Source organism: Pelmatolapia mariae, linkage group LG7, assembly GCF_036321145.2.
Source record: "Pelmatolapia mariae isolate MD_Pm_ZW linkage group LG7, Pm_UMD_F_2, whole genome shotgun sequence".
Taxonomy (NCBI): Eukaryota; Metazoa; Chordata; class Actinopteri; order Cichliformes; family Cichlidae; genus Pelmatolapia; species Pelmatolapia mariae.
In genome coordinates, this window is record NC_086233.1 from 41643595 (window position 1) to 41931952 (window position 288358).

The window sequence follows — 288358 nt, forward strand, 5'->3', positions numbered from 1 at the left end:
AAGACGAGTTGAGCTTCCCAGCACTGTTCAGTAGTCCCAGGTTTAGCAGAAGACAAATGACTAAGGATGTTCTTGTCAGTATAAAAATTACACTTGTGGCCCAACAAGAATTTTTCAGTCACGGTCCACTTAAGTGCCAAAACCTCCAACTTCATTGAACTATAATTTAGCCTCAAACCTCGGCTAGCATAGCCTGTTGGTCTCAGTTTACCTTCTCCCTACTGGGAAGGCCCAGGCCGACATTACTTGTATCCACCTCTATAAATAAAGGGCACACAGAAATCTGTAAAAGGAAAGCACTGGTGCTGTTGTGAGCTTAGTTTTTAATGGCTTAAAGCTTTGGTGACACTCTTCAGTCCAGTTCCCAATGACACCATGCTCTGCCTTCCGTTTTCTGCCCCAAGACTGTGCCACCAGTCTATGCAGAGGGACAGCAAACTTCGCAAAACCAAGAGAGGACCATAGTTCTGAAACTGTTTTAGGAGGCTGCCAGTTAGCTACTACCTTAACCTTGCTGGGACCTGTGGAGACACCCTTATAAGAAATGACATGGCCCAAGTAATGAACCTCTGGCTGGAAAAAGGCACATTTGGAAAGCTTTGCCTTCAAGCCCTCCTGCTGAAGCCACAGGGGTTTTCACATTGGATGGATGGATGCCATTCTTACCCAGTCACTTTCTCATAATTGAATCATGATCCTTGAGACAAATGAGGCCTGTAGTCTTTAGATGTTCCCCTGGAATCTTATGTGATCTCCTGGATTAGTTGTCAGTGTGCTCTTGGAGTAATATTGGTAGGCTGATCATTCTTGGGAAGGTTCACCACTGTTCCAAGTTTTCTCTATTTATGGATAATGGCAGCCAGCATTGTTCACTGGAGTCCCAAAGCCTCAAGCGTTTGAAACCCAGACTGATGACAGATGTCAGTGACTTTGTTCCTCATCTGTTCTTGAGTTTCTTTAGATCATTTCATGATGTGTTGACCTTCACTTTGTCAGACTGATCTATTTAAGTGATTTGAAACACTGCAGCAAGAGTACCTACAGGGACTAGAAAGAGAGAGCATAATTCTCCTATATCGGCTTCTCTTCATTGGCTCCCTATTAAATCCACAATGAAATTTAAAATCCTGCTCCTCATATGAATAATCAGGTCCCATCTTATCTTAATAACCTTATAGTACCATATCACCCCATTAGAGCACTTCAATCAGCCTGCAGGCTTACTTGTGGTTCCTAGAGTATTTACAAGCAGAATGGAAGGCAGACCCTTCAGCTTTCAGGCCCCTCTGCTGTGGACCAAGCTTCCAGTTTGGATTCAGGAGACAGACGCCCTCTCTACTTTTAAGTTGAGGCTTAAAACTTTACTTTTGATAAAGCATATACTTAGGACTGGACTTAGGACTAAATTGATTTCTTGATTAATCAGGACTGGATGTGGCTAGTGACATGAAACTCAGCTTTCCTGGTTACTCAATGAAATCAGTGAAATCATAATTTAAAAACTGCATTTTGTATTTACTCAAGTTGTCTTTGTCTAAGATTAGAATTTGTTTGATCATCTAGAAACATGTAAGTGTGACAAATATCCAAAAGAGTAAGAAATCAGGAAGGGGTCAAAAACTTTTTATCCGCAATGTACCCAAAGCTCTTTAGTCCTTTTTTTCCCCTGGAAAAACAAAAATGGGACATTTTGAAAACAAATGCATGGAGTTGTTTTTTTGTTTTTTGTTTTTTTTTTTAATATCCTGGAGTAACCACCTGGAACACTTTGACTCAAGAAGACACAACATGGTGGAAGCAGATTGCATTTATCATCAGTACCTTATTTTTCGTTTCTATTCTCCAACCATCACAACTTCTCATGACCTTGTGACCTCAATGGTGGTAGTGGTGGTGGAGAGGGGGAGGGGGGCTTACCAAGGCTAATACAGTGAAGTCTCACCACTGGCTGTTTTCTTTTGTTTTATCAAATTAGGATCGAGCTGCACATTGCCAATCACAGAACACAGGCTTTTCAAAGCAGCTCGCAGAGAGCACATCAAGTACATGTTCTGTTCCTTCCCAAGGCAAAATCAGATCTTTTTGAGACAACAGCACACATTTAAGGTAGAAATAACTATTCTATGTAACAATAAAAATAAAAATATATATCAGAGGACTGGATAATGGGTCTAGAATGCTCTTTATTTTAGATTAAATTGAAAGCTAGTCCACTTATGAACTTACTTTATTTCACAGTTTTCATTTAAGAAATCACACTTTACTTGTTCAGTCCTTTGATTGCTCGTTATTAATTAATTACTCATTTAAAGGAAAATCAGGGAATTAAATAACACTATTCAAAATAAAACATATTTAAACATAAACATTGTAAAAGTGACCTCACTGTCTGCAAGATTTGTTTCCTCAAACTAAGAAACCTGGAAATTCATGTCCACCATCAAGTCCCCAGTTCATTTATTTATGCCACCTCTGTGTGATTCCCATTGGCTGACAACCTACGTATCTGTGACACAGTGAAAACCAATCCGCCATAACTTTCCATCAGAGGTCCGGGAGGGGAAAACTCATGACAACCAAATGGCATAATGTTACCAAAGTCAGAGTCAGTTCATGAAGTATTCAGCAGGTAACCAGTGTAAGCTGCCATCTGTGACCAGTTCTGTGTTTACCATCACAAAAACAAAACAGCGTCACGGGATGGGGAACACCTCGTACTTAACCACATGTTATATATCTTGTTACAAACAAACAACCGATATCTGGGACACACATAAAAGAACTGCAAATAAATGTAGAGAATTAATTCAAGTCTTATTTAATTTGGCCAATACATAAAGACAAAAAAGACAAAATGGCTAAGTCCCAGTGCAGTACGAGTTTAATAATTAATTGCAACAAATCATAACTGAACATTTAGTATCTTATGAATGTGGGCTTTCCAACACTTTGGTAAAAGCTCATTTTGCTCTTATAGTACTTTCTGACTTGGCTTGTCTTTTCTATTTTTGCCCAAATTTCAATCCTACATTTGAATCCCTGCAGCTCATAATGTCTGCATCCTGCAGCATCGTCTCTGTAATTCTGCTGTTCGAGTCTTCTACATAATAACACCTGCTTTCTCGAGACTGGTGCTGACGTCACTGACATTTGTTTTGGGGTTCTTTTTCACAGCTTGAAGGATTTGTCTGTCATCAGCTGCAGCTGTTTTCCATGGGAGACCTGCCCTTTGTGTATTTTGTCCACAAGCTTTTTCTTTCCACTCTGCTGTACTTGTTATATCAGTTTCTTGTGTTGTGGTTCTTAATGATTTTGGTTTTTGCCTCTTAGAGATTAGCTGTTTTTCTGCCACTATTCACTGTTTTTGGTCTTCTCTCGCCTCCATTTTCCTTCTACTGGCTCCAGTCAGCTGTCAGTCAGTGGTTAAATTACTGTAGCACAGGGTCTGATCAGCACAGCTAATTGATTGCAGTGAAACAATAAGAGATAAGTGTGAGGACCATTTTATGTAATTTCACCCTCAATTTCTGACTTCATATCCCAAAATACTTTATTAAAGGTTTACACTTTACTGATATCATTTTGCTAGTCACTTTTTTTGCAAAGAGAGACAAAGTATTTCCCCCTAAAAATATATTATATCCCTCACTGCATAGTTTTTTTTTTTGTTAACCACCCTTACTGTTACTACAAAGAGATCTTTATTGCATTACCACATGAGGATCAGCTCATTTTGCAACATGTGGAGTCACACTCACAGCCACAGACGCAGTGTGACGTGTGACTCCACGCTGAGTTACACTCTTCATCAAGCAGGAGCATGCAGGGCCAGACTGGAATTGTTTAAACACTTTTTATGGGTCAACAAAACATTGAACATTAGCATGCTTTTAACTCTTAAAAACCTTTACATAACCTTAACTACATTTTATTGTCACTATGGAGGTCCTTTAATTTTGACCAAAAAATAATAATAATAATAACGCAATGTTCATTAAGGTTTTTTATTGGAACAAAAGTTTTTTGTTTGTTTTTGTTTTGGGTTTTTTATCTGTAGCATGTTGCTTCCACTTGCTTCCATAGATCATATTATGAAGGAGGAACCAATGACCAGTTTGGCCAGTGACAAAATAAGGGGTCTCACAGTGACTAGTTACTGGTTGTTGGCCTATGTTCATAACTTCTTAAAGATGCAATGATCTTGAATACAAGGAAATTAAAGAAGAAATGAGAAGGATCTGCAGAAGATACACAGCTATGTGATTATCATGAGTCGTAAAGTTGATGGCTGCTGGTCATGGCCAGCCTATAGGTAACCAGACCACAAAACTTCCTCCAAACCATCAACGTGTCTTTTAGACCCCATTCTTACAAGTCTGCTCAAAGAAGTCCTGCCATTAATTAATGCTTCAATCTTAATATGATCAACCTGTCTCTAACAATCAGTTATGCACCACAGGCATTCAAGCTGGCTGTGGTTAAACCTTTACTTAAAAAGTCATCACTAGACCCAGCGGTCTTAGTTAATTATATGCCAATCTCTAACCTTCCTTTCATAACAAAAAGAGTAGTAGTCAAACAGCTAACAGATCATCTGCAGAGGAATGGCTTATTTGAAGAGTTTCATCCAGGTTTCAGAGCTCATCACAGCACAGAAACAGCTTTAGTGAAGGTTACAAATGATCTTCTAATGGCCTCTGACAGTGGACTCATCTCTGTGCTTGTCCTGCTAGACCTTAGTGCAGCGTTCGATACTGTTGACTATAATATCCTTTTAGAGCAATTAGAGCATGCTGTAGGTATTACAGATACTGTGCTGCAGTGGTTTGTATCACATCTATCTAATAGACTCCAATTTGTTCATGTAAATGGAGAGTCTTCTGCATTGAATCATACCTGTTATTAATCTCTGTCTCTCTTCCACAGCATGTCTTTATCCTGTTTTCCTTCTCTCACCCCAATCGGTTGCAGCAGACGGCCGCCCCTCCCTGAGCCTGGTTCTGACGGAGGTTTCTTCTGGTTAAAAGGGAGTTTTTTCCTTCCCACTGTCGCCAAAGTGCTTGCTCATAGGGGATCATTTGATTATTGGGTTTTTCTCTGTATGTATTATTGTGGGGTCGACCTTACAATATAAAGCGCCTCGAGGCGATTGTTGTTGTGATTTGGCGCTGTATAAATAAAATTGAATTGAATTGAACTGAATTCAATTTAGAGTTCTTCCTTTTACTCAGCACACAAATCATCATCATTATCTTTGGATCTGTAGACTGAGCAGCCAACTGTTTCCACCCCCTGAAGCTACTTTGCTATTCCATTGAATAATGTTTATACAGTAGTCATCAAGAACCAGTGCAATCCTCTGCTGTTGCTGGCACTTCTTTTCACTTTATGACTTACCTAACTAGAAAAAGCTGAATCAGTGACATTTACCATAACACATAATACCACAAATCCACTGCACCCAATTCCCAGAAGGTTAACCCAGACTTATCAGCTCTGTTAATTAGCCTCAGTTGCTAGTTCTTTGTATTCTGTATTTCTGTATTTTTTTAATGTATTTTTTGTGAAATGTAGAGCTACATAACCACTCTGAAAAAAATCAACCAGTGGAAAAACTTTTTAAAAGACCAATTTCCTCTAGAAAAAAAATCAAAAACAATCACCTTTCTATAATCCTCTGATTTGCAGTAGCCTACATCAACAGATCAACTGGGATTCAAGATGTAGTTTAGCTGTTTAACTGGGTATTTTATCTATTTCAGTGAGTGGGCAATATCCTGTGCATTTTGTAAAGCAAGGATGACAACCTGTATTTGTGTCAGAACCATAAAGATATGCAACTAAGGGGAGTGGTAAGAAGAGGTTATAAGACTTGGACTAATAGATTTGCATGAACATCAAATACACACATATTCTGCTTGGCAAAGACTGTGACAACTACTGAGTTCTGTGATGATGCACCTGAAATACTGTGGGTGGATTTCACACTAGCCACCAGGGCAACACAGGACATAAACGTGGGTGGTGTTTCCAAGTGCATGATTTTCTTCTCAGAGAATAGAACAACTTTATAGAGAAAAAAGAAAGGAAAAAAACTAAGGCAACGGTAAACCTATCATCTCCGAGATAACGCCTGAATTTCAGGTTATGCAACCTTAAGCCACATATTTCCTCTTAGTCGCTCAAACTTCTCCTACATTCTGAGAAGTTAATACTTGGTCTGAAATATTCTGCAAACAATCAAAGTGAAAATCTTTGAGACCACATTTCAGAAAATGACATTTTATGCCACCTCCGTGTAATAGGAAAATAAATATGAGTATCCAGATGACTGCCTTTGTACCTGTTTTTAGTCGTCATGCTTTTAGGTATGAAACTCAATTCACTTCATGGACGACATACAGCTTAGTTTGATCTCAAGATTCCAATTTAAATATATATTGAATGGCTGATCCATATTACACCTTGGCATACATTTACTGTAGACCTAACTGGACCCATGACGGCAGGTGTTACTCCCTGTAATATAATATTCATTGATTTCATTCATTCAGTTTGCTGACATAATGGTATTATCTAAATATATCTTAAATAAAAAGCGTGACAAAACAATATTTCTGTCTCATTTCTCTCTCGTCGAGGATGTATGTAAATTTCATCGCACCACCCTGGGAGGTCGAATGGTGGATGTCGCGCAAAACGACGACCTTGAACCAGAAACCTCGCTATCTGCACGTCATGCCCCCTAAATTCAGTCTGTATTTTTTTTAAAAACAAATTGAAAAAAAAATACATATACGATCCAAATACATATCCAGTCAGAGAAAATCTGCGTTTATAAACAGAGGCACATTGCTTTTTTATCCTTAAGCCAGCCCCTTTTCTACCGGATTAGTAGTAGTGGCGTGTACCAAGTGGCAAACGGGGGGAGGAAGAGGGTACAAATATGCTTATTTCAACTAAACAGGAACGGTGTAAGCATGCGTGGCGTGTAGTGTGACATAGGTATGTGATATAAGCCAAATAAAGTTAAATATTAAGTAAATAAAGAGTTGCCACTGACGGTCACGAGTGAGTTGGAGGCGGAGAAACCCCCGCCCCCTCCTTTCCTTTCTGAGCGGCGCTCTTCTGTGTGAGCCAGACAAGTGAAGCGCAGGAGACCGAAGCGGAACACTACACACCGGCTGAGACACAAACTGGTGATAATGTCTTCCCCGTGCATGTGCTCTCACAATTTCATTCCTTGAGACGAGTCATTTCAGAAGATTGCTATTCCGCGAAGGTGAGTACCATCCTCGGCATCTCCAGCAGGGATAAGCAGGCTGATGGTAAAGGCAAGGCGTGATACATTGAGAGTATAGGGTGGATTGAGGTACCCTGATGTGGATGACCGATGAATGATGAAACACTCCTCAGAGATGTCATGACGGCTGTGAGCGGGAGGGAGGAAATGAATTAACGAGGACAAACTGTGCTCTGGCACAGCAACGCCACATGGCACTAGTGAGACCGGTTGGGTTAATAATAAATTTTATTTTATTTTTTTAATCTATTGCTTCATCCGCTTTGGTGTGTCATGTTAACCCAACAGGCCGAGCCATGTGCAGACAAAAAATATACCACAGAGTGAGTCATTCTCCTCCTAGACGCACTCATATGTTTAATATTTGTAATAAGTGCTCTGCTATTAAACGATTATTATGAACCGAGGCGAGGCTTGCGCAGCATCGTTGCTCGTTTTTGGACGCCGCGTTGTGCTCACTGCATTATGAAACGATGGCCTTTGCCTCATTCAAACCAGGCTAATCTGGAAGCTCTGAAAGAAATCTATTAATCTCTTAATCCTCTGTGTGGTGAAAGGCGGGAGACACGCAGTGCTTCGTGGTCGCAACGCCCCTCGTCGTGCTGGGGATATTTTTTGCGCCTCTGACAGTTTAAATGAAAATGTTCGAGGATGGATTTGAGCTTGATGTGAAGCCTCCCTGAAAGGATGCTCACATTTAGGAGTCAAGGATGCTGCGCACCTTAATCAGCCTTTAGGTGGACGGCACACCCTTGATTCTCTTCCAGAGCTGCCGGTACTAAGCGTCATTAAATGTTAATGCACCGTGATGAAGCTCTTTTATAGGAGAGAAAAGTGTAATTTGGGAAGTTCATATGCTTTTATATTTGAGGGCTTTCCCCATCAGGTAAAAGGAGGGAATGTTTGGGTTTGTATGCAAATGGATTTGCCTGTTCAATTATTCAGGGGGCTTGAAACGGGATAGCCTCTGTATACCAGTGTGTCACTGTCCTAGGCAGCGTGCTCAACCAGCCAAATGCTCCAGGCCCTTTTTTTTGTGTGTCCAGAACAAGCACTGAGAATAAAATCCCATTCACTGATTTTGGTGCCCTTTCCAGTCATGTGATATCCATGTGAGGAATAAATCAGCATCCCTCAGATGGAGAAGTAATTCTCCCTACGGTGTAAATTCAAGTAAGGTGCTGAGGGATAAGGAGTAAGGTTAAAAAAGTAGTTTATATCTTGTGAAATATATAAATGGAGTCAGACTGAAATCAAATCACCCAAAGGTAAACCAAATAAAGGTTTGCCTTTGGGTTTAGTTAGTTTAATAAGTTCATTTCTGGTCATCTCTTGTCAAAGTTATTTTCGCATTTTAGGAAGGAAATAAGTACCTGAAACTATGTAAAAAATAAACACAGGTTTTCACCTTCATTGGCTGTTTACCCTTTGCTGTGTTCCTATCTCTCCCCCGCAGATATATGGTGATAATGAGGAAATAAACCTCTACAAACTTTGTCAAAGCCCGCTGGCCGTTGAACCCAGAATACTTTCAAACTTGTGCCGTTGCGCAGAGTTCTTTTCACACGCCGGCTTTGTCCCACCAGCCCGCCAGCCAAGAAGACATTCCACCCTTTCGCCCTTGTTTGCTTTATCAAATGCCCAAAAACAGCAAGGCCGTCAAGAGAGAGCTTGACGACGATGTCACGGAGTCTGTCAGAGACCTGCTTTCCAACGAGGACGCCTGTGATGATTCCTTCAAGAAGAGCTCGCTGATCGTCAACAACCATGAAGGCGAAGGGAAAGAGTGCGATGTGGAGGAAGGGGGGTCAGATGCCGAGGAGGAGGAACGACCGGCCTGGAACAGCAAGCTCCAGTACATCCTGGCCCAGGTTGGCTTCTCTGTAGGCCTGGGCAACGTCTGGAGATTCCCCTACCTGTGTCAGAAGAATGGCGGGGGTGAGTCTCAGCTAGCATCACACACACATAGTAAGAGCGTATAACTGATGGGTAGCACCATGTTAAGCATGATAACAAAAGGAACAAAGGCCAAGACACAAGGGGACAAAAGGAGTTCCGTGTTAATTAAAAGTGATCGTAGATTCGGGATGTGATATTCTTGGGTGGAAGCCAAGTCTAGCATCTACATGCATGTCTACATGTGCATGTTTTTACAGAGGATAAAAAATAGTTAAAGAAGACATGTGTTTGATTTGGTTGTTTTTTTGTTGTTGTTTTTTTGTTCATCCTTGCTGAGAAACCAGAAGTACCACCTTCCACTTTTAGCTTTTGTTTCTTTGCAGACACTCCGAATGGGCTTTAAATGGCATCATGACTTCATGAAATTACCCTTTTATAGTGAACGTGTTCTGCTCTGTGTTTACCATGTGGGTGCAGGGTCCCATGATGTGTTATGATGTGTCCATCAAAGCTAGACTTGGCTGCGAGCTTCACCACAGACAGAATGTTAATGTGACTGCCTTGTTACGTCTGCGATTTCATACAACATACAAGAGCACACAACCAAACACACAACCTCTGACACTGCTTTCAATATACAGGAAATAATTCTAAGAAGAGCGTGATGCTTCGGATTATAGTTTATGATAACCACATTTCCTACAATGTGGTCTGCTCTACTTGATTGACTCCTCGCAGACAATTGTTGTGTCTCTAGTCTAACGTGTGTGTGTGTGTGTGTGTGTGTCCTGATAAGGTGTTGCATGGAGATTATGTAAAGCTACTGAGTGTCTCTGGAAAGCTGATTAAATAAACAGGTTGGCCAGACAGGATAGAAACTCCGTCCAAGTTTATTACTTGAAGATCTGAATGGTCTGTGTAGACTCGGAGCAAACAACATTTCCCCTAACTAGGAAAAAAAATCCTCATCATGATCATAAACGGCTATTAATATATAAGTTAATAAAAAATCATGTGTCAGGCAAATTACATTAGTTATTAATGTGCTATTATGTGAAAAACACCTCATAATTGCTTGCTTGTTAGGGACTATCATAACTTGTGAGTGCTTGTAGAGTTAAAGAGCAATGACGTCCACTCTCTGAGTAGAAAGAAAGCGTTTTGCACAGGTCAAACCTAGGACTTTAACCCGGGAGACTGGGGTTTGTGCCCAACACTATAACACAACTCCAGGTTTACAAAAGAGGGGGAAATTTAAGTTTTTTGCAGTTTATTGAAAGGAAAATTTGAATATTAATTCCTCAAGTCGCTCCCACTTGTGAGTCACAGGTAGGTGGGTTGGGGGGAGGTCAGTAGATGCAGAATCTTTGAGAAATGTGTGGTTGATGAAGACGTGTCACTACAGTGGAGTCTGAAATACTCCACTGTACTGACACGTCTTCAGAAAAAGAGGCCCGGCTCTTTATTGGTATAGAATACCACCTTGAATCATGTTCTTAGAAGTGTGTATATAATTAGCATGAGATAGTGTGCATTGTGTGCGTGTGTGCTCAGGGACATTCAGAAAAATTACCACATCTCACAGACTGTCATGCTTTCAGGTCTGTTTTAAACGGCTCTGGTCACCCTGCTGTGTTCCACTGTAATTAGATTAAAATGGGGGCTGAAACCGGTGTGTGTGCGTGCATGTGTGTTATATTGTTATGTCTGTGAGGACCAGTGAGTGAGTTTTGAACCCACTTGGGAGCAGAAGCAGAAGCTTTAGTAAAGGAAAGGGTCTTTTGCTCATCAGCAGACAGTTTTAGGATTCAGGTTTCTGTTTTAGCTCTGAACATCAAATTTAGAGGACAAAATTTTTTCTTTTATGTTCTGCACCAACCAAATGTTTATTATAAAATAGAACAGCTATCACTATCTTGTTTTTTTAAACCAGAACTAATCATAATTTGATTAGTAGGTGGAGTGCTAACTTAGCAGCTAAAGCTAGCAAGTTTGGTTAACAAGGTACATTCAGAGACTATATTTTTACATGTATCTGCTAATTAGTGCTAATTAACAAATTACAGATGAAATTCTATCATTTTGTTTAGAAAGGTAAGGTGCCATTTGATTTCTATGTCTACAGGCTGTTGGTAGAATTAGCAGAAATCCAGAGTTGAATTAGCTTAGGTGACGCTAACTGACCATTAGCAGATGAGATGGTACTTACCTGTCACTAAAAACAGACCGCTAACTCATAAAAGCATAAATATAAGCCTCTATTAAATGTAAACAGGTAAGTTCTAAAAACCCTTTGTATAGTAATTCTGATGTTAGCGACCTAAAGGTACTCCTGTGTGTCTTTATGACTTTTGCAGTCTGTTTTCATTTCTCACCTTCCCTTTCGAGACCATGTACACAATGTTCCAGGAACACTTTCAAGCCCAGTGTTGGGCTTATATATACAAGCAGGGAAAATACATGTAGTCAGCTTGTGTTTTGCCTTTTAGCTCTAGTAAATCATAAATCAAGTCAAACAGATTTAGTGGTGGATAGATTGTTAGGTATTTCTATTAGCGTGTAATAATGCAAGTAATCCATATCTCTTGGTACCGAACAGGAAGTGAAAATCCCTGAAATGCTGCGTGTCTGATGACTGGCTAAACCAGATATTTTATTTCACTTACTGCTGGGACTGAGGAGGACTGTGAAACGTTTTTAAAGAAGGAAAAAACAAAAACTGCACTCTTGTTGGGCTGTTTGCTTTCTCAAAGTGCCATCAAAGTGTCTGAATATCCCAGGGAGACTGTTGAAGTTCTTAAAAGACAATGGAGACCAGAGGGAGGTTTTTGATGTTGTCAAAGCCCAAAATAAACTGCGTATTCTGTACCAGAATTAGATATTATATTAATAGTACATAGTATATTGTACACACACACACACACACACACACACGTGTAAAAAGCATAGAAACACACACATATTTACGTGTGTGACCACTCCCATCAAGGGAGGACTCAGGAAAGGATCTGAATGAATGCCCTCCCAGATAAAACAATGAGCTCTGTTGCAAAAGGGATGAAACCAGTTTTTAAAATAATAAACCCATTGCGGTGTGGCGCTGTTGTCAATGACTCACAGCAAGCCTCACACTACGTCGACTCACCAGTGTTTATGTTTGATATGGCTCAGACTTATGATTGGTACCGTGTCACAGAGGGGGATTTTCTCTTCTTCGTTGCTTTAGTTGCACCCTGGAAATGATGCAATTGATTTTAACATATATCAGTGGTTGAGGGCAGACAGGAAGTTTCATTTCACGTGTGAAAAAGAGAAACAACCCCACAGGAGCACAGTTCCTTTCCGTTTCCTCTCAGGAAAATAAAACGGCTCATTATTTCCAAAATCTAGCTTTGGGTTCTCTTTTTGTCCTGAAGTTGTTGTGCGCTTGGCAGTCTCGGTGCTCACAGGAGATGCGCCATCCTGTATTTTACCGTAGCACACTATTACGCCAGTTAATGTTGGTTATTCACCCAGAAACCTTAATTCTAGAGAGAAATGCTATATTTGCCACTGTAATTTAGGTAATTTTAGACTTCAGTATCTTTTCTGGTTTCCATAATGATTTGATTGCACTATAGTACACTCCATAGGGACCTGTTAGGTAGAAGCCCATCAATGCAGCACGCGTGTGTGTGTGTGTAGTCGTTTGGATCTGATTGTGCGTTTAATTTGCTGTTTAGGTGAATGTGTCACCATCACGGAGATGTTATGTTGTTGTATAGTTAAAGTTTAGAAAACAGCTGTCTGTTGGTGTGATTTTCTAGCCAGAGTGGGGCAAAGGGTAAGATTTTAAAAAGCTGATATTTAAGTGTTGTCACCACATGTTTGTTAACTGCTTTCAGGAACTCAAATGTTAGTGCCTCACTGTTATCTGATTTGACAGTTTCCTCTTCTTTTCGCATCCTTCATTTAACCTGCTCTTCATATTGTTTTGATTGGCAGGAGCATATCTGGTGCCCTATCTCATCCTGCTCATATTGATTGGCATTCCGCTGTTCTTCCTGGAGCTTGCGGTGGGACAGCGAATCCGTAGGGGCAGCATCGGTGTGTGGAACTACATCAGCCCTCGGCTGGGAGGGATTGGCTTTGCCAGCTGTGTGGTGAGTGAGACACAGGGGTCCTGTCTGAACATGGTTAAAACACTGTGTATAAACAGTATAGTGGTATATTAGCATACTTTTGGTTGTATTGATTCTCACACTGTCCCCATTGGTGAGCTGTTAAGTCACTGCAGGTAGGGAAAAATATGGAGTGACAATAATTTGAAGAAAAGGAAAATTGTGGGGTGGGGAGTCTTTACTAATTTAGCCTCTATTTTGTAGCTAAATGTTGTGTTTCATACTGTTTATGATTTTAGTTGTGTGTCTGAAGTTGACTTTGTTCTCTCGCCTGTAGGTGTGCTTCTTTGTGGCTCTCTACTACAATGTCATCATCAGCTGGAGTCTCTTCTACTTCTCCCAGTCCTTCCAGCAACCTCTGCCATGGCACGAGTGTCCCCTCGTGAAGAACAAGACCAGTACATGTAAGACGCAATTTTGTAACGACAGTATTCTGCAGGCTTCTTAAAGTCTTTGTGCCGCTTGGAAATGATCTTCTTCAGTAAATACGTCCATGATGAGCGCTATGTCTTTTGTCCATAGATGTGGTGCCAGAGTGTGAGAAAAGCTCAGCAACCACCTACTACTGGTACCGCGAGGCCCTGGACATCTCTGACAGCATCTCTGAGAGCGGAGGGCTGAATTGGAAGATGACCGTGTGTCTGCTGGTTGCCTGGTCCATGGTTTGCCTTGCCATGATCAAGGGAATACAGTCTTCTGGGAAGGTACGCATAATTTAAAACAGTTAATTAAAAAAAAAGATAGAGAGAAAAGATACCAGTAGAAAATAAGAGAGAAGAAGAGACAGATGGAACAAAACAGGAAGAAATCAGCACCTGCTAGGACTCTTGCACTGTAGAAAATGGGGAATAGTAAGCGAAACAAAAGGCCTGTGCTTGCAGAATGTTTTGGAAAGTCTTTTCACACACAATTAACTCTCTTCCACTGGTTGCACAGGCACTGACCGCAGTAATGTACCTTGACAAATTTTTCTAATGATACAGCCTGAAATATGATTTTCAGAGCTCATGTGATCTTTTGTAAGATTTCTGGCTTAGCTGACTTTAGCTTAGTGTAACAAAGCTGACAGTAGCGTGACCAGCATCCGGAAGGATTAGCCCCTGGATAAAGGTTGTCATTTGCTTGCTCCTTGCTTTCTTTTAACAGGTGACCGTTATCATTCCACACTTTCTCATATCATATGACAAGTATTAGCTGGTGTACTCTTGGGGTCAGAGTCAAGCCTCTGCTAACTGTGCTGTACAAATAGTCCCAGAACGAGCTTTGATGTTCTTTGATTTTGATACTGTGTGAGTTATAAACTGGGTGTAGGGTCGAAATTAATACGGTAGATGTGAACGATATTTTTTATGTAGTGGAGTAAGACCTTTTAGTGAAGGCCTATTAAGGTGACTCAACCTCAGACTTTCTTATCATGCTCTGCAGTCTTATTGGGCTTTTGAGCCTCTTTTAGGTCATTGTTTTTGGTTTTACAGCACTTTTATTAAGTGCTGCAATCTCACCTTCATTCACCAACATCTGCAGGCAGCAAAAAGACTTTGGCAAACCCAGCGGCTCATTTAGAGTATTCTGATTACAGTCTTACTGTTTCTTTTTAGACAATAAGTGATGGCATCTAGCAAGCAATTTATAATTAAAGATAAGTTCATTTAAAATATAATGAAATCAGATAAAGATAAGGACTACAAACAAACTCAGGTATGAAAATATTGGTAAATTGCTGGTTTGTGTGTGAAACGTTCATGCTTGCAGTTTGCGCTCACATTTGTGCTTATGCACTGTTAGCAAATGAGAGCCATTGTTCTCAAGTCTCCCCAAGTCTTATCCCAGCAGAGAGTAGCAGCAGTCTACTGCATGCTTGGCTTTGCATTCCCCCCAGCAGAGACGCACAAAACAAGATGGATGCCGTGTCCAGCAGAAGTCCTTTAATCTTGGACCGCTGTCGGCGGTGATTTGCAACGCTGGTCTCTTTTCTGCTGTCTGCCACACCCTGCTGCCTGGCAAGAATTCTCACCTATAAATACAATCAGTGTTTCACTAGTGCTGCGTCATCGGAGGGGATTTATGCATTAGCACAAAACAGTCAGACCCTTATACAGTTATCAATGACATAAAATAAATTACAGAAAAGAAACAAATAAATACTAATTTTTGGAGGTAATCAGGGCCACCCAAGCTGTCAGTTAGTTGTACAGTTTGAGCCAGATGGCTGTCCTACAACCACCAGCTGCGTCTGGAAGGCCCTTTTTAGTTGTCCAGCACAGAGACTGTGCACAAACTTTCCCTCCGAGGAGCCAGCTCAGTGTCTTTGAAGTTTAATCAGCGGCACGTGATACAAAAGAATATTAATGCCCTCTCTGCCAATGTTCACACAAAAGACTTGTCCGAGGAATATCCCTGCCACAATCTGCGTCTCTGCCCCATTTGTGTGCGCGCGCGTGTGTGTGTGTGTGTGTGTGTGGGTGGGCATGAAAGGGATCTAAACCTTTGGTTACCATGGTTATACACACTCTTTTGGCTTGGCTTGATTGTTAAGAGCGCGGTGAAAAAAAGAGATGATAAAAGATAGACTTGAACTGATAAAATAACAGAACTTATCAGAAGTATTTGAAAGCTGTTAAAACTTTCAAAGCTTCTGTTTTCTTATACTTTTAGGGCAACATGTGTGTCATGTTTTAAATGTTAAATGTTAAGATTACTGATAAACTTTGTTTAAAAAAAATACTTTATTACTTTACAGTCAGGCTTTCTTGTAATGATGTCAGAGAAATCTAACTTTTTTTTATCAGTTCATGTAGAGAACAGTGAAGTTCCCAGAACTTAACCTTTGCAAGAAGAGCCTTCTATCTGTAACAATACATGAGCCTTCAGAGGAAAACTCCCCTGTTGAAAGACCATAAGACTAAGGTTACAAAGGAGCAGCCTGCTTGGCTTTGTGAGGACCAAGGCTACATTTCAGTTCAGCAAAGTGCTAAAAAGAGTTACAGCTGAAAAAGAGGAGAAACCAACTGAAGAAATGAACTCAGCTTATCACATTAGACTTTATGTAAGGGTTCTTCACTTGAGAAACATTTAACTCAATAAATGTATAAATATATTTGATTATATATGTTGCTTTAAATTCTATTTGGGGTCTCCTGAAATTTGAAACGTACCATATCACAAAAAAAACTTTGTGTCTGTGCTGTAAAAATGAAGGAAGGTAAACATTTGTGGTCTTTACATATTCTACAGGGGACGTCCTGTGTATATAATAAATATACTACTCAAAAAATAAATAGAAAGTTAAATAAATAAGAAGTTCATATTTTGTGAAATACATTTTCAATCTTAGTTTTAAATCCATCTCTCAGTACATTATCTTAATCTATTAGAAAACCCAAACATCGTCTGTGGGTAGTTTTCCATTTCTTTCCACTGGTTTTTTTCAGTGGCAGAACACATACCACCCCCTACCCCACCCACTCCCACCCCCACCTCCAATATATGCATGACATTATCATCAGTGTCACCATGGTGCAATTGACTGAAGTTGACCGAGCAATCGTGGCACGCACTATTGCTACAGTCCTGCGTGTCCATGAGAGCACAGTCTCTGATCTGATCGTTCATGGTAAAAATGTGAGTCGACAGAGACACCGAGATGAGGTCCTCCAACCTGTACTTTTGCACTTCTTGTGGCAGTGTCTGTCCCTCCGGCAGTTTCACAGGACAGTGTTCACCTCCACACTGCCAGAGCACCACAGGCCTTTCTGAATCAGGAGCATATCCAGACTTCCTTGACCAGCGTTTTTGTCCCAATATGTCTCCCACTGAGCATGCGTGGGACGTGCTGGGTCGATGTGTTTATTAGTGAAATCCACAACCAATGACCGTTGCGTAGCGGCAGGCTGCACGCATCCAGGAATGGTCAGCAATTCTTCAACAACAGATGCAGCCGTGTGCGGTCCGTGTGCAGATGGGCAACAGCTTGCATCTGCAGAGGAGGCTATACCTCGTACTAAATGATTGGCTATAAAATCTATTTAAAACACAAAACTTGCTTCTTGTTTGTTTTTTGTTTTTTTTACTATTTTAAAATTAAAGCTTGAGGAGAAATTCATTAAATGCCAGAAACCTTGATTAAAGAGGACCTACTATGCTGTTCCATATTTTTTGTCTTACACCGCTACAGTCATGAAACGTCATGGTAAAAATGGCCAATATTTTAAATAAGGAGATCGGTTTATCTGTAATTCCCGTGAACCAAACCTTCCAGACTTCTCTGGTGCTCATTTCTGGGAAGTTTCTTCTGCCTTCGGCTGTTTATGATGTCAGGCAGAAGACAGCCAATCAGAAGAAAGTTAGCTGAAAGGGAGGGTGGCTATAAAGGGGAAGGACCTAGATAGTGTACTAAGCAAAGCAATAATGAAAATACAACTATAAAAATGTGGAGCTGGGAATGAGCATGCTAGGTTCCATTAAAACTTTGAACAATATCAGTGAGTTCTGCTTTGTTGCTTTTTTCCTCACTTTTCTCTAAGATGACACCACACACCATTTTCCTCAAGGCTACATGTGGACCACCAAGTAGGACACGTAATGTCTCTGAATCACTGACTGTGCTCATGACTCAATCCCAAACTATCTCCCGGTGTCTGCACCCACACCCTACAGGATCTGTAAACTATCTGGCTCAGGGTTTCATCCCATTTTTAGTCTTTAAGCGCCAACTTGTCTATCCAGTTAATGAGATGTAGGTTTGAGGGGGAAGGGCACTTAAGTCCACCCATGAATTAGTGTGATGTGATGTCACGATCGCATAAAATAATAAATGCTGAAAAAGGTGTTCAGACTACATCCCTCAGCTGCAAACTGAAATTCTTCACGAGATGTTTGGGCCCTGCTTTGAATGCTTGAATAAATTAGATTTTAAAGAAAGTACAGCAATAGAAGAAAAACATGTTTTTATTTATTATCAGCTCTCAGCAGATCTTCACTCTCTTTTCTGAACAGTTTGATGTTCCTGTCAAACGACCACGATCAGCACCGCATAGAAAGTCAGGCAGTGAGATCACGCTGCATTTGTTTATTCGTTTTAATTTGTTTTACAGTTTTTCCAAAGATACATGCTCTGTGTGATGTGGAAAACACTTGCGTTTGCTTGCAGGTGATGTACTTCAGCTCCCTCTTCCCGTACGTTGTGCTGGTTTGCTTCCTGGTTCGGTCGCTCCTCCTGAAGGGCTCCATGGATGGGATCCGTCACATGTTCACACCCAAGGTAAAGATCCTCTCAAGTGTAGGATTACATTTTTGTTATTATGATGTTTGGAATTGATGATGCTGTATAATTAAAGTATCATATATTTAAAAATACATCATTTCGAGCTAATTTTCCCTTTGATATTACATTTCAGAATGAAAGTATTTTACTTTATACTACAAAATCACCTTTTCACGCATCACAAATGTTCTTATTAACAACATTAGCTTCTTCACTAAGACAATGGTGTTTAAGTATTAAATGCTCCTTATTTGTGTTCCTTGATTTCAGTAGAATAGCTTCTGATTGGTGATAGGTTCGTAGCATAAACCTATTCGCTGGAACGTTCAGGACAATTTGCTACACAGCAAGAACAAGACACAAGTAGGCAACGTTCTTTGTGTTAGTCATGCATGAGGAGGCCTGTCTGGAGCCAAGTGTCGTTCCAACCACTTGACCTCCGTCAGACTCTCAGCCAGGTTCCCCATAGCACTCCTTTTATTGTGGTTACATGAATATGCATAGAGTCATTAACATATAACATCTTACATATATATATATATACATGTGAACAAAGAATACCCTGTGTGTGTGTGTGTGTGGGGGGGGGGGGGGGGGGTCAAACCATGACCCCATAAATGACTTCCCTAAACCTGCTGGCCTGGAAGTCCAGCAGTTCATCTAAACAAAAGGCACTTAGACTAAAACAGATATAGATACGTTTATCCTACCATAAAACAATAAGACAAGGTACGACCTGTCCCATGCTCCCAGAGTGTGGGTGTGAAAGCCAGAACACTCTGGAATGCACACAAAGCCTACTAAAGATCACACATCCTATCACTACACAATCGATTATACACCTCTAAGCATATATGGTTAAATATTTCTTAATACAAATGACAATAACAAAATATAAACCCAACAATTGGCTACCCCTGACAAGCAGAAGGTCTGAACAGCAGATGGAAGGGACTCAAATGCCGTGCCTGAGTTTAGGATTATCAGCTCACTGACAGCAAACAGAAAAAGAAGTAGAAAAGAAGTCTGAAACGCAGTGTTTGGAGCAGTATGTAGTACATTTTTCACATGAATATGACAGAAAATAAGGAAAAATATAATAGGTCTCCTTTAATGGATCGTATGATAGAACCATATAATACTGAACAGGACTGTAGAGGATTGTTCGCATCATGAGTACTTTCATACTTTAATCCATTTAGATGATAGTACTGGCTTTATACTTAGACATGAGTTGAATAGTGCTCAGGTCAGAATGCCCTTATTTCTGCTTCTGTTTATTCCCTGTTGAAATCGCTGTTGAATTAAACTGTGTCTGAACTCAAAAAGAACTCCACACTGTGATAGGCTGGCTCCTCAGCAGCAACTGGCCAATGGCATGTCAGGCTGCAGATGAATGTCACCATGGAAACAGGAGTTACTGAGTTTTTACGTAACCATCCAAGTGAAGACACTGGCAGCAGTGCATGTCTGTCTTGCATGTCTTCTCGCCTCGTCGCTGACACTCGCGTTCTGCCACCATCTTTCATGTACCTGATACGTGTGCTCATGAATAAATATGTAAAAGGAATATTATGCAATTAATAAAACAAACACTGTTGGCTTTCAGCGAGAAGATGTTGCATTTGAATCGGCTGGCTTTCTCTGCGGAGATTGTGTCATTATGGTTACATAGTTTCTCTCCAAGTACTTTGGCTTCCACCTGCAGTGCAAAGAGGTGCATGTTTGGTTAATTGGTTATTCCAAATTGGCTGCAGCTGTTGATGTGAATGGTTAGCCCTTCAACAGACCGGCAACCTCTCCAAGGATTACCTGGTCTCAGCTGAGATGGTCTCCAGCCTATCAGCAGAGTTGAAAACTTTAAAATGTAACTTATGGTAGATGACAGTGATGTGGTGTTTTATGACACTCATCAATGTATTCTCCTCCCAGAAAAATTGCCAAAATGACTGAACATTTCTTTCACCAATTTATATTATTTCCACAAGAAAGCAGTACAATCAGGTTTTTACAGAAATCACAAATATATGACTAAGAAGTACATTAATCTTTCATTTACTTTGACAACATGTCAGCTATCATTGCCAGTTATCGCAAATGCTTGACTGAAGCTTCATCATTTGGTATATTTTGTGACGTTACAGTGGGGATGTCATTGCACATCCATCTATATTGTAATAGGTGTTTAGAGCTAAGACTTAATTCAAATCTGTTTGTTCTGTTTTCAGCTGGAGATCATGCTGGAGGCCAAGGTCTGGCGTGAGGCAGCCACGCAGGTCTTTTTCGCGCTGGGTCTCGGGTTCGGTGGCGTCATTGCCTTCTCCAGCTACAACAAGCGCGACAACAACTGCCACTTTGATGCCGTCTTGGTATCTTTTATCAATTTCTTCACTTCTGTGCTGGCCACCCTGGTGGTGTTTGCCGTGTTGGGCTTCAAAGCCAATATCATGAACAGCAAATGTGTTGCAATGTGAGTATAAGACTCTAACACCTACAGCAACGAGTCCATTGGTCCACTTGTTTCAGACAATACTTTTTCATACTTCAGTCTTTGAATGTGGTATTTCTGAAGATTGTTCAAGGATGATTGATGTTTAGCTTTTTGACCACCGTTTAAATCTCTTGAGAATTTAACAATCAGCAACTTTTTTCTTTTTTTTTAGGAACACCAACAAGATTTTAACATTGTTGGGGAGTGGCATCCTTGAGCAAAACCTTATTCCCCCCAACATGAACCTTACTCAGGTTAATCAAGTCAGTGGTGAGGACTACCATAAGATGATAGTTGCCATCAAAGGGTTTAAGCAGGATAAGTTCGAGTCACTGGGACTGGAAGCCTGCAGCATCGAAGACGAGCTGAATAAGGTACATGGGGATAAAAATTGTAAATGACGCCGTATTCAAGTCATTCCAGGTGCCCGTATGTTATTTTAAAAGTCTATAACATTTTATTGAAGATGTTTATTTTCTTTCTTGTCAAGTGTTACCCACTTTGTGAGTGTTCAGAAAGATGGGTTTATTTGAAATTACATAAGTAAATAATTTAAGCTAACAGCTGCAAACAGAGCAAGTGGTATTCTTCCCAAGCCAACCTCAAACTTGCCTTTACCCACACCTTATCAGGTATAGACTATTAGCAGTTAAACCAAGACAACATCCAAAGACTCGAGCATTGCCAAGGCAAGGAGCGTAAGGGTTGCAGAAGACAAAGAGTTAGACGTCTTTTACATATGTGGAATATGTGTAAAGACTGGCAAAAGGGATTGAAGTAGGGAATGACCGAAGTACTTCTGGTAAGTATACTTGGACTCCAGAATTCATAAAAGTGGCAACACTTTGGGAAAGTTATCTTGCTGAAAACATTGGTATTATTTTTTTCACCATGGACCTTATACCTACAGTATTCCAAAACCCAATGGAAAAGCCCCCTTAGATTTTTGTTGGACCTTGTGGAAACCAGGATTGTGCTAACTTTTGGATCACCTACTGTAAAAGAAAACCACATATTTCTGGCAACTCTGGTCAGGTTGGCAGTCTGTCAGAGGGCGATGTTTAGTCTTCATTAAAGAAAACAAAAAGAACAAATTCAAAGCAACGAGGCCTCTAAAAGTAGCTAGTGCTACACTAGCTAGCTAGGACTTTGGTGCTGTGTTTTAACCTTTCCTTCTTTTCTCCCTGACAGGCAGTACAAGGCACAGGCTTGGCTTTCATTGCCTTTACAGAGGCCATGACCCACTTCCCAGCCTCACCCTTCTGGTCTGTCATGTTCTTCCTAATGCTGGTTAACCTCGGCCTCGGCAGCATGTTTGGCACCATTGAGGGTATCCTCACCCCGCTGATAGACACATTCAAAGTCCGAAAGGAGTTTCTTACAGGTTAGAAAGATCACATGACCTGTGCTTTATCCTAATGACCATATTTAAATCAGTCCAGCTCTGTAAAAGGAAATGTTTAGGCCTAAGAGCAACACATGCTGTGTATGAAGGATAAATGGAGGCAGTAATTCAGTCTTGCAAAAGTGGATGGAAGACGATTGCAGAAGACCCGTGCAGACTTGTTTTACTCAGACGTGCATCTTGTAGGAAGCAGACTGTGGCTGACTATAGCTTTTGGTCAATGAGTTACAACTGTCCAAAATAAACCATTGCCATTAAAAACACATTGATTTTATAATGCTTTATGTTTTCTTTCTACGAGAGAAGAGGTGCTATTTAAAGCTAAATGAGTTTGACTTTACCCAAAACCATGCTACACCCTCAAAAATATAGTTTCAGAGAGATAAGTAATAATGTAAAAACACAAATTTGATTAATAATACATGGTGGCAAAGCGGCTGTCACACTCTCAGTGAAAAGATGTAGGTTGCTGAGCCAGTCTTTTTGAGTCAGATAGCTTAGAATGGATCCCGTTCCACTTATATATACTCCACTCCAAACTCTTCTTGTAAACTGGGGAATGATGACAGTATTGAGTTTAAGCTCCATCATACATGTAATATTTATGGAGTTTTCATTTGAAACCTTTAATGTATGTCAGTATGCACAGTGACGAACTACCTGCTATCTCTCCTGCAGTGGGATGTTGCGTGTTGGCCTTCTCCATCGGTCTCCTCTTTGTTCAGCGCTCAGGGAACTACTTTGTGACCATGTTTGATGACTACTCGGCTACTTTGCCTCTGCTCATAGTGGTCATACTGGAAAACGTGGCGATCGCCTGGTTCTATGGGATCGATAAGTAAGTTCACAATATACATCATCTCCATGTTTCCTTAATATTTACTCACTTACTGCTTATGCAGAAAAAAGCTTTTTAATGGCTATTGAGGCCATTCATTTATAGTTTTTTCTTAATGTATTTTTTTCTGCCTAAGGCAAATGCTGTAACAAAGACTACCTACCTACAGGGTTACAGACTGTACTTGTTCCTTACATAACTTCCACATTGTCTATTTTTGGGACACTTTTTTGTTTTAAATGTAATTGTTCTTTGAATGCAACTGTAATGGCAAAAATAAGAACCACATATATAAAACCATCCGGTGTATAAAGCGAAAACAGGAAACTATTGTGAATTCTTCATCTGATCTCACCTCCCGCTGCTTTGCTCTGTTTTCAGATTCTTTGAAGACTTGAAGGACATGCTGGGCTTTATGCCGTACCGTTTCTACTATTACATGTGGAAGTACATCACACCCATCCTGCTAATGGTCCTCCTGTGCTCCAGCTTCATTCAGCTGATAATGACGCCGCCCAGCTATAGTGCCTGGATCCAGGAAGAGGTGAGTTAATGTCTCCGGCTGGGCTTCTGAAATCAGGGATCAATGTGGGCGGAAGTTTTCCTAAATGGTAAGCCTGGAACGAGTAAAAAGCAAATTCAAGAGTTCAAAGAAATAGCAAGAAAGTAGAAAACGAGCCAGGCTTTTTGGCTGATAAACACAGGTTTAGGCATCCTTTAATCTGAGGAAAATCAACAGGATACATTGTCTGCCACATAGACCATCAAGCACCAGTGCTATTAGTTTGAAACCTCTATAAAGTGGAGCACAGGTTATACTAGACAAAGTGCATCCACAAGTATTATTGCTTTAGTTAGAAAAATAGCCTTCTATTAAAAATTATGTTACTAGACTATTGATTGTCTAAAAAAGTATATATTCTACCAATCTAGTATCACATTACTTCTTCTGCTAACTCCTTTCACTATAACTCGTTGCTTTTCTTGTGTTTGCCCTCCAGGCCATAGAGAAAACCTTGCGCTTCCCTCTGTGGGGCATTGTGGTCTGCATCTCTCTGGTGGTGATGGCCATCCTGCCCGTGCCCGTGGTCTTTGGCCTACGCTACTTCAACATCATCAATGACAACACGAGTGGCCTTTCCACTGTTTCTTACAAGAAAGGCCGCATCATCAAGGAGACCGCCCGGCCAGAGGAAGACGACGACGCTAGCCTTATTCACGGAAAGTCTCCCAGCGAGGCTCCTTCGCCGATGCCTGGCAACAGCATCTACCGCAAGCAGAGCAGCAGCGGCGGCACTGATGTGGACACCGCACCTAATGGCCGTTATGGTATCGGTTACCTGATGGCTGACATGCCAGATATGCCTGAGTCAGACTTATAGACTGACAGTAATAGTATGCCCTTCCGCAGCCATAACGGGGGGCCACTTCTCCCCCCTCAACTCTCTGCGTGCGTTTAGTTACCTGTATTGTCGCTGTATATTTCTCTTGTACCGTATTTTCTTTGTATATATTGTAACTGCTCTCTTATTTGTTGTCTCTGAACCTTATCTGCCAGTTTCAGAGTTTTGAACTAAGTCTAATTCTGTACTAAAAGAACCAAAAGAAAAAATCTCCATGGGGAAAACGTTAGTCTGAGGCCAGGCTTATTTCATGTCTGTGAAACTGCACTAGTACAACTGTATCCCTTAAAAGAAGGTCTAGGAATAAACACCATCCTTGTTGAATCCTTCACCGATTTGCTTGTGTGCTTCCCAAACTCATCTCCATTTCCCTCCAGTCTTTGCTCCCTTTCTTTTTGGAGAGCCAAAGAGGCCTGCTTGAATAAGAATCTCCAAGAGTCAGCCAGTTCAGGTGAGAGATGTAAGAGGTGGTCAGAAAGTACCAAGCCTTAGCTGCAGTGTAGGCGATCTCAATGATGAAGTAATGTTGCGAGATTAGTTTTTCTTGGCACGAGTTTGGGTCGAAAGGATGGCCTTTGAAAACCACTCCCATGATTGTCTGCAAGAAAAGTGTGCCTAAGTTATTTATATTTCTTTATAGAATACACGATGGCCGTTGTATATTTAAAGTATTCTGTAAATATAATATAAATATTTTAAATATATTTATCTTGTTAGTTTGGATATCAAAACAGTGTTTTTAAGGTTCAGAAGTACTCTAATTCTTTAACCCATCTTTGTTTTTTTACTCTGTAAATATTTTCTTTTCCATCAAAAAGCTTCAATTTTAATGTCTTTTCCCTCCGATTAAAGCTTAAACATGACCACAAACTAGAAATCAGTTTGTTGCTTTTATTCTTGCAGTGCAATTTGAGATTATTCCCAGTATGTACAGTATCCCACTACTCCTCAGAAAAACACGTTTTTCAATGTACAATATGCGACTGGAAAACAAGAAAAAAGTGCAAATTAAAACCAAATCATTCAAATTTTCTCTACATTTCCTTCTTATAAAAAATACATTTTTCTCATCTTCTGTCTTTTTGTGAACATACTCCGTAAAGCGACACAAAGAGCCATCACAGTACATAAAACTGTAGTTACTTGTGTTTGGCACAATCACATTCACTTTAGACAACAGGAAATATAAATTTGAGAAAAGCAGGCAGCATTATGAGATGTTTGTTTCCTGTTTACTGATGTGGCGTGATGGAGCTCAATGGTAAACATATAAACATAAAATAAATAGTCAAATGTACACTTTGAGGGTTTTTTTTCCTTCCTTTGGCTTTCTAGTTATCAGGAGCAGGAGGTTTAGTACATATGCTCTGAAAACACAAATGAAACCTTTTGTGTCCCTTCTGACAAAGTAATTAAAGGTTCTCTTCATCTGATAAAAGGTGGTGCAAATGTGCATCATCAAGAACATCGAGAAACATTTGTTGAATTAGATTCTTTTGACCAGTTCATTACAAAGTCATCCCCTTATTAGTGCTCTTCCAGGGTCAGTGTGCTGGAAAGTTTGAATGGCTATTAGAAACTGAGGTAAAGCGTCCCCTTCAGCGTGCACTGCTGAGATACTCCTGCAGTGGGAAGTTGATCCCTTTTCAACAAACATTCTGCCAAAAAAAAGAAAAGAAAAAAGGATTAAAACAATAATCAAAACAGTTCAAAGAAAGTCTTTGAATCCTTTAAAGTGTTTCGTATTTTTGGATAACCTAAAGCATCATCAGAGATTCCAGTTAAGCCATCTGTACATCTGGTTTTTTCCTGCTTATCCAATTCTGACTGAAGGCTGTCCCAGCTGTGACAGGGCGAGAGGCGGGGCTACACCCCGGACATCTCGACAATCTGTCACAGTCTAACAGACGGACAATCATTTACACCTAGAGCCAATTCAGAATCACAGTTTAACCTAGCATGCATGTCGCTGGGCTGTGTGAGAACACACTCAAACACCACACAGGCAAGTGGTTCTCTTTCATAGCATTCGTTTCGTGTCTCACTATGGGAACGCCTCCTGCGTGACCTCATCAGAAGCTCAAATACCATTACGCCAGCCTTTACAGGCTGGCTAGGTGACGCCCATGTCAGGAGGGGCTAGTGCCTCCCTATATAATAGCCTGACATAGCGTCAGATGTCTTTCAAAAACCTCTTCTCGCTTCTCACAGAAGCCTGTAGACAACTGTGCGATTGGGTGCTAAAGCTAAACTGTCCACAGATTCGAGTGAACAACTCGGTCGCCGGGCGCTTTGTTCCCAGCTTTTCAGTTGTCCACTAGCATACAAGCAGTAGCAATACTGCTCTGTTACTAGTGCTGGTGCCAAGTAGCAATACTTTCACCCAGGGAAGTAGCAATATTTTCCGAAAGCGAAGTAGCAACACTTTGCTAATAAAGATACCCCTAGCTTTACCATCAGGTAGCAATACCCCTCAACGCTAGCGGTCTTTTTACACATTGGGTAGCAATACCTGTAGAAAAGTAGCAACACTTTTCACCCCACGTTAGCGAAGAATAGCAATATTCTCCGCACTCGGTGTCAGTCTCGCTAACGTGCGCAACCCTCTAGCTAACCATGGCTACGGCTGCCAACGAAGTTGCAAAACTCTGTCCCTGCGGCAAGAAAATTTCTGCCTGGGATACACACCCCGTGTGTGCGGCGTGCCTGGGTTTATCCCACGCTCAGGCCGCCTTGACACCCGCACAAGACTGTATCCACTGCGCGGCTTTCCCACGCAAGCTACTCCGCCGCAGGCTAGCTCGCCAGGCTAACCTGTCGGGCGGCGACCCTTTGCTGTGTGAAGCTGCTGCGGCGCAAAGAGATACTGAGATGCCCGATGATTTGGCCGCAACGCCAGGGCCGAGCTGGGCAGAGGCAGACCCCCAGCCCATCGCGACCGCTTTCCCGTCGCTGGAGGCACACGGAGATCGTGAGCTTTTCCCTGATGCTGGAGTCATCTGGGGAGGAGATGCCAACGAGGACGGAGATGAGTCGGCTGACTCGGAGCTCCTGCTGTCTGACGACGAGGAGGAAGATTCCACCTCCTTGGCTAGCAGCGGCTGGGCTGCAAAGCCCTCGGCTACCGGCGAGGTTGAAAAACCGACACCGCCGTCTCCCCTGGATCTCGACATGCAGGACATGTGCAAGCGCGCAGCTGCCAGGCTCAACATCCCGTGGCCCGCCGTACAAACGGAGGTTGTGAAATCTCGTTTTGACGGTAAGAAATTGCCTAAGGCGAAAAAGACGGGGAAGCATCTGTTGCCTGTTTTCCCGGAGCTACTCGATGAGATAGCGATGACGTGGAAAGCAAAACCTTACAGCGAGAAACACCCCATCGTGGGGAGCTCCCTGCTGGATTGTGAGGGGATGGAGTCTATCGGCCTCCGCCAGATGCCACAAGTGGAGCCGTTGGTAGCGAGCCATCTTCACCCGAAGACGTCTCTGTCCTCATCGGCTCCATCTCTCCCCTCCAAAGCAGACCGCTTCCAGTCTAGCCTTACAGATAAGTGCTACAAGGCAGCGGCTCTGTCAGTGAGAGCCCACAACGCCTCCTCTATGCTAATGGCTTATCAAGCTGAGCTGGAAGAGGACATGACGACTAAACCAGATACCACAGTGTGGGAAGAAATCTGCGTTATAACTGACCACGTCCTCCGCCTCCACAAGGTAGCCATACAGGCTACTGGGAGAGCCATGGGCCTCATGGTTCTTCAGGAGCGAGCACGCTGGCTCGGGCTCACCAACCTGACGACTAAGGAGAAAGAGGACCTCCTCGACACCCCTGTCGTCCCTCAAGGTCTCTTCGGTGCGGCTGTTACATCCATGCAGAAGAGATGTGAGGAGAAAAAGAGAGATGATGAGGCTCTGAAACTCTGCCTGCCGAGGAGGACCCAGCACGTCACTCCAGCGGCACCGCGCCAGTCATTCGCGCAGGCAACGTCTCGCCCGGTCCCCGCTTTCAGGATTCCCAAAGTGCCTAAGACGCAGGCAGCCCCCCAGGCTGCCGGGGCCCCTAAGAATCCATGGGCCCGGAAACAGTCTCCCCAGGCCAGACCTCAAGCGGTCCCACCTCCTCCCCCCGCTGCCGCGATCGTGAGGAGGAAGAAGCGGCCGGCCTGACAGCCTCTCCTCCAGGCGGGAGCGAACCCAGTTTCCCCCCTTCATGGGCCGCCCTGCCGCCTCCCAGCTCCGTTCCAGAGCCAGTTCAACGGGACATGTCCCACACAGAGTGCCTGACCCGGGCCGGCGTTCCTGTCACCGGACCCGCCAGAGGGAAAGAGAGCCAGAGTTCACAGTGTTGTTTCGCAAGCACTTCTTTCGTGCATTCTGTATTAAAAAAGCCCCGACACGCGCATCCAGGCAGTTTGCCGAGGGCGCTGTCGAGTGTTGCAAAACACATGAAAAAATCAGACATGCAAAGAAACGGAGCAACGTCTGCCATAACGCAGCCCGTGGAGACTCGCGTTTTCCCGGCTGTGATGATGCAGATGAGCCCGTCACCTCGCTCGCCTGTGACAGGGGTGGCGGGACACCGAAATGGCGTGTGTTTAGCGCAGCGACCACAAGAGGGCGCCAAAACGCCATCTTCGGTGGAGTGGCCAGTGAGCCCTCTGTCTCTCCACATGGAGAGCTGGGCCACCTGCACTCAGTCGGCATGGGTGCTGAGGACATTGGAGAGGGGCTACAGACTGCAATTCAATGTCGCTCCGCCACATTTCAAAGAAATCGTTTACTCTCGTGCTCTGGGCGAGTCTGCCAGTTTTCTCCTGGAGGAAATTTCCACCTTGAGAGAAAAAGGAGCTATAAGAGTTGTCCCTCCCGAGGAAATGCACAGCGGATTTTATTCAAGGTATTTCCTCGTGCCAAAGAAAGGGGGGAGGGGGATGAGAGCCATCCTGGATCTCCGTGCCCTGAACCGGCATTTAAGGACATACAAGTTCAGGATGTTGACGCACGCCTCGCTGCTACGGTTTGTACGAGCGGGCGACTGGTTCACATCAATCGACCTGCGGGATGCTTATTTCCACATCCCCATATATCCCCCACACCGGAAGTATCTGAGATTTGCTTTCCAGGGGATAGCATACGAGTTTGTAGTCCTGCCTTTTGGTCTTTCACTGAGCCCGAGGGTGTTTGTGAAGTGCACCGAGGCAGCAGTGGCCCCGCTCAGGAAAAAGGGCATTCGGGTGGCCACATACATCGACGACTGGCTGGTGGCAGCCCCAACCCACCAGGGGGCGACTTGTCACACAAACGCTCTCATACACCATTTGGAGAGTTTGGGTTTCCAGATAAACGTGGAGAAGAGCACATTGACGCCAACTCAATGCATTACTTTCATAGGGCTCAGCCTAGACTCCCTCCGGGTGAGGGCTTTTCTGTCCCCGGAGAGAACGGCAGTCATACGGTCTTCCCTAGCACTGTTTCGCAGGGGCAACACAGTGACCCTCAAACAGTGCCAGAGGCTGCTTGGTCTGATGGCTTCCTCTCTAGTGGCGATAACACTGGGACGCCTGCACATGAGAGGCTTTCAGCGCTGGGTGGGCTCGCGGGGACTGGACCCTCACCGAGACGGCCACCGTCGCGTGAGAGTCTCCGCAGACTGTTCACTCGCTCTCCGCGAATGGAAGAGGCCAGGTTTCTTGTCTCAGGGCGTCGCCATGGGGGCAGTTTCAGCCAGGAAGGTGATTTCCACGGATGCCTCTCTTTCGGGCTGGGGGGCCACCCACGAAGGCAGGACAGTGAATGGGGAATGGGGCCCTCACATGCGCTCCACCCACATAAACTGTCTGGAACTGCTGGCAGTTCACCTGTCGCTAAAACACTTTCTCCCTTGGCTGAAGGGTCATCATGTTTTAGTGAGGTCGGACAATTCCACCGTTGTGGCCTACATCAACAGACAGGGGGGTCTGGGGTCCCCCAAGTTACACACACTGGCACACAGACTGATAGTCTGGAGCAGTGTCCACCTGCTGTCACTGAGAGCGACTCACGTGCCGGGGATCTTGAACTTTGGAGCAGATCTTCTCTCCAGGGGCAACCCGCTGTATGGGGACTGGAAGCTTCACCCAGAAGTGGTGAAGCAGATCTGGCTGCAATTCGGCCAGGCGACCGTGGACGTTTATGCATCCAGGGAGAATGCTCAGTGTCCCCTATTTTACTCGCTGCACGATCAGAGAGCTCCACTCGGGGTGGATGCTCTGGCTCACGAGTGGCCGAGAACCCTTCTCTATGCTTTTCCCCCAGTGGCCCTCATTTCTCCAACTCTGGCCAGAGTGAGGGAGAGAAGTCACTATATGATCCTGATAGCCCCGCACTGGCCAGGGAAGCACTGGCTGGCGGAGATTTTTCAGCAGCTGTGCGGCCCACCTTGGCCGTTACCACTACACAGAGACCTCCTGTCTCAGGCACAGGGGGAAATATTCCACCCCCACCCAGAGAGGCTAGCTCTATGGGCTTGGCCCGTGAGTGGTTTAACCTGAACACAGTGGGGCTCCCTCATAGTGTTATCGATACTATTCAGTGTTCTAGAGCATCGTCCACTAGGACGCTATATGAGCACAAGTGGCGTCTGTTTGAAAGCTGGTGTGTAGAATCACAGGCCACCCCTTTTCAGTGCTCTGTGGCTGTGATTCTGTCATTTCTTCAGGCCCTGATTGATAAGGGTAAAGCCTTCTCCACCATTAAGGTGTATTTGGCGGCGATTTCGGCCTGCCATATTGGTTTTGAGGGGAGGACTGTTGGCCAACATCCCTTAATATGCCGTTTCATGAAGGGTGCACGGCGTAAATTGCCTACATCTAGGCCGTTGGCTCCATCGTGGGACCTTCCCACAGTATTGGCTGCGCTCTCCTGTTGCCCATTTGAACCCCTGGAACAGGTTGAGTTAAAATTTCTGTCCTTGAAGACGGCTCTATTAATTGCCTTAGCTTCTGCTAAACGTGTGGGAGAGATCCACGCTCTCTCAGTGCATCAGTCATGCATTCAGTTCTCCTCGGATAATACGAGGGTCAGTATGCGGCTCAACCCTGCCTTCGTCCCGAAGGTGGTCGGCACATGTTCCCCTATAGAACTGCCGGCTTTTTGCCCACCGCCTTTCTCCTCAGAGGAGCAACAGCGGCTGCATACCTTGTGTCCAGTCCGTGCTCTGCGCATTTACATGGACCGAACCCAGAGTGTCAGACAAAGTGACCAGCTGTTCGTGTCCTGGGCTAAACCACATATGGGAAAGCCGGTGTCTAAACAGCGCCTCTCCCATTGGATAGTGGGAGCGATTGCCCTGGCCTATACTAGCAGGGGCCTTCAGCCCCCTGCTGGCTTACGTGCGCATTCCACTAGAGGTCTGGCAACCTCATGGGCTCTCTTTAGGGGAGTTTCGATTCAGGAGGTGTGTGCGGCTGCATGCTGGACCTCACCTCACACATTTGCTAGGTTTTACAGGTTAGATGTGACGGCGCCTAACCTAGCGCATTCAGTCCTCAGTGCAGGTTCTTCCCAGGTGGGGGCTTCTCACCTGTGAGGTGCTGTTGGGGACAGTTGTCTTCTTAACAGGCATGTCTGGCAATCCGGGAGTCAGTATTTCTCCCATAGTGAGACACGAAACGAATGCTATGAAAGAGAACTTAAGGTTATGTATATAACCCCGGTTCTCTGAGTAGCATGAGTGAGTGTCTCACCAGACCGCCCTCCTTGCTATGGAAGCGAGGAAGAGGTGGGCTTGTTTTGAATGACATCTGACGCTATGTCAGGCTATTATATAGGGAGGCACTAGCCCCTCCTGACATGGGCGTCACCTAGCCAGCCTGTAAAGGCTGGCGTAATGGTATTTGAGCTTCTGATGAGGTCACGCAGGAGGCGTTCCCATAGTGAGACACTCACTCATGCTACTCAGAGAACCGGGGTTATATACATAACCTTAAGATCTGAAGCCTACACCTTGTTGCTATGAGGCCATGGTGCTAACCACCATGCTGTCCCCCAATTCTCCTGTGTCTTTGTGGGTTCTCTCTGGCATCCTCCCATAGTCCTTTTTTAATTGAGATTTTCATAAAAGTAAAAATGAAGCAATGACAGTAGCATAAAAACAAATCCATGAACTGAGAAGCAGGATGTAAAAAAGACTAAGTGAAAACATACAAAATCAGTGGGCTCATTGGTGGAGCTGCTCTCTCATTTTGGCTGCGATCTGCTCTCTCTTCTCGCAGTGCTTTCTCAGGTCTTTGACCTCCACCGGGAGCATGCTGTTCCACACCGTAAGCACAGACTCTTCATCTGACAGCCGAGACAAACAAACACTTTGAACTGATGAAGAAAAAAAGCTGCACAGCAGGATCGCTGCTTTCAAAGTCGTGTGAGAAACAATGAACCGCCGGACTCACCATTTTGATTCTTGTGCTGAGTTTGTCTTCGGCCCAAAACCAGCACCACATTCTCCCTGTTAAGTGTTTCTATTAAAAAAAGAAAAAAAGAAAAATGCAACGTTTTCACACCGACTGACTCAAGAATCAATGAACTTGGTCATCAATTTTTAATTTCTTCTTTACTTCAACTTCTTATTTTTTCTTGGGGCAAAATAATGTTGATGTGATATTTTTACCTTTAAGCGATCTTCAATATGAACATGAAACGGCAGTGTGTGCAGGAAACACAATTTCAATCACAGGTAATGTTTAAGAGGTACTTGAACTGCCTGGTGTCCTGTTATTACCAATCTCACAGTAACCATCAGCAGTAAGAAGATATTGGACCACAGACGCCTTGTACATGAGCACATATCTGTGCACTGATGAGGGAGCTGTTCCACAAAATATTTTTCCACTTTTAATATACAATTTTAGACAACAACATCGAACGACATCAGCAAGTATATAAGGTGCATAAATGTACGACGCTTCTGTTCCATTAAATGAATGCTGTGGTTGGCTTTATTATTATTATTATTACTGTAACAATACATTCACACCAACCAGGAACCGTGCAGATCTGCTAATCTGCCAGGAGAGTGGCAAGAAATTAAAGGTCAAACTAAAAACAAAAAGGACCCACGTATGAGTGCAGATGCCATGCAGCGGAGAGAATCACAGTGGGGCTCCATGACCTGCAGAATTTGGTGTTTGGGGAGCTCCAGTAGCAGCAGGTGGCCCCTTCTAGTGCCGATCCAGAGCATGGCGGCGCTTGGCAAGAGCAGGGCCTTCACTGTGGCCAAGGAGGGCGACGCCTCAGAGGGTAGCTCAGCTTCTCTGCCGTGCCCGCCTCTGTCACGTCTGCAGGGAACGGAGGGCATTAGCATGCAGCTGCTGTCGTGTGGAAAACTATCTGAGTTTTGAAAAAAAGACTGACAGCAGTCACCTGCAGTTTTCCTGCTCAGTTAGCGTTCTTGCTAAGTGCTCGGTAATGTTTGGCGTCTTTTCAAAATCGCACGTTAACTTCAAACCGTGGGCTGCTCTGCATCATCTTTTACCTTTTGTTTCTGATCACTGTGTTCTCATTCTCACTGTTTATTCAGTCAATGTCTGCAGCTAATAATGCAAGAGATCTGCCTCTGCTGTTCACTCTGGTTGGAGGGGGCCTGCTTTATGTCTGTATGCACTACATTCATACTCCAAAGACATGGAGTAGAAAAATACAGTTTTATTTAGTGGAAGTTAACAGTCATTGCGACTTTGTAACTGCAGAATAATTTCCATATGTCAGTGTGTGTCACGTGCGAGCGTACCTAATAATCTGAGCACAGTCAATACAGTCCACCATCCTCTCGCTCCTCTTGTCCCAAACCTCAACAGTTGTTGTCCTGGCTTTGCTGAGGTACACGTATTTATCCACAACCATACGATACACACACGCCTCGCTCCCCAGTGACCGCTGCTGGCTGAAGGGCGTACGCGCACACACAAACACACAAAGACACAGAATTTTGCTGTTACGCAATCAGTTGTAAAGAAGTCCAGATGAGACATTCACACGACCATTTCCAAGTGTTTTGTATTTTTTTAAAAGACAACTCCTGAAACATTTTGATCACACTTCATACTTTCTAATCTTCATAGCACCTTGAAAAAAACCCTCCATTCATATATTATGTAAATGGAGCTGGAATATATCATATATATGCATTTGTTTACAGAACGAGCTGCCTGACATTCCCACACAGACTTACTGGGAAAAGAGGTTCGGCCTTGTGTCGATGGACTTGCAGACATCATAGTCAGTGGTGAAGGAAAGGATCTTGGGTCCGCAGCCGGCCCACACAGACCTGCTGTCCAGTGAATGCACCGACTGGCCCAAACACATGACCGGAGTGTTGACGTGGCCCACACTGAGCGTTTTAACCGGTTGGCCGTTCTCCTGCTAAAAAACAAGAATTCCAGCTGATAAATGTGCACAATTAGGATGCAACTGCAGTATGTATCAGAATATCATCAGTTAAACAATCAAAAAAGGGCTTTTTCTTTATCCTTGAATACTTACCTTGAGCACGGAGTCCTCATAAATGCTAAGAATTCCATCTGCTGTCCCAACCAGCAAATAATTCTTTCTTTGACTAAAAACAAACAAATAAAAAAAAAGAGATCAACAGGGAACATATAGAAGTGGTTATAATACGACCTAAACTGGAACTGCAGCAGTTCACAGTGCACTTTTCCACATGCTTACGTGCGTCGAGGGTGTACATGGAAGTACAGTGATGTGACGGCGTCGGTGACCCTTTGCAGGTGGTGCCAAGTCAACGTGTCCCAACTGTTGATGACCACTAAAGAGCCAGACTGGGTGCCTGCCACCAGCCAATCGCTGTCCTCGTTTGGGATTTGGACAGTCACGAGGCACAGGACGGGACTGGTGTCGACCTCGAAAGAACCAGCCTGTGAACGCAAATTATAATTCGTTTCCATGATAAGAGAATCATTTTTACAGGGATTATAATGTATGAGATCCTAAAGGAGATGTCAAGAAACAAGACACTAAATGAATTAAATTGCATCAAACGTGTGAAATCAAAAACTTTCAATTCAGTTTCATTTATATAGCACCAAATCACAGCAACAGTTGCTTCAAGGTGTTTTATATTGTTTTTGTTTTTGTTGTTTGTTTTTTTCGCCTGTCCCGTTTGGTTCTTTTGCCATCAGAATCATTGTCTAAAGGCAAAGAAAGATGCCCAACGGAAAGGTGTTTTATATTGTAAAGCAAAGACCCTACACTAATACAGAGAAAACCCCAACAATCAGCTGACCCTCCTTCTGAGCAAGCACTTGATAACAGTGGGAAGGAAAAACTTCCTTTTAACAAGAAGAAACCTCCAGCAGAACAAGGTTCAGGGAGGGGCGGCCCTCTGCCACATTAACATAGTGTATCAATACCTGTGTAGCGACCGTGTTGGTGTTCAGGTCCACAGCTGTGATGGATCCCTTCTTCTGGGTCCTGCTGCCTCCACCAAGCCAGACCCAGTGGCTGGAAGAATTGCTGTCGGCGGTGCGAGAGCTCAGAATGAAGCACTCGGCACTCAAAACCCCGGGAACCACAAGCTCCCTCATAAGACACAGCATTTCACCTGAATTCAACCTGTCAAACACCTCCACCCATAACACACACACACACACAGACACACACACAAAAGCTTCTTAATTGTGTATCACTCAGGCAGGACTAAAAATCATAATTGAGTTAAATTTAAATCTGCTGCTTGCACTTCTGCATTTCTGTTACATAGTATCCACTTTACTGCCACTAGGGGGCGGTGGCACCACCAGATAGAAAAGGTGAACAAGCTGGTTACACAGTCTGCGGGTCCTAACCTGAGCAGAAGTGGGTCGATCCTGTGGGCTCTCCCTCAGACATTCCTTTATTAGAACCTGAAAGCTGGGCCAAGGTGAGCAACCGTAGTGTTTTACTGGATCTGTGGAAGAAGTAATGCACACTTTAGTGAGTTCTCTTTAACTTATGAAATATATAAAACAACACATATAATGTAAATCCAATTCAAATATACTAGTATAAAAACTGAGTACTACTTTGCCTTTTTTTAAATTAATGTGGCTTTAATGTCAAGCATTTAGTTACTTGTACGTGGTCATTATTAGTACCAGGTCTGAGGTGGCTCTCTTTTTCTTAACATTCACTGTCAGTGATTATAGGTGAACTGCCGCATTCCCACCTGGCAGCTTTCCCTGAACTGCAATTTCATCAAACTCGCTGGGAAACTTCATGCCGTCTAAAATGCGCTCGCCACGCGTCATCAGGTCGTAGAGCAGCAGGCCGAACGAGAACACATCAGCCTGCTGATTATAAATCACATTACCTCGGGCAACCTCTGGAGCTCGGAAACCTGTAATCAGTTCATAACAGTATGACATCATAAAGCAGTCCAATCAAAGTGGACAAAAAAAAAAACAACACAAAGACAAATATGTCTTCAAAATCAGATTTTAAAAATAATTTAATATTCTGATCGCATGACAGATGACTCAATGAAATAATAATTAAGAAAAACAAAAAAACAGGCACTTTGGACTCTGACCTGCTGTCCCCTCAGAGCTTCTTACTCCCATGCTGCAGCAGTACTGAGCGATGCCGTAGTCTGTGATCTTGGCGATGATGTCAGAGTCGGTCTTCAGGTTGAACAGGAGGATGTTGTGAGGCTTCAGATCCCGATAGATGATCATGGCTGAGTGAAGGTACCTGATCACACAGGTTTGACAAAAAAAACAACAGGTTAGTCGATTTCTGTACTTTACACGGGCATTTAAATCTGATTTAAAGATATTTAAAGTTATTATGGTGGTTAAAATCTAAATCACAATCTTAAAATTAGTTGATGATTATGTGAAGAATTTCTTGATGCTGGGTTAAGATAACATGTCAAATGTCAACAGCTCTTCACTCTTTACCTGAGCCCATCTGCCACCTGCAGGGCAATCCTGTGCTGGAGCTTTTGGTTGAAGCTAACGTTCTTGTTTTCGAAAAGGGAATCCAGAGAGCTGCGCAGAGCCAGCTCCATCACCAGGACCTGAGGAGTCGAGCCGGCTGCCAGCAGGGTCACCAGGCTGGGGTGACGGAGGCGACCCAAAACGACTAATTCCTGAAAAACAGGGAGAAATGTGAATCGATGACGGCAAAATGCATCAAAAGTTTAGATCTGAAAAGGCTGGTGACATTTGTCATTTCTGAAAGATACAAAAGAAACAGAGGTCAGGGAGATGTGCAGCTCTTCCTGCTGAAACAATGTATGATGTCTAATCACTGCTGAGCCACAAGGACAGTGAAAACACAGGTGTCTGGGACACAGAGATGTTAGGAAGAGGAATGTTGGGACTTTGGTAAGCAAAGTTTCAGTGGTACCTGTCTGAGGAGTCTGTAGATGTAAAGCTCAGAAGCATGCTTGTTGAATATCTTCACAGCTACGTCTTCGTTCTTATAGACGCCTCGATAGACAGTTCCAAAGCCACCGTCCCCTGTTAACAAAAACAATATGAAAGAATTAAGAAACAAAAATGAAACTAAAACAGGAAGGTTCAAAATTAAAAATGGTGCTTTTAATAATCTGCTTTTTCATAAAAAACAGAAATTATCGGGACATTACACAGCCGTACCCAGTCTGTTCTCTAAAGACAGATCTACATCCAGTTCTTCACTGTCCAGTGTTGTTCCTGCAGGCTGGTCACTCAATAACAGATCAGGGGCTGTTTGAAAGACGGGAAGAGTGCAGGGCCGATTTTCTGCGCTCGCTCGCAAGAAATCTACAATCAACAAAGTTATCATTTTAGACTTCTTGAATCCATGACAGTAATACAAAACTGACCTGACTAAGGAAACAATACAAGTGCTGATGTTTTAGTGCACACACCTGTAAAAATGTCTTCCAGGGGAATCTTCCTCCACTCCTGCCCATCCTCTGGGCTGTACAGAGCCCACTTCTTCAGCAGAGCTTCTCCACTGCCGTGCATGTCGGTGTTTAGCAGGCCGGGAAACCATTCCTCCAGCAGGGAGTCAATATGATCCACCACCTGACCCAGCAGCAGCCGGCCTGGGGGAACGCAAATGAGGGCTTACAAAGGAATGAAAACTGTTAAGACAACAATCGCAGACACCTCCATAACTCACAGTAATAATTATTAGTACTGTAATGCATTTTCAGCCCTGGATGTCATAGAGTGGGTAATGCTGATAATGTGTGTTTTTTTTAAGCCATTTTTATGAAGGTTCATTGTAACTAACCCACAAATGGAAGCGTGGCATCCAGTTTTGCCACTTTAATCAGTTTCATTTAACTGTGACACCACCATAGAGTTACACCACCCTGAGCTCGCCCGATCTCGCCTCAGCTCTCTGTGGTCGTTGTCTTTTTATTGCTTTCAAACACTGGATATTTCAGGATAATTATCATCCTTAAATACTACAGCACCTTTGCATGATGCGGGCACGGTTATTCTGACACAGCTGGAGGGATTTTCCTCCACCAGACAGTACGCCTCCTGGGACCAGTTTAGGTAAATTCCTCTCCTCCAGTAGATCCGGTTGGGTCGGACCATTTTTTCTGGATAGCACACAGTGTGAAATGCATTCAGTTAACAATTGGCTTCTTTAAATATTGCACTGAAGAAGTCAACTGATGTACTGGTGTATGTTTAATTTACCCCTTCCACAAAGCAAGTAGGAGGATGTTTCTAGCAGGCGGCTGATCTGCCGAGACCAGTAATCCATGGGGAAGTACGGCATCTCATACAGTCGGACGATCACCTCAGAGTTCTCACAGTGAGGCAATTCTATTACGGGTCTGTGTTTGGACAAACTGTGGATTTGGGGTTGAGTGGTTAGAGTGTGTGAAGCAGTTATTTGTTGATTGTATTTCCACAAAGACAGCCTACCTGCTGGGTACCAGCAGCTGGTCCTCGCCAAACGGAAGAGCAATCTGAAACTTCTCCAGCAGCTTCAAGAACTGTGTCAGGTGACTCTTTGGGAAACACTTCGTCTCAGACAGAAACTTTTCCACAACAGAGCGCTGGACCACTCCTTTAGGATGCTCCCAGTAGCCACATCTCTTTAAGGTCAGTTTCTGCACAGAGGAAAGATAACACAAGCATCTGTGCATTGAACAATTCTCACACGGCCATCCTCCAAGTTCCAAACCTCTCTCTAACTCCTCCTCATCATCATAGTCGTCATATTATGATGCTAGAAGGACAAATACAGAAAATCTTTACCACCTTAAGGTTCACGATTGAATTACTTTATTGGGTCATATTTAGATTGTAAAGTTCTAATTAAGCTCATTTTAGTGTAATTTTCAACCTCTCTCAGATATTTGTTTCAGTTATGTTGTATTTCTTGTATTGAGCTGTGGTTTGTCTCTGTTCTTGCTGCTCTAACACAGTAATTGCCAACTTTTGGGATGAATAAACTATTTTCTTTTTCTTAAAAACCTAAAAAAACAAAACAAATGCATGTGATTCATAACAAGAAGGGCTACCTGTGAGATGACACTGCATAGCCACTGTGGGTCAATAAAGTAAAGCTCCTGAAGCTCAAGTGCAGGATCATCGAAGTGCAATAGAACCCCTGCAGTGACAAAGATGCAACAAAACTTGTCAGATGGCGACGCAAAGTGAAAACACACTCAAGCTGGATATCCAAGCTACTCTGCAGGATATCACTGTGTGAGTGTGAAAGTGCTGAGGCAAAGCTGCTATTTTATTTTCAAAACTAATTCAGACTGACCGACTTCGCTGAGGAAGTGGATGGCATGAGGGAGCTCAGCTTCCTCCAGCTGCAGCTGACTCTCTTGGATGAGCTGCAGGAGCTCGTGGTGCCTGAGGACAGGGAACTCTGGAGGAACCCTGGCTCTTTCCTGAAGAATCCGGCGCTCCAGCTCCACGTAGCTGTCTGGCACCAGCTGACCCATCACAGGCTGGTCTTGTATCTATGAGAGGAACAGGATATGAATGCCTTCATTACCTCCCTTGGCACAGAATAAACTGGAGTATGTATATGAAATGAGATGATGATAATGTCATCCCACAGTTTGTAGTCAGACCATTCGTGAAATCCCTTTAACATAACTGACAAAGTGCTGCAGATCATGTAAATGATAATTATAAGTGTGTTTTTAATTTCATTGCATAACTTACTATTGCACAGCTAAACTATGACCATTACTCTGCAGTAATAAGATCTTGTTTTTCTCAACTTGTTCCATTATTTAAAGAAATTATTAGCATATTAGAATATATGCTCTCTAAATGAGGATTATGAGCTTTACTGATTGAACGGAGAGTATTTAAGGTTCTGTACGATTAAGTCCATTCATTTTTTGCAGCCTTTAGGAATATTATTTGATTAGTTAGTTCGAGTTATAAGAGATGAATTGAGGGAATTTTACAGTTCATGTAGACTGTGGGGGAAATTATTGTGAATTTGCAGGGCAATCTACTCCCTATGTGCCAATTCACATACAAAGACCCAAGCAGTGTTTTCAATAATGACAAGTAAGAGCAGCGCAAACTTCCAGTTTAAACACTGGGTACAGCTGCTGACTGTGTGGCTCTCAAGAGACTTGAGAGACTCCAGAGGACTCTCCAGAGGAGAGTTACGCAATTACAAACTGCTCCACCATGTAAACCTGTAAAGAGCTGACCAACGCCTTATTCCAGGAAGCAGGTTAAGCTAACAACTCAGTCACCGTGAACTTCACCTGCTCCCCGGCAGGTTTTCTTCAACAAACTCTGAGTGTCTCTCTAACTCCTTCCCTCCTGCACCTGAACCAGCAGACAGACACCCCCGATTCACTTCCTCAGGCTTAAAGTCACAGCTCAAAGACCAGACAAATGAATCCATTTGATGAAGCTTATGTATTGTTTTTGTCTTTTTACACACACAGAAATCCCAGTTAGGCATGAGTGTGCTATGCCTAACTGGGATTAAGTGCAGAATTATAAAGGGCTCAGCTGCAAACACTGAGGGTGAGGACTCAGTGAAGAGCTACAGGACGGAGACAAAGTTTTGGCACTGCACTCACAGCTTTGAGCCATCCACCTGTGCAAATTACACACATCCACCCCCCCAGAGTCCAAATAATTTAAACAGCCACACCTTTCCCTGACCTCATGATGATTTCCATCGAGGTCAAAGAGAAGCTGTTAGGAAAGGATAATAGGAGATCATCTTTTTGGATTATTCAAATGCACCCTTAGTCTCCTTATGTTTCCTTTTACCTTGAAGCTGGTGACCTCCCGGACAATAGCCTTACGGAGTCTGGCGATGGCATCTGAGTCCTCACAGACTGAGACCATGTAATAATCCCTGATAACAGGGAAGCCTTGGTGGGTCAGGAGCTCCTGTCTGATTTTGCTCAGGCAGTTCTGCAGCTGTGAGTCCTCACTCACATCTGTGTGGGTTCCCACCAGAATGACTGGAGACAGCGGTGCTACTGCCTGAAGATGTAAAAAAGAAATAAACAAATGAACAGAAGATACATTAAAATATCCAGATATAACTTAAATGCTGCCCTACTGCAGACTCAGCTCAGATCAGGCCAGGAGAATGATTACAAGTTCACAGACTTTTATTTCTTATGACTAGATTTACTTTGATGTTGAAGAGCCAAGGTTTGAGAGCGTCCACTTGACTAGTTCCCTTGCTGATGTTGTAAACTACCAGGTAGAGAGCTCTGGACGTCAGGAAGTGAGGGTGAGAACCACTGAACTCCTCTCCACCTGTGGGGTAAAGATACGGGCAGGGACTCTAAATCACAGCTGCTGTAATAAGATATCCAACTATCAATTTATCTTTTCAGATTTTACAAGAGGGCCAACCTGAAAAGTCCCAGACATTCAACACCATTTTCTTCTTGTCTCTTTCCTTGACGGTCCAGTCGCGGACGTCAATGCCAAAAGACGTCTGTTTTGAGTTCAGCTGCGAGCGTTTTAGCTTCATCAGCTGCTGGATCAGGCTGGTCTTTCCACTCCCTGCGTTCCCCACCACGATGAGCTTCATCCGATAGTATGGCACTGCCTTCTTTAGTCGCTGCTGAAGGAACCTGACAGGAGAGTATATAAGGTTCTTTATACAGGATAACATCAATGAAAAAAAAACAAAAAAGCAGCAGAATGTCAACCCCGCCTGACCTGACTATGTCTTTTGTCTTGCTGCCAATGAGTTTGAGATCCAGCTGCAGCTGAAGGCCATCTAGTGGCAGGTCCCACAGTCTGCTCAGTTTTCCCATTTCATCTGGGAATGAGCGCAGGTTAGTGTTATGACTCACATCCAGGGAAGTCAGGCCTTCCAACAAGCCAATCTGGGGGGGGATCTGAATGCAAACAGCACAACCCTCAAAGACAACCCTTTACAACAATGTGTTGTTTACATTCTAGAAAGTGCTGTATACACTCTCTTTTACCTCAGTGAGCCTATTGGCACTAAGGTGGAGTTTCTCCAGTCTGGTCCATTTGTGGATAGGTCCACTCAGATCCAGAGTCTGTATGCAGTTCTGACTGAACATCAGCTCTCTGATGATGCTGGACACCCAGGATGCTGGACCAGGCAGGACAACGATGCTGTTGGTTCTCATATCTACTGACCGTAACCTAACAGGACGTATCGTGCAAGTAGAGAATCAGAATCTTTGAGGATTTTTACAATTTTATTACTGATAGGACTTTTGAATTAAAATATAAGAACAGAAGGTGAGGATCTGGCTTACACTGGAAGTTCAAGTACAGCCTCGGGAATTGATGCAAAGCTATTGTTTGCAAGTTTTAGTGTCATAATCTTAGCTGGTAGACGGGACAGGGAACCTGGAGAAAACAAAAAATGTTTCTACTTTAAAAAATATAATATAAATGCAAATCAATCATTCTTGAATAATTCTAAATTTAAAAAGTCTGATGAAACCTGTAGCATGAAGCTCTTTTTTCACTGTATGTTTAGATAGTAAAATACTACCTAGACTGAACTGATGGTGAAAGAATTAGTGTGGAATTTATCAGTCAGTTGGTAATACTCACAGAGTTTGTTCATAGAGACATTAAAGGTTTCCAGTTTGGGGCAGCTGCTCAGGAAATCTGCAGAAATATTCTCCACGCTGTTCTTGCTCACATCAAGCAACTTAATCTCAGGCAGACAAAGAGGTGTGCACAGCTCAGTGATACAGTTTCTGAAAAGAAAAAAAAAATCACCTTCACAATTCTGCAAATGACGTTTGTGGATCCACGATAAGATTGTTTGATGTAAAACTATCAATTTCCTTAAAAACCCTACCCTTCCATATAAAGCTCCTCCAGCGTATGCATGGTGCGGCCCAGCTCGAAAGGGAATGTGGTGATTTTGTTGAATGAAAGGTTGAGCTGCTGCAGTGATGGACAGGTAACAGCAGGGTCAAAGGTCAGCTGGGGGCCAACGCAGTTACGAGAGGCGTTCAGCATTCTCAGCGAGGGCAGAGACAGCAGCTCCTGTGGCAGTGACTGGAGCTGATTACCCTGCAGGTCTAGTCGAGTCAAATTCTTCAAACTCTGAGTCAAAAAACAGAAAGAAAAAAAAAAATGTAGCCCACGTTTTTATCTTTTAGTTCTTTTTATTAGTGCAGATCGAATGCAGACCTTACCAAGCAGAGTTCAGAGGGAAACTCCAGCAGACAATTATAGCTCAGGTCCAGACGGTGGATATGCCACAGCTGCTGCTGGACAAAGCCATCGTTGAGGCAGGACAGGGAGTCCAGCTCATTTCCAGATAAGTCCAGCAGGTGGATCCTCTCTTTCTCTTTTGGCAGAGCAGCAGAGTTTTCGGCAGACCCCAGCACTGACAAGGCGATAACAAGAGCAAAAGCAATAGTTTCATTACTCAGATACCTTTTATCCAATTAAAACTAATACACAAGAGCACCAAATTCATTTCAGGTATGATAGAGAGCTGAAAACACACACTTGAAAAAAGTAGCTAGGTGTGGACCAGGAGTAATGCCTGTTGACCTGTCACAGCGCCATCATTGCACTCAGTATGTCTTTTACAGTGTGGACAAACAAAAACACAATGGTGTGTGAAAGACAAACTGCTGCAACACAAAACATAGAAGAAGCACGCTGTGGTTTTATAGTTACAGAAATAATCTTTGGTCCCTTCTGGACATTTCGTGACTAAGACCATAAGCACGTGGGACTGCTGCTCTTCAAGTGGTGGTTAGAACTGATGCTATCATTATTGCGTGTTACTGTGTTATTGTGCTTGGTTAGCGGAGCAAGAACAGTGTGTTTCTTGGCTCAGAACAGTGTCGAGTTTAGCAAAAGTCCACAGTGTCTGAGGCTACTGTGGTAAAGTGGGGACCTAAGGACAGCGTGTATTAATGTCAAATTAAACGGCGCTCCAGGATATGGAGCACAGTTTTTACAATTCAAAGCTGCCACAGTCTTTAAGAATCTCATTTCCAAAAACAAGCATCTTTAAACTTTGAATATTCCTCACTGGCCTCCTTTATTTCACGTGATGTCTTTAAGAAGGAGCTGTACATGCTTCCAGCATCCTTTCAAATGTGGATATCTTAGTGTCAAAAACAGAAGTATTATCCAAAAAAATAAGATGAATTCATGGAATAAGTTGCTGTTGTCCATGTAACAACTAGCGATATGATTTTATATAATTAAATACAGGATCAGTTATCGAAGAAAAGAAGAGGCAAAGAAGAAAAAAAAAGGAGAGACAAATATCACAGATCACAGATCAGATTTTTCAGATACCTTTTTGACTCGAGCTATTCCGTCCATATCTTCTGTGAAGGGGCTCAGTGTGCTCAGTCTCAGTCTGACCACTCTGGACATACGAGCACAAGAAAGCTTCATATCAGAGTTATAGCAGAGACTGTTACAAAAGAAGGGACTGCTTAGGGAAGTAAATCTCTGAGTCCAAGGAAAGACATTTTTAGGATCATACTTAAATAGCAATTAAAAAAAAAAAAAAAACGGCGATGATAAAAATAAAATAAAATTTTAGGGCCAAAGCATAAAATGCCAAATGTCTTTTAACAGCTCTTACCTCTGCGCTGACATGTCTGCGACGGCCCTGCTTCCTCCTTAAGGATTCCCCCCTCAGCTCCTCTGATGAATTGTTGTACGACTTTGGAGAAAGAGCGCCAGACAGCGAATCACTTCCTATAAAAAAAGATACACGCAGTAAAACGTAAGTGCTCATACAATACACTTGTAGTATATTTGAACCCTGATTGTTTTTACACGGTACCATTCACCATGTGATATGAAAGTGCTGCCAACTAGAAGCCATATTCTCTTGCTGCTGTCACCAAGGAGGTTGTGTTTTGGTCGGGTTTGTGTCTTGTTCTGTCTGCAAACACTGTAGCTCAAAAAGTGTTGAATGATCAAACGTTGTAGGGGTGCAGAGTGGGGTCGTGTTAACAATCCATTAAAATTTGCCTGACGTCCACCGAGCTCTTCAAGGTCAACTTAGTGATTTATTTACTGAACGAAAGCCTCATAGCTAAGAAACTGTGATTCTTACAAGTGTGGTGTGCATTTTACTGTATTGGTATTGTATAACTATCCAAAATATAATGTCACATTTGACCTCTGACCTCTCCTTCAAGGTCAATAGATTGATCTGAAGGTTAAAGTAATAATAATGCTATACAGAGCTGTTTATGTGTGCTGCCCCTGAATCACATGAAAGATTGAAATTGTTTGACTGAACCATATTAGTTTGTTGCATCTCAAACTGTCAGGGAAAAAAGCAGCACACTCCATGCATTCATTATACATGCCCATGTGCCCGTAGTGTGAGAAACTGGGCAGAAATGTGCCAAATGACAAACTCTGGAGACTTGATGATCATTTACAGATGTGCTTTTAATGTGTAGTTCTTAATCGAGTCCGTGCGAGACTTCCTTTTGATGCAAAAGGTTACTGCAAACTGAACGAATGGGTCACTGAGACACCGCCACTTCACTACAAATAGGCCGAGTCTAATCGCAAGTAAAAAACATACATGTATAATGAATTACTCTGGCAGTGGAAAATGAAGGATTTCCATGTACAGAATGTTCAGCTGTATTTCTGAGAAAACAACAACGCTGCTGGAGAACAATGCCACTACAGTGTAACCGATTATTGCTACTTAGAGCAATGTTAGAATTATACAGTCTCTCTGAACAGCATGTAAATCTAATAATCAAGTGTCAGTTATGTGTCTTGTTTGTTGCCCGTGCTGGAAGTTATCTAAAAGAGAAGTACAAGTAGTGCTCCAAGTCTGTTTTAGATAATATTAGGATAATATTTTCTACTCTTGGCTCTGTATAATGTTACTGGAAAGAGATAACCCAGGCACAAAACTCTGGCTGTGAGCACAGCAGCCCAAACACAATGTTGTTGACAACTCTGGTTTATGAGGAGTTTAATCAGACAAAACTCGGTTATGGGCAGTGGGAATTGGAGAAGCTACAGTGTTATATAGCTACAGAGTTCAAGAATATGAAGCTGGACTTTAGCATGAAATGTCCTATTTAAGAAAGTCAGGTGAAAATCAGCATCCCTTTACCATCACTCTCCATGTCATCGTTGAAAAACAGGCCGTCTTCCAAAGAGGTAAAGCTGAAGCTGGAGTCGTCGCTCTCATCAGAAATGTAGCCAGAGGTCAAACATGGGTCAGTCACTGACCGAGGGGGACAGCTCACACTTTTGGGCCTCTGGAGAAACTGGATGTACTTTGCCAGACTCACGCCCTTAGCTTGAAGACACAAAGATATTCAAATTAGAGCTGCAAATTGAATCGATTTCCCCTGCAGCTTTTTTCCCATCATCCAATAAAATCCTCATCAGAGTTTCCAAGAACAGAGAGCATCCTTAGTGTGTCAGATATGTTGTTATGGTTCTGTTATGGTTCTGTGCGAGTGCTGCTACTTTTCACTTTATACTTATTCCCTTAGGTAGTAATATTTAAAAAAAATACTGCAAAGATTTCTCTTGCTGTGGATTATTCACAGCTACATGGAGTCACATGACATCTGGATAACCTGCGAGTATATCCAGGCTTTTATGTCGTCAGGATAAGTGATCTTATCATAGCGGAATGAAAAAGCATCAAAACCAGTGTCTCTAAGCAGACAGCACAGAGATGGTCTTTGTTGGGATTTGGCTCTATATAAATGATTACATTCAAACTGCTTGTTTTATCTAAAAAACAAACAAACATAAAATTGTGATATAAAACTTAGAAACTCAGCAGTTCTTCCTCACTGTTGTTGTAGCGTAGACTGTGAGTTCTGCTTCTTTCGGCCAGCAGGGGGCTCAGCCAGGCAGCATCCAGACGGCCTAGCCTGAAGCCGCCCAGGCACAGGGCATTGTTGTTGAGGTCCAGACCCAGACGGCCAAGTAACTGGATGACTGTGGGCCCGTCACCCCTCTTCACGCTCACGGCCAGAGCCCTGCGGAGGTGCTGCTCGTGGCAGCCTCGGCTTAACAAGAGTTCCACCAGTTCCAGAGGTCCACCTCTCTCACAGACCTGAAAACACAGGCCATGATCGAGACTGAACTGATTGTCTTATTACTGATTATTCGAGCATAACTGGGAATTGAAAAACACATGAGTGCTAGGTATTATTTGTAATGAAGCTTAAGTGTCATACAAGCACTGTACCAAAAAATTCTTTAGTAACTCCAGTCTTATCCATGTCTCAACCCTTACTGTGGGTGGAGACTCTAGGAATGATATCATGAATGCAAGTCACCGAAAAAAGTTTCCTCCATGAGATCAGCTCAGCGTTTTAGAAAGGGCGACGAGCCTGGACATCCAGAAGGAGCTCACAGTGGACTTCCTGCTCCTTTGTGTTAAAATGAGCTAATTGAAAAGGTTCAGGCACACAGACAAGATTCCTCCTGGCACCTCCCTTTGCAGGTTTTGTAAGAATATCCGACTGAAAGGAGAACCTGATGGTTGCCCCACAGTTTGCTGGAGAGATTACAGAGATTACATCCTGTCATACCTGGGAACACCTAGGGATCCAATAGGTGAAAAGCACCGCTAAGGAGAAGGACATTGAGAATATCCTGCTACTGTGATGTGTCTTTGGAGAAACAGAAGAGGATTAATGGATGGATGGATGGATGGATGGATGGATGGACGGATGGACGTACATAGTACGTAGTGCTGAACAAAAAAGTAAAGCTGAGGCCTGTCAGAAAAATCAGGGTACTCCTTATGTAGGAAATCGATAATGATTGGGACATACACATGTGGGGTTCGTCCTGTGGGGAAAATGAATCTCTCCTCTAGGTTCAAAGTCACAGTTATTAATCTTTAAAGCAATGGACCAGCCACTTCAAGTATTGAGAAAAAATTAAACGGGGACCACTGAGGCTCAGGCAGAGTGGGTCACTACCAATGAGACGGTCTGTGGATCAATCCCTTGGCTCTTACAGTCCATGTGTTGAAGTATCCTTGGACAAAATGCATCCATAGGAGAGTAAGTGTGCATGTGTGAATGTCAGATAAAAGTGCTTAGTCATGGATAAAAGCATTGTATGCCTGTGTGTGAATGAGTGAACGAGACTTGCTCAAATTGAGTAGAAAGGCATACTATAAGTACCAGCCCATTTAAGTCAAATCATGCTGAAACCATCGTGACCTCTGACCTGGTAAATGAGAGACTCATTTTTGGTCTTCTTGTTGATGTCAGCTCCCAGCTCAATCAGACACTCAGTCATTGTTGTATCTCCATCCATGCAGGTCTTTTCCAGCATGCTGTAGTGCAGCTCTGAGTCGCACCACATTTTAGACAGAGCCAGGCACACCGACTTCCGCAGCTGATCGCAGACAGACAGAGAGACTAGGAGTTAGAAAGGGCAGCAAGTCTCCTTTCTAGGAAAGCATGTCACAAGAAATCTCAAACTAGCAGACCATGGCTTAAACGATTAATGTATTGTGAGGTCATTTGTGTTCACAAAGTAGCCTGTGTTTCAACACAACTGCTTCCTGATACTGGGATAGAGACTATTACCCTTGATCTTGCAAAACAGGAAATAATAATCATGAGTAAGGAAGTGCGACTGCAACCATGCTAGCAAATATCAAAGTTAAAAATCACTCACGCCCATCCTAATGTAGGAGGACAGATCACCTAATTATTATTTTTTTCCAAATTACTGGTCAAGTTTAAGTGTCTAAATAAATAAGATCAGATATTTGGAATCAATATCTGTATCTGATGATGCCTAGTAGAAAATATGTGAACATATTTGTTAAATTTTCATCATCATCAACATTTATTTATATAGCACTTTAAAAACACACCTGGTAGACCAAAGTGCTGTACAATACAAATATGCATATAGTAATAAGATAGCAGAAACCAGACATAGCAATAAAATTAATTAAAAAAAAAAAAAAAAAAGTCAGTTACCCACAGAGTTAAAAGCCAGGGAATAAAAATAGGTTTTTAATAAAGACTTAAAAACTGGCACTGATGTAGCCTGTCTAATATGGAGAGGAAGGTTATTCCAAAGTATCGGCGCTGCAACAGAGAACGCTCGGTCTCCTCTAAGTTTCAGCCGTGACTTTGGGACCGAAAGCAGCAACTGCTCAGCTGACCGAAGGGAACGAGTGGGGACGTGGGCCTTCAACAAGTCAGACAAATAAACAGGTGCCAGACCATTTAGAGATTTAAAAACCAATAAAAGGACTTTAAAACGGATCCTAAATTCAATTGGAAGCCAGTGTAGAGAGGCCAAAATCGGAGTGATGTGATCAAATTTACTTCTGCCAGTTAAAAATCGTGCCGCAGCATTTTGCACTAATTGCAAGCGTGACAAAGTGCCCTGCCCAACCCCTATTAAAAGAGAATTACAATAATCTAAACGTGAGGTAATAAAGGCATGAATAACACTTTCCAAGTCACGCTTGGAAAGAAAAGGCTTAACCTTCGTTAAACGTCTGAGGTGATAGAATGCTGATTTTACCACCCCGTTTACATGGTCATCAAAGGTAAGTGCAGAATCAATTTTAACTCCGAGATTTGTGATCGAACTCTTTAGTTGGGAAGTCAAAGCTGCAAGATCAACATCTGGAGTGTGAGAAAAACGATTTGGGCCAAATAAAATCGCTTCTGTCTTCCGATCATTAAAATTTAAAAAGTTTTTTGTCATCCATGCTTTTACATCAGTAAGGCAGTCAAGCAGAGGTCGACTTGGGAGACTATCAGAATGACTAAAAGGTAAATAAAGCTGGCAGTCATCTGCATATAGATGGAATGGCACTTTATGTTTTCGGAAAAATCGCGCCAAGAGGCAAAAGGTACAGTGAAAACAATAATGGCCCAAGAATAGATCCCTGTGGCACACCCCAAAGCAGAGGGGCCACAGAGGATGAAGCCGACCCCAACTTAACACAAAAGGTCCTATTTAAGAGATAGGACTTTAACCACAAAAGTGCCGAACCAGAAATTCCCACACAGTGCTGTAAGCGGGAGATCAGCAAATCGTGATCCACTGTGTCAAATGCAGCGGTCATGTCCAACAAGACCAGCACTGCATATTTACCACGGTCTGTCGCTATCAGGATGTCATTCATAACTTTTACGAGGGCTGTCTCCGTACTGTGAAATGGCTTAAAGCCGGACTGAAAGATTTCTGACAATTTAGAGTCATTCAAGTAGTCCATCAACTGAGTATAAACAATCCTTTCCAGAATCTTACTAAGAAAGGGAAGCTTAGAGATGGGTCTAAAATTTGATATGACTGAACTGTCTAAGCCCAGTTTCTTAAGTAAAGGATGTATGACTGCATGCTTAAGTTCCCTAGGTACTTGACCAGACAAAAGACTAGTATTAATAATGTTCAGAATGCGTGGTCTGATGGTAGGAAATACCTTTTTAAGAAAACAGGGAGGAACAACGTCATTTGGAGAGCCACACGGTTTAGCATTCAACACAAATTTCTCTAAATCAGATAAAACAATTGGTAGAAAAGCAGAGAACAAACTTGAGCAAGAACCATGCATGGCTGGGTCAGCAATAGGTAGAGTCGGAGGTCTCAAACTAGCAACCTTGTCCACAAAATAATTAAGAAACTTATTGCACATAACCGCAGAAGAGTGCAAAAGAATATAACCTTCTGTATTAAGTACAGAATTTATAGTGTTATATAGAACACGAGGGTTATGCGAGCTGGCAGCAATAAGTTGGGAAAAATAGGAGTGCTTGGCAGCCTTTACTGCTCTCTGATAGACTTTCCAGCTAGTCTTAAGAGCTTCCAGAGAGACATACAGCCTATCTTTTTTCCATCGTCTTTCACATCTTCTACATTCTTTTCTAGCGGCTCTGGTAAAATCAGTTAGCCAAGGACTAGCCTTTGGCTTACACTGTCTGAATCTAAAAGGAGCGACAACGTCAAGGACAGATTTACAAGCAGAATCCAAATAAGAAACTAATCCATCTGAGGTGGACAACTCAGGAGGATAAGAAATAAGTTGGTCAAACAATATGGAAAACCGCTCGGCAGTATCTGAGCCAAAAGCACGATAACATCGAGCAGGTACAGCCTGTTTAACAACAGGGTTAAAAAGAACAATGTCACATAAAATAGGCATATGGTCAGAGAACACCGCATCCTCGACGAGTACGTTACGGACAGATAAACCATGTGATAAAACCCAGTCCAGTGTGTGACCACGTTCTTGAGTGGCACCTTTAACAGACTGAACAAAATTAAAAGAGTTCACTAAGTCCAGAAAGTCCTTAGCCAGGGGCTTCCCCGGGCAGCACACGTGTATATTAAAATCACGAAGCAAAAGGATCTGGTCATACCGTGATGACCAGACCGTGACTTTTTAAAGAAATTCATTCAGTTGTTGTTGCTGTGGTGGTCTAACTTACTGGGCTGATGCTCTGGTCAGTCTCTTCTCTAAGGCACTGGAAGATATGCCTGTCAAAGTCTTCTTTCTGCAGTTCAGCAGCTGCTCCTGAACAGGCGTCCAGCATCCTCAATGCCACCTGTAAACACTGCAAACCAGACAGGAGGAGAAAGTTTATGAGGGCAACACTGTCAGCACTGCCTTTAACAAAACACACAGGGTAGAAATTAGCCTCAAAGGGCATAGCATCCTGCCTTTAAAGGCTTGATTTAAGATCAGATCTACAATTCTGTGACTATATCACTGTATCCAGATGGCTAGCAACCAATTACATCATAGCATGTGTAATGGCTATTAGCTGAACTGTCATCCAAATGTGAAAAACAGGGATTTAAATATACATAAAAATTGGTTATTAGCTTTTTTTAAAAATTGGTTGTCTTTAATCATGAAGGATAGGATGAGAACATTATGAAAAGAAGAACTCCGTAATTTACATTCTGTTCAAATGGGAGCTCTAAGACTTTTTTCTTCAACCCAATAATGTACTTTTTTAATTTTTAATGAAACTACGGGGCAGGTTTATTATGTCATGGCGTTATATCAGAGTAGTAACACTTGGGTAACCTTTAGCAGCATCTCAGAATCTTCTCTGTACTGAATGAGAGCGGTAACCACAACGGAGGCCAGTACAGGTAAGATCATCCTCGAGAGCTTCTTCTTGGACACAACGTAGGTGAGCAGGGTCAGCCCCCAGTAGTGTATCTCTGGAGAGGGCAGGAAATTAAGTTATTTGTCTTTAATAAAGTTCTGTTGAGAAAAAGCTTTCTTCAGGCAGCTAAAGGCAGTAAACACAGATTTAATGAAGTGAACAACGGGATTAGTTCAGCTATTCCTAAGTGAAAAACTAGTCCCCGGATCTCCCTGCAAATCATGTTAAGAGAAAGTTTGGCATTTTTTACACTTCATATGCATTTTTAAATCTGACAAAAATCTAACCTCGGTTAATTCAGTCTGAGGTGTGAATGACAAATGTGTACCTCGTTCCTGTGGGAACATTTGTAGTGTGTGCAGCACTGTGTCTATCGCCCCCTGCTGGCACAGAAGATCCACCGCACCAGAGCAGTCAGCCAGAGCAGACAGCACCTTCAAACCACATGTTTGAATGGCTGAGCTGCTGATGAACTGTACACACGTGAACGCATACACGCACATGCATAGAAAGGAAGAGAGACCAAAATGAATTACAGATCATGCTGCATTAAGTGTTTCTCAAAATATGCTGCGCAAGTGTTGCACACATCTGCATCAGCAGAAAGTTAGTAACAAATATAAATGTGGTTATGTACTGCTGGAATGGATGAAACATTAATTAGAATAAAAGTTAATGGATAAATATCATTTTAGCACACTGTGTAATATATAATGACATAAAACAACTTTCATTAATTTGAGCTTTTCTCTTATTCTCTTTTGTTCTTTAGAGTACACTGAAATGCTCAACAGTAGACAAGTTCATGATCTGGGACTCAGTCTACTAAGACTAAGAGAAGTTTCTTGGGTTGTAAAATAAATAAAAATCACATTATCCTTAACATATTTGTCTCAAACATGAAAGAGCCCCAGTCTGTGAAGAGGAATAGACACAAATCCAGCCTAAGCCATAATCTAGTGTACTCTCTGCGCATCCTAAACTCAGACAAATAGGAGGCTTGTGTCAGGAAGCACATCCAGCATAAAAACCGTGACAAATCCAATATACGGATAAAGCCACTCTGGTGACCCCTTGGAAATAAAACAACAGCCAAAAGTGCCCTGTTTGAATGCTCATTTTGAATGTCTTCTTTAGCACTCTGGGTTTCAAATGCACAAATTATTAAGTTAAATAAACTGCTATTCAGACATTACTCTGCCACAGATCTCATGGCTTTTGGCAACAGAGTTTTTGCTGTTTGTGTTCTGTTAAAACATAATGAAGCACAAAAAAACGTATTCAGTTATTAGTCATTGCGTGAAGTCATGACTTGTTTATCATAAAACACTAAATATGAGACAAATGACTGTTTAGACTTGACAGACGTTCACTACCTCAATGACATGTGGTGTCTTTTTTCTGGTTTTTACTCTTTTCCAAAGCTGATTCAGTCAGTGTTTATCATCTACACTCAAGCATAAAGACATTTCAAAACAAAACCAAAATGCTCAAAATGTATGAAAAAGTATGTGTTGTCCATACCCTGTTGAGAGCCTCCAGGTAGAGGATGTGAGCTCCTTCCACCACACACTGGTTTTTCAGGACCTTCAGAGACACGTCGGCCATGTCGGGATCTGCGACCGAGTTGCCGTGCTCCCTTAAACTCCTGTCTGAGAAGGAAACGAGTGAGGACAAGGACATGAGTAAACATGGACCCTCAGACACAACCGAAAGAGAGTTTTTTTTGTTTTGTTTTTTAAATATCACAGGGCATAAGGATTACAAAGAATCTGTCTATTGTTTTTTCTCGTATTCATACAAACTGAGCCAGGCTACTTGCCAAAAAGGACTTACAACAGATACACCCTTGTTTGCCAAGCAATCAAGTACAATGAACCATGCACGTTCGTCATGTAAAGGTCTTACCGCCTTTGCATAACTGCAATGTAAAACCAAAATGAACTGGATCAGATATACACAACAGAACAAAAACAGGAACCGTGGTTTAGACTCTCAGATGTGAAAAGTCCCTTAAATTAAAGAGCACATGTAGCAAAATTCCATAACAAAAATAGCTGATATGCTCTGAGGGCTGCAAAATTAGCGAATAGATGTGATTTCCTCATTATGAGCAGCTCATTTCACATTACACTGTGACTAAGTATTAGTCAAAATAATACTCATAAATGATATTCTCCATCTTCCTCTGGGACGAAGCTTAGTGTGGTAAAGAAGCTGCCCTGTTGAAGAAGATGGAAAAAAAAACTTTACTTGTGCGCCATTAACTTTTGTTTGGCAGGTCACCTCTGCACACAAACACCACACAAAGAACACGTAGCTGCTGGGAACTGAAGTGAGAAAAGAAAACAAGAGTGTACCCGGGCAAAGGAAGACCAAGCTGGCTTGCAGAGCCTCCAGCTGAACCTCAGGATTAAAGTTATGAAGCTTCATGGTGCTGAGGATCTGGTTCATGGTCATGGTCAACTCATCCATACTGGCTGCCCTACAAATACAGGGAGACTAGTTTCAAAGCTTGTGAGAAACACCAAATGCTCTCCTCAGTGTGTCTGAAGTTTTTCATCGTAGAATGCGAACCGTCTTCGTTCGCACCTTCCCTGGAAAAGCAGGTTTAACAGCTTGCAGGCACTGATGGAAACCTCGGCTGAGTCTGAATGTCTCTTCATCATCTCCACCAAATTCACATGAAGGCCACTTGACAGCAGCAAAGAACGCATCTTACCTGCAAGCAAAGCAAACGATTACCGTGGCAACCGCCAAAACAGCACTGTTTTTAATAATATATAGAGATATATACATAGCATGTGTAGCATAAGCTTTTATTACAGGCCACAGACAGCAGTTTCAGCACAGACACAAACAAACAGATGTAGATCATAACTGCATCTCTGCACACCGTGTGGAAACATGAGACTCACTGTTGTTTGCGATGAGTGTGGCGATGGCGCTGGTAGCAGCATTAAACACATTAGGAGAGGCAAAGTGGAGCAGCATGGCCGCCATCAGCTGTCTATAAACAGGAGTCCTGTGGAGCAAATACCCAAACGCCATCATTACATTCAGTTCTCGCACAGATTAAACGGCTATGAACACACGTGTGAAATGTCACTGTGTCACCTTTCATCCTGCTCTTCTTCTAGATGGTTCAGTGCAGCTCCGTGCAGTAACAGACTGTGAATGGCCCAGCACGCAGCTTCCTGAGACGGTACAAGTGATTTTTAAATAAGTTCAAGTCTTCAGGAGTACCATGTAAAACTCGAGAGCCTAACGTTAGACAGACCTGAACATCTGGCTCATCTGCGTGGAGCTCCAGTGCAGTAAAGCATTCCTTCATCCAGCTCAGCTCCATGTCCTCCACCTGCCCGTTACCCCTGTTCTCCTCCTCCTCTCCTTCCTCCAGACCCTGCTCGGCCACCGCTTTGTTCTGCACGATGGTTGCAGCTAACAAAAAGGACAAAGTCTGTGTCAATCACTGTGTCATTTTTGCAGAATGGAGAAAAGTCAAGAGACAGTTGCATTTTAGTATCATCTGGTTTTCACCACAAAGCTTGGCAATTGCTTTGGGTTATTCGTCTGCGTCTACATCTGCTTAAAAACAGATGCAAGGCTTGAAGACTTTAGTGAAATAAGTAAGCAAACATCGTGGTTATATGGAAAATGTGCTGCTTCTGAGCTCCAATATTTTAAAAAATCTGCAACATCACTATATACTGATGTTGAGTTTAAGACCATCACACGTCCATTAAATATAGTTTGTGAATGTGGGTCCTCACTGAGGTTAGCCAGGCAGGACAGAGCAGCGGCTTGCAGCTTGGCGTTGTTAGGGAAAGTCTGGCAGGCTCTAACTGCGACTCTGTGGACACCATTCCTCACCAGGATGTCGTTGTAACTCTCTGCAAGACACCATAAACCGAGCACCCAGAATTAATACTCTGATTACTTTGATTATTCTCCTCAATCTTCATCTGTCATCTGAAAAAACACGTTAGTTTATCCGAACGAATGAAATCCAAACACTGCTGTGTTGACAGTGAGGATTCAACAAACAGTGTTATCATTACTAGTGAGTTATTCATGAGTTATTTATTAACTGTACATCTGAGAGTTGGACCCATTTAACACTGTTTTTTTTTTTAATTTAGTTTGTATAGTTAACAACAATGATACTTAATAATGTTCACTGTTGGCTCAGAAATTGGTTTGTAAGCCATCTGTGAATGTTATGTGGATAGGTCATGTTTCTACAGTTGGCAGGTGGGATAGTGGAAGTTCCAGATGCTTGAGTTATCACTGTGTTTAGTTCTGCTTTCACTCTTCATTGACTTTTACTTTCACTTTTGTCAGCTGTGCCAATTAATTGAGGTGCAAAAACTGCTGATTGCTGAAACAACAGCAATCAAAACAGTGTGTGGGAGAATGAGCTCAGTGATCACTAAGAAATGTTACTGAAAAACTAATTTAATGAACCAGTATATAATATAGTATGTAAAATGTCACCTACGTGGATGTAATTCAAAAGTCTTATGAGTCTAATTCAATAGCTCTTATCAGCTATGATAATACACAAATTAAAATCTGCATATGAAATGAAACAGAAAAGTGCACGGAGAATGAAAAAACAAATCCGCATCCACAAAAACAATGTAACTACTAAATTACATTAGAGGAAGAAGAAGGCCATCAAAATATGATTATTCTCCTTTTCCACATGATCTGACCTGAAGTAAACCTTTTGAACAGGGAGCAGGCCTTCTCCTGCAGCTCCTCCACCTCAGGGAAAGCATCCATGGCAGCGATGATGGTGCTGTAGCACCGAGTGCCCCCTGACATCAACACCTCCACATTACTGCCTGCAAAAGACAAGTACACAACTCCACCTGAGTCTTTGAGTCAGGAAAGTACTGTTGAATTAAAAACAGCATAAAACTGCAATGAGTAGTAAAACACACTTACATACTAGCAATAAATAAGATTTACACACTCGGCCAACAACAAAATTCTATAAAAAAAAATAGTTACATATTCCATACAGAAATCATTCAGATCTGAATCAGTTCAAAATTAGATGATGCGTAAAAGTAATCTTCTGTACAGTCCTGCATATTTCGGAGAGCATCTCTGAAGTGAGATCGGTTCATTTCTCTGCAGCTGCTTTTGCAACCTCAAAAATATTAACTTCAGCTTCTCAATGCAAGCCAAGAATAACTGAAATGACTGAGATAGGAGCATAGATGATCCATCGTCCACTCTAAGAGTAGTACATGGAGTAATTTAAAGTGCATCTTCTACTTATAAGTCATATTTATAAAAAGTACTGAATGAGTTACGGCCCTTCCAGGCTCATTTGTGATGTTGCCTAATCTCCCCTGCCTTACAGCAGCTGACTCCACTTAATCAGGTTAGGGATTATTTAAGTTTAATTATTAATATATATTTTGTTCCTGTTTTCAGCTCTCTGTCCTTTTTTTTGACTCTGACACTGTTACTGGTACTTTCCACCATTCTCCTGGACTTCCTGGCAGCATAAAAAAAGTCTCTTTTAAACAGTGTTATCTTTGCAGAACTTGCTCTCCAGGCAGCAATGAGTGGTTGCTTTAAAAGAGTGCAACCTTTGGGTTTGTTGCAATGACCAAAATAAAAAGAATCCCAGTTAGAAGCTACTGTTAATGTTAAGTGATTTTTTAAGTTGAAGATAAAGTAAAATATCTCATCAATATCAGAGAAAAAACCAAAATAGTGATTCCAAATCAGCCTTAAAATCCTTTGGTAAATTGTAACTGATGATCATTTTCATTTTAATATATATCGACTTCCCGTATAAGACACAATAAATGATCATTAATTCTTCGAGTTACAGATTAAACAGATAAGGGGCCATAACAAAGTTGGACAGCAAATGCCCTCGATCTGTCCTGGCATCCTAACTCACGCCATTTTAAATTATGGATAACTCTTTGGAAGATGCCAAAAGAAATAATAATATTAATAATGCAATCCTTGTAATCCTAAAAACAGGATTTGGACTTCCCACATCCTGATAATTCATTTAGTGTTCCTAAAAATAAAAATTAAAAATAAAAATAAATTTCATGGAACTGTAGGAAGTCTCCAATGCAATTATCTGCTGCATTCGTAACATGTTTGACTGGGAAATATACTTCAGAGAGTCTTCACTGAATGAGCTCCTATGTTTTCTCACAATGACGATTTGACATTTTTCTTTCCAAACATGCACGGCTATCCTGTCCCACAAGTTCTCAGAAGGACACTTATTTTACTCTTATTTAATGGCATTAGAGGGATAATGGAAATTAAATCAAGAGTCCTTAAAAAGCATTACAGTGACATCATGGTCTGGTGGTCTGTCTACAAACTGACCATGCGAGGTTTTATGTGCTTGTTTCATAACCTATGTTTGTTACCACTGTGACTTCAGCAAAGCAAAACGAAGATGATATTAGCCGAGGGAAGAATAACACTGTTTTTTTTTTCTTTACTGTATTGACATCATAAAGATCACTGTGACATCATCAGGACTTACCAGGGTGAGCCAGAGGAAGCAGCACTTTTAAAGCCTGCAGCTGCATCTCTGAGTTGTCTGGAAACCTCTGGAGAGCTGCCAGAACCACAGCGTGATCCTGGTTCTCCACAAACTCCACAAGGTGCTCATCACTGACTGCAAGCACAGACACAGTAAAGATATACGGCTGCTGTTCACCAATACACAGAAGAAAATGTTAATGTGAAGCTAACAAAATGCTCAATTTGACATGCTGGTGTGGATGATTATATGCCAAAAGTTCTGTTCCAAATGTACACAAGCTAATCTTCAGTAACATTCGACATTAAAATAGAAGTACATAGATGTATCTGTATGTTCTTTTTCTTTTTTTGTTAACTTTATTCAAGTTTTCTGTGCACCATGTTTCTCTTTTGTAATGTCTCCATTAATATGTATAAACAGGCTAGCTATATACATGTCAACATCCTCACATTAGCACATTAGTAATTGAATACAGTGACATTATGTGATTGAAACTGCATGATGTGTGCTCTTCTGCATTGATTATTAGATTCTATTAATAAGTGATTGAACAGGTGTACCTAATGAAGTGTAGACTGATTAACAGTAAACTAATTGTGGTAAGAAGTCAGAAAAAGTCATTACAGACTGGAAACACTGAGCAAGAAATACACACAAATGCAAAATCACAGTGAGATTTATGAAATGTGTGTCCCAAAAAGCAGTGACGATGATGATGTAAGAGAGAAGCCTGCATCACTAAGGCAAATAAGAACGAGAAAATCCAACTGAAGAAACGTAAGCAGGAAGACAGGAAAGGCATGGCTTTACAAAGTGTTTCCTCAAGAATTTAACGGGTTAAAATAACAAGTGTTAAATACCATTCCCCCCAGGACTCTCGCTGCGGCTCCTTATTTCATTTTTCTTTAGGCATTCACATTCCGACTTGGAACCACCCTCAGGTCACAAAGACAATGACTGCACGCTGTATTTAACAAGCATTACATTCGCATGACGTAGAGCATAGTTGTTAAACTAGTTTAATCCCTTTTCTAAAATAAAAGTCAGGCAGTGTCACTGATCAGTGTAAGACACATACCAAGCTAGAAACACAAAGACAGTGTAGACTACACATTTAAGTTCATAATAAATCCACATGCTACGAGGCTGGAGTGTGTATCGACCCACCTTCCTCCAGAAGCAGCTGCAGAGCTGTGCAGCCTTGGAGTTGCACTTCTTCACTTGTAGGAAACGTCTTCATGGCGTACACCACAAGGCCAAACACGTCCTCCTCCTCATCCAGTAGCAGCAGCAGAGGAATCTTGGCTATGTATGAGAGATAAAATGTCAAGTACAATGAATATCTATTTGCAGCCATTCACTGAAGATTATTTTCTGCTTCGATTATCTTATCTGAGCCTCTCGTTAAACTTCCTGTCTAGTTTTATACCCAACCAGCTCAAACAAAAAGCAAAAACCCTAAACCTCCAGATTAAAAACATTTCAGAATTTTTATTCTATTGACCGCTCCTCTTATTACAATGTACGGGTTAGCTACGTTATCAGAAAAGGTTTTTTTCATAAATGCATGTTGGATAAGTGGTGAAATTCTTCTGACAAGCACAGATATTATTATTAGATTATGTAAACATTTTTTAGAAGCAGGAAATATTTGTTCCATTGTTGCTGGGTTCTTGTACTTAGCAGTGGAGTTGCCAACATTATAAGTTCACAGAAAATCCAGCTAGTATGCAAATGCTTGAATTAGCTGAATCTCTGCCTTTCTAAGAAGCCTCACATCACTCAGCTACACATTAGAGTAGAAAGGAGTGTGACTGTGCAGGCAAACAAATCACTTAAAGAAAAACAAGGTGGTTAACTTGCTCACATTAAAGAGTCTTAAATGACAAATAAGGCTTTTGCAGTGCCATCTGTAGCAGGAAGGATCTTCGGTGTATTCATACCTGATCTGAGCAGCAGCGCCAAGGCTCTGAGTGCAACCATGGTCACTCGACAATCTGTGCTGTACTGAGATAACACCTTGAGGATCTGCCTGAAAAACATACAACAAGCAAAAACTTCACCAAGGCTGAATTAAAACTTATTTTATGATATATATTGTTTTAACTACTTCACCCTAAATACTAACTTGATAACTTGAACTATCATTAAATGAAAATGTCTTTCTATTGTGTTATTCTAAAATTGTGTAAGCTAAACAAATGCCTGACATGGAGAAAAACATGGCTTAATTATAGAAATTGGCATATGAAAATAGGGTCATAGCAGCTAAAGCTGGTGTAAAATAATCTGAATCAAACTCTATAAACTTAAAATGAAAGTGTCTCAGATTCAAAGAAATTCAATTCAGTATGTTCCACATTCATTTTTTTAAAGTCAGAATTTAGAAGTTTACTAATGTGGAGCTTTAATCCCAGCAACAACTTCAAATTTAATTACACTCACAAGGTGTTAGTCTCCTTTTTGCCTTGAGATTTACCATGACTCGAATCTCCTATTCGACCACATCCCAGAGGAGCCCTACCAGACTGAGAACTTGACTGTGGAGGTCATTTAAAGTTCAGCATAGGCATTGTTGTGTTCAAGAAACCAGATTGAGATGATTTGAGCTTATACATGGTGCACAGTTGTGTTAAAGACGATGGGCACGTCACTGCAACCCCCCCTGGCTTCTGCTCCGCGGCTGCTGAGTGACCCCTCATCTGGGACTCTCCTCAGCTCTTTCTGGGACAGTGGCGTGGCTGCCCCTCTGTTGGTCTTCCTTGGTCTCTTGTGTTCTGGGGGCCTCTGGATGTCTGGAGTTTTGATCTCCTCCACACCTGCTTCATGCCCTGGAGGACGGGGCAGTGGCCCCCCACACCCTCTAGCAGATCATTACATGAAGGAACCTTTTAAAAAAACAAGCGCGTCCATGCTCACAGGTGTACACACAGGTGATCACACACACAAACTACACCCTTTTTGGCTCCTACCTCAAAGCACACTGTGCGCTGTCGATCTTACGTGCTGCACAATAATGTTTAACATTTAGTATTTACTGCCATATTCCCATATATCATTGTGATGTTGTTTATTCTGTTACTCTTGTTTTCTTCTGCTTGTTTTCTTTTTTCTTTCTCAACAGGTGATCCAGGTGATCGATATATGTATTTTTTGTCTGCTAATTCTGTTGGTTTTTGTTTTTTGCCCTTTTTCCCCGTCCCTCTTCTCAGCTGTTTTTCTTTCCCTCTTTCTTTCTCCCCTTTCTTTCCCCCAGTCAAGTCTGTCCCGTATTCAGCAAATGAAAATAAAATAAACAATAAAAGGTGAATCAAATGGACCATTACGGCAAGGCTGGGATGGTCCATTTGGTAAAGTAAATCCGTTGGGCATCTTGCTTCGCCTTTAGACAATAATTCTGATGGCAAAAGAGCCAAACGGGACAGGCAAAAAAAAAAAGAAAAAAAAGACGATGGGTACACTGGTCATAAAGGGATGAACATGATCAGCAACTATAGTCGGTTACGCTGTGGCTTTTTAACAACATTTAATTGGTTCTGTTGGTACTAAGGAGCCCAAAATGTGTCAAGAAAATATGCATTTAAACCATTTCGTCACTACCAGCCTGAACAGTTGCTACAAGGCAGGATGGATCCATGCATTCATGCAGTTTATCCCAAACTCTGACCCTCACATTTGAACGTCGCAACAGAAATCAAGCCACATGAGAGCAGGTAACATTTTTCCAGTTTTCTTTCGTCCAATTTTGACGAGACTGTTTGAACCGTAGCATTAGTTTCTTGGTTGACAGGAGTGACACCCAGTGTGGTCTGTTGTCCCTGTAGCTGTTTCAATGTTCAACATGTTGTGCATCTCAGCTGTGCATCTCAGAGGAACATTCAGAGATGCTCTACTGCATAACTTGATAGTGACAAGTGGTTATTGGAGTTACTGTTGCCTTACTATAAAGTCTGACTATTGTCCTCTGACCTCTGGTATCAACAAGGGGTTTTTGCCCACAGAACTGCCGTTCACTGGACATTTTCTCTTTGAACCACTCTCTGTAAACCCTAGAGATTGTTCAGAGGGAAAACCCAGGATTTTATGAATTACTCAGCCCAGCCCATCTGGAACCAACAGCAACAACATGCAACGTTCAAAGTCACTCCAATCACCTTTCCTCCCAAATTTAATGCTTGGTTTGAACTTGAGCAGGTTGTCTTGACCACGCCTATATACTTCATGTACCTGCGTGTGGCATGAGCCATCATGATAGTCATTCATTTAAATGATTGGTGCTGCATCAAGTCCACAGCTACCAGAGACTCTTCACTTACTGGTGCACTCCCTCTACCTCCCACTCTTGGGCTTCATCCAAAGGTCTGGTTAGCTGGTCCAGTGTAGTGGGGCATATTTCAATCAGCTGACACAGCAACGACCAGCCAACCTGTAAAAAAGGATGAACAAACAATTTATTAAAATGACGGGAATGAGTCATTACAATAAACCAATGAAAAGTAATGATTCTGATCTCAAGCATACACATTACAGTACTGAGAAAGGCCGCCACAACCTGCCGCCATATATGAATCTTACAATCTTACTTTCAGTTTGCTTCAATATGTCTTACCTCTGATCATTAGCATTACACAGCAGTCACAAGACATGCTAGATGTGTAGGTTCGTCAGTCCACAGATGATTCGTCAAAAACAAAGAGCTGAGGCTGTTTTAGCGAGTGATCCTGCTGAACACACCTCACCTCACCCAGATAGCACCACCTGCCATAATAATGGCTAATTTTTGTTGTGTCATTCATTACCTGTTGGACTCCTTTGCTGCTGATGTGGGTAGACAGAACCAGCACGAGGGGCACGTGGACATCTTTATCTTCAAACAGTTCAGCTGCTACAGCATGGAACAAGATATAAGAAGACACGATGAGTCCCATTAGTTTTGAATAGAGTGACTGGGTCTTTTCCCCTCATTCCTATTTTTAAATGTGCATAACAAGGCAGCATTACAGCAGGACTTCATTGTGCAGGTACAAGTCTGTGCTTAAAATCTAATAATCTAAGTAAATCTCATTTTAAATTTGATTGCAGGTAACTTGAATGTGTTTTCACACCTAGTTTTAAGTAAACTATAATGGCCTTAGTATGACCCCAAAGACATTAGGTTTTGTATTTAAGATATGCTTTATTTATCGCCAAAACTGGGAAATTACTCTGTCAAAACAGCTAAATCATTAACCTGCTGTATAACAAATCTTAAAGTAGAACATATGAACAAATAAATACAGCATCAATAGACTAGAAGATGGAAGGATGGAAGGGAAAAAGTGCACAAAAGGAGCAGAGTTTTGTTTTTTTGTTTTTTTTAAAAAGAGAGCTCAGTGAATTACATTGTGGTCTGAAATAAATAAAACCATAAAAACGATCATGCAAAATTAGTGAATGCCATATCACATTTCACACTGGGCAAATACTACTTGATTGAATAAATTTTTTTTAATCTGACCTAATTCTCATAAGGCAATGCAAAAATGCCAAAAGGAAATGATGGCTGTTTATGAGCAGCGTGATGATGCACACGCTGAAACAATGTGCTTCCTACCATAGTCGGTGTGCGCCAGGAAAAGCAGATCCTGGATGATTTGAATCAGCGTGCACAGTTGCCTGTCTTCCTGGGGAGTTTTCAGCCTCACCAAAAGTTTTTTCAGCCTTTCTTCCAGCTCCTCTTTGTTAACCATGGTCTTTAAAGAGCCCTGTTCCAGCTGACGACGACTTGACGTGCATTGAAATCAATCACTGCGCTCTCTCTGAACCGACAACGGCCTTCGAGCGGCCACACTGAGCGCAGCATTAGCGTATAAATAACTCACTGAAAATCCACTGTAGTTACTCATGTCTTTACAAAACATTACTGAATTGCTGTGTTGCATAATAATACAGTAGCTACAGCTATAAGTGGCTGTTGCTACAAGGGAAGCGGTCAGTGTCGCGGAGTTTCGGTTCCGACATCACAGTCCTCGGCTAACTTTCCTGTGGCAGAGAATAAGTTCCTCTTTGCGGAGTCGGTGACTTTATGTTGCTTGGATGTGAAAACGAAGCGAGTCCTCTCTGAAAGGCGTGTTCCTGCTTTCCTACGATCGCATCATATGACTGCAGGCAGTAAAAACTCCCCGCTTACAGAAGAGGAAGCTGAAAATAGAGTCAGAGAGAATCCGACTTTCTCTCTGACAGGGGAAGCAAGTCAGACAGAGAGCCAAGTCAACCGGCACTTACGTTACCCCCCAACGGGTTTTTTGTTTTTTTGTTTTTTTTACTTCAAGCTACACTTTTACAGGCTAACGAGTGGCTTCAGTGAACCCTCCCACTCGGCGTCTAATGCCAGTTGCTGATTTACAGATTTACAACAATGCAGCTTGACCTGCCACTGACATTTGCTGTGTATGATGGAGGAAAATTCCCACACTAAAGCAAACTCTAAAATATTTTTTAAATTATTTCAGTTAATCTCTAAATTAGGTGTCCTCCCAAAGTAATCACCCCTGTATACTAGAGGTGGCGGATCGATACCAAAGCTTGTATTGGTATTGAATCGATGATAGGTAATATGATCGATATTTTGTTTTTCTAATGCTGTGTTCGTGAATAAATCGGAAGTTCCGAGTTCCCGGTCAGAAATATTTTGTGGAATGCACCCTCAACTCAAAAATCCCACCACAGCAGCAGCCCCACATAGAATTAACAATACTAGATGGCATCACTGAACGTAATTAGTAAAACTGTATACTTTTAATCTGTACTGCCATTGTTGTCTAGTTGTGACACAATAAAGTCATAGTAGAGAAATTCCTACAGGCATTGCTGTTTGCAGTGTTTTCATTTACAGCTATAAATATCTCGACACCAGGTGCACCTAAGTCATGTGACTCCACAGCAACAAACCACAGGGAGGAGGTGAGGGTGGAGCAAAGTGTGGCTGCCTGAAAGGACCGGTGTTTGCACAGACGTGGCTGCTTTTTCATGAAACAGGAGCAATATCAATGCTGGGATCAGTACTTTCAATATTTGCATCAATGCACCCATCCCCACTTGTTAGATTTACACTGTATTTTTTTGCAATATGATTTGGCTTCCAAAGTAAAAGCTTTCTCAGTGTTGCTTTGTACCTAATGTGGAAAATTGGAAACAGTTTGGTCAGAATATTTTAGCATCCGCTTGGCTTGCTGCCTATAAGTTGGAGTTTTTCCTGGGTTTGTTCCCTGCACCTTTGAATTGGAGAATGGGTCCTGGCTGTCGTCTGCGCCCGTGCACCAAACGATGGTTCAGAGTACCTGGCCTTCTTGGAGCCCCTAGGTGGTGTGCCTGAGGGTGCTCCACCTGGGGACTCTGTCATCTTACTGGGAGACTTCAACGCTCATGTGGGCAACAACAGTGAGACCCGGAGGTGCGTAATTGGGAGGAATAGCCTGCCAGATGTGAACCAAAGCGATGTTCTATTGCTAGACTTTTGTGCAAACCACAAATTGTCCATAACAAACACCATGTTCAAACAAAAGGGTGTCTATAATTGCACATGGCAATAAGAGACCCTAAGCTGCAAGGTCGATGAATAATTTTGTATCATCAGATCTGTGGCCATATGTTCTGGATACTTGTGTGAAGAGAGGTGCTGAGCTCTCAACTGGTCACCTGATCCAAGTCTTGTGGCGGGTATGGATGCTGGACAGACTTGGGGCGCCTAAAGGTATAGTAAGGCGGTGACCTTCTACTCGCACTGTAGCAGTTTGCAGCCGAGTGTAAAGTGGCAAGAATGAGAATCAGCTCCAAGTCTGAGGCCATGGTCCTCAGCTGGAAAAGGATGTTGTGCCCACTCCGGGTCAGGAATGAGTTACGGTCCCAAGTGGAGGAGTTTAAGTAGCTCAGAGTCTTGTTGATGAATGATGGGCGCGGAAGATAAACAGACAGATTTATGCTGTGGCTACAGTGATGCGGTTGCTGCTGAGTGTAAAAGCAAAGTTCTTTATTTACTGGTCAAGCTACGTCCCTACCTTCACCTATGGTCCTGAGCTTTGGGTAGTGACCAAAAGATTGAGATCACAGATACAAGAGGCAGAAATTAGCTTTCTCTGAAGGGTGGCTGCCCTGCGAATGCCTTGGTGTTCCCTGGGATAAGCTGGAGGTGAAGGCTGGTGAGAGGGAGGTCAGGGCTTCTCTCCTTAGGCTGCTGCCCCTGCGACCTGGCCCCAAATAAGGAGAAGAAGATGGATGGATGTATGGATATGGGATCATTTCAACAGGTTGCTCTCCAGTGAATTCTATTCAAAATGTAGCTGCATGGAACAGACTGCAGCATTGTAAATAATAATTTCTTTATGCAGTTTAACTTACCAATGCAAATGATATTGTGGTATTACAAAGTTTCTGATCTTCTTATAATAATATGATAGTAACAGCAGCTATGAAAAATATATAGATATATAGAATAAAATATATATTGTTTACCATACTATGTTGTCTACCTTTGAACTTTTTTGAGATATTGGATGGACCCTTTTCTCCCACAGAGAGGAAAGTAAATGAGTGTGAGGCTAAAACAAGAAATCATTGATAAAACTATGTTGTTTAAGTTATATAACATAAGTACAAACTATGTTATAGTCTAGGTACTACCAGTATCCCTGGAAGCTGTGGTTCAGGTCCAGCTGTTCCCTGGCAAGGAGAGCACCATCTGATTTGAGGATTGGATGACAGTCGGTGAGCACAGAATATCAGCTTGACATAGTGGTCATATCTTATTTTTCCTGTATTCAGCATTGGGTACAACCCCTCAACCACCAGTGATATGCCTAAATATCTTCACTTTTCAGCCGTTTTTTTTTTTTTAATCATTCAGAACTATTCCCGAAGACTACTTAAATAAATAAAGAAAAGAAACTTAAAAAAAAATGTGATTCAGGCCACCAGGCCACCTTCTTGAGATTCAAACTCTAATTGTGCTACTGATATTCTTCTGGTCACCAGGGTTGTCTCTGGTTTACTTGTTGTTTAAAGATTGTAGTCATGAAATTTTATTTTAGGACACAAGAATGCTTTGTGCGTCTTAAAGTATACATTAGACCACGGTTTAGATGGGTTTTGCTTTTTGCACAATTTATATGTAGGAAAGCCCAGCGGAAAACGTGTCTTTATCTGTCAAGTGTCTGTTTGATTAAAAAAAGAATGTTAATCATATTTGGGGGGTAAAAATACATAAGAAAACAAAAACGAAAGTAGCTAAGCAACAGTTAATATTTACCTTCGTGAAACGTATCCATCTAAATCTGCCCAAACTTACTAATAGCGCATAATAAAGTGCTCACAGTTGAAATCTTTGCCATGTTTTGTGGCCAGTGCAAATTCCTGCTGTGTTGGCTCATTAATCACGACTACCATAAAAAGAACCAGTTGGGCCACATTTTACAGTTCAAATGGGCGTGTTTACGTTTTTTTCAGGGATAATATCATATGATCCACATAACAGACTTCCTGTTTGTTGAAGAACACATCGACAGCAGCACTGTGCGCTGGAGGAAAGCAGCTTTTTTAGAGGTATGGTTGGCTAGAGTTTTTTCACAGATAGTTAAGGTGACCTGACAGGCTAAAGTCCAGTAATGCGTCTTATTTGACCTTACTGCAAACAGATAACTTATGGGGACGAGGGGCATAAGGGTCACTTACCATTCCGTACTTTTAGCATTATAAGAATAAATGAAGTAGAAGTTACATTCGGAAATACACATGAAAGTAATGAAAAATAGATGAATGAAAAATATATACATAGGGAAAAAAGTGATCTGAATGAAAATTGTTCGCTCACATCTCTGCCGAATTTTCGAGTAGACAATACATGTGCTGTCAACTCTGGTTTTACGTGCACAAAAGTCTCCGCTGAGCACAAATTCGTTAAAAATGACATTTTGGATGGAGTTTGGCACGGTGCTGTAGGAACATTGTAAACTCTGTTTGAAAAAAAAGAAACAACATTGTTTTTGTAGCCGGGTGGGCACGTGACCTCACGCACAAACATGGCTGCACGCAGAGCAAAGCAGTATCGCTGTCAGTGGTGAACAAAAACATCTAAAGTCAGCTTAAAGTCATCAACCTACACTGTTTAGGCAGCTTTCCCACGACGCGACTCCGAAATCCGCCACACTAGCAGAATCTGGCGCTCGGTTAACCACAGGAGTTTGTCACGAAATGTTGTCGTCATCAAAGTTAGCTAGTATAGCTGCTAAAATCACGACGTGGTGCTTTCTTTCCTGTTGCTTTTTCGAGCTGGACACCTAAAAACACACCCAAGGTTTGGACTTTAACTTAGAGGTTAACTGAACGTCTGGCACTGAAAATATTGCTATTATTTTGTTGAGGGGAAAATTTGGATGATTTGTAATCTGTATTAATGGGAAATGACTGCATCCATGTACACGTCACCGCCACTTCCTCACAGAAGTATCTCACCTGGCTGATTTAATAAAGTGGTGACCTGCAACCCCTGGTGAGCTTAATCTCTGGTTTCTCCTATGTCCAGCAGCTATGATGAGTACAGCTTGGAGCACATGAGCAACCTTATGGCCAGCAGGAGACAGAAAGCCGGGGACGATGGAGAGCGGAGTCTCATAGGACCTCCATCTAGGCATGTGGATGAGAATCTCCTAGACCGGGATGCCCCCAAGCCGCTTTTTGTCTATTTGTTGGCGTTTTTCTCTGCCTTGGGGGGATTCCTCTTTGGGTATGACACTGGAGTGGTTTCTGGAGCCATGATTCTCCTCAAGAAAGAGATGAACCTGAATGCTCTGTGGCAGGAGCTGCTGGTTTCCAGTACTGTGGGAGCTGCAGCGCTCTCTGCCCTGAGTGGAGGCTACCTGAACGGGTGGCTGGGCCGCAGGATCTGTATCCTTGTGTCCAGCTTTATCTTCACTGTCGGTGGCATCATCTTGAGTCTTGCCCCAGACAAGGTGGTCCTCCTTATTGGCAGAATTACAGTTGGTTTGGGCATAGGTGAGTTATTTTTATTTAACACTACAGCTTGTATCAAGGTAAAGTCACCATTATGATTTTGCTCCTTATAAGGAACCCTTTGTTTGACTTTGATTATTCAATATTTGTCTTATTCAAACACAGAGCTCTGAATTGTATGGCAGAGTTAGGATGTAATATGAATTGTCTGTGGGAATGCATCTGTTGTACATTAGCATGAAACTGTTCCTCTACTTGCCTTTAGGCATTGCTTCCATGACTGTTCCTGTGTACATCGCAGAAGTTTCCCCTCCTCACCTACGAGGTCAGCTGGTCACCATCAATTCCCTCTTTATCACTGGTGGCCAGTTCATTGCCAGTGTGGTTGATGGGGCTTTCAGCTACCTGAGACAAGACGGCTGGAGGTACGCAGCTTTGATGCTCTCTCACCTGTGCTAAGGGCTTTACATGACAGGGGTTTAGTTTAGTTTGCTTAAATTTGATTTATCCCTTTTTTACCATTATTTGGATCTTTGCCGTGAATGCCAATAAGGGCACCAGAGTTTTCAGATTCTAAGAGGTTGCGTCTTCTCCATGCTTTAGGTACATGTTGGGCCTTTCCAGCCTTCCTTCTGTGCTGCAGTTCTTCGGCTTTATTTTCCTGCCGGAGAGCCCCCGTTGGCTCCTCCAAAAAGGCCGAAGCCTAGAGGCTCATCAGGTTCTCAGCCAGATCAGAGGAGGCCAGAACATTGATGAGGAGTATGACACCATCAGAGCCAGCATTGAGGAAGAAGAGAAAGATTTAGATGGAGGTAAACAATGTCTGGGAAAAGGGAAAGTAAGTTGTGTAACATAGTAGGTGTGTGTGCTTAATCACACTGTGTGTTTTTTTTTTTTTTTTTCCTGGTTATTTTTAGGTGGGCCTGTTATTTTCCGTATCCTCAGGCACTCGCCGACTCGTAGGGCTCTCATCGTTGGTTGTGGGCTCCAGATGTTTCAGCAGTTGTCTGGGATAAACACCGTCATGTAGGCCGACTTTTTGTTTTGTTCAGTTTCAGACCGCATGACAATGCTAACCATTGCTGTAAAACCTCAAGCGCTACATCAGAGTAAGTGTGTTTTCTGTAAATCTGTCCTGTGCTGTTCTGTGCTTTATCCTAGGTATTACAGTGCAACCATTGTGCAGATGGCTGGGGTGCGTGATGATAAACAGGCAATATGGTTGGCCGCAGCAACTTCAGCTACCAACTTTGTGTTTACCTTGTTGGGAGTCTGGCTTGTTGAGAAAGTGGGTCGCAGGAAGCTGACCCTGGGCAGTCTTTTAGGTTTGTAATTATAGAGATTACTTGATTGATAGATGCATTTTTTTTAAGTTTGGGGGGGTGTTTGTGTTAAGTTAATTTAACACAATTTGTCACAAATCAACAATAAAACTATAGAAATGTGTTCTTACTGTAGCTAAGGCCAAAAGTGTTTACAGTGGGCAGGACTGGGGTCATTTTCATGTAAACATCTCTGGGACTTTTGCAGCTAGACTGACTTCTAAAGTAAAACTAATGTGTTTTTTATGGTAATAGTATTATATTTGGTCAATGATATTATTCAGGTATATGAAAATGAACTGTTTGTTTCTGCAGACACCCCTGCCGTCTTTCTCAGTGTGTTTGTCTCATTATGTTTCCGATGCAGGAACTGGTCTGAGTCTGGCTCTGTTGGCAGTTGGGTTCTTGCTATCTGCCCAGAACTCTCCTCCTATAACCCTCCACCCATTAGACCCCCAAAACTCAACCTGCAGGACATATGGGTAAGAAGAAGAAAAAAAAAAATCACACTGCACTAATTTTTATTTGCTTTTGTATTGCAACATAGCATGCGGGCAGTTCAACTTCCTGTCAGTTTACACTATGTTGTCGTTCAACTTTTGGTTGTATTATGTATTTTGTGGCTCAGTGGCGATGCTTATCTTGGTATTTCTTCACTGTTGTGACAATGATTTCACTAACTTTCATTCTTGGAGTGCGTGTATGCATCTCTGGTGATTTTTATCCCCTCACTCTTCCTCCTACCTCCAACAATAGCTGTATTTGCTTAATCTTTAAAGACCTGATGTCTGCCGCTCAGTAGATTTGGTGGTGTCTTATGTGAGAGCTTTTGCATTCATCTCTGTCCTGCAGGTCTTGTGAAGGCTGCATGCTGGATCCGGATTGTGGTTTTTGTTTCCTTGAAAATGGCACCAATGTGTACGACTCTTCCTGTGTTCCTGTCAATCAGTCATCCACGGATCATGCAGCCTGGGGAAGGTCAGATATTTGGGTTTTTTTTGTTTTTGTATAAAGGGAAGGTGTATGCATTAGCTCACAAAAAATTTAAAGGTCCTGAAAGATGTTCCAGTGATTTCTTTCTTGGATATGACTGCTAAGTGGGTGGATAGAAATATGGATGATATCAAAAGTGCATTAAGAAGTAGTAAAATAGTAGTGCTAACAAGCTCATAGAAAAAAAAAAACCTGCATGATATCATCTCAACTTAATCACTAATGCAATCATTTTCAAGGTAAAAAACCAAAACAAAAAACACACAGGGATTTCTTGCAATGCCATCAACAAACATCTTTTACATATTTAATGTTAACAAAATACAAAACAGATGCAGATAAAACTCTCCATTATTAACTTGAGTGATCCTCTTTGTTGTAAGACAATTGTTAGAAGGAACAAAAGGGTGGAGTTTTATAGCCTCCTGTCTGTGTCACATTAACAGGATCCAGTGTTACATCATAGGTGTGGTGATGTGTTGTGTGTTTTAAACTTGAGTTTGATATCTGAGAGTGTGAGAGCATGTCTCTTCCTGACCTTCAGTTCATGTGTCTGTGAGCATTATTTGAAGATCCAGTTTTAAATACTACTAAAAGTAGTACTTAAAGTTTTAAAGTATAACTGTCTATGACCTGCACTGTAATAGATTGTTTTGCAGATCAAATATTATTAAGATAAACTGCATTATTTATCCCAGAAGTTGAGATAATTAGCTCAATAAAATGAAAATGAATGAAAATTCAATCCAAAAATTAAGTAAATCAAAGAAGCAAAATAAGTAAAAATCTAAATGCAATGCAATGAAAGTAAAATAAGTAAAACATTTGATAACATTATGTTTAATTAAATAAAATCTAAATGTAAAACAGTGGGGTGGCTTTATGAAGTACAATATGGTTTCTATTTTTTATTATTATTATTTTTATTTTTTATTTTTGATCCAGGTGTTCCAATGGAACAGAAGCAAGTGACAATCCAATTTGGGCGTACAACTACTGTCCTTCATCTTACTCCTGGATTGTTCTTTTTGGCCTCATCCTCTACCTTGCATTCTTTGCTCCAGGTTTAAAATTGATTTCTTCTTGTTTTTTTGTGTTTGTTTTTATTTTGTTATTTTAATTATTATTTCTCAGTTCATAGCCGTCACCATCTTATTGCAGCTGAACCTAAACATGCTGAGTCTATTCCCCTAATTTAGTTTGACTGTGAGGTAACTTGGACAGTATAAATGATGGATATGGCTACTGTGTGACAGTCAGTGAAGTGGCATTATAAAGCTGAAGAGTGAGCACTCGGCCTGACTGTTGCATTGCTGTCTTATTGGCTGAAAACTTGTGATGAACAGGCTGTCGTTCAAAAAATCAGCCGTTTACAGATGAGTCACCCCATCTGAAAATGACTTTTCTGAAAACACATGATCTCATTTAAAAGTTGCCTTATAAATTCCTTCCTTATAAAAGGAACTTCCAACTTAGCATCACTTTTCACACAGAATCTGGGTCCATCTTTTATACTAAATCATGTCTATTCAAACATTTGCAAATTCGAAAACAAAATCATCACTTTTTAATACGTTGTAATGTGACACTAAGAAAGGAGTTATGGAAATAGAAAGAAAATGCTTCTCCATACTCGACCTCTTTGAATGTTATCAGTGTTATCCTAATCGTGAAGGCTAACCAACAGCTAATATGTTGACACATGTCTAATGTGATAAAATAATGCATACAATACATGTTACAGGTATGGGCCCCATGCCTTGGACAGTGAACTCTGAGATCTACCCACTTTGGGCGCGCAGTACTGGCAACGCCTGTTCAGCTGGGGTGAACTGGATCTTCAATGTCTTGGTGTCTCTGACGTTTCTCCATGTTGCAGAGTTTCTTACTTATTACGGTAAGACTGCATTAGGGTAGCATCTAAAGTGTTTTAGGGGATTAAGTAACTGGAAAAGCTAAAAGTATAAAACTTAGCAAAAAAAGAAAGGGACACACACTTTTCTTGCTGGTTGAGTTGTGGTTAATTGGGTTAAATACTTCTTTAAAAAAAAAGTTAAAGGATCAGACCTCCAAGGGGAAAAATTGATATGGACTGGGTAATCTGGAACGTAAGCATCCCGCGTCGTTTGATGGAAATGAAAATTATTTAAAGACGCCTCCTGAAAAAGTGAAAAAGTGATGTGGCAGCCTTGTCCATTTTGCCGAACTTCATTCCAGCTATTCAAAATGGTACTCAGCAGTTTGTACAGCCCTCGCCTGCTTGTATGCATGCCTGAGAACATTGGGGCGTTCATGCATCTGGACATTGATCAGGGTATCACTGAGCTCTTGGACAGTCTGAGGTGCAGCCCAACAACGTTAGATGGGCCAAAACATAACATCCCAGAGTTGTTCTATTGGATTTAAGTCAGGCAAGCGTGGGTGTCAGTCAATGTTATTGAGTCCTTCATCCTCCAGGAACTGCCTGCATACTCTTGCCACATGAGGCTGAGCATTGTTGTCCACCAAGAGGAACCCAGGACCCACTGCACCAGAATGGGGTCTGGGGACAGTCAGGGTGAACTGTCCTGGGACCCCGCTACCTATGATGTAGAGGTCCCTCCAGAAATATGCCTCCATTGACCATCACTGAGCTACCACCAAACCAGTCATGCCTACTCTTATCTGTGAGAGCAGGGTTGGTGGAACTGCCAGTTCTGTATTCTCTGGCAAATGCCAATTAGACTCCATGGTGCCAGGCAGTGAGCACAGTGCCCACTAGAGGACACTGGGCCTTCAGACCACCCTCATGAAGTCTGCTTGTGGTTGTTTGGTCAGACATTTACACCAGTGATTGGCTGGTGGTCATTTTAGTAGCTCTGGCAGTTTCCATCCTGCCAGGAGCAAATACTGGTCCTGCTGATGGGTCCTACTGAAGAACCTTCTCAGCCTTGTTCAGCTCTTTTAGAGTAACTGCCTGAATCCTGGAGACTCCTCCATGCTCTTGAGACTGTGCCGTGAGACACAACGAACCTTCTGCATTAGCACGTATTGATTTGCCATCCTGGAGGAGCTGGACTACCTCGTGCAACCTCTATAGGGTCCAGATATGATCTCATGCTGCCAGTAGTGATGCTGACCCTACCCAAATGCAAAACAAGTGAAAAAAACAGTCAGAAAAGATGAGGAGGGAAAAATGTCAGTGGTCTCTACTCGTAAAGCCATTCCTGTTTTGGGACCTGATGTTAATTTCATTAACATCAAAGCAGCTGAAACTGATGAATAACCCCCTCTGCTACTTCACTGACCACATCGATATCCCACAAGCTTGACTTGATGCTGTATTCTGGTTAAAAAGTGTTTAAGTTTTCTGAGCAGTGTGATTAAAATCCCTGTATTCCAGGTGCGTTCTTCTTGTACACGGGCCTGGCCATGCTGGGTCTCATCTTTGTACTGGGCTGCCTCCCAGAGACCAAGGGCCTACAGCTGGAAGAGATCGAGAACCTGTTCGCAGGTCAGCTCTGCTCCTGTGGAGATCCTTCACCCAACGACAATCGTCATGTCCAATACATCCGGGTAAAAGGCAGCAACTACCTCCCCTCTGACAACGACGCCTCAGATGTAGAGTAGACTGGGATGAGTTCGCTTTCCACTCTGTCCTTTGGTTTTGCTGGGATGGATGCTCTTGCGGGGAGGAAAAGGTATTCACGGTTCCCCACTGGTGGCTGTGATCGAATGGGACCAAACGCAGGGTAGAGCTCCCCTGGGGTTGACTTTAACTGGCGCTTTCTTTCATTTAAGCAACTTTTTAAATTTTCTTTTTAGTTTTACTTCTGCCTTTATCTCACCTGGAAATCGGGTTGCTTTGCATTTCTTACTTTTGAATATCCTCCTTATTTCTCATCGTCATTTATGCACTAATAAAAAGGGAATATTGGTGTCTACGCAGTATTGCTGTGGGCACAGTTAATCTGTGACAGATTGCTGGGATCAGAAAATCCTTGTTTTACAAACTGATCAGACCACAATGAAAATGAGTGAAATATTTCCATTTTCTTGGAGAGAAACCTTTTAGAAACAAGCCTTTTGTTGTTGTTTTGTTTTTGTTTTAACCACACAGTTGGTTGATGACTCCTCGTTTACCTTCACATATTTCATTCCATTAAGTTGCGTGATTTCCATCTGACCATCCATCTTTTATAAACTACAAAAATGAGATACGGGCAAAAATATGATTGTGGTGAAATTATAAGGATTTGAGAATTTGAAGATCTGTGAAACTGCTTTCACTGATTTCTGCCATACTTGGACGTTTGCACATCTTTTCGAAATCATTAACATGGGGTTATTCCTCCAATCAGCGCTGGTGTCAAAAATACTAATCACGTGTTTCTGTTGTCAACTAGAAAGTGGGCGAGTTTGCACTTTAAAGTCTTTTATTTTTTCAATAAATAATCAAATAAAGTGATAAATAAACTATATGTTTCCTACGTGCCAGATTGCTATAGCAAGTTGTTGTTTTTTTAGCATGATTTGGAATTCAGCCAAGCAAACTATGGAGCCGTGGAGTCAGACAGTGCCATAGCCTATATAACTGTAAGTAATGCATCGAGGTATTAAAGTGCTACAAACTTTGATGTTATGTTACAGTACAAAGAAAAATGCCTTTTTGATGTTCAAAATGTTCAATTTCATATCTTTGTTGTTGCAGCTCAGATAATGGTGATCAAGAACAACGTCCCACAGAGGGCTTTTGTACAGAATGTCCTTTTTGCACTGGGATACTTTGATAAGTACCAGTTTGCTTTATTGGCACTAATGGCATCTACAAATATTGAGTTCTTGTTAAACATTTTTCATACGGCCTTATTTTTTTTGTACATCAAGCACAGGCTAAGATGTATTTGGAAATTGTACAAATCATCCGCATGGAAACATGAAAATGCTTGATACCTAAAACTACATTATCTGTAGTTACAGATCCATTCTGCTTTTGTTTGAAATGAATGGATTTCCCTCCTGTGCTGGGGGAAAAAAGAATAGACTCATGACACTACCACCTTTGTATGAGACAGTTTTCCCTCAGGTGAACAGAGCTGATTGTCTTGACAGCTTCGAGGGGAAAGCATTTCAGGTTAAAAGGCCATAAATGAATTTTATGGATAAGTGAGATGATCAGCATTTTGTATATGAAAACTTGACTGTTTGCAAAGTTACAATATATGTGTGGTTTTTTTTTTTCTTTTCACCAATGTCATATTTGATAAATAAACATGTCAAAGGAGCCTGATTTGTGAAGCCAGTCAGTTTTTGTGTGAAAAGGTCATTTGAGTGTTGTTGTCAAATGTAATTGAAGATGGTTAAATGACATAATTTCTAAGAGTCTAAGACGGCATGAAAAATTGTTGGTGAATTGTTTGTGCTCACAACACTGAAACAAAGGATAACAGAGACTTTCCCAAAGATCATGAGTAAGCACATCTCCCAGAGGCTGTTAGTGTCCTACTGCTGCTCCACAGAGTATTTTAATATGTTACTTCTGTGTGCGGTTTTCCTGTTGTACAGTGGCACAAAACAAGGCGCTCCAGAGGGCGGCCCAGAAAACCATGGGATGCCCCCTACCTACTCTAGAGGACCTACATAGTTAAAGCTAATAATATAAAATATCCTTCTGACTGTCCATGTCCACATGAATGTGCTCTGTGCATTTTGGGAGAGTTGGGAAAGGCAGCTTTGGTCTTTTTATGTGTTTCTTGTACGGTTTTATATAGTTTATAGTTTTTATTACTGTTGTGAGTGATCTTTGCACTGTTCAGAGTCCATTTGACATTAGTGTATGTAACCGGTGTGTTTCTGCGTTGTGTCTGGCAAAGAAAGGTAAAAGAAAGAAAAAGCCTCCAAGTAAATAACTTGCTCGCTCCAGCTCCTACAACCAAATACAAAGAGTGGGGGAGAGGGTTAGCTTAACCCATCACAACTTCCAAGCTAGCCAGAATTATATATTCATGCTAGCGTTAATGGCGCCTAAAACACATTTGTGGCACACACATACTACACATTTATAGCATCTAACAAAAAAAGAGGCATGATGATGACAATAATTGAACTAAAATCGCAATCAGAAACATCAGGGTGGCTAAATATGAATTATATGTGTGTTGTATAGGGTCTGGAAAGAAATGACACCCACCTCTCCCACAGGGGAATTGTAGAAAAGGGGAGAGGCCAAAGGGGTACACTGTATTTATAGGGTTGCACCGAAGAAGAAGAACAATGAGGAGGGGCTCTAACTAATAATGAATATAACTACAGGCTTGAAGCTCCTAACAGTCAGGTATAAAGAACACATTTTGTGTAATTATAACAATATGTAATTTAAGGCCGGGTTACATGTACATGTTGCATTATGTCATATGACATATGGTCCCCTGCTCATCCCAGTGAGCTAAACCGGCACCCACAGTCAGTTTTAAAGTGTGGGTGCACCCCTGCTTTAAATCTCAGGCCACTTTAATGTTGGCAAAGGAGAATCACATATGATTTTTTAACATAATTACAGTGTTTGATTTCTAGCCCATTTTTAAGTGAAATACTTAATGCAAAGTTGGGATGGTGTTTTGGTGTTGTTGGTCACAAGGAGACCCTGATCTTGAAACTGCAGGTAAATGTTGAGTTGATGGAAAAACTCAGTAGTCACTGGGTCATTTCTGTTTTGTGGCAGATCTGGTGATGAACATTCAGGATGTTTTGTATTTAATTGGCTTGTGTTAAAAGTCTTCACTTATCCCAAGTAAACTAAAACATTTGGAACAATCCAGATTTTGGTCGGGTAAAGACAATTTTTCGTTATGGCATGAGAAAGCAATAGGAAACTAGAACATGTTATAGATAAAATGGGAAGTTTATTTCAATTAAAGAACTTGTAAATATGTAAATATAAAATATGTAATAGAGTAACTATATAATACTTTTACAGGTGTTTGTGGGGTGGGAAGGTGGCATTATTTTCGTTAGGCTCCTACAATGAGTTTTTGTAAAAATCTGACACTGTAGGAAAAATAAAAATGTATGAAAAAAAAGACTTGCATATGATCCAAAATCTAACAATGCAGCCTCGTCATATCTAATCCTGACCTGGTCTTAAGGTTTGCTGAGTCACAGTTTTATTTCTGTAGACATCAGGTTATGTTTATGTTAGAGAAGGGGTGCAAATTACACATCAGGTCAGTTATTTCTGTGCAGTCGCAGGATTTAGTTTCCATTGTGACCAGATGTGTTCCACTCTTTCTAAAAAAACATAAATGCAGTGTTGGCCCCTACAGTTCCTTCATATGGCACTGTGATTATCCAGTCCACAAGATGGCAGTAAGAAAACAACTAAAGAGAATAAATACGATGAACGTTAGCAGGGAGCAAAAGAAAAAGAAAAAAACCCTTTATTTTATATGTGGGCTTAAAAAATAGATTATCTGCCAGTGCAATTTTAGTGACTTTTTTTTCTTTATTGCTACTGGGAACATTGATTCATATATTTGTTATCTGTAAACTAAATGATTGCTATTTTTTTAAAGTGGGAAAATTACAGAGTACATTAAATAATAAACAATAGAATATTGTCATTTATTTATTTGGTAATTTAAATGGTGTTGTAAAATTACTTAAAACAAACGTTACAGGTTACATTTAGCAATGGAAGGATTATTAGCTTTTGTTGAAATGGTATTAAATTGAATTCAAAATATGTATTGATGTCATTTAGGATTTCTTATAGAGAATCGTGTTTGCCCATATTTTATAGTCACATGAAAGTCCAACTATCTACCTGCTAATCTATCGAAACTTGTGTAAAAGAAGCTTGTGGTGGTCCAAGGTTACTGTATCAGAAGGCTGCTGGTAGATTCTCTGCCGTTGCTGACTTGACTTCATGCCTGAAAGCCAAATGGCTGATGCTGTAAAGCGGTTCATGGTGCGGTGATTTCTCTAAGACGCCGAGAAAAAAATGTTTTAAAATTAAATTAATATTGTCCCAAGATTTTCTATCATAAAACGATGACAACTGTCTGGAAAATGTACATTTTGGACTACAGATTCTTTCTGGATTGTGTCACGAGCGCTTTTTATTAATGTGGAAATGCAGATTTTGGTAGTCCTTCAATATACTGGGAAAAAAAAATAATACAGTGACTCTTACTATCGCCTCACTCCCCGGAGAGGGCGTGGCTTGCTGACGCACTGCGGATCCCTCCCAGTGTCTAAACGGAGCGGAGAGAGGAACGGCGAGGCACGGAGGGGCGCGCGCCCATGTGCGAGTGTGTTTGAACCAACGAACGCGTACGCGCGCGCCATTGGCTCACCAGCAGCCGGAGTGTCAGTGTGCAGACGGGCTCGAGTCGGAGCATCCGGGCCAAGTTGCGCAGAGATGCAGCGTACATAGACGCAACACGCGGGCACACCACCGCGGCTCTTCCCAGATATCATGGTTAAAACACCGTTAAGATAGGTTGTTGTGGGTTTTATTTATTTTTTTAATGGCGGCGCTGAAGTCGAGGTGATCCGCTCGCCAGCGGGAGTATAGTGCGCACTCCTTTTTTTTTTTTTTTTTTTTTGCCGGGGCTAGTAGCCAACGCAGATAAATCCGCTCTATTATTATTTTTTCTTTTTCTTCTACCTGCTATTGCATAAGGAATCATGACAACGGGACAGGATGAAAGCTCTGTCCGTGTGGCATTGAGGTAAGGCGCTAAAGACTATTTAAATGTTTCCATTAACTCCCAAATGCGTAGCAAAATTAATTGCCCGGTGCCACCTGTCAGTCAGTGCAGCGGGCCTGGCAAACACCTGCAGGTCATCAGCATCATCTTGTGTTCGCCAAACACTCTTTGACCTGGAAAATATTCCGCCTCGTTATATTTTGGCGTCGTGACGTTGGTGTTACCGGCTTTCAGGACATATTTGCGGCGTAATTGTTTCTCACCTCAGTTTGAATGAGCAGGTTTTGTGTTGGGGCTATATCACAAACATAAAGCGTCACGCCCATTGCACAGGTACGCGCACGCGCGCACACATTCACGGGCCATCCTCTGTAGCATGCATGCTGGGAGGAGTGACGATATCTTTTTGCAGCGGCTCTCTCTATCATAGAAAAGGAGACAGATGGAGAAGGTGGGAGAGAGCCAGTCGGCCTGTCTTCGTCCAACGGTCTGGCCTCTCATCAAAGTCTCCTGCAGAGACAGTGGATCGATGAAAGAAGAGCTTCACTGACAGTCAGGTTCCAAGGAAAAGGGCAGTGGGCCTATAACGCTGTCAAGTCTGCTCTTTGTTTGTAGACATTCAGTGGACAGCTCAGTCACGGCTCTCAGTGATTCAGTACTGTTCCAATCAATTCACCAAACGGACATGCTTCACCTCTAATTTCATGCACTTGATGTGGGCGGCTGTATTCATGCTGAAGAAGGCCGCTCACACCCAGATGGTGAAGTGGCAGTGACATAATGGGGAAACCAATCTCTTTCTCTCCCCTCCAGTCTGTCCGTATCCATAGTAATTATAAAAATGACTCATAATGGCAGTATAGTTTCTCATATCTGTTTTTTCTTTTTTCTTTTTTTTTGGTATCCTCATCTTCAGCTGCTCGCCTGTGTTCCTTGTTCAACCTTAAAGACACACAAGTGCCTCGTCATTATTTGTGATGATTATGTTTGTGCTGAGCTTCCGGATACCATTCCCCAGTATCCCATTTATGAGGGGAATAATTTATTTTATGCTGTTGCTACTCCATGTGTAACAGGGGTTGAATTGGTCTCAAGTGTTAGTTTCGAACACAGTTTTTATGGTAGGACATTTTCCAACAGAAACTAGTGATTCTGGAGATGTTCTGTTTTGTACCGCCTGTTATTTGTTGCCAAATAACTCCCTGAAAAATTTGCCTTTGCAAAGATAGACATTTAGTGGTTTTAATGCAAGGATGAAAGCAAAACAGGCAACTGCCTGAACCTGCCCAGTTAATTACAAAACAGTTCCCAGAACAAGCAGCATGTCGCCATCCCAGTCTAAGTGGATCGAGTGCCACTTCTCCCCTGTGGAGCCTGTAATGCGGTCAGTTGTCTCTCCCCACCTGGAGTCTACTCTGCTGGGGCTTTCCTGTTTGTCCCTCTGGGGCTGCACAGTTGGTTGCACTAAGTAATATAACGGCCCTGCGCTGCCTTACTGTAAAGGTTTGCTGTTTGTCTCGATTCTGTGGTGTGATTTGTAGTGTTGTTTTGCTGCAGGCACTTTGGGTTTTTGTTAAGAGTTTTAGAAATGTTTTGATTACCTTTGATGTGTTTTACAGGGATGTAAGGTTAGGAATGGAGCAGCTCCTACAATGCTACCACTATAATGACAGTATGGTTATACAGTGATACGTTGTGAGACTGTGTGATGCAATATCCAAACAGTCCTGAAGAAATGAAAAGTCTGGAAATATGCATCTAGGAATGAACGAACTGTGGTGTCAGTTGTGTGTGCATCAGTTAGGTCAAAGGTCAGTGGAGGTAATGGTCATCATTAATCAATTTTAATAATGCAGTTCTGTTAAATCTGATTAGCTTTTTTCCACTGAACACTATTTTACCTCTTAAGAGTGTTTAATATTCTTCTCTGCAAGTTGGTTAAGTTCTGTTCACCCTACACTCTTTCAGTTAATTATCACCATCACAAATCATAAAGTAGCGACTGTTTTTTTGCCAAATTGTTATCCTAACCATAATCTACTTTGATGATGACAATAAATTGCCCCACAAGATGAAATGGAGGGGGTCTACATAGAATAGAAAACCCTTTCCCCTATTAGCGTACACATGAAGTCAACGTATCTGATTACAAATGATCACCTGTCTAATTTAATAATTCTAATTGATTCACACCTCATACATGAGTGTAAGGTAGCAGAATTATGATATGCCAGTTTCATATGAAAGGTAAAACACATGCCTGTCCAAATTGGATGCAAGTGTATTTTTAAAATGATTTGCATTTTCAGAGAGAGTCGCTATAGGAGCATGCAAATTGCAGTGAAAGTGTAGACAACCATTCACTTAGGAAGAGGTGGATGTTTTGTGTTGTGGTTCCACCAACTAAAATTACAGCTCTGATCTTAGTAAACTGTACTTCAGTTTGCCATATGTGAGACTGGTTATTTGGTAAATGTACCCTGAAAAGCATAGTTGAGCTTTATCATAATGATACCTCTAAATCTAATTCTGTTACCACAGAGTTTTACTGAAGATCAGTTTTCATCTGTAATGGGTTTTCTAGTGACAAATTTCAAGTGAAATTTGTTGAGTATCTACCTTGCATGTGCATAGATGCTTCAAATTGGGCATGACGGTTTTGTTTTTGTTTTTTCTCTCTGCTAAACCCAACAAGCCTATGGATATTTGGTTAGGTGTGTGTCAACAAAAACGCCTCATATGTAGACATCATGGAAAAATAGCTGAACTCATCTCACAGACCAACAGTTTTCATGGTGCTGTTTTATACAGGGTTGGTTTTAAGGACTAAAAGTACTTCTTAAGGTAATTTAACAGTTTAAGGCCAAAACTTTATGTTTATATAAAAAAGGCCATCTTGCTCTGTCAGACTTCTACAAAGGAACTCAAAGCTGAGAACATTTGCTTGTCAGTGTTTACTCGTGCAGAAAAATGGTGGCAGTATAGGGTGTATTGTGAAACAGTTGCGCAGTCGTATCCCTCCCTGACTACATTATATTAATTGTACTGTACCTGGTTTATTTGAACAGCCCATTATGTCATAACAGTCTGTTTTAAATGGTAGGTGTACATTGATGGGAGGGGCCGAAAGGCTTGAAGTGAGGACTTGCTGAACCTGCCTGCTGTGGTTGTTATTACAGTGTATGTAGCAGAATCATTGTTTTTAATGTGCTGACAGCTTAGCACTGGGGATCAAAGAGAGAGGGAAGTATCTTTGACTTTGTTTATATCTGCTGTAAGAGCTTAGCTTGTGCATTAACCACTTAATAACATAAAGTGGAGGAGCTTGCAAGATAAAAAGCCATGCCACATCTCACCTTGAAATTTACCTCCTCCTTTCCCCTGTAAAGACTTGTTGTCTCTGATGCTCAGCTGAAGGCCATAACAATGACGATAATAAAATTAAATGGGTCCCTAAACCTCTTAAGACTTAAGTTACAGCCATGCTTTAATGTAATCAAGTGTAGGCATGCAGCAACTGGTTTAAGTGGGTAAGGCTAAGCCTCAGGTTGTGGCTCACAAGCCAGCTGTAGAGACAGGACTAACTGTGGTGGAACAATCTTGTTAAAATGAGCTGCATGATTAGGGCAGATATCTTCTATTATTGACCAGAATGGGCTTCAGCTCAGCTGACAAAAGCTGTGTGAGCTGAGGTTTACAATGCAAATAGAGATTAGTGTCTTTCATCGGAGAGGGGGGAAAAAAGGGCCCAGTTGAAAAATTGTAAAAAAAAAAAAAAAAAAAAAAAAAAACAAAGGGGGGAAAAGCATGTAGCTACATGTAAAATATCAATTTGTGTCTGTTGTTAAACAGTTAGCTGAAGCATTAGTTGGCTACCCTTAACATACCTATTTTCTGTGTTTAAAAGCAACTCATGTTTTTGTATGCTACATAAAAGCTAAAGGTTTATTTGTCCAAAAGTTTATAGTTGAAGTGCAAAGACATGAAGAATTTTTTGAATGAAGTTTTAACAGTTTTTGGACACTGTAACAAGGGCAGGGCCAGTAGGTTACTGGCAGAGGACCAGTTGGAGCTCGGGACATTTAGATTCGTGTTCGTCGCCCATGGCAGCACCAACTAAACACAGCCCCTCAGTTTAAAGCCTCTGCAGACCTCGCGCTTTGTTCACATCCACTGAACTGTGAGAGTCTGCCAGGATGTAGCTGTTGACCCACAGTCGTTTAGATATGTCTGTGTGTGGGTTTGAGAGTGTGTTGGTCTTTACCTGCGTTCTTTTCCCTCCCATTCGAGTAAATTGTCCAGTGTAAATTTTTTTTTTTTTTTTTTTTTAACCCATCACTGCTGGTTAAATTTCAAATGTTGACCCTGGGACTGGGTGATCAGTACAGATCTTAAGTCCAATGGAAGTTTATAGCTTTTGAGCTACAATCTCAAAAACACAATTTCCTTCCGTCTCTAACCTGGACTGAGGTTCTATGAACAGCATTAATCAGTTGACCTCAGAGACACAGTAATTACATATGGATTTAAAAGTCCAAAAACTAGGAAACCATCTGACCATGATGAGCTCTGAAAGCTATTACCTAAAATTTTAAATTGAACCTTAAAATTTATGAGGAAGCCTGTAATAACCATTTTAATTTCATCTTGAAATTAAATTTATTTATTTTATTCTGCAGATGATCAAAACACAGTTTGCGCAAGACAATGTGTTTATTAAAATTTTAAACCAAAAGTATCACCTTTTTCCCACATTTCTCCCATTTGTAAGATCATAAAAACTGTGATACATATAAAACTAGAATTGATCCTCTGCTATTACTATAATAGTAGCTTAAGTTATCTTTAAGCAAAAGTGGCAGTATATTTGTCTTGTGCATTAATAGACTGACTCCGAAAGAGAAAGCAATTCGAAGCCACTGCCTCAGGCTTCAGGGAAGTGTGAGGGAAATATTTATTCATGGCCTTTTTTTTTGTTGTTGTTGTCTTTTTGTTGTTGTTTTTTTCATTTTCAGAAATGTCAAAAATGAATTTACTGAACAACTTATTCAGCAGACTGAGAAACTGAGAATGGTGGCAAAATGAAAGTTTGCCTCAATATTTTACTGTTGCTGAATAACCATTGCGAGCCAAATATTGAGCTGTATCACTGAATGAAGCAGTCCTAATGCACACTTATTGGTGCATTCCTTTTACATCAGAAGTTGGATGTCGGAGATACAAGTGACATCACTCCTGAAGTGACCATGTTGCAGTAACAGTATTAATAGTTGGAAAAAGCCACCCCCCACCCCCCAAAACAGGTTTTCTACCTTGCTAGGGAGAAATTCATCCATCACTTTTTTTTTCTCCGTCACTTAAACACAGCTGCAGCACATCCACTGATCATTGCTCTGTGTATAGGTTAGTAATTAGTAAATACACAATAGTGGCGTTACAGCTTACAAGATTTAAAGCTTTACTATTGTTTATGTGCACTGCTACCATGTTGGAATGTGAAGTTGGGGTCTGGTGGGTAATCCGAGTTGAGGAGGCATTCCAGTGGAAGATTCCGACTCAGAACTCGGGATTTCCGACTTTCAACTGAAAACGGAATACAGCAAGAACCTTTTCATATTACTTGATTTAACAAAATACAAAATGTCAGTAACATTTACAACAGGCACATGTCATAGAAAACAGTATTGCTTGGTACAGTGATGTGATTCAATTTGCTATTTACACAGTATTTCACAAACAAGGGAAGAATAGTGTTTATTGCTGAGATTAACAACTGTAGGAGATTAATATCAGTCTGGAGGATCTGGTTTACTTTTTTGGCTCTGTCTAGATCAATGAGTTCTTCTTTTGCTTTGTGTGGATTCCACGCACTTTTTCATTCTCATGCTATTTAAACGCTTCTATTAAAGAAAGGGCTTGATGGAGGCTTTCATAGGACTGTATTACATCTCTGCACATGCCTCTTGTCTTTTTAAGCAGTAGCCAAAATGTGTAAATACTAGCCAAGTTACCCAGACGGAAGCTATGAATAACACCTACTTGGCCTGCAGCATTAGATGGGAAGAGGTATGTGATCCCAACAAGAGTGCTGGAGCTCGACAGAGGCAAGCTTTGAATAGACTCAATTCATTATCATGTAACATAAGTGACCTTCATCATTTGTACTTCATGATCTTACTGTATAAAAATTACTCGAGCTGACAGCCTGCATGACTTTATAGTGGTGCCATTTAGGTTATCACAAAGCACTTAATCCTGTGTGATAAAGTGCTGTGATAACAGACTGTTAAAAGTGCTGCACTTCACTAAGATTATAGTCCTTGGTTAGTATCTAAAATGTCAAAAAATAATGACAAAATGCCTTCTGCAAGTTTCAAACTAGAAGTGATATATTTGGTATGCTGTGTCAAAAAACTATTTGAGTATTTTAGCTTCACAAATGTCAGTAAATGTTTTGTATTGTAAGTTTGTAAATTGAATATCTTAGGATTTTGGTTGGAGAAAACGAGCAGTTTGAAGACATAAACTTAGATTTTAAGGCACATTTTAGTTAAAATACATAGCTCTATGTATTTGTTAGGAAAAGTTCCACAGCAGGCCTTACATGCTCACTGCAGCAGGACCACAATATCAGGTAGTCAAATTATCTTTAGTAACTGACTTTGTCGTGGTGACGGACTGCCCTGTATCACACTAATTTGAGTGTAGCCCAGATAACACTTCCAGTGTTTGGCCATCATGACCTCCTTCTAGACAGAAGGCTCTTCCATTCCAAGACTATGCTAAGCATAGCCTACACTTAAGCTCAACTTGCCTCAAAATAGATTCCCGACTGGCCGCAGCACTCCTGGAAGACCTCAGTTATCTATATCACAACCTCAGGAGTCAGCACATTTCTGCCAGATGCATCTGCACCAATGCAAAGAGCCTTTTGCTGTGGAGTCTGCATGCACCACATGTCAACATGTTTTGTTTTTTTTTTTTTTTTTTAACAAGAACCGGATTTCCCAAATTCTCCTTCTCCTCCTCCATTATACAGCATAAAAATTAGATGGTTACACAGAATAAATTGGATGTAATCATAGAGTAGCTTACATGCAAACCACACCCTTAGAAAAATGTTATTGGCTCAGTTGTTGGCACTGTCTTGCTCTGGCGCACTTTGCATTGCTCCTTTTTTCCCCCTAGGTAGTTTTCTTTCCCAGTCCTTTAATTTTACCAGCAGTGTACCACTGCTTGATATGTATGCCTTTTCCTGTTCACTGTACAGATCTGTCCAGTTAAGGACTTAGCCAAAAATGAATGAAGTCTAAATGTAGAACAGAAGCCACAAATAGGATGTGGATGTAACTTAACTTCTATCATCCAACTGCCTGCATAATCACAAATAGGACTCAGACGGTCACAAATAGCTCTGTTTGCATAGCAAGCTGCCACCTTATTTATGTCAAGAGACTCTCTCTATAGTTAATGGAGACAGATGTTTTTTCTATGAAGTGATCTGTTTTTATTTATGAATCAGAGTTTGTTTTAAGGTTATGTTGAAATGTATTAGATGTTGCTGTGCTGATATGGAAGATGCATGTTTAGCTTGCAGTTACCATGTTAGGGACCCATGACTATGTTAGCACTGTGGAATCCATTCATCTAGCACTTCATGTTTGATTTTTTTTCTCTAATCTAAAAGGTGTGATTAGGGATGGGTATCGTTTAGGTTTTATCCGATACCGGTGCCAAACCGGTACTTTTGAAACGGTGCCGGTGCTTAAACGGTGCTCAAACGGTGCTCAAACCGGTGCTTAAAGAATGGAGAACACAAAATTGGTCCAAAAACCTCTCATGTTCAGCTGTTTTTTGTAAAAAGATAACAATGTTAGCCTTTTCTGCAGCTATAGGGCATATATGGTATCACTCTTGGCTGGAAGCAGTGCTTAAACAATGGGGAAAAAAAACACAAACTTTGTCCAAAAACCTCTCATGTTAAACTTTTTTCCACTTTTTCTTTGGTCATTTTAGCCTTTTTGGCCAGGGTGAAGGGAGTATCTGCCATCAAACAAGAAGACAGCCGCATGTAACTACGACGGTGTTTGCTAGTTCACCTTACATGCATTAATTTAATAACATGGTTAGCCTACTCAACATAAATTACACACGAACAACATTAAGCTACTCATGCAGAGAAGAACGGCTGCTGCTGCCATCATCATCCGTCATCATTTCTGCTACACTGGCAGGGCTAGGGGCCAGGACTCTACTCTTCGAGTTTTTGGGGGATGTTGCTAACTCCAGGTCCGATAACAGGCACCACACCCGCAGTAGATGTGCTCGGTGTGAGGTCTCGCAGCAAGCTATCAAACACGGCGCATTTCTCGGCTTTAAAAAAACGCTATGCGTCGCCAGGTGTTTCATCGGATTCGAGGTGTTACCTCCTTTGACAGTATCACAGTACCAGCTTAAAGCACTTGTTGCAGGCTGCTGAGTTTGCATCTTTTGCTGCGAAGTACAGCCAGACTTTTGACCGCTTCGCCTTGGGCATTTTTAATCTGTAGCTCTGCTCTAAAAGAACGTACGTACCTGGACCCGCCTACTATCCTCGGAAACGTAAAATGATTGGCTAGAATTGGCTCAGGAAAAAAAAAAAAGCACCGAAACAAAGCACCGAAATGTGCGCTGCTTTTCGGTCTGGTTACTACCGTTTATGTCAGAACCGGTGCCATCATGGCACCGGTTCTGACCCATCCCTAGGTGTGATGCATGTTTTAATATTGTGAGGTTTGTGTTTTCCACCACAGTAATGTGATGGCATTGAATTTGGGTCGCAGTGTTTTCTTTGGTTACAACACTGCAACTGAAGATAGGGTTATTTGCCCTTAACGTACGTATACCACATTTGGTGAAAGCCAAACATGGCACATATTAGCTTATCAAAGACCTCATACCATCTGTGGTGAAGGAGTGGTAATTTGGTCTCGTTTTGGAGCCACAAGACATGGACACTTAGTCTCTGAACTCTGCTTTAAACCTATAACTACTGACAGTTATTGATGAGAATTGGGTCATGCAACAGGACAGTGATCCCACACAAAGAGCAAATCTATAACAGATTCGCTGAAAAAGAAAGGAATGAGGGTGCTGCAATGGTCCAAAGTTCATCAGGTACATTATCAATCCTTGTTCAGCTTTGGATTGGATAGTCTTTATTTTCGCTGGAAGCAATTTTGATAACAAACTGTCATCAGCTATGCCAGTACATACCACAAATAGTTGCCTTTGAAGCAAAATACATGATACTCAAATGAGTATTTGTTGAAAAATAACCGTTGGCTTTATACATTTTCATTAAATCCTTTGAGGATGTCATTATGTACCCTTACCCTATCCTATCTGATTAATTGCAAAAAATGCATCAGCAGATGAAAATGCAAAACAAAAAAATGAAAAACTGAAATTCTAGCTGTTGTGATATCTAATTGCTGGAGGAGTAGTGGCTCACCTCTGCATCACATCTTCAATTTGGATGAGGAGTAGCAGTCAGTTACTTGAACAATAAAACAGCTTCTTTGCTTGTCAAACACCCTCCTGTGTTTAGATGTCTTGCACCTAAAGCGCAGCCTTGGATTAAATCCTGCTGAAGGCACCAAAGTGCAAATGAAGTTCCACCACCTGCTGGCATCATATGGCAGCTGTTTGACTCAATCTGCATATTCATGAGGTGTTAGTCTTTCACTTTTTTTTTGCTGCAGATTTAAACACTAAACGTGGACAATGCCTTTGTTAAATCTTTCTGTGTTGATTGGTCACCCACTGTGAAATAAAGTCTTGTATTTGAGAGCTGCAAATAGTTAAGTGCAGAGTCAAAGTGCCTTCCACTCTGTCTTGAATGGTGTGTTTACCTAACCTGTTATCTTCTATCTGGCCTGAAAACTGCAGATGGTGGCTGGCTGTAACACACACAGTTTTTAGGGCTAGCCTTTGTGTCGCTGACCCATGTTTGACACAGAAATGAGATTCCTATGTCAACAGCACATGGTTCAGTGACACTGCAGTCTAGGCCTAACTCTGCCTCTATCACAGAGGAGTGTGTTATCTCACAGTGTACATTTTCTCCTTATTTTGTTAGTTAATTGGATGAAATCATATCTTTTGTTTTTCTTCTATGCACTGCAAAAAAAGACAAAGCAGTTTTCATAAAGGCTTTTAACAATGTCTGCAGTATTTATTTGTTGTTGTTGTTGTTTGTGAAGTTGCATATAGGAAAACTAAGAAATAGACCTGCAGCCACATTAAAAAAACACTGGACAGAAAACACATACATTTAAAAACAAGAAGCACTTTGTGAGCACAAACTTTCACCAAGGTAGCTTACTCTCTGGGCAGTTTTTACTTTTAAGTGAATTATATTGTATTTTTTACATATTCATTTTGTTTTTATTTATTTTTGAAGATATTTAAAATGTTTGTAGTGAAGTAAAAACAAGTGTAAAGTATATGCTTTTGTTATTTTCCTGTTGAAACACATTTAATATATTTGACATAATTATGAGTGCAGTTATCATTGTTTTTTTTTATTTATGTGGCTATAATACATGTGTAGTATTCATTTCAACGTTTGAGTTCTTTTAATTTTTTAGATTTTTTTTTAGGGGGGGGGAGGTTAAAACATTTTGATCACAAGTTTTTGTTTAACAAAAAATACAAAAAAAATTATTTAAACCAGTTTTAACAGACTCGTAATAAAATAATGTGATATGTAGAATCCTTGTCTGCTTTCCCTGTATGCTGATATGTTGTCAGTACAAACAATGGCAACAATAACATGGGCCTGAATTCTGGAGCATGGACATTAGATTCCATATTTAATATTTAATTAGCGTAATTTCGTCATCTGATTGTAAGTTATCTTTTTTAGAATCTGTTATGAGATGTTTGCGGTCATGACTTAACCAGACCCACATTAATGATGTCAGAGTTTATTTGCTGTGTGTGATGATCCACATTGAATTAGACACCTCTCGTATTAGATTCAGCATGTCTGTTGTGTCAGTGTTTCCAGTCCTGAAAAGGATGACTCATTCAAAGCAACACTGGAATATCTACAAATAAAGCCTGACAACCAGATTAGAAGAAGAGGCTTGAAAATACTCCTGTGCCATCATTTTTTTTAAATTAAAGCAGTAATTAAAAGGGAACATTTCTTTGGCTATGCTCTCACCACATATAGTTTGACACATTTTGCACTTCAGTAAGATCTGTCGTGGCAGGTGTGAACGGAGCAATTACAAAGTATCAACAGAGAGGAGAGGTGACTGAAGATTTTGTGCCTCGGCCCTTGGACCACTGATTAGTTTTTGGAAAATCTGTGTTATGCTAGATGCCGGTGATGTGTATAACATAATTCTCCATAATCTTTGGCTAACTTTGGCTAAAATTTGCTGGAAATTCACAGAAATTAGTCTAAAGGTTGTTAGATGGAACTGAGAGTTAAATTACTTTACAATATATTTACACATTGCAATTAAAAACAAAACAAAAAACAGCAACAACCCACAAATGCTGCTCAGTGCTTGTTTAAGACCTAGATAAGCTGTTAAAGCAAAGGACCACTATGGCCAGCATTTCTCCAAAAGTAACTCTGGTCTCTGTACCACTTTTCCCTTCCATGTTGACTACTTCATATGATCCCTAGCTGAGGCCTTCTGTTTCCTAACCTTTCCCTCTGGTTATGATGGGGCAGTCTGCTGTCTGACCCTTGACCTGCAGGAAGCAGCAAAGTCGTTATCAGCGTGCCACAGGGATTTGGCATGCCCTCATTTGTTTTCATAAGCACGGTTTCTGAAAAACGAGTGGGAAATCAACACATATCCAAAACCTTACTAGAGGAATCATGATAATAAAGGAAAATTGGGACCAGGGCAAGGTCAGATTTCACACGTCACGCAGACTGTAAACCAGTCAATGTGCCCCGACAGAGGCATGGGCGTGTGCCTTGTTTTTGCAAGTGCTGACCTTGTGCAAAAGTATGTGGTGAATTTGCTCTGTCTTGCTTTGCAGCACGCTTAAAAGTGTATCGACACAAGCCAGCAGCTTCATTATAAATATCGTGAACTTTTCAAAATTAGATCAGTTGTATGTTTTGTGAATCACTATGGCAAAGAGCTTTATATTTTTTATTCCTCATAGTCCTAAGATGGCATTTGCAGCAGTTGGTATCAAAAGCATTGTTTGTGTATCCCATTTATCTATAATTTCAGTCCAGAATCAATCCAATTCTATCCTTTTATTAAAGTTTTTAGCATTTGTGCAAAGGATTTGTGAAGCTGGAAGCTGGGGTGTGATCATTCTCATGCCCAGTCTCTTAGTGGGATGAGCTTTTACCTGTTCCAGGATTAAGTCGCACCATGAGGTGAGAAGTCTGTTGCCAAAATAACCTTTGTTTATGTTGACGTGATTAGGAAAAAATTAAGGGCTTTTCCACGGGTTGTGAGAACCTTGCCCGCCCTTTAGGGTTTGTGCAGCCCTACCTCTAAATAAACAATGTGAAAAAAGTTTGACGTGCACTTACTATTTATTGGAATTCATATGATCATTTCAATATCAAACAAATATTGAGATGTGCGCATATTAGCATGTCTTTCTTCTCTTTGAATAGATCTATGATCCTAAATAACCAAATAATGAAATGAAGAAACTAATTTGTTTTCATTAGAAGAGATCAAAAGCTCGCATACTAAGTGTTTGGTGTTTGTTAAAATTGTCTTACATTGTGATTTAATCTTTCTTCTGTAAGTGTTTCTTATGCCTGATTTTATTGTGATGACAAGTTTCATTTATCTGTAAAAATTCCTTCCTTTCCTAAATTGAGAAATGTGTTTTACTGATTACCAAAGCTGTTAGTACTTAAACTGAATCTAGAAAAGATGTACGTAGAGGTGTGAAAAACTTGTTTCAAATTGTTATATTTAATGTTCATTTGCTCTGACTGATATGTAACTGGACAAGGGAGTCCTCCACCATTGTGGATGGTTGTGGGAGAACTACAGTAGTACGATAATTGTAACTTTTTTTTGAAAAATGAAAATTCCTTATTTTATTATTTTCTGTTTTTATCCTCATAAACATATTTAGATAAAATGTAGGAGTCAGGCCAGTAAATTTAAACAAAAGCCAGCCCTTTGTCTCAACTTAGCTTCGGGCTAATTCATGCATCACATCATATAAAAATACGCTTAATTTGCCATCAGCAACTCCTTGTGGAATTAATGCTTTCTTACTTTGGGCTTGGCTGAGTTTTAAAAGTTGAAATAGGGAAAATGATCCCAGTGGTCGGTAGACTGGTATTTCTCATGCTTGGGCTACAGTGGTGAGGATGAATAGGACTTAACTAATGTGTCACAAAATCAAGAAAACTCAAATGTACCAATTTGTAATTTCTTAATATCGTTCTAAAAATAATTTTTTGCTTTTCTAGTTTTACCATTTTCAGTGTAACAGTACATTTTAAAATGTATTTGGTAGCATTAAAGATAAAAATGTATATTTTAGTATGAAAAATATAATTCCATTTAAAGAGCTTGCATATACTGGTGGATTAACAATTACAGGAAAAGATTTATTTATTTATTTTTTTAAATTAACAGTACTGTTAAATTAGGGCAGTTGTGTCATAAACCTTATATTTGGTGGTGGCCTAATAAATTTCTTGAGCACTGTAGACGGAGAAAATATTCTTGCCTAATTTCTTGGGTTGGTAGCGATTTAACCTCATCCTCAAGTCTTTGATGACTGCCACGAGATGCTGAGTCTCTTTCTGTTGCCCCTCCTCCTGGCATCTTTCGGTCGACCAGACCAGCATTATATCCTGCTGTGATCGGATTATGACTTTAATTCTTTGCTTCTATTACTGGTCACCATGGCAACCCCCACCACCCACCACCCCTTTCTTGTCATGCATAGTCCAGAATGTTTATATATATATATATATATATATATATATATATATATATATATATATATATATATATATATATATATATATATCTAATCTGTGTATATATAAAAGCATTGCTAGTGATGAATTTGTTTCGCTGCAACACGTTGCGTGTGTGTGCTTATCAAAAAAAAATATATATATATATATATATATATATATATATATTATACTCCCCCTCCCCCCTCCTCTCTGGCCTAGTGTTATGTCTAAAGTAGATGCTGCTCTCAGCTCTTTGTCTGGTGCTGTAGGTGGTCCCGTCAGGCTGAATGGGCAGAGCATGAAACCACTTCTGGAGTTTTTTGATGGTAAAAATGCACTTTCTCATTGTACTGTGGGACTCTTTAAAACGATTCTCCAAATAGAAGCTGCCCAGGACCTTTTTCAAGCATTTATTGTGCATTGGTACGGTAGTTTTCTTTAAATGCTTTGTTCGGTTACCACCTCCTTCATTTGAGGTGGTAAGCCAACATGCCTGCAGTAGGCATATAGTGAAAAAGCTGGAATGTAACATCCACTGCTGCCTACCAATGTCTCATTTCTGCACAGTGAAGTCTCTCTCGCAGGTTTTTAATTTTGGTGAAGCCCAGATATAATTGCTGCTCCTGCTGCGTTAAAAATATCTTTAAATGTGTAGTCAGCCTCTCAATTTCCCTGCACAAACCAGCAGAGCTTTAGCTTTAATCCCTGTACTGCAGAGTTGATTACTTGCATGTAAGTGTAATAATATGCAACCTCTGCCAGCATGCAGCGTGTTTACACGGAGAAAATGCTTGTAGCTAACTCAAATGGTAAGATTTAATTGATGACAACGTCATTGTGGATTGGTTCATTTGTTTAGCTGTCCATGTGCAAAAAATTAGGCCTACACAGGTTTTCAGCATCATCATCTCTTAGTTTACACACAATATAGAAACGGTTAACTGATGAACTTTAAAATTGCTGGTAGGCTTTTTGAATTGTACAAAATATCTGGTTTGGTAAGAGCTTCACCATGAAACCCTTTTCTATAAAGTAGAAGTAGAAGGAAAGTAACATAAATCTGCACAAGCACAAAACAAAGAGCTTTACACACATCTCCACATAAAGCAAGATAATGCATGAAAGGTAGTGTATTTGCAGATTTTGAGAATTTCCTGGTTTGCTTTACATCTTTGGGTTCAGGTAATTTTTGCTATTGTCATAGAAAGGCCTACACACATACAAGTGTATTTCTAAATGACAGCAAAGAGCTTCAAAGGAATTCAATTTGTGTTCCTGTAATTTGCAACTTGCCTGGCTAGTTCTGAACTTGCTTAGAGAAGGTGAACCCCACCCTGGTGGTGCAGGAGTGATTTTTCAGAGCTGATAAAGGAAGCTAATGAAAACTAACTGTCTCAAAGCCAATCAATGTTAAACTAACCAGTGCTTCCTTACTTTATTTACAACCACAAGAAGGCATGTAGCCACCAGCCTGCAGCAGCTTGAAGCAAGCCAAGTGTGTGACAAAGACAGTCTTTTTTTTTTCCCCCTCTTGCTACCACTTTTGTCCTCTGCACATCCTGCTTTTCCCAGCCATTCACACAGGCATAATTGTCTCCTCTGTGAAGGACATGGAAGCTTTGACGAGCCCAGTTGCAGGTGACATCATCTGAAGCTGCTACGCTGCTGTCCTCAGCAAGTCTCCATATAAAATTCTGGCCTGTTCACTCACCCATCTGCACCAACCATTGTGAGGGTGTTTTAATTTTATCTTAGCTTTGACCTTTGTCTGTGTTTGAATTACTAAGGATTACTTTAATGTGTTTTTCCTCAAAAACTAAGATGGAGTGTGCATTTAAGAAATAAGATTACCTAAAGGAAATAGGACCATTTAAAAATGACCACTAATCCTTGCATAAAGTTGTGCAGGAATTGCATGAATTTAATACCATTTATCTCATTTACACTTTTTTTCAGACAGCCAAAATTAAAACTTAAGGTTTTGGTGAAAGTGAAATGACTTTGTGGAGTCCTACACAGGCAGACAATTACACATTTATGCACTCCATCCCTCCTTTTAAAGAAAGGTGATATGCAGCACCTTTAATGATTTATTAAGTAGCAGTGAAAATGTGATTTGGTGGCAGTTCCAGGGATTGGGGGTGTGGTAGCAGGTTTGGGCGTGATCCAGTATTCGTAGCTGAATGCTGGCAGCGTGTGAATGTGTGGAAGTATAAATGTAATCATTCAGTGATACAGTTCAGTCATATCTATATACATACCTTAGTGAAGCTGTCTTTCAGGTGGATCCACCTGTCATATTGAAGTCTGATACTTGCCAAATAAACTCATATGATCTAAGAATTTAATCAAACTGTTTGACAGAGAGAGTGTGATTTGTATGTGATCCTTGAATTAGAATAACTTATAAGGCATACTGCACATGTGGCTGATCTCAAGCCACATACATAAAACACGTTTAGGTAAAATGACAGTCCCCATCCTGGCCACTGTATTCAAGACAGTGGTCTAGGTGGGTGACATGGCGGCTTCCACAAACCAGTGCCCGCTCCTGCATATTTTTAATGGATAAATGTGTAATCAGTGCTTAGTGTATATTTATTAGTCCAACATTTTTTTTCTATTAAATATCCCCAGAAATTAATGCAGAAGCATGGTGTGAAAAACTAAGTACACACTGTGATTCAGTAGCTTGCAGGACCTTTAGCAGCAATAATATGATGTAAATTGCTGTAAGACTATATCAGTCTGTTATCTGTGGAGGCCTTTTGGGCCACTCATCTTTATATCTTCAGATCTCAGTTCATAGAGAGCTGAAGGCATTCTTTTATGCGCAGCTCTCAAGGTCTGTAGTAGTTTAGTTGGGTTTTTGATTGGACCTTTGAAAAACCTTGGTGGTCACCGCAACGATTGGGGGACATGTGACTATAAAATAAGTTCAAATCATCACCCTTCTACCACTGTGCTTGATATGTTGGTGGGTATGAGGGTGTTTGTGCTGATGTGCTGTGTTTGGTTTTCTCTAAATGTCCCGCTGTGCATTATGGTCAAACATCTCCACTTTGGTGTCTTTTATCCAAAGGAAAAATTTCCAAAATCTTGGGGTTTAAGGTGCAACTTTGCAAACTGCAGCTGACTTTTCTCCAAGCAATATTTCCAAAAAAGGAATACTTGTTCAGTCTTTCGTAAATTGTAGTCTCTCGAACTTTAACATTTTAAATGTTAACTGAAGTCTAAAGAATCTGATCTGGCGCTCTTGGGTTTTTGGTCATTCTGTGAGCACTGAGCTTATGATGATTTTCCTGGGACGTCCCATAAAGATTGACAGCTCTCCTGAATATTTACCGCTTTTAAATCCTCTTTCTTGCTGCAGAATAATAGACTTCAGATTGGTGGAAATGGCTTTAATAACTATTCCCAGATTTATGGGCAGCAACAGAAACATCTTTAAGATCATTGCTGGTGTCTTGTGATAACATACAACCGAGTGCTCCACACAAGCAAACTGCCAAAACATCTGCTTTCACAGAAGAGGTCGCACTTGCTGATCTCTTGATTAAGTGCGTTTAATGAGAAACAATCTAGAGCTACCCTCTTAACTCCTATTGAAGCAGTAAGGTTAATAAGTTCTTAATGTCAAATTCACCTACACAAAAATAACACAATCACAGTAATATACTGTATATCTGGGACTATAAGCAGTAAAACAACAAAAAAGCTCTTTTTTTGTTTTAATTACCTGTTATTGCTAAGATGGTGGCTAGTTATTTGTTCTAATACACAAATTTGAATATAATTCTGAAAAAAAATATTTGATCTTAACTGTGTATAATATTAATGCTGAAATCCTGATTGCCCAGATGAAATGCAGAGTTAATTTAGGAAATGTCATCAGATTCCCAGGTGTGAGACAGTGCTGCAGGGTATTCAGAGAGACAGGATTACACACCCAATTAGTGAGTTAAATTATCTGCAACAAAGATACCCCCCACCCACCCCGTGTGGCCTTGGAAACATGTAATTGGTTAAATACGGTAAATTTGACACGGAATTTAATCGATTTTCTGACTAGGATTACATATTGTGCATTAAGACAGCAGCATGACATGCATACAATAGAGCACAAGCTTTAACTCTGAAAGGTAGCATGGGCTGGTGCACTCTTGCTTACACAGGGTTTGTATTTTGAGCATGGATGACATGCAGCAACACCAGCTTCTGTATCTCAGTTGCTCTTCTGAGGCAGATTTTTAAAAAAATATTTACACTTAGGCTAATTGGGACAATTACATATCTGTAGAGTAAATAGGATTTGCAACTTTCAGGCTACATTTCAGTTACTTTCTACTGTACTGTTGAGACAAACTGTGCAATTAAAGCAAAACCTCATAATCTCCTGAAGCCACACACTGCTCCGGCTGCTTCTGCTATGTGGAATGATCCATGACAGTTCTGTTTTAACCACTTGGGTTTGTGATGTACAATGGATCCTCCTCTACTGCGTCAAATGGTGACCAGAGGAGAAGACAAAGCGCAGCCAAAACTGTCTGCTGAGGCTTTTTTGGTGTTCCCAAAATACCTCTGCACGTCAGTGCACTCTCAGCAGACACACAATGGCACGTGTCACAAAACAGTGAATGTGACACTGATCTGAGGCACCACACTCAGGCTTGACTGTTGTGGACTCTTCCACAAAACTGCTGTTTGGCCTGTTGGTTGTAGAAGGAGCATTTTTCATGCAGCTTACTGAAATTCGGAGTACTCCCATATTTTTTTTTCATATACAGGTCCTTCTCAAAAAATTAGCATATTGTGATAAAGTTCATTATTTCCTGTAATGTACTGATAAACATTAGACTTTCATATATTTTAGATTCATTACACACAACTGAAGTAGTTCAAGCCTTTCATTGTTTTAATATTGATGATTTTGGCATACATAACTCATGAAAACCCAAAATTCCTGTCTCAAAAAATTAGCATATTTCATCAGACCAATAAAAGAAAAGTGTTTTTAATACAAAAAAAGTCAACCTTCAAATAATTATGTTCAGTTATGCACTCAATACTTGGTCGGGAATCCTTTTGCAGAAATGACTGCTTCAGTGCGGCGTGGCATGGAGGCAATCAGCCTGTGGCACTGCTGAGGTGTTATGGAGGCCCAGGATGCTTCGATAGCGGCCTTAAGCTCATCCAGAGTGTTGGGTCTTGCGTCTCTCAACTTTCTCTTCACAATATCCCACAGATTCTCTATGGGGTTCAGGTCAGGAGAGTTGGCAGGCCAATTGAGCACAGTAATACCATGGTCAGTAAACCATTTACCAGTGGTTTTGGCACTGTGAGCAGGTGCCAGGTCGTGCTGAAAAATGAAATCTTCATCTCCATAAAGCTTTTCAGCAGATGGAAGCATGAAGTGCTCCAAAATCTCCTGATAGCTAGCTGCATTGACCCTGCCCTTGATAAAACACAGTGGACCAACACCGGCAGCTGACATGGCACCCCAGACCATCACTGACTGTGGGTACTTGACACTGGACTTCAGGCATTTTGGCATTTCCCTCTCCCCAGTCTTCCTCCAGACTCTGGCACCTTGATTTCCGAATGACATGCAAAAGTTGCTTTCATCCGAAAAAAGTACTTTGGACCACTGAGCAACAGTCCAGAGCTGCTTCTCTGTAGCCCAGGTCAGGCGCTTCTGCCGCTGTTTCTGGTTCAAAAGTGGCTTGACCTGGGGAATGCAGCACCTGTAGCCCATTTCCTGCACACGCCTGTACACGGTGGCTCTGGATGTTTCTACTCCAGACTCAGTCCACTGCTTCCGCAGGTCCCCCAAGGTCTGGAATCGGTCCTTCTCCACAATCTTCCTCAGGGTCCGGTCACCTCTTCTCGTTGTGCAGCGTTTTCTGCCCCACTTTTTCCTTCCCACAGACTTCCCACTGAGGTGCCTTGATACAGCACTCTGGGAACAGCCTATTCGTTCAGAAATTTCTTTCTGTGTCTTACCCTTTTGCTTGAGGGTGTCAATGATGGCCTTCTGGACAGCAGTCAGGTCGGCAGTCTTACCCATGATTGCGGTTTTGAGTAATGAATCAGGCTGGGAGTTTTTAAAAGCCTCAGGAATCTTTTGCAGGTGTTTAGAGTTAATTTGTTGATTCAGATGGTTAGGTTAATAGCTCGTTTAGAGAACCTTTTCATGATATGCTAATTTTTTGAGACAGGAATTTTGGGTTTTCATGAGTTATGTATGCCAAAGTCATCAATATTAAAACAATGAAAGGCTTGAACTACTTCAGTTGTGTGTAATGAATCTAAAATATATGAAATTCTAATGTTTATCAGTACATTACAGGAAATAATGAACTTTATCACAATATGCTAATTTTTTGAGAAGGACCTGTATTTCAGTGCTAGGCACTGTGATAACGTAGCACTAGGATCTCAAAAAAATTCTGTGGCTACAAACAAAATCAGTCGCCTGAAAACTGATGCAGTAACAAATCCTTTTACACAGACCTGAGAAGCTTTAATCAAAACAGTCAAATGAAAACGCGTTCCATCAAGCTAAGTATCTTTTGCCTGTGTACACATCTGTGACCATTTTGTTCGTTATTCACCAACATGGCATGACCTTCTTACAGGACATTACCTCTCCTCCCTCGCCTCCATCCGGCCGTGTAATCCTGCAGCCGTGGCGTTGGTGTCAGTGCTGGGATCCACTGTCACACAGGCGGACACAATGGTTGCACTGTAGTCCCTTCACAGTATTGTTTTCCCCCGAATTCAGAGGCACAATAAGGCCCTTATCCACTCAGGACTGGCAAGCCTGCTGTCAGGTGCTTTTCTCCCAAGCTTGTTCGTGAGCTGAACCCATGAAAAGAATTTGTCTAAAGAACCGCTTGGAAAAAGTGTCTCTTTTGGTCCATATTGAACATACGCAGAACATAGACTGGAATTACTAATTTTTTTATGTTTTAGAAGCTGAAACCTTACATAAGAACATCAGATCCTGACTGATAAGCCTAGAAATTATTTAGTGAAAAATATGAGCATATTAAAAGAAGACCTCTGGTAGAGCCTTACTCATATAATGTGAAACGTGTGTATATATATGAAACATAAACAGGTTTGCCTAACATTTCAAGTTTCATTTCTCATTTACTTATTTACTCTTGCAGTTGAAGAGCATTTCCCTTAAACCTTCTTTTCTTTTTACATTTTTATTATCAGCCATTAAAAAAAAAAACAAAACGTTGTGTCTGAAATGGAAAAATGGCAAACATATCAGATTTAGGGATCACATTTGGAGGGTTCTGTCTTTAATCCTATTTTCATCTAATCCTATTTTGATCTAATTTTGAGCTAGTGTATTGTCCAGCCATTTTCAGCAGCTGGATAGTGTAGTGGTAAGACTACACACCTTTGGGGTGGGAGTCGCAGTTCAACTCCCGCCCAGTATCCAGTAAGGGTCCTGGCTAGACCCCCATGTTAAAAACCAAAACCCTGGAATGGCGTGGCTACGTCTGCAGCCTGTCCGCAGCTCGGACACAAAACAGTTCACTGCATGTTGTGTGTGTGTAATCATTGTGTATGTGACGAATAAAGCTTGGTTGTTGTTGTTTTTAATTCATAATTAAAGTTATTTTTTCAGTAAAATAGCCCTATTTCTTAGAATTGTCTCAAAACCAATGGAAGAAAGTTTCTCTAAGATTAGATGGTCAAGATCAGTACTTATTTTATGTTGGGCTGTAAGTAACAGTTTCCCACTATGATGGTTTAAAAGAAAAATTCCCCTCTCGCCCTGCAAGGCAGTTTTTATCCTTCAAGCTCGGGTCCTCTACCCAGAGGCCTCGGAGCTTGAGGGTCCTGTGCAGTATCTTTGCTATTCCTAGAACTGCCACTTGCCTAGCTCGGGTCCTCCACTGCACCGAGGGCTCCAAATACCGCTTGGACCACTGTTGCCTTCACCTTCCACATCTTGAGTTCTTCTCTCAGCCCTTGACATTTCTTGAGCTTCTCCTGTTCGTTCTTCTTGATGTTGCTGTCATTCGGTATAGCTTCTTTGCTTAGCATTTTAACAGCGCCCTGTTATCAATCAACCGACCTGCCTGCCTACATACCAAACAACTGACTGACCAACCATTTAATAAGTGCTGCCGTTTGTGTTTGTCCTTGAATTCACGCCCTCTGTGGATATGTGGTATGTGTGCTGTACTGTTCTTTCAACAAAGAAAGAAATGCTCATTTTAAATGCACAATAAGCACACACAGTGCTACTGTCTCTACCTTGTCTTACTCCTCCACACTCACATTACTCTAGCTAATCCCTGCCAGATTTCAGTTGGCCAAAACCACAGCAGTTCTGTCATGCGCTCACACAGACACACTAAAGCACAGATTCACCCAGCTGGCATATTTTACAGATCAAAATACTGGGTCACAGTAGGATCCAGAGTGTTGACCCTGTCCCTGCAGATCCACACATCTATCGCTGATGTGATTATGTTTAATCCACTATGTCCCTGTGATCTACCTATTGAAAAAGATCAACGTGTGGCTTGTAGACAGATTTAAGATGAATTTTGGTTAAGATGAACATTTTGAACCACGGCTTTTGCATGCCTTTTTTTTTATTTTTATCTCATGCAGATGTGTGTGTGTGTGTGTGTGTGTTGTTAATGAGAAGGTGCCATAATATCCTTGTACAGCACTTTGATCTTCTGTTACTTTCTTGTGTAGCATGATTGTGCTAACCATACAGAAGTGCAGAACTAATTACTCTCTTCAACCTCAAGTGGTCTTGGCAGATGGCTGCCCTGAGGCTGGTTCTGCATAAAGGAGAGATGGTTTTCTGGAGACGTCTCTCCTTCTGGAGATTTGTGATGAATGTTTTTCTAATTGGTCATATTACAGTGACCTCCAACCCAGGTGAGACATGGTGCTGAAAGAGTCCTGGCCTAGAAGGGTCAGAATTTGTGACGATGTAATGCATCCCTTTCACATTTCTGATGGCTTTTTTTTTCTTTGTATTAACTGAAAGGAGCATTTTGCCTGAGTCATATAGAACTTTTAGCACTATTGTACACAGAAACAAAGAAACCTGGCAGAGCCTAATCACTGTTTCTGGATTTTCTGCAGGATTCGTCCTCAGCTGGCCAGGGAGAAGATTGAGGGATGTCACATCTGTACGTATGTGATGCCTGGAGAGCCCCAGGTGATCCTGGGGAAAGACAAGGCCTTCACCTATGACTTTGTGTTTGATATGGACTCGCAGCAGGAGACCATCTACGGTACCTGCACAGAGAAGCTGATCGAAGGCTGTTTCGAGGGCTACAATGCCACTGTGTTTGCATATGGACAGGCAAGTCTTTGTCCTTGGTGTCACAACTGCAGTACTGCTGGTGTTTTAAAGCATCATCCCATCATCCCTGGTCTTTTATGCACAATACTCTCTTGTTAACTAATTTATTTGGCTGTGAAAATCTGCATTTGAACTCATGTGAGCTCCTCCGACCCTCTTTATCTGACTTATAATCCTGCAAGTTGATACTCAGGAAAAAAGGGCCTGTTTCCACTGCTCAAAAACTGATTTGTGCTCATTTGTGCATCTCCATCATAACTGGAAAAAGTGCAGTAAAATAGACATTTTTCTATGATTTGCAGTTAAAAAAAAATCTTATACTGGTTCTTTACGCTGGTCTTTTTATTTAAAGATTTGGCCATGTTTACTGTTTACATCTATCACAAATGACAAACTAAGAAAAAGAAAAGCAGAATATTTCCATTGCATTGAGTATTTGCCACTGATATTTACATAATCACTGCCAGTGATACTGCCATTATAAAGCTTTGTAAGGTATTGAAAACTTTGTTTTATTCCTTAGCCATAAAAGGCTGATGGGGGTATTGTTGTCACCCTGCTGGCAGGCGGATGGCGGGGACACCCAAGTTTGCAATGTGCAATAACTGGAGAATCTGCCAATATGGGATTTTGAAATTGATACCATAGGGGCATCTGCTAAAAGTGTTGGACAAGATTAAATCCCAAGGTCAAATATCAAGTTTTCTGAAAATCTTGTGAATGCAATAAAATGAGAACATGGTGACAAAGGATTTTGAAATTGATACCATGGGTATATGTGTTAGGAGGCTGAGTGGTAGCACTGACAGCAACCAGTTGCATCGTCAGCTGTAAAATCAAACACTGAAAAAAATTAGAGTGGTGATGACTATGTATTCTTGTCGTTAAATCTATCCACAAAGTACCAAGAAATTTAACCCAAAAAGTCACAATTTGGCTAGTTACCTTTTAACAAAGGAAGTTTTATGCTCAATAAATTGAAATTTTGTAGACAAAGCTTGATGTTTTGATGTTGTTTTTTCCCGTCTTTTTAAACTGTTACATAAAGCACGATCATTTTTAACTTTGTGCCAAATATTTGTTGTCTACCTCAAAACCTTTCAGATATTAGATTGTTGTTGGACTTTTTATTTTAACACGCTGGGGTTGGTGAAATTGTTTTTGTAATTTTCACAGTTTTAAAAACGTATTTTTTAAATTTTACCTGAAGTAAGTAGTTCTCACTTTCACTTATTTTCAATATCATGTTTAATTGATACTAAAAATGAGTTCCAGCCTTTTAAAAATGTTTTTCTTTTTCAGCACTTCCATTACATGGAAATAACCTGTAGTTTCTGGCCCCCCTGCATCCCCCCTACAACTCGGGTTTCTTTAGCAGCAGAGCTCCTGCTGCATACGATTCAGTAGAGAAGTGAAGCGCACACACCTTTTAGACAGATATACATCTTTAATGTGTGTCCATATTAACCTGAATCTCCCTAGTAACAGCTTCTCTCAGTGTTGGCCTACTTCTCAAAGCACATCCACACATTAAGCGCACACAGCGGTTGGTTTGTCCCGGGTCAGATCTGCTTGCCTCTGAGGCTTTAGAGGCACTAATCTAGATTTAGACCGACCCACTCGGCTGCATCACAAGAACTCAGCTAGACTGGGTTGCAGAAATAAACAGATGGCATTGATGTTGAGGGAAGAGAATAAATCAGTGATATTTAAAGCACTTTTGAATCTTCAAACCCTGGCTTAGTTTTAAGCAACTGTGTGAAATGCAGCAGAATGTTTTATGTTTTTGTCAGTAGGATTGTAAAACTCACTGAGCAAATGCAGCCACAAGATGGCACTTTTCAGAGTTGCAAAGTTTACCTGGACTAGAACCTGCTTCATTTATAGCTCCAATGTAAATACACTGCTCATTTTGTAGTGTAAAACGTAATGGATTTTTTCCAGTGCTTTCAGAATTAGCTAACAAACACTATGCAAACTGAGCTCTGCTAACACTGTAAATCTTTGCAAGCATCTGCAGAGGCACCATTTTACAGAGTAACAGGTTACTTTAAATAAAGAACTGAGTAATGTGTAATACATTCGTTTTTGAGGGCCATCCTCAACATTGGTTACCAGTTATGATGATTTGGTCCTCAGAGGTTTAAAAATATGAAAGGAGCAAGTTTTCTTTTCTTTTTTGTTTTTGTTTTTTCGGGTTTTTTTTCATTAGGCTCATCCATTATTGATGCTCACACTTGAATATTTAAGTTAATTTCAGCATTCTGGTAAATGTCCAGAAAGAGGAAACACCAGTGGAAAACATGACATGTGCACAAAAAAGCTCCCTACTGTTTAAAGAAATTGGTGCTCTGTGAGTTCAAAGTAAAAACTGCTAAACAGATATGTGAAGTTAACAGTTAAACAGTTGTTGGAGATACTTTGTTGCTACTTGGTAAAGCAGAAGTAAAGTAGTAACAGCTCTTTATCACACAACATAATACGTTACTACTACTACTACCAGTACAGAAGGAAAATGAAACTGATCGCAGGTGACAGCTTTACAAGTTTAAAACAGGACACACTGTAATAAAATAAAAGCGATAAATCAGTCAAGTAAAAATGTTTCTCAGAGCGAACGGTTCTGCAAATTTTGAAGTTTGAAAGCTTTCCATGGTCATAGGAAGGCCAGTCTGAATGCCATGCCTCTGAGGTATATAGATTTCATTTGGGTATAGAATATACTGTGCAGTTATTATATTTATTCTTCTCTTTCCATCCAGACTGGTTCAGGGAAGACGTACACCATGGGGACTGGCTTCGATGTCAACATAGCAGATGAAGAGCTGGGTATCATCCCCCGTGCTGTCCACCACCTCTTCAAGGGCATTGAAGAGCGCCGGCGGACCGCCCAGGAGCAGGGACGTCCTGTACCAGAGTTTAAAATCAACGCACAGTTCCTCGAGGTACGCGCCCACTTTGGACCTTTTTTTTTTTGGTTGTTTTTGTTGTTATCAAAATTTAACCCAGTAAATAAAAACACAAATTTCTTAGGCTTTCCAGTGTCATGGGTCAGGCTAATATTGTTGACACTGCTGGTTTAACAGGCTTTGACATGGTGCTCAGTCATTTGAAAATATCCACACTGCCACTGCAGCAGCTGTCGTTGGTGGGATTAGGAGGTGTTATGGGGCAGGTTGGGGGTGATAGAAGGTCTGTCTCTGGACAGAGAGAGTTAATAGGGATGATGTGACTTGACAGTTGTGCTAGGCCATCGGGCTCATCTTGAGCTGGGGAGGCAGTATAATGGTGAAAAAGAATTTTCACACATGGCAAATAAGATGTCGTTTTAGAGCTAAGGCTTCAAAAGTTACTGGATGGTGCAGATTACCTTAAAACTACTGGTAGCTGCTTTAAGTTTAAAAAAAGAGAGAGAGAGTGAAAGCTCCAAGCTGTTTGGCAGTGGATGAGATGCCTATATATCATTTAGACCCAATATTGTGAAACGTGTACTGCTTTTTTTCTCAGTCATTTAGTGGTTCGAGATATTTTCTAAAAACGTTTTAATATGTAGCTAATCAAAAGCTCTCAGTTCTGCTGCCATAGTCAAAATGAGAAGAGCTGAGTTGATTTAAAATAGCTGATTCTGTCATTTGAGTCACCTTCAGTTATCGCAGTGTGCTAAAAGCAGTGACCTTAATGAGCAGTGAGTCTTTCACCGTACACTCATTGCTTTCACCTCTCAGGGCTGTTTACTGTACAGGCTGCTGTAACTTATTGTTTGGCCTGTACACAGTATGAAAGACATAACACCCACTGGCATTTTTGCAATTTGTAAGTTATTCAACTTTTCCGTTCTGATTTTTAAATAATGAGACGTTTGATCTCAGAATCTCTTCAAGAGATCTGAAAACAGCAAACATTGATAATAATATAGGTAGTAGACAGAAACGACACAGCAATCACAGAATAATCTTTTATTCCTGCTAGTTTGAAATATTTTCTTGCGTCTTCCTGCAGCTTTACAACGAGGAAGTTCTGGACCTCTTTGACTCAACTCGAGACATGAAGCAGAAATCTCACATTAAAATCCATGAAGATGCCAACGGAGGAATCTACACAGTGGGAGTGACCACACGGACGGTGTCCTCCGAGGCTGAGGTAACACAGATTATGTGTTGCACTGTTATGTAGGTGTTCAGCGCGACATCATTGATTTCCCTTTAAGCATCAGTTTATTCTAAAACAAAACATCCCCAAGACAAAATGTGTGTAGGTTGGTATCAAAGATTTACTCAGTACTCTTGGGTATAAACCTTTGTACTGCCACAAGCGTTAGTGGAGTAAAGCTTCATATATTCAGTATAAATATATTTTTAGCACTGCACTTTGCTTTTGTGAGTTTGCTGTTGTTTTTTGCACCAAATGTTTCAAAGTGGGTTCAACCATTGTATTAATATTTAATACTCTGTCTGACTCGGTAGATGATGCAGTGCCTGAAACTGGGGGCTCTGTCTCGCACCACAGCCAGCACTCAGATGAACGTCCAAAGCTCCCGATCTCATGCCATCTTCACCATCCACCTGTGCCAAGTCCGCGTCTGTGCCTCTGACAATGTACGTCTATAAATCACTGCAAATCATGTCTGTTAAGTCTTATCAATAATATCATTTCTTTCCTTTTTTCCTCCTTTTTATTATCAATGATTGTTGGGGGGGGGAAAAACTGTGTGTACATGCTGCTGTCACTGAGTGTATTTACATGCATGATTTTTACACAGCAAGAAAATGACACTGATAATCGAGTCACCAACGGTAACTCTGAGATGGACGAGTATGAGACACTGACGGCCAAGTTTCACTTTGTGGACTTGGCCGGTTCGGAGCGGCTGAAAAGAACTGGAGCGACGGGTGATCGAGCCAAAGAGGGCATCTCCATTAACTGTGGACTGGTGAGTCTGCCTGTTCTTGCACCAGGATTTGTGAGGCAGCAAAGACTTCAAAGTCTAATGATATACTGCCATCTGGTGGCAGACTTTACAAATATACTTAAAATCAAAAATGAATGAATGATGAAGTATTTTTAATGGTATTTCCAGCTGAACAAAGTCAGCACAGTTAGAGTGACCAGGGATCCCACATTGTTCCACGCAAACATGCTGTTTCTGGGATGTGGCCACCCAAATCGCAACTAAAAAAAGTAGTCCTAAAAGTGTTAACTGTAACTCTACAAATGGACTGATAGCACATTGTTGCCTCTCTATGAAATCCTTTCTCCCTTTGTCTCCTGTCTTTTTGACCAGCTTGCCCTGGGGAATGTAATCAGTGCTCTGGGTGACCGGAGCAAGCGGGCCTCACATGTGCCTTACAGAGACTCCAAACTCACCCGACTCCTGCAGGACTCATTAGGAGGAAACAGGTCAGAGGACCACAGATTTGAGCTTTTTCCTCATAAAAACATTTTGTCTTGATTTGTTTCATTCTGATACAGCTACGATTTCAACCAAATATCATCAAACAACAGTATAAGATGATGAGAACCAGTGCTGTTATATTTAATTAAAACTGAACTAAAACTAGATGTGGGGGGGAAAGCAATTAAAATAAAAGCTAGACTTGTTTAAAAGAATTTAAACTACCTGGAACAATTTTGAGAACTTGGAAATAAAGATATAGAGAAAATATCCTTAGTTTTAGTGTTTGTTAGTTTGGAAAAAAAAATCTTATAGCTTGCCTGAGTCAGTGATGAATGTGTGCATGCAATAATGATTAAAGCCACTAAAAACTAACACTGAAACAAATAAAAACTAAACTAAAACAAGATAATCCACCATGGAAACTAACTAAAACTAAATTGAATTGAAGATGAAAAGTCAAAATGGAAAAAAACCCCACCCCAGCTAATTAGATGATCTAAAACTGTGTTAACTGTGGGAGATGCCTGGGTGTGGATACCCACACACTAGAAGTGATTTTTCTGCATAATTTCCTGCTCTGACCTCACCAAACAATTTCCATTAGTGAGAACATCTCAAGCATTTTATCTCTCATGTTAATGTAAGAAATAACTACTAGGTGCAGTGTCCCACAGTGTCATAATTCCGATACTGTGTGGAGATCATGTGTGAAAATAATTTATGAAATGTCACTTTTTTCTTTCTCAGCCAAACAGTGATGATTGCATGCATCAGTCCATCTGACCGTGACTTCATGGAAACTTTGAACACATTAAAGTACGCGAACAGAGCCCGGAACATCAAGAACAAGGTGATGGTGAACCAAGACAAGGCCAGCCAGCAGATCAGCGCTCTGAGGACGGAAATAGCTCGACTGCAGATGGAGCTCATGGAGTACAAGACGGTGAGGAGATGGGAGGAATTTAAAGGACAGGGATGAGCCTTATGAAAAATGGAAGAAGAAAAAACCCACGTGGCATGCCAAAAAAATTAAAAACTTTTTACAACAAACTATATTGTTTTTGCCCCCCCCCCCCTGCAGGGTAAACGTTTGGTGGGTGAGGACGGTGTGGAAAGCTTGAGTGACATGTTCCACGAAAACTCCATGCTGCAGACGGAGAACAGCAACCTGAGGGTGAGGGTGAAGGCCATGCAGGAGACCATCGATGCCCAGCGGGCACGACTCACCCAGCTGCTCAGTGACCAGGCCAACCAGACCCTCGCCCGTGCAGGTATGCATCAAACTTATGAATTAGTTTAAGCAGAGAGTTGTTGGGTTTTTGTTTTTATATTGTGCCGCTGTAGTCACAGTTAATACATGATGTGCCTTTTTTCCCTTCGTTACTCTTATCATGTTTCTCTTACAGGTGAAGGAGGCACAGAGGAAATTGGAAACATGATTCAGAGTTACATTAAAGAAATTGAAGACCTTCGGTAAATGAATTCCGATTTATTCCCTTGTTCATTTTTTTTTACCTTTTCCTGTATGTTTTAGCCTCCTGTAATTATAAACATTAAGACTACCTCATTCTTTTAACAGTCACTACCCTGAAATGTTTGATGACATGTGAGATCACAGTTCAAGTGTTTTGGTCTGGACTTTTGATCCCAGTCATTATAACACTTGTGAAACCTTCCCAGGATCTCAGTGCGGACCAAACCCCAGAGCTTTTTCTGATCTCAGTCTGAATGAAACTAAACTGTCATTTCTTTTTCTGCAACAAAAACGGATTTGGGATGGTTCAAACATTTAGACTAAATACTAAAATACAGTAGACACGGATAAAATGAAAAGGTAGAGATGAGGTTAGCATGGGAGAAGAGAACTTTTTATTGAAATATTTGGTAATGATGTTATAAATAGTAGGCTAGAAAAAATAGAATTAGCCACACTGGTGACACGGTATCTTCAGAGGGGAAAGCAATGTTGTCTGAAACTGCAGCAGTACACAAACGGTGCACAAAGTTGTAATAAAATCATTCTGTTCATTGATTTAAATGGCGATAAAAATACTTCTTTAAACAACCTGTTTAAAAAGATTCAACCTGTTTATATGACATGAAATATGAAGTGTTTTAGTGGACTTTCATAATTGGCAATGAGACTGAACATTGTTATTTCGGCTGCTCTCTTTAGGGGGCACCACAGTGGGGTTGAGTGTCTACAGTGTTAAACACAAGCCTTGTTTTAACCCTTTATACCCATTTATATTACAAATAAAATTCATTTGTGAGGGACCAAATTTAGAGATTTGCCACAGTGAAGGCTCTGTATTACAATCTGTCGGTGTCTTGATGCTGTCCTCAGGGCAAAACTCCTGGAGAGCGAGGCTGTCAGTGAGAATTTGAGGAAGAATCTGTCCCGTGCCTCCAACCGTCAGTCGTTCTATGGAGGGTCCAGCTCCTTTTCCTCCACTCTTCTGGCCCCCGAGAAGGAGACTGCTGACATTATCGAACTCGCTAAGAAAGATCTGGAGAAACTGAAGAAACGAGAAAAGAAGAAGAAGAAAAGGTATCTGTGACAGTAAACAGAGCGAAGTTCTTGTTGTTTTTAAATGATTTTCAGGATTGGCTCTGTTGAATGTTTTATTACAGTTGTGCATATATTTGAGTGAGTTTCATACTGGAATGGCATTTTTATTTATCCTAAACCATTCATAATTTTCCAAAGGCATGATTGCTTTACCCAGAGGTCAGTTTGACTTGTTTCAAAGGTTCGTCTTTGTATATTGGAACGAGAGCACTTAAAAGCCACAAATAACTTATTGAATAATTTATAAACATTTGACTTCATTTATACACATAAACACATCAGCTTTATGTTTTCAGTCGTTAGTTCTCTGGTAGTGCTGTACTGTCGCTGCACTGTAAATTTCAGTGCAAGCAAACACAGCAGATTGATCGCAGGCTCAGGTTTTATTTTATTTTTTAACTCAGAGCTGCCCCGGGGGGCACTTTGGGGGCTGAAAGGTGGATTAAAGGTGTGGTTTTCAGTGCAGAGCTTCCTCTGACCAGTCTTCCCTCCATTCTTCCTTTGTTCATCTCTTGCTTCCTTCTCTCGTTTGACCCTTTGACCCTCCCTGAAGACTCCAGCTGCTGTTGGAGGAGAGAGAGAGGGAGGAAAGGGAGGAGGTGGTGGTGGAAGAGGTTGAGGATGCCAGGTTTGTCAGAGCTTCCACCCTCCTGTTGCCATTCCCATGCTTCCCCATAATTCAGCACTTTATTTTAATTTTATTGTTTATGTTTGGGCAGGTATTTCCCCGCTCTGACGTGAAACATACTACTGTCAAAGCACATCACCTCCCTGAAACACAGTTTTGCCACTTAATAAGCTTTAATCTCCTATTTTCAAACAATCTAAGGCTGGATGACAAAAATCCCCTTTTCAGTGTATTAATCTTTTATTTTCTTTTTGATCACTTTATCCGGGTGGTTTTTGTGTGAAATGCTACCTTAGCATTGCTAACCCTGAGTTTGGATAAAATATTTATCCAACAGATCTGCTTCATGGATTTGGTTAAAACATTTATTTTTTGTACTGCATTTTCCTGCCATGCTTCTTTACTTTGCCAGTTTTGACCAGCCTGATGAGATGCCTCCCTTCTTTTGTTTAAAAATACTGTCTTTTGCACAATCAAGCTTATAAAATTGGAGCAATCTCAACTTATATTCTGTGGTCTTACCTAAGTCTCACTGTGTAAGACTTGTTTATGTTTTCTCACAGAGAAGAGTGTCTGCAGAGATTGAGTCATTGGAAACTAAACCTTGTATTGTGGTGAAACCAGTCAAAAAGCTTCTTTGCTAAAAAGACAGTGTAACCTCCCTGATGTTAAAGATGCCATGTACAGATATGTTACTTACTACTGCGTTTATCCAGAAAATGAAAGTTTCTTTATTGCCAGCAGATTAACGTGCAATCCACTTCCTGCAGAAAAAGCTTCCACGTTCTCTTCTTACATTACAAATGGAAAACTGATTGGATTACAACGTCTTTTAAATCTTTCAGCGTCAACAAAGAAGAAGTTCCTGACAATGAGCAAGAAAAGGGTGCAGAGAAGGAAATGACAGAGAGGGCCAGTGAGGACACGGAAATGGTATGACGGACTCCATTATGTTCCTCCATTATTTATATTATCAACCTCGTATTTACAGTGTACTAAATAGTACTTTGAAATAAAAAGGTATATTTGTTTTATGCTGTAGGAGGTCCAGGAGGGCAGTGACCATGAGGAGGGAGAAGGAGAGGAAGAGGAAGAAGAGGAGGAGGAAGAGATGGATGTAGAGGAGAGCTCTGATGACTCTGACTCGGAGTCAGATGAAAAAGGTATCCTGCATGAATTTTTCTTTTTATTGATTTAATGAAACGGTCTTTAAAGTGTCACTTGTAAGTTGCGACCCCCTTTTTTTTCCCCATTCAGATGGAAGATTTTGAGCCAGCTGGTTACACGAGATCTCATTTAAATTCAGTACATTAGCAACTGAAAACAGACATGTTATGAACCCTGTTTAAATGTGTTTGAAGTTCTCTTTATACTTGTGACCCTCACTCATAGCCCGGCCATCTAAATCATTAAACCTTTGAGAACCCACTGTTCATGTGATACAGGGGTGGGCAATTCCAGGCCCCGAGGGCCGGTGTCCCTGCAGGTTTTAGATCTCACCTTGGGTCAACACACCTGAATCACATGATTAGTTGATTACCAGGCCTCTGGAGAACATCAGGACATGTTGAGGAGCTAATTTAGCCATTTAAATCAGCTGTGTTGGTTCAAGGACACATGTAAAACCTGCTGGGACACCGGCCCTCGGGGCCTGGAATTGCCCACCCCTGATGTGATAGTTTTCTTCTGAGTGACGTGAGAATTTTCTCTCATTCTGTTCATTCTGATTCAGGTGCTTATTACCTTTACCAAGAAAGTGACGTTTTTGGTGGCATTTGCATGTGCCTATACACACAGTAGCTCAAGGTTTTGAATGAATTTTGATCAAACTTTGTTGGGATAGAGTAGGGTCATGTTAACTATCCACTGAAACTTGCCTTACATCCACCAAGGTCTTTAAAGTCAGCTTAATGATTTGTTGGCCTTACAAAGTGTGTTTTTTACAGGCATGATGTGTATTGTGAACATACAGAATGTACCGTATAAAGATTTAAAATATCATGCCACATTTGACCTCTGACCTCTCTTTCAAGGTCAATCATTTATTTTAAAATCATAGTGATAATAATGCTGCATAGAGCTGTCTAAAACTCTTTCGTACTGCCATTGTTTGTATTGACAATATAAAGGAATATTGGGAAGAATATATGGGAATTCTAAATGTCGCGTTATAGTTTGTATCCAAATATCATATCACATTTGACCTCTGGCCTCACTTTTACATTGCACATCTGCCTTTCTTTCAAGTTGAAAGTATTTCCAAGACAATGAATCCATGTAAATGAAAAATTGTACTGAGAATTATGTCAGGTTTATTAAAGTGAACTTCAACAGGACAAATACATTTTAAAAAGGCTGTACTTTGTAGTGCAGTAAAAACAACTGCAAACTTTTTAATCTATGTTTAAAAAGAACAAAGAAACCAAATTGAATATAAAGAAAATACAATGCTATTCCCTTAAAAGTAAATATTGTGCAGACAATGAGCTGCCTTGGTGGGGGTTGTGCTCACAGTGCTTCTTGTAAGGAGCATTTTTTGTTTTTAGGCTTCCAAACAGATATGAATTGTAATATTAGACTGTGTATAAATTAAAGTACAAACTCCTGGTTACGTCCTGTTTTTCTGGGTTTTACATGGCTCATTATAGAATATACTGCCCTTCATGCATATACTCACTCCCAGACTTTGAGGGGTGAGTATATGCATGAAGCACAATGAGCAAAACAAAAATGTCTGCCTACATAAATTAAGACCCAATTACTCAATTAACAAAACTGGTTTACAAAAACATAATTTGATGTAATTGCTTGTGATAGTCTTTAGGCTCTGCCTAAAACTTTTTTAGGTTTAGCATTTCGTGTTTTTAGGTGGGCAAAAACACCTTTTCTAAGATAAAATATGAAGTAGTACAAATTAATTTTCTTTGACTTCTTTTCAGTTTTCAAGTTGAGCATGGGACTAAACAAATGAAACCTGACTATGTGTAATCCAAGATTATTTAAATGGATCTTCTAACAACAAAATAAAAGAACTGCTTGAGATTTATGCCTGTAACTGTGGATGTCGATACTTAATCAGCTCATTGGTGTCTCACAGAGAATTACCAGGCAGATCTGGCCAACATCACCTGTGAGATTGCCATTAAGCAGAAGCTGATTGACGAACTGGAGAACAGCCAGCGGCGTCTACACACACTGAAACAGCAGTACGAACAGAAGCTGATGATGCTGCAGTGCAAGATCCGAGACACCCAGCTGGAGAGGGACCGCGTCCTCCAAAACATGAGTAAGACGACGAGGGAAGTGGGAGGTCACATATCAGTCAGAGGGGAGAGCACTGCAGTGTGAGACATAATTTATTTACATGTGCTCTGACAGTTTGGATAAAATCATCCACCAGGAGGCACTTGTGGGTTTGGTTCATCATATCTCTGCCTCTGATCAGCTTATTTCAATCTCAAACAGAAATTATATTTGGTATTTCTGATTAAGCTTGGAAGAATTCATGTTATAGCCTACTTATTTGATCTGAGCCTTTTGTTTTTCTTTAATAATGAAAAACCTGTTTATGCCCCCATGCTGGCAGACGGGGACAGTTAATACATCAAAGTTTGTCTGAGACAGATTTTAAAAGAATGGATTTTAAAGCCAGACTTATTAGTTTTGTTAAAAAGCGCGCGCGCGCGCACACACACACACACAACAGACTAGTTGACCAACTGTGTGTAAAACATGTTTTGTATTTTTATTTTATTTATTTATTTTTATTTTTGGTAGCCTAATGTTGAGATTTCAGTTAGTCCAGCTGCAGATAGTCAGGCACACACAGCTGGGAGAGCATGTCCCACAGCAGTGTTGGATTTAAAAAATGTTATAGTATTATATTTTTTCTGAATATTTTCAGGTTCAGTAGAAACTGGTACAGAGGATAAGGCTCGCAAAATCAAGGCTGAATATGAGAAGAAGCTGAGCATCATGAACAAGGAGCTTCAAAAGCTCCAGTCGGCCCAGAAGGAGCATGCCCGCCTACTCAAGAACCAATCACAGTACGAGAAACAGCTGAAGAAGCTTCAGATGGATGTGGCAGAAATGAAGAGGACTAAGGTATGGACTAAGGAGATATAACTGTACCGGATATAACACTCTTGTAAACTGGAGATACGGGCTCTCTAGTTTACATGTGTGCTGTTACTAAGCCCAATATTGTTTAATATGATCTATCCAGGTCCGTCTTATGAAGCAGATGAAGGAGCAACAGGAGAAGAACAGGATGAACGAGTCTCGCAGAAACCGAGAAATAGCTTCTTTGAAGAAGGACCAGCGCAAGCAGGAGGTTAGTAACAGTCTGTTTATAAACTTCTGCAGTTATATCACGGTCTGTGCCACGAGTTTCATTACTTTCTTTGATGATACTATATTCATGTTTCCTCCTCAGCATCAGCTGAAGTTATTGGAAGCTCAGAAAAGACAGCAGGAGCTTATTCTGAGGAGGAAGACTGAGGAGGTGAGAGGCATCAAAAAATATTTCTGACAGAGGAAGCAGATTGAACTTTTTTAAATGTACTTGTGACACTGTAGATGCAAGCATATGTCCGGTATATGTTGTGTTTACACATTTTTTGGTGTGACAAGTAACTCTGTAGCTCTGTGTGTCAGGTGACAGCTCTGAGGAGGCAGGTCAGGCCTACCTCGGGTAAGGTGATCCGAAAGGTCAATCTTCCAGAACCAGTCCAGGACTCCTCACACAGACCCCCCTCTGGACGCATGTACTCCTCCAGCAACAGTGCTCCCAATGGCACTTGGTGAGTCTGTGTGCACGCAAATGTTTGCTTGGGTGCATAGTTTTTTACTTTTTTAAAGAGGCTGGTTGGAAGGAAGGCTCTGAGATGTAGACACTGCAGAAATTTTCAGGAAACAGTGAACACCCTACCTGCCTCATTTCATAAAATGAAACCTAAATCTCTTCTTCAGTTATTTGCATCTGTGATTAGTACCCCAGGAGATTTCTGCAGGGAAAGATCATCTAATCTAAACAAGACTTTAAACTTCAAATATGTCACTGGATGGCACGACCGTGCTGCCCAAAGATCTAGGCAAAACTGTGGCTAGCAGTTGAAATTCTTATTAACAGCATAGCTTTAGAGTTGAATTGGTGGGTAAAAGTATGGATAAACGGTTACAAGTATAAGCTGACCACATGAAATGAAAGATAAACAGATGAATGTTATTAGGTAAAACATACGGTTAGCCGTTTAAAGTATTAACACATGGATGGCTATTATGTAAAACTTTTAGCTGTCAGAATGAATAAACAAATCGATATATTTGATAAACTCTTAAAATGTGTACTAATTAAATATCCTAAATGGCAACTAAATTTACTAGCGTGTAAGATAAGTGGAGGAGTTGAAATAGTAAAATAATACTTAGGACAAATGGTTGAAACACTTCACTAATCCTAAATTATGCTAAGCTAAAAGTCCAAATCCACTTTAAAATGCACACAATGTGAACATTTGAGTTGTTGTCGATGGAGGGTTTCTTAAGTGGGCCTCATCATCACTTTCTACATTCTCCCTGAATTTGTACATTTAGGTGTTAAATAAGTGGCTGTATTAATCAGACAGTTTACTGATGAGTGATGCTGCATGTACAGGTCTTCTTACAGGCGCACAGGAAGTGTTTACAGCACCAGAATGGCTCGCAACAAATGGCAGTCCCTGGAGCGGCGTATCTCTGATGTCATCATGCAGAGGATGACCATCTCTAATATGGAAACCGACATGAACCGCCTTCTCAAGGTAAAAACCTAAAGCAGGACAGTTATATAGATTTTGAATGTTAGCAGATCAGGAGAAAGACCTAAAAGATATCTTGTTAGATGGCTGGAAGACATTAAATTGTTCTTTTATCTTCAGCAGGGAAATTTTAAAATCTATGACCTTGTGGCTGTTGTTAAGCTTAATGCAGCAAAAACAGTTGTTTCATTTAATATTGCTCTGCATCCTTGTGTGTTTCCTCATCAATGAGCTTCAAAGAACATGTCATTGCTTTAGGTTGACTTAATCATCTTCTGTGACTTTTCCCATATTCAGAAATGACTCAGTGATTTAAAATATATAAGAATTTGTTTCATTTTTAACACACAGCAAAGGGAGGAGCTCACCAAGCGCAAGGAGAAGGTCCTCAGGAAGAGGGACCGGCTGCTGAGAGAGGGGCCAGAGGCAGAGAAGACTGTTCTTCCCATCAATGAGGAAGTGGAAGCATTGACAGCCAACATTGACTATATTAATGACAGTATTGCAGATTGTCAGGCCAACATCATGCAGATGGAGGAAACCAAGGTGAGAGAGCCTGCTGATTCTGGAAATTGGCAGCCAGATATTGAAAACCTCAGACAACGTTTAGCTTGTTTTAACCCTTTTTTTTCTGAACTGAGACGTTTTCAGGCCTGCTTCCAGAATAAAATGACCGGGTGTGAATCAGCAGTTAGTGATGTGATCTCTGCCTATACAGATTAATAGGACTACCCTCGGAAAAACCTGGAAACTGTTCAAATGGTCATCAAATTGCATCTTTGTTGATTATATAGTGAGGTGTCAAAACTTGGGCACAGATACCATCTATATAAAAGAAATGGATAGACTGTGGAACGTGAATGACCTTCATTATGTCACAATCAGCTAAAATTCAGCGTTCTTAGCACTTGCTGACTGAAGAGTAAAAGATTTGAAAGAATATATCTTTGAATTAAAATAGTTACATTTTTCTTTTGTATTTCTTCTTTTTTAAGTTGTATAAAGGGTGTTTCACTCTAACTCAGGAGAGCCCACACACATTTTTACTGTCAGGAAAACTATGGGAGAGTCAATACTGAAACTGTAACAGTAACTTCATAGTAAACACAGTGCCTGAAGCACCGAGGAATCCAGTTCCAAGAGAAAAAGTGGCTTTCTCTGATTATTTTGCTACAAATATGCATTGTAGCACATAATAAACAACATATGGGCATGTTAACAAGGTTGGAAATTTGATTTTCATTTCTGTTAACTATGGTCTTCAAATTTTACTTTTTCTTTCTCCCAGGAGGAGGGTGATACTGTGGACGTCTCTGCTGTGATTGGTTCCTGTACACTGACAGAGGCTCGTTTTCTCCTGGATCACTTCATGTCAATGGCAATTAACAAGGTACCCTCCTTCAGAAAGAGAAATCACACCTGTTCAGTGAAAACATCACCATTTCCTCTCCTTATGAATAACATACAACAAACATGATTATACATAGATGTTATTTAGCTTACGTGTCTATTATGTGCAAAATAATAGAAACCTCTGTGTGTAGAAAGAAATGCAGTTGTATAGTAACAGAAACTGTAGGACACCAGTTGACTGTAGGTGGGTTGTAAGCGACCAGGGGAGAAGATGTTTGTTATTCCTTCACTGTTGATCTTTTATTTAACCAAAATTCAACTTGGATCATTTTTTATTGTTAACAACTGATAAAACTTGCCACATCTGTATTGGGGCTAAATACTTGAGAGCCACTGCTGTACAGTAGTCATACAGCCCACAGTATCAGCAATATGACATGCAAGTACATTTGCATATGTTCATGATATTAAGTTGTAGCATCTGTTCCGTGCATTAACTCAGAAACTTCCAACTCTAACCAAAAAATGAAATGAAATGCAGATGAAATGGCCTGACACTGTGGTCTGACCTCTTCAGGGCCTGCAGGCAGCTCAGAGGGAGTCTCAGGTGAAGGTGATGGAGGGCAGATTGAAGCAGACTGAAATTACCAGCGCCACACAGAACCAGCTGCTCTTTCACATGCTGAAGGAGAAAGCAGAGTTTAACCCAGAGCTGGACGCGCTGCTGGGGAATGCTTTGCAAGGTAGAATAAAAATAATGAAAAGATACAATAAAATAAAAACGTATCCAGTTTGGACCAGGCCCTGCCCACCCACTGAAAGTGTCACTGATATCATGCTAAGTAAAGCTGAGATTAGAATTTAATTCTGGGATGTTGTAGATCTATTTCTCTCCCTGAGTGTATGTGTTCAAATTTAGCAGCATAAATGTTGCTTTCATACTCTTGTTAGAAATGATTTTGCTGTCAGGAGGTGCACTGGGTAACTGGTCAGTTGCATGATTGGGCCTTTTGAGGTGATATTGCTTGTTGCCTTCTGCCGAATAGAAGCTGGCGTCCCTGTTGTATAACCGACAGTTAATTCCATGGTTACATTTTGGTGCTGTGTACACAAGTATATACGATCACATTAGTATAATACGGTTTCTATTTACATGTTTGTAATTAAAGCTGATTACTTATTTTTGTTTTGATATTGAATTTGCCAGCCTCTGTTCGGTAGGATGCTCTGACAGTTGGTGCATTTTATTTTATTTTTATATCTTTTTTTATCGATTTATTTATTTATTTTTTTCGAATTTTGGGGGATGGTTTTTGATTTGTGCATTGCCTTTTTCTGTTCCCCCATCTTTTCTTTTCCCTTTTTTTGTTTTCTTATGTGTTTACAGAGCTAGGTAACATCCCGCCTGGTAAGTGAAACCCTATTAGACTCTAATCGGTTATGAATGCATGGTTCCTTCCCTTTGCACTTTGAGAACTAACTGAACATAACATAAACAGGTGCATGAGGTGCAGTGCAACCAGGCTCCCCTCCATGTGTTGGCTGAAGCTTTCCCCTCTCCTTATCTGGATACACTCCTCCTACCCTCTGTCCTCCCCCTCCTCCTCCTTGCAGCTCACATGTGCTACAGCCTCCATGTTTTAGCACCTGCTAACCCCAGACTCTTCTACAGGAACCATATAACGTGGATATTTTGCTCTGTTAGACCTTGTAGGTCAGCTGACCCATCAGGACCAGCAGACTAATGATTTCTTGCACTCCTCCACCCTGTTATCTCATGTTGGTTCTTTTACATTCATATCAGCTCCCTTACATGTCTCTTTAAAATCTTCCCAATATGACCTCTCTCTGACTTTGAACCTCATCTGTTTTTGAGCCATCTGGTATTAATGAGCTCGGCGAGGGCCAGGTTTATCAATTAAACAGCATGGCGCTGTGCTGACATCACCCCTCATCTGCTTCATCTGTTCATTTTTCTACATGTTATACAAAAGAAATCAAAGGTTAAATAAAGAAGTTAAATTATTTAAATCTCTAGCAAAGTATACTTACTAAGAACCATTTTAGCTGACCAGTCATCTCAGTTAAATCACTCTATCTAATATTCTCTGTTCACGGATCTCATCTAACAGAAAACGGGGACGATAGCAGCAGTGATGAATCTGCCCAGAGCCCCTCTGCAGAGGGAAAGTAAGTCTGTTATAGTACTTATAAAGTACTATAACAATGTATTTGTAGATTTAAAATATTATCTTGTGGCATATTTTGTCACATTTATGTTAAGTTGCTTTTGTAGTTCATGAATTGTTATGTTATTGCATTATATACATATATGATGTTTTATTGCTTCTTTTAATGAAATTGCATTTTGTCTTTTATGTTTATATTAATGTTTATACTATTCTTATAATTAACTTGTTAATTATGAGAAGTATTGTTTAATTATACTGCAAAGCAGTAAAGCAGAGAGGAGCAGTGTAGTCCAAGCACATTCTTTAATGAGTGTTTGCGTTGAAAAACTTGTCTGTATTTCCTCCAGCACTCTGGCTACAGATTTCATGAAACTTTGTGGAGAGACCAAAACAAGGAATAAGGTATTGTAGACTTTGTTGCACATGTTTGATGCCTTATCCTAAAACCAGTTCTGTATTTTTAATTATTCACTTATCTGTGCTGTACAGGCTCGCAGGAGGACGACCACTCAGATGGAGTTGCTCTACGCTAACAGTGACTCTGCCCCTGATGCACCTACTGTCGACTTTTCTAGTCCGATGTTGCCGTTAGCTGAAACACCCGATGCGGGCGGAGACATGGACTTGTCAGGCTCAGTCAGGGACTACGCAGCTCTCTCCCCTGGCTTTTCCTCTAAAATGGGCAGCATGTAAGTTCAGGCCCTGCACTCTTACTAACAGATTAATTCCTCCTTCTCTTTTTCCTGCATGTTGTTGCTGCGCTTCTTTGCTTTATTTGGTTATATATTGTTCACAAGCACCTTCACATTTTGCTATACCTTACAGCAATTGATGAATCTATTTGAGAAAAGCATGTAGAGACCAGCAAATATTTTGTATTGCTTGATTATTACTGTGCCCTGCAAAAGTCTCCCTTGCCGTTCCTTATTCCAGGTCAGTTGCACACTAATAAAAGAAATACTAACCAGGTTGCATTAAATGTCTCGTGACAAGCAGTGCTTTAAAATGAAGCCAGTTGCTTTATGTAAGAATAAACCTTAGCTGATAATAATCCATCAGAAATGATACAGTTAGAATTATATTTGTGGATGTGCAGCACACACTGCACTCATTGTTAAACATGAGCTTGATGAAGAACCATCACTGTTTTGGAACTGTAACATCAGGTAACTGTATTTCTGTGTGTACTGCATGCTCATCTCATCATTGTTGCCATTATTTTGTATTGGTTTCATTTCCATTTGTTTTAAAAATCTTTTTTTTTTTGTTATACTATCTGTGTTGTTTGTGGATAAATCGGTAAAACTGAACATTCAGTTCTGGCTCCAGAAATCTGCTAGGCGTGGAAAAGCGAGCTCCTGAGCCTTCCCCGCTCTCGCGCAGGAAGACCTATGACAAGGCACAAGCAGCGGCTGAAAGGGCAAAGGTCAAGGACATTAAACAGTAAGAGCTTGATGCCATCATCGTGGCTATAAAGCTTAAAGACAAAACTACTTCACTTTGACCCTACTAATACTCCTCCTTCTGGTTTCCTGGTTTGGAAAAGCATGTGGTGTCACCTACATAATGCTCTGCATCTTGTTTGATGACCGTTCACATGCCAAGCTCTATGCTTCATTTGAAGTAATTTTTTTCCCAGCCTAACTTAAATAACACGTATCTTCTCTGAGCTCTAATGTTGAAAGCTGGTGATTACTGTATTTTTGATAGTTTGGGATCAAATTCATTGTTTGCTTGCTAATTGATCCACTTGCTCCTGATGTCCTGCTCAGAAATCGCTCTTTACTTTTCTTTATCTCACCAGTAAGTTTTTCAGTGTAAGATTCAAATAGAAAGATTGCACAGTGAGCGAACGGTTATTATAAAACTGGCTGTGCATCAACTGAAAAATGCTGACAGCAGTTTTTGATTATATTTTAAGAATTCTTCTTCATTGCCTGTCGTCCTGTTTTAGAATATGAGCAACTTCAAAAATATTAGTGCTGTGAAAGTGGTCAAGATGTATTTGTAGTACAGACTTGAAGATTAAATCTGAGTGGTTTGTCAAAATAATGAAAAATAACATTGCATTAACTATTTAGGAATCATAATTATTACATGTGAGCATTATGTCAGTATCTGTAATTATACCCAAAAGTCTTGATTGCAGTGGTTTTTAGGGTTACTGCTTAAAGGTAGTGTATAAAAGCTCATGACTAGATGTCAGTAGATTGCAGTCAACTGAAATCTATTCTTACCCTTCCCAATTTTAAGCACCTAATCCTAGATACAGTGGTCGGTTAAGGACAAACAATGCTGGCCGTCGAGTGTAGACGGCCAATCTGCCGTTTACCTCAGCAGTATGCTGGTTGTTTACATCCATTTAATCTGGAGGAGGCTGTAAAACTTCTGAGTCTGATACGAGTTTATGAATCGGTGAAGCTCACTGATGTCTAATGACAATACTGAGGTTAGTTGTTGAGTTTTAGTGGATTTTGTTGCACTTAGCTGCTCTTAGCTGGTGTCACTGAAACTTTCTTTGCAGTCACTGTAACGTTGTTGGACTCGGACACTTGGCGAATAAACTCAGAGGGAAAGTATGATTTTTATTTTTTGTTTTATTTTTTTAAAAACATTTGAGTCCAACATTAGTTGGAATAATGTTGGCTTATAACCAGCAAGGCTCTGGTTTAGTTTTATTGTCTAATCTGCTGACAATAAGTAATTGTGACAATATTCAAAATAATTAAACATGTTTATGCACATTTTTGTTTATTAGAGCCCTGATATAATTTCAGGAGATGACGCTTGAAGTGAGGAGGATAAGGTGGAAATGAAGAAGAGAGAGATAAAAATATACATGTACAAATATTAAATGGTCATATATAGTTTGCAAGAGCTGTTTGTGATCTTTTACAAGTTTATGTATGTGTTTTTATGACATGGCAGGAAAATGCCAGCAACAAGCCGCCTTGTATGGGAAGCATCCTGGGTTGCTGCATTTAAATTGTTTGTGTTTTGACCATTAGGCTAGGACACCCAACAGGATAAACTCTCTAGGCTACAGCATGGCATTTACTCTGCCACCACCCTCAGGCTAAACATGACATTTTTGTTAAAACGAGTCGCCTCATTTTTCTCTTCTTCTTTTTTTCATCCACCATCCACCAATTTCTTTCTGGTGTGCAGTCTAGTCACACACATGCTCAGCTATTGTTAGATTTAAGCAGTCATTAAAAGCTGTTTTGACACAAGATGAATCATTTTTCTTTAAATATATTCCAAAAATTACAGTGTTCAGATTTTTCTCCCAAAGCTCTAATTTGACCTCATTAAAGACGGATTTGGGGGAAAAGGTGTTGTGTGTGCTGGGAAGATGGTAAAACCTGTTGAACTGGGGGATTTAGGAGTACATATAAATAAGGTTTTCAGTGAAACAAGGGTAATAAATGCCTGAGGTCTGCCAGGCTTTTGTGTAAAAAGAGAATAAATTGTTGCTCTAAAACAGGAACTTTAATGGCATGATGATTTGTTGACAGAATGATAGTTGCTTACACTGTCAACCAACTGGTAATCTTAAGAAACCAGACTGAGCAGCAAACATTTCAGTAATCCTTATTCGCTTCAGATGAGTGTGAACAAGTGACAACGCTTTACTGCCAAAACCATCCTGCTGGTGGCTTCGATGACATAAATGCAGCATGTGCACCTGCTCTCTTCATGCAGTCCTGCCACACTCCTGCCAGCAGTGTTTTAACAGCTTAGTCCACAGTTTAATTATGCAGTAGCTTAATTGGAAGTGATTCTGCCTACCTTCAGAAACCTGAAGAGCTGCCTGCCATTTCCTATCTCTCCCCTACTGCTTTTCTCAATAACCACTTAAGCTGTATGACAGGTTACCTAAGGCATACTGCAAATGTTGTGGAGGATCAGATGGGCTTTCTGAAATGTTATTTTGTCAAATGCTGGCCAAATGCTTACTCTGTCCCAAGTAACTGCAGTGATGTTTTGGTTAATACATGTGGATTTTGTACATAAACATAATAAAAGACAATGTCAAACATTCAGAGTTTATAAAAGCATATTGTACCAATGTAAAGTGGAGCCTATATGTGTGAACATATAGGAACATTTAAGACCATATTGTTTTTTATTCTTTGGCTAAAAGACTGCAGAAAAGATATAGGTAGCCACTGTGACATCTATTTAGTTTCAGATTTTGGCTCAAACTTAGCCTTTTAGTCCAGCAATGTTTGTAGCCCAGAGACATTGACATCTCTCAATTAGTGCGAACGCTTAAAATACATGGTATAAAACATGGTCGTGGCTTCTGTGGTGGAAAAAAGAAGCCAGTGTGAAAATACCTTAAATCTGTACGCTGAAATCCGCAAGGTGTTGTATTTACAAAATATGTCTGGTGCTATTGAAGTCTCTGGGAAAATGGCTTTGATTTGACCTCTGTAAACACTGTCCTGTTGAGTTTATAGGCTCAGTCACTCATTTTGTGTCATATCGAATTAAAAAAAAAAAGTCTGTTTCCAAAGAGAGGTTTATCTGTGGTATTAAAACCACATGCTCATTGGACAGCTTGTCACTCACAAATTATTAGCAAGTTTTAGAGTCAGAACTGCACCACCTCATCACATCAAGCTTTTTTCAACCAAGATGGCTGTGATGGAAACACTCAGGTCGATGGATTCAAAGCAGGACTCAAAATGCACAAGCTTCTTAGACCATATCGATACCAAACAGAAAATGTTTGTCATCTGATTCCTCTGAACTGGAGAGATCCACTTCAGTGACTTCAGTTAGCTGAGATGAGGCAGAGAAGAGGCCTTTCAGCCACAGTTGTCACACTTATTAATCAAAGTTGCAGCTCCTCTAACAAACTAATAAAGCACTTACAAATTCTAAAAGGCACTCCTACTTCTCCATCCACAATCCATAAGTGTACATGTAAGTCATGTTATATTAGCTGCTACACTCTGCTTAATGGAAAGTACATTCTCAGTGTGTGTGCAACTTCATTATATATGTGCAGACATAATTTATCAGATTTGGAAGTAAAAACTTTGGAAAATTATTACTAAATCACTTTGGAATTATACAGATTTTACCAATCGTTTTATGGAAGGCAGAAGTAATTGATGGGTATGGAAAATATAGATGCTCAGTATATTACACTAAAATGTATTCCTTCCATGTGTTGTTTTTAAAATGCCTTTTTATTCATGGGTACACGCTCACACTACAATTAGCTCTTCTCGAGGCTGCACTGCAGCTAACAACTCAGGAACTCAGGAATAGGAAGCAGTTTTATAATCAGTAGCTAATCAGCCCCCAGGAATATCAGAATATCATCCCCTCAGGGATGCCTCCACCTGTCCTCCAGCTTCCTCCTACTGTAGCTTTGCTCCACTCTCTGATCCAAACAAGTATGAATACTTTATTTATTTTTGGGCTGTTGTTGATTTGCCATACCTATCCATCCATCTGTTTTCTTCCCCTTAGCCAGTTCATGGTGAGAGTCGGGCTGGAGCTTGTTCCTGGAGCACGCCAGTCTGTTGCAGGCTGCAGGGCCGTTTTTTGGTTTTGTTCTCTCTGGGGTTTCCTCCCCCACTGCTTTGGCAACTTTGTGCGAGAGTTACCCAGAAGAAAAAAAAAAGTATTAAAACATGATTAAAATCAATGAATGGATGTCTTCTCTAAGACCATAAGATAATTGCAACAAAGTCGAACGGGTCACTGTTTAGTGCATTGTTGGTATTGAACCTGAACGCTCTGCAGTCCTCTCCTGCCATTGTGTTTTTTCTCACGTCTGTGAAGCTTTTGTTCTTCATGCTTCAGGCCTGAAGAACAAAAACCTACTAATGATAAGTGTCACTGTTTGGATAGCTCATGGTGCAGATTCGCTGATTATGAAATTTTACAATTACATTATCACAGCCAGCCAATTAGTGATCAACCAGGCTTCCTGAGATGCTGCAGAATTGTCAGTCCCCGATGAGAAGACTCCACAGGTTTCCAGTGATCACCTGTCTTTGGCTCTTTGGGTGTTTCAATCAATTATAGGCTGCAAAAGGAATCATCTCGATTTGTTTTAAAGGTTCTTGGCTTGTCTCTCCTTTCTTTCAACACAAGGCTGACTCTGTTCACAGCTGTCTCATCATTTTTCTCTTATTTTCATCTCTTTCTATTTTTGGTTTGCATCACTGAGAGAGTTGCATGAGTCTGTTGTGTGAATTTGTTGGAGTTTTTTTCTTCTTTTTTTTCACTTTGCCATGTGTGATGCTGCCCTTTATGATGGTGTTTTGTTTGTTTTCCAGGGGCGTCATTAACCCGGTCCCACCCACCAAGAGCAGCCGGTCATCGACATTACAGTGTGTTCATGTGGCGGAGGGACACAGTAAAGCTGTTTTATGTGTTGACTGCACTGACGACCTGCTGTTCACAGGATCCAAAGGTTAATGCTCACAATCCTCCCTCCTTCCTTCCTTCTTTCACCTCCTGACTCTAATCTTACACCTCTAATCAGTATTCTTCAAATGCCTTCTTGTTACAGCTATGGTCATTTATTACACTTGGACATGGTGTTGTGTTGTTATATAACAGCATAACACCACATATAAAAGCCAATAAGGATTAATTAGGATTGTCATATGGTGGATAAATGAGGTGATGGAACATAAATGACATTGTCCAAGCCAAAACATTGTTATGGTGATGGAGCTTTTAAGCATAACAAATGGATTTAAATGTGCAGGAAATCAGCTAGAGTGCCAATTAATCCCAGCAGGATTAATTGTGCATTCCAAGTGCAAGAAGGTGCTGTCCAGCTCTGTTTAGTTTTGCTGTCAGTTAAAATGGATTTTGTTTTGTATCCCTTGCACCATGATAAATTTTATCCCATCAGTTTTGTTGTTGCGCTCTTCAGTTTTGACATCCCGTTCTCAGAAATGTTCTCTGTATTTTATTATTGTCATAAATCACGGTGAAAATGACAAGATGGTGTTTTAATTTGCAGACCGGACCTGTAAGGTGTGGAATCTGGTGACGGGTCAGGAGATAATGTCTCTAGCGGGTCACCCCAACAATGTGGTGTCAGTCCGTTATAGCTCTAGTTTGGTCTTTACTGTCTCTACCTCCTACATCAAAGTCTGGGACATTCGGGACTCGGCCAAATGCATCCGCACACTAACGTGAGTAAGACTATTTATTATGGACTGATGAACATTATGTTCACTTTCCTGGCACACACTTTCTGTATAGTTTCTATATAGCAAACTCACAACCCCGTCAGTTGGTATAGTTAAGCTTTATGTCCTTAATATGGATAAAATAATAAGCACTTTAGTTTTCACGCTTCTTTTCTCTTGTTTCCCAAATATTTTTCTTTCCAAATCAGTGAAAATACTAAGTTATACAGTCTATGGATTTGTTATTGTTTTAGCAGTATTTCTTTAGCTTTAAAGAAAATGAACATCAATTTGAGTTACACCCTTTAAAGCAGGGATGTCCAACTCCAGGCCTCAAGTGCCGGTGTCCTGCAGGTTTTAGATATCACCCTGGGTCAGCACACCTCAATCAAATGATTAGTTCATTACCAGGCCTCTGGAGAACTTCAAGACATCTTGAGGTGGTAATTGCCATTTAAATCAGCTGTGTTGGATCAAGGACACGTCTAAAACCTGCAGGCCTGGAGTTGGACACTCCTGTTTTAAAGTTACACCTGTAATGCTAATTATGCCCGATTACTTGTTGCATATTTGTACATATTTTATTCATATATCTTCAGGTCTTCTGGTCAAGTTAATGTTGGGGATGCCTGTGCATCCAACACCAGCCGGACAGTCACCATCCCTGCAGGAGAGAATCAGATCAACCAGATTGCGCTCAACCCCAACGGCACAGTCCTGTACGCTGCTGCTGGAAACTCTGTCAGGGTCTGGGACCTGAGAAGGTAAGCAGAGATACTCAAAATGAACGCAAAAGTAATATCCAGACAGTGGGTTAGCAGGGTGGCAGTCAGTCTGATTTAACAATCTGAGTGATTTTTCTTAAGTGAAATATCGTACTTTTTGGGTAGATCGTTTGGAGTTTGGTACAGATTATCGTGACACTCCAAAAGTTGATTCTGTTCATCTGGACGTAGCATTTTGTGGGAGAAACGTTTTGTCACTCATCCAAGTGACTTCTTCAGTCTCAGCTGACTGCAGGTTTCCCCAATCTTATAAACAGTACATTTGCATAATGACTGAAACCAGCCCACTGAAGGAACAATGGGCTGGGAGGTCAGTTCCTTAATCATAATTATGCAAATTATCGTGACACTTTTTTATTTTCCTCTGCCAGCACGGTTGTTTTTTGGTAACGTTATTTTGCTTGTCATTCTGTCTGTAAATATAACAGCTTGAAAAGTTTTAAATGAATACTGATAAAAGTTAAAACCCCACTCTCCACCCACACAACCTCTGTTAAATTATGTCTTACATCCACCAACGTCTTCAAGGTTGACTTAATGAATTATTATAAACTATATGCATTACAGTAACAAGTTGGAACTCTTTAAACGCATAACAAAAAAACATTTCAGTAGATGCAGAAAGTTCCTCAATATGTTTTTTATTTTGTTTAAAAAACAAAAAACCTTCGATCAAAAATGGGCACTGCCTTAATTTGTTTTTATATTTTAACTAGCCAAGACTCAAACACTTTTGGATGTATCTGGTCTTGATTTCAAAATGCAAAACAACATGGTGGAAGTACCCCATTCGCCTTTTATGACTGGAAAAAATTAAAGACCATTTTTCAGATAAATGGTCTTTAAAGTATTTCCTTAAAAAGGTAACATTTAGCAGCAGTTTGTATGCATGTAAGGTTTTTAGGCAAACTGAAGATTGTTGAGGAGAAAAGGTTTTGAGAGGGAGATGTGACCCAGCTGAGAAATTGTCAGACCCTTGTGTAACAGTAGCATTTGAAGAAGTCTAGAGGTTTAAAAGGAGGATGTCAAATTTACGTCTATGATTTACTTTTTATAGGCGTAGATGAAAGTTTGATCAAAACCTTTTTCTTTTATTTTTTTTTCTAAAACGTGTTGTATGGAGGTATTGATAAACACATGCACATCAATTTCCCCTGATATTTTCAGATGCATGACATACACACTTCATTAGATAATACAAACTCCAATTTCATTGTGTTGCCTTGGAACTTAATTGTGTATGAAAACCTGACAAGCATCCATTCCAAAGCTGTCACGCCTTTCTGACAGCTGCCTGGTATTAGCTGTGATGAATTGCCTCTTCGTTCATCTTAGGGACGTAACAGTCAGTAAGTGGTACTTTGGATGATTAAACTAACTGTGAATCAGTATTCTGTATAAGAACGGTCCCATTTTCTCTGAGACAGAACTCAGCAAACCTCATTTTTACTTATTTCCAGGAGTGATATATTAAGTATATCATTACTTTTTTAATATCTTCTCTTTGTACTTTGATTTGATACATGTATTTAAGTTTTATTTTGGCACTTACCCTGTGGTTTTGGCTTGACAGTTTAACAAAAGACTCATTAACATTTCTTTTCCTGCATAAGGTTTGCCTCTACTGGAAAGCTTACTGGTCACCTTGGTCCAGTTATGTGCTTGACTGTGGATCGGTCTGGAAACAGCCAAGACCTGGTTATCACTGGGTCCAAGGACCATTACATTAAGGTGTGTTTTGGGCTTTCAAACTCCTGCTCTTCACATCTCTGATGTTCTCTTGTTTCTTGAGGCAGATGATAAAGTGAGATTCTTTGTGCAGCTGAGTCATCTAGTTATGCAATATAAAGACAGCTTAGGTTAGACATGCTACATAACCCATGTTTAACTGATTTTATTTATCTTTTATTATAATAACCCTTATGTTCAGATGCATGTCATCCCTTTTAACATATATTGTTTTTGTTGTTGCAGCTGTTTGACGTGACTGAAGGCTCTCTGGGAAGCATCAGCCCTACACACAACTTTGAACCACCACATTATGACGGTATCGAGTCTCTGGTAATCCAAGGGGACATTTTCTTCAGCGGCTCCCGAGACAATGGCATCAAAAAGTGGGACCTAGACCGTAAAGATCTACTGCAGGTACTAGATGATAAATGCAAAAAGAAATATGGATAGGAGACGTTCAGATGTTTGTTCCATTTAATGCAATATAGATTTTTTTTTTTTCATTTTGATTTTATAACTATCAAAAGTAGCCTAAAATATTTTTATTTCCTCTTTTTTATCACCATTATTGTCTTTCCAGAGATTTTCTCCTGGAAAACCTGCTGTAAATCAATGTGCAGAAAAGTCTGCCCTTGCTGTCACATTCTGTGTCACATAATGGCCGATAGTAAAGTAAAAGTACAGTTTTTCACATGACTTTACATTAAGAAAAAGAAGTCTTTCCACATGATACTCTCAAGTTACTGTAGCGATCGCATTATTATGATCATAATCTTTCAGTAAGTTACAAAAACATCGACCATTCATGACGTTCTCACTATTAACCATACTGCTATGCATCTTTGTGCTCAGCAAGTCCCAAATGCTCACCGTGACTGGGTTTGTGCACTTGGTGTCGTCCCTGGATCACCAGCCTTGCTGAGTGGATGCAGAGGCGGGGTGCTCAAGCTGTGGCACACAGACACTCTAGGGACACTGGGAGAGCTCAAGGGTCACGAGAGCCCCATCAACAGCATCTCTGCCAACAGCAGCCACCTGTTCACCGCCTCCGAGTGAGTTTTCCACACACACTGACACACATGCTTAGGCTTTCTGTTTGTCTCCAGAGAGGGAGACAAACAACTGTTTGTTTGTGTCTCTCTGGATATGAGGGAAAACAACTTCACCTGAGGCTCATATACACATGGGTAACAAATTAAAGTAAAAACATGAACATTGACCCTGTGGTGAGTGGGTTCCATTGGGTCTGTTACGCTGCGAGCAACATTCTGCCAGCATAGTTTAGATCCACTTGTCCTTATAAAGCAGGGTTTCCCAGAGTTTTGATGACTGAGTGACAGTTTAGGGAGTGAGATGGATTAAGAGTTGTACAAGGAAAAATGAATACAAATGTCATGTACCATTATTGTTTCGAGGGAGGGAGATGAGGCTTTATGTTGATGATAACCCTTATTTTGCTCTTTTTCCCCCCCCTTAAACTATCAGTGAATTGGCTGTTAAATTTTTTCTTCTTGGCTGTATTAGTTTATATTAGGTTTGGTCTGGTCTGCTAAGACAACCAAGAACAGAAGTCAAACTGGAGAGAAATGCTTCATTGGTCTTTGTTCTGTTAAATCATAGTATGACAAAACTGTAGTGCAATCTTTAGGTAACACACAAATGTTAAAAACACCTCCAGCTCATGTTCCACGCTGTGAGAGAGCTGGCTTTAGGAAAGGGTTGCTGCAAATTCACACACATTTTCTCTTCTGGGTGATCTCTTTTGTCCTCTGGTGAAACATTTCTTTCTGATCGGAGTGTTCTTTTCCTAGATGACAGATTTCCATCCAACCAGTAGTTTCAGTGAGCCTTTCTAGTGGCTCATAACGGATCAGGAGTTCACTGAAACACCTTATATTGGCTTTCCCCTTTAATTTGGCACCCCTCTACACGTATTTATGTATGTGATCAGCAAATTACATATACATATTGGAAATTTTATACGTAAATTCCAAGTAAAAAGTCTTCAAATCAGTGAAAATGTAAAGACATTAAGAGGATATGGAATAGATTATGACTTTTGTGTCTTGCAGTGATCGGACTGTGAAGATCTGGCGTGCACGTGGTGGACTGGACGGCACCTTGGAAGTGGTTGACAGTGTAGACGAGGTTGCAAGTAACTGAACACGGTACCACTTGCCTGGTTTGACTCTAGAAGGATGTAAAGGCACTCCTGCCCTGCACTTTGACCCCTTAACTATCAAGCCTAAACGACACACCTTCCATATCATGTGACGTTCATGACTGAGCCGACAGGAAACGGTAATCTCATCACAGTGGAAGCTAACGCATTAATTCTTTTCTTTGACTCTGTATGCTTAGAGGATTTTGCTAATCAGATTTAGTTCTATACTTCTATTTCTCTCTTCTTGCGCTGTAGACGGTTTGTCATTATTGTCGTCATTATAAGAACTTATATTCACAAGATACTATAGGATGTGGTGAACACACAGTAGAAACTATCAGTGCAGCTCGGCTTACATGCAGCACAGTGCAACAATACAACACAGGCAACCCTGCCAAAAAAGGATGTGGTGTTTTGTTGTAAGAGTACAGAAATACATACGTGCAGCAGAGCTAATGGGTTGGTAGCTGGTCTTCACAACCCACTTCTCCACTTTGTTGAGATTGTTTCCTCACTTGAAACAGAAGTGTTATTCCATCACTCCTGTTTCCAAGAGCAAGAAAAGTGGCTGTGTGTGAGAAAGAAATCATTCTACCCCTTAACATCCTACTCTTGCTTCTGTGCTCCCTTCAGTTTCTGCAGCAGCTTTAGATCAGTGACCAAAAATGTGTAACGTGTTGTTATTGCTGTCCTCAGCTGGACTTGTAAACAGAACACACTTTATAGTAGCTAAAGTTTGACATTTAGGGAAATAAGCTCACTTGCTTTATACACTGCATGTCTTTTGACTGTGGGAGGAATCCAGAGTACCCAGGACCCTTCTGCTCAGAGGCAGCAGAAGGGTCCTGGGTTTTCAGGTACAACCCAGAGCTTGAATGGCAGTTTAGTGAAGGAGTCTTCAGTGTCAAGTCAAGAAGCATGATCATCATTACCCTTCAGTCATAAAAGGCGGATGGGGTACTGTTGTCACCCTGTCAGAGGGGCACCATGGACAGCCATTATAACTTCAGAACAAGATGACATAGCATTTCAAATTGATACCATAGGTGTAGCTACTAAAAATCTCAGATGATTTGAAATCTAGTTGCCAAGGATTTTGAAATTTATACAATAGGTGCATCTACTAGAAGTCTGTAGGGTAACTTTATTCTGCATTCACTGGGCTGTGCGCTCCAAGAATTCATCTTCTGGGGGTCAGGCTGTGCATCCTGACGGGTCTGAGGAACAAGACTGAGTAGAAACGAACCAAACTTAAAGAATCTTTGCTCACCAACTCAACAACTCCCATACTCACAAGGTTTAAAACTTATAATGCTAAGATTTTGACATAGTGGAGGCAGTGCATCACAGGTGTGCAAGTGGTCAGGAAAGGTTTTATAATAATGACAGCCATTTGAAGACCTATGAGGGACAATTGAGCAAATACAGTAAAAATCTTGAATTTATCTGGTAAGTGGTACAGTGGTTAACACAGGCCCCTCACAGGAATCTGGAAGCTGACTGAGGCCTCTGTGTTCCTGTTCCTGTGTGGATTGTTTCTGGGTTTCTGCACCCTCCCACAACTTAAAGACATGCACGATGAATGAAATTGGGATTCTAAATTTTCCAAAGGCATAAATGTGAGAAAACTAATTGATGAAAAATCTGTCCAGTGCAGTTTTTGTTTTTTAATGGGTGGAACTTTATCATAGGATCTCATATACCTTTAACCGCTGAGCACATGTAAAAAAACCAAACAAAAATCAACACAATTAGTCTCTGAGATTCACTTAATCCTTAAATGTGAGCAGGTTGAGCACCGATGAAAGTCTGCACTTGTTGTCCATGTTTCATTGTGTGTACAAATATATCTTCACTCTTCACACATGCTGGTAACACTCACTTAACCTACACTGCTAAGTTGTGGTCTAATTCCCATGCTGCTAAGACACGTTCACCTTCTCAACCCTATAAGAGGGCTTCTTGTCGTGGGCTCCAGGTGAGGTCCACTCAGTACCGTAGTTGTGTATGTGTGTATATAAGTGTAACGGTATCTCTTTGCTGTTGAGAGGAGAGGCCTTCTGACGCAACCAGTGTTATTTTCCTGACTATTGACTCAACATCTGTCTCTGTTCTGATCTTACTGGGGCCTTCCTGGAGGCACTCGTGGTCTCTGCAGTTTAACTGACCTGCCTGTCATGATTGTGTGCTGTCATTTATGAATGTTTGGTGAAACAGCAGCTGTAGGAATTATTCAACTACATATGAAATGTATGTAAACAATGTCTGTTCAAAACAAAAAACTAATCTGACTGAATGTTAGTTTTGTGGGACCACCGATCTGAACGTAGTCTCACACTAGAGCCCAGAGGACCGTGAATGGCACAAAGACTGACGAGTACATCAGTAATGCTTTGGACTGAGCTTTTCCTTCAGACAGGTGGCAGGTCACGTTTAGTGGCCTTTGGTTAGTTTCTTTTCTTTGTTTTGTTTGTTATGCCCTTCTTCTTCCATGTACCCATGGCGCGCCCCCTCCTGTTTTAGGAGCCATTCCCCAATGGCGGACTCTGTAGCGATTCTAATGTCAGATGCCTGGTCAGAATAAATGCCATCTGTCAAAAACAACCATCTGTGTGTGATTTTTCTTGGTTATGTATACTTATATACTATATATTATTTTTTACTATTAATATATCAGTAGGCTAATTTATTCAAGCAAACAAACTACCTCTAAATGTGTCTTTGGTTTTTATAAATAAGTTTGATAACTCAATTTTTATATTTTTATTTTTCTCCTGGACATCCTTAATTTTTCATCTTCTTAAAAAGTGGAATGCTAACCTGCTTCATTGCTGTGTTCAGGCTACGAGATGGCCTGTTGGAACCAGGGTACGATATGACATTTGGCTACAAGAGGGCAATAGTTCATAGCCAGTGATAAACTGGGGAGAAGAATAAAGGTTAGGATGCCATTGTTGCTACGTTTCCTTCATCCTCTGAGTAACAAATGACGTCGCAAACCAGAAGGAGTTGATCTGAGGTGGAAGACTATCGACTATCTGAGATCTCTGCAGAGGTGTACACTGGTGTGCCCACAGTAGCCTAACAACCCTCCTTACCTGCAGACTCCTCCAGGAGGAAACAGAGTTCATTTTATTGATTTGGCCGCACTTCACCTTAAGGGTCCCTTTATTTACTATTTAAGGTCATTTCTTCCTCAGCTCCCTCATACTGGACCTCCCTCTCTCCTTTTCCTTCACATAACACTCTTATTATTTACACTTTTATTTAGTTGTTAAGTGGTTTTAATCAGAAACTAACCCCCTGTTGTGGACTTTCAAGCCAACTTTAACAATATTATGTGCAATACTCCATTTTCTTTTTTGTGCATTTATTGCTATTTTGGAGCTCTTCCAAATGTTAATCTTTCCCCAAATCTTCAAGTTACAGAGATTTAAGGTTCCTCCTAAGATGATCTTTCCAAACTTTCTATAGATGTTTTTTTTCTTTTTCTTTCTGCACACTGTAAAGCTACACTCTACAGAGCGGATGGCCGTCTGACTGCTTTCAGAAATTAAACTGGTGAAAACTGGGCACAAGATGGCAGTAGTGGGTAACACATGCAAAACTGAACAGTGACAGTCAATGTAAGGACTACAATGATCCTCTGCCTCCACAGACGCAGTCTACGAAACTCCAAGGCAGTTGTCTAATATTCCACATTGTCCTACTTGGGGATCCCAGTTCAAACCAGGTCTCTGGAAATCCCTGTATGGTTTCAATTAAAACTGATCCTTTACACCCTGTAGATGTAATTGTCCTCTTTAGTTTCAGTACACCTTCATCTTGTTTTACTGTATTTCAGCATTATAAATCCTTCATATTTTAGAGTTTTCATTTAATCCAGTTTCACTGCTGAGATCATGATAAAAACAACCGGGGGGGAGGAGGGACGTCAGACAGCAGATCAGACGACCATAAATCTAAGCAAACGGATGGAAAGTTTAGTTTAAAATCAGCCTCTGTAAAACTGAAGGCATTTTTATCGGAGACTTCTTTAGAATAAATGTTTTATTATACTGTTGCCTCTGAGGTGAGTCCTACATTTTCAGTGCACTCTGTACTAATAAAGGACTATGTACTAGTGTACTAATAATTAACAATTTTCTCCTGCATATGCATTTTTATTATTACTACTACAACAGTAATTACTTGATTATCACTTGGAGCATTATTAATTTGATTATCTTTGTGTAGCAAGTAAGCTGCTCCTTCCTCGGGCAGATTTCAGTTTCTACCTGCAAATGTTTTACAGCAAACAGCTGTTTGGTGTGTTTACACTTGTGTTGTTGTTGAATAAAGATTCAGAGGAAAAACCTGAGCCTGTAGTAACAAGCAAGTACTGCTAATTAGTTTTTGCTTATAGTTGATGATAAATTTAAAAAAAAGAAAGAAAGAGACAGTTTGTACAGATGAGTCTAATTTTAGACAAAGTGATAACAGTAGACTTATTACGTAACTGAATGTTCGAAACTGTAGACATCTGTAAAATTCATTTTCTGCCAGGAGATTTTTTTAACTAATGACTCAAAATTGAAATTGATTATTTTAATAAGTGTTGATGTTAAATTAAAAAAAAAAACTAAAAGAGCCTGTGCAATTTTGGGCGAAACAGAAAAAAGTCTCTGGTCAGATGAAAGAAATATTAACTTGTACCAAAATGCTGGGAAGAGAAAAGTATGGAGAAAAATGTGCGGACAATCCCCGTCAGTATAGCACAGTACTTGAGTGAGCTGGAGAAGACTTCTAAATGCTGACCGTAATGATCCCATTAGTGTGACACATCATTAATTGTGTATTCTGGGTTTATAGGTTGTTTCATCCATTTGTCACAAGACGCTCTCTGCCGATCACAGAATGATTCTGTGAGCTGAGGTAAGCTCATCGCAGAATGATCAGACCTGAGTGTGAGTCGCGTGGTGCACGGGTTACTTGGAAGCCCACTCTTTCTCCTTCCACTACAACCACTGACTGATTCTTTCAGCTACAATGGTGAGCTGTGTGATTACATCGGTTACACTGGTTGTATCCTTTTGTAAGATAGGTGGTTGTTCCTTACGTAGATAGGTAGGAATTGTATCATCTAAAGCAAATGACAACAAATTTGTTTAGTAGATGTTTAATTATAGGCTTTGCTATTGTCTAATGAACACTCAAATGTTTGCACATGACTGTGGAGGGGCCCGACGGTGGGAAGCACTGAGATACCCGGGGAAATAACACTGAATAAAAAAGACAAGAATTACTCACCTCCCAACAGCATTTTACTCTTGTAACTGCAACATGATGATGAATAAATAATAGCCTCTGCTTCCACCACTATAAAAGTACAAATACACTCTGATACTACATAGATAAGGCTGTATGACACTGTATAACATAACTGGAAAACCCTACATTTGGACTGTTTAAGTAAAGGTGACTTGACTGACATCAATCTGAACCAGCACCTAACATATCAAATCATAACACATCTGCAGCACTGTCTGACAGGCAGCACCAATCAGCAAACACCTGATGTGAATGTCAGAGCTGTGTGTGTGTGTGGCGGCTGTTGTTGGGGTTAGGTGTCAAAGACTTTATCCTGTTTGAGAATGAAAGAGTTTTCTAAGCATCCAAACAGAGCCATGTGGCATTACAAAGAGTGGGATGAGTAATTTTGATATCTGCCGTGTGGACAGCCATCGGTCTATCAGCACATAAGATGACATTTACCAATGCTATTGGCTGATTTGTATCTGTTACATCACATGAAATGTTCAAGGATGGTGAGTTATCTAAATAATAATGAATTATTTTTTTCCCTGGCAAAAAAAAAAGGGGGGAAATGAGAACCTTTTAGTTGAACCATTAACCCCGAATTCTAAAATTATCCCTACTCATAACTTCATTTTATGCATAAGTGTTTGATTTTAGGCTGTTTGAGAGTTTGACCTGTGTGCTTGAGTTTAAAATAAAGTTCTGCAGGTTGAACAGAGGTGTGAGGAGGCTCGTGCAGCTACCGCAGCAAGACTTTGGCAAATTAAGAGAAAGGGAGAATGAGGAGACAGTAATTAGGGAGCAGCCAAGGCTTCTTCACACTCTGGTAATTTCAGCTCTATTTGTGGCACAAGGCATGAGTATAATGCAATTCTGTAGAACCAGATCCACTGACAACTTCAAGCAAAAAAAAATTATCACAAAAAAAAAACCACTTGCAGCTTTAAGGATTAAAAGCAAAATTGTGTAATAGAAGTATGTTGATTAAGGTTAACAACGAATCTCAGAACACAACATTCTGCATTCCTGAAAGCTTCTCTGAAGCATTGTGACTTCAAATTCAGTTCAGATTTTACGACCAATTTTAATTTCCAAAGACTTAATATTAAAAAAAATGGAGAATAAGATCTAAAATTAATTCAGAGGAGGTTCAAGAGATAATAAAAAAGTTCCCCGATAATAAAGCTCATTTGTCATGCAGCTACGGCGAGGAGTTTGAAATAGCACTCTCTAAATCACCATCCTCTTTTTTTAATACAAACTTCACCACTTCATGGATCACACCCTTGGCGACTGTATAAAGCTGATATTGCACTCGAACTGAACAAAGGCTGATGATGAATTAGACCCTTCATTCTGCATGACCCTACATCATGGCTCCTGGAAACTGCCTAAAACAAGACTTGAGTATTGTAGCACCTCTGCAGTTCTTCAAAAGCTAAATTCTGCTTTGTCACATGCTCACAGCTAAGCACTGTCAGCCTATTGGCCACAACATTAAAAGCCCCCATGAAGTGTACAACATTCAAGAAAACTCTGACTCTTGTCTGGGTGTTATTTAACACAAACTAGACCTGGGTGCACCACAATGGCAACAACATACTACAGTGGCAGCTACCTCATGATAATACTTTCCACCACACTGTGAAAACTGCATAAGAACAGCTGTTCGAACTTGACGGAGCATGAGGCGTTGACCAAGTATGCAGATTCTCCAGATCACAATCAGCAGAAGTAGGAACTGTATTCAATTCAGTTTTATTCATATGCCGCCAAATCACTACACCAGTCAATGGAAGAGGCTTTATATTGTAAGGTAAAGACTGTACAAAAGTAGAGAGAAAACCTCAACAATCAGATAACTCCCTATAAGCAAGGACTTTGTGACAGTGGGAAGGAAAAACTCTCTTTTAACAGGAAGAAACATTCAGTAGAACTAGGCTCAGGAAGTAGTGGCAATCTGTCACGACCAGTCGGACTCTATGAGGTATACGGACATAGTCCCAAGGCTTGGCAAGGGAAATTTCCTGATTTTAAAATAGAAAATGGCATAAATGATGAATAGGGGGAGATCACTGTTTGCAAATGGATGTGTGACTGTGTAAAAATCCTGGAGAAAATGAACTGCAATGAGCTGAATCTACTGCTCACTTGATTTATGACCTCAATTAACACTTTTGCAATGAATTGATGGTCTCTATCACACGTCTTATTTAATACAGCATGATGTTTGTTTTTATGTTGCTCCAGTTTAGAGGAAAATGGATAACAGGGCAGGGTGTGTGTCAGGGCGTGGCTTCGTTTGACTGACAGGTCACTACAACTACCATTACTTTGTAGTGTCCTCAGTTTCATAGTCAGACTCAACGCTGATTCATAACATTTCAAAACCCCAATATGGCAAAGAGCTGGTTTCAAGAGGGGCTCATCCATCCATTAACAATGTTGGCTCTTTCTCTAGGTTGGCACTTTGTACAGAGCCAAAGCAGCTGTGCTTAAATGTTTAGAAATATTACAAATAAAAGGTATACACTGATCATTGCAAGACCTCATCCAGAACTCAGTGTACCTGTCAGCAAGTGCAATCTGCAAAAACAGTCATTAAATGTGCGAAGCTGAGACTTCGCACTTGATTAGGATTTTGAATGTTTATTCTATTCCTGGCTGGAAGCAGAATCAGCAGGTGCATTAATTGTTTGAGGCAAGGTGCTTCCAACACTCTCGATGCTTTACCTGGATAGAGTCTGGATAAGGGAGTCTGTGATGTAACCACAGGACAACAGTCTAAGTATGACTAGCTCACCATTAAAAAAAAGGCAATTTCTCACTCAGTTATTTTTTAATGTCATGGACAATGGGTGTAAGATCATCTTTTGGTCATGTATATGTTCTGCAAACGTCAGGTGCTGACTGCAGTTGGAGATGAGCAGGCTGTAGAGCAAATATAGATAACTCAGGCCAGATAATTAGAGAGAATTTGGAAGCCACATTCACTTCTTTCACACAATGTGACACAGGTGAAAAACTAACATGCAGAGAGATTGGGATTTAGCTGATACTGAAAACATTAAAGGCAGAATAAAGCCTTTTATATCTGATCTAGGAGAGGTAATGGATGATTCCCATTGTGCAATTACAGCGACTTTAGTTTATTCTGTCTCACCTAGACCTATCAGTTCATATCATGGACGTCGGGAAATGATTAGGTGAAAACTTCTGTTAAGTTTATCTGATGTTGAAAGCTTGTTTTTTTTTCATTATTAGGTATTGATATTAGAAGTTTAGTCCTCAAAACTAAATTTCAGGACTTTTACAGTTTCTTTTTTTCACCAGATTTCCTTGAAAAGTATGTTTAAAATCCAAGAAACTCTTAGGATCATTTGCCATTGTCATTCAACCCATGTCTGGGGTTGTTCTATCCCTCTCCCAATGTTCTGCTCACAAAAAATGAAGCCTTCACTTTCTCCAGCACCTACACCACAAATGCACTGGATTAAAGATACACATTAAATTCTTAATGATTCTTAAAGATATAACTCTCTGCCTGGGACTTTTCTGATAAATTTTGGAATGTTTGGGAACCCTCTTTGGGAACAAACTTCCTATTAATCTCTGCTTGACAGTTTTAATCTGTTGTTATTTCTTTTCTCTAACTTTTTTGGTTCAAACATATTTGGGGTCGCTGCAGAGGTTGTTTGTATAGTTATAATTAATCTCTGGCTCTTTTCCACAGTGTGTCTTCCAGCCTGGTTGTGCTGGAGGATTCTTCCTGTTAAAAGGGAGTTTTTTCTTCCCACTGTTGCCCCAAAACGTGCTCATACTGGGTCGTATGAATGTTGGGTTTTCTCTGTATTGTTGTAGGTAATTACCTTACAATATAAAACACCTTGAGACAACCGTTGTGATTTGGTGCTAAATAAATAAAGTTAAATTGAATTGAATTGTATTCCAGTTATATTTTTGACTGTCTGAATTAATTTGCTTATTTATTATGATATATACTGTTTGTTGTCTCTGTGTTGTGTTTGTTTATTTTGTTGCTGTTGGTTCTTTAATGACTCCTACACATTATGGACTGTTTTCCTTGGCACAGTTTAAAAAAGCCCTTTTTATTGTTTTTTTTTTTCATTGCAAAAAAGTTTACCCCCCAAATAAATCAATAAATAAAGTACTAAAGGAGAATGCGATAAGTTATAATAAAGATGATAACCCTACACAGAATCAAAGCTGCAAGGAGAGAAAAACTTTTGTTATTAAGTTTAAAATGATCGCTCGGGGTGTATGGGATATTTTGTACAAACAAACAAAAGCAAAAAGCGAGCCCTTTATTGAGCTGATGAACAAACTAGCAATAGGCAAAGTACAAAACTAACTGAACTAGACAAACGCTTGACAAACCCTTGAGAACAAAGACAGGGGAACTGAGCAGTGCGCTCAAGGGGCGACATCATGAATAATGAGACAAGGGAATTTAGACTCGACACAACAGACACTAGACCAGGGACAATCACAATAAAACAGGAAACACAACATAAGACTGTGACTAGGACATGCCGATTTGACACAGGGATCAAAGATAGGCACGGAGACAAAACACAGATCAGAAATTTGTGGTCTGACTGTGGCAAACAAAGGAATCGCTAAACTAAATATTACAAAACCCAGAAGATAAAACAGAATATAAATGGGGCTACAAGGGACATAATAAATATGTATACAAGACAGAGGTAGCCACTCTGACATCACCATTGGTGATGACCAGCTGTGTAAGTGTGAGCACTCATTGTAGCCTAAAAGCAATGAGGCTGTGTTCCCTATTTGGTGTAAATGCGTTATAAAGGGATGTCACAATATTTTGACTTCAGGCAAATTAAATAAATGTGCAGTAACTAAAGCTGTGCACACTTATTTTTGATATTATCATAAATGCATCATGGACAGAATACTGACACTTGACAATTTTTAAATATCATGGTTTTTGTGAACACACAATTATCATAATACTCTTACACTTAGACAAATGAAACACCAACCATCAATAGTAGTTTAAAGAATATTGCAGTGTTAATTATTTCCCTTTTGGATTTTGTTACAGTACAACATATTTTATTGTTTGCAAAAAAATGTCTAAATGTCTAATGAGACCATATACAATATGAGGGCTTATGAGTCTCGGCCTCATTATCAGTGACCTGCATTGTTAGCTTATAGCACATTTATGTACACCTAACTGCACTAGAGTCTTGGAATATTAGTATAAGGAATATAAGTATAAGCATTTTACTGTATAAGACCTACTTAGGGGAGCTGTAACATCCGTGTTAGAGAGATTCCGACCCAATCCAAACTCACGGCTCTTTATTTGGGAAATTAAAAGGTGTTTAAACGGCTGCATGAACTTTCTGTCTGCTTCTTCAGACTAATTGGAGCTGACATATATGCCCATTTTTAGCTCCAAGGTTCATGCTGGGCTGGTTAATTGAGTTTGTTGTGCTCAGGTGGTTTTAGTCTGCTGGCTTTCAGTATGCCACCTTTTAACACTGCCCAATCACAATCTACTAAGCTTTTCTTTAATTTGACTGTTGTTGAAGGTAGCAGCTCACTCCACGTGGCCATAGATTAGAGGATGTTGTACAACTTACAGGTAAAAAGAAAAATAACCCAGGCATGGCCTGATTATTCCATAATTACTTGTTTCTTTAAGTCTGGCTGATTCCTGCTGTGAGCATTTAAAAGTTTGAATAAGTTATTGCAGTATTTAAGTCACATGTCTTTCCATTACTTTTTAATCCAACTCAAACCCTGACATTTTCTCCCGCCCATGGGGATAAGTCACTTTTGTAGTCTTATGAATAATCCTTAATAATTCAGTGGGAATGCTGCCAATTTAAATGTTTTCTTTTTTTTTTTGCCATTTTTTAGAATTCATTACTCCCTAAATATAAATGTGGAAAACTGGATTTTGTAAGATTTTGTATTGGTCAAATGATTACTTGAGTATCTAAATCTCACTCATATAGGCATTACCAAACAAAGTACTGTCAGGCTACTGCTGAGATAAGAGATGTTTAACTGGTGAAGCTCACGTCCTCTTTGTCCACTCGTACAGAACTTGACGTTTCACACATTCTCATAAATCAATATGTATTTCAAACCCAAAGGCCATGCTCGTCTGCAAGGCTGAACATAGCTTCCATTAAACTCCTATATGCCTCAAAGTAAATTAGGCTTACCATGGACCAAAAACTGAACAGGTCTGGCCCTCTGAGAGCTGGATTTCTTTCCCTGTGCTGTCCACACACAAACACAAACAAGATTCCACCTATAACCCAAATTTGCCATAACCAGCCAGCCTGAACTAACTTGACATCACTGATTGGTTATCTTTTATAGAATCTGATGGCTGCCTCTCTGTGACCCATTTTTTGTTATTCTGAGCAAGATGCACACATTGAGGCTTTGCTGTGCTGAAGTCCTGACTGTCTTGGGTGTAACTGATTTTATTTAACATGTTTTATCGATTCCAGACCTTTAAAGATGGTAGTTTCCCGAGTACTGCAATTTCAAACCAAAACAGAGCTTTACACATAACCCTGCACTCAGCTCTAAATAGAAACGATCCTTCTATCTATGGTCCTCACAAATAGCTGTGGACTCCCAATTTGTGTGTATGCCTCTCTCTCTGTGTGTGGTGTGTTTGTATATGTGTGTCTTCCCGCCCCTTCACACTGTCCTCTCTCCTCCGGAGCACAGAGGCGCACAGAGACCCGACTGTGGCACGCTGCAGGTCTGCGTCCGTGTGCTTTTCTCTCTCTCGCTCTCTGGTGTTTGGCTCTTCCAGGAAGCAAACGGCTCACTGAGCATCCATTGCGAGGTTTCCCCCCCTTCTATTTCTTTTACACCGCTTTTTCACATGCCGCCGTTAAAGCGCTGGGGGTAGGGGACGCACTGTGACCGACCAAGCAGCGATGAATATGGCGTTTATTGGGGACGCGGACCCCTTCACCGCTTCGATACCTGCCACCAAAGTTGAACTGACTGTCTCGTGTAGGTGAGTGCAGACCACTTTTGCTTCACTGAGGTGAGATGTACAAACACGCACAATAAATATTCCTTTTACTGTGATATCTGCCCGGGAGTTCCGTGCAGGCTGCATTGTAGGGAATAAACCCAGCACAAACTCGCTTTGCGCTCATTTTAAAAATTTGATATGATTGCACAGTGCGGTGTGGAGTCATGCCACTTTTCTCTTTATACGAGAGCAGTGGCAGGTGAATGTTTCTATATTGGATTTGCGCAGGAAGGCAAAGGGCGCACGGCTACATTTTCATGCGCGTCTGTTGCCAGTAGTTTTCCTGTGGATGAGCGCCGGATGGAGGTCAGAGTTGACATGTCTTTACACTGCTGTCACGTTTCCGAGCTTCGGTGAAGCTGCCACACGCAGAGCTGCAGAAATTTATGTTTGCGCCGAAGCAAAGTGACCACTTCACCACGTCATCATCCTTAAGAAATATTTATTTCATGTGGGAATTTCCTGCAGGGAGGACGGGTGGAGGATGCTGGAGCAGGCTGTTTGATTCGCGCTGTGGCAGTTTTACTACAGTGGACACATCCAGTCAGCTTTTAAAAAGACACCGACCATTTTCAGGCTGCTGCTTCTTACGTGTTAGGATTTGCTGTTTGTAATGATATGAAATATTCTATATCTGTCATTCTATCCATCCAGTCATTTCTCCTCTCCATGCATCATCTGGGGTCTCTCAGCAGGCCTGTCAGGACTGTTGAGCAGATTAGGATTAATTTTAGATTTAATGAAATTTTAAAGTTGGGAAAGTAAGGTGTCATCATGGGTTTTGAACTCTTGGATTTTTTTAAAAGCCAAGGAGACACATTTTAAATCCCATGACGCAATGAAAAGCAGCATGCCCTCTTCAATGACAAAAGTTTTTTTAATTGAAATATATCTCAGCGAGTCATTTTATGTTGATAGAATTGAATGTTTAGTGAACTACAAAGATCTACAGTACAGTCTGCTATTGCAGTGGATGGTAAAGCCCACTGTGTAAAGTGTCCAATCAAAGCAAAGCTTATGATTCACACATCACAGAATCTTTAAAATGGAGCAGAATGTGACTGAAGATTTACATAATAAAACAATCTGCATAAGCGCTAAATCGTTTAAGCCTCCTTTGAAGCATGAATTAAAAAGAATCAAGGTTTCACCTTCTCAACACGATCAGTGCTGAATTGAAGCTGATTTTTTAATTTCTTTTTGTTATGATCAAAGGTTCATTTGGTAACTTTTCAGGTGTGTGGGGGGGAAAAAAGGTGCATCCATTTTCTCTTCTTCAGTTTGTCGTCTGAATGTGTAAAATCAGTAACATGTTTTGACACAATCTGGGGATTTTTAGTTATCCTGGTTTGTTTGCCCCTAAACTGAAGAGGCAGTCACACCCCAAACAATTTTTCAATATCATAATGCTGTATAGAGAAGGTTAAGTGACAAGGAATTCAGGGCATGTCATAAAACATTTTATTTGATTTAGTCGGTCGTTCAGGTCTATGTTCAGGCTGAGATCATGTAGTCTTTAAATCTTTATTTCACTGCAAAACTTAAGTCTTGTAAACCTTATTTGAGACTTTTAATGAACAGAAGAACAAAGACTTTGGACTCATTTAAATTCCCGCTGACCTAAAATCTGCCAGCTGTTTATGTAGATGGAGCTTCTGTTGCTGTTTTAGTTCTAAGATTAAAGCTTGGCACAGCAAGTCAACTTGGTAATGAACTTCATGATTTTGAGATCTGAACTTGTGAAGATATTTTGTGTTTGTTCAAAATGAGGAAGAGCCACCATCTGGAAAAAATGATTATGTATGTGTTTGTTTGTTTGTTTTTTTAAGGGGAAAAATGGCATCATAAAAGAAAAGCTCCCGCAAATTATGACTCATCTCCGCATTCTTATAAAAAGCTCTTTTTATTCATGCAAACATAATTTAAGTGCTTTGCCTTATGCATATTCCTGACCGTGAAAAGGAGCGAGCAGTTATAGAAAATGGCATGGATGGAAAATGGACAAACTGCAGTGACATTTCTTTAATGCTTGTAAAGGCACTTTGAGTGACAGAGGCATTAAGTAATGCATTGTTTCTGTCAGCTCTCACTTGAAAGCATCTCGATGTGGACCCATCTTTGTTCAGCTTGTGGAGCCAAATGATAGACAAAATACACAAGTCACCTTTGACAAAGCTGAGTAAAGCTTCCAGGGAGCCAGTCGTGTATAGTGTTGGGATGTACAAGCTTTGCATTTCACAACCAGCACAAAAAAAATTATCCTGATAAAAAAGCTGTGCAATGGTGACGCATTAAACTGCACCACCTTTGGTTCGGGGCACTAACAACACTTGCAGTTTGATGTAGGCATTTGCTGTTATGTTTTTTCCTAATTGTAAAATTTCACCACTGTCTCATAGGAGCGTTAAACGAATTTTTAGGACTGACGACCAAAATCAAAAATAGATTCAGTTTTAGTGTCGTGTGTGTCAGAGAAAAGAGCCAAGTCCTGCATTGTAGGATTACTGCACTGCTTCATTGTTGTACACCAAACTGGCAGTCCTGGCATTTTTTTTTTTTTTTTACCAAAGTTTGATATACTGCATCATTTTGACATCGTTTTAGCTTGGTTATCTTGTATGTTGATTTTAAAACAGGGGTTAAAAAACCTACAGAGACAGATTCCTTGGATGAACGCATGCATTTTGTCTGGTTCTCTGAGCAGCTGCCTTATATTGGACTGTGGCAGAAATCAAGAACAGAACACCTATCTGAATCAGGTTATAGCTTAATATTGTTTTACTGTTTTTGTTTGTTTTTTGGTTAAGTGGATATTGGTTGTTAAATGCATCTTTCGTGTGAAAATCTAGTCTAATAATTCACTGTACTAGTTCATTTTTTTTGACAGAACAAACATGCTTTAGCTTTTTGATCTGCCCGAGGTGAAACCATTAATAGTCACACCAAAACAAAATTTACCAGTCCTCAGCTTGTGGAGAGTGTGATTTTCCCACTTTTGTGTTGAGTGAAAGCTCCCTCACTCAATAAATCCAAACCGTCTCTGGACCCGTCACATGTGCAGTGAAGCAGCAGAAGTGACAGATTGATTAACTCAAGACAAATATGGTGTGTTAGTGAGAAGAAAACCCCCGCACAGCCATTTGCCTGAGTTTCCTCACTCATGATCACGAGGCCTTGATGACACAAACACAAGTCAGTGGAGTTTAACTCTGTGCGTGGACAGTAGACAGTGAGCGTGGCGAGTCTGTAGAGCTGCACAGGCAAATGAACCTTGCAGACAGTTGGGCGTTTGGGAAGTGTTTGTACAGAATGATGTTGGTGTTCGCGTCAGCTCGGCTGTCTTGTGATCTGAGTGGTCCACAGCGGAGAGATAGTCATGACCTTTGGGCACAAAAGCTACGAAGTGTATCCCTTTGAAGAATTGACGTGCTCTGTGTAGCTGTATTGAAGCCGGACGCCAACCTGCTGAGAGGCTGGTCGATGTGTCACAGCTGATGTTGCACTTTCCACGAGGAAGGTGAAGAAAGAGACAGAAAGAGTTAGTGGAGCAGGGAAGGAAACTATAGTGTGCAGGTTTCTGAGATTTCTTTTGTTTTAGTTCTAAATACAAATGGCTTAAAACAAAAAATAACTAGGTTTCTCTGGCTTTTATGAGAAGTGAAATAGCGTTGTTTTTTTCTTTCCAGTGAATTTAATGTCATTGGGAAGCACAGTTCAAGATTACTCAGCACCTGATAAAAGTCTGATAAAAGTGCAATCATCTGATTGGCTGCCCCTCGCAAACAGGTTTGAAATAGCAGGAGGGTGGAGCTTTCCAGTGTCACCAACATCATAAAGAGGCAACAATAGAACAAAATGTGTGAAACAGTTTGAAACTTAAACTTTTGGCTTACAGGGATTTCTTGTATGCTGAATACATTATTTTAAATGTTGTATTTAATATCAACATCCACCATAGTAACAGTAGTTGTATGACAGAAAACAGAGAAAAGTACAGTAGGTCCCCTTTAAAGCCTCTGTGTATGCTTTAAAAAAAAAAGCAATTTCTGGTACTGGTACTGAAATAACAGTAGCTTTCACTACCACTCTCACCCCAGGAGCCTGAGAAGAATGATGTGAAAGCAAAGAACACGCTGCGCTATTTTTCTTCAGTACGACTGTCTCATTTTCCACATACATAAACATATAATCACACCAGCATTTTACACATTGAGGCTTTAAAGCTAGATAATGACTCCTTCACCGGAAGGCTCAGAATGGTACAGTCTCTGAAGATAAATTGTGGTTGGTGCTCTTGCTGTGGAGTCTGCAGAGATCTCCAACTGGTGCTGTGTTCTGCCAACAATTTAAACTCCTCTGTAATTACAAGAAAGAAAGCATGGCTGTGGTGAGGCTCATTTAGTAAACTAAAAGATGACACATTTATTTGTCTGGTAACAGTGGAGCTTGATCTTTGTGTAGCACAGCTGATTGGGGCTGGTTAAAGAAATTAGATGAGGATAAATTAAAATCATTTGGTCGAGTAGAAATAAAGCTGACTGGTTTGACTGTGAAAATTACCTGTTAACCAGTTGGGGCTAATGATTAGAGCTAACATACAAAATGCTTTACATCGTTGAAATATTATTTAGACATTTTGAGAAAAGCACCTGAGCAAAGCACCTAAGAAACAAGTTAAAAATATTAAAACATTTCAATTACATAAGATAAAAAATGTATAATTTGACCTTGACATATACAAAATGGAAAATGACAGTTTATTTTGTATCAATATACCATCTTTCAACTTTGATAGTAAAATACAAACAGGACCAAAAAGGTACACAGTAGCCACAAAGTACAAGATAGCAGCGACTTTGCTGCTGACAATCAATAAGGGCTTCAGCTGCCTGCTAGGATATGAATGTTCTGTGGTTGTCACAAACTGGGAAAAGCTACCAGAGAAAACAGAAGCGCTGGTCTTCCTTGTTTAGTTATGCATTATAATGTTCATTTACCCAGGAAATATCATATGCTGCACACAGAATCTCATAGAACAAGATATCTAAATGTCAGTGGTGTGACTACACTGTATCCTACTTTGTATAATCACCATTTAGTTTACTTAACAATGAAAAGTTGCATAAAATTATAGCTTGCCCACTTCAAATAACATCAGATCAAATGGAATGTGTTTACTATACAGTAATTACAATTTTCAAAGTCCAAAGAATGTCTGAAAAAACCTGATTCAAATACAGACTAAAAGCCCAGGACTTAGTAAGCAATAAGCAAATAGTATCACATGAAGAAATAGAAAGATCAATATGGGGGTTTTTGTAGCTTTTTTGTATAACCAATAAAGCTTTTTCCATTATAAAAGAACTGCACACAGTAGCAGGATCTCCAACTCTCACAGGTTATTTGCACATTGTTTCACAATCTAATCACAGGGCTAAAATGATTAAAAACAACAAAGAAAGTGTTGTCATGAGGGGGAGTATTTTCAGAGCAGCAAAGCTCTTTGTGGCTGTGCACACTCTTACTGTATAATGAGGTGCTAAAATTCCTCCTGTTACAGTTTATGTAATTGATCATGTTTTGTACTTTTTGTCTCAGTACCCGTTATTGCATACATTTCCACTACTGTTGTTTCCTCTTAATTGCTGCTTAGATCCACTGATTGCTAGTTAGCTCTAAAGAATTACTATTAAATCTCTAGTTCAAATAAAGCTCTAATGAAGCTAAATGAAATGAAATCCGGCTAAGCTAATGTCATGTTTCCCCTCCGCTTCACTTCATCCTGCTTTACCTTGTTTCTTTCCTCCGTTCCACCTAAATTGTGAAGGATTTAGGGAGCAAAGAGCACAAAGCCAACAGATCAAGTTGGTCTCAGGTGGCGAGTCCTAACCGCAGGAAGGGTCATGCTGGGTGGCTGCATTAATGAGTTTTCTGAAGCAGTCATTTGGTCTAATGAAGGCACCAGACAGCTGTCGGCTCTCAGAGGTAACCAGGTAAAGCTGGTTACCTCTGAGAGCCGACATGCCTCCATCACATTACTAACCATCTCCCCCCCTCCCCCCACCTTTGTTCCTCTGCTTTCATCTTTTCCACAGCCACTTTCCTGCATCTGCGTGATTGCTGTGGACAGATTTGAAGACATCATGTTGATTAGTGTCCAGTATTTGATGCCTTTCTACTGAGCGCAATAGAGGATTTTTATGCAGATTTATGCAGTATTCTAAGTTCTAAGAAGCATTACTTCCAGACTGTAAATATTAAATACAATATATGGTATTTATTGCTAAAATCCATTAAAAGTCCTCTTCAGATAATATACAGATATGCACCTGTATCTACATGGGCTATGTTGTTAAAGTGCGTGTATGACTGTCTCTTTGTTCTTAGATGATAAAAAGATTATGGGAATGATGAAGAGGATGACCAGATCGGTGATCACAGACCAAATAAAACAAAAAACTCGAGATGTCGCAATTAACTGGCCAGGGACTGGAATTGTTGGGTTTTCAGCATTCCCTGATGGCTCTATGACCGATTGGCCAACCTCACATATGTCAAATTATGACTTGGACCCTTTCATGTTTGTGCAACATGCAGTCGCACAAACGCTTATCGCCACAAGCTAACATGTCGTTATGTCGTGGGAGTTCCTCACTGTAAATGACGACACAGCGTTTGCAGGAGAGCCATCACAAAATCTTTATAATAACAAATCTAATCAGACACTTATGCCACCCTCGCCCCGCTGAACAGGGCTAATAAATGCAAACAGACTAAAGCTAAAGCTGTCCAGAGCTCAGAGCCAGCCGCAAAACGAGAGTCTGGGTATGAAAAAGATCAAAAAGCTTGTATGAGGAAACATTGTGGAGAAAAAGGTCGATGTCGTGTTATCTGGGGAAGCAATAAAAGCAATGGAAAATCATGTTAGTAACACTGAAATTTGTTTTGTTATATAAGCACGAGCCTGTTTTAGTTAAAAATGTCAAGTAAAGGTGAGAAGCAACTCATTTTCATTTAATTATTTCTATTTGTAATTATTTCTAGCAGAGCAGTTTATTTTCAGTGAGAGAAGATCCTGAAAGAAAACTGTAAAGTTTCATTTCTTTTATTATGAAAACAAAATTTTGCATTGTAGAAAAGTTTATTTTTGTTTGTATTTTCTGTCAATTATAGTTTCTTGGAAGAAAATTGGTGTTGGCAGGTCACACTTAGGAAAAAAATAAAGAATCGGATAAAAAAAAACTGCGATCAATGTAGTTGCATATATCAATAATTTATCAATTACTGTATTTATTTTATTTTTTGTCAAAAAGTCTATTCAAAAACCTGAAAAGGTTTCAGTTTACTGTGAAACAGGAAAACAGAAAATCAGTCCTCACAGTGGCATCCTCAGCTGGGTCTGAATGTTTTGGTATTTTTGCTTAAAAATTAACTATAATCCGTAAAATGATTGCACATTAATATTCCGTTGATTGTCTCAATGGTTATTCAACAAATTGGCGGAGCTCTTCACAAAAACGAATACTCTTTCTCGACCAGTCTTAGAAACAAGTGTTGCTAAGTGCACCGAATGACCCGATTCAGCCTCTTGAATACGGATTCTTTGGCAGATCCATCATAGCTATTATCAAAAATATATGGGCCAAAAAATAGAATATAATGTAGCATGTGTGTAATGTAATTATGCAAATGACATTCAGAGGTTCTGGTGCAGCCTATAAAAAATGTCAGTACAATTAACATATAACCTCAGATTAATGTTTAGCTCCTGATTAAACTGCTGGAATCTTTGGGCTTTAAAAAACACAAAAACAAAAGTACAAATCGTACCTGGGAGGACATAAAACTTGACATTTCACAGCAGATTCACAAGAAACTGAAGGCATAAATCTTAGTAGTACCTGCCACATAGGTTCTGACCTTCACTCGAAGGAAATTTACCAGGACTTTGATCAAAAATGTAACCATCTTTTTTAAGTAGGGTGCTGTCATGGCAGCAGCTATTCTATTATCGCTTGTCATAAATGACAAGGGAACCAGTTGAAATGCATAGTTCAGCTTACAAAAGTCCATAGCAGGAATGTACGCGTATTGGGTAGCAACATTCCTGCATTATTACTGGACTGAAGCTTGTTTGAAGTCGCCTCATTGGAAATATAAATGCCACCTTCTAATTGCATTAAAAAGACTGTTATCTTTGACCCCCCAAAAATCAGTTTCTCACCATTAGAGAAACTGTACTTTCACTAAAAGACATTAATAAGAGCATTGACCATGTTCTTCAGACTCATAAGTCATAGGTTAATTGTATCTTCCATCTATCATCTATAACACTCTTGTTTAATACTGGATCAACTTGTCATCTGAATTTTGGTTCTGTTTTTGAAGAGAGAGAAAATAGTTTGTTTGAAAAGTCTGGGTCCATATTAAACTCCATGTTTGTCTTACCCACCTGTCTAGCCTGACATCCTGCCTACACTATAAAAATCTCACCTTTTATTTTGCTCCTTCTATGATCCACCACACTCAAGTGTAGCTATGGCCCATAGGTTGTGCAAACAAACTCTGGGATCCTTAAGGATGGTCATTATAGAGGATTTATCATTCACAGCAAGCAAAATATGCTTTGGTTGCTTTATAATAGCCATTAAAAATCTCCTTCTGTAACAAGAGGAGCTTAAAGTGAAAGTTTTGTGAGACTTACTAATCTTTAGTTTGTAAAAAGCCTTCTCTTTAGTGGTAGCTCAACATTTAAAATATTAATAATGAAGCACAGAACAAGGAAATTTTGTACCAGAAGAACTTTTTTTAAAGGCATTAATTTCATTTATAACCCTATTACTATATAATAACTAATAATCGTTTGACTTCATTTTTAAACGTAACAAGAAATCTGACTTTTGTCCCCAGTTGCCTGCACTGAAAACATATGAAGAAGAAATCGTTTCATAGCAAAGATAAGAGGAATGTCGTTGTTCCAAAGCATTGTATGTTCACCTGAGGGGAATTTTCCTCTTATATGATTTAACATCAGAAGAAGAATAGGATGGATGGAACTTTGTAGTTCACATAATATTTAAACTATGACAATGCAACACCATAGTTACAGTTTCACATTTTACATAATTTCTTTAACACCTATTATTGTAATTATGTCATACAACTAACACAGACTACTCAAATTGTGGCTTCTTTTCGTAAAGCAGGACTCTTGTGATTCATTATTGGGTGAACATCAGTTTCCCTTGAAGATACAAAACCCCCTCCCACTCAGAATCTGAGAAAATCGTTCATAGTTAAGAGAGTTTCAAGGCTAAACTGATCAAACCAGCTGAGTAATCTCTGTAGCTTCGATTGACTGTATTGATCTGGAGTGATCCTCCTAGCAGCTTGTGCTGTTGGTTACAGCATCTTTCGTGGGAACTTCTTCATTAACTGATGTTATGGCTCTGCAGACGACTGCTGCTGCTCCAAACAACACTCCACACTCTTGGAAGGCAGATGTCAAGCTCGTGTGCTTGCGTGAGGTTACGCTATACAAGTAACCACCCACTCCGCAGTTGCATGGTATCTGACTTTAAGAGAATGCCAGGAAGATTTCTTGCTACTTTGGCTCATATGAAGCCGAGTTGGGGGTGGTTGGTGCTAACTCCACCAGGAGTAATACTTTCAGTCACACTGGGGAACCATAACCTCAAAATGTATGCACTCACATTCGTCTCATAACAGGTCCACAGTTAAGACAAAGTAGCCTGGTTAGGATACTGCTAAAGAAGCGTGGACGTATTTTAAATCTTATGCACAATATAGAATCCGCAATATCATGTTAATAGTCTTTATTCTTGCCATTCAAATGGATTTTCCAAATAGTATATATTTTTCATGTCAAGACTGTGTGATAATTTACTTTTTTAATGTGAATTGGGGCTTTTACAGAGTAAGCTTTTAAGTCGCCCACTGATAACTATCATTCATTCTAGTAACCCGCACTCCAAACTGATCATTTGTAATTACCTTTGGATGAATTGCAAAACTGGTCATTTTTATTTGCTGTTTTTCAGAATGTATTTACAGCAACTCATTTCTGATCACGTCTGTCAAGTGATACGAAAATTTATGGGCAACTGCAGATGAAATGAAGTCTGAAAGAGTGGTAATGAAGTGTTTATGCAGCTATTAGCTAATTATACAGACAGAAATAAAAAGACTTTGACTGTAAAATTTCCCCAAAATAAATATTGATTTTTTTGTATCCATATCATAAAAGTTTCCACAGCGTGTCTTATAGTGAAAATCTCATGTTGTGACAGCCCTGTGGTCCCTCAAACTCTACGTGCACTTTTCGACTGAATTTGAGCAAGTTTTTTTTTTTTACTGTATCTGTTTAGCATCTGCATCCTTAATATTAACCCCCAGAACCTTGTTGAAACTAACCATCATTTGAAGGTGATTAATAAGCAGATAAACTATCAGACTTTGTGGGAACGGGCTTTTCCTGAGGAGAGGAAGGTTTTCCACATTGCCCTGTGAACACTTTCACCATTTTATACGCTTTAAATATGGTAGAAATTGTTTACTTTGCTTTAAAAAAAAACCCCCAACATCATTTCTGGTTAGAAATGCACGTGTGCCATTAGAAAAAGAATACTGGCTGATTTCCCCAGGCTAGCACTCTCACTGCTGAAGGAAAATTTCATCTCAGATGCTCTCAAAAGATGGAAGTCCCCCATCCCACCCGCACATGCAGGTATTTAAAGCTCCAGCTGCCATGTTTAGGTGCCTGTTACGTAACTGGCGGGATTTCAAATGTAATTCTGGTGTTGAAGAGGGACTGCTAGCGTAAATGTTTGATGAACAACGAGGCACTCTGTTCTGACCACCCAGACGTTTGCAAGGCTGCCTGTGCAGGAAAGGACTTTTTAAAGAGTCTCCCCTCTCTCTGAGGGGCAGGTGGAAGCCCTCGGGTGTGTATGAATCATAGGGAGGTTACCGTATCCATAGAAGTGTGTGTACATCTGCCTCCACACACACACACACACACACACACACACACACACACACACACACACACACACACACACACACACACACACACACACACACACACACAACCCCGTTCAGCTATCTTAGTGAGGACCCTCATTGACATAATGGATTCCCTAGCCCCTTACCCTAACCCTAACCATTAAAAATGAATGCCTAACCCTAACCCTTACCCTAAACCTAACCATAACCTAATTGTAACCCTGACACTAAAACCCCATTTTGAGCCTCAAAAATGCCTTTAAATGCCTTCAAAAATGTGAGGACCGGGTTGTGTGTCCTCACAAGTGACTGCTGGTTCTCACAAGTATAGTAGAATGCAGATTTCGGTCCTCACAAAGATAGCTAGACAGGAGCACACACACACACACACTACTTGGTGCTGTCTTTCTTAGACTCTTGAGACACTGTTTTTTTTCTGCTGCTTTTTTTTCTTCACTGCATCTTGTTTCCTGCCTCCACGCGCACTCCTCTGGGAGACAATCGGGTACACTATTCTCTTTATTGGACATTTATCTCATTTGGCAGGTGAAGTTGCCCACTTCTCACTCCTACGCAATCTTCCAGACTATCTGCCAGTCATAAAATACATCCCCGATATGACTAGGCTCAGTTCCATCGCTTATTATCATTTATTTAACATCTCAAAGCTCTCAAAGGGCCAGTGGGCGTGCCCTGACAGAGAAGCAGCAGAGCGTAGCGTTTTACCATCTGGGTAGCAGTGGGATCAGCACAACACGTGTGCCTGATCTAGATACATCACTAGCCATCAATGGCTTCAAGTCACTCGCTGCTTGTCACACAGGACAGGATGGGCGACAGAGTGCTCACCCTGCAGCTAGCTTGATAGCAACGGGCTCTCTCCCCGTTCTTCCCCTTCAACTTTCGTTCCCTGTGAGCCGTGCACAATATGGACAAAGTCGTGCTGCTGTGATTATCACAGTTTAAATTCATACACCACACAACAGCCTTCTCTTAAAGAGTCTAAATCTGATTTTTGTTTCTTACGTACACGTTACAGTTGACCTCAGCAATCATGCTATGACTCAGTTCAGCTTTAGTTCTTGTCAGTAATAATAGATTTCATAGTGGATCATGACCTCAAAAGCCTGTTAAAAACTTCATTTCTTTTTTCTTTTCACTACCTGAGACAGCACAAACGCTTGAGCTCGTCATCCTTTTGAATCTGTCAGATTATGCAGGGATTGCTGTGTAGGTGTGACGTGTTTTGTATTTATTTTTATCTCTTATTGTATATTTGCCAATCCCCATACTTTAGAAATGTGTAGTATTTCATTGCTGTAATTCTCTGCTAATTACAAGCTATTATTGATTTTTAAACTATGTTTTTCTTTTAAAATGCAGATAACACAATCCCATCCAACAAACCCGGTTGTTTGCTATAGACAAAAGTGTTAATCTGTCTGTGTCTCTTTGTTACACTGATTCTTGGTTTTAGATTGTACATTTGTGGGGGGTTTTCTTCTGATCATGCGAGTATTGAGCCCACATTATGCAAAAAATTGTCCAGTTTGAGAATAGAGTCGAAATTTTGAGATTAAACTCAAAAGGTTTTTCTGCAAATAAATTCAATATACCAAAAAGTCGAAATGTGGGGATCAAGTTGTTGTTCCCACGGCTGTTATACTCTCTGTGAAATGCTACAAAATACTTCAAATTTGATTTTAGTAATAAGGAAATATTTCTCTTTTGTGCAAAGTGAGAAATGCAATGATGCGACGATTACAGCCTCATGCAGTAAAGATGCAGTATGTTGTATCACAACACGAAGTAAGAGAGCTCTACACAAGGAATTTTGCATAATAACTTGACTTGACTTTATTCTGAAAATATTTTTCATAAAAAGCAAAGTAAACTTACGCATTACCAAGAATCTGAGTTACATTTTGTGCAAGACGCTGGAAACTGGGTGGTGCTGTAAAATACTGTTGACCAGGCTACTCGTACTATTTAGCCTTTCTGGTTTGCTCAATGAAAGCTTTATGAAGTTCTAATGTAACATTTGGCAGGAGTACAAGCTGAGGGAATAAGCGAAGGGTTTGTTTTAGCCCCTTGGGTTGTTGTTGGACTTCTGACTACCTCCTCCTGAGACCTCAGGACACTGTGAAGCAACTGACACACAGTTAAAACCACAAATGCTCCACCTCTGCTGACGTAACTCGCCAGGTCTCCCTATCCTTATTCTGAGCTCGAGCTGCTTCTTGATTTCCTTATACACAGGTCTTAGGCATCTGCAACTTGTCATCTTCATTTGAATATTTAATTCCTTCAGAGCTGTCTTACTGTGGGATATCTCAGAAGCGCCGAGCATCTGCTCTGTGATGGAGCTCTTCAGTGCATTTATCCGTGCCCGTGCAGTGCCGGGAATGTCATGTAAATTTGATGGCAGCTTCCACAGTTGCTCCTGGCACTCCGGGAGAGTGCAAAAAAGTGAAAAATGCATCTTCTTTTCTGCTGTTTTTCCTGTATGTTTAAAATATAAATGGGCTCCACTTCAAGCTTGATTTTTACCGCTGCAGTGTGACTGGATGAAATGGCTTTTGTTAATCAAGTCGTCGGAGGATTCTGAGAAAACAAGTTGTCGGGGTCAGAATGGGAGCTAATTAAGGAAAATTTAATGATGTAATAAATCTGTAGTTGCTCTTTATTTGTTGAAGTAGGACAGCTGTGTAATTAATTTTTTACGTTAATGGAAGTCTTTGTTTTCTTTCTCTCTCTGTCTTTCTCTTTTCTTTAGGAACCTGCTGGATAGAGACACGTTCTCCAAGTCAGATCCAAGTAAGCTTGTCTCTTATCACTCTCTCTGTGACACACATGTGCACACAAACAGATCAGTGCAACAGCTCCCAGCAGACCTAACACAAATCCACAGACACATATATACGCACTCTCTCATGCACGTGTACAGGTGGATTTTAAATTCTACAGGCAAACAGACACGACCGCAGACAAACATCCACCACATGCAGGCAGATTTGGTACTGTACAAACACAGCTTGCATGCACTACACATGGACACACACACTCTGCCTCGCCTGTGTGAATCAGTAGACATTTGCATATGTCAGGGGTCGTATTCATCACTGTTCTCTGCTCCCAATGTGAGTGAGGGGAACCAGATCATCTTCACACACAAACCAGCCGCTTCCCTCCTACAGATTAAACGGCACACATACACACTCCTCACTCACTTGATAGCAGGGGTTCAATTTGGCAACTGGTCCAGTGGTTTTTAAAGGCCCAGTGTACAATCCAACAGCAATTTGCCTCAGTAGGCGGACATTAAGAGCAGGATTGAAGTTTAAAAAATTTTTTTTTAACAAATGGATTTCTCATTTCAAAGAAGGGTTTTATGTTTAGGCAAATTGTTAACACACAGGCTCTCTATCAGAACTTCATTCTTTTCTGTTACTGACTGAAATGAATTGTCACATCAACACCAGTGAAAACAAGATAACCAAACAGACACGCTGCTTCAAAAATGGAAATTAATGTTGGTGGTATTTGTTCTGCATATCTCATACACTGTCACATTTGAACCCAGAGTCCTTCTATGCTGCATTTATAATATTAACGAGTAGCAGGAATACAGGCATCATCTTCAGATGTACCTATAGAATTTTTAATTGGGGGAACAACAGGCTTGGTTTTCTTAAATAAGTATTGCAGTGCATTTTTGTTATTTAGAAAAGACGAGCAATGTTGATACAATTGCATCTTCCTATTTTGAGGTTTGGTGGGGGGCTAGGACTAGGGGGGCTAGGTTAAAATGTAAATATTAACCACAAGCATAATCGTTTGTGGCATAGAAGGACCCTGGAACCTACTTCATGCTTTCCTTAGTCACGGCTGCTTGGCTATTGTTCCAATCTTGCTCTAAAAAAAAAGAAAAAAAAAAAGATTTTTCTTACTTTTTTATTTTTTCTCCTCAAGTATCAATTTTCCTCTGTATCAACTGGCACTGGTATCAAGTTTGAAATTCTTGTATTGTGACATCCTTGATAGGGGACGGATGTAGCTTGTTGCTGTGAAAAGTGAATCCAAAGAGGAAGCACCTTAAATTTGGATTCTTTGTAACGGCTAGCTAGAGGTGACACCTCTGGTTTCAAAAAGAAGTCAGATTGCACAGAAGTCCAAGGAACAGACCAGTTTGGTTCCCTTGATCTCAGTCGAAGCTTGATGGTCTCATTCACTAGTTCCAAGTCTCCTTAAATATAACGTTATGTTTGTTTTTTAAATTATGTCTAATTTTAAAATCAAATACACAATAAAGCAGAGTATGAGTTAAGGCTTTTCTGCTTTGACTGACAGTTGGATTAACAAATATGCATTTAATGACATTTACAAATCATCAAATGCAGATGGCAATGACTTGTTGATGATTTTTATGATGGGCCATAATGGAAAGAATTGACAATATGTGATTCTAAACAATATTTGAGAAACTCTATAGCTTTGTTTGTCCTAAACACTGTGAACAGATCCTCTCATAGACAGACACAGTGCCCAGACAGGCTTAGGGATTGTAATGCATTTCCTTGTTGTTTTCATCTGTCATTCCTACTTTGTTTTCACTAGCAAACTGTGACATTCATGCCTGTTAACAGCCCGCTAAAAATAACCATGATTGAAAAAAAAAAAATACTCCACATTTACATGAAATCTTAAAAGTTAAAAAAGTTTTTTAACCTCTGATCATCCGTGGTTTGTTTATCCTTCGTTTCATTAGCTGAATTTCCTAAATATTAGCACTTTAGCACCTGAGCGCTGCACAGCAAGCACTAGTGTTTCTCCTTGGTTGGTGGTGTGTGAACCCATAATTGATGAGCTTCCAGAATTGCGGATTGGACCTTTAAATGTCAGATAGTGAGAAAGGAGGATGAGCATCCCTGCGTTTATGCAAGGAGGCACTTGTGCTGCGTCCATGTCTCTGCTCTGCTGACAGCACTGGCCCCAGTCACACAGCATTAGACCGCATCGGCAGAGCCACGCTCACACTCACACGCACACACAAAAGCGCACACATCCAGGGCCTCGGGCAAGCTCACGTACCATATTCATATTAGCTCATAAAACTGAACAACAGTCCAGTGTTTCTCTTTGGTGCATGCTTGTGAGCTTTTATGTGTGTTTGTGTTTTAGCAATTGTTCCCATGGTGCGTGAATGTGGATGTGCTTTGATCACACTGTTTCGACAATTGGGAAAAGCCCATTAAGAAGACGGGAACATTATCAAACTGTTTACGTTAAAAAAAGTAGCATTTGTGGTGCCTTTGTCAATCTCTTCCCCCCCTTAATTAAGGAAGAGTTAAAAGTACTGATGGTGAGGACGTATTGTGTACGGGTGTATGATCAATGGCTTTTTTTCTCTGCACATTCACATGGAGACCATGTGTCATCCGGTGCTTCATAGCAAGATTAAAGGATGACTGTATATTCAACCAGCTGAGCCCTAGCTCACTGCACTCTGTACACTATGCAACTTATACAGACTACAGACTGACAGACTGCCAAAACACAGCAAGTTTGAACACTTCTGCAGCCACACAGGAGGCGGGAATAAATTAGGACATGTTTTTTTTTTTAAAGTTTGCACTCAAATTCAGTGCAAGATTTGTGAGGTGGGGAAAAAAACCCATAAAATGTACAAAACATTATTATTAATAGTTTATCTTGATCTTGACTCCAGGCCTATTTTAAATGATTAAATGTCAGTTTTGTGGTGGGTGGGACTTTATCAACAAATCAACCTAACATGATGTTGCAGGAAGATTTCTAAATCTTCATTTGAAGCTAACAAAACAAAGATTTTCACTAACGGCCACGAATGCTAATGAATACATGATTGCACTAGTCATGTGATATCATCAGTTGATGACAGCTAATGCATTCACTTAGGCATAAATTTACAATTAATTAATGCTATAGTTAATTATAACGCAAGCCGTCTCAGTGGAAGGTGTTCCTTTAATAATCAGATGTCACAAAAATAAGTCTCTGGTCTGTCTGATTGCGGGTTTTTTTTCTGTTATTTTTTTTCTGATAGGACCTTTCTGTTTTTAATCTTTTATAAATAGAAGCCTCAGTCCTTTAGACGTATTTATTTACATCTTCACCCTTAATGCTTGATGATATCGAGAAAGTATCAGAAACTGCAAATTAATAAATATGTATACTTTCATTATATACAAATAACTGTTTATTTTACTGTATTTTATCTTATCTGTATTATGAACCTTTGAATTTAAGAGCTGTTGGTGCAAGTGAACCTCTTACAGAGTTTATATAGCTGATATGTGCTTTACTTAGGTAGGTAAACTCACCGAGACCAAGTTCTCATTTGCAAGAGAGACCTGACTCAGCACATGAAATGAGAAGAGGAAATGTAGCTGTAAGCAGTGATGAGAGGGCCGACTGCATACTCCCTATCATTGTCCATGTGGGAAAAATGATGAAAGTAAGAGGCATATTTTTTTAAAAAATGAGGATAACAATAATACTGGTCTGTGCGAATCCTGTTTGTTTCCTGAGCTTCTGGTGACTTGACTCATTTTCATTCTTGATTACATAGAGTCGTTAAAGTAGAGTGCCACTGTTTCTATCTAGTTGTTGGTTGACTTTTGTCAGAGTCAAGAAAAACTTTTTTAGACACAAATAATCATGTTATCTTGTTAAATAGAGACTTTCTGTTAATATTACAGTTGGGCTGAACTCCGTCTTTCTCTAACATTAATGTTTTTGTTTAAATATTAGCCGTTAGCCAGTATATAATATTGCTAATAGTTAAACCACTAACAGTAAAACGGGAGCTGTAGTGGCCCTCAACGAATTTCTTATAAAAACTGGGGCATCAGTCTTTAACATGCTTTGCCGAGTTTGTTGCGCTGCTGTTTATGTGTTCAGCTGCTAGTGAGGGGAGGGGCTGTGTCCCCGCCTGTCTGCAGCAGTACTGTCAAATCAAATCAAATCAAATCACTTTTATTGTCACGTCACATGTGCAGGTACACTGGTACAGTACATGAGAGTGAAATTCTTGTGTGCGAGCTTCACAAGCAACAGAGTTGTGCAAAAATACAATAACGTAAAAAAAGCAAAATATAAGAATGGCTAAATCTGAAAGTAATAAATATATGTACAATATATAAGAGTATATGCATTACTGGATGTGTATACTAAATATGTTTCTCTACGTGTGTGTGTGTGTGTGTGTGTGTGTGTGTGTGTGTGTGTGTGTGTGTGTGTGTGTGTGTATGTGAGTGTGTATATACATATTTTACAAATGAAATAGAGTAAACAATAAAATAAGATATGTGTGGAGTTGTGTGTCAGCTGAAGGCATATCAAATAAAATAAAATAAATTAAATTAAATATTCTGTGTTGGTGTTGGTTTTGTGACATACCAATTGGAGACTTGTCAGAAGCTAGGCCTTGCTTAATGCATAAACTGTTTCGTTGTTCTCTTTGAATCTAATGGAGAAAATACATTATATTTTCAAAGTGATGTTTTTAAGAGTTTTAAGTAGCGATTGAGCTCACATCATTAGAAAAGCATTTACTGAGGTCAAAAAGCAACTGAGGGTTGTTTAACAACTTCTGTGCAACCAACCAAACAGAGAAGCTTCCCCCTGCTGGCCGTTAGAAGGAATGCCAGTTAACGGCACTTTCACATCGGCTTCATTTTTCAGACCCGGGCACAACATCCAACTTTTTATATGCAGTCTGCATTTTTAAAATTCTGTGGTAATGCTCCATTACTTGGTCAACCTCATCACCATGTCAGTACACAAAGCAGTTGCTGAGGTATGACCTCATTTTCTGTTTCATAGCTTTGCTGTTGGAATTGAAAATGTATCCATAACTTAAGTGCTTTGTCAGCATTAGTTTTCCACCATTCAACTATTCACTCTTCAAACAATGCGCTGGTAGATGACAGGTGGGTGTAAGTACAGTATTGGCTGCTCGAATCCAAATGATATGTCATGTTATTGCTACCCGATTGCCTCGCTCTCTTCCCACAAGTGGTCACTCATCAAAAAACATTCAAGACTCCTTTGGATGAAGATCCTCAAATGTCAATAAGGAGGACTTTCCTGCATTCACACACTCACCACTCCCAGCACCATCATCCTCATCCTCCTCTTCCCTCCTTCCTCTTCTCCTCTCTGAAGTATCACCATGCTACGAGGCAAAAGTTCGAGTGACATTTAATTAGGGAGTTTTCCTCTCATGCTGGGGTCCAGAGGGGTGGACTAGCTCTCAGCTGACATCTTAGCATTGTTTTGTTCACTGTTAAATACCCTTCAGTCAATCTGACTGTCTCCTGTCTCTTTTCCCTTCCCTGCTTCTAATTCAACAGTTTGTGTCCTGTACACTCAAGGAATAGCCAACAGGGAATGGAGAGAGGTGAGTACAGCGGTGGGATTGTGAAGGCATTGTGTATAAATGGCAGCAGTGCAGCTTTTCCATGAGTCACGCTAAAGCTGTTTAAATCCTTTTTTTTTTTTCAAGTTTGCCTGTGGGCCATTTGTTGAATGATGAAACAATTGCTAGTAATGGTGTTTTTGGGACAGTTGTGTTAGTTTGAATTGACCAAATTTAACCAAGCTCACTCTGTTCTTGTGCTTTCTTGTGTTAATGATAGAATCTTAACAGTTATGTGCAGACATTTCTTTTTGGAAAGCATGAAAATGTTTAATTATGTTGCTGTCATTTGGTGTGCATCCATATTTATCCATTTGTGTAATTAAACTAGCTTAGCGAGTGCTATGTGGGCTAGAGATCTTTACAGGCCCTCTCTCAGGTGTCAGTGAGACCATGGCCTGATTTGGACTAATGCAATAAATCTATGCTGTAACTTTCTAGATAACTTGGCATGCACTTCCCGAGAAATGTAACTACATGTCGAGTCAACGTTCAGTCTGCGACGACTGAATTACTTGTGCGTGGGTCATAAAATTGTCTTTGCTACTATAACACGACACTATAAGTATGAGACATGTTTTCAGACGTGGGATTTGTAACTTTATGTTGCTGCGCTCCATCATTGCATTGAGATATTCCCGTGACAGTTAAGGAGAAAGGCACAGTTTTGGGAAACACTAATATGATTCCATTCACAAACGTCTTCTTATCCCAAGTCAAATAGCACACACAATATCTCATGTGACCATGTGACTGACATGAAGCTGGTGTGCTTATATGCTGTATGATTCAGATTGTCAGTTGTCAGTGTCAGTGTGTCCCGCCCCCTTATTGCTCCCAGTAATAAAATATCACCTCTGTCATTTCCCTTCTAGTTTGGTAGGACAGAAGTCATCGACAACACCCTCAACCCCGACTTTGTCCGCAAGTTCATCCTTGACTATTTCTTTGAGGAGAGACAGAATCTACGCTTTGACCTGTAAGTTAACAGCTGACTTATCCGTGCTAATGTGTGTGTTTGTTATTGTGTACTAGTGTGTGTTGCGCAGGCACGGGTGCTGCTCTGTGTGGGGCGAAGTTGAGTTAGGACTGAAATATTCATGGCTTGTGCTGAGGGAGATGTACGTCTTCTCTCTTCTAAATAAAAGACAAGTTTTCGTGCCACTTTTTCACCAGCGTTTTCATTTTGAACTCATCCCATTTGTTCGTTGCTTTGTGACAAAATAGGGCCAGATGGCCGCGGTGAATCACACTTTTTTTGATGTCTATGATTCGCTTGTTGTTGGTTATTTCATCTTGGGTTCTACTAAAAAGACAAGTTTGTCATAGAGATATTTTAAGAGCATCAACATACCACATCTGCCTTTTTTTTTTACCCCCAGCCTTGTTTTTCTAAATGTGAAGTGCTGTGTGGTGTACATAAAAGCCCTTATGAAAGTAACAAATGACCTCCTTTTAACAGCAGATGCAGAAGATTGCTCGGTCTTAATCCTTTTAGACCTAAGTGCATCGTTTGACACAGTTGATCATACAATTTTAATTGACTGCCTTAAGCACTGGGCGGGTATCTCTGGGTCAGTGCAGAGTTTCTTGCCGCTCACATAGAAGTTGTTATGCTAAAGGAGCTGATTTTTTCATCTGCCACATCAGAAAACAACCGACACCTTCCCTCAAGACCCCCTCCTGTTCTTTCCCCCTCCCCACCTTTCCTGCATGTAATTTTGCACTCTTTGCAGACATAATTTGTACGCTCATTAAAATTCAGAATATTTCCTGGTGTGTGAGTTTGTGTCACAACAGGCAACACACAAATTTGACGAATACATTAATATTTTTTTAATCCAGAGTTTTGATCTAAAAACATCGGCTCACTTTGTGGCAACACTTTACAGGCCATGCTGTATTTTTGACTCGCTGACTTTAGAGATCACACTAAACCTTCTATAAACCTTTTATAAATACATACCACAATATGTAATAATAAATTACCAGTGGGAAAAAGCTGACCCCAGAGGAGTGAGTTGTGGTGGTGGTGGACTGATCTGCATTGGCACACTGCATTGGTGCGGGTGGACCACAATAAACCATTTAAAGTTTAATAAGTTTAATCCAAAGGCTGTGCTTGTGCACATGTGACTGACTATGAGTAGGCATTGCTAGTCTGCTGGTAGAAAAGAAGCTGATGAATAACTGTGATTGCGATGCATGAATCACATGGCTAAAGCAGATCATCTCTTTAAAGATTAAAAATTGTGAAACTAAATATAAAAAACCCCAAACATTTAAATCAACGTGTTTATCCCTGCTGAGGCTGTGTGTTTTCACTGAGAGACTTGTGTCAGGTTTCTTTCTTTGTCAACAGAACTTTTGTGAAAAAGTACCAGGCTGAGTTTCATCAAACTACTACGGCCAAAGAAAGAACCCGATACGATGTGGCTCTGGATCATTTTTCTTTAACGTTGTGCTGGCTGGGTATTGGCTCTAGTGGAGATCTGCACTTTCAGAGTGCCCCTGACTTCCTGTCAGCAAGATTAGAGAAAACCACCAAGCTAAATTTAACAAAACTTGACGGAGAGGTCGAGTGTAGGCAGAGGACAAAGCCATTAAATCAGGGTGTCGAATCATTTCATTTTGTCAACCGCGCACAGCTCGATTGGCTCTCTAGTGGGCTGACCAGTAAAACTGCTGCAGAATGACCGATTGAAAACACCTCTGAAATTTTGACTTTGTTTTAGTGCAAAGAATTACAAGTACATGTTGAAACATTTGCATTTAATGAAGTTTAAAAAAAGTACCCAGATGAACAGCCTAAGATGTTTCTAGAAAAAAGAGAGCTCAGTCCTTTTTTTCTCAGTCAGTCTTTTCACTTCTCCATTTCTATTGCTGTAAGTCAAAAACAGACATTTACACAATCCGGCTTAGCCACTTTACTTTAATGCGGTTTTATCTTTGTCAGTACGAGGCTGTAAAACTGATGGTTCGGACTCAGACTACCACTCTCCGAATACGAGGAGGGCCAGATTTGATCTGGTTCTAGTCCCTTTTTCTTTCACTTAATTGTGCTTGTGTGAGTTTTACCATCACTGAAACATAGTTATCAAACATAACAAATGTAGTACAACTCTGTTTATATTTATGCATTTTTAAATGCACATGGCTTTTTAAAAATGGTGTGGTACCACAGTATCTGGTAGAAAATACACAAAACAACACAAGGAAATATAAAATATAGCTAGTACATATGGCCCTCAAACAAATTTAATCAGTAGCTCAATGAACAAAAGAACAGTTTCCAAAATTTTCGCAAGGCTGAGTTTTATTGAACACTTGTTTAATTCCATAACATGAAATTAAGGTTAAGATAACCCCCCTCCCTTTTTTACATAAAGTTATTTCAGCTTAGTAAAATAGCTGGTGGACAATTGGCAGTTAGGCTTATTTGCATTATTGGCTATGAAGCATGTGCAAAAGTGTGAAAGTTGTCCTAGTTGGTTCCTGAGGCATATTGACACTGACAGATTTTCTTATGAATTAGGAGTCTGATAAAATCAAGCTGCTTATTATAGCTAATGGTATAACATGTACATGCTCTGTTATCCACACACATACTGTACATACATACTGTATGCATCTCCAGTCGTGGTGTATGAAAATGAACAGAGAAATGGCACTAATAGACAAACTATCAAAGCAAGACTGCAGTGCATTTTTTTCCTATTGTGTTCAAGCCTCACACATTGTCATTGTATTTTCCTGTGGTAGCTCATGAAATATCGAATGGCTCTTTTGTTTGTTCACTTGTTGGCCTGTCAGCATGGCCGCATGCTGCTCACAAGCTGTGGGAGGTTATAGTTAAGGTCAAGGAGGGATTCTGGGTGTGTGTTTGTGTGTAGATGCAAAGTGCTTGTGCAGGTAGTGTATTGTATTTTAAGATGGTTAATGGTTTGTGTCAGACACTCTGGATTGTTTGAATACATTTAGTCATGTAGATATGCACTGTGTGTTCCACTTTGTTTGATGTGTAAGTATTTATATGTGTGCATTAGTGGTTTTTTTAAAGGGTACATGTTAAGAATACATGTTGGGGCTGGGAGATGTATAGCTCTTTTATTCTTGTTAAAAATATTTACTGCTAAACAAAATTAAAGTAACACTTTGCAAAGACATCAGATCTCAAAGGAAACAAATATCATGCTGGATATCTATACTGACATGGAGTGGGTAACGGTTTGGTAGAAATGAAAATGATCAGCCTACGGGGGGCTGAATTCAAAAACACCCAAAAATAAAAATGAAAAATGATGGACTAAAGCATAATGTCTCAGATATGTTCTATTGGATTTAAGTCAGGCAAGTGTGGGGGACAGTCAATGGTATCAATTCCTTCATCCTCCTGGAACATGATGCCAGGCCTTTTTGTGCACCAGGAAGAACCCAGGACCCACTGTACTAGCGTAGGATTTCATCCAGATACCTCATGGCAGGCAGTCAGGGTGACGCTGCCTTGCCTGTAGAGGTCTGTGCGTCCCTCCAGAGATATGCCTCCCCCGACCATCACTGAGCCACCACCAAACCAGTCGTGCTGAACGATGTTACAGGCAGTATAATGTTCTCCGTGGCTTCTCTAGACCCTTTCACGGCTGTCACATGTGTTCAGGGTAAACCTGCTCTTATCTGTGAGAGTACTGGTGATGGATCTGCCAGTTCTGGTATTCTATGGCAAATGCCAGTCAGGCCCCACAGTGCCTGATTGGCATTTACCCTCTGGCCAACCTCATTTGGGCCTTCAGGCCACCCTCGTGAAAACTGGTTCTTATTGTTTGTTCAGAGACATTCACACCGGTGTTACGTTGTAGCTGTGGCAGTGCTCATCCTGTCCCTCCTTGTACAGAGGAACAGATACCAGTCTTGCTGATGGGTTATGGACCTTCTACAGCCCTGTCCAGCTCTCTTAGTTTAACTGGCTGTCTACTGGAATCTCCTCCATGCTCCTCAGACTGTGCTGGGAAACACAGGAAACCTTCTAGAAATGGCAGGTGTTGATGTGCCATACTGGAGGAGCTGGACTACCTGTGCAATCAATCAATCAATCAATCTATCTATCTATCTATCTATCTATCTATCTATCTATCTATCTATCTATCTATCTATCTATCTATCTATCTATCTATCTATCTATCTATCTATCTATCTGCAGTGACACACTAGTGCACGTGTTGTTGTTAATTTCATTAACACCAAAGCAGCTGAAACTCATTAACAACCTTCTTGGTCCTTATTGACATGATAGCGTCACACAGTTGGTGCTCACCACACCCAAAAGGTGCTGTATTGCATTGAGATCTGGTGACTGTGGAGGCCATTTGAGTACAGTGAACTATGCTGAACACTGTACAGTGTTTTGTTCAGAAAGATATTTTGAGATGATCTAAGCCTATTCTGGTAGTAGCAAACATTAGAAAATGGGTATGCTGTGGTTATAAAGAGACGTGGTCAGCAACAGTACTGTGTTAGCCTGTGGGATTTAAATTATGCTCAGTTGGTACTAAGGGGGCACTTGGAAAATATCCCCAAACCATTATTTACAGCCAGTACCCCCAACCATTGATGCAAAACAGGATGCATCCACTCTTACATATCCTGTCACACGTTCTCCTCTGACCTCTGGCATCAAAAGGGCATTTTCACCAGAGAACTGCTGCTTATTGGATATTTTCTCTTTTTCAGTCTATTTCTCTCTAAATCCTCAAGATGGTTGCGGAAAAAATCCCAGAGTAGATCAGCATCTATCTGAAGTACTCACATTTGCCTATCTGGCACCAACAACTGTTTCGTGTTCAAACACATGTCGACATGCCCAGATGCATTGAGTTATGATATGAAACTAAACAATATATTGCATTGTATTTGAGTTGTAAAATACTGACTGTTGATGATAACCTCTCAACCTCACTTCATACCTTTACTGTATGAATCAAATGACATAAAGAAATGGTTCTCATTTGACACACCAGTCTGTTTTAAAAGAAGTGCTTGTAATATTTCTCACAGAAAATACTGACCTAAATATTCTGTACTGCACCATCTCGCAATAAAAATAAGGAGAGATGATGTTCATCTATATCATCCAGCCAAAGAGGATGTGTTTTTGAATGTCTCTGTGTGTAAAAGTATAAATAACTCATGCGTTTCTGTGCATGTGCTTTAACGTTTGTGTGTATATCCCTGTGGACCAGAGGAATGTAGTGCAGACTTTGCCAGAATATCATACAAGATGTTAAAAGCTGACAAGTAGTGAAGAGTGGGTGATGGAATGTGTGTGTGTGTGTGTGTGTGTGTGTGTGTGTGTGTGTGTGTGTGTGTGTGTGTGTGTGTGTGTGTGTGTGCGCGCCGTCTAGCCGACTCCCTGTGGGGCTTCTTGTGAGTGGGTGAGCATCAGGCCCTTGTTACTGTCTTCTGGGCTGATGGTCCTGTGATCACTCGCAGCTAGGACATGGCGACGCCCACACACACTGCCTGCCCTCAAACCAAGACAAATGTCCAGATACACACATGCGCGTGCATATACACACACACACATACATGCATACACTTTACTGCTCAAGCAGTCTTTTGCACTCATGTTGAGCTTTAACATGCATGTACACACACAGGTTCTTTCTCATTACAGGACCAGTAACTGCACTCGCCTCCTGCTTTGTCCTGAGGTCTGAAACTCATTTCATTGCTGCTCCTACACTCCTTCCTTACCTCCATCTTCTTTATAAAACTTCAAATCCCTTCAATAGACCCATATAGCCAGCTAGCACTAAGCCCCCACAAACTGCCCTTATAGATGCTGGCCATGCCGAATGCTCCCCTACTTTATTTATTTATTTGATGGTTTGAGATGCTCCCCCTGGGTGGATGGTGGTCTAATCAAGTGTGGCAAATTGGATCAGACCTCAAAAAATGAAGTGAAATGCTCACCAAAAAAGGGAATACAATAAAGATATAGCTATATAAAAATATTTAAGGTAATCAAGAATAAAAGAGTGGAACCAATTTCAAGTTCAGATTTGCTTAAATATATTAATGTTGAATATCTCCTGCAAAACAAAGGCCTTTACAGAGCAGAAGAAGAAATTCACCATGAAGAATGCATTTCATGTTTCTTTTCCATTTTGGGGGAAGAAAAAAAACTATAAATATTGACTGAATTTGAACTGAAAAATAAAATAAATTACGGCACGGTGTGAAAGACACACAGCTTTATATATAAATGTAAAAGTTTGTGCATTAGAGGAAGCCTCTCTTTCACTGTGGTAATATAAATACTGCATTATTGCTGTAATCCAGAATGTTAACATTAAAATACGGTGAAAACAACAGGAAACATTGATATTTAAAATATAGACAAGATGTGATTGGGACAAAGAAGCAGGCTGAAAACTAACATACACACAATCCAAGATGAAAGAACAAAACAATATTCCCTGTGTATGTACACAAGGAATCGAACAAAAGAGTATGAGAAGAATTGATTATAGTCTGTTTTATTCTCTCCTGTTTATCCTTAACAGAGTTGCAGAAGGTCTGAAGCCTATCCCAGCTACCATAGGGCAAGATGCAGTGTACACCCTGGACAAATCACCAGTGTGTCACAGGGCTAACATAGAGGGACAGACAACCATTCACACTCACAGGCAAACTTAGGATTAACATAGGAACACAGGAACAGTTAACATAACCCAACTAACTGCATGTCTTTGAACTGTGGGAGGAAGCCAGAGTACCAGGAGAGAACCCACACGAACACGGACATGCAACTCCACACAGAAAAGCCCCGGCCAGGTGGTGGAGTCGAACAAAGGTCCTTCATGCTGTGAGGCAACAGTGCTAACCATGCCACAGTGCTGCACTGGGATGCGAACTTTTGTATCTAAAATTAATTATTTTTGGTAAATATAACATGCATGTGAATATTCTTAATCATAAAAATATTGTTAAATGCATTTTAGAAGAAAGAACAGTGACTAGTGACAATGTGCACATAAGCTGACAGTAAAAACACTAGCAACAGTAGAAACAACAGCAAATAGAAAAATGTTGCAAAAGTACAAACCTACCAAAGCACAACAGAAATGATAAGCTAACAGTAGATAGACGTTTGCTAACAGTAGCAAACATGTCTACAGTATTATACTTTTAAATGCAATCCTTTACAAGTTTTTTGCTCTTGTACTTCTGCAGTTGTTCCATCACATTATTATGTCCCATTTTTTTAATTTGCAGATATTTAAGTTTGTTTGACCTCTCAGAGCCACCATACTTTTCTCTAAGGCAACACAGTCAGTGTCAAATAATGAGGTCAGTGTTGAATCTCTTGAAACTCTTGGTTTGGTATGATCTCAGTGAGCGGATATATCCTTAATGTCGTCATGGCAGACACATAACTCTGCAGCTCCACCCACCTGCATTTTTTGAGGGGCAGCCAATCAGAAGAAAGCTGTCTGAAAGCAAAAGGGAAGAAAGATAAAACTGTTTCAGATAGTGGACAAACTGCCTTGGCTGCATCAAGGCCCAGTAAAAAACGAATAGAGATTATTTTGAGCTACGAGTCATGAAAAGCTTACTCTAATAGAATCCAAAAATAAAAATGTCAGAAAATTGTTGGAAATTAACTTAATAAGAGCCTTTTAAATGGCCTTGGACTACATGAGCTGAAGGTCGGATGGTTTTTCACTTCCTTTTATAGCAGTATTTTGGTAAAACATCATCTCGATCATGTGAATGTAGAGGCCGCTAATAAAATATTTGTGTGATATCTTGTGTCAGTCAGCCTGAAAGCTTTTCAGCGGTTTATGAAGCTGTTAGGAAACAACGCTGAAGTGTCAGTGAGCCGTTGTCTGTTGTTTGCCTGCCTCTTCGGCCCCATTTATTTGTGCGCTGTCATTAGTCATCGTTGCTCAGTTCAAACAGAGCTCTGAGCAGCAACCCCCCCACCCCCCACCAAAGACAGACAGCGCAGGACTGAGAGAAATCCTGTCTGGCCCAGTGCCGATGCAGGGTGACGTCATCTACATAAACATTCACGCACGCACGTCCAGTCATACACAGCAAATGTGCACTCACAAGACTCCATGGGACATCTACTCTAGCACTCTTGTGTGTGTTTGTGTGTATGTGCGGGTGAACATGTGCAGCCAAATCATCATACATACATCTTTTTTTCCCCCGCTCTCCCTCCCGTGCTCCCTCTCTTTTTTATCTCTTGCTCTCTTTGGGTTTCTTATAATTAAATAAAGTTAAATGAATCATTTATGAACCTTTGGGAGTGAAAGAGGCAAGGGGCGAATAGAACATGAAGCGCACCTGTGCATTTTGCTGGCAGCGTGTTGCGTAACAGTAGCGTGTCTTCCTTGCGCTTATGGAAGTATATTAGTAACGGCACTGTACTCGAGCTCTCTTCCACATCCTGTAGTGACACACGGCATCTCCCCGTTTTGTCAGCAGGCGCCTTATCGTACATGGCATGCTGTCTGTAGAAAGAAACGCTCAGGCTCTTCCATTTACACACTCGGCTGCACACTGCTGCACATACACCACACTCGCATATTGACACACACCTGACACACCGAAGGAGGTTCCGTGATGCAGGAAATAAATAAAGCTGGATAAATTGCTCTGTGGGGAGCCAAGTAGATTAGATGGCATGCACAACATAGCTGCTGCGTTTGGTTTTGGACAAATGTTAGGATGGACAAATACAGGAATTGCTCATTTCTGAATCCTTTACGAGCGTTTGTTGGGAAGCGGCGATCACAGATGGGAGTCATAAATCTGCAAGATCTGCCATATTTATTTTTTCATTTGACAACTGTAAGCTCGGTGGGCACCAGAAAATTAACACTGCATGCCTCAAGAGAAAGCCTGTAAGTTTTTAGTAAAACCTTCAACAGCACCAGAAGGAGCCAAGTGAAGCTTGTTAAGCTGCCTAAAGTGATTACATTTGAGTTGGTGTCTTTTGGGTCTGAATAAAAAGTAAAAACTGAGGGAGTTAGAACGAAGCTTCAGGACTCTGTTTTAGGTTAATGGCTCAAGGCCACATTTCCTACCACTAGTGTAACACAACCAAATATCCAGCTAAATGGTCGTCTTGTGTTGTGAGTAATGTAGCCATCAGGTTTGACATGAAATGAGAGTAGACTGGATGCAAAAGAAAAAAAAAAACAAAACAAAAAATTATTGGTCCAATTTTTCCATTGAGTCAAAAAGTTTGTTATCAGATTGCCCCTGGTGGGATACTGATTTATCCAGACTTTGTCAAAACTCATTACAGATTAAGGGAAGAATGAATATTTAGTGATTGTACATCACCTTATATCATTTTCAGTTTGGACAGACTGTAAAAATGAATGAATTGTTATTGTTATAGTGCTACAGGCAGTGTCACAATCGCTCTGTTAATGTTTTTGTCATCTGGTGTTAGCATCCTCTCAGGTACTACCAAAGTCCAGGGGACTTGTGCATCCAATGCATTCTCTTACCATACATGAGATCTCGTTTGGTGTTGGTGCACTGACAGACTAGCTACAACAATACTGGCTGCCAAGAGCACTCCATCCATCCATCATATACTGCGTATCTGAAGTATGGTGGTGGTAGCAGCAGGCTAAGTAGAGTGTCCCCCGACCTGCAAGTAGGTTGCAGGTCTACCCCGTGGAGTTTCCTGTCACTTGCGTGAAGGGCTGTCAAAAAAACTGATGCTCAGATACTAAATCAATACTAAAAATTACTATAAAAACTACTATATTACTGCTCTTCTAATTGGTACACAATTTCAAATAGCACAGTTGCAAACAGGCAGGTAAAAAACCCCTCATCACTAGTAGTAATATGTACCGTAGTTAAAAACTTTGAGAGGAATATTGAGACGTCATTAAATCTCATTAAATGTTAACCTGGTCCAAGTTGTTTAATTTTGACCTAATTTTTAATTTCATTTTTACTTGTTATTTAGATTTAGACACTAAATAAATTGTGTGGTTGGGTTTAGGCACTTAGATGCACTTGCATCTAAGTGCCTAAAGTTAACAATATTAAGTTAACAATATTCCCAGATGCAAAAATCCTCCAAAAGCATTTAAGCACCTAATCACTATATTACTCATTATGAGTGTAAGAATGGACCACTGAGATTCATTAATCTGTGACGGGTGTGTTTGTGTATGTCTGACTGTGTGCAGGTGCATGTATGTGCATATGCGTATATAATATAAATACTACAGATGATAGTTATATGAAGTTTTATAAAAGTGGTGTTTATTGAAATGGATACAATACGTAGCATGCTGACTCTGGTTGATTCACTGAATATTTCTCTGTGTTATTTCTTTCTTTTTGAAATATATTTTATGCAGTTTTTAAAATAATCTAATTGGCATTGTAGATAAATACTGACTACAAACCAAAAGCTATTAAACCGTCATAATTGAAAGCTGGAAAATTTGGGTAGTAAAATTGCTGAAGCCTTCACCTGACCTAAAAGTACTGAGCCTGGTAATTATGTACCCACATGCATGAAATCGTTTTAGTGAAGCTTTTGGTCCCGCCATCACAAACCTGTGTTAAGCATGAATAGCTTCTTTACAGTGATTAGTGAGAACTGCTGTACCTTGCATTAATGCCTCTAGATAATGAAGGCAAAAAATGACACTATGGTCCCCTTTCAGTCACATATCTGTCAGTCAGTTTGCGCTGCCACTGTCCATGTTCGGATATTTAATCTTTTTCCTTTTTCTCTGCAGGTATGATTTAGACTGCAAGAGTGACAACCTCTCCAGACATGTGAGTGTCTCTTTCACCTCAGCTGTTCAACAATCAGTCATGCATTCATTTCAATTTTATACAGCCACAGTTAACCTTCCAGAACAATAGCAGCCTGATTTGAATCTGAATGTTGGGGGTAAAAGTAGTGATCATAAACACACATGCAAAGCAACCAAGGAGCTTTTCAGGGTGACAAGGTGGACTATTCTTGACTGACCAAGTCAAGTAAGTGATCTCAGTCTGATTGAACTTTGTTCCATTTACTGAAGGCCAGAATAAAGGCTGAGAGCCACACAACAACCAAGGGCTGAGGTTTAAAGTGTTTCCTTATGTCTGTAGGTCACCAAGACCTCACACCTCACAGATGCTGTTCATGTTTAAAAAACAAAGAAAAACAAAAAATATCAGCTGATTAGAGATAAATCAGGGCACTGAGTTGTGGGTGCATCTGCTACTTTGCATATACTCTTTCTTTTAAAATAATACTTTTTTGATACTTTTGGTTTTCTAGCACAAGTTAAATGCAAAGCGATCGAAAAGTTCCTGAAAGTTAAAAACAAATTTATATTTTACCAGTCTTGCCGTTAAAGTCATCTTGTGCATTTTCCAGACCACGTTCAGTTCGGCTGATAATTTGAAATAGCTTTTTGGAAGTTGTGTTTTGACACATCTGGGAATTGACTGCAGTGCTTAATAAAAACAGACGGTCCCTGAAGGCAGCACACCAGTCAGGTGTTTGATTGTGAGCACACATTTGTTTTCACAAATGTAAAGAGAATCAGAGCAGAGTTAAAATGAATGATCCATGCAATGAGATCTATTGCACAGAAACAAAATAGGACCTTTTTGTGAATTGAGGAAGGTTGCCGGTTCGAAACCCGGCTCCGACAGTCTCGGTCGTTGTGTCCTTGGGCAAGACACTTCACCCATTGCCTACTGGTGGGTGGTGGTCAGAGGGCCCGGTGGCGCCAGTGTCCGGCAGCCTCACCTCTGTCAGTGCGCCCCGGGACAGCTGTGGCTACAATGTAGCTTGCCATCACCAGTGTGTGAATGGGTGGATGACTGAATGTAGTGTAAAGCGCTTTGGGGTCCATAGGGACTAAGTAAAGCGCTATACAAATACCGGCCATTTAACAAAGAGGAGCTTGAAGGGGAGTTTGGACAAATTGAAATGAGGTATTGCTTTTTTATTATTTTATGGACTGATTTCCAGAACTTTTTGGCCACACCTCATATGAGTTAGTGTGGCCTTAACTTCAAATAAATACATGTTGTTTGTATTTCTTGTGATAGTACTTATGGAACTTACACTTTCTTTGAGGACTAGTTTAAATGGATAGTTATCAATCAATTTGCGCTGACCCCTAAACTTAGGCAGCAATGCTACAGAGGCTATATATCTTAAAGTTCTCATTCATGTAGGTTCCATTGTTTTGTTTCAAATTTAATATGTTGAATATGTCATCTTTATCAAAAGGTGGTTTATTAATATAACAAAGAGATTAAATTTGGAGAAAAACACTGTCCTGGGCATTTGACAGCAACTCCAGGAAATAGAAAAAGCTCAATGAAATGATCAAATAAAACGCATAAATATCAGACACAGCTTCTGATCAGCTTTGTTATTTCTGGTTTTGTTTTGTCATGCTGCTGCTGATTAAGGATTCTACTTTTCTGAAACTTGATATATCCCTGGCTTAAAGCTACAACATTCCCTTTCAGTTCAAACAGAGGTTTGAGCAGCACTAGTTCAGTATAAAACTCTCTCTTCACCTCAACACCCAGCCCCCTTCCTATTACCCAGCTTCGACCTCACTGCCAACTGCTGGCGGAGCTCTTTTCCTCAGCCCCAACCTCAGTGTGCCCCGAGGCTTCCTCTGTGAGCAGTGAGCAATGTGAGCGCTGCAATTCACTCTAAGCATGAAGGCTGAGGACGCTTGGATGCATCCTGTCGTCATTGTGGATGTGTGGGATAGGAGATCTGGCACACAGTGATGGCTCCATTGTCCAGTTCATTCCCAGTCGTGTGGCTAAAAATGAAGAAAAAATGCAAACGCACACAAGTACAGTATCTTTTTTGGCAGCTTCAGTGGCACCCTTAGAGGATGCCTCCCTTCTCTAATCAAAACAGATGTTTTCCCCCGTGCCATATGGTTCACATACCTTTAGTACTTATAGCTGCTGGAAAAACAGTTCAGAAAGGGGACATACAGTAAAGTTGGATGTAAGGCTAGGTATGACGTTCTTTCTAAGCGCTGCTTGTCACCATGCACAGTTATTTAACTCGTGGTTTTTTTTGTGGAAAAATACACCAGTGCTTCTCACAAACAGCGGTCTCATTACAAAGTCTTTATTCAGCACTCGATGATAAGCAAATGAATCCAGGCGGAGAAATTGCTTTTTTGTTTGCAGGCAGTAATTAAGTTAACTGGCTGGTGTTCCCTCATGGCTGCTTGAGAGACGGCTGGATTTTACTGGAGCTTTTATTCCCTTTATTAAATGTCTTGTGGTTAGAAAAGCACATCACATCTTGTTATTTGTTTAACAGCTTTTAAAAGAATAGTGGCATTTCCTTTATTAGACTGTTCACAAGTGTGATGCAAGAAATACCTACTGAGTGCAACAGACTTAAAGCCCAAGGGTCCTTCAAACGAAGTTCTGTTCTACCTTTGGTGTTGTTTGGTGCTGATGACACACCTCTTATAGTTTTCTGAAGACTTAGGATTTTAATATTTTATGTGTATTTTTGTTTTGTTCAACATATTTTCCATATTATTCAAGCTAAATTTTTAGTTCATATTAAAACAGTTTCTTGTAATGTGTGAGATTGTGCATATGATATGTACACATTATATATACAATTCTAGTTGGACCAGTAATACCCATCCACTTTCTTTAGATGGATGGATGAAGTCTATTCTAGCAGAATCTGTGTTCACTCTGGATAGCCTGCCAGTCCATCACAGACCAGACAGAGATGGAAAGTAATCATAATCACACCTACGGCTCAAATCATCATTTAACCTAACAAGCATCTCTTATGGATGTGGGAGGACTATTGCGTACTTGGAGGAAACCCACGCAGGCACAGGAAGTTTTATTTATATAGCACCAATTCACAACAACAGTTGTTTTGAGAAAGGTACTGAGAGAGGAATCTCTAGTGATTCCTCTCTCAGTTTTTTATGAACAAGTACTTGGTAATGTTGAGAAGGAAGAACTGTTTAACAGGACCCAGGATACAAGGAGGGCAGGCATCTACTACGAACAATTGGAACTGAGGGGGAAGTCAAGAGAAGAGTACAGTGACCAAGGACAAAACAGAAACTATGGAAGAGAAAGACAAAATTAATGACATGAAGTAGCGGCATATACTTGGGAAGCTGACAAGTAATGCTCATGGGAAGTCCCCCCAACAGCCTGAGCCCATAGCAGTGTAACTAGGGAATGATTCATTACTGACTGCAGGCAAAAAAAAAAAGTTTTTTTTAAATTACAGATTAGGGTAAAAACTGAAAAGTGAAAACTAAGACTGGATTTAGGTGCACAGGAGAGGGCCTGATACCCGAAAGCTCTGTTTTCCATTAGGTTTTTAAAACTCAAGGAATCACAAGTAACGGTTTTTGGATTGTTTTTTTCTTTTCCTCGAGTTATAAGTTTTTGTAATCATTGGTTCTTGTCTATTGCTGTCAGTTTTGCTTCCTTTGATAATTTTCCATTGTTTTTCTTCTGCTCCTCCAGCATGATTAGTTTAATCTGTTTTACCTATTTATTCACTTGTTACCTATCCTGTGTTAATCTCCTGTGTTCAATCAGTTAATCACCCACCCACACAGCCTGAACACTCACAAGCTGTCTCTGAATTTCCTGAAGCGGTGTGCAGAAACAGTTCTCCAGCCTTCTTGAAGGACATTCCAAAGCTCTTCTTTGGATGCTGATTGAGTTTTGTTTCGCTTTCTGTCAAGATTATCCAATTCTGCTTCAGTTATGTTGACGTCTGGGCTCTGGAGGCCAGTCCTTGACTGATAGTGACTGATAGTGTTATAGTGTTCCATTGGCTCTTTTATGTGTATATGCTGGGATAATAAGCTGGCCAATGGACGAGATAGAAGCCACTGACATCAAGATCAGGAAGCTCCTGACCATGCATGGAGGGTTTCACCCCAAGTCCAGCACCCTAAGGCTGTATGCTAAGCGGAAGGAAGGAGGCCGGGGACTGGTGAGTGTCAGCACCACAGTCCAGGATGAGACAACAAACATCCACGATTACTTGCTACTGCTTGGAAGATGACCACAACCGATTGCGTGCTCAGTGAATACCTCTGGCAGCAGAAACCCAAGAAAGAGGAGCAAGAGGAGGAACCATCATCGAAGGACAGGCCCCTGCACAGTATGTACCCACGGGCAGATAGAGGAAGCTGCTGACATCCAGAAATTCTACCAGTGGCTGGACAAAGCTGAACTGAAGGCAGCACAGGAACAAGCTCTAAGCACAAGATCCATAGAGGGTGGCGTCTATCACACCAGGCAGGACTGCGGGTGCAGACTGTGTAAAGATGCACCCAAGACAATCCAGCACATAACAGCAGTGTGCAAGATACTAGCAGGCAGGACATACATGGAAAGCCATAACCAAGTGGCTGGCATAGTATACAGAAACATCTGTGCGGAGTATGGCCTGGAAGTCCCGAGGTCAAAATGGGAGACCCCCCCCCCGTAGGGTGGTCAAGAATGACCAAGCTAAAACCTTGTGGGACTTCCAGATACAGACATGCAAAATGGTGGTGGCTAACCAACCGGACATAGTAGTGATGGACAAGCAGAGGAAGACTGCCGTAGTGATAGATGTAGCAATACCGAATGACAGCAACATCAGTAAGAAGGAACATCTCTACACAATGCTCCCCGGGCGCTGGATTGGTAGCTGCCCACTGCTTCACTGAGTGAATGGGCTAAATGCAGAGGACAAAGTATCCCACGCATGGGACTATAAGGGGTTTGGAAGTAAAGTAAAAAAAAAAATCTATATATATATTTTTTTAATTAATGAAACCCCTCAAACCTTTTCTCTCTGTACAGTGAGTCTATAGCACCTCAACTCCTAGCCTTAGACTTTCAATGGTGCAGCAGGCGGTGGGCTAGGGCTCCTCGCTAGTAGCACACATGCTAAGGAAAGGCCAGAGTGCTTTTGTCATCCCTTTTTGTTTTGAGACCTCGGCTGGGGGAGAAATATACTGAGCACCGGCAAAGATCTTTGAAGCAGCTTTCTGCCCACCAGACTCAACACGGCTCATCTGTCAAGCACTTTTATACGCGTACATTCTCAGTCTCGTAGGGGAGGCCTTAGTATCAGTGCATGAGCAGTCCACTTTTTATGCACCCTCCTCTGTCTCTCTGTTTTGCTGTTCTTGCTGGCCAAGGGCTCCTCATCTCTACACTGACTCCTCTCATGTGGTCACCCTGCAGTGATCAACAAGGACACTAGTCTCTTTGCACGGTGGGCTTAGATGTCAGTGTGCAAAATAAACGTGGATGGAGAAGGGAAGAAGTGACATTTAATTTGAGTAATTTGTTTCTTTTTACGCTTCACTTTAAATCTGCTGGAGAAACAGCTTCAAATGAGATATTTCCAATGCAGGTGCAAATGCAACTTTGTTTACTTTGTTACTTAATTATTTTGTTTTACCTATAGCTTTTTTTTTCCTATTTTCCACGTGGCACTGCTGTGTGGTATCTCTGTATGATGGCTGTTTGTTCAGTCATGCTGAAGCCACAGCCAGTCACATAATCGGCTCAGCCTTGTTTGTTGCAGCTGAAAAAGATATTGCAATGAAAAGTGGCAGGGTAAAATGGTACAAAATCCTATGATAAACACTGAAATCACTGGATTTGGCAAGATAAAAAATATAAGAGAATATGTTGTATTTTAGCTTATAAAATCACAAATTAATAATTAAATGTCTTGAATTAATATTAAACCATCTTTAAGGACAGATTTAGGAAAAAGGAACAAATGCAAAAGATATATAAAGAAAATTGCAATGAATGTTCCTCTTTAACTCATAAACCTTCTTTTCCCTTGTTTAATGCAGGACTTCCTGGGCCAGGCCTTCTGCACACTGGGTGAAATTGTCGGCTCCCTGGGAAGCCGCTTAGAAAAACCTTTGACGTAAGTGGCACACACCACACAATGCACGCACAATGACCAACAGTCAGCACACTCTTGGAATATGATTTTTGCCATTTTAAAGTGATGGGCAAAAATATTTGTATTACATTACTCTAATCTGGGAGTCAATGGGTAGCTCAAAAAAGCTGTTAAAATTTTAGATCCTGTAGGCGTGAACTGAAAATCAGCATGTGATTTTAAGATTGCCATTGTTTGTCTTCGAAGTGAAGCAGCGGCATGAAAATGAGTAACGATGTTGATGAAAGCCTACGCTGCCTCCAACAGCCAAATGAGATGAACACTTTAACAGCAGCAGAGCTAATGACAGACTGCAAACATGCTGAGATGGTAAAAATCAAATATTGAAAAAGGACAGTTCACCCAAAGTGAATGTGTCAGTGATGAGCTCACACCTCCTTTTTGTAGAAGCCTTAACTGAACTTAAGACTTAAAGAATCTCATCAGAGTTATTTTAAAATGAATGAATCTGTGATTTCATCCTCTCAGTCGCTAATTATAGCAGGAAAAAAAGCAGTGATTAGACCTGTAGCAGTTCATGTCAAATTTACGCTCGAATGGGTGTTTATGTTAGCTTGGAAGCATCCTCTAGTGCACAGGAAGTCTGTCCCCTGCTAGCATTTTTGACAGTTTCTCTCCAGTATCAGCTAGTACTGACAAAATAAACATAAACAGTGGAGTAGTACATTCAGAGGAAGAACCGAGCTGTTAGCCTAACTGCCAACATGCCTTCCATACTGAACAGAATTACAATTATCATCACGCAAGTTTTGACATTACACAATCACAATTCAATCATCAATTTCAAAAAGTACTAACAAGTCTGGTTTGAAAACATTGTATTTTGAAGTAATGACAAATGTTCAAGGTTCCCAGTTTTTTAATCATACTAGTTGTAGTAGGATTCATTATTCACCAGTAGAGCAGCAGATTCAGGTTTATTTATCTCATAGGCATAAATTTGTACACAACTGATCAAACCTGTGAATAGGTTCAAATTACAGGTGGAAGATACAGAACTATGCAGAGGTTTTAGCTACTTGGGGTATTTATATTTTTATTAATCACATAATACTAATGGGTTTAGTGACAAGAAGAGCAAGTCCAGCAATTTCTTGGTTCAAATACAAATAAGTATGTAGGGCAAAGGTCAGGAGAGAGGTATCCATAGCCATTTGTAAAACACGGCAGAGGCTCTGTCATGGTTTGAGGCTTCAATTTATCCAGCTCTGTTGAGGATCTCATCTACTATCACACTCTGCCAATCCAGTAAAAACCATACCTGGGTAGAAAAGTGCATAATGGAACACTATCATTCATATTGGGCCTCCCCGGATCTTGGACATCAACGTAGGATCGTCTTAACAGAATAAATGGAACAGAAGGCAGCTAACATCCAGAAAGAAGTTTATTTATTTATTTATTTGTTTTCATGAAGAACAAAATACAATAATCAAATGCGTTTGACTTCAGTGATGCACAGAATACGTTTTAGTCTGCGACAATTTCAACTCCACGGCCACACTTTAAAAAAACATGGCAGTGGATTGTCAGACCTTTAGATACAGTTGATCGGCTATCCAGATTTGTATCCAGATGTAAGTCTTAAATTAAATAGGGAAGTCAAAAGTACAGAAATTTGCTAACATATTCTCATGAGTTTTGAATACTTCATGGGTATATAGAAAAGCTAAAACAGTTCAAGGTTCTTTAAAAATATTTCATTAATAATACTTTAAATATAAACAAGGCTACTGCACAAATACAGCCCAATTTAAAATTGCCCAGAAGTGAGAGTTTCGTTTACTGCACAAAGGCTCCTCATAAATCACGGACCAAACTTTCCTTGGAAAGCTTTCTTGTAAATTCTTCAAGAGGTCTTCAGACTTCTTTTTGGTTGTTAGCTGCATCCTGATATTATTGCAGCTTCAACCCACAGAGCAGAACTGAAGAACCTGCTCGTCTTGTTTAATTTTCCACCAAAGACAGTGAGCCATCAGCTGTCCAACCATGGTCTGATCCCCATGTCCTCCAGTGGGTGTCCCTTTTGTGTGTGCATATGTGTGTGTTAGAGTGAGCGAAAGAGAGAAACTGAATGAGCTGAAAGTAAGTGGCCATACTAGCATCTACATCCATTAGTGTGTGTCTCTCTCTGTCAGTGAGTGTGTGTCTGTGTGTATCAGAATCAACAAGCGGTTGGAACTGAATGGGTTTCCTAAAGAATGATACACAAGAAATATGATGTAAGAATGTGTTGCTGTCACTAAGTTATGTAATCATCTCTGCCCGCAGTCATTCACTGTCTTTTAGATTTGTGATTGTGTGTGTTTATTTGTGTCTTTGTGCTTTCTTTCTTGCACCTACATGTTTTATTTGTAACTTTTTCAGGATTTGTGAAGATATTTTTAGATATTCGTCATTATTCTGCAATTAATATTTGCAAGTCTGGGCAACTGTGTGTGTGTGTGTGTGTATGTGTGGGTGTGTTACTTTGTTTGTGCTCCTTCCTAAGTTGAAAGCATTTCACTCCTGCTCAGTTGAGTGGCTCTGGATCATACAAATAAAAATAAAGCAGCAACAACAACAAAAAATAGAAGAACAACTGTAAACCATAGACTGTATATGGATGATGGACTATTTTGTGGACTACCTCTTTGAACCCTTGAATGTGGCATTTTATTTGTTGTCATCTGGACTTCTGGATGCCAAAAGTGACAATATTTGGATGAGAATGTAAAGTTATCGGCTGAAGTTAGCTTACTTTGTTAGCAAGGTACATCCAGCAACTGTATTGGTGCATGGCACAGATGCAGATACTTGGTAATTAAAGCTAACATAAATGTAATCATTGAAAAAGCTCAGCACAGATGTTTTGGAAAGCCAATTCTAAAAATGGAATACTGTGTAAACTGTACTTAAAAACCTAATGCAATGATTAGCAAATTTCATAAATCCATATTTTATTAATAACAGAACAGAAGTGAGAAAATGTACAATTTTTAACAACTATTTTTGGGGAATTCTTAGCCTTTATTATGATAGGAGAGTTGAGAGTGCAAAAGGAAAGCTGGGAGAGAGGGCAAGTGGAAGATGGAGAGAAAATGGCCCGGGGCGGATACAAACCCAGGTCTCTGCAATACCCTCACAGCATATGGGTCATTTGCTTAGTGACAACCAGAACATGTACCATTTTAAGAAAAATATTAGCTCATTTTGAATCTTTGTGTACTTAAGTTTGTAAAAACAGCATATGTCCACTAAACAGCCTCGATTTTGCAGCTTCTATATACAAATACACAGAAAAAAACTGCACTTTTTATTTGAAGTAAATGTTGAGTCAATCACCATATAGATGCTACAAATCTCGCTAACCTGGGTAATTTATGTGCCAGTTTCATCAAGATTGAATCAGTTGTTTAGGAGTGAAGGTGCTTAAGCTGTAGTTGCTTTTTAGCATATAGCTTTATCAGTCAAGAACATAAGATTGAGGCTAATTTACACACATGCAAGATACTGACTGTGAGCACTGAAGGGGATCACAGACTAAAATTCCATTTCAGTGACACTTGTGATGCCACGCACTGATGGTGTCAGGCTTCCTCTACAGTACCCCAACAACCTCTTGTTTTGTACTCCATGATTTAGGCACTGTGTTCTTCCTCTGTTTCTCTCTGTGGCTCTGTCCATCTCTTTTTTGTTCTTTGTCTCACCACTTCTTCCATCTGGCCCCTCACTGAGCAATCTCTCCATGTACAGTGGCTTCATTTCACTGAAGCTTCCCTGTTCATCCAAAGATGTCTGTGAATCTCAGGCGATGGGGAAATTGTCAAATACTTGCTTAGATCAGCCATAAATTTTTCAATTTTCTTATTTATTTAAGGCGCTCTCTGGCATTACTGGACATTACTTAGCCAAAAAAAATTATCTCTACCCTTCCTCACTCTGGAGCAGGCCCGGGGTCTGTGGCATTCATTTTGTCTATTTTTAGTGGTCGGTCTCCCTTGGCTTTATTGGCCGAATATTACGCTTCGCCTGCTCAGGATGCAAACAAACATTTCAGCTGAAATGTCACTGGATGTGGTTTGCATTACTTTGATGTTCTTTTCTGAAGTTTTCATTCAGCATTAATTGATATTTACAAATGCAATCAGGCAGTGACTGCAAGAGAAAACATGAAGAGGAGAAATTAGATGCAGATTCTCTCATTTTCAGCGTTTTGCTGAAACTCCTGAACAACCTTAAATATTTCTATCATAAATATTTGCCCAAAACCCCAATCTGTGGTGAAAAGAAATGCCACAGGAAGATGAACAACCAAGAATTCAAAAATTCAGATTAGAATGACAAAATGCAGTTTAAAATGTAATGAGTAGTATAGATATACTCTATAAAAAACTAAGATAACAAATAATACTGTGAAGCACTAAATATAGTATGCATGAAGTAATAGAACAGACATATACAGTGTAAAATAGATTAGAATACATTACATTTAAAGCATTTAAACTGGAATCAATGCGGTCAATTTCCTGTTTTGTTTTTCTTTTTTCTAGTGGAATCCCAGGAAAGAAATGTGGCACTATCATAGTGAGAGCAGAAGAAGTGAGCAACTGCAGGGTAAGAGTGTTTGGTTCACCTGTTGGCCATTTTGAAGTGGACTTTTCAGACTTTGAGATGCTGTGCTTTATTTATCTGTATTCTCTGGTTCTTTTGTCTTCTTCAAGTAAAAATCACACAGATCGAACTAAAATTGTCCAACATTTTAATATTGTTTTCACACATAGAATACACGTATTCGTAAACTTTACACACGACTTTGCACTATGGAGTTGGAAGGATAAAAAAAGCATTTAATTTAATGTCAAATACCCCCATCTTAGTTAGAAAGGCTAGTTACTTGTGTCGTCAATATATTCATATATTTAACAATAACTTGTATAAATGAGAAACTGTGCCTCTCCCTCTGTGACACACATAATCCATTGTTGGTTAATTCACCTGCTTTTGATGCTAATGAAATGAAATCCCCCCTAAAACTGGAATGCTTTTGCAGGTTTTGCAGGTGGCCACAGACCTTTGCTCTCTCCTGAATGGTGCTGAGCTGTGTGCACAATAAATGATGCTGGGACCTGATCCCATGCTCATGTAGTCTGTTTCTGACAGTATAGCCAGAAACATGCACATGAGTAGTCTGCTGGAGGGCGTTTTGTAGGGCTCTGGCAGTACTTCTCCTGTTTCTCCTCCCACAAAAGAGCAGACACTGGTCCTGCTGCATGGTACAGCCATGTCCAGCGCTCCCTGTGCCTATCTCCTAGTATCTCTTCCAAACTCTTGAGGCTGTTTTGGGAGATACAGCAGACCTTCTTCAACAGTGCAAATATGCAACCTGAATGTGCTGCAGGCATCATCTTGCAGTAGTGAATCTGTCCACCCAAGCATTCAGTTAATATAGAAAGCAGATATTTCTGAAGGGAAGTTCTCTGATATTCTGGGCTCAAGTCTTTTATTTGCTGGCATTTTTGTACAACATCATACAGTCAGATCCATGTGTTAGCGTCAATCCTTTAAAACCAAAGAACCATTTTGCAGCAAACTGCTACAAAGATAAATTGATTATAAAAGTGACAGAGATGCCAGTTGACTGTGTAATAACCAATTCAATTAATTAAGTCAATTCACCAAACAAAAAGCCATGGGATCAAAAGGAAAATAACACAAAACAAATATATATAACACACATGTATAAGTCTTCACCATCCTATTGACCAATATGAATACTTTTTGTATTAATAGCAGGTCATATTGTATGTCTTTAGAGCACTTCTGAGGCAGTGTGTCATGTTTGTTTTGGTCCCTTTCTTCCTCTTTAGGAGTCAGTGATGTTACAGTTTTGTGGGAACAAGCTGGATAAGAAGGATTTCTTCGGAAAATCAGATCCATTTCTTGTGTTTTACCGCAGCAACGAGGATGGATCGTAAGTTGACAAGTGACTTCTTATTGATATCCAGCAATTACACACTCAGCTATTATGCACATAAAAACACACATGCAAAGATTTCTGAAGTACATATAGACTCTGAGCTTGACGGTTAATGCTCTAAAAGCTTATACACGGAGGACGTACAGTAGGAGCTAAGCCGCCTGTGTGATGTTACATAATGCTCCCTATTGTATGTGTGACTTATGCCTTCCATTCAGAAGCCGTAGATGCAGAGGTGAGCGGAAATAATAGCACAGAGTTGACATGAGAAACATAAAGAGAGGATGGATGGATAAGACAGAGTTAAGTGAAAACTGCGTGTGGAGGTTGCAGTTTCTTTGCCCTGAAGATGCTTTTATTCAAGTCGACTTCAGCGTCTCGCACTTAACACATTTTCTTTTAGTGCAGCTGGGTATTTACTGATGCAGCCTAAATGTTCCGCCGCAGGGTTTAACAGCAGCACACCATGGTTACAAAGAGCCAGTCCTGATCCCTTATAAAACAGAAACTGGAAGCTGTTTCTTCAGCTAAGGGTCAAGCTTCCTGAAACGCATTTTAAATTATGCTCTCCCTCAATGATAAGGAGAAGAAGCACTGAGGGCTTTGTTTTTGTTTTTTCTTTAACTTTGTATGTCTCGCAGGTACACCATCTGCCACAAAACAGAGGTGGTGAAGAATACTCTGGATCCAGTGTGGCAGGCTTTTAAAATTCCCGTCAGGGCGCTGTGTAATGGTGACTATGACAGGTATAGTAGGACACACAAGGTGATGCATGAATGTTTACAGTTAAATGGAGAGAATATTAATATACACAACAGGAACAGGAATATAGGTGAGCATATTTTTAAGCAGAGTTAAGCCAAGACATGTTTGGATTTGTTTGTGTTCTTATTGCGGCACAAATGGAGAAATTCTGGGTTAAAAATGTTGTTTAAAATAATAATTTGGCTGATAACTCATGTATATGCTAATATTCCTTTTTGTTTGTCTAATTCTGTTTTGGTCTGAAAGTTAAAGTTTTTAGCTCTTTATCGTCCTTTGAATACTTAATAGGCATAGACTTACAAGACTTAGGTAAACTAGATGTTTGGGCGATGTTTAGGAGCTCCTTTGTATGGAAGCCCGTTTCTGCTACTAAATTTTAAAAAAGTATCCATATCTCAAAATTTCAAGTTATCTTTCTCGCAATTTTGACTTATTAACTGGAAATTTTGATTTATTAACTCAAAATTTTGAGAAAAGTAACTCAAAATTTCGAGTTAGCGCTGCCAATCAGTAATCTACGTGGAATGCGCACTCAAAACCGGATCGCAACAAACTGGCGCTTTTGAGAGTACGTTTGCTGATAGCGAGGCCATGTGATTCAGCTAATAACACAAAGATTCCATCATTTGTGAAGCCATGATGAAAATAATCAGCAATTTGTGCATTCATGACTGGCTGTAATACTGGTAGCTTAGCTGTAGCATTTGTAGCTGAGGGCTTCAGCTTCCAGGTAACAAGAAAATGACATCAATCATATAGATCAGTGGTCCCCAACCCCCGGGCCTCGGACCGGTACCGGTCCGTGAGTCGTTTGGTACCAGGCCGCGAGAGTTGAGGCTCAGGTGTGAAATGTATGGTTTTCAGGGGTTTTATTGGTTTTCAGCGTTATTTTGTTATCGTTTTTATCATTAACTCGGTTTTCCTGGGTCTTTTCACGTGTGTTATGAATAAATCTTCTTTTTTTTGGTACCGGTACTAGTTTTATTTTGTTGTATTTATCCGTGACACCTTAAAGTCCGGTCCGTGAAAATATTGTCGGGCATAAACCGGTCCTTGGCGCAAAAAAGGTTGGGGACCGCTGATGTAGATTACCGATTGGCAGCCCTAACTCAAAATTTCGAGTTATTAACTCAAAATTTTGAGAAAAGTAAGTCAAAATTTTGAGTTACTTTTCTTGACATTTTGAGTTAATATGTTATTAGCTCGAAATTTCAGGAAAATAACTCAAAATTTTGAGAAAGATAACTCGAAATTTCAAGTTATGGATCCTTTTTTAAAATTTAGTGGCGGAAACAGGCTTCCATACCTTTGAGATCCTTTTAAAAATTATTTAGTAATAAGTAGTAAGTAAGTAAGGTGCTTCCTTACTGTTAGCTTGCAGAAAGATGATGCATGCTAATGACAGAGTTTACTGTAGCTACCCAGGTTTTTACAATTTTAGTACAGTGTAACTCAGGTAGTGCGACAGGCCAGGAGTTAAACTAAAAAAAAATGCTATAGAAGAGTTACAGAAATGACCAGGTTCTGACATGTTAGCATTAACGTGAAGATCCAATCGGAAATAAAACCAGACACCTTGGATCTTCAGAAAGTCCTGACTGATACAGCTATAAGCCGTTCTTTCAATTGCTTTAAAGGACTACAGTCAACAGATATGAGTGTCAAACTTTGTTTTTGCATGGATAATTTGAACCTCCTAGGAACTGGCATCCACATATGTGGACATCACATTTTGGGTTGTCTTGACCAAAATACTAAATTTTGCTCTACAAGTATATCCTCGTACGAGGACATTATACTGCCACCGTTCTATCAAAATTTAAAATGAATTTCAGAAACAAAAATCAGGTAAAAACAAAAAAAAAAAATCAGGTAATTCTTTGTTTTTGCATGGATAATTTATTTTGAACCTCCTAGGAACTGGCATCCACATATGTGGACATCACATTTTGGGCTGTCTAGACCAAAATACTAAATTTTGCTCTACAAGTGCCTGATATCCTCGTATGAGGACATTATACTGCCACTGTTCTGTCAAAATTTAAAATGAATTTCAGAAACAAAAATCAGGTAAAAACAAAAAAAAAAATCAGGTAATTCTTTGTTTTTACATTCATCAGGTCCCAATCAGCCCAAATAGCAAAGAGAAATTAAAAATGCATGCCATGAAAGAGTTGCCGTGCCATAAAGGAGCATGCATAAAAATATGACAGTAGAATGCAATACTGTTGCAGTTAAATGCTGCAGAAATCGTTAGAACAATCATTAAAACAGTTAGAACACAGAGCTGTAATTAACATTTTAATTTTATTTTGTTGCAGAGTGCACTCTTTGTACAGGTGTCTATTTCTAAGGTGACAGCTACAGATTAAAGATTTGGAACCGAAACCTGGATACATTTAAACATTAAAGCTTACCAGACCGTAGTCTTAGAAAGGAGATGTAGAAACTTCTTTAGTTTGTCTAGAGCTTCCCTCTCTTTGCTGAGGACCTGTGCGTTCCACAGACCAGTGGCCAGCTCTATAAACAGAAAAATAGTAAATCTGTGGTGCTGATTGATTTTTCTTAATGGGATTTCACTCAATCCTCTTGTTTCTCTGCACAGGAGCATTAAGGTGGAGGTGTACGACTGGGACAGAGATGGAGGGTGAGAGAGCAATGCTTTCCTGCATGTTAAAGCTACAGTGTGTGGTGCAACGGTCCATGAATTTATGCAGTATCATTATTTAATGTATTAAAACTACATTCTAAAAAGAGAGATACCAGCGAGACTGTTATTGTGTGTTCTTAAAATCCAAAAAAGCTGCCCTGATAACATCAGAGCATATGTGCAAAGTAGGGAAGTGCTTTTGGGATTTTGCTAACAGACCACTCTCCAAAATGGATGTCCTTATACACACTCTTGTTTTTCACTGTTAAAGAGTAGACACTGCGGAAAAATATCTCAGCGGAGCCCTGCACGTGACAACACTCCCTTCTACTTCAAATATACAACACATTAATTATTAATATTTTCTGAACGGTCTCTCAATGGTTACCTTCATGGTGTCAGGCAGGGAATAAAGATCGTGTTTATCTTTTGAAGCAAGTGAATTCCCAGTACTCAGGGGCACAGTTTGCCCCTTCATTGTTCATTTCATACACAGTTTGTGACATTTCAAGGGCGTTTTGCCCTGAGCTCCTATTAATATCTGACCCTGACTCCAACTCTGCTGATTATCTCTGTGAAATTACATAAATGGTTGCTACACCCACGCCTACAGTAACCAATGAGCTTCTCAGTGATAGTCCTGCTCCTTGAAGAAGACTTTGCAAATATTATGCACACTACAAACAAATTGATCCAATCTGTTATTCTCTAGCAGGCATTTGGACCATTCCTCTAGTCATTATTATTATCTTTACTTTTCCTGACACAGCTTTATTACAGTGTTTCCTGTTTTTAGCAATGGCCTAATGTGACTCTGTGTGTGTTCTTACAGCCACGATTTCATCGGAGAGTTCAGTACAAGCTACAGGGAAATGTCCAGAAGCCAGTCACAGTTCCACGTCTATGAGGTGATAATCCAACTCCTTTTCCCCACACCTTTCATAATATTAATTATTCATTATTCTCTCATCACGATATCTAATTCAATTCAATTCAGTTTTATTTATACAGCGCCAAATCACAACAACAGTCGCCTCAAGGCGCTTTATATTGTAAGGTAGACCCTACGATACATACATAGAGAGAAAAACCCAACAATGAGCAAGCACTTTGGCGACAATGGGAAGGACAAACTCCCTTTTAACAGGAAGAAACCTCCAGCAGAACCAGGCTCAGGGAGGGGCGGGGCCATCTGCTGCGACCAGTTGGTGGTGAGAGAAGGAAGACAGGATAGAAGACATGCTGTGGAAGAGAGACAGAGATCAATAACAAGCATGATTCAGTGCAGAGCGGTCTATTAACACATAGTGAGTGAGAAAGGTGTCTGAAGAAGAAACACTCAGTGCATCGTGGGAATCCTCCAGCAGCCTACACCTATTGCAGCATAACTAAGGGCGGATTCAGGGTCACCTGATCCAGATATCTAACCAAAACATGAACCTTCAAACAGCTATTTGAGCTCGTAGAGCGGTGTTAACATATTATTAATGTGAGGGGTTTACACACCTTACGTGTCACCACTGTAAGGGTAATACTCTCTGATACACCCACTGAACGAGAATAAAACATGCTTCAGAGACTGTTACCCACTGTTGCATGCTGTTGCACAATGTTTAAATAAAACATGTCATTCAACCTGGAAACAGCAAAATGCTGTGCCCCATTTTCAAACTGAACATGCCCGAGGCAAGTTGTTATTAAAAAATATCCTCACAAACATTTTAACTAGTCCATGCAGGAGATCGGGCATTTTTAACAAAGAGAATGCTTTGAAAAAAGTGGAAATAATTCAAACGCATGTAGTTTTTCACTTGAATATAGGACACATTGTGCAACTTCAAAGCATTTATAGCGTAATCTCGTGTGTACAACAGTTAGTATACAACAGAAGCTGCACAATAATTAGAGCAATACCAGGAGGACATGTGATCTGGAAAGCTTCTATGTTGTGGTCAGTCTACAAAAGATTAGAAAATTATTGTTAGATTCTGGCATCATTCACTTTTCACCGATTTAAAGTACACATTTTTCATGCTATATTTTCAAGTTGAAACCAACTGTGGTCACACAGTTTAAACAAATGATTTAGTTCATGCTATGCTCAGGACAGCTGTATTTTTCAACCTCAGTGCCATTAAGGTTTAATACTTTAAATTTGGTGCCATGACAAATAAAGTAAATACTTCAATCTAATAAAATTTTATAGGCTGAACTTACAATTGTGGGTACCAAATTATTATTTTTACAAAGCACTAAATAAAAAGAAAGAGCTAAGTAATGATATCAAGTCATTAAATAAAAATAATTGACATTATCATGAAAAACTGGAATACTAGAGTAAAGAACTGCAGGTCTGTGGGGACTGAAGTGGGTAGGATGAGGCTCACTTCTTTAATCACAGCATTGCTTCCATACAGAAGAACATTTACAATAGTTTTTCCCACACACTGCAGCGTGAGCACAGGCTCAAAGTCAGGAAAAGTCATTTTTTCTGTGTAATGTGAACATAAGTTTTGTCTCTCTTCCCCCTGGGGCCAGAAAGCTAGATGAATAAAACCGGACAAACACATTCATCAGAGGTTGGAATCTGACTGATCTTACGCTCGTGGATTGTCAGTATACGATGCATCACCTTGATCCGGTCGTTTATAATACCAGGTGCACATGTTCTGAGTTGCATATTTTACGTTATGTTTGAGTTTTGCCCGAGTCAACATTTTCTAGAGCCACCTTCGAGTGTCATTTCTCACCAGTGGGAGTGTACATTATCTTCCTATAGTTTTCAGCAGTTTTTGCCTGTCCCAAGGAGGTTTGTTTCAGGGTTCAAGGATATCTTTCTGCTTGATCGTGAGGTGGGGTTTAGGGCAAGTTAGAAGTGAATTTCTAGTCTGGATCCAACAGTTTTGGCAAGAGTTCTTCAGCATTGCTTGATAGGACAAAATTGCTAATTTCACATCATATCTGAACGAGCAAATTGTAAAAAGAAAACAATGGTAGAAATAGTCTTTTCTATACAGTCTTTGATTGCTCTTGTTATTTATTTGTAGCTCACATAATAATCTAAAATGTAAAAGACTCACTTTATTGTTGTGTTCATTTGTATTCCAAAGACTGAAATGGAGCATTATAGCAGGGATTATACACGGATTCTTTAATTACAGTGATTAACGGGCTGATATACAGCCATCCAGATGGAACTCACTAGTATGTGTAGTGCACGCTGTTAAGCAAGTTCCCTAAAAGGCTGTGCTTCCCTCTTGTCCTCGTTGTAGTTTGCTGACTGGTCTATCAGCTGTGTTCAAGCTAAGCATAAATCACTGAAAGTTAAGAGTCAGTAAAACTATGAAGCATAATCTGGAGAATAGATGTAGGGAGAGCAGGGTGCTATCTCCTTGCTCGTGTGATTTAACTGGGGGTTATCAAATCATTTAGACCAGTGCTGTCTTCAGCTTCATCAATCCTTAGCTCAGTTTTTAATTTTCTCCAAAACAGAGAAAATCAATTGTTCCTTGACCAGAGGACAAGTAATAGAATACAAAATGAAGTGTGTGAACATGTTCTGAAAAATGTTTGGGGAGTCTGTACACTCTATTGGATGCCTCTATTGGAAGCAGTGTCCTGTGGCATTTGGAATACATGAATCTTAAGAGGGAGAGTAAACAGAGCTATTTCCATCAGTAACACCCACTGCAGTGTGCTGATGGAGATTCAGATATGTTTAGTTTTAAGAAGGCATGTGTTTTAATTTATGGAATAATCTGTTTTGATGATTCAAACTGATTTCTACACAGGTGCTAAATCCAAAGAAGAAAGGGAAGAAGAAGAAAAAGTACCAAAACTCAGGAACGGTATGCTGTTATTGTTACTCAAGTTGTCCTAATATGTTGTCTGAACTTTCATGCCATTTACCGATACAAAGTGATAACAGATGGTATGCCATATAAATTCTGTACTTCCAATGTTCCCTAAAACCTTTCTTCTCCAATAACATAATAGTGCCATCCTCATTTAAAAAAAAATCATGGATGTGGATGTTATTCCAAGGAAAAGAAAGTTTAAAAAAAAGCTCACAAATGTGTGCGTGAAGCATCTGTTTACAGTTATCATTGCTAAACTTAACCATTAAAGCGCCTTATCAAAAATAGATTTTTTATTGGTGAGATGTATTTTGGTGAGATATAACCTGAGGATTTTATCTCAGGTTATTTTCTCAAATATCCCTCTCAATGTTCAGAAATGTTTGGTTTGTTTTTTCATATTTTCCTTACAGTGGTGCAAATGTCATGTTAACAGTCCATTAAGAATTGGTTTACATCCACTGTTTTCAAGGTCAACTTAATATTTTATTAGTTAAAAAAGCATTAGAACTTAAAAACTATAATTTTTACAAGTGTATCGTATATTGTCCTCATATAGAACGTACTGGATAACAATTTAAAATACACATTTAAAATACACATTTGACCTCTGACCTCTCCTTCAAGGTCAATAGAGGGAATCTGAAGTTCTAAGTCTATATAATGATACTATATATATGGTTAAACTATTTCTTTTTGTTTTGACAAAACATTGGCATATAGAGAATTATATTATGATATATACTGATCCTAAATATCACATTACTTGGACTTCTTTCTTTCTTCTTCAAGTTCAAACATGTAAAACTCATAAAATGTCTTTTATGTTTAAAACTACACTTAAAATTCTGCTGACTTTGTTTGTGTTACCAACATTTAGGAAATGCTACTGGTTTATGTGGACTCTAAATATCACATTATAGTTTACATTAAAATATTAAATCATATCATATTTGACCTCTGACCTCACTCTAACATTTCACATCTGCCTTTGTTTCAAATTGACCAAAATTACATTATTTTTACTGAACTACAAGAACAAAGAAAATAAAATCGACATATAGAAAATACATGACAGTTTCCTTAAAAGTAAATACTGCCTAGAGAACGTGCTGCCTTCGTGGGGTTTTTCGCTCTCAGCACTTCTTGATTCTCCTTTATGGTTTTACCTTAATTCTGGCATCTCGACACACACCTTGTCATCTGTACCATGAGCTGAAAAATTTCTGAGCCACCTGCACTTTGCTTCTATGGGAGCTGCTTGACATGAAGCTCCCAGTGCAGAATTTTTGTGCTGATGTTACATGCTCATCTGGGTTCAAAAGAGAAACCTCACACACACACACACACACACACACACACACACACACACACACACACACACACACACACACATGCAGATGAAAAAATCCTAATCTGGTGTATTTTCTCTATGTCATCTCTGTATGTGTTGGTGTGTTTAGTCTTATTTAGTCTTAGCTTAATAAAATACTATTAGAATTATAAAATAACCTAAAAAAAACAGTGGAGCAAAACTAAGAAAAGATCACAGCCCTAAAAAAGAAATGTTAGAAACATCTGATCAGTGCTGTAAAATGTCTCATCAGAGAATCAGGTGCTACAGTGACAGATTCACACTGCACAAGTATTTCCTGTCTAATTGGCGCACTTGTCTGCCTGCAGGTCACTCTGCTGTCCTGCCTGGTGGACACTGAGCTGTCCTTCCTGGACTACATCAGAGGCGGGTAAGGTCACAATAATTCATAGCATACAGTACTCAATTAGGCAGCAACATTAATCTCATCATTAAATTCTGAATGGCCTGGAGTTAGCAGTGTAGACGCAGCAGAGAGGACTGCTGCTGCCTTTTATCTCCCACTTCCAAAATGAAGACAGACAGCTGCCGATAACCTGCTGCTTAATTGCTCATGCTGCATGCTTTGAAACATGCTATCATATAATCTGGCTCGATTGATGGCTCTCTGTTTCTCCTCATGTGACTTATTTATTCTGTTCTTTTATTTCTTGTAGGACTCAGATTAATTTCACAGTGGCAATTGATTTCACAGCATCAAATGGTGAGTGTTTTAAAGCTCTGCCCATATATTATTGAAATCTCTTTACTGTATCAACAGATAAAATGTTGCTGGCTAACGATCAGATCTTTATATGATTTGAACCTTTAAGAGACTGCTTATCCGCTCATTTGATGGCTCTTCACCCCTTAATTTAACTAAGAAGATAGAACATCTGAAAGCTGGATAATTATTAGAACGCTATCTGTTGCTCTAAATCTCTGAGCTCAGCTTGATTTTACTTGTTAGCCAAAACAGTGTAACAAAGTTTCTGCCTCTCTGGAGAACGAAAGCCATTACTCCCACATTTTGCCCAAATTTATTTTCAGTTTAGATTGTTGTCTTCATGTAGTGGCGGTTTATAAAACCCACAGGAAAACCACAATGCATTTATCAGAACAACTTAACGTCAGACAAACAAAATTAGCTATTCTGCACAGATGACTTTGTCAGGGATGAGTAATGTTCTAATTTCAGCAAAACATGATTTAGTGAGTCAATATATGTTATACAATTTTAGAGACTTCTTTCTGCCACAAGAGATATTAATGAGTTTCTTTGCTGCCATCAAAGCAGCTCCCACACTGTAAAATAATAGTGGTGTGATGCATCTATTTATAATGTATGCATATTATCTTCATTAGTTATTCTTTGATCCTATTTGTAAAACAGGTTGTTCCAGACTGTTACAGCTGTCTCATTTCTTTAATAATGTTGCGCAAACAAAGCCATAGGCTACAAGTTTTCTCAAACCCAAAGCCAACGTTGAACTCATTTCAAATGAATATTATTATTGTGACCCAAATCTAATACATCATGTTCGTCTGGGCCACAGAGCACCCTTGGTTTTCTAATTATTATTATTATTATTATTATCATTATTATTATTATCTGCCAGATGTGTCACCGTATAGTCCTGTAAGGGGTGCAAGATTTATAGTATGAGTGACCTCCTCGCCACCACAGCTTCCAAATACTGTTGGTTATTTGGATTCATGCTCACATACACCATCCTGCTGTTGCAAATGTTAGATGGAGAACCACCTCAATGTGCATTAATCTGAAGCTGAAAGGGGCCTAGAAGAGGTCCTCTAGTACAGTCTTCACTCCAGCTTTTAGAGCAGGTTCAACAAAATTAATATAACTGGCTCACTGGTGTAAGGCTGTTATTTAGTCTTAAATTTGCATTTATCAGTATTCTCAGTTTTTCAAATTTCACTCTGTAATGGTGAAAGTCGTTCAAAAAGCAAGCCTCGTGTCACATACGCTGTCTTGGTAACACATTTGGACAATTCTTTCAAAGCCCGCAAGAAAATGAATAAGGGAGGACTGTAGTAGTGACAGTTGGAACATGACTGAAATAAAGATAGCTTCAGGACTTTGGTAATGTCCACAAAAGGTTTTTGTACAAAGGCCAGAAATACCATGAAACAAAAAAGATTTGACAAAAACCTTCACCATGATAGTGAGCAGCATAACAAACTCTTGTGAACGTATGTTATGTGCATGTTAGTGCACCAACACATGCTAAATGTTAGCATCTGCTTTGGTCCTCATAGTGTAACGTGCTAGTATGCTAACATTTCTTAATTAGCACTTAATACAAATATACTTTTACGTTTGGTATTTGGTAATATATCAAAGTACAGGATAAATTAAATTGCATGGGAAGCAACAGTGTCTTTAATATTAGTGCCAGTCCATCTGTGAATTATATGATAATCAGTTACTAAGAAACACGATTGGCTCTCATGTTTCCTGTTTTGCCTGCTAATTGGGTCTTTATGTGCAGGTGGGAAAGGCCACTGTCTTTATCCTCATCCTGAGTGCTGTTGCTTCTTTTATAATATCTGTGATCTGTTCTCAAGGCTGTTAAATTCTACCCAGTCCATAGAGCCTAAGGTTTTTCATTTTAGCCTTATAGTTTTGTAGCTGCTTACGATTAAATTCAATAAAGTTTGCTTCAGGTTGAAAGAGCCAATAGCTTAAGAGTTAATTACTGAACTATTTAAAACTAGATCTATGTGGTAAATAAATGAATCTGAACTGCCTGCCAGGGTCCATAAGTTACGAGCTAATTTGAGAAAATGTAAATATTTTTGGTTTTGGTTTTCACATTGTAACAAAAATCAAATAACACATGATTTCGGTCTTTGCTGTCATCATTATATTAACTTTTCTTTCATGTAGCTATTCTTAAATAAAAAGGAGACAATTTATGATGGGCTTTATTTAATACCAGTTTTGCCATTATTTGGTTTGATTGTTTAATTGTCAGGAGTGGCTTTTGAAAATTATACACAAGAATATTGTCAGTTTTTGCTTATTTCATTAGTTTGTGCAAATTGGAATAAAGCTCTGAAGGATCGCCTCAATATCTTGTAAGTTTAAAATGACTACAGTACGTTTCATGTTGCCTATCTATCCTGTAATATTTGGGGAAATTGTATGACCCACTGAGGTGTGAGGCAGCCACTGAGATTGTTTCTTCCTCCAGTGCAGCTGTGCCTTGCAGAAATGTCTGTCTGCAATTTAACCCCTTTCACCCACTCTCCTCCTTTTTATTTCAATATGACTCACAGCCCAGGGGGAGCAGGCATAATTACAGTGTGATGCTGATGTGTGTTTTATTTTGTTGAACCATTCGGGTCCCAGGCAACCCATCCCAGCCCACCTCACTCCATTACATGAGCCCTTACCAGCTAAATGACTATGCCATGGCACTGCGGGCTGTCGGCGAGATCATCCAGGACTACGACAGCGACAAGATGTTTCCCGCGCTGGGTTTTGGTGCCAAGCTTCCCCCAGATGGACGGGTCTCACATGAGTTTGCCCTGGTGAGGACATCGTTTTTCTCTTCATATCCAGCCATCCATTTGTCCAGATACATACATGAAAAAAAAAGCTTTGCTCCATTTTTTCTTATGTATTATGTATAGGCACATACAGTCTAAACCTGGATTAAACATGCAAACTTTATGTTGTTTCTTCCAAGTAAGATGTTGAAAAATGATGAAGGGTTGACTGACAGTATATTGTTTACTTATTGTTTACTTAATAATTGACCCGGGAAATTATTGGATTTCAAGTTCCATTTGAGTAATGTTTTAAGGTTTTAGCCTTAACACTGCAAAACCTTTCTTTAGGCAGTAATGAAACTTTAAATAATAGCAAGGATCTAAGCCTCTATTACCAACTCTTTAAAGCTGTGCATAGACATGGCCTTGGTTTGAGCCAAAGTTAACATGTCTGCTTGTTCAAAATGACATGTGTCATGCTAAATGTTAGCATCTGCTTTGGTCCTCACAGTGTAACGTGCTAGTATGCTAACATTTCTTAATTAGCACTTAACACAAATATACTTTTATGTTTGCTATTTGGTAATATATCAAAGTACTGGATAAATTAAATTGCATGGGAAGCAACAGTGTCTTTAATATTAGTGCCAGTCCATCTGTGAATTATATGATAATCAGTTACTAAGAAACTTGACCTGGCTTGGTGAGGAACCGTCAAAGAGCGTGGTTTCATCCTCTGGAAATCATGTCATTTTTGTAGTCTGTTGGATCTGACACTGGGCAAGAAGTGAGGCATACGCTGGAGATGTTTTCAGTCCTTCACAAAGCCACAATTCATCTGATAATTAAATCTTGTGTTATGTGAGACTCCAACCAAACAATGTTTTTGACCAAAGGAAATAAAGCCTTGCTTTGTGACGGGTCTTGTGAAATTCAGTGCTGATTTGATGAACATCATTAGAACTGGCAGAATAAAAGATTTGGCCTGTCCTCAAACTGCTGTTGAATACGGCTGCGAAAGCAAATCTTTTCATATCTTTGGTGCCAGCTGGAGGAGTCTGTCAGTCACACTGAGACCACAAGAAAACTAAAGCGACATCTAAAACATAACGTAATACTGCATGCAAGTTAAAAAAGAAAACTTTTTGAAAATCCAACTAAAAACACTTTCAAACAGACACTTTCTTACATACTTGGTGTTACAGTGAACAAATATATTGGTGGGTGGTCAATGCTGCTGTCCAAAAACGTGTACACAGCATCCAAACTGCCTGCGCACTGTGGAGATAGAAGCCAAAAGAGCCAAGTGAGTTTGTTTTTGGCAGTAAATAAGCCCCTTTAGGTGTGATAACATGCCAAATTTATTTATTTATTATTTGTATAAGGCCACTGTTAGTCATACAAGAGTGACAAAGTATTTTAGCTGTAGTTTAATTTCTTTGTATCAATCTTTTTTCTGTTTAAAATGGGCAGATTGTAGGCTGCATTTTTATTTTATTTAATTTTCTGAGATTTATTTTTTAAAGGATTCTGATAAATATACATCGATTTGTGTGTAATTGTGTCTGGCAAATTGGTACGTTCTCATAAACCTATGATTAATTCATTAAAAATAGACTGGAGCAGGTTTGTACTTTGTGGAAGCTGCCATGTCCCTCCACCATGTATAAATACAGTCGGCAGGAAGAACTTCTACTTTCTGACTAATTGTGTTTTATGTACGTGGCTATAGAATGGCTCCATAAACAAAACAAGGCAGAGGAGAAGAGAGGCTGTAGGAGTTTGCGTGCTGACATTTCAATTTGTGCCTGCACCTTCAGACTAAAGATATAAAGTATCATAGCTTTGTTTTATCTTCGGAGAAGGAGTCCCTCTCACTAAAGAAATTAAATTGCAAAAAATAAGAAAATGCCACAGGTATCTAAAAGATATAGTATCCTCTTCCTCTTCACATCAAGCCTTATCTCCTGAACTGAAGTCAGGGCTCTAACAGTGTGCATAAGCATGCTTGTTTATTCCACGATATTGTCAGCAGATTAGACATGTGACCTGAACAGCTAAAAAAGAGCAGACTAAACAACAACAGCTGGTTGTAAGCTAACATTGCTCTCGCTAATTTTATAGTCAAGTGTCCTAAAAATCATACTTTCCCTCTGATAAAGAGTTTGATTTCATTCTCACAGCATATGAGCATCTTACTGACAGAAAACTTCAGCATGTTCTCAGCAACTCATTTTAGCATTGCTGTAATTGGACAGAGGTGAGCTTCTCAGACTCATTGATCTGTATCTGACTCCTTCCACAAAGTTTTACAGCCTTTTCCCGAGTAAATACACTTCTCACCCAGCATTGACAGCTGAGGTATACAGTGGGCTGACAACAAGGTAATGCACTAAAATGGCTAGGGGCATTCTACTGACATGTAGCAGTGAAGATTTTAACTACTGTAGCTTTAAACTTAGGGTTGAGATCACACATTGTTCATATTGAGTAGAAATAGTTGTGCTTTTGACTGTTCATCTCTCCTTATTCCACTCATCCATTTGTCTGTACCACTCTGCCAGTGTCAAGTGCTCTAGGGCTGTAGACATCCTGACCATTACTCAAGCCGCACATAATCTCTTCTTGGTCGACTCTCACCTCCAGATGTTGCTCCAGAGGCATTTACAGCCATTACAGCTGCTCAGCATCGGCTACTCCCTAAAGGCACATATGCATTAATTTAACGATTGAGGATCTGACTGAGTCAGCTCTTAAAGAGGAAGGCTACAGCTGTGTAGCCACAGTGGGAGAAGGCCACCACTGAATCTGACGTTAATTATGCAAGCTCCATTTACAAAACAATGGAGTCTCATGTGCACTGTTCGTACTCATGGGTAGCCAAGCAGAGTTAGTGAGGATAGTTTCTTACTCAGATAATTGAAAGCCTAAAACATATGGGTAGTTTAAATAATGCATTGTTTCCTTTTTGCGACTTTCTTTTGGGCCTCCAAAAGCAGTCAACCAGGCACAGATTTAATATTTTAATATTACAGATGTGGGAGACACAGAGGAAGAAGCCAGAGGATGGGCTTATGTCAGAGTCTAATACAAATTATCATCATGTTTGATCTTTTTATAACCAACACTGCAGTGCCAACTTGCCTGAGGATACCATTTACCGAACTGATGCAAAAGAAGGATTAAAGTATTCCTTAAACTATGTAATTTATAAGTCTAGCTGAGATTCTGCATCCTTAAAAGATCTTTTACACTTGGTGTTAATATTGGAGTATTATCGATGTTTTGGCCCCGGGGTGACCACTTTATACGTCTCTCAATATGCTAACAGGGAATCCTGTTGTTTGACACTTTGCATCCCAACATGTTCGTTATGATAATTAATTATAACTCTGTCCCAGTCCAGGGAGATCAAATTTAATACAACTTTATATTTTGTTTCCCTGCAGCATGGTGATGTTTTTATTATTCCTTTTAGCAACAGTGTCTTCAAATATCAAAGCACTTTGCAATATAATTTCATTTAGTTTAATGCCTGATGTTAGATACATGCTACAGAAATCTAATCAAGACACTGAGTGCCTTTGAATAAACACTGAGATCAAATCAATGAAGGTGACAGGATGTGTAAACTTTTAGCCTATGGTGCTGTGAACATATCAACACGAAACTGAAATCAAACTCAGCAACACAACGCTGAATCAATCAATGTCAATATAATCTGTAATTAATTTGGGGATTACTGTCAAGGGACATTTAACATTTGATGTTACTGTAAACGCAGGTTTACAAATCGCCTATTAAATTGCATCTCTTTTTGTTTTTATCCTCCTACTTTTGATCCTTAGTGCAGTTCCTTAAGATCCCTTCCTTCTTTAATATTTTTCTGAATGGCTTCCTGTCTTACAAAGGAGGTCTGAACATCAGGTGGATGGGGCTTACAGCCAGAATTGTGTTGCTTTGATTAACATGTTAAGAAAATCTACTTTTTGACATCATCCAGAGCTAAGTGTAGAAAGAACTGTCTGAAAGTGAGAATTTAGAGAACCTGCTGAGTTTTAATTGGTATCATTTTTGCTACATTTGGCATTTTTTGCAATTTATTTATTCAGGTTTTCAGGGGGGGGGAAATCTAATGGTTTAGAGGTCTCAAAAACTCACAGACTCCTGTATCAAAAACAGTACACTTTGCGTTACAGGGGTAACACAAAATTGACATTGACATAGAGGCGAGACACACTGTTCAGGTTGCTGTCAGGCAAGAAAGCTAATACACAGAGAGAGAGAAACCTGTTCATCCACAATTTAGAATCACAAATTAACCTCACGTGTCTGTCTTTGGACTGTGGGAGGATACGGGAGCATCTGGAGAGCACCCACAAAGAGAACATGCAAACCCTGCAGACAGTCCCCAGGCAGGTTCAAACCTAAATCTTCTTGCTGTGACACAGTAGCACTATCCACTGCACTGCCAACTGTCTTAAATATGTTAAGTAGAAATTTAAGGCTCTTTTTTGCTGTGACAAGATGACTTAGACTGCATATTTTATTTTTATTAGTGACTCTAAAATCTTCCAAGGGCCTTTTGTGCAGATGAAATATCTGAATGTCTTATTGTTGACTCATTCACATCTTTGTGTTTTTGTGCAGAATGGTAATCCACAGAACCCATACTGCACTGGTATTGAGGGTGTGATGGAGGCCTATTACCAGAGTCTCAAGAGTGTACGTCTTTATGGACCCACCCACTTCTCCCCTGTTATTAACCATGTGGCCAGGTATGTCCATTATAAATACACCGATGTGAAACATGTGGTCTGACACATGTAAATGTCATTAAGCACCATGTCACCAAGAATTGCGCAGCTCAGCAGGAAAGATTCCTAAAAGATTAATCAGCCTTGGTGAAGTTACAGCTTTAAGTGGAGGGAAAAGATGGGGATAAATGTGCTAACAGCACCATCACCTGAGAGGAATCAATACCTGCTGTGGTGGTTTGAACATGCAAAGTGATCATGACAGTGCTTTCAGCAGAAGTCTGCTTCTAGCCTGCACAGTGACTGATAGACTGGCTTGAGGAACAAGAATAGGAGCTAATGAGATTTGAAGAAAAAAGAGAAAACAGCTGAGATGCACCTCTGAAGAAATGGCAGTGTGACTCAGTGTTTTCATAGTATACAAACAGTTGGCATTAAGCAGGATTCCCTTATTTAGCAGCAATACAGAAAGTATCAGCTATATATAGTAATAACAGCAAACCAAGCTGCTACATTATACAATCAAAAAGCCAGATGATAAAATAAAAAACAATTGAATTCAACTTTGAAGTTCATTCTGCATCTCCATGTTGTCAAAAGTCTATACAAGGCTCAGCATCACTTCTAATTTCATGATGGTCGGCTCATTTCCATCATTCTGAAATAAACACAGGCATACCACTACTACTACTGCTACTCAGTTGTTAAAACATATATAATGAGTGCTGTAAAGATTTTAGGTTCTAATACTTTTCTGGATATATCTTTTTGAAAAATGGTTCATCAACCCTCTTTACGGCTATTCTTTTGCACATTGAAATCTGCGTCAATGTTTGAACATGAAAACCTCAAAGATTATCAAAGATAAAAGCCTGAATATGTTATTGGTCATTGCCACCATCAAAATGAATCAGGATCTGTAATTTGGTAAAGATACAAAAAATGAAGGAAAACATTCACGCTCTTACTGTAAAGTCATATAAAGCCAAATATTTGAGCATATAAAGTTTTTGATTAGTATTCAGAGTTATTGAAATTTACAGAAAAGCTTGAATTTAATTTATTTTTTTCAAATTTTAATCGCCCGATAAATCTTTTAATGTATTTAAATAACAGATTTCCTGCCAAATCTTTATCGCATAGAGTAGTGTCCTTTCTTTTTCCAAAAAGCCATCGATTGAATCATTTACTGAATCCAAAGATTAGGCTTAAAGTTCTTAAACTGTTATTTTGAACATAGTTTTAAAATAACATTTATAAGCTCAGTGCATACAGGATTATGATTGCTGGCGCCACTGCTGTGAATAACAGTAAATGTCACACCTCCTACCGCTTCACAGATATACAATAGATAAATCCCTTTCTGGCCATCCCAAGAGCCATAAACAGAAAATTCCCTATGCTCCAGTGCTTCAGTGTTAAAGAGTTTGAAACCAGATCAGCGTGAGACATACCAAGTTGACTTTTCACTGGATCAGCAAATATGCTCTTCTAAAGGTTTCAAATATTTAAAACAAGTAATACCTTTAGCAGATACTGAAAGAAGCTGTCAGCTGCACTTACTCAATTCACACAAATAATCACCGATAGAAAGTTATGTGCTGTTTCCCAGTTCTGTGTCTTCCAACTCCCACCTGACATCCCCTATTGCCAGATCTTGTCTCATGATCCTCAAGATTGACTGTAACAAGCACTTTCTCCCCCCCTTTCATCATCGGCTTTCAAATCCCATCTCTGCGAGCGTCGTCCGCCCACTCAGCCTGAGAATAGATGCATTGTTCACTGCTCACTTGTGTGGAGCATCTGACTGAAATCCAGGAAGATGGCGCTTAGAAACAGTGGCATCAAGTCACGTCAAATCACTAATTGCTTGACTGTTTTCACCTAAGAGTGTTGTTTAATATATGGTCTCAAAATGCCGTGGCACATCACTTCAAAAGTTTTGGTTCATATAACGAAAACCTCTGCAGGCATTGGCTGAGATCCATCATATTTAACAGTATTTTTTAACTGTTATGAAGTCAGTGTAATAAACATGTTCTGCATGAAACTATATTTCAAAGTATTTATCTTTGTATATTAATTGGGTTTCTATATTAACTTTTAATGCTGCAAGTAACATGTTATACGCTATAATAATCCCATACTAATAAGCATTAGTAAGGCATTAGTGTTTACTTCATCATTTATAAAGCATTACTCCTCCTTAGTATGTAATTAAATACAGATATAAATGTGTATTCTTTAATATATATTCTCATTGTTTGTGAATGTGTTAATAAAAGTTTAATAAATACTTTTCATTGAAATTTAATATTTAGAAATGTTGTGATTACAAAAAAAAGTTGGAAAAAAGTCTGGCTTTCATTGAGAATAGGTGTGAAATACTTGAATGAAAACCAGTTTTTGTGCGCTTTGTGTGTTAAATACCCCAAACCTCAAACTAATTAGTGTAGCCTATTTCACATTTTACGTAATTTTTTGGGCCTGGCAACTACACGCAGCTGTAATTGGTCCATTTGTCTTCCATAAAATAAGATTATAATTGTATTGATCTCTGAGGGGTAATAACCTAATATGAGATTTTATCTAATAAGGTGATTGCTGAGGGCAATGTGTGGGGCTTGAGACAGGGGGATTTTAAAGGGCTGCTCCAGCAAGTTAATATTATGCTCTCATAAAATTGGATCTTCCATAAACTTGCTCCCTCTGACACATAAACTGGTAAGTGCAGTACATATTAAAACTTTAATCAGTGTCAGATGAAAAAAATGCTGAAGAAATACCAACAGCATTAAAAATAAAGAAATAAAGTTTGTTAATGATGGAAGTGCATTTTTTCATCTTGCAGTTACAGTTGGATGCCATGGTGAAATGCTATGTTATTAGCTTATGCTAGTTAGCTTGGTTATGGATGAAGCAGTGTCCATAAACTGTATAGGTTTATTCTCCGAAACTGAAGCAGGACGTAGCAAGCCATTTATGAGACTCCAGTTTAGTGGCTACAATTAACAGAGGTGAGGCTGGGAAAGTATTAACTAGACTCTGTGTTGGCATACCTGTTAAAATGGCCATGCCCCTAACTTTCAGGCCTACTAGGATTCATATGGTACTAAAAAAGTAAATGCAGTTACATGCAGTTGTTATAAAGGGTGACACGATTCAAACATCATGGTTTCAACTTGGTGACTTTAACAGAGGAGCTTTTGGAGACGGCCTCATGTGGAAATTATAGGAACTGCAGTTTGTGGCGCTTTGACTTCATTTTTCCACCCAGAAGTTGCTTTTTGGGGCATTTTTTTGTCATCTTTTGATCGCCTGACCTCTGACACATCATCTCTTTGCGCACCAGGTATGCCTCGGCAGTGACAGACGGCTCACAGTACTTCATCCTGCTCATCATCTCTGATGGCGTGATCACAGACATGGCGCAGACCAAGGAGTCCATAGTAAATGTACAGTAGCACTTCACATTTAAACTCTGGTCTATGTATATTTTATATTTTAAAATGTTTTTCAACTTATTTAAACCGGTAAGCACACAGTGGGTTACTAAACGTGATCTACTGTAGCAGTCCGTGAAGTGTGTGCTAATAATCGTTCAGTTAATTTACTGTAAAACTCGCAAGGAACCCTGAAGGTATGATTAAAACCCCAATAGAGGCCTAATAAACTAACAAACATCTAATATGAAAGCGAGAGGGTGAAAAGCAGTGCAGCTGCTATCTTTGCCTCTTCCCTCTCTCTTTGTCTCTCATCTTTACTAATGAGGGAAGTAATGGAAGAGAGGGTCAGTCTGGTCACCACCACGTCCCTTACACCCCCCCCCCCAACGCTGCTATGTTCAGCTCTAATAACTCTGCTTTCTAATTAGAGTGATCAGAGTTAATGTGTGTAACGATTTTGGGCGAGCTCATATATTTGGAGCCTCAGCTGCTTGGGCTTAATGCTTCGCACGGCCTCAACGCGAATCCGCTCTCCTGCTTCTTTTTCCACTTTGCCCCCCGTGTGATGTAATGTTATTGTAAAGTGAGATTTGAGAGTAATTATTTACTAGCCCGTGGAGGATCCATGCCCTTCATATCTCAAGCAATTTGGGCGTCCGTCTAATAACACGGGAAGTTATGAAACACTGAAAAAGCTTCATTCATCATTCATCAATCCAACTGTACTTTGCTGTCCCACTCAACTAAGATTTAATAAACAATATTGCTATGCAGGCCGGGAGTTCAGCTGGAGCTCAGGGCAGAGGAAGATGTAAATGGGAGTCATTTTTAAGCTGTCAAGCTTCGAGAGATTTAGACAAGGTTGTAGATGCATGAAATTAGAAACCGTAGATCTCACCAGGCGAGGGGCTTTATAAAACCGGCTGCAGAGTAAGGACGTAAGGCCCCGTCTGCCTTAACAATGGCATTTAATTTTTCTATAGAGCTTCCTTTCCTTGGACTGTAACAGCTAATGTATAGTTGGTAATTTGCAGGCCTATTTCACTGGCAGCCTGCACGGTTTAAGATAGCAAATGGTGAAAAGAATGAACGCTGCTTCTTCGCCCCCTTTGATGTGGTTATTCTGTCACTTTCCACCCTTTACAGGCCTCGTCTCTGCCCATGTCAATTATAATAGTTGGGGTTGGACCAGCGGAATTCGATGGTAAGCAGGCTGAATGTGTGTCCGCGTGCAAATACGTATGTTTAAAAGCATGCAGTAATCTTTTGCCCTCACCCCTCGTTCTGCTTCCTATCTTGTCTCCCACATGGTTTAGCCCTTCCTCGTGCAGCTTTTCTTTTCTTCACTCCTCCGCTTACCCTCCCCTTAATTCTCCCTCTCCTCCTTCACAGAAGCCGAGGTAAAGGGGATTTCATAAATTCTCGCTTTTCGGTCCAGCAGCACTCCTTTTTTTCCATTCTTCTTCTTCTTTATTTTAAATGCTCAAGGGCCACATCACTCTGCTGTTTCCTCCCTGAAACATTGGTGTTTACAATTCACAGAGCAGTCCTCTGTTAAAAAAAGAAAAGAAAAACAAGCTCACTCACGGGGAGCAATGAGCCTGCAAAGTCAACGGGATTAGCACGCATATGAAGTCAGAGTGTGCATTCGCTTTATGTCCCTGTGGTGCTCATTGCTGGCTGTGCTTACATGTATTCGGGCACGTTCCTCTTATGTGCGCAGCTACGTGTAACTCACGGCCCCGTGGCTTCACGCTCAGCCGTGCAAATTCTGTGTACTCCTTCCCATTTGAGACTATCAACACTCTAAGTAAGTGTAAGCCTGTGGCATGCTAATGACGTTGGCAGATTGAAACACAAAAACCGTGTGTCATGTTTGCTCACCGCAACGTTGACGTGGCTGTTCAAGCCTCCTTACTGATGCGCTTCCCTCCTCAGAAATGATTGAGCTGGATGGGGACGAAGAAAGGATCTCATCCCAAGGACGATACGCGGAGAGGGACATTGTTCAGGTACAGAATACTCCCGAAGACACGGCTGACTGGCTGGGAGGCTGTTCACTCAGCAGAAAGTGTTGAGAGAAATGTGGGATTTATGATTAATGGGAAAGGGTCATTGTGCTTGACCTTCTACTGTGCTCTTGTTCTGAGTCTGCTGGTTTTTCTGTCTTCTCTCCGCTGTCTCGACCCTTATTTTTTCCTCTACATGCAATATTCTTCTCTCTGTTTTCCTCTCTTTTGCTTTCTTTTTCATAATTTTGCATAAGCGTTTTCTGTTTTTTGTCCACATCTCATTTCCTATATTCACCTTTCTTTGTTTCCTCTCCTCTCCTCTTCTCTCATTTCCACTCCACACCCTCATTTCCTGTATTCTTTCTTGTTACCTCTTCCTTGCCTTACCTTATTTTTACTCTTTTCTTGTTTCCTCCCAGTCTCCTTCTTTCCTTGTTTTCTTTTTCTCTTATACCTGGCTTCTTCTTTTCTTGTTTCGGCTACTCATCTCCCATTACCTCTCCATGCTCAAACTTTCCTATCCTTCCTTGTTGAGCCTTGTTGCTCTCCCCATTTTCATTCAATATACATTTCTTGTTCTACGCATTTCCGTTTTTCTTGATGCTTGTGTGTTTCGCTCACTTCTCCATGTGCTTGTTTACTGTTCTTGCTTCCTCTAATTTCTACCAAGTGTTTACTTTTTCCTTCCTTTCTCATGTTTCCTCTCCATTTCCTTGTTTGCCATCGTCTCCTTTTTCTCGTTTCCTCTTATTCCCCATACTTATTTCCCTTTTCATTTCCTCTCCATCTCCTTGGTTTCTGTCTTATTTTCTTGTTTCCTCTTCCCTACACTCCCCTTATTCCTGACTTTCTCTTTCCTTATTTCCTCTGCTCCACTCACCTTTTGTTTCCTTTTTCTTAATTAATTTCTTGTTTTTTCTTAATGTACATGTTTTCTGTCCTGTCCTTTCCTTATTTTGTCACCTTCTTCTTTGTCATCTTTACTTTGTTTACTTTTTACTAATTTTTTAACTCCTATTTCTTCTTCCCTATTCTCCTCCTGTTATTTCTCATCATTTTTTTACTCTCGTCTTTATTTGTTTTACCATCATCTCATTTTGTTGTTTCCTCCTTTCTCTTCATTTTGTCTTCATTTGTCTTATCTCTGCTTTTCATCTTTGTCATTTTCTTTACTATTCTCTTATTCTCAATGTCCATGTTTCCTATTCTGTACTCCCCGCCTTTTATTTCTCTTTACATTACTTATATCTGATTTCCTTATTTCCTGTTCTCTCCTTTCCTTGTGTCCTTTCCTCTTGCTTCCCCTCTCAGTTTGTTCCTTTCAGAGACTACATTGACCGACGAGGAAGTCACATCCTTAGCATGGCCCGTCTGGCTAAAGAAGTGCTGGCTGAAATTCCCGACCAGTTCCTGTCCTACATGAGAACCCGGGGGATCAAACCTGGTCCCTTGCCACCTCCTTACACTCCCTGTCCACCACCAGCTATCAACCCCCTTCTCACAAGAAGGGTAAGCCGAATTTAATGGCTTCCACCCCAGTATTGGCCAGCCGGGTCTACTGTCCTCTCTTTACGCTTCACTCTTCACTGGAAGCTCCTAAGCACATGGCAAACTTTGCCCGCATCTCGCATGTTGCACTTTTGGGAATATTTGGCCGTGAAGGGTGATGAAGACAGCCCTGAGTGCTTCTTCTGTTTAGAAGACTGGACAAAAAGGTGTGGATTTTGAAGGGCAGTGGTGGTGGTCTGAAATCAACGAGCTGCACCAGGAAGAGTAAACAGGAAAGAAACTCGACAGACTGAATCCAAGCTGTTCCCATTTCCACTTCCTCTGTCATGTCATGTCACTTGATATATAAATGTTTACAAAACTGAGGAGTGGAGTGGATCTTTTTTTTTTTCAGGAGGAAATTTATACAAATAAATGTGAATACCTTTCAGAGTCCTATTTTTCAGCTACAGAAACAGGAGATTCTGACTTTGTACAAAAATGTTTAGGCCCCAGTGCCATATATATATATATCTATATATATATATATATATATATATATATATATATATGTTTTTAAATAGAAATAGAGCATGTGCTAGTTTATGAAAAAAAAAGCATGAACTGTTGTCCTGCACTCAGGGCTTTGTCCCTACCACACAATGCCCCACCACCACTGCCATGTTCCATCATGAACAAACCCACCGGAAATCGTTCCACGCTCCTATCGTCTGCTCCATCCACCTGCCTTGACTCGAAAGGAAGCTGTGCTCCTTGGGAGTCTGGTCAAATCAAATGCAACAGGGACTTGAACCAGCCTTACTTTTTTGTCAGAAAACATTACTGGCACAATGGGTTATGGAAACGTGGATTTCTCCAAGCCCAGAAGTCAAAAACACACATTTCACTACCGAACCTGACTGTGTTGTTACATTTCAGAGTCTAGTTATTTTCATGAAACAACACTGTACTTCAGAAGCATTTCTGGTTTTGGTTTTTGGTTTACATTTCTCTACCTCTCACATTGTTCAGTATTGCCAAAAAATATTGTTTAAAAAAAAAAAAAAACAGTGATATTTGGCAAGTCTGTGGTCCGTCACAGTTTTACCTTTCTCACCACGTATACATAATGTTTGCCAAACTGTACATTGAGAATTATAGCATTTTGGTTGCTATCAGATTAGATGGCTCACACCTTTGTGGTAGCAACACACTTTCGATATGAAATTGGATTTGAAAACAGGTAAAAATGCAGATTGCTTTTCTTTTAACAACTGTCTGCATGGATCAAAGCAATTACTGTAACAACAGTGTTTGGGTCCATGTTTCTGCATCAGTATTGTAACTAAAAGTCCTAAAGTTTTTGTACCATATATCTCCTTAAATTCAGACTCCACAGAAAACCCATGTTTCATCATCAAATACTCGCATCCTGAAGGCTTTAAAGGTGACAGCAGCTGCTCTTTGCTTAGATTCACAGCAGTGGTTTCAATTAACACTCTCTCTTTTTCAACATGGCTGCTAATAAGTTACATAAATTTGCTTCTTTGTTATACTTATTGTTAGCAAGAACAGTTAGCATGGCATCTAATAAAAGTTAGCTTAAAATTGGAAGGAATTTAATTTGCTTCTTTGGCTTGCTGGACTCCATATTAGCTGTAGCCACCTTAGCTGCATAGAAAGACATTGACACTACAAGAAAGTGACCCCCTTACCCTGTTTATACATTTTGGACCCTCTGTGCTGTGAAATAGTGTCTTTGATACGTCACACTAAAATATATTCCACCTGTCATCAGTCTTAGGTTATCTTTATCAGAAAAAAAAAGAAATAAGGATATAGAATTTGTCTCTATTGGTAAATAAATGCCCAAAAAGTAATCGTGCTGATGTATATTGCAATAATAATAATATTAATAATAATGTCTGATTTACTTAAAAACTCCAACTATACCATTGGCTTAGATACAGCAAGTATTCTATATATCTCTCAATAGTAACTGCACTTGTTTGCATTGTTTGATTCTGACAGACTTTTAAAAATTTTCTTCATAATTGTAGGTCCGTTCAGCCATTCTCTTCCACTTGTCGTTGTCGCGGTCACGGGGGGACAAACCAGTAGGTAACTGTTGCAATCTGTTGCAACTGCTGTGAATCCAAGCTAACCACAGCTGCTCTCCTTTCTAAAGAAGTAAGCTACAGAACTGCTAAAGCCTATATGTATCGAGCTTAGTTTTCAGGTTATTGCACTGTCACTTTCAGATAAGTTTCGGCCTTCCCGTTAATGGGTATAAGAAAGCAAAGCACAAACCATGTCCTATTAGACAAGCATCAACCACCTTTTCCAGAGGTCCCTTTTAATCCATGTAAATGTCCAAAGAAAAGCATTTTTTTCTTTATACTTTTGAGATGTGTAGTGTAGAGTTTATGTGTGTGGTAGGGCCATATTTAGTCAAGGAATAAATATAAAAGAAGGTTTACAACACTTTTTTCTAAACTCACACCTCAAAATACTTCTTGGCTGGTGATGCTTAATGAATATGTCTGTTATATAATATGTTATGAACTGCTTGTAAATTCAGTTTCTTAGACGTTTATACACTGTACAAAATTTCTGCCTTTTTTGTGTATTGGTCAGTATAATGTATGTGTAATGCTGCTTCTTTCTGCTCATTTAAGTATGACATTTTATACCGAGGCCTGTAATCATATTTAAATCATGACTAACAGGCCTTATCAATGTTTATACGTAGGTTATTCATATTTAAATTATGAACGACAGGCCTGTATTTTTTATAAGCAAACTGTTAGATAGTGATGCGTGTTTAATGTGTGCAAGACATTTAAAAGCTAATGATCAAATCCACTCCGTAGCAACGTTTTTCTGCCAAATCTGAAATACTGTTAAGTGTAGCATCTCATCCCAGGATAAAAACGCTTATTCAGTTTGACTGAATAGGGTCCCTCCACGTGGAGGGGAGAGGTGACGGGATGGCGGGGACCCCGTACAACAGTCGGGATGTTGAATTGCAAAATGTAGCACTAGTTTCAAGACTGGAGCAACGTCAGCCTGAACCAGATCAGGCAGGAACAGTCTTTTTATAAGTACATGTAAATATACAGTATAATCTGTATATATTGTGCGTACGTTTTCTGGAGAGTTGACTTGCAGCAAACTGCCGGCACTCTGTGACTCTCTTCCTGAAACACAAGGCATGGCCTTTTTATTTATTTATCAAGACAAGATGTGAGCTTTATCTCACGCCCACTCTCTCGTATATACTGTACATCCAGTACATGTATTTGTGTATGAAACATGCATGACACTTACATAACAGTGAAGGTTGTATAAAGATTAAGGGTTTCCTTCTCTTCCTTCTTCTTCTTGTTTCTGTTTTGAAATGCAGCTTGTGTTTTGTTTTATTTTTCAAGAATTTGCGGGCAACTCTTAAAAAATCTAAATCTGGATCTTATTAAAAACCTGCACGTGATAGAGAATAATTTTAGCAATTTATTGTCTTTTAGTATCAGTGCAGAAATCCTCAAAAATGCCCATCTGGCAGAGCTAGAGATCATTTAAAAATGGCTCAGGTTCCTACTAAAAGTCTTAGCATGGGAAGCATGGTTGACATTTTCACTAATTAGACAAATGGGAGAAAAATGACCAAATGCCTCATCTCTTGCCTGTTAATTCAGCATATTCATATGTAGATATCTGTTTATAGTTATTACCATTTGCTATGCTCTGACCCTTGTACTCTGTGCGCCCATTGAGCTTTCTGGTCTCGTACAGCACAATATACAATGATAACTATGGGAGGTGTAGTGCTTTTTTTTTGTTTGTCCCTAACAATCGGCCTCTGATTTTAGTGAAAAGTAAATGTAACTTGACCTCTCTTTCATTACGCAATCTTATAAAAGGGCCATAAATATATAAAGAGAATTGAAACTGTTATCTTGCTGTAACATTGCCTTGCTTGGTGGCTCGGATTATATAATTTGTATAGTTTCAGTTAGAGGGGAACCTGTTTTATTAAGTCCATATTTTAATCTTGGACTCTATTAAAGTAGGATTTTTCTTTGTGTGAAAGCAGCTTCGAAGTCACAGCTAAAAACCTTGTTTATCCTCCGTCAGAAAGAAACCTTTTTTTTTAGCACACTTAACTATGCCTTTAACACATTTTTCTACTAACTGGCTGCACCTCACAAAAACAAGTTTTGAACAACAGTCGGGCAGAACCTTTTCAAAGCTAGAGCTGCATAGCTGGTTATGTTATGGATAAGAGCTGAGCTCTTAGCTCATACGGGTTATTTGCACATTTACGTATTATTTCCACCTTTGTAAAAGTATAATAGGTACCATTTAAAATGAACTCTTAGTCAATGGGTGTGACAGGATGTATAGCAATCTGAAATAGCAGTAGTTCCAGATTAGAGTGCTGCTCTCACCCTTGCTTCAATATGGGAAGAAACTCTAAAGTTGTCAAACCTGCCAACTACAGAGTGTGGTTAGTTGATTTTTCTTTTCTTTTTTTTGTTGTTTTTACTGACAAAAAATGTTTTATGCATAGTAAGTAGGTGAGCATTCAACAGTGTCTTAAACTCAAGAAATTCCATTAACCCTGATAAGTCCTCAAGACTAAAATATCACATTCTACAACTAAATGACTTTAACACTATCCCATGTGAGATTATGTAGATCGTTTCTTTGGGATACATAGGTTTGCTCTCAAGAAGTACTTTAGAAATCACTGATCCTGTGAGGCTGGGTCAGTGTAGGAGGAACAGTCAAAAGCATTTATTGTGTAGGACAGAAAAAAAAATCACTACTGGTAAACAAACCAGCTTTAATGAAGTAGGCTTACACCTCGCTGCCTCCCACTGCTCATCGTCGCATCCATGTCACTCTGCTAAAGCAGCAGCATGTCAGCATACCAGGCCATATGAACGCCCATGTGATCTGCACAAATAACATGAACTCTGTTTGCTGTAAATTATCTTGATAAAGTGGTTTAACTGAATGCTTGTGATAAATATCCTGTTTTATCCTGATGTTTTTTATAGCATGGATTAAAACTGCATGTGTGCAACTTTTTTTTTCTATCAGACATGCACCTGTGAGGTTAAAGGAAAAATGTACTGTGACATCTTTGTGCGTTACTTCAGAATATTTAAGAGAACATTTTTGCCTTAAAAATCTCAATTGATTAGTCTTGGAAATGTGCAATGCCTTCAGATATTTCCTTTGAAGACCAAGTCTTCTACTCTGATTACTTTTCTTTTCTTCTCTTTCTTTTAGTTTTATGTTTCAGTACATTGATGCACGGCCACTTCTCTGTCAGACTCATCTCGGCATTGTTCACTCAGAGTCAGTGGCTGAAGTGATGTGAATAACAGGGTGTATGATCCAAACAGAAAAAAACAAAACTAGACGAAAAACAAAAAAATGAACTGCCTTGCTCAGAGGACAGAATCATTGGGATAGTGCTGTGTGGCATCATGCAGCCATGTTTATTTAACTGTGAGATAATACTGAAACTGTTCATCTGCCCCATTTTATTTCATCAGCCCTCGGAAGGGTGATTCACAATTTTGCATGATGCTTGTAGTGGCACACAAGGCCAATCAAATATGATTTCTCCATTGATATATAATTATTTTAAACCAGTTCTTGAGCTTAGTGATGTTACAAGACAGTACAGGTTTTACTGTTCTAACAGGAAACATAGAGGCCACAAACAACTTACTGATTAAAATGACTGTTTCTGTAACAACTGACGTCTTTAAATAAATATTCCTATCTAATCTTGTTCTTTGTTTATTTGTTGTTTGTGTGCTCAGAACCCATCTTCTCATGTACAGAGCTTTGAATAATGAGACCCCATTACATGTTTTAGAGTCTATGGGAGCCTCTCCTGTGGAACCACTTCCCAGTTTGGGAAACCAGTAACCTATGTTGAAACTTTCCTTTTTGATTTTTTAATCATTAATAATTAGTACAGGATCAGGTGACCCTGAACCATTGCTTGCTTATGCTGCTGTAGGCTCAGGCTGGTTCAGGGAGAAGTGTCTTCTTGTTAGGGAGTTCTTTACCACTTTCACAAAGTGCTGCTAATAGAAGATCATCACTGAGATTTTCTCTTTAATGTAAGCTCTTTACCTTGCAATATAAATTGACTCAGTCAGACAGTTGTGAAGTGGGGCTATATGCATGAAATAAAATAAAATTGGATTGAAAATCCAATTTAGAATTCCTCAAAAGTTCTCAGGAAGCCGGCATTGATCAAATTAAAGATCCATAAGGTTAATTTGCATAGCATTAGCATCTTTCTCCAACTGGTTCATTTTTCCAATGTATTGAATAATGCCATTTTGTCAAAATAAAGTGTAGAAAAAATATTTTAGCAGAAAAACAAAAACCTAACATTCGTATTAATGTTGATTGAGCCTGGGATGCCTACATAAGTAAATTTTCACAAACTGTTTCACAAAATTCCACATTTCCTAAACATGATAAATACTGTACCTAAAAAGTTAGCCCTACACCACTTACACTGCTGTAAAACACAAAACTGAAGCTACTAAACTCACTCTGTTATTGGACACCTGTCCTTGTCAGTGTTGCCAATAAAATCAAAAGAGCCAGCACGCTGGAATAGATTCACACCATTACACCTTTAAAGTGTTCATCTTAAAATTGAATGCATTATAGCAGGGTAACAGGCTGAAATGCTTCCAAGGAGTCCAAAAAATGTGGCTCAGAAATGCTACGTTTTGCCTGAATATTGAGAACAAATGAGTGTAGCCCTTGCATCCTTGTTACAGCAAAAACTATAATAGACTAGCCAGCTGTGGGAAAGATAAGGGTGGTATTATTTTGTAATATAAGATAATATTAAGCCCTAAGCACCAGGAAACAAACAATGTGCAACAAATGCAGTAGTTGATTACTTTCTATGTACCCTATGTGTGGTATTACCCAAATCCTTACTAAAACTTGTAATTTAAATGAGCCCTGGATAGGGCTGCCACAAACGATTATTTTGATAGTCGACTAGTCACCGATTATTTTTGCGATTAGTCGACTAATCAGATCAGATTGGACGTAAAACGTACAGCTTATTGCACCAGCATGCATCTGCTCTTATATAACTATCATTAGCTTACAGCTTTAAGTGTTTAAAGTATGTGCTAACTAAAAATAAAGACAAGATGATAGTTTATTAAATTTTAATGAAATTTGCAGATTGTTTCGGTGAAGTTTAATAAACTCCTTACTATCTAAAATATAACAGGACACCGGAGTATATTCTCGAGCATCTTACAATTCTGATAATCAGTTGTCTGCTTGATGTTTATTCAGCTGTGTAAAAAACTATAACTTTAATCTCAGCCAAACCGATTTACTCAGGAACAAATAAAATACTAAAAAAGCCAAACAATAACATTTGTAAGTTATCTAAGTGACTTATGTATGTTTAACCTGAGTAGCGAAAGACAGCGGTGGGTTAGAAAACAATTTGCCGGGAGTCCGGTGTTCTCACGGGCTCTAGTGAGCCTTGCCCCCGGCTAGCTATCGAGCTGGTCGGTAACAGACGTCTCCGAAAACGTCGGAGCGCTTTTGAAAATATGTGGTGTCTTGATAAACTGAGCAGATATTTGAGGTTTACACAGCTACATTCTCGCCTGAAAATATGTTAAACGTTTATTTTGTGACCCAGAAAGAATAATAAGAGTAATATTAAAACTAACTAGCTGCCGCCATTGTTGGAAACTGAGCTGGGCTGCGCTATGAATTCTGGGACAGAGCTACTTCTTCTTCTTCTTCGGGGTTTAACGGCAGCTGGCATCCTTGTACATGCAGTGCTGCCATCTTCTGTTTCAGTCCGGTATTACACTCTTAAATCCTACTACTTATTCTTATAAAGCTTCAAACGACTCGTCGACTATTAAATCAGTCGTCGACGATTTTGATAGTCGACGTAATCGTGACTAGTCGACTAATCGTGGCAGCCCTAGCCCTGGACTTTATTATTTAGATTTTTCAAGTTAAAATTGAGGTTGAATGAAAAATGTTTGGTTAAGCATAGAAATTGGTTGACATAGTCAAATAATTATGTTAATAAACCTGAAGTTAAGTTCATGAAATGTCCTTGAATGAAAGCATTCACCAAAACAGCTGATGTCACCTCACACAAGAATAATACCAAACTGGGGTTGAAATAAGTTGTAATTAGCAGCTTGCAGCAGGATGTTTTAAATAATCTCAACTAGTTAGCATGTTAGTATGTAAAACATTTGAATAGCAGACATATGACAGAGTGTAGTCAGGGTAGTCAGGCGCATCGTGTGCAGAAGTTGCCAATTTCCTTCAACTTTCTTGTCTTCAGTCTTCAGATTAACTCAAGAACAGTGTGCAGAGAGCTTCTGCATAATGAGCACAATGCAAAATGCTGGATGCAGTGGTATAAAGCATGCTGCCACTGGACTCCGGAGCAGTGGAGATATGTTCTCTGGAGTGACGAATCACGCTTCTTCATCTGACAATCCAATGGATGAAACTGGTTTTGGTGGTTTCCAGGAGAACGGTACTTGTCTGACTGCATCGTGTCAAGTGTAAAGTGTTTGGTGGAGTGAGAGTTATGGGGATGTGGGGGTGTCTTTCAGGGGTTTAGCTTGGCCTCTTAGTTCCAGTGAAAGAAACTTTTAATGCTACATTTCAAGCAAATCAAGCACGTTTGGTGTGGAAGAACTGGACTGGCCTGCACAGCAGTGGCGATTTTAGCCCATTTTTGGGGGTGCTTCAGCACCCCTAAAATGAATCAAAGCACCCCCAAAGATTTCTTACTTTTTTGACAATATTTGTTGTGTGTGTGACACACTACTAAAAATATAAAAAGCATACAGTACTTAATTGAGATGGAACATTTTAACAACAAAAGTATAGATCACCACCCCCCCTTCCAAAATGGTTTGTTCCAGCTCAGCTATTCTGGCTCTAGCGCTGTTGCTGCCAGAGCGATAGTGGCTGAGACGCAGCGGAGCGGAGGTGCAAGTGCCTGGCTTAAAACAGGACATATTAGCTGCATTTAACCTTCAGTTACTCTTTATATAGTTAGGTAGGAGACAGGCCATGTTTCTTTTTAGCTGAAAAACATTACACCAGGTAACCTGCTGGGTTGAAAACGTGTTTCCCGACTATGTTTGCTACCCTACAATCCGTCTTGCTCTGTAGTAAAATCAGCAATATTTGACCTTCCTGTTGCTCCCATTGAAATGTATACAGCCTATTTAAAATCTAAAACTTAACATTGTCCGTAGCCTGCTGCTGTTACCACTGTCCTGTTTGAAATGTAATGAGAGAAACTGGTTATTTTCTCATATGTGCATGTGCCGATATTGAACCCAAGGTACTAACTAGCTAACTGACTGGTTTCTCATTAACCTTATAACTCCCATTGTGTGTGTGTGTGTGTGTGTACAGAGAGACAGCCAGGTTCATAATGGATATGAGGAAGTTTTTTCAAAAACAGGAGCCACATTCAGGTAAAAGCGTAAGATCAAATGATCCATCAATAAAGGATAATGTTGGATCAGTGTTTCAATATTTATATCCTTTATTAGATGTACATGTGGTTTGGTTATTTGCCTTTTGGTTGAAAGTACACTGAGAGAGGACTTTTATTAGTGATCTTAATAGTATTTTTTTTTTTAAATCTAATTGAATACGATCTATTTGTGTATGATTGTCAGTCCAAAGAGGGAGAGAGGAAAGAGGAGAAAGTACAAGGTCAGGAAGAACCAGGTAAGAAAACAGGCAGGGAATACTAACAGGCAAAACAGAAACTGTTAAACTGGCAAAGAAAAAAACCCAACTAATTTTACTCATACAATCTGGAAGTTGTGTTCTCCCTATATTAAAGCTGCTATACAGAATCTGCAAAACAAACTGGGTTGTCAGCCCTGGCACTGCATTACCATATTGAGCTTCAGTCAGAGGAAGTCACGGTTGCCAAAAACTTTTTGAAGCTCAAGAGTGAGGCTGGTGCCATTGCAGATATGTTAACATTGTACAATCTTCTGGATAATCAGATCTTCCCCACACTGAAAACTGTTATTCAGGTTGCCCTAACAAACCCAGTTAGCAGCTGTAGCTGTGAAAGGTCTTTTAGTGTCTTGAGTCAGCTCCATACCTGGCTGAGAAGGACCATGGGTCAAAGCAGACTCCAGCACCTGGCTGTGATGTCAGTTGAGAAAGAGATGCTTGAGAGACTTGACCACCAAAATGTGATAGACAGATTTGCCAACCTCAAGGTGAGGCGACATAGGTTAAAAGAAAAGAAAAAATCTGCAGAGCCATAGTAGTATCTGCACTAAAGATCTTTTCGTACATTGTATACATTGTACCATAGGCCAAGGTGTCTCAATTTTTAAAATTTTTTAATAATATTTTGTACATTTCAAGGACTCTTCTATTTTTGGAGTGTATTTTTTATGTATCTGTATTATATTATACAAACACTTTAAAAGTGAATCTCTGTCCAGAAAATGCACTCAGTTTACTTTTTACTCACTATGAGCATCATTCATTATTCTCCCGCAGTAATTAAGGTTAGGATATGTATTTTTTTAAAAATTCCAATCCATTCTTCTTTAGCAGCATTTAAATAACCTTTATCAGATTTGATGGTTTTGTTACAGACTTTAAAAAAAGTGTTTTGCTTTTCTTTCACAAATGTGGGGATTAAATTGTGTTAAAATGTACAAAACAGTCATGTCATGTTTTGTGACGATGACCCAGGCACAGAGAGACTTGATGAATTTAAGAATCTTATGATTTAATAAAGAAATTTGCAGCATTGCACAGAGAGGGTACAATTATGATGTCTGATAATGGAGATGAAGACAACAGATGATGAGGACAGGGAGGAACAGGGGTTTAAATGCACCAAGGAGACAGTCAGAGGGAACTCGGGACAACTGGAGACATTTAAGGATGCAGGGACTGACAGAGACAGGGAAGACGTCTCATTATGACGAGTAAAGTTTACCTTGCCTGGATGGGCAGCTCTCTGGGTGCTCAGCACCCCCAAAGCTCTGATCCTAGATTCGCCCCTGCTGCACAGAGTCCAAACTAGTGCTGGGCGATATGACGATATATATCGTGTGGACGATAGAAAAGTGTCTATCGTGCCATTTGTCTTCTATCGTTTATATCGTACTAACCCAAATTTTATAAATTATTACATAAAATATATAATTAACCCTTTACAACCGGTCGGAGAAGGCACGCTCCGTTTTACCTAACTATTTTTAAACCCCTGTAGAACTGGAACCACGTAAGGTAGTGCAATATTTTTTTTTTGCACGTGAAACCGGAGGAGGGTGTACTTACATCTAATGCCATTAGCTTGTCCAAGGTCACGGTTTCCTTCCACATATAGCTTTGCAAAAATTGCATAAGAAGCACTTGCAGCAACAAAAACATAATATTCCAAACTTGCAGCAACAAAAAGATAATATTCCAGAAACACGAGTTGGCATATACGTCAGCGCGAACTATCGCATGTCCGCCATTACCTGCCCGAAACCGGAAGTGACGTCATTTTCGCGAAAGGCTATGTTGGTGTTTTTAAAAGTCATGTTTGACTTTATGCTTTTCTGTATCGTTTCTGGGATGCTTAGAACTCAAATTACACTGTTGGAAATAGTTTATTTTGATGCATTATAATATTTATTTTCATTTTTCCTGTAGTATATAAAAATTAGTGTATCTCAAAAATAAAACTATGAAGACGCTCAAAATAAATTTCTCGTGGTTGGAAACTTTTGTATTTACAGTTTTGAGGGATACACCTCTTAAAATTTTTTTTAACTAGAAATATATGTAAAAAACAAAACAAAAACGATTTTCAATTTTTTTGTAGTTTATTGCACTACAAGTTTTTGCAATTTATGTAGTTACTATGGACTTAATGCATACATATTATTAAAATTTGGGCTATAACGGTTGTATTGATATAAGGAAACTTGAAATACTCCCACAAGTGGCACTACAGCATGTAAAAACATAAAGATAAGCTCTGGCGGACTTGGTTCTATGGTAGGTCTTAAAGGGTTAAATAGCCTGTGGCAAATATATTAGTGTTGTCTTCTCACTATACATACTCTTAACTTTATGCAAGAAAAAATAAAGTATAAAAAAAAAAAGATATTTTTCGCAAAGAAACTCCGTCTCGTGGTTTGCGAGCTGGTGCTGCTTTACGTGCACCCGGATTTGCGACATACTTTACGGTAACTCAAAACAAAGACTGCACCCTCGGCACTCGCTGTTTACAGACTGCGTACTTTCTAGATGACCACAGGTCAGGTCGTATATCGTGATATATATCGTTATCGTGATATAAAATAATTCATATCGTGATAAATATTTTTTCCATATCGCCCAGCACTAGTCCAAACTGCAACCCAATAGAAATTAGAGTGGAGACTTTGAGCCAGGCCTTCTCATCCAACAGTGTCTGAACTCAGAAATGTGCCTCTGGAAAAATGAGTAAAATCAGTGTATTTATGGGAAAAGAAAATCCCCATAAATACACTCCTGAACCTTGTGGAAAGCCTTCCCAGAGTTACAACTGTTATAGCAAAGCTTGGGCCAACACATTAAACCCTATGGATTAAGAATGTGATGCCTCTCAATTTCATATGTGTGTGAAGGCAGACTAGAAATACTTTTGGCAATATAGTGTATATAATGATCTCTAGGTGAGGGACGAGAAGAGAAATTGATTTCAGTTTTAAAGTAATACCAGACAATCTGAGCAAACCAATAAGACGTGACTATAACTGGACTCCCATGAATTTTCCTGTTCACACTGGATCTGAAGGATTTTGAAAGGGATTAATGATGTTTTCTCATAGTAGCAGTCAGACGCTGCTGCCATCAGATACTGAGGAATTTTTCTTCTCTTGGTGGCCCATATGGAATTTACAGCATAACGATTCATCAATGGCCTTTTATTTTTGTGACAATGACCTTTGTTTCGCTATTCCACTTTATGGACTCTCTAATTTATTATTTTGTACCACGTGGAATGTCAAGAGACCAAAGAAATGACATGGCTTTTTTTTTTTTTTAAATAGCTGAAATACCAACACATTATGGAACTTTCTGTTCATAATGAAGGAATTCGGACCTCTAAATTAATGTTCCACAATGTGCACAATGTGCAGTGCAGTGAATATTGTTTTATTTTGTGTGCTACAGTACTTAATCAGTGGTTTGCTGAATTGGTCATCCAGCAAGAAATGCAGAGACAGTGTTTTGTGTGAGAGTGCAGTAGGCTCCTGTCTTAAATATACAGTGCAGTGTTTCTCTTATAAGTCTGAGGCTTTCTGCTTTATTATCTAGTCCAGTTTTTACATGCTCTCACTCAAATGCCTCATGACAGATCCACTGAAAATGTCCAGTGGTTGCAGACCGCCAGCCTTGATGGATAGGAATTGTTTTCCTGCTGCTTTTCAGAGCAGCAACAAAACAATCGCTTGATGCTGCTTGGAAGTGATCTGACATGCTCAGAGCGGGGGCTGCTTTGTAACAAGTGTCATTGTGCTAATTACAGCTAGTAGACTTTTCTCTCCTCCTTGTTTCTGTTCTTTCCAAGATTTTAATGAGTCGCCGCCGCTATCTGTTCTCTGTGTTTATCTGCATATTACTTTTAACTTCATGGTGAGATATTATATTATTATGGTCGCCTCCCACTTGAGGCTATAATCAGAAGCTTTAAGTGGTGTTTTCAGATGCTCTCACACAAAATCATGGTAGGCTAATATCTAACCATCCATTTCTTAACTTAACTTAATAATGTAAAATAGAAGAAACATAACAACCAAAGGAAATGAAATGCAGTGGCTGGAACTCTGTAAAATTTACTGATATGAATCTTAGAATCACAGTACATTTGATATGACTTGATATTAGTCATGTTTGCACATATCACCTTTGATATCCATAAAGGATTCAGTTTTATCACCATTATAGGCATTAGAATTTTGTGTGAATGCTAAAAAAAATGTAAGCTAATGCCTCATAATACACAATATTAAGGATTAGTAAGGTATTGTTTATAAAGCATTAGTCCTCCTTGGTATGTCATTTATAAACATGGATATAAGTGGATTAACGGATAATGGATTAACTGTTTCTAAAGTCTTATATGAAGTATTTAGGTGAAGTTATTTAGGAACTGTTAATGACTGTTAATGGTCTCTTTTAGAAAGTCTAAGTATTAGAGGTTAATAGAGTTTTGACTTGTCTGTGAAGGTTTGACTTCTTTCATTTGTGGTTAATTCGGGCGTTTACTAGTTGTTAGTTCAGTGTTTTGTGTCACCTCATCTATACCTTATAAAGCAGTTATTAATGAAACTGGAAGGTCAGCAGAACCTTAAATAAGTCTCAGCTATCTTCACAACAGGAAAAAGAAAAAGCACAAAGAGTTACATAACATACCGATATTTATTGTATGACCCAAACATAGTTCACCTAATGTTTGCAGACTCTGTAGGTAGTGCCAGAATCTGAGATATCAACACAGTGAGCAGCTGGAGCCATATAGTATTTCAGCTTAAATATATTAAAACTTGTTTTAGAGTTGAGAATTTAATTTGTTCCTCATGGTCGACTTTCAGTTGGTTTGTAGTCAGTTACCTCACTTGGTTGTAAATAACCAAAATGTAATAATAATAATACGTATTATTAAATATAAGGAGAAAGGAATGTAGGTTAGGAATACGAGTTGACTTTCAAGATTAAAGATTTGTAAGTGTAAAATAGGCTGATTTGGACATCCCTTGCAGGCATGATACTACAGTTTCTGTGGTATGATGGGGTTGATTTAACTCAGTAAATTGAATAGTCAGTGTTTGGTGTGATCACCTTTTATTTTTCAGCACAGCCTGAACTGTCTTAGGCAAGTTTTCTCGTCATTTGTCTAAGTAGTCTTCAGGAATAGTCCCCCAGGCCTTTTGAGGGACATTCCAAATTTTTCCACTGAATGTTGTTAGCTTTTGTTCAATTCTCTGCTGTTGTCAGTCAGATGCTTTCCAGTTGGTGTTGCTGTAGACTAATTCTGACAGTACGTTTCAGCTTTTATAACACGATTCCCAACAACACTGGCTGAAATGCAGCCCCAAACCACAACAGAGCCTCCACCATGTTTTACAGATGGCTGCAGACATTTATTGTTGTATCCGTCTCCTGGTCACCTCCATTCATAACTATTTTAATGCCACTTACTGCATTTAAAAAGACATCCCTTGAAATGTAGTCTTTTTAAGCTTTTACAAAGACTGGAATCCAGCATTATTCTAATCATTCACTAATTCATCTTCACCCACTGAAAATTATTCTTTATCGAGGGCCTAAAAGATATGTAAATGGTACAAATTTCACCAATTTTATCAAGGCTTAAACTGGTTAAATTTGGTTTTTAAAAAAAGCAAAGTTCATTAGATGCCTACATACAGTAAGTCCAAACCGAACCTACTATGGGTAGACAAGAAAGTGGCCCATCACAAAACAACACTACAACAAGACGCAGTAAATCTGTAGAACTGGAGTTCTGCCATGTGTGAGCTGTTTTTCTGTTCTTCTTTGCCCAGCAGCTACCCCATGCATTTATATTTTTCCCATCTTCGACTTTAGATAACCCCGTCCCGCCTTTCACATTTCCCAAATTGCACATCCTTCCCTTGACTCCTTATCCACTGGAGACACGAGCAGACAAGGTGGCAAGAAAGTTACACGAGGAGAGAGAGAATTCGAGGGAACGCATGTTAAATGAAATGAGACACCTTTGCCTTCCAGCCATGATTTTAAAGCAGTGTCAGCCTGTGACACAATTGGCACAAATATGTTGGTTTTTTGTTTTTTAAATAGCCAAACTACCACCGTTTGCCACAATCTCAGCATAATGGTGACATGACAAATTATATTTACTTTTAATTCACTTCTCAATGTGGTACAATTGGATAGATTTTTTTTTTTAAATCACATACCAACAAACTGAAAGTTTAAATCTTAAATTACTGAAACAGCATGAATAAAAAGAGTCCTACGCTCACCATGGATATGGTTTGTATATTGCACCTGTGTGCCACACCTCTTGTACTTGCAGGATGGAAAAATGCCAAAGGATACACCTATGGATCCTCAATTAAAACTCCATCAGCAAGTCTCTTCTCTCCGATCTTTCTTCTAGCAAAATGGGAAATCCTTTGCTTCAAATAAATTCAAGCATGTCTCTGTTTTGTTTTTGTTTGGTTTGGGGTTTTTTTTTATACTTAATTGACTGAATTTTTGCTGTGGAGTGGTTATGGTTACACAGCCACAGCGCTGCGTGTAAACTCTGTTTCTTATGGGGTTATCTCTCATGTTCTAACTGTTGAGTTGCTCTGCAGAGCTGTTGTGACAGTCAGAACTTGTTGGTCTCATATTACGCTAGGGCTGCATGATGGAGCAGTAGTTAGCCTCCCCTGAGAAGATGATTTTTATCTTCTTTAACTAAATCTAAATGTTGTTCAGACCTCTGGCACAGCCATCTTCAGCACTGTTTCATTGTGTTTTTGCTGGGTGGGATAAGAGGGATGTTGATCTTCCCAATCTTCCCCTCAGCAGGAACAGGAATAAGCATATTTCCCAAACGTCAGATTGCTCCTTTAATAAGAATGGCAAGACTGATAGTCTGAGTAAGCTGTAAAGTGTTTTAGAGGATACTTATTTGACTGATCTAATTAAATAGTACAATATCTCACAACATTATAACCTAAATTAAGGAATCATTTCCCCAAAGATAGTTTTCACAGTTTCACTGGAATCCCCATTTCTATCTGTCCCACTAAAAATGACTTTTTAATAGGCACCTCTAAGGGAATCGCATTTCCGGGCCTTTCTCACTATGGGGACTGATTGCGATGAGTGCTGAGACTCTAAAGCTGCCTTGAACAAGCTCAGCATGAGCCTAATATGACTTGATCCAATACGCGGAGCTACAAGTGTCTCTGAGCTGCTGTTTTCGCCACTTTTATTTCCCTCGTTCCCCCTTTTTAAGCTTATCAACTGCGAGATGCCTGCGTGCTGAAATAGGTGGTGATGAGTAATGGAATAAGGAAGTGTGCGTAAAATTTTGATGACACACCCTGAAAACCCTGCAGCCAGCGCACAAACATACACCAACCCTGCAGAATGCAGCGTCTGTCCACTCGACTCAGAAAGTACAAGGGTAAAAGCGTGCTGGCAAGTATGAGGCTAAGTATGGATATGAAACATCTCTGCTGCTATTCTTAGACCTGGATGGAGGTTGGGAGGGTGGGGGGAAGGCGGGGGGGAGGCGGTTTGTTGCTAAAAATTGCCAGATTGTTTTGTGCCTACCAATCTATTTTTACACATGCTGAGGCCTTCCTGGGATGTTGTGGTCTTTTCTTAGTCTATTATGTAATGAACCAATCTCAAGGCATGATGCAATGATGCGGAGTCTGACACAGAGTGAAGTCCCCCATCATCCAATCCAGACTGAGGAATCGACGTCCAATACTAGATAGATTTTAAATGGTTTTGATGCAGGATGCATCTTGGGGATTTCTGGGCAGCAGTGAAGCAATGAAAAAAACAACAAAAAGAAAAACAAGCCTAATATGTGCTGGAATCTTGACAGAGTTAAGCAGCCCAAAGGACAGTTTGTCAGCTCGCTGTGAGCTCAGACGCTTGACAGGGAGGGATAGGTAATGAGTTTGTCTTCGGGGAGATATGTCGCCTTGAGTATGCAGAAGTAACAACATTTAAAAGGGGGGGGAAAAAGGCTGATTTTCAGCATTAAAATATGCGCCTTGGGACAGTTAACATTCACAGTTCGTCCTCATTTAGTGAGAACAAGCTAGCAGAGCCAGACTTTGCATCTGTGATGTCTCACAGATGTACAGCTCCATCAAGACTCAATTGGCAAAAATGGAGAATATAAATGTGACAGTGCCATAGAGGATTTTCTAGAGATATGGCTCGGTTTCAGAGCTTATAAAATCTTTATACAGATCAGTGTAAACGCCTGAATGCATTTTTTTTAAAAACAAAGTCGATGTGAATGGAAATTCCTGTCAACAAAGAAGCTGCGTCTCTGTTTTAGAGGTTTGATTATATTTAGTGCATTAATAGATGTTGTCAAATCAGCAGCACCTTGATGATTGAGTGCACCTTAATGCATCCTTCATTAATTCTTGAACAGAAAAATAATGTGTAGATCTAGGACAAGAACTTTTGATGGAAAAATGATTGATTTTTTTTTCCTTTTTTTGTGTGATTATCATTGCGAGCAGGGGACAGACCAATGTGAAGCTCATTTGAACTGGAGTTACATCCATTACTATGTTTCCAGAACCTTCTGGATCCATTTCTCTAGCGTTGTTGTTCCCACATACACACTCATACACAAAACATGACTTCCCTACAACAGTTTGCTATTCAGAGAAAGAACAAAATAAACAAAAAGAAAAAAAAAAGATATCAGTTTCTGTGCCAGATAAATATAAATAATGGTCCCAGCTTAATAAATGTTGACTGGCTCTGCCTCAGTATCAAAGTAAATAGATAAGTGAATGGGACTTTAAAGTGCCACTTAATATTGCTTGTGCTATTAACCTTTTTCACTGCCAACTGCCAACTAATTTTGCTTTAGGGTAAGATGAGGAAAGTAGAAAGAATACAGGTGTCTTTAATGATTTAATGAAGGTGGTGTGAAAAGAGATCCACCAATAAAAGTCCAAAAATCTACTAGAACTGAAAGACAATAATAACCAGAAGGGCAATGCAAAAGCAAAGAGGAGAGAGACATGAGGAGAAACCCAGGAAAGGCAACAGGATACACTAGTAGGTTGAATAGAGTGGCTAACACAAGGCTAAATACATTGCAATAGTTGGGAACAGGTGTAAATATTGTAGACACTGAGAAAACAAGAAGTGCAATTTACTGAGACACAAAAGAAAACTATGTGCTAATGTAAAAGAGGAAGTGACACAAAGAGCACTCAGAAGAACTACAAAAACTGACCAAGATTAGAAAACACAGACCGACACTGGCACTGCAAACACAAGATTTAAAGGTACGGTCAGTTTTACTTTCAGGTTATTATGGATTGAATAGTGTGTAATTACATCTTCCAATTAACAGCTGCATTCTCATAAGCTTAGAATTATCTAATAATAATAATAATGCATAGACGCACTTGCTGGTCTATGTAAGCCACCATGTTGTCCCGTTGTCTTGACTACAGCAGCCGAGATGCGGCTAGAAACCGACCACACATGTAGTACGCCGAAGGTGGAGGAGGAGAGAACTTCTAGGCAAGTTTTAATTTGTGTCTGCACTTTCAGAGGGAAGATATGATGGATCACATCTTGATTTATCTCGGCTTTATCATCTGAGAAGGCTCCCCTTCATCAAAGAAGCCAAAATGGAAAGGAAAGAGAAAACACAAATGGCATAAAACGTCATCCTCTTCCTCCTCACCTCGAGCCCCATCTCCTGAACTGAAGTCATGGCTCATGCATGCAAAAACATTCATAAATGTGCTCATTGATTCCTGATATTGTCTTAATTAATTATTGTCAGCAGGTTAGACATGTGACCCTCTTGTCATCAGACAGCTGACAACCCGCTAAGTCACATAAACAGCTGATTTATAAGCTAACATTATGCCAGCTAATGTTAGGCTTGAGTATCCTATAAATCACACTTTCCCTCTGATCAGCAGTTCGATTACATTCTCACATCTTTAAATTACAAAGCGTCTGAAGTGAGTTTCACTGACTCATTGTATCGGACTCCTTTCACAATCATCTTGGTTGACCGACCATAACTTGGTTGTAACAAGTGATTACTTGAATTTCTATTCCTATCAACTTGAAGCCATCTATCTCTTGTCCTGTGACCTCTGATATGAAAAAGGAATTTTTAACAAACTTGTATATTTTTTCTTTTTCTGACCATTCTCTGTAAACCATAGAGATGGTTGTGTGGGAAATCAGATCACACCAGATCAGCAGTTTCTTAAATACTCAGACAGCCCGTCTGGATAAAAAGCATGTTACTTAAATCACCTTTCTTTTCCATTCTGATGCTCGGTTTCAACGTTAGCCTATCATCTTGACTGTATCTACATGCCAGCATACATTGAGTTGCTGCCATTTGATTGGCTGTTTAGAGATTTATGCTAACAAGTAGTTGAACAGGGTTACCTAATGATGCAGCTGGTGAGTATGTAGTCTTTTTGCACTCTAGTTTTCAAGACTATCTAAAAAAAAAACAAAACAAACACTGACATTGGATTAGTCTGATTATACATTTCTTAGTATTGTGATATTGTTTCTCATGCTGTATTTTTTGTAAATGGTAAACATCAACAATAGACATCAAAAAGACTCATTACCATTTGAAAATGTTCTGTGACATCTGCTCATAAATTAGATGTACAAATGAGCAATACAGTAAATAAATAATGATCAATTTACCGGTGAACCTCAGAAATGCTGAGAGACTGCTTACCCATGGGATGCAATGTCAATGGATCTATTTATAGCCCAGCAAAGGAGCTCATGTAGAGCAAGCTGGCTGGGAGTTGCCTTGTTCATATATCTTTTAGCAGCAAATGACAGCGGACAAAAAGATGGGGAAACAAACTACACCCACATTTGCATGTAGAGCCCCTTAAAGTTTTAGACACACATGGCAGGAATAGCAATAAATAATTTCCACGGCAAGAAAGATGGAAAGTCCCAGCTCAATTCCCACACCTATTAAACCCCCTCCTCTCACGTTGTCTCGTGGGATTGTTTGGGAGTGAAATGGAAGGGAAGTGACATGTTAAAACCTCTTTTTATTAATTCTGAGAGTCAGAGAGGGTTTGGCGGGATGTCACAGCAGCTGATGTGAGTAGGGAGGCTGTGTGATGCACAGCCTGATATCAATGCTGCGGATATCAGCATGAATAAGTTAATGCCAAACCCCAAATCCTCTGCGAACAGTAATAAAATATGATTGTGTTTATCCCACTCGAGAAATGCTGGGAAAGATACTCAGGAACAATATCGCAGCCTGATTTCTTAAAAGAGGAGTTGGTTATTAAATATTACCAGAGTAAGATGGCCATTGAAATAGGTCAGTGGATGGCACGTAAACTATGTTTGAAAATTAATTAGCTGACCTATATTTCAGGTCTACCATGAGTACTTTGGAGATGTTTAATTTGATACATTTCAGTAACCTCAGCTGGTTACATTTAATGATGTGGATGTTTCAAGTCTGCAACTAATGTATTTTTTCATAATTTGTTTATCTACCAATCTACCAATTACTACAATGATTTTTTAAAAATCAAACAAAATGTCATAAAACTATATTTGCAAAGTATTCACATTTAAAAGGTGGATACCAGTTTTGTTGCTGTTTTTTTATGCTGTATTACTACTCTGCCAATTCATTTAATGCACATTATAAACTATTCAATTCAATTCAATTCAATCTTTATTGGCAGACTCATGTCCATAAAAACAAGACAAACACACACACACACACACACACACACACACAAAACCAAACAAACAAACCCCAAAACACAAGGTATAAACCTTAAAAATATATATAAATAAATAAATATATAACATATAAAACATTTGTAAAAATATAAAACCATAATATACATAAAACACAATTACTTAAAAGAAATCAATAAATACACAAACACTTCAACCAGTGCTTTCTCAGACTGGATGAGTAACGGGAACCACTCACTGTCGGATCTGTGAGTGCTAAAATTATACTGTTACTCGAACCATCCAGTCGTTCTCTAAAATTGAACATTAACACCCACAGCTACAAACATCTGGCTGGCACTACCCCTTCTAGGTATCCTGCAAAGGATTCTCTATAAGTATATATATATATATATATATATAACTATGCTATAAGTCAAACGAGGATTGGTGAAAACAACAAAACCAAAAAGTTCCTCAGCTGGAGATGAATAATTTAAGACTGAAGGTAATTCCATCCTCAGTAATCTGACATCACTCACCCTAGCTATAAATGGTAGTTTCCCTTGTTGTTTTATTCTAGTAATGCACTGCCATCTGTTGGTTAGTTTGTGCATATGCAAGTATTTATGACTTAATCTGTCGTCAACCCCCCCCCCCCCCCCCCCCCCCCCCCCCAACACACACACACACACACAGCAGTATGCAGGCACTCAAACATGAAACTCTTGAGGTGTGCAACATTTAGATTCTCTGCTGGGAGAATAGTTTTATATGTGCAAGTTGTTAAGCGGTACATTACTAAAACCCACTGAGTGAAGCTCAAACTGTAACTGCATTGTCACCGGAATGTGCATGTATTCATTTGTTAATGCAGAACACCCATTTTCATGAGCACCCAAGAGCCGGAAGAAGAAAGCTAAACAAAAACAGTTGATAACCTTCTGGTGATACCTTTATCTCAGACCAGGTTTTGTTAAACCAGCTGATGCAAACAAAACCTGTCTGTGCGGAACTTTTTTAACTGTGTTTAATATGACTCATTTCAGTTTTTTGGTTAAAAAAAGTTTACAAGTTTATTAACTTTGTCCCTTTCCCAGCGTCCTCCTGCATAGTGTTTAGTGCAAGTTTCTAGTCTCTGTGTTTAGTATGTGTCTTTTGAATTTTAGATTTTTTCTGGTGTCTTCTTTCAGACCTACCATAGAGCCAAGTCCGCCAGAGCTTATCTTTATATTTTTACATGCTGTAGTACCATTTTTGGGAGCATTTCAAGTTACTATACATCATACAACCGTTATATCCCAAATTTTAATAATATGTATGCATTAAATCCATAGTAACTACGTAAATTGCAAAAAAGTGCAATAAACTACAAAAAAATTGAAAATCGTTTTTTTTTTTTTTGTTTTTTTTGTTTTTACATATATTTCTAGTTAGAGAAATTTAAGAAGTTTGTCCCTCAAAACTGTAAATGCAAAAAAGTTGCACAAAATAGTTTCCCACCACAGGAAATTTATTTTCAGTGTCTTCATAGTTTTATTTTTGAGATACACCAATTTTTATATCCTGCAGTAAAACTGAAAATAAATATAATGCAAATTTGCAACAACAAAAAAAACCCAGCATGTGCATCAAAATAAACTATTTCCAGCAGTGCAATTTGAGTTCTAAGCATCCCAGAAACGATATAGAAAAGCATAAAGTCAAACACCAGTACAGGATCATAAGGCCCTGAAGGTAAAAAAAAAAAAAAACAACCTACATTTTCCGCGAAAATGACTTCACTTCTGGTTTCGGACAGGTTCGTGCTGACATCTATTCCAGGAAGTGTAATGAACAGCTGATCGGATCGGCAAAGCGTGTTTCTGGAATATTATGTTTTTGTTGCTGCTAATGCTTTTTACGCAATTTTTGCAAAGCTATATGTGGAAGGAAACCGTGACTTAGGACAAGCTGATGGCATAAAATGTAAGTACAACTCCTCCGGTTTCATATGCAAAAAAAATTATTGCGCTAGCTTATGTGGTTGCAGTTCTACAGGGATTTAAAAACAGTTAGGCAAAACGGAGCGTGCCCGCTCCGACCGGTTTTAAAGGTATGACTCGTTTCGGTTTTCTGGTGAAAAAAAGTATCTTGTCTTATTTGCAACAGTGTTTGATTTTACTGTTATATTCTTTATCATTTATATTTTTTATCACTATTTTCTCATCTTCTGATCATGTGGGCACTCACAGCCTGTGAGTGTCCTAGCCTGTTTAGCGCCCTGGGCGAACACTCCCTCTGGCGCCCACCCGCCCCCCACACACACGAAGAGAGAGAGAGAGTATGCATAGTATGCAAACGGCTACTAAACAGACATCATAATTCGTCATACAATGAGAACAGGACAAAACAACAATTGACACTGACTAATTAATATTATATTATTGTATATATTGTTTGGAGTTTAGTCTGTTACTGTTACTATTTTTACCATTTCTTCTTGGAGGAACTGTAACCCACATTATTTCCTTAGGGATTAAGAAAGTATTCTGATTCTTATACATGACCTGCCATTATCCAATCACACATCTGCTTACCTGTATCTTTTGCTCGTTTCTCCTTGTAGGAGCCATAATTAAATGTATTGAATTTTAATGATCACTGGGTTTTCATTTGTTTGGTTGCTATGGTGATGTGTAACGGGAGTCACGTGGGTGCTAGCGGTGACATTAAGAGGGCGTTGTCAGTCTGTCTTTCACTGGTTTGATTTTGACAGAGAGGAGGGCTGGGTAGCCGTAGTTTTTGTTGACCGCAGCACAACGAGTTTCCCCTTGTTGCATTAGAGCTGTGATGTTTTAAGAGTTTGAATCGCGAGCCGATCACATTGCTCTCTAAACTTTTCAAGCACTTTAATAAACAAGCAAGCAATTCCACCTCTCGCATTATTGCGTAAAGTTGACAGCGCGTCAGGCAAATAGGCAGGCTCAATCCCCGGCCTCTAGCGACTGTGGAAGTCGCTACACTCCTCTTCTTTTCTCTTTTTTTAAAACTTTAAAAATGGGTTGTGTGTGAGACTTTAAATCAACAAAATATAAAATATACATTTAAATTGTTATTGATCCCTTTACCCCTAGTCCTAAAGTGTATATTTATTTTTTTTACTCTTAAATATTTATTGTTCGTTTACTTGCACTGCTGTAACTGGAGCCTCGTCGTCTCGTCTCTCTGGACTGTATGTAGCGGAGATGACAATAAATAAATAGTTTACTTTGACTTCAGCAGCGAGCAGGTGCATCTAGGGCTCTTGCGCTCACTTTTCCCGTATAGAATTTTGAAAAAACATCGGTGCAAATTATAAGTCTGTATCATAATGTCTGGTGTTTTCGTGTTTGTTGTTTTGTTTTTATTTTGTTTTATTTTGCGAGTTGGTTATTAGATGCTGCTCCAGCCAGCCAGAGAATCCCCCGCAGCCCCCTTCCTCTCCTCCCTTTGCCGCAAGCAGCAGGCGCACCTCGCAAACGGAGGGCGCCCTTACTCCCAGCAAATGGGCGATAGAAAACCGATCGGTGCCTATGCCATTCCCAATATGCACTGGCATGATGTCGGGGCAGCATGAGTACGAGCAATTTTTTTTTTTGCCGATGCCCGTGATGCCGCCCCCCACCACGATGCCGCCCCGGGCAACCGCCCGTGTCGCCCGTATCTAAAACCGCTACTGCTCACAGGAATCGCTTCGTGTGGAAGAAGAGTCACAAGACGCCCATTTTCTTGTGAGCCCACAAAGAACCTAAAGAAGAAAGGAAACAGAAAAGTTGATAAAGATTGTGATAACTGGAGTTTCAGGGTTTTTTAAGCCAGTTAAGCCAAAGAAAGCTTGGCTGTGTTGAGCTCTCTATACTATTGGTCCTTTGTGACCAATAGTAAACATGGATCAGGTGTTTACATCTTTACGTCTGTGAAACCTTCCCTTCCAAAAGAGAATTACGACTGGGAGGCAACTTAGCCGTTGCCTCCCTGCTTCCAGAGAAGAGCAGGAGGGCCCCACGCTGTCAATCCAGCCCCTCTGCACACATGGCGCCTGGATTTCTCTGGCCTACTCACAATGGCCTTGCTGTGGAAGTGTGATAAGCATAACTTCACTTGTGATGCTATTCCATATGTATATAACTAAGTGACAAAGTAATATTACTATTACTAAAGTGATCAATACATAAAATAAAGACATTTCCATTACAATAAACTGGGAAATATGGCAAATCATCAATAATTAGTATGGATCTGTTTTTTGTGTATTTACCTTTCAAAAACTTACAAGAAATAAAAGTACAGTGTAACAATGAAGGATTACTTTTTGACTGAAATTTTCACATCTAACCTGCTAACAGCAATCAGCAACATGCATACGTCGTTTTAGGCCAAAAAAACAGAAAGACATCGTCTGTCACACAATCTGAACCGTTTTTCATTCAGTCAGTGTCTGTGTATAAAGGCTTGTTATTCATGACTAACCTCTATGATCCAGAACAGTGATATTCAGATAATGACAGTTAATGTGCCTTAATCTGTGGGCTGCTTTCCAAGTGACACTCTGCATACGATGACTAGAGTGTATAATGAGAACAGACTAAATCACCAAAGCCACTAACATACTGTATCTGTGGAAATTTCCACTATCTGCTCCTGAGAACTGAAAAGACTGATCAGTGCTTACTCAGCATGTTCTTTGCTCAAAATAGCTGTTTTTCCAGTAGAGCTGTGTCATTATCAGTAGAGTGACCTAACTCACACGCATGAGAACAGCCCACCTGCATCCACAGGATATTAGGAGAGTAGAGGAGCAGGTGCTTCACTTGCTTCCTCTGAACAGTCCAGGACTATACAGGTGAGATGAAAGGCCTCTGGTTGTTGCTGGTGCTTGTGGCTGCAGCCAAAGCTGAGAAGGTCTTCACTGGGTAAGTTTAAAGTGCACACTTAACATGATTTACTTATTAATAATTCATGTGGTCATTCTTTAGTACTCCTACTATGAGTTTAAAGTGACTAAAATGGAATCACAGAATAACATTTTAGGGTTCGGCCCCCTTTTGCTTTGGCAGGAACTTCTTATTAACCTTTTGCACAGTGATAACAACAACAGTGCACAGTTCAACAACAAGAATCTGAATAACCATTATTTGTGGTTAAGGTGAAAGCATTTTTTGAACTGTACTTTCTAAATAAAAGAACCAGTACAAGAGATGAATCCTCCATTTGGCTGCAAATGTCAAGTATTCAAGTATTTTTCTGTTCATTAACTCTGCAGGTTATAGTAGAATTGCTAACAAAGAAACCAATACCTGTTTACATTAAACTTTTGTGTCATGTCTTTTATCCTCTCAAAAAACAAACTGCAAAAAACCCCAGATATCCCTCTAAATCCAGGGTATTAATTGGTAGATTATGTGGAGGAGATTTTCAGCTATGCAGTCAGTATGCAGTCTTGCACTGTTCTTGTATCTGTAACTGTTATTCAAATGATAGCACAATCCACAGCTTATGCTAAGAGAAAGCTTAAGTCTCTGCTACAGTCTCATTAAGGAATAGAGTGACGGTCTGTACCTGTGCTGCACGAGTAATTGCTTGTTATATCAGTAACCAATAAATAAAGTTCTTCTCTTCTGCTCAGCTCATATTTCAACATTTAAAAGTTTTAACTACAAACTTAACATAATGATGTGCAGAGATCAGGTTATCCGGGTCAATGTGAAGTCAGAGGAACAGATCCATCTCCTGCAGGGGTTGGAGACGGCGCAGGAGTGGGAGGTATGCACACCCAAACACACACGCACAGCTTTGGTAAACAGCACAGAAATTGATGTTCGTATTTTCTTGGCAGCTTGTGCCCAGTGATTTCTCATCAATTTTCTAGCAGCGCAAAAGGCAAATCAAGTTCAGCTGGGTCGAAGGTTAACACAGTCAGAAAGTTAGGTGCTCGTCTCTGACCCTGCAGTCATTTTGGATTTCACCTTTTAATGCATTAAATTTCCAGACATTAACCTTGCCCTTATTTATTTATTAAATAAGATATTTTGTTGTTCCTTTAAGATTGAAGCAACTACAGATGATAGATCTTACAGCACCACACTCTGTCTGGAGAAAAGTTGAATTCTTCTAAATTATTTAGTTTATTATGGAATATGCTAGATGCAACATTTACAGGACTTCTCCTCAGCATGTTTTTTCATTCCCATGTGTGATATCTCATTGCACATCTGTTTACAGGTGGACTTCTGGCTTGAGCCAGTCTCCACTGAGCTCCCCGTGGACATCCGAGTGCCCCGCTTCAGTCTGATCCCTGTGAAGGAGTACCTTACTTTCCACAACATTCCCTTCACCGTCATGATTGAAAACGTCCAGGTCTGTCATCCTCAAAACACAGTTATTTATTAACATAGAGTTGATTTCCACTGGGAGACTAGATGGCACAGAGAGTGAATTTTTAATCTCCTGCCTGTCACCTGCAGGAACTACTTGACAAAGAGAAAGCTGAGATGGAGGAAAACCGGATGAAGGAACGCAGCACCAGGAGCTTAAACTTTGGAGCCTATCATGATCTCAATACAGTATGCTCCTCTAGAGAAAAAAAAACATGACTGGATCCAGTCAACTTTGTGTGTACCTATGTGTGTTTTAATGTCAGAACTGCCTCTATGCAGATTTACAGCTGGATGGACACTCTGGTGGCCGATTACCCTAACCTGATCACCAAGCAGCATATTGGGGTGTCCTATGAGAACAGGCCCATGTATGTGCTCAAGGTAAGATACTCTGGTTATGCCTCACAGAATGCAGCAGCACTGCACTTTTGAGCTCTATAAAAATGTGTACAAATATAGCTAATATTAACTATCTAATAAAAATAATCAGGTATCAAATATCAAGTCACTCACACAGTGGGGTAAAGAGAGGATATGCTTTATTTTGTGCGTACATCTACATGTGTTAATCATGGTTGACTGTACCTTTAGAAGCAAAATCTAAAAGCATGTCTGAATCTGTGTTTGTGTTTAGTTCAGCACTGGTGGTTACAATCGCCCTGCTATCTGGATTGACACTGGTATCCACGCCAGAGAATGGGTTACTCAGGCTACTGGAGTGTGGACCGCCAACAAGGTACAAGATGTCAATTAAACTGAGTAAACTGAATTTAAATGATGATAATTTACTTATTTTTTGCTAGAACTTTGTGTTTTTGAACCAAATTTATTTTCTGTACTTATTAAGTTTTTCCTTATACTGTATATGACTGGATGTTTATGTTAAAAAAGCACAAGTTATTGTCTGAGTGCACTGGGCCTCACTTTCCTTCCTATCATTTTCTTATTTTAATCAGTTCCTTCTTCTCTGTTCTTGCAGACCTTGTTTACCTTGTTTATAAAACTTCATCTTAAATATGTAATATGTGAAAGCATGTCTTTTTTTTCTATGTTTCTACAAAACCTTTCATCCTTCTTAGATTGCCACGGATTACGGTGCAGACGCCTCCCTCACTTCCCTCCTGAACACCATGGATATTTACATGCTGATCGTTGCCAACCCTGATGGCTATGTTTTCTCCCACACCAATGTACGTCACTGGCACTCCTCAGATAATGTTATTTATGTGTCGCATATATAGAGTAGATACTCGAAAGAAGAGCAAGATGTTAGTCATAGCAAACAGCTGTTGAAACCTTCAATCTTCGCCTGACCATTTATTTTCAGAAACAAGTAGAACTGTGTTTGTTTTCCATCAATATCATCAGGGAGAAAAAAAGAAATGATGATTCACACTGAATGACGTTTTGTGAAACACAGGATCGAATGTGGCGCAAGACCCGCTCTGTGAACCCTGGCTACACGTGCCGTGGAGTCGATCCAAACAGGAACTGGGACGCAGGCTTTGGTGGTCAGTATTATAAAAACTGAATGCATCTCATGATTTTGTCAATTACCTGCCAGGTAAATAATCACATTCTTTTTACTTGTTACCAAAAAGAATCTGAATAGCATCATTTACTACTACTACTGTTAACCGCTGGTATGTGTGTTAAGGATTTAGACTTGTAGTCACTTTAGACTTTAGAATTGTTGTAGTTGAATGAACCGGATTGCTCTGGAATACCTAATGACTCACTGCAAAATGTTTGTGTCTGCTTGTAACATGTCAGTGAAATTCCTTAAGCCCTCTTACATTCTAGTGAGATGTTACAAAAAACTTCTGACATATGTCTGTCATTTGTGAGCGTTTGCTCTATGATGATCTCTCTGCGATATGTCCAGGCCCCGGTGCCAGTAGCTACCCCTGCTCCGAGTCCTACCACGGCCCCTCGGCTAACTCTGAGATCGAGGTGAAGAACGTGGTGAACCTGATCCAGAGCCACGGCAACTTCAAGGCCTTCATTTCTGTCCACTCCTACTCCCAGCTGCTCATGTACCCCTACGGCTATGTCTGTAGCAGCGCAAACCATCAGGCCGAGCTGGTAAGAAAGCAGAAAACAGAGCAAGCTCGAAATGTTTGCCATTGCTTAAACAATGTTTTCAAGAGTAATCTTATACACGCAAGAGGTAAGTAGATGTCATCTGTGAATTATGTGTATTGTCAAAAAGACAAAGGATTCTGGTGTGATAACCTGATCTGAGGTCTTCCTTGTAGGCTGCTTTTTGACTGTTGATATCATTCAGCTGGGGATTGCAATTTTCCACCTAATTAAAGTTTTATAGCTGTGAATGTGAATAATTAGCTTTGGGGTAGGTGAATTATAAACTCATCACTACTAAACATGACAAATTGTCTGCCTTAACTCAGCCAGGTACGCTCTTTTTCAGCAATACTGTGCTTCATATTCATACAGCACTGCAAATGAAGTCTGAGAAAAATGCCTAATGGAACCATAATCCTGCAGTTATTCATACATGACTAAACCCCCCTGACACAAATTTGTGGTTTTGGGCTATATTAATCAAGCTGCCATGAACTGTAAAACCCTTATTCCCCCCCCCCCCCCCCCCCCCCCATGAATGTTTCGCTTTGAGCTTGATGTTTTTTGATTTAAAAACTTAAAGGAGATCTGTCATTGCGTTCCTTTCCTGCTATATTCAGCATATGCGTGATCATACTATGATCAGTCTTTGTAAGCACTTAGGTCATAGTGTTATAGCCATGCTGACCTGCTGACTACACACTTGTGGAAAGGTGTGTGTGTGTGTGTCACTGAATAAAAAGAGAGATTAGCTCATACAGCAGAGTGGAAGCTGAAAATAGAAAAAAGGGTTACTGTAACATGAATTTGAAGCATAAACAGGAGAGTCACTTTCAACACATGATTTTACACTATCATGTGTATTCTCTGTAAATCTAAATTTCTTACACAACACTTTTCTACTGTACCTGAGCAATCAAGTATTTTCTGTACAAACTTTGACACTCCAATGGAAGCATCAGAGAGCAATGTGGGTTAGTATCTTACCCACGGCCCACATTCGGCATGCAGGTAGTCGGGGATCAAACCACCAACCTTTCAAATAGTAGATGTCTTGCTTTATCTTCTGAGCCACAGCCACCCTTACAGCAGCATTGATTTGTGGCCTGTGTTCTTTGGGTGATTTTCTCCCTCCAAAAGTTCCCATCATCTGTTTCTCTGATCATTTTAAAAACTGTTACAATGGAGCATGGCCAAAGTTTTAAAAGTCTCAAAAATAAAATTAGCTGATGGGCAAGTAAGACTTTTTTACCTCCACGTTTAGTTCACTATAGTGTTAGGTACACAGCTCTGGCTGTAAGCAGCGCTTCAGTCCTTCCTTTTGCAAGCAGCAACCAAGTGAGAAAAGTTGGCTTTAAGGGCGATGTCAATAAAGGGAGAGGAGTTGATATGGCTTCCTCGCTACAGAGCTGTTCACTCTTTGCTTCTCTGCAGGATTCTGTTGGCAGAGCAGCAGCGCAGAAATTGACGTCTCTCTATGGCACCGCCTACCAGGTTGGAAGCATCTGCAATATCATCTGTAAGTAAATCTTTTCTCTCATTTAACCAGGCAGGTACACAGTGATTTCAATACAAAAGTTACAGATGGATTAATGAAACAAGGAGCTGCAATCATGCAGAATAATTGGTTTAGGAAAATAAATACTCGCTTGAGTGCAAGCACAGTTATTTTTTTATTTCTATTTTTATTTCTTTATTTCTTTATTGTGTCTCTGTTTTTTTTTTTAAATTTCCATTTCACGTTATGTTTTATAGCTTAATAAACAACCCAAATCAAAACTAAAAGGGATATAGCTATTGTTATGACTAATAGTATTAATAAGAGTTCTTGTATTCTTGCTAGTAATACATCTTTTATATCTTTTCGTGCTCAGATCAAGCCAGCGGGGGTAGCATTGACTGGTCCTATAATTCGGGAATCAAATACTCCTTTGCCTTCGAGCTGAGGGACACTGGCCGCTACGGTTTTATCCTGCCAGCTGATCAGATCATCCCCACTGCCTCAGAGACATGGCTGGCCTTGAAGCATATCATGGAGTATGTCCGTGACCATCCTTATTGAGGACTGTATAACCACAGATAGAGGAGCAACTTAAAAAATGGCTGACTCAGCTTTGAATTTAAAGCTTCCTCGACTTTATCATTGTGAGACCAATAAAAACCCAACATACCCGTTTTATCTGTCTTTCAGCAGACCTTGTAGTCCTTTTTTTGAGTAAAATAGTTTTACACAAGAATAATTTGGGAGTGCAAAGATTAATTGTGTGAGGGGAAATGAGGCAGTTATGATGAGTTATTTATATCTGACCTTACTTTGATTTACTGGCTGGGTTTAGCAAAAGTAGAGAAATTAAGCATTCACTCAGTCTTTAACATTGACATTTTTTACATAAAATGCTAAAACAGTATTTTTTTTAGTCCATTTCAATTTCACAGAATAAAGTTTGAGCTATTTTATTTCAGATATTATGCCACTACTGTGATTTGCTCCCATTTAACTAAAAGATTGAGTAACTCAGATCATCGGAAGCCCTTTTTTGAACAGGCTTCCATAGCAAATCTGGGGGTAGTTGTGGAAAAGATGGCTTAAAACAATCAGAAATCAGAATATCCATCAAGAATCCTTGAAAAGCCTTTAGAGGAACCACTGTTCAGTATAGACTCTTGGACATATATTGAAAGAATGCTCTTTGTTCATGATTTGAAATATAAGTTACATTTAATGAATATTTCATTACCTTAAGTATATTTATTTAAAGAACCCATATAAAATGAGATACAAGCCTATATAGGTTCCTTACAATGGACTAAAGGTATCTGGTACTAAAACATTAGCAGCAGATCCTTCAGGTCCTGTCATCAGCTGGAGCTATAGATCAGACTTTTAACAACATCTCCTGCAGAATAAACCAGACAGATTATCCTCCTTTTGACTCTTGTTTGTTGGCAATTATTGAACTGACTGATTGAATTTTGAGGATATTTCTACAATTTAGCGATTTATTCATTTAACAATCAGGAAGCATGTGGAAGAACCACACTTTCAGAACAGCCTAGACTAGATCTCATTTCAAATAATGCTGCAATTTGATTTTGTGGAACACCAGCTTGAAGTTAGCAACTCAGATCAGTCAAATATGTCATGCATAGAGCAGATACCAACTGACTGCTGTAGCAGAGTCTATGCTCATACATCTCTGGGCATCATATCGGTATTGAAACTTTTACTGTTAAAAACTGCAATCGTGCCCAACAGGAAAATATGTGAATGCATTATAAATAAACTACTGTATAAGTGAACACACACATACAGTAAACATACACAAACTGACCATAAAGAGAGAACTATCTAACTAAATGAACACAGGATTTGGTTGATGATAGCATCACCAGCATGAAGGGTTTTTTAGTTTCTCAGGGTTTTGCTGCTGCTAAGAAATAAGGAGGATGTCTTACTTACCTGGAAGTAACATGAAAGTTGTGCACACAGTGTTTCAAGATCCTATCAATACCATGGCTTTGACCAAAACTGGTGTTTCCACTGCAGGTAAATAAAGCTAATGTAGCAGAAGCAGGATTTTGGTAAAATGAGATTTTGGGATCTTATCTAACATGACTCATATCCATAACAGCAGTCCTGAAGGAAATAATCTCATATATGCAGTTAAAGTACAGTATAATATATATACATGGTACCAAATATAAAATAAACCTGTCACGGCTGGGGCAGCAGTCGTGTGGTGGAATGAATGAGGACCCAAGATGCAGACGGCCGTGGAGATGCGAGTGAGGTTTTATTTACAGTGAACAATAACCAAGGTGAGGGCAGAACTGAACATAAACCTAAACTGGGAAAAGCTAACAGACAAATCTGAAAACATAAGGGCAGCGGGGAATACACAGAGATGACACGAAGAAGGCTGGGAAGAGAGGCGCGGAGTAACACTGACTTACACGGAGAAACACAAACGACACGACCAGGAACACAGGCAGACACATACTATAAATACACACAAGGTAATGAGGGAATGACACACAGGAGGGGAGCACAGCTGAACCTAATTCACAAGACAAGACAGACCTACAAAGTAAAACAGGAAACTCACAGACTGTTTTACAACACAAAACTCGGGGTCACGAACAGAGCACAGAGGGAAGACACAGGTGGGGATAATAAGACACGAGAACCAAACCTAAAGAATTAATACAAAATCAGAATAAACTAGAAAATAATAACAATAAACTCAAAACACTGGGTCACGACCCAGGATCATGACAAAGCCAGAATGGATGCAAATCAGGTCTGCTCACTGATTTGATTTATTAAGCTGCAGATGTTACACTGAGCTGTTTTTCTTAAATTAATGAGCCTTGTGGGCTTAAATTAAGTTAAATATGATTTAGACACTACACCTAGCTGTTGTTTCAGCAGCTTTATAGCATGCATATATTTACGATATCTTTATGGAACAAATGGCCTGCATACCAAGCTGAGGCCAAACCTTTCACACAAAGTTTTATATCACTCACTAGCCAACTACTGAGCAAGTGAATTGGTTTCTTCATAATACACATTCATGGAGATTAAGTGGTGGTTAAATTAAGGCCACTGAAGGTAGGAAAAAATAAGGGGCAGTGCATGAGGGTATAGAATTCAGAGAAAAAAGTGACAAATTTGTAATAAAAATTGTAAATTTGTCAGGAATAATTCCGAAAATAGCATTTTTCTGGTCAGGAAAACCTAATCTCTTTGCACACTGGGTTTGCGCTACACTATACCAACGACTTAACTAGATTATGCTTTTCAACTGGATTTAGCAACAAAGAAATACTTGTGATTTTAGCTAAAAATCATCACACTGTTATAAACATACAGTCTATTCATAAGAAAATAACCCACTAATTTGAATGACGTGATAGCTTTTGTGTATCAAGAACTACTACAGTATAATGAACAGATGCAAGAAAATCGCTGGTTACACCTTCGGGCTATTCAAATGGGATTTGTGGTACAGCGAGAAACAACTGACAGATTATAAAATTGATCTTTAGCCGTTTGGCACATGGACCACAATAAATGATAAACTGAAGCCTTAAGGAATTATAGTGTTAAGTACTTGGGTGGTTTTCCAGAGAGGATTTTCTTAGAAATGTCTTGTAAAATTTCTAGTAAATCTTGCCGCTTTTTTACTCTAAAATTTGTAACTTTCCTTACTTCAAATTTCTACTTTTTTCTTATAAATTTGCTACTTTCATCTTGAAGATTTGCCATTTTTTCCTTATACATTTGACAGTTTTCCCTCATAAATTTTGCATTTTAATGTAGAAAATCTTCTGAATTTCCCCCCCACACCTGCCTCTTATTTTTTTATACTTTTAGTAGCCCTTTGTAATAATAAAGCACATATAAGTACATGTGAAACAAAATGAAAAAACAAACAAACAAACAAACAAAAACAACAACAACAGATCAGAGGTTGACTCAGTTTAAAACTAGAAATTATATTTTTAATGTAAGGAAATGCAGACAGTAGTTTCCCGCCTCTCCACGTCCTGTCTGCCACATTAGAGGGCCTCGCCTCAGACACTCAGATTAGCTTCAGGGTTCACTAACAAAGATGGGTTATTTAAAACAACTAGATATTGAAAACTTTAAGTCATGGAGAGGAAAGCAAATTATTGGGCCATTCATGCGATTTAATTGCATAATTGGCACAAATGGCTCAGGTAAGTAAAGTTTTTATTGGTGAAGTGATCTAGCTAGCTAGCTAATGGTAAATTATTGTTAAGCTAGCGGCTAGCCTGCAGAGTGTATCTTTCTTTCTTTTCTGTTTGCTAAGTAAAGAGTATGATGTAGTTCTTAGGACTTGGTTTTGTTTGACACAGTTACTGATACAGCTTAAAACTACTTAGAAATTTTATTTTTCATGTAAGGAATACGGAAAATAGTTGAACAACCTCTAAATCCTGCCTGCTGTGTTAAAAGACTGCCTAAGAAAGTCAGGCTAGCTGTATGGTCGTCCTACCAGAGCTGGGTTATTTAAAATAAATTCATATTGAAAACTTTATGTCAATGATTTTAAATCATACTAGGTAAATCTAATGTGATGGATGCCCTAAGCTTTGTCATGGGGGAGCGGGTTTCTTCTCTCCGAGTCAAGCACTTGAGAGACCTGATCCATGGAGCTCACGTTGGTAAGCCCGTCTCCAACACTGCCAGGGTGGCCATGAGGTACAGCAGTGATGAAGAGGAAGAGACGGTCTTTTGTAGGATCATTACAGGTCAGTGGACTCTGCCAAGTTTTTTATTATTGAAGGTAGCATAAGCAAGGCCAAAAATAACAACTGTAAAACTTAAATTAAAATTATAGCGAATAATGTGTATATTTGTTTATGCATGTGTATATTTGTGTATGCATGTTTTCATATATAATGATGGTCCTTTAATATAAGTTTAGCACATTAATAACATTCAATATTTGTCTAGGATAAGAGAATCATCTAAGAAAAAAAGATAATGTAAACTGACAGCTGGGTGCTGACTCATAAAAAAGCTAGCTTTGTATGGAAAATGCTAATAAAGCAGCAACCACCTTTATTATTATGTACTGGCAAAGATCAGATAATAAGCATACACAAAGTACACCAGCAGTAATTCTTATTATCCCAAGTGTTCCCTTGGTATAATGATTTGGTATAATGAGCAATAATTTGGATATCTTTTTTTTAATTATTATTATTTATACTTTATTCCCACATGTAACCTAAAGAACCATTAAGACAGGAATGATTTGATTTTACCTAAAAATACAAAGAAATTGTCTTTGTGGCTGTTGATATTTTTTTTTTCTGATTTATGGAGGTAAAGTGTTTTTTTTGTTTTTGTTTTTTTTTTAGAAATAATCAGGTTTTTGGCACCCAAGGGTGATTCATGTTTTACCTCAGGATACAGTTTTTAATCCAGTCATTTTCATTTGATATCTGTTGTGTTTTTCAGGGGACTCCTCTGAGTATCACATTAATGGCCTACGTGTCACTTTTGCCAAGTATGTGGAGGAGCTTGAGAAGATTGGCATTTTTACTAAAGCTCAAAACTGTCTGGTGTTCCAGGTAAAGTGCCAGAGGCTTGCACTTCACTGGTTTACTGAAAGTCAACACGAAAAAAATTAACTTTGCCAGATTTGTTTGCTGTAGTGTTTTTTTGTCAGTTTTCACATTATAGCTGTGGTAACTGCAGTATTATACAACAAACTGAAAAATATGCCCAAAAGTGTTTGTATTTGCCATATAATGGCATATTTTGTGGTGCAGGGATTAGGGTCAGTGATTTACAAACAATAAGAAGTTAATTAACACATAACCAGTCAAATATAACACGCTAAAAATACTTACTCAAACATAGAAGATTGCTAACAGTAAACTGTCACTGCATTAACCCTTAGATGCATGAGAGACTGGACCCTACACTCTTCCATAAGTGGGTCTGCTTTTTTCCTGTGGCTCAGTTGTGGCTTTTGTCACCCACACCTTCCCATTGCTTCAGTGATCGGGGTGTGCAGTTGGGGGCAACTTTCCAGTTGACTTCTCATATGTGGTGTGACAAGCTCCTTTGAGAGCTCATTGAGGAAGGCCTGTCATGCTGTGGTGATGCCGTTCTTGAATTCAGAGTGCTGAGCCATGAAAAAGGTGTAGGCACTGGTATCTACACCTCCTTTGGGCTTGTTGTAGAATGTGATAAATTATGTTTTTCCTCTTTCTGGTATTTTCATCCACCATTCTGCTGTGATGCATCATGCTGAGGAGTCATAGCCATACAGCCATTCCTTTCTTGGTGATGTAGCTGACCATGCAAAGGTTTGAGTGTAAACTCTGTGCTGTAAACCTCCCTGGACTCAGAAACCTTCATCATAGGAAGGATGTCTGCCTCGTTCTATTGTAGAGTCCCCACAATAGTGTCTGCAGCAGACACTGTGAAAGAGGCACACTGGAGAAACAGTTATCTGTGGTCATGTTGTCTCTTGTATTTCTCAATCTACTGCACAAGTGCTGGACAATGTTTTCCCCTCAGATTCTTCTTACCTTCTTCCCCTGTTTGTCTGCCTTTGTAAACCATTGCAAGTATTGCACAGGGGTTGCATGCATCATAAACCCAGAACATCATTAGGCTATACTTAATGGGCTTGTTTGGCATGTACTGTAGAAATTTGAACCTAACCCTGAATGGCACAAGCTGTTCATCCACAGTGACATTCAGACAAGGAATGAATCCTTATCTGAATGCTGGATGTGTAGATATGTGTAGACATTGCATGAAAACAAGCTCACCAGGCCATTTTTGACCCAGTTATGCATCTAAGGGTTAATAAATAACTAAATGTGAGAGTTTTTTTTTTTAATTGGCACTGTTGGTAAGAGATGTCTTACAAAGATTGTACTCCTCTTGCTTCTCACCAGGGGGCAGTGGAGTCCATAGCTTTGAAGGACCCAAAGGAGCGAACCAAGATGCTGGAATCGATCAGTCAGTCCAAAGAATACACTGCAGAATACAACAAGAAGAAAGAGGCCCTGCTGAAGGCCAAAGAAGACACTCAGTTTCACTTTAACAAGAAGAAATCTGCTACTGTCGAGAGGAAACAGGTGTCTCAGGAAAAAATAGAGGTAGCATACATTATTTTTCTCTATTCTGTCATGCTTCTACATCCCCAAATGTGGAGTCTCTAGATACATGCGCCTACAAATGGCATAAGTGTGCCTGACAGCAGGTAGATTATAATGTCACTATTGCTGCTTCTTGAATAAGGGGTTAAAGTGCATTCTTATTTTACTTTAAAAAACACAAACACCCCAAAAGTCACAAATGATGTTGAAGAACAGTTTTCCTCTCCCAGTCTAAACTTGTGAGATCTAATGGGGTGTTCACATCATTGCAAATTCACGTTTTCCCTGGTATTACCTGTGTGAATTCATTTGTGTTGGAAACATCTTCATAGTCACCATTACCAAGCCAACATTACAATGAGGAGTAAAGCTAAGTGCTGAATCACTCCATTTAAAGTGGGATATCTCCTAACATGACCAGGTTTTACCCAAAATTTCTCCAATTATCCATGAAGCCCATATTTAGACACCACTCAGAAGGCAGTTATAAGGAGAGCATACAGCTCAAGATGTCACTGTTGGAGTGATTGGGGAGTTGGACTAGAGAAAACTACAGAGTATGGCAATGATTTAGCAAAATTACACACCGACTAATTTTAGTGACCTTGGATTGATGCAGTGTGTCATCACTCCCAATGTGAATTACAGTCTTGTAGGGCTGTGCAATATGACCAAAATCTCATATCCCGATATAAGACATTTATCTTCCCGACAACAATATATATCACAAAAATTTTACATCTTCTGTAAATTCTGTGAATCTCGGGCAACTTGACTTGAGTGAAGTGTTTTCAGCTGGGCGTTGTGTACCTGGAGTCGAGTGTTAAATAAGTTGAAACAGCCGCAACTTTCTTCGTGAGTACTCATCATTACACGGTGTGCTGCGGGGAAAAGCCTGTTCTAAGGTTTATTTTTTTTAGCACCTGACGGCTCTTTTTAGCTTCTCGTCTGTAAACACTCTACATACTATTTCACGTGATTCAATTTATTTTGAAAAATCTCAAAAGGATCTTCAGCTTTATTGTAAAAGGTTTATGTGGAAAATAAACAAGCGGACGGCGGAGCCACGCGATGCTTTTACTGTCGTTGTTGCTAACGACAATGCGTAAAAACAGTCGCTTGTCCTTCCGAAGTGTGGTTATATTAAATATAAGAGAAAGATAGAAGTTTAAGAAATTCTACAGTTACCATTAAAAGGATGAAAAAATGTTGCTGTAAACAGTTTATTTTGCGACTCCACGAAACAAACGATAGCATAATATGAAACGATAGACGTTTTCATATCGTCAAACGATATATATCATTATATCGAACAGCCCTACAGTCTTACCAAATCCACATTTAACCTTACCCAGCCTGCTCTGGCCCCATGAATACAGTCAGGTATGGTTGATAGAATCTCTACCTCCATGTTTCTGAGAATAGTTGCCAATAAACAGTTTTTTCGATCCGATATATGAGCGGGTTAGTGATGTCCCACAGGCCTTTGCGTCAGAATGCGGTTCCTCCTCACAGTGAGTTGCCGTTATTTATCTTTGCTCATATTTCCAGGCACAGAAATACCAGGCACTGTTGGATGAACTTCACCAAAGCCGCCTGCAGCTGAGCCTCGCTGAGCTCTACCATAATGAGCAGGGCATCAGTGCTCTTAGTGACACCCTGAAGAAGAGACAGGAGGCTGCAGCTGCAATGAACAGTAAACTGCTGATTTGGGAGCAGACAGTCAAAACTCAAAAGAAAGAACACGGACGGCTCACAAGAGAGCAGCAACACATTGACAAAGAGATCTGGTGTGTTAGTTTTCGTATATGGCTTCAAATTTGAAGGTCTATAAATGGATGCATTATATTTTCATTTCACTAATTTTGTTTTCATTTACAGGAAAGCCACTGGTGACACCTTTTTAATCCAAATCAAATCAGATATAATTAAAAATTTGTTATTAAATTAAGTAAACTGGAAACATTTCATTCTTTCACACAGCACACAGGAGCAAATCCTGTCCCAGTCTCGGTCCCAATACATAAAAGCGAAAGTAAACACGTCTCATCACGTAAAGAAGGCTGAGGATCTCCGTGATGCCCTGAAGAAGAGTCAGAGGATGTTTTCAATCAAAGAGCAGGAGCTGGAAGAGCATCAGCAGGAGATTTCTGAACTTAAGAGGACCTGGAGGAACTATGAGAAGCAGGTCCAGGAACAGGGAGCTGCTAGTGGAAGAGACATTGAGCTAGACATGGATCAGGTCTGTTAGGTTTCATTCCTGCTAATTTTTGTTTGAAGTGTCAGGTAGTTTTCACTACACCATGCCTTAAAAGAAACAATGATAACTGGAGATAAATTATCTGAATTTTAGGAGCGGGACTGTACCTCCCAGCATGCCCCTTCCGGCTCTCTATCTATATATGACCCCCCGGCTCTACAAGCTGTTGTTCTCGTTTTCATGCCCCACCCTCCCTTTTTCAATTCTTTCACTTCTCATTAGTACAGGGGGATCTGCCCAGCCCGAGAGCCACCGCCAGTCTCCTTTGGCGGTGACTCACTTCCCCAAACGGCAGCCTCAAGTCTTCTGCCCTTATCTACTAAAAATGCTGTCAAACCTAAAATGAGGATGTGGGCCCGGCTGGTGAAGCAACATTTAAAAGTTATAGTTATATAGGGACTCTAAGTTATGATTATTATTATTTTTATATGCTACAGTCAGAGCGATACAGAGAGCTGAAGGAGCTTGCCTTGAAGCAGGGGGCTGTCCTCAGCCAGCAGGCAGAGAAGCTTCACTGGGAGGTGAAAGCAGACTGGGTAAAGATAGCCTTTGACGAGCGCAGAAAGAAGGAAGTTGAGGTACTTTCTATGACACAGTTCTTTTTGTAGCATTGATATGTTTAAATCAATAAAATAGCTGTTCAGTCTAATCTTACCTCTGTTTCACATCACAGAACGCTATCAAGTACAACCAAACACAGCTGGAAGATTTGACATGCAGAGCAGAGAAGCTAGAGGAGTACACCAAGACCTGCAAGTATGTTGTGTTTAGCTCAACCACTAAACCCTAAAAGGAAATTGTGCTGTTTTTGTTCTTTTTTTTTTCACTCTCAGCGAGGTGTTAATATATGTTGTATAGTTGTTCGATAGATATATATGTTGTTTTGAAAGCACTGTATGCCTCAGGTCATCCCTTGAGGAGTACCGGCAGCAGGAGGAGAGCCTTAGTGCAGAGCTGCAGCGGGGCCACCAGCGTACTAAGGAGGTGAACCAGGAGCTGAATCAGGTGATGGAGGAGTTGGGGAATGCCTGTTTGGACAAACAGGAGAACAAAAGGCAGCTGCAGCACAAAGAGCTGCTAGAAAAGCTCCGCAGACTCTACCCGGAAACTGTGGTAAGAGGCAGTGAATAGTGAGGTTGCAGCAATTCCCCAAAACTGTGGTTCGGGACATAACACCTAACGTACCTTGTTTTTCTTAACACAAGGTACGTGGGGGGGGGGTGTCATTTTGTCCCATCCCCTCAACAGCAGTAATGGCAAAAAAAAATCTTCTTGAAGAAGGTGTTATTTCCATCTCATGTTTCTAACTTTAACTAACAAAATGTAAAAAAACCAAACATTTTTTAGGGATTTTATTACTTTTATCAGAGATTTTGATTACATTTTTACATTTGATTACAGTCGCCACAGCACTTCCTCATAGGGGATCGTATGATGGAGTTTTCTCTGGTTTTTTTGTATTATTGAGGGTCTTGGTCTTAAAGCGCCTTGAGACAACTGTTGTTGTGATTTGGCGCTATATAAATAAAATTGAATTGAAAAAATTCAAATATCACAACTCTTTAAGTTCAGACAACCTGCCATGTAATCCATGTAAGGAAGATGCCTGTACAATTTTCTTAACTAATTTGTGACATGTGCTGTTTCAGTATGGCCGTCTGTCTGACCTGTGCAGCCCTATCCATAAGAAGTACCAGCTGGCTGTCACTAAGGTGTTTGGCCGCTACATGAATGCAATCGTCGTAGCATCAGAAAAAGTAGCCTGCGACTGTATTACTTTCATCAAGGAGGAGCGGAGGGGACGCGAGACGTTTCTTCCCATCGACAACTTGATTGTAAGGGAAAAGTCAAGCTGTGCTTTCTAAATCATAGCTTGACTTTTTGGGTTTGTTAAAAATGGAAAACCTTCTAAAAGGCCCTGAGAAATAATGGTGTAGTTTAAGTAGACCAAGTAGTATAAATTTGCCATTCCTAACCATCACTTCTGTGTGCACAGCTGAGTCCACTGAACGAGCGACTGAGGGAGATGCCTGGTGCCAAGATGGTGGTGGATGTTGTGCAGGTTAATGCTACCACAGTTGCTACTCAGCTGAGGAAAGTGGTGCAGTTTGTCTGTGGTAACACTCTTGTGTGTGAAACAGTCAAAGAAGCCAGGAGTATGGCCTTTGATGGACAGGAACGCTTTAAGGTAAACTTTCCTCTTTTGAGATCCATTAATTATAGAGAGAACCATAAAAAAATTTAATCTGTCACGTCTACTCTAGACAGTGTCTCTTGAAGGGACAATGTTTGAAAAGTCAGGCGTAATCTCCGGAGGCTCCAGCAACCTGCGAACTAAAGCTCGCTGCTGGGAAGAGAAGGACGTTTTGCAGCTGAAGGAACGCAAGACCCAGCTGACCACTGAGTTACGCGTGAGTCACACTAAGTGCTCTCCTTATTCTCTGTTTTCTGCCTCCTCTCCTCTTCCTTTGTCCTCTTCCCTTTGACATCTCAGTCCATTATTTGAAGGACGTCTCAATTCTTATAATACATGTTAATTGAGGGAACGCTAGCTGGAGGAGCTGTGAACACAGCAATAATACTCTACTCTGATATCCTTTGCAGACGTTTTTCAAGCATGCAGAGATGTCTTAGGAGTGGGACATGAAAACCAGAGAACAGAGCAATTAAATATTTAAAGATAGATGATAATTTCAGTAGTCACTGGGATATTAAATTTGGTTGCTGATACAACCAAATTTCCCCTTGCGGGACAATTAAAGGATTATTCTATTCTATTACAACCAGGAGAACTGATAAATATACTAAACTACCAGCTTAACAAGTAGGCATTCCTCTCACTACGTGTTTGAAATCTGTGAGCATGTGTTAGTGCAAAGTAAAGGAATTTAGAACTCTGAAATATAATAAGTTGTTGTATTTTTTGTTGTTGTTTTGGTTTATATACATTGTATTTTATGCACAGGAATCAAGTTGTGTTTTGGTTATGTAACAGGATTTGATGAGGCTGAAGAGAAAAGAGCTGGACCTGAAACAGATCGTTGCACAGGCTCAGGGTGCTCAAACCCGCCTCAAATACTCCAAAAATGACTTGGAAAACCTTCGGAAGAAAAATATCCCTAAATGCCAAGCGGTATGAGCCACACAACTCTGATATAAAATGTGCTGGAATGCCACAATCATTCTAAGTTTAGAGTCTTAACAGGGCGCAAAAGTGTTTTTCACACAGGTGTTGAAATCACCTGAGTTTACAGTTTCTTGGTATTTACTCTGTCATATGTTTTTTCAGGACATTTCTTGTCTGGAGAGTGAATTGGCAAACCTGGACTCTCAGATTCAGATGCAGATGGAGAGTGTGAAGACAAAAGAGGCAAAAATTAAGGAGATCAGAGACAAGCTTGACCAGGTGCTGCTCTCAACATATCATAACTTAGATTAAAATGTTTGCCGCTGAACTTCTGTTGCACGTGAATTCATTGTTGGAGAAATTTCTTTGTCTCTGAATTTTCAGTTTTTCAGTATTTTTAATCAGTAAATCATAAAAATTGACAGAACTTATAACTTTTGCAGTGTTTCGTGCTGGCTTCATGAATGTTGGCTCATTTAATTCTTAACACTGTGAACTGACTCAGACTTTTACAAAAGCAGAATGGAATTTGAAGTGCTGAGTGAGTAATTTTATTAACGGTCTGCTAGAATGGTGGGTTTCCAAATACAGTGTTCGTCTTGTGGCTGGTTACACTTGCACATATTGGATGTTGTATGGATTCTCTCTATTCTCTGTATTTAGATGGAAAACTTGGTGTTTTCTGACTTCTGCGCTGAGATCGGAGTGGACAGCATCAGACAGTTTGAGCAGGAGCGCTTGAAACAGCAGACGGAGCTTGATAAGAAATGGTACTTCAGTCACACACCAGTATTTTCCGTGTCACATGATGAACTTTAAAAGCCAGATCTTTAATGGGTTTTTATGATAAACAACTCAGGCTGGAGTTTGAGAGTCAACATGCCCGCTTAAATGCATGCATTGAATATGAACAAAAACAGCTTGAGCAACAGAGAAAGAAGGTCCAAAAACTGGAGGATACCATCAGTAAGGAAGAGAAACTTATGACTGAGCAGAGAAAGGTAAGTCTCAGTTTTTTATGTTGTTATAAAGCAAATGACAAACATTCATAGCAATATATTTTCCATCCATCCCATTCTGGATGGAGGGGGGGGGGGGGTTATCCCAGCTGTCTTAGGGCGAGAGGTAGGGTACACCCTGAAAAGGTCGCCAGTCTGCCACAGGGCTAACACATACAAACAGACAACCCTACACACTCAACATTCAGAGTTACCAATTAACCTAATCCCACTAATTACATGTCTTTGGAATGTGGGATGAAGCCCGAGTACCCGGAGAGAACTCACGCAAACATGGGGAGAACATGCAAACTCCACACAGATGGGTAATGGTGGACTTGATATCAGGACCTTCTGGCTATGAGGCAACAGTCCTAGTTACTTCTGGTTATTTCTGGCTGTTGCCTTTGTGGATCTTAAGTTCGAGTTTTGCAGATTTTTCAACCAAGCGCTCATGTTTCCTTCCAGGAAGAGCAGAAGTTGTTGGCAGTGGTTGAGGAAGGTCAGAATAAGCTACTTGAGCACAAGAACAAGCTTTTAGCTAAGAAAAGTGAGGTGGCTGCTGCCAAGGCTGAGCTGGATCAAAAAACTCAAGTCCTTCAAGAGATGAACAGGTAACATCTCTGCAATGCTTCTAGTGCCACTGTTTTTGAGATTTCGTGCAGTTATTACTGTCACCATTTGCACCACTGCTGATTGTATTGATTGTTGTGTTGCTGTGAGGTTTCCCATTTGTTAGGTAGCAGAAAAGTTGCATCTAACCCACTACAGTTGCTGATATGCCTTTATTTCTGTTATTTAAAAAAATATTCTGTTTTTGATGCATTTAAGTAATTTTTTCCATCAGTAATATACATGAAATTAGTTTCTTTGAGCTTTGTTTCCAGTAACAATAATGTGTTATAATTGGCTGTTTTCTCTCCACCATCACTCCCAAAACGTTCCCTTCTTCCTAAGCAACCTAATGCCACGAGTTACCATATAAGTCCATGTCAAAACTCGACTTGTGTATCATGTTTTGTCATGGACTCTGTTCTCTGACTTTATTTCTCTTTATTTCGCCAAATAGGGATTTGGCGAAGCTTCAGCGAGAGGTGATGACAACAGAGACGACTATAGAGCAAAAGCGCTTGTCTAGACACAACTTGCTGCTGGCCTGCAAAATCCAGAACCTGCCCATCAGCCTGTTGTCAGGGAGCCTGAATGAAATCAGCGAGGTGCAGGTAGGACACAGAGATGTTTGGTATCTACTCTGACTTGACTGATCACTCCAGTCCTGGACTGTTTATCAAATTCAGCTCAAATTATAATTTGAAAGAAAGGTTTAAAGTACTGTAGTGTTGGTATAGCTGATCATTGATTTGTCTGGTCTGTGCAGCTGGACACAGATTCTGAAAGCACTACAGCCACCATGGACATCTATGAGAGAGAGGCACGACTAGTCATTGACTACTCTGAGCTGGAGACAGAGCTCAAGGTGAAAAACAGGGCAGCATACTTATTCTCTATTGGTGTTCTTTGGTTATAGAACCAGCAAGTATCACCCATTGTGTATGGTCAGAATTTGCAGGCTGAGCAGGAAGTAGAGGCCTCCCTGGAGAACCTGAGGGAGTCAGTTTCCTCCATAGAGGCAGTGCTGCAGCGCACCACTGCCCCTAACCTGAAAGCACTGGAGAAAATGAGGGAGGTGAAGGACAAGTTACAGGGAGTGAAGGAAGGTATTTGTATGAATCTGCTGAGTTTTTCACCTCAAACTGAAACAGCTGGTGCAATATAAGATAAGATAAGATGACCTTTATTAGTCCCACAGGTGGGAAATTTGTTATTTTTTTAAAAGGATCCCTGCTCTGGGTCCCCAGACACGGGTGAAAAAAGTAGAAAAAAACTAAGAAAAACGACCAGGACTAGCACAAAACGGTAGAACATGGTTGCAGAGTCTAATTACTAATACGTTAGTTATAAAGATTACGAGAAGAAAAAAGATAAGAAAGAAAGAAACTCAGAATGAGCAGAGTTGCTGTAACAGGCTGCCGCACACGGGGGGCGCCGGAAGTAAACTTCCCATCCCATAAACCCATCAGGCATAACATTGTGACCACTGACAGGAGAATTGAATAAAACTGATTGTCTAATGGGAGCAGTTAAACATTTTGTCCTCAAAGTCGATGTGTTACAAGCAGGGAAAATGGACAAGTGTAAAGATTTGAGTGAGTTTAGCAATTGTGATGGCCAGACGACTGGGTCAGAGCATCTCCAAACCTCCCCGTCTGTAGTGGTCAGCATTTATCAAAAGAAGGAACAGTGATGAACCAGAATGACCCTGACAGACGAGCTACTGTAACTCAGATTGCTGAAAATCTTAAGGTGTCAGGATTCTTGGTCACATCTTGGTGGCGGATACAGCAGCACAACTTCAGGGGTCTAGTGGAGTTCATTCCTCGACAGGTCAGGGCTACTTTGCATGCAGAAGGAGAACAACACAATATTATGCAAGTGCTCATAATGTGATACCTGATTGGTGTATTTCTACAATCAGCAAAACCAGTTTATCTATACGTTTATATTGTTTTCATAAGATATTCAAACTGTTTATTTGATTAATTAATGAACAGAGGACTGCTTCTGTCTAATCAGGCAGATTTTTCATGTTGAAGTTCATTTATTCCCACGGGTGCGTTTTGCATGTTATAGTGTGTTAAGTGAAGCACCTGGACTGATGATTAAGCTTCCTCTTTCTCTCACTCAGCCTTTGAAGCCAGCACTAAAGCAGCCAGGAAGTGTAATCAGGAGTTTCAGAAAGTCAGATCCCTGCGCCTGCACCTCTTCAGTCAGTGTTTTGAGCACGTGTCTGTTGTAATCGATCAGATCTATAAAAGAATTTGCAGGAACAACAGCGCCCAGGTGAGACAGACAAACTTCACTTTGATGTTTTTTCTTCAATTTTTACATTTTGGTTGTTCTTTTCTCCTTCAAAGTTATGTTTGTAAAATGTGTTTAATTACTTCTCCGTATGCGGAACAAAAACAATGAATTTTGTATATATTCATTAAAGCCTTCAGTGATGATTTACTATACATTACACTGTATACAGGAAACAGTAGGCATATATCTGCTGGCATATATCAAAGTTTCTCTCCTGCTCTGATTTCCTCATGAAGGGCATTTTTAGTATAGTTGAATATATGTGATCCAGCACAAGCTAAACTGTACATAATTTTCGTTAACTTGAGCATTTTAGAAGTCGTTACCTTAAATAATAAAACCTCATTAAAAATTTAGGCTGTCTGTGATTTGTGCTCCAGGCCATTTTGAGTGCAGAAAATCCAGAAGAGCCGTACTTGGGTGGCATCAACTACAACTGTGTAGCACCAGGGAAACGCTTCATGTCCATGGACAACCTGTCTGGTGGAGAAAAAGCCATCGCAGCCCTTGCTTTCATATTTGCCATACACAGGTAACACTGAAGTCACCCCATGGTAGAATACATGAAAAATGTGTTACATATATTAAATGTATTTTTTTCAGTGAATTATAGTTTAAGGTCAAAGAAAACCCTGTTTTTAATTTTAATAAATGTATGACGCTTGTTAAGCTGCAGAATATAATCATGTTAAATAATAAACTACTATTGACCAAAATAATGTGATTATGGTTTTTGAGCAGCCCTAGTGATCAGCATTTCCTTATGTTGACCGACACAAAGTGATGCCATATTCCTGACCCACATTCCTAGTATACTGTCTTTTCTGTTTCCTACTCTCAGCTTCCGGCCTGCTCCTTTCTTAATCTTGGATGAGGTGGATGCAGCCCTGGACAACACTAACATTGGAAAAGTAAGAGTCAAGCTGCATAAACATTCACTATTAATATCCACCACTGGAACAACTCAGTATCCCGGCAAAACGTGTAATAGACACACCAGTCCACCGTGTCCATTTCACGCTTTGCCTTTCAAGACATGAAATCGACACGGTGGACCAGTGTGTGTATTACATGTTTTGGCGTGATATAGAGTTGGCTGAAAACTATAAATACATTGATTACATCCATTGATCAACCTCAGGAAAAAGTGTCAATCAGCAGTCCTCTCCATGATTGTGGTTGTGGGTACGGAACTTGACCCACAGATACACACTACTGGTACTCTTTGAATAGTAGCCTGTCAGAATGAAGACTAGATTTAAAGGACTGTTCAGTTTTGGCACAGAGGCACCTTATTGCAGAACTGTTTGACCTCGCAGTGTGGATGGGACATAATTATGCTAATGACTTATTCTTAGTTGTAAGAAGCAGTGACATAAGCTGGTGTTTTGCTTGGATTGGGGGCTTCTAATAGAAAGGGATGCACTGCAGCAGGAGGACCATATATTTTCAGATTATATTATTTTTGTATATTTACCAAATACATTTTGCCTACTGCATTCTGAAAGGAAACTTTTGTGGGCAATATATCAAGTGCAAATATTCACTGTCTCCAGGTGACCAGTTTCATCAGAGAGGAGTCCAGGGAGAACATGCAGATCATTATCATCTCTCTCAAGGAGGAGTTTTTCTCCAAGGCAGACGCTCTGCTGGGCGTCTATTCAGATGTAACATAGCTTTCATTAATTCTGAAAATTAGTGAAGAAGTTTGAATTCCTACAATGCCAGGCAATAGAGTCATTATTCTTTTGTGTTTGGCAGTTTGATGAATGCATGTTCAGCTGCATTCTGACCCTAGACCTGCGTCCCTATCCTCTGGTTGAAGATGACAATGGGAAACAGACTGACAAAGAGCCCAGCTCCGACAAAAGGCAGGATTGAGCTTTACAGGAATCACCTGGATGAAGCCATTATGTTTTCTTCTTATCTAGTGGCCTGTTGCGTTGTTTAATGGATGTGGTTGTTTCTTAGTGTTCTTCTATTTTGACTACACAGAGGAACTGTCCAGACTAAATGTGCAGGCAGTGGAGTTATCTTGGATATCAAATGATGATCTTTATGTTTGGCTGTTTTAAAGTAGTTCTTGTTCTTTAAAGTAATTGCAATTCACTGAAAATTGTTTTGTTTTGTTTTTTCAGATAAATTTTGACCTCAAGTTATGTTTATGAGAAGGTTGTGTTTTAATTTGCTTACAAAGCAAATTGTTTTTAACTGAGGTGAAAAATGAAAGAAGAAGAAAAATCCCTTCATATAAAATGTAGCAACCACACATTACAGCCTTTGAAGAACTCTGTTTATGTGCTTCTTCTCCCATTAGGCACTTTGAAGTTGTTGGTGTAAATGTTATCATTGAAGTTGGAAAATGCTCTGTTCATTAAATCCACTAAGTTGAATATGTGTGTGATGTCTTGCTGTTATATTTTCAACCTTTTTTTAAGTGTTTCCCATTTAAATGCAACAAATTCTGCTTTATTACCCATTACCCAGTACCATTGAGTTGGATTGAGTTATGATATTAAAAGTATAATATTGTTGTTTTATATTATTTGCCATGTACAAATTACAGAGCCCATGAAGGTGCATAAGGTGATATTTTGTCTACTGCAGACAAATTATTTGTGCTAATAAGATGTAGTGTAGAAGATACTGTAATATCAACCTCCTGACCATCTGTCTCATTAATATGCAAATAACTTATTATGTATGCACAGGATAGATACACTCATAACATAATTTTAGTGCTAAATTGAATTTAGGATGCACACAGCCACCATATAATTGAGAACACAGCAATATGTTTTATATTTTTGTGATTCACTGAAATCCTTGCTGATTCAACATTAAGATATAATTTACTGTAGATATTAAAAAGTAGCAAAGTGTTAAAGACTCCATACTGCATAGCTTGAAAAGCAATGAGACCTGGTTATAAAAAGATCTTAATAGTAGTGAGGTGGAAGTAAAAGTTGTAGCTGAGTAGCTGAGTTATTTCTGTGATGGCTGTTTGCATCTGAAAGTATTCACAGTAAACTACAAAATAAATAACTTGAAATGAAAAATAGCACTTTGTAGGGGCTCCACTGACATTTTTTGTTGAGATACAGTCTTGTTTATGCAGAGCCTTAGACATAAATATACGCACAATAAGGTTGTATATGCGACCTGGCCACCAGTAGGGGGCGGTAATATTGAGCACTTTACAGCTAAGAAGCAGACCCCGTGATCACTATTTACGGAAGTGTATCCTCGCTTCGAATTGAAGTCTGCTCACAGTCATTTTTGTTGTGCTGTCATGCAGATATTTCTTAATTCTTCAGAGCTAAATCGCTGCATTGAAAAACATTTGCTTGGGATTCATTTATCAAACGAGCTTCCGGTAACCCCGTTTGTAACACATCCTAGCTGGCAATTAGTAGCTAGCCTAAACCGGTGAGCCAACAGCCCTTTTACTTCCTCTGGTCCTACATATTTGGTCGTCCAGTAGTTGTTTAAGGTCTGTTTGTAGACCGTATGAACTCTGCACAAACTGGTTTTTAGCAGGAAACTCCAGTTTTTGAAAACATTAACTGAAGCTAACTGCTAGTTTGCTAACCTAACGTCAGCACCATGGGAGCGGAACAGAGCGGAGATGCGGAGCACAAACATTCCGATTACAGCTCGTCAGGTAAGGCTGTCTGCCTTGGTGGTTTTCTCTGTTAAAGTTAGTTTTAATGAAAAGTAAACCGAGCTGAGGTTAGGATTATATGTCAAGCCACCTGCACCAACAGTCATCGGTATTACAAATCCTATTTGCATGCACCCTCCAGTAGTAGCACCACTACTAGCAGTATACATATAATAATGAAAGTCCTGCTGTCAAATTGTGTGGGTACTGAGCTTTTTAAAAGTTACACATATTCCACGTGTGCTGTGCTTCAGATTTGGTTTTAATTACATTTCTGTCGTTGCAGTGGTGCCATCTCCAGCAAAACAGAAGGCAAAGATGGATGATATTGTGGTTGTGGCTCAGGGGACTCAGTCAATGCGAAATATCCACAACGACCCAGATGTCATCAAGCTTCAGGAGATACCTACGTTTCAGCCGCTTTTGAAAGGTAACGTTTAAGTCTCCGGAGTGCTGTCACGGATTTTTGTTTGGCACTTTAAGAGACTGTAAAAGAGGATCTGGTTATAGGGTTTTAGTGGCGGGTGCTCATATGATACATGGCCAGAGTTTAAAACAAGCAGTATACCACCCGGTGTGCTGCTGCATGGTGGAGTAAACACAGGGCAAGATTGAGTCAGTCAGTTTTGGACCAATTTCAATGAAATGAAATAAAAATACAGTACCAGATCTTTGCATTCCTATTTACAAGGACTGGTGTTGTGCCAAAAAAGTGATTTCTGTGTTTCTTATATCTTAACTTATATTGGTAAATACATGGTAGTGAACAGAATGTGAACTGTTTTGCAAGTATGTAATGTGACAGAAGTGACCTGTTTTGCAAGTATGTTTATAATTACCTTATTTTACTACATTGTAGTTAATCTAGTTCTTTTTGGTGACCCAAAGTATGTTTAAAGAACTAATCATATATTTGTTACAATTTCTCTCTCTTAAAGATATATAGATAGATATAGAGGTTGCACAGGTGGTCCACCTCCTCCATGTTGGTTCGTCAATACGTGCCTTTGCCAGAGGGTTTGCTGTGTTTCCCAGCACAGCCTCAAGAGCATGGAGGAGATTCCGGGAGACAGGCAGTTACTCTAGGAGAACTGGACAGGGCTGTAGAAGGTCCATAACCAATCATTACTGCCGGAGCTGCAAAATAACCTCCAGCAGGCCACTGATGTGAATGTCTCTGAAAAAACAATGCGAAACATACTTCATGATGGTAGCCTGAGGGCCCAGCATGTTCTAGCGGGCCCTGTGCTTACTGCTTGGCACCGTTGGCCATTAAATACCCGAATTGGCAGGTCCATCTCGTAGTGTACCTGCTCTCATCTTTTCACAGATGAGAGCAGGTACACTCCGAGTGCATGTGACAGCAACCTCACTCCCATTGGGTATCGGAATAAAATCCTTGGACTCACTGTCAGACCCTACGCTGGTGCACTGGGTCCTGGAAATAATTGATGTAAATAACAGAATATGCATTTAAATGCATCCCTAGCACAATATATGACCTATGTTGTATTTTTACATTTATCAAGTGGCAGCAAATCCAATTTGGTGCAACGTACACATTAGCTGAAATACATAGACTGCATAGTGACCACAGTTTTTATTTATTTATTTATTTATTTTTTGCTTGATTGAAAAATAGAAAACTAAATAACTTCGCACTGCAACATTAGCTGTAAAGGCAGTGTAACAGTGTTTGGATTTCTGTGATCACCTGAGGTACGCCTTCATTATACTCTTCAGATGTTTTGTCTGGCATCCTTCTTTTCAGTTTTCACATGTGCTGAGTTTTCATCTTGATTCCAATCAGTTCGTTTTAAAATTCTGTGTAGTGGAGCTGAATGTCGCTGCAACCTATTAGCACTGTGTTAGAAGGCTGATAATGAACCAAAGTTCCTGTGTAGGCACACTCCTGAAATAGCAGCCTGCAAAGCTCTGTCACATCCTGTGCATTGCTAATTACTGTAATTACCAAGTGTTACACTGTTGTCAAGTGTTACCGTGTTCCTGCATGTTCAAGTAAGTCGTTTTTTTTGCTTTTTCTCTCCACAGGAGTGCTGAGCGGCCAGACGTCACCCAGCAGTGTGTGTCTTGAAAGGCTGGACACCGCTCAGGTTCTGCAGCTCTGCATCCGGTACCAGGACCACCTGCACCAGTGTGCTGAGGCTGTGGCTTTCGACCAGAATGCTCTTGTAAAGAGGATCAAAGAGGTAAGACTGTTTTTAAGTCCTTGAATAACTATATTAACTATATATACATGGGATGTAAACATATTTTTTCAGCAAATGTAAAAAAGAAAAAAAAGTACCAGTACCATAAGCACTGCTGGCTGTTGTCACAGGCTGGCTGCTCTCTCTACAAGGGCAGATTTTTACTCCGGATGCTCTTTGTGACGCAGCACCAAAGGGATTTCCGTCTCCTCCCAGGACTGAGCCGTTTCTCTCTTGCTTGTTGGGTGCATGTGTAAACCACTACACTATCGAGCCACTCACAAAGACCACATACATGTTTAAATAAACTCAAAATATCCCAATTAAATATACAATATACAGTTAGATGGAACAAGTCTGCAGGGTGTGCACTTGCTAAATGGTAGGTATGGAGGGTGTAAAACAGAAAGCACTAAGAAAAGGTCAGGTGGAAGACCAGGTGAGGAGAATGAGGCCGTTCTGCAGATTTGACCTATAGCCATATAATCTCCATTAACTCAGTTGTGGGTGGGAATAGTCTGTTTACTTAGAAAGTTTCCCAACTGAGAGAAGTGACCCAACTGTCCACAGGGCAGCTGTAATAAGAGCTGGGCAGATTCTCTAAATACTAAGGAAAGGTGCCTCTGTGCTTTCTTTATTACCTCCTTTAACTAAAGATACAGTGGAATGTCCTTAATGAATAGATAAACAGTAATGCTGAACCACAATTCCGTGCAAGCACACAGCTGCTCACAAAAACAATAAACATGTACAAGTCTTTGCATTAAAATAAAATTGGGCCTTATCAATCTAAAATTGTTACATATCGTAGAAGAAAAATGAAAAGAATATAAATAAATAATCAAATTAAAAGGACACTTTGGGGTTTTTTCACCTGTGTTTACTCTGTTTCTCTGCAGATGGACATGTCGGTGGAAACCTTGTTCAGTATAATGCAGGAACGCCAGAAACGGTATGCCAAGTACGCCGAGCAGATCCAGAAGGTCAACGAGATGTCCATGATCCTGAGACGCATCCAGATGGGAATCGACCAGACGGTGCCGCTGATGGAGCGCCTCAACAACATGCTGCCTGAGAGTGAACGCCTGGAGCCCTTCAGCATGAGGCCTGATGGGGAATCCGCCACCAAGTAGACTCTTGAAAATAAACACAGCTGCTTCCTACCTGAGTCTCCGTGCAGCTCTCCATCCAGTAGCAACAGCAGCTCTGTCCAGCTGGAGAGAATCTAAGACTTGTAACATTTAAAGAAGGCCTGCAGCTTGGCTGTGTGTGATTGCAGCTGCTTGGGTTCGTTCTCCAAGTCACAAACAATTATGTGTATTCTTTTATTTATTGCAGCCAGGTTTGCTGAACACACATGCCAGTAATCAACAGATCAGCAAATACATTTTCACACCTGCAAGCTATCCTGATCAATAACCTTCTGGGTGCGTTCATAGGTACACGTGACCCAAGGGAATCAAACTGGGAGTTGTTGAGATGTTTTGCATGTTTTAAAGATTCTGATATGAATGTGAGCAACATAAAAACATCTAAAGCTGCTGATCTGGAGATTTGTGGACAGCCTCCTAACACTTGCCAGCTGCTGCATAATTTGTGATGCGTTAGTTTTGGATCGTTACAAATGTGTGTTTGTAATCATGATGTTTGAGTTACTTTGTCATCATATCCCATCCCGGAAGTGCTTGTGTGCATTCTTTGCAATGTTAAAATTTCATTTTGGGATATAAAGAGCAAAAAGAAGTATTATTGCATAATGAGCATCGAAATTTTGTAGTGGAAGTAAAATCAGAAATCTTGTGTACTTGGGTTTTTGTGGGAAGGAAGACTTTAAATGGATGCTTTTGCTTGAGCAGCTGTGACAAGCCTGTTCACAATCAAAATATGTGAAAAATAGAAACTTTGGACTGTATATAGACGCTGATAGCTCAGGTTTTGTAAGGAGTGATAAAAAAACGTAAATTGAGGTGGACACAAAACATTTGGATTCTGACTTCTGTTACAAAAAAGGCTTTCAGATCACTGCACCAAATGTCAGCATTAACTTTGACTGTTGGTCTGCACACCAAAGGTTTACATACTGACCTGTTAATAAGCAGAAATGTAATAACAGTTTGTTATATTTTGATCTCTTTGGGGAAATTGATCAGGTTAACTTGATGGCTTCATCTACTGAGTAGTTGCCATGTTCGCTACCCTTACAGGGGATGGATTTGTGATTTAATGTGGTTTCATGTTTACTGCCTCTATTTTTTTTTAAGAAGAGAGAGGAGAAAAAAAAGCTGTCAAGGCGTGCCCGTGTAACATGCTCTCAACAATTTATTTTCTTTTAGGTAGAAAATAGACACTTTTTCCCTTGTTGATGCATCACTGACCTTTGTGTGTGTGTAAATGCCAGTAAAACTAATTTAGAAATTGGGTTTAAGGTGGCCCTGAACACTTTGCAGCAGCTGTAGTGAGGACGTGTTGGTCCACTAGGTGGTGCATGTATAACACATTTCACTGGCTGATGTGTCTCATTGCCCATAAACAGCTGTTTGAGTGTGGATGTTAGGACTTGAGAGTGAATGATTGTTAGCTTGTATATGCTCACTGCCACTGTAAAAATAAATAAAACAGCCTGCTCCTGCGAGGCCACCTGTTTTTATTTTTCATTACTTGTGTCAGAGCTTCATTTGTGGTTAGAACAGAGTTTATAACACACTGATTTATGTCATATCCTTTTTAACAGTGATGGATGCTCATGTCTAACAGCAATGAAAACCTCAAGTTAAGATTAAAGCTTAGCTGCCCTCACTGTGCAGCCCTAGTATTTTATTTACCCTGATCAACATTTGTAGTGCTTTAGAGCGATAACATTAGTTGAATCGGTTAATCACTTTTTAAAAGGGAATGTGAAATTGTCTTAATAATTTCTAAGTTTGTTGTATCTGATAATAAATTGACTGTGCTGAAGACTGCTGATAAATTACATTAAGCACTTAAAGACACCACTTTTGGACTCTAATGTCTGTTTTTCACAACTTTTATTTTATTTTATTTTTTACATTTAATAAATGATAATCCTAATCCTGCATGGGCAGGAAAGCAATAGGCAAAATAATGAATTAAGTGTTGTCAAGGCAGGAACTTCAATAATAATAATAATAATAATAAAAAACAAAACATATGTTACACCAATCACTAACAGAGCCTGTGGCATAAATGCTCAATCAACCAGCTTTAATGGCTGCTACTTCTTTCCTGTGTTTTAATATCTGATTTTTAATCTTCTTTATTGTATAAAAAATCTCAGAAACAATAACAGCTTCCAATAACCTGCTGCTTTGGAGATTTTTGATCAGTGCAGTTTCAATTTTGAGCCGGACCAAAGCTAGTGGGCGAGTGTGCCCATTTCCTGTTTATATTTCTCTGAGGAAGAGAAAACAGAAATACTCTTTTCTGGCATCATTGTATTTTTACTCAGTTGTATATAGAATTTGTATTCTATTGTATATTTTATTCTATTTTATTCTACTGTATATAGTATTTTATTTTATTCTATTCTGTGCAGTTGTGTACTGTATTTATTCTTATTATATTCTAATTTTTGCTACATAACTTTTGCACTGTCCACTTCCTGCTGTGACAAAACAAATTTCCCACGTGTGGGACTAATAAAGGTTATCTTATCTTATCTTATCTTATCTTATCTTATTTCTAGGAAAATGGGGAAAAAGTCTGGTAATTTAGGCTCTAAGCTCACGCATTTTACCTATTTATGATGATTTTTCTTGTTTTCTGTTATATAGATTCATCACACACCTGCTCGTAACCGCAAATTTCTAAACAGCCAAGGGCATTACAGCAACCTGAGACGACTTGAAACGGAGCATCAGAATCGGGAAGAAATTTACCTAAGTGACTTTAAATGTGATGTGGTTGTTGCAGGTCTAAGGCAAACTGAGAAACTGCTGATCTACTGGGATTTTCCCTCACAGATTTTCCTCCTATGCTTTACAGAGAATGGCCAAAAAGAGAAAATACCCAGTGAGCGGCTGTTTTCTGGGTGAAAATGCATTAATGTCAGAAATGAAAGGAAAATGGCCTGACTGCTTCGAGCTTATGAGAAGGCAAAAGTAACTCACATAGCCACTTGTTACAACTGAGGTATGCAGTAGTGGAAGCCTTGAAGCAGATGGGCTACAACAGCAGAAGACCACACTGTGTGCCACTCCTGTTAGCTAAGAACAGGAGACCGAGGCTACTTTTCACACAGTATCACAAAAATAGAAGACTGGAAATACATTGCCTGGTTTCCAAAAGTTGATTCTGTTCATCTGGACGTAGCGTTTTCAGTGGGAGAAACGTTTCATCACTCATCCAAGTGACTCCTTCAGTCTGGTTTAATTGCCTGGTTTAATGAGTCTTGATTTCTGCTGCAACATTTGGATGGTAGGGTCAGAAATATGCATAAATAACTTGAAAACAACAGCCATCCTGCCTTGTATCAATGGTTCAGGCTTGTGGTGGTGATTTCTTGGCTCTCTTTGGCCACCAACTGAACATCAATGAAATGCCACGGCCTACATGAGTATTTTTGCTGACCATGTCCATCCCTTTATGACCACAGTGTACTCATCTTCTGATGGCTTCTTGCAGCAGGAGAATGCGCAATGCCACAAAACTCAGTTAATCTCAAACTGGTTTCTTAGACATAATAATGACCTTACTGTACGCAAAGGACGTCCACAGTCAACAGATCTCAATCCTACAGAGCACCTTTGGGATGTGGTGGAACGGGAGATTCACATCATTGATGTGCAGCCACAAATCTGTATGCTGTCATGTTATTATAGATCGAAATCTCTGAGGAATGTTTCCAGCACCTTGTTGGATCTTTGCCAAACAGAATTAAGGCAGGTCTGAAGGCAAAAGAGGATCCAACCAGATACTTGCAAGGTATACCCAATAAAGTGCCTGGTGAGTGGACAAAATATACACTGTTATAGTGGAAGGAAGGAAACTCCGTGAGCCAAAATCTTAGACTACAGGCTGCCCCAAACAGTTTTCCCCACTGCCAGACCTGTATGGTAAAAAGACTGATTCTCTAACAGTCAAACACAGATGGGTGCATTAGAGAGTATCTTGCCCAAGGGTACTACAGTGGAAAGATGGAAGCAGGAATTCAGTTCAAATCAGTTTTATTTATATAGCGCCAAATCGCAACAACAGTTGCCTCAAGGTGAAGATGAAGATCCGAAATAAAGAGAAAACAGCCAAAACTCCATCAATCATAAGACTCAATATTAGCAAGCACTTTGGTGACAGTGGAAAGGAAAAAAAATTCCCTTTTAACAGGAAGAAACCGCAGGCAGAACCAGGCTTGTGTTTATGAGCTGCAGCCAATCTAAAGAAAGATCAGAGTAACTGAAACTGCTTTTTTTCAGATAGTGAAAATCAAGGTTGAATAATAAGATAAACAGGGATTATTACAAACTGTAAATTTTGACAAACTACTCTGGTAGAGTCCAAGAAAAAAAAAATAAAGACTGTGAAATGAGAATAACAGGTTCTCTTTAGCACATGTCTGACAGTAGTCGAAGAGCATACTAAGAAGAATTTCCTGACACTGTTCCTGTGTTTTGATATGGCTGTCAGCTTACTGTATTGACTGTGCATGTATCGTACCAAATTTTAATATGTATTTCTACTACTAAAGCATGAAAAATAGAAAGGAACAAATCTGTTGGCGCCCTTGGCTGGTCCTTAAAGTTACATAGGGTGCTGTGGTATCAACTTGCAGCTTCCTTCGTGTGTGCTTGGGTGAGCAACATCACAGAAGCCTGGAAGCCTGGTGATTCCCACTGGGGATTACAACACATACGGACCAAACTTTAAGACTAAATCAGAATCAGTGATTAAAGGATGTTGCCTCAGAAAAAGCTCGCTGCTAATGGCGAGTGGCTGGTGGTCGGGGGTTTTTTTTTTCTTCCCCCCTTGAGCCAGTGTGGTCTGATTAGAGTTCTTGTGTATGTTGTTGAATTTTTCATCAGCGTATAAACACCCCAAACTCAATTACACCTACAAAAGGATCCTCCTCCGGCTGGATTGCTTTGAGGTGCAGAATTAGCGCAGTTCGTTGACATATGGTACATAAGGCAGAGACAACTTTTCTGTTGAATTTAAAGTAGAACTCCTTTGATATGTTATCGCCTTTCATGTGTAAATTAAAATGGGTAAAAAAAAATGTCTTAAATGGCCGTGGGGGTATTGTTTGAACATTGTAACAGGAATGGAAATTGTCATTGCATTTATGCAGCAAGGAGGTGTAAAAGTTCCTCCAAGTCTTTGTAATGAAGAGCAGCTACCGACGCTCAGAGCTGGATATTAACGCCACGAGATGATACAATACGATCTGCCACCAGGAAATTCATTCTCCGAAATGAAAGAGAAATCCAATTTCCCCTGTATACTTCTCATTTGAATATAAATCAAAGGCTGGTTTGCTGCCCTTTTCCTTCCTGTTTTGCCCCACTTAAAATTAGAAACATAAAAATAAGTCTAGGCCTCTTATCCCCATTATCTGTCAGGTCAAAAATACGAACCGGCACTGGTTGTTTCCCTGCAATAAGAGTGGAAATTTGCCAGGTAATTGTTATGTTTTATGTCTCTGCGCTCATTTAAAGAAGAAAATAATTCACAGAGTTCAGATAATTATGTGAATGACAGAAGTCATTTTATTTATCTTTCATATCTGCTTCCAACTTCTGATTGTGATTGATTGATTAAAGCCCAGAAAATGACAAAAAAAAAATCAAAATGACCAGGACTATAAATTAATTTATTTTCCAAAAAGTAAATAATAAAATGACTTTTTCAGTCCAGAGGGTTTTCTGTGACTGGAAACTGAACGTGACATTTTGATGTTGGTTGCACAAGACATGAAGTAAAAGTACAGAAACTTCCTTGGAATCTAAGATATGCATTTTTCCCTCATAATTCCTATCCAAAGAAATAAAATAATACTGAGCTGATCAGCTGAGACTGAAAAAAGTAACTGCAACCTTGTGCAACTAATAGGAATGATTTTGGCTCTTTTTATTTTGAACAGTTAAAAATTGACTGATTATTTGATAACTAAAAAACAATATATTTGTTTGACATACTTGGGTCTGGGACCTATAACAGAGCATTTCTTCTCCACCCACCAGCAGGTCCCAGCAGATGCCTGTACCTCCATGAGGACCTGCCAGAAGTTTTCCTTTCTCTCTTAGCAGACTGTGTGATTGTTGGGGTTTCCTCTTTAATACTGTAGTGTCATTACTCTGCAAAATAAAACTGAGCCAGCTGTTGTTGTGAATTGGTGCTATCTAAATAAAAGTGAACTGAAGTCAGCTGAACAAGCTGCTTCAGAGGAATCTTTGTTATTCTTTAACATGCCTTATTATTTAAACCTTTGGCCATGTTTAGTATAAGGGTCCACCATTGTAAACAATATATGACTGAATATAAAGAAAGACATGGCAGGTCTGCTTGGAGATGACTGTGAGATTTTTTTTTCTATAAAAAATCATCGTCTTATCAGGTTGAAGCCATGTGGCCCAGAACTGTTGTAAATATTGTACCAGTGAGTAGTTTGAGGAAAAGCAAAGGTTGTTTTTAGATGATTGCCTGTATTGAATGTATCGACTTTCATTCTGAAGGATTAACCTACATGGTTTTAAAAAAAACTTGTAGGCAGTCCCCTCCAGTGACAGACACCCAGTGGATCCTCCCTCTTGAGTTGCAGCCAAACATTTCTGGTGTAGTAGAAACATGAATTCTGCCTCAGACCGGATTTATCCGGGGACATCTAATAAAGCACTTTGTTGCTTCATTGCACATTTGTACTATGAAGGACACAGAGCTGCTACAGGAGACGACATGTTTTTATGTACAGTCCATTGTCATTCACTGCTGTAGCTGTGTTCAGAAGGACATGCGCATGTTAATGAACACATTCACTCTGCTGCTGTTTAATCTCTGAAATACACGCTTAGCTGTTTGGATCTGATCTCTCAGTTTGTAAAGGAGTAATGAGCAGTAAGTGAGTAACATTAGAACCTCCTGTGAAAAATATTTACATATAGACCACTGAAAGGGTGAATATCTAATTAAGGTTATTTTTCTGATTATCCTGTAAGCAGTGTTGTATCTACAGTTTGGTTAGTTGTCCCAGTGATTGTAATGTCTAACCAAAGGTATTTGAGTGTACTGGTAATGGTGGATCAAACTGTTTGCTTAGATGTGCGTCACACATTCTGATGATTGAAGAAATCTCTAAATGGTTCTCCATCTGGTCACCCAGTCAACATTAGAACTGAATAGTGTACTGTTAGGGATTCAAGTCTTTAATTTTTGTGATCCTATTTAATTTCATTTTAATAGGAAGAGATAGAATATCAACCGAAAATCCAGAAAAAACACATCACTGTTTTTGGCAAACACAGTGGTAAGATCCTAGAAAGCTGATTCTGTTCATCTGGATGTTGTGTTTCCTGTGGGAGAAACACTGAAAATGCAACATCCAGATGAACGGAATCAACTTTCTGGGATTTCCTTACCTGAATAATTGAGCATGAATCGAGACAGTAGTAAAATGCTTCTTGTAGTTGTTCATCAGGTTTGCACACATCTCAGGCAGAGCGTCACGTCGCGAGGCATCTCATAGTAACGCGAAAGGTACCCTTCAGCGCCCTTATGATACGCTCCAGATTCTCAGTTGGATGCAATAGAATGCTGCTTGCAGTGGTAACACACCCTCCAGTCGTCTATTCCAGCCCTAACCTTACCCTTAACCCTATCAGATAGTGTTTTCCAAAGCCATTCATGATCAGAGTGTAAAACACATTTACATGTATAGATTCTTTCCAAATGGCTCTCATTTCTCACTCTTAACTAACTGAAGCCTTTCATTGAACTACCAAATAAACACATTGCTACTCTCTTTCTGGCCAGACATGTGGAGACACTTCTGTTATGATTTTGTTTGTATTTAACAAAATAAAAAAGCAGACATAAGTGTACACATTAGTTTTTGACTGCTAGTGAAAACTTACAAATAACTCGCTCACTCAACTAACACAGCCAATCCCTCAACATGTTTGTACTCTCTGCTCATATTGCCTTCATATTAAATACGTTTTTGCTCTTTTAAAGAAATTATTTTAACATTGGACTCAACAACAAACAAATCCTCCCCACTTCAAGAGCCAAATTGCATTATATTTCTTCACGTCAATATACGGGCCGCAAGTACGGGTGACGTGGGCCGCAAGTGGCCCCCGGGCCGCTAGTTTGGGACCCCTGCTCTAAATCCTTTGTTTCTTGGCTGCTGCTTTGCAACTCGAAGCTTCAGCTCCCTCCATGGAGTTTTTTTGGACTGAAGTCTACAGACTGGCTAGGCCAATCCTTGACCTTTATGCACTTCTTCAGTCACTTCTTTGTTGCCTTGGTGGTATGTTTTGGGTCACTGTTATGAAGGAAGACCCATCTACAACCTCTCTTCAATGTTCTGGCTAAGGGAAGGAGGTTCTCATCCAAGATTTTACAGTACATGGCCCTGTCCATTGGCCCCTCAATGCAGTGATGTTGTCCTGTACCCTTAAGAGAAAAACAGTCCCAAAGCATAATGTTTCCACCGCTGTGCTTGACTGCAGGAATGGTGTTCTTTGGATCATACTCAACATTTTTCTTTTTCCAAGAGTGCTGTCACATCTTAAGCAGGGGGGCAGGACTCAAAAGCTAAACTCACGTCTACAGATTTGAAAGGTTTATTCCCGGGCAATATTAATTACAAAAGATTTAGCAGAAGGTACATTCAGAGGGAGAGAAGGCAAGGGGGGGGGGGATCCACAAATCCAATGAGAAACGAAACAATTCTCTCTCAACACAGTATACTCACTATACGCAAGGGGCGGAACATCAGGGAAGACCTGTGCACAGGGAAACACACAATTATCAGTTAGAATTCGCAGGGAACACGGTTAGATAACACTGAGGTGAGCCGGGACTTTACCAAAAAGGTAAGTTGATGATCCAGCAAAGAATGACTGTCAGCCACACCTTAAGAAAGAGTCTTCTCGTTTTTTGCCACTGAACATCATCTAGATCTTCAATGGCAAACTTAAGCTTAACTTAAGCGTTCAACCAAATATTGAAGCTCAACTAGTCACAAACAACATTTCACAATTACATAAAATCTTATTGTTGTTTTCATTTTTTTGTCTTTGTTAGTTGGTTCTCTTTCTCCACCTTTAGGACTTTGGTTGATGGAGCAACTTTTTAAAATTCTCACCAAATAGCACACTGAGCTAATTCCTGTTTACTCAGTGGTGAATTCTCCTGAGATTTCAAGGTCTCACTATTCCCGAGTAGGCAGCGTGGCAAAGGAAGGGTAGAGACTTCTGTAGTGAAGTGTGAGATGCAGTGAAATGTGAAAAAAGCACACACAGATTTAACACAGCCTTACTCCCAGTGCATTCTTGGTATTGCATACAGCTGTACTCACAGGACTGATAGAGGTAATTGTATGAAATCTTTTTTTTAAAAAAGGACTCAAAAGCAAAGTATTAACTCAGCCTACTTTTTCAACCATACATCCAGCTGCTACAGAATAAGCTCAATATTATTGCTAGATTCCCAGCTTTGAGAACCCTGGGTAGAACTAGAAACTTCTGTCATCTGGAATACCCTGCAAAGCTTGCTGCCACTGTGATCCAACTTCTGATAAACAGAAGTGGATGGATGGATGGATGGACGACAGATGGATGGATTGACAGATGGATGGACGAATGAATGGATGGATGGATGGATGGACGACAGACGGATGGATGAATGAATGAATGGATGGATGGATGAAAAACGGATGGATGGATGGATGTACGAATGAATGGATGGATGAATGGATGGATGGATATTTTGAAGCTGCAAACTGCAGAATTTCCATCTAATGTTTGGTGTAAACTGTGTCTTGATTTCCAGAAACTTTACAGAAGAAAATGCAAATGAATGTGCATAACAATAATCGACAAAACCTGGGCCATGCTGAGGCCTTGACTTTAAAATAATGTGGTTAAAAAACAGCACTTGGTTGTGTATTACAAAAAAAAAAAATCTTTTCCCAGTGACTGTTTTCATGAAGGCAAAAATATTTCATCTATTATTCATAAAGGAGAGAAGGAAACCCGGTGAGACAGGAGCCACGTCCGTCACTGCTCTGTTATGTTTGACTCGCTCAGATGAGCGAGCCGAACAAGCCACTGGGAGTTCTGCTCTCTCTCTCTCGCGGTGCAGAAGCACACTCTTTCTTACTGTAGGACATTTTCATTCAGGTCCCAAAACACTGATGTTTTGCTTTTCGGCGTACAACTGTTGGTTACAAATCCGCCTTTTTGTTTACAGCTCATTTCTGCTCTTTTTTGTGTTACTCTAAGTGAAATATACAGAGAGTCTCATTATCATCAGTGCTATGCACAAGTAGTAAAACAAATTAGTGTCACTAAAGTCGTATGAAATATCATCATGTGTGCGTTACGGTTTTAGGCTTTGATGTTTTAAATGGAATCACTCAGATATACCGTATTAGAAATACATCTCAAACAATGCCACTGAGCACCCCGCTGTTCACGGCAGCTTTTTTAAAAGCGAGTACACATGTACAGCTTCACATCGAACAATAAAGAGTAGGAGGAATTCATTATTCGCTGTTATTCATATGCAAATGCAAACTTATTGTCTGAAAGAACGCCCTGCTCTTCAGTTTCCACTTAGCCGTGTGATCCAGCTGTGTGTGTGTGTGATTCAGTTTGAGGGGGGGAAAAAAACATGCATCATCACATCCTATATCAATTATGTTGAGTGGTCTCTTCACATTGATTAGCAGATAAGAGGTTGAGCCAAATGCTTTGTTCCAGGAACACACTGTAGCCAGATGAGTTGGAGCATGTCGGTGAAAAGGCTGTGGAGGACCCTTGAGGTTTGATCAGAGCAGAACTCAGTGAGCAAGCTGGCCTGAAGTGAAATGTCCTCTGTGTTTGGTTGTTTTCTAAACATGTTCAACTGGAGAGAAAGAAAAGGAAAAGAAAGAATCCCTTTCTCCCCAACATCCCATTATCTGCAGTTGTTTGTGCCAAACATCACTAGAAAGTAAAGTGATTTGTGCTGTGCCCATCTGGAAGTAGACCAGAGAGAGCGTGTCTACCCCCCACACTTTGAAGACCATAGTCTAAAACATATTTAAACAAATATATAAAGATATACACAGATGAGGCATAACAGTATGACCACCTGCCTAATATTTTGTGTTGGTCCTTGTTTTTCTGCCAAAACAGCCCTGACTCATAGAGGCACGGATTCCACTAGATATCTGCAGGTGTGCTGTGGTGCACCAAGATGTTAACAACAGATCCTTTAAATTCAGTAAGTTGCAAGGTTAGGGGCCCCATTGATCGGACTTGTTTGTCCAGCACATTTCACAGATGCTGGAATGGAGTGAAATCTGGAGGCCAAGCCAACACCTCAAAGTCGTTGTTGTGCTCCTCAAACCATTCCTGAACCTTTTTGCTTTGTGGCAGGGCGTATTATCCTGCTGAAAGAGGCCACAGCCTCTTTTTGTGAAAGGATGTACATGGTCTACAACAATGCCTAGGTAGGTGGTACGCATCAAAGTAACATCCACAGGGCAGGGATAGCGCCCAATGGTTACCCACTGCTTCAAGGTTCAAGGTTCTTTATTTGTCACATGCATAGTTATACAAGTATAACACACAGTGAAATGTAACCTGACACGCTCCTCGACTTGTGCAAAAAGGGGGGTGGGGGGGTGGATAGAGGAAGAGCATATATATAATATATAATACATTCACTTAGTGAATGGGTTAAATGCACAGAGGATTTTCCCCACAGGGGTCAATAAAGTATACATTATTGTTATAAATGGCAGGACCCAAGGTTTCCCAGCAGAACATTAACCAAAACATCACACCACCTCTTGCCTTCTTTTCATAGTCCATTGGTCGGTGGACAGGGGTCAGGATAGTTACCCTCACTGGTCTGCGGCTTTTGCAGCCCCTTTCACAACAAAGTGTTTTGTGGATGTTTGTTGTTGCACTGGCTAGCCTTTGCTCCCCACATTTATCAATCAGCCTTAGCTCCTGATGATCCACCGTTCCCTCTCTGAAAAAATGTTCAGTTGTTCCCTAATATAGCCCCCCCCCCCCACTATCAGCTGCCATGATGAAAAGATAATCAGTGTTATTTCACTTCTCTCAGTGGACATGTTAAAAACACACTGAGGACCTTTTACCTGGTTAATGACACTTTACAGTGGTCACATTGTGTTAATTATGCTGTTTTCTTCTCTTCTGAGATCTGGGGCTCTTAAGTTTGCTCCTTAATAACTTACCTATTTGTATTTATGCTCTTTATTTATTGTTATTTTCATCCTAAAAGAAAGTCAAACTGAATTTCATTGTACTGTGTATAATAGCAATAAAGATCATTCATTCATTCAACTTCAAGTATTATCATGTATAGTGTGACATTGCAGATTCTAATTAGACCTGATCTGGAGTGGAAATCCTTCATGCAGCAGTGTGAGATGATTGCTTTTGCCTTGCCCTTTTCTGTCGTTGTCTCTTTTTATGTGCCATTTTCTTGTGATCTCCTCAGCAACTTTTTGCCAGTTTTGGCCACACTCTGCCAGCCTGCACAGTCAGAAGCTCATTCTTCTCCATGGTTGCTTGGTCAATGCCATGTTGCTTTTTTTTTTGCAGCCAGACGGGACCATTCTTTGATAAGAGGGTGGCATGCATAGGTATCAGCAAAACCTGGAAAACTTGGTTAGCACACTGCATTCCTAAACTGTGCAGGAGCAAAGAACACACTAATTAGAAAGCCAGTGATTTGAACGCTGGCATTTTTCAGGCACAGATTAAACAACTGGTCAAAAAGTCTCTGGGCAATATTCTGAATCTGAAATTGACCTGATGCGTCCATCGTAGTGTAAGTTCAACTGTGTGTTTGAACTAGTGAATGTAGCCTGCAGTGCACTTTCTGTGCTCAGAGTAGTGCTTTTAAAATACTGGTTAAATTATACTCTTAACCAAACACTAAAAAGCAACAGACTAATAGAATAGCAGAATCTCACTCCAGACTCCAGAAACGCAGGCTTCTTGGGACACCTGTACCACACAGAAAGATTAAAAATGTTCAAGGAGGTACCAACAGCACAAACATGTTCGCGAGGTGCATTTCGAAGGTTTGAAATAATGAAGATAATACTGAGGAAAAGCTTGCTGATCACACACCACCAACTTTAAGCATCACCATTATCCAAATGGATGAGAAATAATTGTTAAAAACTAAAACTTGTACAGTTGTTATAAAGCGAGAAACCTGGTACAAGAAAATTTCTTGTACCGGGCTATGATCATGCTTTTTATTGCTGCAAAGTTTGGCATTCATGGGAGCTAACTCCCTTTTGGAGCCAGTCTCAGGTAGCTCTACAGGAGTTGATTTTTGCACTTCTGCATTGCTGTCATTTTTTTTTTTTTTTTAGCCCCAAAGGTTGCTGTTTGGTTTTCACTATGAACTCCCATACGGTGAAATTCACTTTTATTCATACCTAGAAACACTGATCAGAGCATAATTGTGAATTTATTTGCATCTGCTTTCGGATTTAGCTGTTTTCTTCGGTCTATGTGTTCTCCATACAGATTTGATTCCCATGTGTTTCATTCTGTCTCTATAGTCCCATATTTTCCATGTTAGCTCTATCTGGCTGGCTGTCAGGCTGACTGACCATCAGTTGTTTTCATGGTTCTTTCTTTAATTTTTCAGATTCTTCTTTTGCTTGTTCCAGCCACCTGAACTGTGTTTTTTTCCCTGGACCTTTTGTAAATGTAATCAACTTAGAATTAAGTTTTACTTTACTTCTTTATTTGTACCTCCTTTGTCCTCTTTGTAGCTCCTGATTTTGATCAGATATAACAGTTGAATCTTTTTTTCTTTTTCTTTTTTTGAAATAGCTGTATAATTACGACCCATTTCAAAGGATTTAAATCTTCAGTTTTAATAATCGGGCACTCCAGGGTGTAGGCAAGACAGAAAGGACTGATTGTTTTGGTTGTCTTGTGATTTTTCTTAATAGGATACCACAGCTTTATTATATAAAGTATAATATTAAGGTTTCATTATTGTCTAGGTATGATGATTAGGTTTTAGGGTTTTTTAAGTCCTAAAATGTTTCTTTTATTTTCTCTTGATTTGCAATCTTGACAGAATTCAGTCCTCTCCAGCCTGCACTGGTTATGACAGATAGCTTTTGGGTGTTAACAAATCCTTCACTATATTAATAAATAAGTCCTGAATATCACACGGCTAGTTATATAACTACTGTCAGTAACACTGAACTTAACTTAAACTGGACTTAATGTCAAAAGAAGAGTTTCAAACACAACTACATGGTGTAAATGTAAAAGTCTGAAACCTTAATCATGCCTGAGTTTGTGAAACAATGTGTGATGCAGAATAAGGTGTAACTGTAAACTATGATGTGACAGCCTGGGCTTGAAAGATCACCAAGCAGCCAGCTTGAGCTTGTGACCTTTTCATTTTATGAAGACTCCTTCAAACAGATGACTCACTCAACACAACGAAAGCCGTTATTATTGTGAAAAAACACTTTATTTTTCTATTTGATGAAGGTTATTACACTCAAGAGTCGAGGCTGGCCACACTGTCAGGTCTTTGAAAGTGCACCAGAGTGAATGTTTTTAAGGCTTTAATGCAGCATTAACAACTGTTCATATACTCATTCTAGTCAGGTTTACATACTGACAAGACTGCACGGGTAAATCTGATGAGAATATCTTCAGAAATTCATTTGCTCCATGACTGTAACTAGAATTTTTAAGTTAGAAAGAAAGCCCTTTGATAGGCATGAGGTTAGACTGGGGAACAGTAAATTAAAACCAGGCTGGTAAGGCTTAGTCTTATCCAACAACAAGACTGGAAGTGTTAACCTGGATTTAAAATTTTGACAAAATTAGCCCCACCTTCATTATAAACACGTATAATCTGATACCATGCATTATTCATTTATTTGTTCTTTAAAATTTTTTAATTTCCAAATCTTTCTATTGCAAGTCTGTAGGATGGTGGTTTATTGAGGACCACTACTCTTAAGTATATCTTCCCAGTGATGTTTCAAATCCATTACTGAATATTGCATTTCGTTTCAGAAAATATGACCCCAATAAAACAGCAGTGAGAAATTCCTGGCTCATCCTCCAGGTGAAGACAAGCAGTTCACATCTCATCCACGGCACTGCCTTTCATCCCGTTCCACTGGGTTAAAATGCGAGCAGTGGTTCACTGAATATGCAGTCACACTGGGAGCTCTTGCAACCCTTCAAATTATTGGGTATGAAATATTCAAACCTTGCCTCTGTGGGGACAGAGCAGAAGCATGGCAGGGGCTGATTGGGTGGCTGAGTTTCCCTTTAGTGCACACTGTAACTGCATTCACCTCTTACGCCAACAGGGCTGACATAAATAGATACACAGTTAGAAAATATAGTAATTGGCAACTGGAAGAGGCAGGTTAGAGGTTAACTGTTTTCGATTACCTGTGATAAAAATAAACAGTTGGAAGATTGAAAATGGCCTGATGTTTATATATAGCACCTTTCTACCGAGTTTAGCACTCAAAGTGCTTTCTACTCTAGTCTCATTTGCCCAGTCATATTCATACAGCACTTTTACACTATATTACCAAAAGTATTCACTCACCCATCCAAATAATTGAATTCAGGTGTTCCAATCACTTCTATGGCCACAGGTGTATAAAATGAAGCACCTTGGCATGAAGACTGCTTCTGCAAACATTTGTGAAAGAATGGGTCGCCCTCATGAGCTTTAGTAAATTCCAGCATGGTACCGTCATAGGATGCCACCTGTGCAGCAAGTCCAGACCTTCCAACTTCATGTATGCTTCAGATTAGCTCAAGAACAGTGCGTAGAGAGCTTCATGGAATGGTTTGGACAACCAGATGCATCAAGCAACGTGTCAGATGGTGCTAGAAAGCACGCTGCCACCGGACTTTAGAGAAGGAGAGATGTGTTCTCAGGAGACAGAAATCATGCTTTTCCATCTGGCAAGCCAATGGATGAGTTTGGTGGTTATCAGGAGAACAGTACTTGTCTGACTACAGTTTGGGGATGGCCTCTTCCTGTTCCAACATCAATGCGCACCAATGCACAAATGAAGCTCCATAAAGATTTGGATGAGTAAATTTGGTGTGGGATGAATTAGAGTGTAGCCCTTCTTGTCCAACATCAGTGTCCGACCTCACAAATTTGGTTCTGGAAGAATGGTTAAAAACTCTATAAACACACTCCTAAACCTTGTGGAAAGCCTTCCCACAATAGTTGAAACTGTTATAGCAGCAAAGGGTGGGCTAACATTGTATATAACCCTATGGATTAAGAAACTTTGGGGAAATGAGAGTTTCAAAGAGCTAAATGACAGCTAACAGCTTAGGTAGCTGATAAGAAAATCATAGATGTTTCTCATGTCATGACTGCATCTTAGGCAGAGAAAATAATGCTTAATCCCAGGTTCAAAAACAGACATTCATTAATGTAACTTGATACCGAAGATAAAAAATTCAGGCTAAGTGTCACAGTTTGAAAAGAGCTTGATGCAAAATAAGTTGTCTGTAATTCTGTGGTAGCCCTGTAGCATTTTGCTTGAGTATCAATATAGCAAAATCCCGTGAAACAGACTTGGAAGTGGTGTTTTCATCAACATGTACGGCATGACCTTCAAAAAGGTCAGAGTAGACTTCAGGCTCAGCGTAAGCCTTCGTTGTCAAAGTCAAGACTTCTCTACAATATTGTTATCCCACCTAAAGAGTGATGCCTGGATGTAATGGGAGCTAGAGGTGCAACTATGATTCAGAAGAAAACAAATCAAGAATTAGAAAAATTAATAGGGCAGTGTCCTTTAACCATTTTATTTTAGCAGAAATTGTTTTTCTTCTTATACTTGTAATCTTTCTGCAACACTTTAGGCTTATCTTGTGATTCTCCAGGGGTCCTGATTATTGATTTCTTCTCTGCAGAAGCTGCATGCATCCAGTCTCACATTTTCAGCTCATCTTTGTAAACACAAAGACAATATGGAGACAGCTAAATCTTTTCCTTCCCCTCCCCTTTTGGAAAGGAAACAACAAAACTGTCCATTGCAGATAACCTGAGAAGGAATAGCCCTGTCATGGTTTGTTTGTTCTTTTGCTAAACGTGTGTTTATAGCCCATCTGCTCTCTTTTGCCATCTATACTGTGTACAACTCAACCAAACCCAAGGTTTGCTTACTTTTTAAAAAATATTTCTATTCAGTTTATAAAATATGAGTGTTGTTTTCAATCAATTGCATGCTCAAAAAATGTTTTATCTCACTCCCATTTCTCCTTGTTGCATATTGAAGCTCTACTTTGAACCTTGTTAGGCTCCAACCATGCAAAGTAAGATTTTTTCCCATTTTTCAAGTGATCTTAAACTTTTGATCGGGACTGTATATATATTCTCTTTGTGCCTGTGTGGGTCAGCTTCAAGTAGTTTGTGTTCAGCCGACAGTCCAAAGGCTGTTATATTAGCTGGTGATTCTAACTTGGATGGAAGTGTGCATGTGTGCATATGAAGAGCTGTCTCTCTGTGTTAGACACATGAAAGCTGGGATAGACTCCAATTTCCCCATTGACTCCAAGCTGGATAAGATGTTAAGAAAATACATGGGTCCCTGCACTAAGCCAGCTAAAAAGGTCACAACTCAGAACAGTTATTTTATCCATACCCTGTTCTGATGGTGGATGTTTGTGTAATGAAGTCAGTGCGTGCACTTATATTCATCGTCTTCTACAAAAAGAGCAGTTTAATTTATCCACTCGGTACTGCAAGAAAGTATTACCCCATCTTGATTTCTTGTTTTTTTTGTTTTGTTTTCAACTCACGTAATCCCACGTAAAACAGCGCAGTTTACAGGGTGGATATGGACATTACTTTTAATTTTATTGCACAAAAGGATGAGAGGGAGAATGTAAAATGGAGACTGCTTCAGGAGAGAAACATTTGTATTATACTGTTCACACAACTTTGCCTCCTCGTAAGCATAGCATGCTAATGCTAAGCTACCCAAGAACCCAGAGAGATGTTAAAGCTGAGTAAATGCTGTCCCCAGCCCAGCACCGTGATGAAGTGAGCAGTCATTTGTGGTGAAGCCAGTCGCTGCTGAACTTCAACAGGTAACAAACTCCGTTTCTGTCTGTTCATATTTATAAAGTCTCTTTGTGATGGTTTTCATCTTTGATGTATGCTGTCGGCTTTGTGTTCATACCTAAATACTAAGAGAAAGATCACATGTGTCTTCATTAGGGGCTGTAGCCTCTAGGTTTATATTATCAGTTGGTAATTATGAGACGGTGTGTTTCATATCATTTTACAGAGTAACATGAAAGTAGCGTAACAAGTAGTATAACGAATGCCTTTCTCCTTGGAGAAAAAAAAAAGTATTTGTCTTTCTCCTGTTACTTTTAAGAAAAGTGTTCTGTGTAATACTTGTAGTAACCTTTTACTTTTGGAGTTACTTTTTTTGAGTAATGACCACAACACTGATCACAGGCAAGATGGAAAATACCTCCAACATGCACAAACATTTGACCACACAGTATTTAACAATTTGCATGAATGCAATGATAT

The 288358-nt window shown here is 39.9% G+C and overlaps 8 protein-coding genes across 19 annotated transcripts; 7 read left to right on the forward strand and 1 right to left on the reverse strand.

The window, feature by feature from the left end:
• Positions 1-7138: 7138 nt before the first annotated feature.
• On the forward strand, positions 7139-25093 carry slc6a15 (solute carrier family 6 member 15). The gene is made up of 12 exons (XM_063479128.1): positions 7139-7282; positions 8760-9241; positions 13187-13344; positions 13640-13766; positions 13885-14066; positions 18512-18622; positions 20854-21095; positions 21289-21490; positions 22308-22500; positions 23200-23359; positions 23741-23903; positions 24361-25093. Exons 2-12 carry the CDS (start codon positions 8941-8943, stop codon positions 24739-24741), a joined length of 2220 nt encoding a protein of 739 aa, XP_063335198.1. The 5' UTR covers positions 7139-7282; positions 8760-8940; the 3' UTR covers positions 24742-25093.
• Positions 24788-66067, reverse strand: lrrk2 (leucine-rich repeat kinase 2). The gene is made up of 52 exons (XM_063479127.1): positions 65482-66067; positions 64688-64773; positions 64205-64314; positions 61832-61920; positions 61056-61193; positions 59886-60020; positions 58063-58194; positions 57118-57237; positions 56625-56785; positions 56462-56541; positions 56263-56369; positions 55937-56066; positions 55705-55829; positions 54869-54996; positions 53673-53817; positions 53260-53399; positions 52655-52780; positions 49419-49589; positions 48024-48288; positions 47326-47514; positions 45814-45929; positions 45519-45591; positions 44393-44586; positions 44050-44300; positions 43797-43945; positions 43493-43586; positions 43190-43376; positions 42918-43099; positions 42606-42829; positions 42379-42506; positions 42006-42224; positions 40513-40714; positions 40265-40353; positions 39663-39850; positions 39432-39586; positions 39200-39331; positions 38642-38821; positions 38388-38534; positions 38137-38249; positions 37686-37876; positions 37316-37476; positions 36953-37123; positions 36594-36694; positions 36159-36371; positions 35458-35663; positions 35272-35344; positions 34961-35151; positions 34520-34672; positions 33850-34067; positions 33183-33251; positions 32941-33075; positions 24788-26420 (listed from the first exon to the last, which is right to left on the reverse strand). The coding sequence occupies exons 1-51, from the start codon at positions 65615-65617 to the stop codon at positions 32954-32956; spliced, it is 7605 nt and encodes a 2534-aa protein (XP_063335197.1). The 5' UTR covers positions 65618-66067; the 3' UTR covers positions 24788-26420; positions 32941-32953.
• A 3336-nt stretch (positions 66068-69403) lies between these two features.
• LOC134631127 (proton myo-inositol cotransporter-like) lies at positions 69404-78410 on the forward strand. 6 transcript variants are annotated; one of them, XM_063479133.1, is made up of 11 exons: positions 69404-69464; positions 70447-70913; positions 71137-71296; positions 71475-71683; positions 71789-71897; positions 72033-72196; positions 72561-72675; positions 73046-73171; positions 74132-74250; positions 74931-75083; positions 76569-78410. In XM_063479133.1, the coding sequence occupies exons 2-11, from the start codon at positions 70472-70474 to the stop codon at positions 76793-76795; spliced, it is 1824 nt and encodes a 607-aa protein (XP_063335203.1). In that variant the 5' UTR covers positions 69404-69464; positions 70447-70471; the 3' UTR covers positions 76796-78410. The 6 variants fall into 6 exon arrangements, 5 of the variants coding, with proteins under 5 accessions (XP_063335203.1, XP_063335204.1, XP_063335200.1 ...); XM_063479134.1 differs by having other exon boundaries at positions 69411-69464; positions 70444-70913; XM_063479130.1 differs by lacking the exon at positions 69404-69464 and adding an exon at positions 69956-70215 and having other exon boundaries at positions 70444-70913.
• A 3085-nt stretch (positions 78411-81495) lies between these two features.
• Positions 81496-137600, forward strand: kif21a (kinesin family member 21A). Of its 7 annotated transcripts, none has more exons than XM_063479135.1 (35): positions 81496-81897; positions 104981-105203; positions 107966-108148; positions 109203-109343; positions 109667-109798; positions 109963-110133; positions 110485-110600; positions 111346-111541; positions 111680-111869; positions 112005-112071; positions 112946-113149; positions 113724-113798; positions 114644-114731; positions 114841-114961; positions 116896-117084; positions 117703-117902; positions 118024-118131; positions 118234-118302; positions 118455-118600; positions 119455-119599; positions 119948-120142; positions 120885-120986; positions 121527-121692; positions 122337-122357; positions 123082-123139; positions 123489-123543; positions 123631-123830; positions 124459-124584; positions 129447-129583; positions 130145-130319; positions 130916-131080; positions 132715-132832; positions 133076-133246; positions 133685-133884; positions 134905-137600. In XM_063479135.1, the coding sequence occupies exons 1-35, from the start codon at positions 81854-81856 to the stop codon at positions 134993-134995; spliced, it is 4788 nt and encodes a 1595-aa protein (XP_063335205.1). In that variant the 5' UTR covers positions 81496-81853; the 3' UTR covers positions 134996-137600. The 7 variants fall into 7 exon arrangements, with proteins under 7 accessions (XP_063335205.1, XP_063335206.1, XP_063335209.1 ...); XM_063479136.1 differs by having other exon boundaries at positions 124471-124584; XM_063479139.1 differs by lacking the exon at positions 124459-124584.
• A 9465-nt stretch (positions 137601-147065) lies between these two features.
• On the forward strand, positions 147066-220469 carry LOC134631129 (copine-8-like). Its single transcript, XM_063479143.1, has 20 exons — positions 147066-147345; positions 161168-161208; positions 166788-166834; positions 167728-167831; positions 178642-178681; positions 184756-184832; positions 189404-189467; positions 190721-190824; positions 191472-191576; positions 194201-194242; positions 195078-195153; positions 198037-198093; positions 199786-199847; positions 200134-200180; positions 202833-203014; positions 207626-207753; positions 211085-211187; positions 212325-212382; positions 213117-213190; positions 214502-220469. Exons 1-20 carry the CDS (start codon positions 147263-147265, stop codon positions 214712-214714), a joined length of 1707 nt encoding a protein of 568 aa, XP_063335213.1. The 5' UTR covers positions 147066-147262; the 3' UTR covers positions 214715-220469.
• A 20654-nt stretch (positions 220470-241123) lies between these two features.
• Positions 241124-246799, forward strand: LOC134632280 (carboxypeptidase A2-like). Its single transcript, XM_063480942.1, has 11 exons — positions 241124-241188; positions 241957-242038; positions 242498-242632; positions 242740-242838; positions 242932-243033; positions 243287-243388; positions 243732-243842; positions 244073-244163; positions 244538-244737; positions 246172-246256; positions 246612-246799. The coding sequence occupies exons 1-11, from the start codon at positions 241124-241126 to the stop codon at positions 246797-246799; spliced, it is 1260 nt and encodes a 419-aa protein (XP_063337012.1).
• A 3556-nt stretch (positions 246800-250355) lies between these two features.
• On the forward strand, positions 250356-264819 carry smc1b (structural maintenance of chromosomes 1B). The gene is given in 26 exon segments (XM_063480943.1): positions 250356-250464; positions 250831-251019; positions 251735-251876; positions 253211-253246; positions 253248-253395; positions 254947-255185; positions 255379-255637; positions 256093-256233; positions 256329-256411; positions 256561-256768; positions 257305-257490; positions 257652-257843; positions 257920-258066; positions 258651-258788; positions 258945-259061; positions 259446-259552; positions 259642-259783; positions 260249-260394; positions 260850-261003; positions 261159-261257; positions 261342-261498; positions 262527-262681; positions 263083-263234; positions 263544-263613; positions 264259-264369; positions 264464-264819. Coding segments are annotated over 26 exon segments (3747 nt in total). The 3' UTR covers positions 264584-264819.
• A 1108-nt stretch (positions 264820-265927) lies between these two features.
• On the forward strand, positions 265928-271230 carry borcs5 (BLOC-1 related complex subunit 5). Its single transcript, XM_063480944.1, has 4 exons — positions 265928-266366; positions 266653-266796; positions 268419-268576; positions 269476-271230. Exons 1-4 carry the CDS (start codon positions 266309-266311, stop codon positions 269707-269709), a joined length of 594 nt encoding a protein of 197 aa, XP_063337014.1. The 5' UTR covers positions 265928-266308; the 3' UTR covers positions 269710-271230.
• The last annotated feature ends 17128 nt before the right edge of the window (positions 271231-288358 follow it).

What these genes read in the sequence shown, in the direction of transcription:
- slc6a15 (XM_063479128.1), top strand. Translation starts at nt 8,941, where the DNA reads ATGCCCAAAAACAGCAAGGCCGTCAAGAGAGAGCTTGACGACGATGTC. An exon ending in GTGTCAGAAGAATGGCGGGG is followed by an intron (nt 9,242 to 13,186) that starts GTGAGTCTCAGC and finishes TTTGATTGGCAG; the next exon opens with GAGCATATCTGGTGCCCTAT. An exon ending in GAATACAGTCTTCTGGGAAG is followed by an intron (nt 14,067 to 18,511) that starts GTACGCATAATT and finishes GTTTGCTTGCAG; the next exon opens with GTGATGTACTTCAGCTCCCT.
- lrrk2 (XM_063479127.1), bottom strand. Translation starts at nt 65,617, where the DNA reads ATGGTTAACAAAGAGGAGCTGGAAGAAAGGCTGAAAAAACTTTTGGTG. An exon ending in GAGGTAGAGGGAGTGCACCA is followed by an intron (nt 61,921 to 64,204) that starts GTAAGTGAAGAG and finishes TATGTTTTTCAG; the next exon opens with GCAGATCCTCAAGGTGTTAT. An exon ending in CCAACACGGTCGCTACACAG is followed by an intron (nt 35,664 to 36,158) that starts GTATTGATACAC and finishes TTGCGTTCACAG; the next exon opens with GCTGGTTCTTTCGAGGTCGA.
- LOC134631127 (XM_063479129.1), top strand. Translation starts at nt 70,436, where the DNA reads ATGTCCAGCAGCTATGATGAGTACAGCTTGGAGCACATGAGCAACCTT. An exon ending in GACCCTGGGCAGTCTTTTAG is followed by an intron (nt 72,197 to 72,560) that starts GTTTGTAATTAT and finishes TTTCCGATGCAG; the next exon opens with GAACTGGTCTGAGTCTGGCT. An exon ending in GATCATGCAGCCTGGGGAAG is followed by an intron (nt 73,172 to 74,131) that starts GTCAGATATTTG and finishes TTTTTGATCCAG; the next exon opens with GTGTTCCAATGGAACAGAAG.
- kif21a (XM_063479135.1), top strand. Translation starts at nt 81,854, where the DNA reads ATGACAACGGGACAGGATGAAAGCTCTGTCCGTGTGGCATTGAG. An exon ending in TCTGTCCGTGTGGCATTGAG is followed by an intron (nt 81,898 to 104,980) that starts GTAAGGCGCTAA and finishes GATTTTCTGCAG; the next exon opens with GATTCGTCCTCAGCTGGCCA. An exon ending in CCAAGGACCATTACATTAAG is followed by an intron (nt 132,833 to 133,075) that starts GTGTGTTTTGGG and finishes TTGTTGTTGCAG; the next exon opens with CTGTTTGACGTGACTGAAGG.
- LOC134631129 (XM_063479143.1), top strand. Translation starts at nt 147,263, where the DNA reads ATGAATATGGCGTTTATTGGGGACGCGGACCCCTTCACCGCTTCGATA. An exon ending in GTGACAACCTCTCCAGACAT is followed by an intron (nt 178,682 to 184,755) that starts GTGAGTGTCTCT and finishes TGTTTAATGCAG; the next exon opens with GACTTCCTGGGCCAGGCCTT. An exon ending in TGTAATGGTGACTATGACAG is followed by an intron (nt 191,577 to 194,200) that starts GTATAGTAGGAC and finishes TTCTCTGCACAG; the next exon opens with GAGCATTAAGGTGGAGGTGT.
- LOC134632280 (XM_063480942.1), top strand. Translation starts at nt 241,124, where the DNA reads ATGAAAGGCCTCTGGTTGTTGCTGGTGCTTGTGGCTGCAGCCAAAGCT. An exon ending in GCTGAGAAGGTCTTCACTGG is followed by an intron (nt 241,189 to 241,956) that starts GTAAGTTTAAAG and finishes AATGATGTGCAG; the next exon opens with AGATCAGGTTATCCGGGTCA. An exon ending in ATGTTTTCTCCCACACCAAT is followed by an intron (nt 243,843 to 244,072) that starts GTACGTCACTGG and finishes TGTGAAACACAG; the next exon opens with GATCGAATGTGGCGCAAGAC.
- borcs5 (XM_063480944.1), top strand. Translation starts at nt 266,309, where the DNA reads ATGGGAGCGGAACAGAGCGGAGATGCGGAGCACAAACATTCCGATTAC. An exon ending in TTCCGATTACAGCTCGTCAG is followed by an intron (nt 266,367 to 266,652) that starts GTAAGGCTGTCT and finishes CTGTCGTTGCAG; the next exon opens with TGGTGCCATCTCCAGCAAAA. An exon ending in TTGTAAAGAGGATCAAAGAG is followed by an intron (nt 268,577 to 269,475) that starts GTAAGACTGTTT and finishes GTTTCTCTGCAG; the next exon opens with ATGGACATGTCGGTGGAAAC.